Raw genomic sequence first — 241,959 nt, forward strand, 5'->3', positions numbered from 1 at the left:
TATAGTAAGGCAAAAATGTCAAAAAATGGCATGTCCCAAAAACAGCTGAAAACAGCATGAAATAGCATGCCAAAACATGATATAGCATAGAATATTGCAAAAACGGAGTAAAAAAGCAAAAAAATGCATGTTGAAAAAATGACAAAAAAAGCAAGGCTATAGTAAGGCAAAAATGTCAAAAAATGGCATGTCCCAAAAACAGCTGAAAACACCTCAAAACAGCATAAAATAGCATGCCAAAACACGCTATAGCATAGAATATTGCAAAAACGGAGTAAAAAAGCAAAAAAATGCACGTTAAAAAAAAATGACAAAAAAAGCAAGGCTAGTAAGGCAAAAATGTCAAAACATGGCATGTCCCAAAAACAGCTGAAAACACCTCAAAACAGCATAAAATAGCATGCCAAAACACGCTATAGCATGAAATGTTGCAAAAACGGACAAAAACAGCAAAATAATGCTTGTTGAAAAAATAATGAAAAAGGCAAGGCTATAGTAAGGCAAAAATGTCAAAATATGACATGTTCTGAAAACAGCTGATAACACCTCAAAACAGCGTAAAAAGGTGTGCTGGGACAGGCCATAGCATAGAATATTGTAAAAACGGTTAAAAACAACAAAAATAATGCATGTTGAAAAAATGACGAAAAAAGACAAGTAAGGCAAAAATGTCAAAAAATGGCATGTCCCGAAAACAGCTGAAAACACCTCAAAACAGCATAAAATAGCATGCCAGAACACGCCACAGCATAGAACATTGCAATAACAGACAAAAACATTAAAATAATGTATGTTGAAAAAATGACGAGAAAGGCAAGGCCATAGTAAGGCAAAAATGTAAAAATATGACATGTCCCAAAAACAACTGAAAACCGCATAAAATAGCCTGCCGAGACACGCCATAGCATAGAATGTTGGAAAAACATTCAAATACACACTAATATAGCATGTTAAAAAAATTACCCACAAAAGTCAATACTGTAGTATGACGAAACTTGTCAAAACATGACATGTCACAAAAACACCTCAGAACAGCATTGCATTGAGACAAGCCATAGCATAGAGTGTTGCCAAAATGGGCAAAAACACCATAATATAGCCTGTCAAAAAAATGCCGTAAAAATCGCAATGGCTACAAAATGTCAAAATTTAACACGTCCCAAAATCAACTGAAAACACTTCAAAACAGCATAAAATAGCGTGCCAAGAAACGCCATAGCATAGAATATTGCAAAAATTGCCCAAAACACCATAATATAACATGTTGAAAAAATGAGAAAAAAAAGCAATACCATACTATGGCAAAAAATGTCAAAATATTACGTCCCAAAATCAGCTGAAAACCGTATTAAATATCCTGCCAAGACACGCCATTGCAAAGTATGTTGCAAAAACAGCAAAAAACAATAATATAGTATGGCGAAAAAATTACCAAAAATTCAATACTATAGTATGATGAAAAATGTCAAAACATGACATGTCCCAAAAACAGCTGAGAACTGTATAAAATAGCGTGCCAAGATACGCCATAGCATAGAGTTTTGTAAAAATGGCCAAAAACACCATAATATAGTATGTTGAAAAAATGACCAAAAATGCATTACTATATTCATTTATTTATTCATCTTCCATAACTGTTTGTCCTCGTAAAGGTTACACGGGGGCTGGAGCCAGTCCCAGCTGTCATTGGATGAGAGGCGGGGTACACCCTGGACAGGTCACCAGACTATATCTACAATTTAATGTACATAATTGTTGTTAGTTGTGTCAGGAAAAACACAGGTGACTGACAGACTGACTAATCAGCTGTAAACATATCAACAGATCAGTTATCCACACCACCAGTGACATTCAGCTGCAAAGGAGATAAGAACTCGGCATTCACGAACCTGCAAAAATGTTGGATATTAGAGTGACACCACTGACCTAATATTGTTGAATATGTGATGAATATTCTTCAGGCAGAAATGACAAGGACTGTTTATAACAGAAGAAATACACACTGAATGTAATGAATGAATAACGAGAGAAAAAAATATGTATAAAAATGATTACTGTTAATATTTCTGTTGAATATTAAGTGTTTATAACAGAGGACACTGAATGTAATGAATAAAAAGGTCTGACAGAAGAGAAAAATCTAAAAGATTCATGTTTTTTCTGTAACGCTGTTAATGCTACTGTTGAAAATAACAAGAAATGATTGATTATTAGTAATTTTATTATTATTTTTTTTAATAAAGGGAAGTAAAATATATTAAGAAGATGTATGTTTGATTTTTGATAGTTGCCATTATAATGTACAATGTATTTTTATTACAAAAATGCCAGATGGGATCCACACCAGAGGCTAATGCAATTTGGGGGTCCTTGGCATGGCAGAGTCTGGACACTCCTGTGCTATGGTATGGCGTTTTTTGACATACTATACAATGACTTTAAAACACTCAAAATATTGACGTTTTGGACCGTTTTTTTTTTTTCAACATTCAATTCTACACACTGCTTCAACATGCTGTACCATGACTTTTTTCAACATTTGGAGCGATCACTTTTTTGGACATTTTTTTTTTTGGAAAAAAAACACTCACTTACAATATGAGACTATACTGTTAGTATGATGCTAGCTCTCAACCTCTTGACTGCAACCTCCACTGTTCCACGACCTCATTGTTCCTCCTGAATCGAGCTTCGACAATCAGTCGGAGCCTCCTTTCCAGCACCGTGGAGCAGACTTTCCAAGGGAGGCTGAGTAGAGTGATACCCCGATAATTGGAGCACACCCTCCGGTCCCCTTTTTCGAAAAGTGGAACCACTTTCCTTCTGCCACTCCTGAGGCACCATACATGACTTCCACACGACAATGAACAGGCTTGATTTGGTTTTGACCAATTATCTGTAACAAGTCCCATTTCCAGACTTGTTACAGATAATTGGTCTTCGACATTGCAAACTTTATCTTGAAATAAAACCTAAAAGATGTCTTGAGTTTGGCTTCCTTTGATATAGGAGTATATGAAATAAAGATGGTCAGTTTTACTTTAACATAACTACTGGCATAATTTATCCCCTAGCAGCTCAACTTACCTCTCATAAGGACAAGTCACCACCGCCGCCGCCCCAACCACAGCAGGGGCCCAGGACTCAGAACGACAACCCTTCACCTCAGCAGCACCTCTGTCCATCCTGGAGAAAGATGTTAATAAGATCTTAAGGAGACAGAACCCCCACAAAGCTGTCTCCTCCTCCACCATCATCCCTGTCCCCAATAAACCAGGACCACAGGACTCAATGACTACAAACCCGTCGCCTTGACCTCTGTGGTCCTTTGAGCGCCTTGTACTAGGGCTGCTCAAATATGGCAAAAATAATAATCCTGATTATTTTGATTGATATTGAAATCAACATTTTTTAACGATTATTTAACATGACTACTCACTGGCATTTAGAACATCATGCAGTTATTGAACATTAACTTTGGTGTTTATTTTTACACTGGATGTCCTTTAACTTTAAATACAAGTGAACTGAAAAACAATGAAAACCCTCTGGTGCAGCCATGGCTGTGTAACACATCTTGCACATTACTGTACTTTGTTCACATTCACATAATAATAAAACCTAACCCGACTAATATAATTTAACAATACATAACAGTTACTGTATCAATAACAGCAAAATAAATTTTGAATTGGGATCAATGATTGTTTCACTAGCTCAGGAGAGACTCAGCAGACAGACATTTCTCTATTACCTGTTTAGAACAAGCCCCGAGGAAGTGCGCCATCCTCTGAAGCAAAATTTACATAGTGGCCGAAAGTGGAACTACAGCGTCACGTGACGCACACTGGCCCAGAAAAACTTTTCCCCATATGTTAACATTGGGAAAGAGACCTCCTTAAATCACTGGATAAGTTTTTTTGAGACATGTTGACTTTTCAGAACGCATTTTTTTATAGTCATTATTAAAAACATTAAGTCCTAAAGACATAAAATGCGCTATTTTCCGAATCAAGATTTGGAATCCGCTGTTTCTCCAGACATAAAATGAATGCACATCGGACCCGCGGGACTCTACCGTGAGAGCGTGCATGTAACTCTAAGAGTTTCTGACATAGCACAGGCTTCGTACCGGCCGTAGTAATGTATATTTTTGCTGTAATTCGTCATTTTCTAATCACAATTCATCATTTTTAACATTTTACAACACATCCATACGCTGTTGGCTGTAAAGCTGTAATATGGAGGTCTTACTGTGTCTGTATCAGAGACCGTATATACAGTCTACGGTCTGTATTCAAACTACCGGTTATCAGTGAGCAGTGCGGAGCACTAGTGACAGTTACTAAAAGGTACTGAAAGTAGTATTTTTTAAAGTTGAGCTGTGTAATAAAACACGAGGCAACACCTTTCATTACCTTTTTACCAGCAGTCTTTCTCTCACTGCGCACGCTGTCTGGAAACAAAATAAGAAGTTTTCAAACAACCAGAGCGGCAGTGTGCTGTGGCTCTCTGTTTTAAACCCGTGCTGAAACTTCTGTCTGGACTTTGGGGGGATGTTGGAGCACCAGGAAAGGGTGCGCTTGATTTACAAAATAAAGACAATATAGGAGCAACATTGTTAGACTCATCATGCTTTACATAATTGTTTAATTATCTTGTTTTGAAAATCGAGGGAAGCCAAACTCTGAATCAAAATTAAAATCCAATGGGGCATCCGGTGGCTTAGTGGATTAAGCCAGCGCCCCATAAATAATGGCATTGTCCATGCCACAGTGGTCACAGGTTCAAGTCCAGCTCACAGCCCTTTGCTGCATGTCAGCCCCTCTCTCTCCCCCTTTCACACTGCTGATCTATCTCACTAATAAAGGCAAAAATGCCAAAAAAATTATCTTAGAAAAAAAAAAATTTAAATCCTACTTTGGACTGTCAGGCCTGAAACTCATCACGGACCCTCTCCTGGACCCCCTACAGAGCCAAAAGGTCTTTAGACAATGCTGTCATTCTGGCTCTCAACCTCATCCTTGAGCACCTGGACTCAGCAGGAACCTACACCAAGATCCTGTTTGTGGATTTCAGCCCTGCTTTTAACACAATAATCCCGGCTCTGCTAAAGGACAAGCTCTCCAAGCTGAACGTGCCTGATTCGAACCTTCAGGTGGATCACTTACTTCTTATCTGCCAGGAAGCAGCAGGTGTAGCTGGGGAAGCATGTTTCTGAGATTAAAACCATCAGCACCGGCTCCCCTCAAGGCTGCTTTCTTTCTCCTCTCCTCTTCTCCCTGTACACGAACAGCTGCGCCTTAAGTCAACAGTCCCTCAAGCTCCTCAAGTTCGGACAACACCACCCTCATTGGACTCATGTCTGGTGGGGATGACAGTAAAACTATCAAGGACACCCCCCCTTACTCAGACACTCTAAATAATTGAACACCACCTCCGACCTGCAAGAGAGTGGCTTACTAAAGAGGTAATGTGTCTTTTTCTTTTCTGAGTGATGGTTACCCAACAGTGTTTACTTTCACGGTTGACCAGACCAAGAGATAAACCCTCTACCACTCGGGCTAAGGGAGAGCTTCCGGTCTGTCCCCTCTTGGGTGATCCAGGGCACTGGCAGCTCTGGGAGTACCTCTGGTACTTCTCTCCCTTTGTGTTTTTGTGAGTTTTTATTTACTTGTGGTCAGTCAAAGCCAAGCAGCAAACTGCTTTTGTCCAGCAACCTGTTTCTTTTTTTCTTGTTTTTGCCTTTTAGCCATCACCAGATTCTCAGAAGGATTAAAATGAGAACACCCAGGGATTGTAATAAAAGGTTAAAACTGCTCGAGGCAGGCTTTATTCAAAGATAAAAATGTCAAAAGTGTAAATCAAAATCAGCAGTTACCTCACTCCCTTTTACAGGAGTTACATACATACATACCGTCTAACACAGATTCTAAGCAAGATAAGGTAAAGGCAAAAAAGCGCACACACAGTGATCTTTCGTTTTTCTTTATCTGTAGGACCGTCGTGTTATCACTCTCCACTCTCCGTCGCCCCTTCACATTTGGTTTCCTGCCAATAATTGCTCAAACGGCTGCTGCTGCTGCTGATTCATGAATATGTTAAACATGCTCATGAGCCAGGGAGGCCGTTTGCATGTTCATGAAGTGGTTCATCTCCCTCGGGGAGAATGAGCGGCTTGGATTAGGATCTGGGTGCGAATTTCCATTCTTGGCTGGTATCTCAAAAAAACATCAGTACTGTGGCCTCTAGCTCAGTGAATAGAGTGTTTGTCCTTTAAAGCGACCTGGGTTCAATTCCGGCTTGCGGCCATTTCCTGCGTGTCATCCCCGTTCTCTGCCCCCTTTTCTGTCACTCTACAACTGCACTGTAATAAAGGCAAGAAAAGCCAAACCCCCCCCCCAAAAAAAAACATCATTACCTGTTACCATTAAGGCTACGTTCTTTCTCCTCTCCTCTTCTCCCTGTATACAAACAGCTGCGCCTCAAGTCACCAGTCCATCAAGCTCCTAAAATTCACAGATAATACCACCCTCAATGAACTCATCTCCAGTGGGGACGGGCGGGAGGTTGACTATCTGGTGACCTGGGGCCTCATGTACAAAATATACTATGCTAAATACTATTCTTCTACTACTATACAAACTTATATTAAAAAGTCATAGTATAGCATAATTCAAAACAGCATAAAAGTCATAGTGTAGTATGTGGTCCAAAGCGGCTTAAAAAAGTCATAGTATATCATGTTGTCCAAAACAGCATAAAACATGCTATGGTAAAGCATGCTGTCGAAATTTCCATTAAAAAATTAAATGTATGATAGGTCATTTGAAAAAAGCATTAAAATATCAAGGTATAGTTAGTCTTTGAAAATAGCATAAAAAATACTTATTAAACTATATTCATATTATTATATAAATATCATAGCATGGTATGTTATCTAAAACAATATAAAAATGTTATTCTAAAGTATGTCAGTAGTATGCCATCAAATTTTTTATAAAAAGCCAGGATATATTATGTCATCAAAAATACAAATGTAGTGTTCCGTTATATATATATATATATATATATATATATATATATATATATATATATATATATATATATATGAGAGAGAGAGAGAGAGATAGAGGCTTGTGATATTGCCAGAAATCAACATGTTGGTGGTTTCCAATTTCTCATTAAAAATCCATTATCTACTGATACTGATGACATGCCAATATTATAATGCACCCCTTATAATGCCTACATTGCCAGGCCTTACTGTTGGCTATGATGCATCCAGTAACTCACATAAAATCACATCCTCACATAAATTTTTATCCTAGTTAAATCTATAGCAATGAATCATAATCTATAAGATCATCTGGTTGTAGTGTCACTGTCTTCTGAATCAAAGTCAGACAAAAGTTGAGTAAAAGTTGTAAAAAATATAAAAGTATAAAAGTTGCCTACTATATATTTACCTTGAGTAAATGTACTGAAATGTAGCTCAATCAACCACTGAAGTCCACTCTATGCAAATCAACACAAAAGCATCATAATGCATATTCTGGAAAACATCCATCACAAACTCAGTTTAGCACAACAAAATCCTTTTTCATGGCAGACATTTTGACTTAAAAAAACACGTGAAAGTAATTTATTAAACCATGCCTCAGTTCATCAAGTGTCACAGCAAACCATGTCAGACTAAAACATTACATTTGTGCTGCTTTTCTCTGACAGCCGAGTCTGCTGTGAAAAGGGTCTATAAACAAATGCAGCGAGGCAGACAGCTACAACAGAGAAGAAACTCGGACACTTGAGTTTTCACATGTAGATTTACAGGTCAGCAAACCACCAGCAGTCTTAATGTCAGCATACAGTCACAGCAAACGCATCAGGTCACAATATGAAGAAGAAAAACAACAAACAAACAGTGATTTTTGCCTACCTTTGTGAAGTGAAGAGATGAAACTTTGAACTTTCGGCGGAGAATAAATCCTTTCAAAACTTGACGTGCGACTTTTGGCACATAAACATGTTTATTTCCTCCCAAAATTATTGCTGAAGTAACACCGTTGAATTGTTTGCGGACTGGAGCGGATGCCACATGAACAGTCGCAGGTGTTTCCGGTGATGTTTTCAGGTGAACAGCGCAGCGCGTGGCTGGTTTAAGCATCCCGCATCAGAGGGTGCGTTTGATTTCCTTTTTTTCCCCGAGTCCCTCCATTTATTCCTCTACCTTCTATTGTTTTCTCTTTCGGCTCCCAGTCTTAAAATGTATATGTATGTATCTAAAATAGAAAGTATTATTGTAAAAATAAATAAATAAATAAATAAAATTTATAACTAAAGATAACCCAGAAAGCTTTACAGATGACAGGTAAAACATATGAAGCAAATAGTGAAAACAAGAACTGAAAATAACATAGAATACATGGCAATGAAGGCAAACAATCCTCCAGATTTGGAGGGTTTGGGGTTGTCATGGTATTTAAAATTAGGGTTGCTCCTTGGAAGTCAGACACCACTCAGTCAACTGAAATTACTTCATGTCAAGCAGTTGATTATTTATTTATTTATTTAATCATTTTGCTTGCAGTGTACTTCTGCGGACATTTTGGCCCCCAGATTTTGCTGCAGACTGAGCGCTCTTGACTTTCATGCTAGTTTGGAACAGGGAGCTGCAGATATGCAGGCAGCGACTCAGAGGAAGAGAGACACTAAGGCCCAGAAATAACATTATTTTCTCTCTTGTGCTGGAAGTGGTGAATTTACAGCACACGTAAAACTAAAAAAGACACAGTCTCTGACTTCTGTTTGATATCTACTGTCTGCTAAAAGCACTGTTTATTATATTAACATCCAGCTGGGCCCCGTTCTATATGAAAAAAACAACAACAACAAAACAACACAACTAATCGAATATTCATGTATAACAGCTAAATCCGATTCAGTTTGGTACAGCCGTATTTAAAATATATACAAAATACAACCATTTAAAGTTGAATGTCCCGCCCCTAAGTCAAATAAAAAACTCTCAGTGCCAAAAAAAATATCCAAAGTGCCTCCCAGTTTGCATCAATTTGTCCCCTCCCAAAAATACAGCAATAAAAAGCAATAAAACAAGTAAAAACTGATTTAAAAGAAAATGAAGTAAAAGCAATGAACAGTTTTTACCCCTGATTTGGAAGTCCCCAGCATTAAGTTCTTAGTTCTTGCAGCATTTTGTTCCACATTTCTGCAGTGTAGAGGCTAAAAGCAGCTTCAGCATGCTTAGTTTTTGTTCTGGAAACAAACAGTAATGTATCAGTTGACCTGAGAGGTCTGCAGGGTTCATACTGGGTCAGGAGATCTGACAAATATCTTAGACCAAAACCATTAAAATTCTGCAGGACACTCATAAAATACAAGATATCAGAAATAAATGTGTGTTGCCGTTGATTACTATTTCAGTCTTGAGTTAAACTCTGGTTTAATGAAGTGATTTCACTTTAACAGGCACAATTGTAGCAAAGGATTATGGTGAAAAATAAAACTTCAGTGGACAGACATCTCTGAGTGAAATTGTTTGAATGGGAAGGTAGTTGCTGAAAAAGCATCTGTGTGCAAAAAAAGAAAGAAAGGGAAGCACAAGACAAGCCTTACCACCTAAAAACAAACTGCACTCTGCGTATTTTGAAGCTTATTGCAAACTAAAACGCTTAACAAACTCAATAGCAATTAATCGTATTCTTGCCAGTCTAAGGCACTCTGTATTTTTCTGCAGCAACCATTAGAGTGTTATTGAACATGTGGTGCTCATCAGTTAAAAAGGCACATTAAGCTACTAATTAGGCGATTGTATTTCTTCATCCTCAGGGACCTGCTGGCTGGGTGGAGAAATGAATCGTCAGCACTGCTGTGAGCGGAAAGCAGAGCTGCAACACTTCATCTACACAAGCTCTGGACGTTCAATAGACCGACTCAATTAAAAGCTTAGAGGGATTGAATGAAAATCTATATACTGAGGTTTATACAACACAAGGCTTTTTGACTTCTTAAAGTGTCAAACAGAACACTTTTATTTCTGAGATTCAATTCCAGTAAATATTGTTTCTTTCAGCACGTGAAACAAATGTAGTTATGTAAAAAATGAAAGGCATTAAGTAGTATATCCTCTGGAAGATAACAACAAATCAAGTATAATTCAAAGGTGAAACAACGACATTTGTTTTGATTGCAAGATCTGCCATCTTCCACAAACTAACTTGTAACAAGATTAGATGGTGAAAGACTTGCTAGTGTTGGAAAGTAGCTAACTAAGTAAACTTACTCAAGTACTGTACTTATGTACAATTTTGAGTTTTTTGTACTTCACTTGAGTATTTCCATTTTATGCAGTTTTATACTTCTGTTCCACTAAACTGTAGGCAAATATTGTATTTTTTACTCCATTACTTTTATTTGACAGCTTTAGCAAATTTAGATTATTGATACTAAAAACACAAGGTCATATGTTAGAATTCATTATTGTAGATTAAACTACACAGCATTAGAGAAATTATTAAAATTAGCTACACCTACTATCTCAAACAATTATCTGATGAAAACATCAATACATCAATAATTATAATCCAATAATACAATATATATGATTCTGACATGTTTCATGCTGCATCATAAGTACTTTTACTTTACTTTAAGTATATTTCAGTGCGAATACTATTGTACTTAAAGTTAAGAGTTTGAACACGGGACTTTTACTTGTAAGTATTTTTACACTGTAGTATTGCTTCTTTCATTTAAAGGAATACAGACAAAATGATCATTTGTATAACAAATAGTCGGACTGTGTTACCTTTAATTCATGGGAAAAAAGTGTTTTTCTCACATGCCAACACAGAAAATGGTAAACATATTGATTTATTGATTGATTTGGGACCAAATTTAACAACAGCAAAACAGGACCCGTATATTAAGAGATCTGTGTATAACCCATCACATAATCCATGCAGTTTAAACCAAGTCTGATTTATGCAGTTGTGTGCTTAGTATTTCCCATGCATGTGCATTTTTGCCTAAGTGTGAGTGTTGGATTCTGGCTTTGAAGAGAGCACCTTTCAGTTCAGTTTTAAGTAGCATGGTTTAAAAGCTAAAACACATGTGCTTAGGGCTGAGCATACAGCTGGATAAATGACTTTTAGTGCAAGAGTTGGGTGTTTTCTGTGGGAGCATGTGAGAAAAATTAAGTGTTTTTTGGCTTGTTTTTTTTTTCAGTGTAGCATGGCATGATTGATTTACAAACTGTCATTTTGTTGGTGAAGTGCTCCTTTAAAGTAAAAGTTCTAAATACTTCTTCCATGGCTGCAGAGTAATTGCTTTCACTTATCTTATTTTTTTGTTGTTGTGTCAGAATGTATTATTTTTTGGCTCAGTTTACTCTTAATGTTTCCTTCCACCAGCAGAGATCAGTAAAACTCCACAACGGAGTTGGACCTTGTTGGATCTGCTGTATATCTGTACTAAAAAAACAGAGAGATGAGTTGGTGTTACAATCATCTCATCCTAATTAGAAAGCTATACATATCAATAAAAGAATCAGTTTGCTATTTGTGTGTGTTTTTTTGCCACTGAGGACCAGTTGTCACTGATGATCGTACATTTTAAAACGGGGCTTGTTTACAAACATTTTCATTGACTCCTGTTAAAGTTCTCATTTTCAAACAAACAAACAATATATTATATTCATATTTCTTTGTTTGTCAGACCTCATAGCAGCCACATCGCCCTGATAAATGATCCAGACTCCCAGAGTGGATTATAAATTGGTTTCTTCGTGGCCGCGTTCAGCACACTGTTGCAAAATGTTACATCATTAAATGTGTGTCAGTGTGTATTTTTACCACCACATTCACTGATTTCTACGCCGGGACTGGAGAAGATTTTAAAAACATATTTTTCAGTTGGTCCTCACTGTGGGCCTCTCTCTGTCATCTTCATCATCGTCTCTTTTTTTGGTTAGTGTTCATCATTGTTGATCTGACACTAAACTCAATATAAATACTGATATCTCAAAATTTTGGCTAAAAAAACTAAAAAAAAAAAAAGTATAATTAGACAGCAACCTTTTTCACTTGCATTTACGCCTGTTTATTTACTTTTATCAGTTTAGTTTGTTCTGTGAAGAATAAATTACTCTTACTGTACATCTTTCCTTGATAATATAATAAAAAAACATCAATTACATAACACCAATAAATATTATACATAAAAGGTTCAAACTAGGGAATTTATTTTCTTTAAATTCAAAAAATAAAATATGAAAACAGAGAAAAAAGAGGCATCGTTTGATCCAAAGGTCAGAATATCTGACTTCTAGCTCCTCAATAGCTTACTATTGGCATGTTTCTGGAATCTTTAGTTTAAAAACTACAATGTGTGATATTATTTGTGGGTTAGCGGTGACCCCCTGGAGTCTCTGCTGGTTGCCTAGAAACCCCACAGCACTGACAAAGAAAGAAAAAGAAAAAAGAAAAACAGAAAGTAAAAAGAAAAAACAAGGAAATGACTAAAAAATATGCTTGAAAGTCATAATAATTGTGAAACATAATTTTAAATATGTAATTATGATAAAGCCGCATTAACCGGTGTTCAATTGTACAACACCTCTGACACGATAATGTTTGAGCACGCATTCCTCGTATATTGTAGTAAAAAACTCATTACTGTTCATATTCTGCCTTTTTTTTGGCTCAGCCATTAAGTCCCGTTAATCACCCCCTTCTTTCTATGTGAGCTTGTTATGTAAACAAAAGAAACACCCAGTCAGCTTACTGCAACATGGGATGAATTCAGGCAGCTGTCAAACATTTACAGTGACAGCTTTTATTAATTATGTAAGTCTCTCAGTTTGCCGACACACACACACACACACACACACACACACACACACACACACACACGTCAGATGCAAAAACAAGAAGAAGCGAGCTATGTAGAGTCTAAAACAAGTCTTTATTGGTCAATATACAGAAAGCAGTGGGATGACCACTAAAGAGAGAGGAATCCCAACCATTTTGTTTACAAAAAGAAAAAGAAACGGATATATAAAATAACTGTCTTGAACATTTTTACAGGGTTTGTTTTTATATGTAAAAGAATCTTTTTCTCTTTAATCCTTCAGAAGCACAATATGACAAAGGGGGGGACGGGGGAGACGAGGCAGTTGTTTCACAATGATGACATCACAATCACAGGTGCGTAAAGGCCAACAGAGGGAGGGACGGGCGAACAGCATCAGCTAAAGAGCTCAGAGGGAGTAATAGTGTCACTGATACTGTTCGGACATGATTAACAGGTGAGAGGTGATTTCTCGGAGTAGAAATGGGAATGTCAAAGGAGTTACTTTAGGATAATTTAAATGTCGACAAATTTGTGGGATTTAAATTTGTCTGAGCAAGTTGACTTAATATGAAATAACGATGGCACAAGGTGGAGTTAATATCAATGAAGTTTCCACCTCTGCTTGTAGTTGTGGTGAAGTTGTGCAGGAGTGGCAACTTATTAAGACTGCTGAGATAAACAATCACTCTTTTCTCCAGCATTTAGCTCTTTTGGTCTTCACCTGACTGTTAAGAGGCACTCCAGCAATTTGACGACTTCAGTTCAGTTTACTCATCAAAAGCAGCTCTACTCCTTAAATTAAAATATGATGTAAGTCTGAGAAAATAACCTTGGTGATGTAATCAGAGTTATCTTTGCCCGGACATGAGACAAACTTTGAACAGAAATCCTGCATTAGTCACCAGAGGCATTGAGTTCAAAAAGACCTGGAGCTGGTTTCATAAAGACATTTTAGGAAGGTGATCTATAGTCTTTGGCCAGTCTTAATTTTCCTCTCAGATGAATCTAACAGAGTTGCTAAAAATATTGATTTATCAATACATATCGATTCTGAATATATCGGCATTATGTTTTTGTTTTGAGGGTTGATTTTTGCATCAATAGATACCAAAAAAGGGGGTTAGTTTATCTCCTTTACAGTATAACTAATTGTATTTCAAGAGTAAAACTGTCCAAACAATGTTTTGTTATTTTGAAGACATCTGGTGCATGTACTCTTTGCTTCTCCACTGCTGTTTTTGGTGTTGTGTGCAACAGCATGCACGTTACACACATGCAGCTCACCAGCAGACTCTAGAGACTTTAGAGAGGTTCAGGCGAGAAATATGCAAGTATAGAGTCCTAAAATAAACATTTCAAAAACAAGTCAAATCGGATCTTGGTTAATATTACATTTTCAGATGGTAGTTTTGCGTTGTTGGCTGTTACTTCAACAGATTGATTATTCATCTTATAAATCATGACACACTGCTCTGCCCTTCATGAAAGTTTGTAAGCCACTTTAAATAGTAAAAAGTGTTGGTAAGGGTTTCAGTATTGTTTTATTTTGTATCAGACCAAAACCATGTTTTGAAGTGTAGTCCACCCCTAAAAGCTGTGCGTTCTCGCTTTGTCTTATTGTTAATTTTTACTGCACCTGTTCTGCTGTTCTCTGCTACTAACCAATAAAAGAAAAGTCATTGTTGTCTTGTTATAGCCTTGTTATATTTATCTTTTTTATCTTACAAATTTTAACTTGTAGAACCTAAACATTTTTCAAGGTATTGAATCAAAGTTAAAAACATGTCAGTATTGTGCCAACACTATAGTGTAATGCAAGATAGACAGTTTCAAAAAAATAAAGAAAGACTTATTTCGACCTTGAAAATTAGCCACACTATCCTCAGGCTAGCTTGGGTCTCAGAACTATGTTTCCATGGTAACAGGCAGTGACACCTGCAAATCAGATACACAGTGTGAAAAAAAGAGAAGCTGGCTCATAATGTGTGGTTTGCTAACAACGCTGTGGGGAGAGTAACGAGAAGGGAAAGAGTTTTTAGGGTCTGCAGCAGTGAGAAGACTGTCAGTCAATTTCTTTTTGCCCAGAGAAGCTCTCCTGAGTCTGACTGATGAGTCAGCAGAAATACTGAGCCCTGTCACGTTATGAAATCTCAGCATCTCAGCTCCGCTGAAGGTCTGTGCTGTTTGAGGATTTTACACTACTAAAGCTTTTTGTGTTGTTACACACATGATTTTTTCCCCCAGAAAGCTCTGTAAGCATAGAAAGTGAAATATCTGACATTTAGAAGAATGAGGTTTTAATGACTTTTGATGAAATCTCTATGACACATTGGTTATTCTTCCACTTTTATCCTTCAAATAAATCTTTACTAAGAACTGCAGCAGTAATGGTTCGATTTCATTAACTGGTTTGCATCTGCTTGTAATGAGACTTCAGTTTCCAAACCTGAAGCTCGGAGGGCGGACTTAAAAGACATTTCTAAATATAATAGGAACACAGCCTGTGAAGAAGCTCAGACACAACCAGCCTACACTAATTTAAAACTACAATTGGTTGATGCAGACTTATGTCAAATGAATATATACAGTATACCTAACATGTTTAAATATAATGAGGCTCAAGGGACAGTTACACATTGTGATAAAATTCTGGGGAGAGGAGATCAGTCAAATCATGATCATGTTTTTCCGCTAATATTCAACTAGAATCCAAGATATTACATCTGTATCTACCAGACCTCAACCTGAGAACAAAAGAATATGAATTTATTGATTTTGCTTTTGCAGGCAAAATGAATGAGCTTTTAATTGAAAGAAAAAAAAAAAGCATTTTCAATTGGTGCTTGGATCAAGACTGTGGCACGGAGTATGTCAACATAGAGTATAACATACACTTTGAAAAACAAATGAGGTGGTTATGAGGAAATTTGGAATCCATCTAATGATTTTATAAAAAAGTGGGGATGAATGTGTAGCAGAGCTTCTACAGCAGGAAGCATATATTTTGTTAGTGCTATTAAATTGTATGATTAATATTGTCATATCCTTAAGCTGATTTTTGCTCTAAATGCAAAAGTCATGGTAAGAAAGACAAAAAACGAATTAAAACAATAATGACATAACTTTCTCGAGAATATACATGATACAGATGCTTCCACCCAAAATTTATATCCATTTAACTCTGAGCTTTCATAATCTAGTGTTTGCTAATCAGAACTGAACACAGGAAAAACTATAACTAAGACTGTACTCCATAGCATGTTAAATATGCTGTATTGTTAACTTTAAGCTAATATATATTGTTATTATTGTTTGCTGTTTTGTAAGATTTTATTTTTAATTTTAAAAGGTTTGTGTATTGGTTATCTGTTTATTTTAACTGTTTTAGGTTTGCTTATGATTGTTTTTGTCTTGTTTCATGCTCTGCAAGGCTGAAAATGAGGGTCTCCCTCAATTGAAATCCCGAGTCTAAAATACAGGTTTTAATGAATAAAGAAGGCAAACATTTTCTGTTGCAGTGCGCGGATACAAGATGCTCAGTCAGCAACAAAAAAGGGATGGAATTTACCCAGAATTCATAGCAGATTAGTCTTGATTAAGATAATCAAGAACTTTATAAAGAGGATGAATTTAGACGTTTATCTGAAGTCTGATTGTTAGTTTGATCTAAGCCACAGTCAAAGTCGATCTTTGTGAAAGCAGCTCCTGTGCTTTTGCCAGGCAGGTCTAAGAAGCGATGCTTCTGAGGTGCATTATGGGAAGTGTAGGATCCAGTATTTTTGAAATTCACCCTTAACTAGGCACTAAATGAAAGATGTCTCTGCCTCTATTGCAACTGTGTCTTTTTAAAAAATCTGTCTCTCCTAAGTCCCCCAAACATTTTGGAAGGTCAGCAGTAAATTGCTGGAGTGCCCCTGTTTCTGTGTACTGGTCCTTTAGACTGGGCCCATAATTGCATAGAGGGCTCCCTTTGCCATGGAATTAAAAACAACGGAAAGACGGATATCAGTAGAATCATCATCTCTGTATCTGTGTAAGTTCATCAGCCGAAAAAAGAAAGATAACTGATCTAACCCTAAACAGTAAGAGCTACAATAGGCCACAGTACGGATAGATTTGGTACACAGACAGATGCAAACAAACAGCTGTTTTGGTTCCACGAGTACTTCAGCTACAATCAACTCTTCCCATCAGCTCAGTAGCTAAAGGGCAAAATAATCATTTTAGCTTTGAAATACTTTGAAGAAACCAAAGGTGAAAGATATCAAACAGGTAATACGTCTGTTTCCTCTATAAATTCAGGACAAATGTGGAATGTTTATGAGAGATAACATACCCAGGATGCTGTTTCTCTTTAGTGTCCAGGCCACAGAACCACAGCACTGTGATGTACTCAGAGAAACTCAGCACTGATCACACAGACAAAGAGTTTTCAGTTAAAGATGAGAAAAGAGGAAATACACCGAGTGACAGCACAGCTATGTTATACCTACTATATAGGCCAAAGGAATTCTATTTAAAAATGTTTATGGATATGTTAACTAATGAATATGTGTATGGATACATCTCACAGATCAGCATCTTGCAGACAATCTGTTTAAAACAATCAAAAAGTAATCTGAGGACACGTGTAATTGCACATGTTAAAAGTTGGGATGAAAGCCGACATTATCTTTGCGTTAATGGAGAGAATTTGTGTCGCTATATTCAAGAGTTTGATCCAATTTTATCAGCTAATTCTGCACATGTAATGAGAAGACTGTGCTCGTTTGATATCCATCATCATATATTTTGCTTCATTGACTGTGATGTGAATAATAATGTACATACAGACAATGTTTATCAGCACTGCGGGACTGCAGCTGATTCTGTAGTTCTGACTTTGTCCAGCAGAGGGAGATGTGTCATTAAAAATGACAGCGTGGGAAGATTCAGTGTTTTTTTTTCCAGCAACAGATTATAAATGATTTTATCAGAGATTTTGCTTCTGTGTGCTTGTGTGTGTGTGTGTGTGTGTGTGTGTGTGTGTGTGTGTGTGTGTGTGTGTGTGTGAAAAACATGTAGTGAGCGTGAGGGAATGTCTGCATGTGTGTGTGTGTGTCTGATAGAAGGAGACAAACATGTTAAGAGTATTTTTATGTGCAGGTGTGTGTTTTTATTTGTGTGGTCAGTATGTTAGGGAGGAACTGTCCCACTCTAGTTTTCCCTTCTGCTTCCTCTCTTTCACCTCTTCTTTCTCATCTTCTTCTCCGCCCTCCTCATCTCCGTCGCTGTTGTCTGACTCGGCACTTGTCATTCCTCCCACCTGCTCCTCTTCCTCTTCTTCTTCCTCCTCTTCATGTTCCTCTTCTTTTACCTCCTCATCATGCTCCTGAGCTCCTCTTATGTTCTACAAAACAAAGCATGATTTAGTAAAGGTCACTAAAGATCATAAATCCAGTTTACAGCGGCAACAAATGTTACAGAGTCGTTTCTAAGATAAATCATCTCGATGATCCTCTAATGCCTAAAAACTGAAAGGAAAATGTCATCCAACCTCCATGGGGTTGACAGTGATGGTGAGTGCAGAGTTATCCCAGTCTTCCTCTGTGTCTTTGACCTCATCCTCATCTTCTCTGGACCCCTCCTGATGTGTGGCGTGGATCCTGTACACGCCGATCACCACAATTACCACCAGGGCGGCGATACAAACCACAATAACTACTGTGGCTGCTGGAGGTGCTGGTCCTGGAGAAGAGATGCAAAAGAATAGAGGTGAGGATTCAATGTAAACTTCTCTTGGTTAGAATTATTTTAGTGTTCATTTTTTTCCTCAGGATCCGAAAAATTTGCACAGGTTTCCTAATCTCCAAAACAAACAAACCCAGTAATTAACACTAGTAAAAACACTGAGCAAAGCAGTTTTACATTACAAATCAATGTTTCTTCAAAGTGTTCATCTGTTTTCTCTGATAACTTATAGAGTGCTCACATTATTTCTGATCCAGGTTTTTACAAATCAGTATTACTGTGATGTTGTTCGTCATGGCAGAGACAGGCCTATAGCTCAGCACCTGTTAATATGTGCTCAACTTTTTTCTCTGATAAGTAAAGATGAAAAAAGATGCTTTTACCAGAAGCCAAGTTATTCACAGAGGTGTCCTCCTCTCCAAAACAAACGGACCAGATGATTTAACCGCTAAAAATGCTGAACAAAGTAATTTCACATTCCAAATCAATGTTTTTGCTGATGCTTTTGTCACAGATGGGCAAATAACTACAGTGGCCAACACGAAAACACAAATAGCCAGTGTCCTTTTTTCAGTTTACTATTCACTAAAGAAAACATACTTATTATATCATATTCCATTTCTGCCAATATATCTCCCTACATCCTCCACACTGGACTTCTAATGTGGAAATGTTACATATTGTACTATAAATAGAAACTCCTCTCTTTACTCGTCTTATTTTTGTTGTTTTGACCTTCATTCTTTTCACTTACAACATTATACTCTAAAGTTTAATGTTGAGATATGGAGATGCACCACTTCAGTTAGACAATGTGCTTCACAGCTGAGTATCTTCAGTTTAATCATCTTACCATAAAAAGAAAAGGAAAAGAAGGTGCACGAATAGATGCTGCAATATAATCATGCATTGCAGTGTGGAAGTGGAAGTAAGAGCAGAACAGTAGGCCCTAACTGAACATGCAGAAAGGAAATCTAACAGAGGTTTGCATGCATGGGCTGTCAGGATAGCTGCTAATGTTTAGCTTTGTTTTCATTTCCAAATAATCTGATTAACAGAAACAGCTGCTTCGGGTTGGTGGTATCTGGTGTTTGGTTTGGGGAATAAAGATTTTAGCTGACAGCTGGAATAGGATAAGCACATGAATAACCAGTTAAAAAATCTTCTGCAGGAAATTTTCACCAAAGAATATATTTTAATGACATTTATGGCTTACCTGACATGTGTGAGTTGAGAGTGTGTATCATGAGTGGGTGATGGACGGGTCTCATGTACTGAGGTTGGGCAGCCATATGATTGACATGTTCCACGGGTGCTGAGTGGTGAAGAACACTGACCTACAGAGGCGGGACAGAGAGCATTATCCTCAGGAAAAAGAAAGTACAACAACAAAAACAAGAAAATAAAAAAGATGATGTAAGACAATGTGGCGTGAAAGAAACTAAGTGAGCAGGAGAAAGATTGAAGCCAAGATAAAAGCAAATGGAGAAAAGAAACAGATAAATGACAGATGGCAGGGACTAGATAAACAGTCCATAGCATGAAGGGAAGACAAGAGTGAAAAAGTTCAAATAAGGAGATTTTAAGACATCAAACTGACCTCCAAGTTGAACTCATTGCTGGTGTAACGTCCGTTAAGTTCAGAGCAGGTGAGTCTGAACCTTCGCTCGCTGACGGTGGCAGGTCGCCAGTTCCTGTAGCGCACCTGTCGCAGCGCTTGCTCATAGTGGGCCATGGAGTCCACACCTTGCAGGAAAAACATGTTATACTAAAATATGTCATGTAGCGCTGTGCATCAGTTTATAACTGTAATATGATATGACAGGAGATTTTAGGGACCTTTACAGCTGTCTCACTCTATAAAGAGTGAATGTTCATCTCATTTCTGTATAAAGGGCAAGCCATTTTAGGGGTATTCTTTACAATTTGAAGCTGCAAAGATGGTGCTTTACAGACGTCCTCCCACCACAGAGCATTAGTGCTACAAATCATTCCTCTTAACACAGCGTTAGCCCCGCCTACCATATACAGATATTCCAGAGGTGGAGTTTGTGGCATCCAGGTGTTTTCCTAACAAGACACTGTGATGAATCTCCAGGCTCTCTCTCTCGGGATTCAGTTCCTCGCCAATTACGAGCACGTCGCAGTAGTCTAGGTTATGCATCACCTCCATCACACCTGGTCTGCGGGCTGTATACATGCACATGAAATGACAGGAAATTAGTTATGTGTCCAAATAGATTTAAAATGATAAATATTCAGTGCACATATGGGGTGCAACAGTTTTTGTCCACTTTTTTTGTTCCTTTCTGAAGCCAACAATCTTGCAACTAGCAACCCTTAAGGATCCCAGGCTTTGCAAAATTGGATTCTGTGGCTAAAAACTCTCTTAAGATTTGAGAGGATGTCAGACTTCAGTCTTTTAAATGTATTTTCCAAGTATTCTAGTTTATGGTAGGTGTTAATCACTTATGATGCAGCACAGATTCTTATAAATGCATGAAAACGCATTACACTTTATTTAACATCAACACTGAAACATTATGATGAAGCATAAATTATAAATGCTTTAATACTGTATGTACCTCATTTTTTTTAACACACACTTAAAATAACACATGATGCTGCATGGACTGTTACAGCATACTAGGAGTCCTTCCTACAGTTGGCTGTTGATGTGTATATAAGTAAATTTAGGTGTTTATAACGCATTATAAGCCCTATCAGTCAACCTCTCGTTTATAACTAGTAAAGGGCATCCATAAGACACTTGACACTTATAATTCATTCATATAAGTCACATGTATAATGTTTTACGACTGTTGATTAAGTGCAGCAGTAAGCATTATGTCTGTTTATGTGTGTAGCCATAAAGCATTATGAATGCCCTAATAATGCATGATGTGGTCTTAGAAAGTGTTACCAAAATAGCTTGTAAAAAACCTTTTCACTCGGAATAAAATTCCACATTAACTACATTTCTTGTAACATTAACCGAAACATAACTTCAAGGCAGCTTTGACATGAGAGCATTTTCACAATGCAGACAGTCTCTCCACTCACATCCTCCAAGGCCGTCTCCCTTCATTACTGTGCTGGTGATATGAAGCTCTTTGAAGGGTGCCACACCAAGCGGGCCCCGCAGGTCACTGGCAGGCCTGACGAGCCGATTAGATCCTGTAATGGTGATTCTCGGTTCACTGGGTGGCAGCACCATAACTACTGACTTGATGTCTGGGATGGAGAGACACGTGTCCTCGCCGAAACACCTGACACACACAGACAGGGGAGAGGAGAGAGGTTACAAGGCAGAACAGCACCAGCGCTACTACCTCACTGCTTTTTTGTCTTGATTCAACTATTGGTATCATGTCAGCTTTTCCTTTTTTTTCTGATTTTGGAAAAGCATTCATTTCACATCTTTCATTTTACATAGTATTAGTATCACTGCAGGTAGAATCAAATAGCTTTGCACACACTTAAACGAAACACAAAAAAATTATAGTTCATTTGATCACCATTTTTCAGCCTGGCTCTTGTAGACTTATCTTACAACATCAGCTTTGTTATTTAAAGTTGCACATCGAAAACTTTCACCTTGGATATTGACATACAATAAGGAAAAAAATGATTAAAGAGAAAGCCATTCGATGACATAAAATATACCACATTCTCATCCAATTAGTCTATCCAGGCAGATTAAGTCTGGTTTAATGTACTCAGTCCACTTGGTCCAAATCCATAAAAATATTCTTTTTGGACTGTGAGGGAAAATGACAATCTTAATCATGTTGGCTTCTTGGCATTTTTGTACAAATAATCAGGGGTGGAGGAAGAATTTAGATTCTTTCCCTAAATAAAAGTACTAATACCACACTGTACTAATACTCTGTTTCTAGTAAATGTACTGCATTCAAAATGTTTTCACATTTTCATATTTGAGAAGCTGGAACCATGAAATGTTTTTGCATGAAAAATGACTTAAATAATTACCAAAATAGTTGCCAGTCAATTTTCCAACAATTGACTTATTGTTTTAGCTGCACTTGTATGTTTTTATTTTGTTTCTCTGCAAAAATTGTATGTATGAGACACAAAGGAATGTGTGATTGGTGCATTGTCATTGGTATTTTGAAAGGCCTCAGAGTCCTTCACGCCTGGCATGCTTTATGTGAGGAGGCTCTGGGTGTCTGGAGGTTAAGACAGGATGAAGACCTTGATGTTCCAGACTCCCATGGTAAATAGTCCGGACCAGAGTTACACAACATTGTTTGCCTTCTCCTTGGTGGCCTGATTCTATGTAATGTGGGACTGCATAAAGCTGAGCGAATGTAATGTTACTTTAAGTTTTCAGTATATTCAGTGTCCGTGTGTCCTTGCTGTACCGAGATCTTCAACATTAAAACCACTGACGGGTAAAGTGAATAACACTGATCTTATTATAATACAATGTCCTGCTGTGAAACCTTAAGCCCTGGCATTCATGTGAATGCCACCTGACACGCACCACTCACCCAAATACCGTTACAGACCAAGTACACAATCTTATGGAAATGGCAATCCCCAATAGCATTGGCCTCCCAGCAAGACAATACACCATGTCACACTGCAAAAAATGCTCAAAAATGGCCCAAGAAATGTGACAAAGAGCTAAAGGCATCTCCAGATCCTAATCCCATAAAGTATGTTGGTTGTGCTGGTACCCCAGAGGTCCTGTGTCCATGCCTCAACAGATCAGAGCCAAGTCTGATCAAGGACGAGACTTCTAACTTGTTAAGACATTGACCCTAGACCTCTGAGGGTGTCCTCTGGTGTCTGTCAGTAAGGTGTTGATGGCGGATTCATTGAGTCCTCTGGGCTGTGAGGTGAGGTACTTGCACATCCCACAGATGCTCAATCAGTTTGGGATATGGGGAATTTGGAGGCCAGGTCAATGCCTTTGAGTTCTTTTGAGTTCTTTTTCACGTTCCACAGACCATTCCTGAACAGTTTTTGTGGAGTGGCATGGTGTATTGTCTTGCTGGTGGACCACTGCCATCAGGGAGTGCCGCTGGCTTGAAGGGTGCATTGGTCTGGACCAGTGTTTGAATGAGCGACACATGTCAAGTGGCATCAACAAGTAAAGACAACTGAAGCTCGTTGAGTTATCCCTTTGATTCATCTAAGTGAAGGCTGACTTTAAATTCAAGTTTTCCACATTAAAACACAAATACATGCAAATTTGAGGGATTTAGTTACATAATGTCAATGTATTGTGACTACCACCTACTTGTTTTCAATGCTGAAAAAAATCACATAAGAACCCCAGCCACTAAAGAATCCTACTAAAATATAAGGAAAACTCTATGCATTTATCTGTTTGACTGCCTGCATCCATTTTTCTCCTCTATTGGTTGCCCAATCAATTAGAAACTGCATATGGTCACTGAGAATTACCAAAAGTAGAGACTGACGAAGCCCTCTGTCTCATTCACCCATTGCCCCCGAACCATTTTGTATTAAAATACTTCATAAATAAGGCTGACTCTTTTTCTTCTGCCCATAGACTCAATGAGTGAAAACATGAACAGCACCATTCTGCCATTGCAACCCAAATTATGGCTGAAGGTGGAATTGCAGCTTAAATGACAGAAATATAGCGCTATTTTTTCATTCTTTCACAGTGGTTAAAACCTATGTTGTCACAAAGCAATTTTTTTTGCCTGTTTATTTGCATTTTTGGCAAAATCTACACCAATATATAGGTCTGTGGTCTGCACAAGGTTGTGGCGCAAACATCCCCTGAAGTCTGCATGTAGTTGCAGTGCACGGCTCTCCGGGGATGGACTAGTTATTCTCTATACTGACATCTTCATTTTCCAAGTCTGCCTAAAAAGTGATTGTCGTGTTTTTTGTTATGGACAGAAAATTTAAATTTACTTGCTGAAGGGAGGGCTACTTCACGGACCCTGAAGTTATTTGGTACTTTCTTTGATTTCCTTTATTCCGTAGAATGTATGCATAATATGTATATAGTATGGCCAAATCTCTCTCTCTCTCAAAAAAAAGTTTAAGTGGCATGTGCTGTTTCAATATTGCAGTCTGAAACTGTGTTTAACGTCAATAACATAATAGGAGTCTGAAAATTCCTGTTTAAACTGAAGCATCCCTTCCACAGCGGTCTAGCAATTCAAAAAGTTACACTGTTACAAAAATAAAATGTTGAAATAAAGGGAAACATCACATTTAAGTTGAGTGCAATTAGCCCTGACCTCTGCTTTCACCCATACAGAAATACATCTCCAAAAGGAAAATTAATTCATTTGAAAATAAGCGTAGACATAGACAATAGACAAAGATGGATGTCAGCTTTTCAGGTCCTGGATCCAGCCAGACTTGTTTTGAAATGCTAAATCAACTGACCCTGTCAACACTGAGGAGGCAATTATTATTGAACTCCTCCTGCTGTTCAGCAGGACTTGTGACACAAGAAGAGACACAGCTTTCAAACAACACAACACCTTCAGAAAGAGTTTTAAAAATATCAACAATATGTAATGGGACGACAGATTATCGTTTTTGCCTCAGTCACAGACGGCAGATTCAACATATCTGCTGAGTGTAAAGGCGGATCTATCTGTCTTTATCTCAAGGGGAGCTGTGAAGTGTTGTTCAGAGTTAGACAGCCTGTGTTGCTGCTCCCCGAGCTCCCCTCACTTTATCGACCAGCGCACGTCTAAGCTGATTTGACCTGTCTGCATTCGCTGCTCAACAAATGAACAGGCACTGGATGGGTGTGGAGACAGGAACAGACACGTGAGTAAGTGCAGCCGTACACACATGCAGCATACAACTAAACGCTCACACACAAACTGGCACACAAAAGCAGCAAGTTGCTTGAGGATGAACAAATACTTTACCAATGAGAGCACATACACACACACACACACACACACACACACACACACACACACACACACACACACACACACACACACACACACACACACAGATGAAGTCAAGCATGATACAGTCATTGTGATGCAGCTATGCCAAAGTAAAGTATTTTTGTCTTGTTAAAGGTACCCGAGGTACTGTGTTGTTTTATGATTAACAGTTTACAGTATATACAGTACATGCATATGGTTTTATCATGTGTTTGTGATTTTGCAATGAGAAAATAAATCTGATTATGCAAGCAGAAGTCAATATCACCCGTTTATTACATTTTCATACCTCCTGTATGCATGGGCAGATTATGAGACAATGGGCCTACGGGCACATAAATGCAAAACACTCCACCACCTCTCCTACATAGGAACAAGACAGACTTTGTCTGGTTTTGTGTGTCTTTGTAGTTTTTATGCATCTTTTTATGGCTTTGTCACTCTTGGAGGCATTTTTGTGTCTTATTTGGTCACTTTGCAGCCCTTGTTAGTAATTTTGTGTCTCCTTGTTTTAGTTTTGTGTCCCTTTCCAGTTAAGTTATTGAGGTCATTATGTGCCCCCTTGAGGCAATTTGTGTCTCCTAGAGGTGATTTTGCATATATTTTGTGTCTCTTTGTAGTCCTTTTGTGTCTCCTTGTGATTGTTATGTGTCTCTTATTGAGGTAATTTTGTGTCTAAATGTGGTCATTTTGTGTTTCTCTGTGGTAATTTTGTGTCTCTTTCTAGTCATGTTGTATCTTTTTGATAATTTTGTGTCTCTTTGTAGTCATTTTGTGTCTTTCTTGGTCATTTTGTGTCTTGATTGTTGTTTTGAGTTTCTTTGAGGTAGCTTTTTGTGGTTACTGTGTCTCTTTAAATCCCTCTGCATCTTTTTGTAGTCATTTTGAGCCTCTTCCTGGTCAGTATGTGTTAATTTGAGTGAGATTTTTCACATGAAGGCCATGGGGGCCCCTGACACTTTGGGCCCCTGGATCTGTGCTTGGTCAGCTCATTTAGTTATTTAAGATATAGTCAGTAACCTTTTCCTTAAAAAAAAAAAGAGACCTATACAAAAGTGATCCTGCTCAATCATCACGTATGGGCACCTGTTCACGTGTGGTGGTGACTGTGTCTGCAGACTCAGCCCTCGTGCCTGTCTTTTAATGTTTTGGTATTCTCGGGGAGTGGGTGTGTTCACCTCACCCAATGGCAGCGCACAGGTGAGGTTCAGAGTGGATAAAATTCGCCGTTTAGACTGGCAAACATGGCGGACACAGCGGCTAAGGAGAGAATTTTTAACCAAAGTGAGGCGAAACGCCAAGTGGATAAAGCTCGTTGCAAAACAAGGGTGAGCCTTGGGTTGGCATTCACCAGCTTTCGAGCACTTAAGGAGCGGCTTGGAGTGAAGAACAGTGTGGAGTTTCTGTTGGACAGGTAAGTGCCAAACACCCCGGCGGATAGCTTGTGCTAGATTGCTAACGTTATATCATTGATATTTCCATTACAAAAATGGAATATTCCCAGGTAGCTTGCAATCTCAATACAAGCAGTGTAAGTAGGCTATAAGTGGACTTGACAATTCAGATGGTGCAGAGTTTGAGCTTTGAATTATTCATTTGAATCGCTAATTTGATCGAAATTGAACGTTTACAGTAGCATTCCCAAGCTGACATTGTGAGCTGATCGTCTGAGACAATTTCAAACATAAATGCACAAATTTACACAACTACAGCTGATACCAAGTTGTAAGCTGATTGTCGGAGACTCGGTGTCAGCTGTAGTTGTGTAAATTGGTGCATTATGTTTGTAACTGTTAATGCAATGCTGTATCTTGCATGCATACTTTCAGGCTGTTTGATATCTGCCGGCTGGGTGGGTGTGTTCTAGCAACTTCTGTTGGCGATGCATTCAGGAGGAGAGGCCAAATTTGAAAGTTGCATTTGCAAACTCCCGAGGAACAATGCTACTGACTATACCTTTAATCTATCCCTGTGTGTGAGAGGAGATTTCAGCTTAATGATGGTATAAAAGAAAACGTAAGGGGGGCCATCAAAAAGATTGATCCTTTGAATACCCTGTAATGGTCAATGAAAGCCAGACATTTTCATGATATAATGTTGTGTACCAAAGTGTTTGTAATGTGATTTCATAACAATGTGGCTATCAGTTGTCAAGATAATGTGCTTTGGACAAATATTGGACAAACAGACCAACTGACATCACTGTCCTTGGGAGAAGACAAAGTCAATTCAAATCAAATTAAATCCAGAGATGGAATCACAGAAAGACACACAGACGAAAAACAGACAGAAAATGAAAGAAAGACAGACACAAGATAGGAAGAAAAAAAAGCAAAGACAAGTAGACGCCAGCAAGATGGTCTCTCTGTTCACCCGAAGGCTTGATGTCCTTAATGGCCAGCTGGTCTGTTTAGTGTTATAATAGTTTTTTACACTAATGATCCATCCTTTGCCATCGCACTGGGACTTCTGTCGCTTAAAGTCAAAGACAGACACAACACATCTGACAGAGCCTTTATCTGAAGCTTTAACCACAACTCCTCTGGCTGTTTTTATCTTGTGGGACTTAAGTTGACAAACTTGTGTTATACATTATGTATGCATCATTTCACATCAGTGTTCCAGGGGCAGTTTTAGACCTCAAACTTTATTCAGCAACCAGATAGCGCCTTCAAATACAATGCCTGCAAAATGTGCTTCCTTAGTGGTCATGACCAAGATGTGTGTCATTAAGTGGAAAAATCCAAATCCAAACACACACACACACACGATATGAAGAATTAGATCTGCACTTCACAGTGAGCTTGTACACCTGGTATAAACATGCATGTGGGATGATGATCACAAATGGACAGCATTAAATACAAGTATATATATGACCACCAAGATGCACTGTGATCCGATCACTCAAACCAATTGCTGAGGTGTCCTGGACGCTTTTGAACACATTTCTTTTGTAGTGCAATGTGTCCTGCAAAACAATGCAATGGGCGTGGTGGTTGTTTTGGTGACAGCATGTAAATGCTCTATAACTTGGACAAAGTGCTGTGTGACAATCTATCTTTTTGCCCTATGAAAGTAGACATGTTGGATTCTGCTCACAATGATGTCTTTAGGTGTACCGACAAACACAAATGTGGACAGCGAGCAGCGAGCTAAAGTGTTGGCGTAAAAGTAAACTGCAGGGAATTTGAACATGTGATACTTAGTGCATGCAAAGCTACTATAGATGTTGAAGTGTAAGTTAAAATGAAAGTATATGTGCACTTACTGTACTGAGGTGGTGATGTGTAGCCGTCGGAGGCCTGGCGTAGGGAACTGGCGAGAGTTAATGTAGGAGACCTTGGTCATGGCTGTGTTGATACTGTCCAGATCCTCTCCCTCCACCACCAGCACAGACTGGGCAGGATTAAAATGGAACTGGACACAGAAACAGACACTGTTGGTCCTCAAAGAAACTTCCAGAGATTCAGATTCAAACACGTGTTTATGTTGGAGCTCAGTGACATTATTTATGCATTGGCTTGTACTGGTATATAAAATATTTTAGACTTTCTTTCTCTAAGGATTCTTCATCTAAGGCTGTCTGTTAAACAGTTCACTCCAAATTCAAACATACATTTTTTTTATACCTGTAGTGCTTTTTATTAGTTATGCTATTTATTGATTGTTTTGCTGTGAGTTGCAAAGTGTTAGCGATATCGGCCGAAGAGATGTCTGCCTTTTCTCCAGTATAATGGAACTAGATGACACTCGGCTTGTGGTGCTAAAAAATACATCACACTGTCACAAGCACAAGCCTCTTGTCCATGAGTACAAGCATGCTTCCTTTTGCACAGTGATACGGTTTTCAGGTGTTGTTCGGTAGACAGAAAATAGTTCCTTCATGAAACTGCTCACAACAAGGCCTGCAATTTATCTTCAGTAACCGGGAAAGCGATACTAATCTTTAGTTTTTCCAAGTATATTTTTGTCACACCAAAAAAATCTAGATTGATACATAGCATAACAGGTAAGGGGGTTAATATGTTTGATTTGGGCTGTCCCTTTAAAATGCAGAAACATAGAAAATGCTAGGCTTCCTTCAGGATGAAAAACATCAGCATGCACTGCTTGATATAGTGTCTTATCTCTTCTATACTACTGCTGTGGTGGTTAGGAGATACTATACTAGCCACCAAAGGCTGAGTGTGGAGTGTGTGTGTGTGTTATGAATTGGAAACCTCGCCTTCATTTTTCCACGTACCTTGATGTCCTTAGCGAGGCTTTCAAGGGAGTTAATATCAAGGCCTTCTTTGCAGGCTTGCAAACAGGAAATAACCTTCTGGGTTTCAATGCGGCCCGGTCGGATTGTAAGACCTGACAGGCTGCCACGGAAATACTGGGTGAACCTCGGAGTCCCTACTTCACCACCTAATGGGAGAGTGAGAGAGAAGAGGAGAGATATGAGTGGGTTGAGGACAGAGGTGATAGGGGGAAAGGAGGAGTGGGGTAAAAAGGTCAGTTGGATAGAAACAGACTGGCTATGTCACAATGTCAGCCAACTCCTAGTCTCACATTTCCTTGCCTGCTTTTCCCTCTCATGGGTGTATTAAAGAAAGTATCAATGCAGCCATGGAGGTGGGACCCCGTTCATTCCTATGAGAGCTACTCATTGCCACATGAAGCAAAAAAAGCTCTTTTTGTGGACATAAAATACCTGGATCTACTGGCAGTTTGAGGGATGTGCAATAGAGGCTTACGGCGGCAAAGTGCGGCTAAGTGTGCCCAACTGGTAACTTCCGCCAGGGGAGCGACTGACTTCCGGTTTGCGCTTCACTAGCTTCACTTGCGGTCTAAAAAAATGTAGTCCAAATGTTAATGAACTGGATGACTTAAAACTAGATGGTGAAATGTGTCATTTCGTGGGGGTTTTGATGCTCACAAAAAATTATTCACCTTTCCCAATGTAAGTCAATGGGGGAATGTCTTTCAGAGCCCCATAGCATCACTTGACGGACCTGGACAGTGTACTTCCACTTTTGGCCACTGTGTAAAATTTGCATCAGAGCCTGGCGCACATCCTGGGGGCTTGTTCCCTTTGCTGTACACTAACTTTCCTGTCCTTTCAGATCCTGCCACTCCCATCTGCTCTGCAGTACCCTCTGTGTTCCTGTCATTCTCCTCACCTGACCTCTTCCACCCACCTGCTCCCACTTCCCCATTAGCCCAGTAGCATATATACCGGCCCACGTCCATTAAGTTTCTCGCCAGATCGTCTGCTGTGCTGCTGCCTGAGTGTCCAAGCCATTTCCTCTGGCTGCCTTTTGGACTTGTGCTCTCCAGCCCGATCCTCTATTAGATAAATTTGACTCGTCTCCTCTACCTGCCTGGTTTTGACTTTCGCCTGCTTTCAACCTCAAGTGAACTTGAACTTTTATATTTTACTGGCCTGCTCTCAGAGTTGTGCTTTTGGGTTTAAACCTGTTTTTACCGAGCCTTTGCAGGGTAAAAGAGACAACAACATGTATTATTAATGTTTTCAGGGGAATAGCACACACAGTTTGCTGAAAATAACATCTGTGAATCTACTTCAGATAAAGCTTACAAGACCCCAATGGATGGCAAGCTATGAAGAATTTAGAGGTTATTTTTCCCTAAGTTTACAAAAAAGGTAAGAAAAGAAGCATGCAAAACAAGTCTGACACTAATTCACTAAGGAGAGAATTGTAACTGAATCATACAGACTTTGTGTTTTCACCATTTTTCTGATGTCTAATGAAGTTTTTTATCAATATATTGAGATTGGGAAAGTTAAACTGCCTAATACAGATGACTAAAGCCTTTTTTAAGGGGTTCCCACACATTTTTTAAAGGGTTCCCACACATTTCCAAGGACACATTTTCAAAATGTTTCTCTAACTTATAAAAAAAAAGGAAATAAATGTATTATTTATTTTGCTACTATAAACAGAATTTCCATTATCCTTCACAATGTATGACATAAACATTGCTCTATTTCAAAAATGCAGTACAGTTTAAACTTAATCGTGCAGGATGGCTGTGGAAACTTTGGAATTCATGACACCACATGAACTCAAACTCCACTAAAACACAACTCAAGCTAGCTGACAAACATGCAGGGTGAGACACAAGAGGGGAGAAAATTAAGAAATGTATGTGATGGTAAACAAAATGTCACACATCAGCGCATCTTAGAGCTATGTTACATCAACAGCTACGGAAAATAAATTTGCCACTATGTCACATTAGTGGAAGGTTATCCACAGAAGTTATATATTATACACAACAAAATTCTATGACTTTTCCAAAACTCTCCCAGGCCTGGTAAACAAGTTTGTGAAATTCCCTGACTTTCCCAGGTATACCTGAAACTTCTAACTAAAGACAGAAAAAAATTACCATGCAGGAAATGCTCATAATCACATCTCTGGATTTTTTTTTGTATGACTACACCAACACTAGATATCTTGTGGGAAGAGGTACACAAAAAAGTTATTCTGCAATACTCAAAAACTATAGTATAAACTTGAAAAACCTGGAACAACTGCAGATATTCTGACACTTCCTGCCAGATTTATGAATTGCATTTGATGTACAAGTCTGACAGATGTAACGCGTGCTTGACCTGAAATGTTCTGCAGCTGCCACGGAGTGAGAGAGAGTGAAATCCATGCTTTCATGCTAAATGGAACCTCTGGTGCAAAGCCACACACTGGGACGGTCTGTGTGTGCACTGCAGTCTGTGGGGTCAGCTCCATCACAAATTCAGTCAACCCTGACATCTTCTGAAGAGTGCACTATTTTTTCATACACAGCACCAGATTTTCCCGTGGAAAATGGCCAGCTCTGCACTGCGGTGCAAATTTCACCACTTCTCATAAAGTGTGCCATTTTCACCCAAATCTTAAGGGTCTAGCCCACTTAAATCACTTCCAGTGTGTCTTTTAGGTCAGCTAAGGCTTAAATACTTTGACACAGTTAAGGGGAGGGTGACCGAGTCAGGTCAGGTCACCGTGATACACCAGAATTTTATGTATCATAGCCTGTTTTAATACTCTATACTGTATCAGTCAACGACAAACATGTAAAAGCCTCTTTTGAAAATACACATTTACATGTTTTGTGGGTAGATTTTTCCTAGTTTTAATAGAACACAAGATTGTGTTTTTCTCTTGGCTAAAGTATTTCACTTTGAAGAGGATCTCGTGGACAGCATTATTGATACTGGTTCATAATACTCAAGCACAAATATAAAATAAAACATAAATAAAAATATCTCCCTTTTACATGAAAAATGTTTACTTTAGGCAAAAACAGAATGATTGGTAATGTTATTGAATAAAAAGAGACTTAAAGGAGGCTAAAAAAAAATTAAGTTCATAAACATGATTTTATGTTTTTTGTTGAAAGTGACAAAAATAAAGGTGAACAGTAGATTGACTGAAGCAAAATAACAATGCAATACAACATTCTAAAAACAGGCAAGAAACAATTATTATATTGTAGTTTTAATTCATGTGTAAGAAATCAAAAAGAGATGGTAGTACATGCATTAATTTCACCACATTTTTAAACATTTGGACTTACAAATTATACAAAATGCCGCTGCTAGGTGCTTAAAAAAAAACGGTCACATATAACAATTATTTTGACATTCTGCACTGGCTTCCTGTTAATTTTGGAATTCTTTTTGAAATTCTGGTGCTCACTTATAAAGAAACACGGCTGGGCTCCACATTGTATCATGGAACTTTTGAACCCTCATATCATCAGAGTTTATTAAGTGCACCACGGACATGATTTAAGACTCTGAGATCAAGCTTTCCAGTTGGAAGCCCCTAAGCTTTGGAATAGTCTCCAAATAAGCTTGAGGTCTGTGGACTCTTAGAAAGCAACTAAAAACAATTGTTTCGTATAGGCATTTAGGTGGCATGATGTGGTATCTTAAGTGGTATAAATTTCAATTTGTGTCTTATGTCTGTTCCCCCTGGTATATTTTATCTGGCATCTTGTCTTTGCTTCATTTATTTGATTTTATCTGAAAATATTTAATTTATTTGACTGCAAAGCAGTTTGTGATTAGTGTCTGTGAAAGGTGCTATATAAATAAGCTTTACTTGCTTATTGCTTTCCATTAGCATCATTGTTTATACTCCATATTTCAACCTGCTGCAGCAAAATCCCCCACTGTCATGTTGAGTATATGCTCTTCAAGGTGCTTGAAAGTTGGCTAAATAACTTTGGTGTTTGAGGTTACAAATCCACTCACTGTAACACAGCCCGGATGTTCTCCTCCTCTCCTGTACTGAACTGTTCTGTACAGTGAGGCTCAGGGGAACGGTAACAGCAGACATTATTGTGAACAGCAGCTACAGTACCAGCAGTCAGCACGGGGCTGCAGGCAGCTACTCTCTCAGCTCTGTCACTGTGAATCATACAGGGGTGTGTATACATGTAGAGCTGGGACAGACAATCCTGTCACAGAGACACCAAACAACTGCCTTCAGCATGCTACTGTAACAGGAGACTTATACTGCACATTTGACCCAAAGTGAGGTAATTCAGTAGTTCTCCTATGGTCTTGTATCAAAGATGCAATGGTTGATAATTATTAGGAGACAATTAGTATTTAATATGTATAGAGAAAAAGTTAGGCTTTCTACTCCACAATATTAACATGTTAATTATCGAATAACTTTAGTCTTGTCTTTCTCACAGATTGTTGGTATTTTTCAGGGTTCTTGCAGCTTAAAACAATGTGAGTTTATTACTTTTTAAATCTTAATGACACTTGGAATCCAGTTTCAGACCAGTTTTCTTATAACCAGAAAGAAGGACAATTATATTTTCCCTAAATGTTTATTGTATCATTAAACAAGACTTTTGTGTACAATGAAAAAGTTTAGATCTACGTCAAATGTTGAAAAAACAAACGTTTTTAGAGTGGAACACATGGAAGACAATGAACATATTATTTCATCATAAAAGTATGTTTTTGGTTTCCTAAAAGAAGTGGGAAATATCTGCCATTTCTGGAGGATTTTCCCAGCGATTTTAAGTTTCTTTAATTTGCATGTGAGATTCCACTGCTTCGATTCCCGCTATGACAAGTTTCAGAAAAGGAATTTATTAACTTTTTTTCAACAAGAAAAGGATGTTACCAATTATTTTGAGATTTTACAACACAACATCAGAAAAAAAAGATTAATAAAATCCAATGTCCCATGTCTAAGCATTTTTTTTTACTTTTAAAAGATTAATTTAAGTAAATTTAATACTAATAAGGCCTTTTTTTAGGTTAATGAATTCCATTCCTTTTAAGACTTTCTAAGGATCCGCAGGAACCCTGTTTTCGATGCCTTACATCCCCCTACTTTCAATCAGAGCACCAGTCTACTCTGTCACATGTTAATCTCCTGGAGCTCTGAGTTGCAGAGGGTGGACACTGATGATGCTGATGAATGATGGCATCATTTTAGGATGCAGTCCATGTTCTCCAAGAACCGTTAGGAGCAACAGCATGTAATTCGTAACATTACAGCAAAATCACCTACAGGCTCGACAAAACTTCTCCCATCTTTGTTCCCAAGCTCAGGATCCAATCAGCCCATGAGCTTTATGACACTTATCAGCCCCTCCAGGATGTTGCAATGTCATGATTGCAACAATTAACGCAAATTCAACCAATGGGGTGAACAACAGACAAAAGAAATTACCATGACAGGCTGTTGCATCCAGTTCTTTTACACATGCTGAAAGAATCAAGGTCAGTTAGATAAAATATTCAGAATAGTGCTAATGTTAGTGAAGCATAAATTTCAAACTCAGAACAACACAGTTGTGTCCTCACCAGAACAAGTTACCTTCAGTTTTTAATGAAATACACACAAAAATGTATTTACGGCATATCCGTAATCGAGTTCTAACATCGGATCTCAAACATCGGATCTGATCTCAAACAATTCTCTGCTGAACTGAAGAGCAGTGGCTGAACCCTGCCTGCTGACACACCATAAACAAAAATGCAGTCTCAGACTGTTTATTGACATTATTTACCTAAGTTGTAAGCACTTGATTCTTTTCAGCTTTTCAGTGTGGGATTCTCATTTTTTGCTTTTAGCTGTAACGCATGTTGTTTCCCCGCCCCACTCGGAGAGAGCAGAGGAGACCGGTGCAGAGAACTACAGCCACACTCAACACTGCGAAGTGAAACAAAAATCTCCAGGCGCAAAAAGCCAATATGGCTTATTTATTAATGAAGAGTAATCCTCCCCAAAAGATGTGCAGACAATGAAAATAAACACTCAACAGAATACAGATCGCTCAGGTTACTGAGACACTGGCTGCACCACAGTACAAACACTGAACTGTAGGGGACAGAGACATTCTCTCAAGACAGCGAAGAGGCCAAAAAGAGTAAAGGGAGGATTTGTCATTTCATATTTTTTTTTGTAGAATAAATAATATGTTAAAAAATGACAAAGGTAACACTTTCTATGAAGACCACATTTATAATGCATTATGACAGCATTCATTGTGAATTATTTTGCGTTATGACTACACTCATAAAAGCACATATTGCCCTCTTATGCACTATATCAACATATAACATTATAGATGTGACTATTATGATTTATAAGTTATAAGATGCTCTTGACTTGTTATAAATTAGAGGTTGATTGCTGGGGCTTATAATGCATTATAAATACTTATACTCACCTACACCAACATCAACCATCAACTGCAGTAGGGACTCATAGTGTGCTATAACAGTCCATGCAGTATCATAAGTTATCTTTGTAAGTGTTAAGTAAAGTGAGGTACATACTCATGCATTTATAATCATTTATGCTTCGTCATAATGTTTCATTGTTGGTATTAAGTAAAGTAAATAATGTAATATGAATATACTAAACCTAATAATAATTAACAATTTGACTTGTATTTTCTACTCCATCTGTGTCCACTTGACATTGTGCATTTTTAAGTTGCAAATCCCCAAACTGCTAGACTTTAGAATATCATCCTTATTATAAATTGTATTATTCCTATTCTTTGAACTTGTCAAAACATTATGTGAACAGACGTGAGCAATGTGTTTTTGTGACGACAGTAGGTCTAAACAGGGGCAGAGGGAGAAACTTTCCATCACCTCCCTTTCTTTCCAAATGTAGAAATATTTGTCATTATTCTCCCATTTAGTGTCCTTCTTCATCTCTCTGACAAATGCATCGCTGAAAGGTTTTCATCACGACAGTGTCTTCGTGATTCAGTGACTAAGTGCAAACTAAAATGAACTTTTGGATTGCCTTTGTTGAGATGTGCATTTGTTTTTAAAGATTCATAAAAGAGAAAAATGAAAGAAAAGATTGAGGGAGAGGAGGAGAACAGATCATGTGCTGCAGATCTTGCATACAAATTACCATATAAAATGTTACCAACTATGATTGTCTGTAAGTAAGCAATAAGTTAAATTAAAACATTTAAATTATCATTTTGATTTGATGATACACTGAAAAACCCAAAGTAAATTCCAAGTAAGCAAATTTAGTATTCCACATAAAACTGACTGAGCACTGAATATCAGACATTGGTGCTGCAGACTGTTGCACATTTCCACTCCTTGGGGGTAAATGAAAACATAAAAAAGTAAAGTAAGCTGTAAGGAAAGTTCTTTATGCTGTAGTTCCCTTCAATTTTCAAGTGATGCAGCCAACAAGTTTCACTTTGCTATATTCTTAAGCCTAACATATACTATAGGAATTGCCTTAAGGCAATGTAAGGTTTTAGTCACATGCATCATGCAACATTTTGCAAAAACTTTGGACCTTGCAGGGTCACTATTTATATGCAAAACTACAACCAGATTCCTTTTGAGATTATTTCCCATCCTGCTCCTGGTGAAAAAATATTATGCTGAACTCCCTTTAAGAAATATGATATATTAACAGTTCCTGACATATTGGCAAAAAACACATAACTCTAGAAAGATAAAGATAAAGATGTCATATGTCAACAGTATTCTTGTCAATTCGGCATCAGTATAATCCATGAACATATACTGTGTTTGCGTACAAACTTTACATTTTGGATTTTGTCAACTATCTATCAGTCTCTGTCGGTTAGCTGTGCTATTTTAGCGGAAGGAGAAGGTGGTAATGAGAGGTGAAATGTTTCAAAAATTAAGATTTCTTACGGAAATAAGTGCTGGTTGGTGAATCAGATACATGCCGGATTTTGCCGAACAATTTCTTGATTTAAGTATGGAAGCTTTATTTTACATTTGAGTGGAGTCACTCTTATGTGTTGTGATTAGTAGGTCTATTCATCTTTTAAACTAAACTACAAACAGAACACTGCAAGACATTGCAATGTTTGTTATTAAAGTAGGTCTGGGTAGTGGAGACAAAAATGGTAAATCAAAGCGATGCCAACATGTGTGCCTGCAGCAGCGCTCATACTTCGTGCCACCCCTGCATAAGTCACTGCCCCACTTGGGCCACCCCACTAAAAAACTGGACACGCCACTGGTCCTGGGGCCTCTCTGGAGTCCCCTCCATGTTCACTATCTACCTGGTTTGCTGCTTTTGTTTCATGCTGGGGAGAGCACAACTGGTTGTTGACTACTGTTGTAAAACTAAAAACGTCCAACAATATTAACATGTTTTGCTTTGTCGGAACATCAAGGTGGAAAAAAAAAGGACTTATGACAGCTTGGACTAATTTTTATTCCAACATTGGAAGTGGGCCTGTGACATGGAAATCACTTTAAAAGTTGTTTAGTGAAAGGCCCCTGTTACTTGTAAAGACACACATTCAGAGCCCTGTCGCCCCCACAGAGGTCATCAAGTGTGAGGTCCAGAGTGCAGGTTTAAAAGGCTCTGAAAAGGCTATGACTTGTCACACACAGGTGTACCCAGTGGGCTGTAACAATAATAACTGCTGCAGTTCATTTAGGTGTTCCAGCTCCTTGGCTTTTGTATTGTATATGCCAACTTAATAAAACAAAGCTATAATAATTAATATTAGACCTGTGCTTCTCCTGAGTCAAAATGAAAAAAGTCTAGTGGATTACTGTCAACTGGAAAATAAATGCAGTTTGTTCTTGTAGAAAAGCATTAAGGTATAAATGAGACTTTTCTTTTTATCCTTTCACTAAAATGCTAAAACAGTAGCACAGTGTGTTTTTTTTTTAGCTGCAAATTATTTTAAAACTTCATGATAATATATGTTGACTGATGCTTTTCGTTATCAACATAAAATAAACCCAGGCTCTTGATGCCTCTATGCTTCATTAATTAAGTGTCGGTACGCTGTACTGTGAGGGTTGCTTTGAAATTTCCCACCCACTTTCCTGTTGCACATGAAATGAAATGGCAAACACATTTTTCCCATCCAAACAGCTTGTTTCGACACAAAACTGCTAAAAAAAGACCCCAAAAACCCCCAACGACAACAACAACCAAACCATTTGCTTATTAACCTTGTAAGGCGACATGCGTCTTCTTTTTTTGCTCTCAGGGCTGTAAAAATACAGTGTGAATGCCTTTCATCCCACATGTCTCATCATTATGTTGTTGATTGTAGGGAAAAGGGGATGGAGAAATGAGAGACTCTGAAAAGCAATCTTGCTCGCTAATGGTCTGCAAAGTTATCAGTTGCGGCTTAGTGAAGCTTAAAGCGGCTTCATTGGGATGTAATAGCTGGCAAAGTTGTCCTCCATTCACTCTAGCTAATCCTTCCTTCAGGGCTTTCTCTCACAATCAGAGATTCATGGAAAGAGGCAGAAAGAGAGGCCTGTATGAAGCAAGGAAGAAAATGATGACGACAAAAAGAAAATTGCAATCAGGCACAGGCTGAAAAGAAATTTAAACGGCAACCAAAATGCCATCAGGATTTGAAGCTTTGGATGAGGCTGGTGAGTGTTATGAACGTGATTTAGGCAAGCTGTGGAGCGGATCACTACTGTCTCGTTCTGCCCTCCTGTAAAGCCCTTTTGTATAATTATTTAAGTCATAAACATGGCAGCAGGGCAGCTCTTATTCATTCCAATGTGATCACTGCTCGCTTTCTCTCCCTGCCGCTGGAACTGACATGCAGAATTTCCTGTTTGATACCCACCCCACTCGTGCCTCTCCGTTTCAAAGAAGAAATACTCGCAGCCCCAGGGCATAAATCTTAATCTCTGTATTTATCTTAACAGAAAGTCTCCTGCTTCCTCTCTCCCGCCGTTTGTGCTTCAAATGTAATTTTCAACATCTTTTGGCTGATGTGCCTCTTTGTTGATGCTGTTTCTCTTTGTTTGCCATATGTTGGCATCCTATCCCAGGGTGTCCGCCTTTGCATATTAAAGGGACTGTTCATCCCAAAATAAAAATAATAATAATAATAATAATAATAATGATAAAGAATTCCCTCTTTTCGTACAGCTATTTATCAGTCTAGATTGATTTTACGTGAGTTGGAGGTATTGGACGAAGAGATGTCTGCTGTCTCATGAATATAATGACACTCGGCTTGTGGTGGTGCCAAAATGCAGTTGAAAAACATGACAGCAGTGTCTCTTTCCAGAAATCATGACCTGCTTACCAGCTAGTTTTGATACTGCTGCTTTGTCATTGAATTATTTTGATATGATATGATATCATATTTTGATATCAGACAGCAACACAAAAAGGCACTCTTCACAGTAGTATGATGCACTGCCTGACAGCATCAGCTTGAAATGCTGCTGGCAACAACATAACAAGTTCTTACAGGAGGAGCAGGAGGGGAGGGGAATGGGTCCAACAAACCCTGGACTTCACCCAGCAGCCTGCTGTTTGCTTCCCATGTGATTGTAGAGCCATACCATGATGTTTTTTTCCTAATCCAAACCATGTGTGTTGTAAATTAACATAAAGATTGGGTGTTTTACTGACATTGTAAGATTATGTTAAGAGAACTATATGCATCTTAAAAGCAGAAACTGTACATTTCCTGTGAAAATGGAAGTGTATTTTGAAAAGACACCATGCATATAACATGCATACATTGACAGGGCGTACCAAAATGTCAACAACACATGTAGGAGGATTCCTAGCGCATCATATGTAGATATGAAAGTCCACTGACAAAGCAGCGTAATTTGGTAGAAAGAAAATAGCTCCTACACGAAACTACTCACAACAAGGCCTGTGAATTATCTTGAATAACTGGGTCATGATTTCTGGAAAGAGACATTGCTAGTGAGTTTTTCAAATGTATTTTTTTTTGGTGCTTTGAGCACCACAAGCTGAGTGCCATCCAGTTCCATTATATGGCAATAAAGGCAGATATCTCTATGGCCAATATCTCCAACACTCTGCAACTCAAACCAAAACAATTCAGATTGTTAAATACCACTACAGGTAAGAGAAAAAATATGTATTTCTGGGTGAACTGTACCTTGAAGAAAACAATCTATTTCATATCACAACACATTATGCATTAACTGCCTGATCTGTTCTCAGTTCTGTTTCTTTGCCAATAATTACTTAGATAGGTCTAAGTACAACGCCTGTTGTAGTTGATTTTGTTATCCTTGGAGTTACTGTGAAAATTTAGGTCAAACTGAAAAAAATCAATATGAAATTACATTTGTCGTTTTACACAAAACTGCCAAGAGAGATTAGAAAAAACACGGAAAACTTTAAAACATATTAAGGGAGAAAATTAGGCCCTAATTTGAAAAACATCCATTCATTCCCTCATTTAATGTTTTTTAACCTTATTTTTTACCTCAATAATAAAGCAGCTGTAACTATCAATATGCAGTCATAAACCAATTACTTAACAGAACAACTGGCAGTTGTTTTAAATGAAACGATAAAGATGATGTTTTCCCTGTGCTGGTATGGCTGCATTTTGTAAAAATGGGCCTATAAATAACTGATTTCTTCATTTTATGCGAGGAAAATAAACACCACAACCTCAAGCAGAAAAGGCTGCTGCATATAAAGCAACTGTCAGATTGGATGGTATAGCTGTAAACAATCCAAACAACACAATTTATTTGCAATTGTGTCTCATTCCTGCCCTATTTCAGCTTCTTTAATGCACTGGACAAATGTCTGCGTCACTCTGAAGCTAATGTGTATTTTTAGATAGACATAGACACAGACACAGACACAGACACAGACACACACACACACACACACAAAAACACTGACCTTGCCAGCAGGCGCCTACTGTTAGTTGCGTATCAATCTTTGCGGTGTGAATCGGCCAGTCATCCGTCACCAAGTAGGGTTCATAGGTGACACCATCCACAAATAGTGTAACTGCAGGAAACTCCACGTTGATCACATAATAGTGCCATTCCTTGTCACAGATCTGTAAAGGAAAGAGGTTATGGTGTTATTAGGCTTCACAACTTTGCGCTATGTGTCCATTTCATGCATTCAAAGAAGAAAACATTCCTGGTTTGCACATAAATAAAAATAGGGCAGCTTTAAAAATACATTACTCTGGCAACTGGCAACTACATCTCTTTTTTACGGTCTTATTTAGGTTAGGAGCGTTTTTCCGTGGAGGATTATGTTTATAGGGAGGCTGTTATGAAGATGATGTTTACTCCAAGCCTGCAGCTGAAACCGGAGGCACATCCTTGAACGCTCCTCGCCTTTCTACCTTCAATGAAAGAGAAGCAACAGATTCTTCTCCTCTTGACTGAATCGCTTGCTCCCTGTCATCAGATAGCTAATGAGGTTTCTGTCTAATGAGCTGTTCATTAAAGACACGCGATGAGTGACAAACACGGCTGCGGAGGACCCGAGTGCCTCAAAACTTTTATTAGCCATCACAAACATTCTTTGGAGAACTTGTAGGGACACATCCTGGTCTCGCTTTTTCCTCTCACCTAACTAACCAACACAAACACACACACTAACAGCCTATAAATGTGTGTTAAAACATATCTGCTACTTTGCTTCCGTGGCTTTAGGGCTACAGTTAACGATTCCTCTAGAAGGTAAAGATGAGAATGATTCCCATATCCATGATAACCCGATCACCAGAATAAATGCTGTATACTTCAGCAAACCCCAGTACCTCAGTCACCTCAGTGCTATATTTTGCATGTTTCATATGTAGCAAATATTTTAAAAAATATTACATTGCGACAATGCTATGGTTAACGTGTGATCAGGTTTAGGGCACAGAAACCACTTAGTTAGGATTAAGAAAACATTGTGTTTTGGTTTAAAATACCTGCTTTTGTTGGTACAAACACGGCTGAAAATGTCCCAGACTATTTTTAAAAAAGTACCCACTTTTGTCTTCACAAAAACTGTTGGACATGTGCTGGATCCTTGTTAAAGAAATTCCTGTTTTTGTCACTACAAACACCACTCAACATGTCCCAGATCCTAATTTAAAAACACTTGCTTTTGTAGCTACAAACACTGCTAGAAATGTCCTAGACCCCCGTTAAAAAATACCCTATTTTTTCGCCCCAAACACAACTGGAAATGTTCGAAACTTTCACTGAAATATAACCACTTTTGTTGGTCTCAAACAGTGGTCTGCAGCTTGGCAGACATTTCTCCTAGGTATGACGCCATCCACCATCCCCTCCTCCACCGATGAGACACTCAGCTCTCATGCATCTAATCTCTATTACATCACTTACTTTGTTGGTAGGATACATAAAAAATGTAACATGTAAGTGGTCTACAGAAAAGTATAATACCAACATTTTATTTTGATGACCGACAGGTCGTGTTTGTCCATTGGTTGGTCCATCACTTTGATTTGGACCAAACATCTTGAAAACCAATAAAAATATCACTATTAAATTTTGTGAAGACATTCAGGAATCCTAATGACCTTAAAGAACCCATGACATTTGGGTAAGATTGAAAGTTTTTACATTGTCAACACCAAATTTAATGCACTCATTCATGTCTGTATCTTTGGTGATCCACTGATCCACAGATGGTTGTTAAAGGGTTAAAAATACAGTGCATTGACAATATCGTACATTGTCCATAAATCAAATCACAGCAAGAGAACTGCTGGATTTGAAACCCACTGACCGACTTGATCCTTTCTTTGTGGTTTCTCCCTGTGTTAACAAAGGCTTTCAGCTTCCTCCCACAGTCCAAAGACATGCAGGTTAACTGTTCACATTAAATTGCCAGTAGGTGTGAAATGTGAGCAGAAATGGTTGTGAATGTGCGTCTTTGTGTCAGCCCTATCATAAGTCTCACAACCTCTCCAGGTGTGTCTGGCCTCTACTACAATGTTTGCTGAATAGGATAAGTGTAATTTTGACTAAGACGGTGTTATGAAAGTCAGTACATAGCTACAGTAAATAAACTGGTATAACTGGTAAACTGGTTATAGTAAGTTCAGTGGGACATGAATGCAATATTTGCCTTGAGACTGACGGGTAACCAACAAAGATGTACCTCGAACGGGTCCAGTCTACAACCAGGTATTTATTACTATGAAATGACTCTACAGAATTGTTGCTTTCACATATATAACTGGCCCCAAGCATAAATGACACATACAGCATTGCATGGGGTCCTGAAAGCAACATCACATCAGTGCCAGAGAGCCTGTTTTAAAAGTCACATATATTCTCAACTTAAAGTGTGAGTATATTTCCTTTTAAAGTGATATATACAATTTTAAAGTCTTAAACAGCATAGTAAAGTTTTAAAGGATTTCTCACATTATTGCTCCTCCTCTTATGGCCAGTGCATCTGTTTTCCTATAATCAGTCTGGTGTGCAGGACTCGGTTGAATTAACAGCAAACATCAATCTATTTGCACTGAGGAGGAGAATATCTGCTAATCCGAGATGCACAGAGAGAAACAGCAGTAACAGATACTACAGAGATAGATTTCTGTTTCGTTAGATTTCTTTTTGAGGCTTAGTAGCCACACACACAAACACACACACTGGTAGTTTATTCTAGCTGTGATATGAACTAATGGGGTTGAGACCCGTGCTGGAGAACCAGGAATCTCAAGGGATGTTCAATTTAGAGAAGTAGAGGCCAAGCCTTTACGAGTGTGAAGGGACAGAAATTCCCATGGGATATCCCAGCAGCCACCCCTCCCACCACAGAGTATCACATCTCTTAGAAAAGCATAAATATGCCTCGTTACTATACTTTTCAATTGTTTACTTATACGTATGGCCATAAGTAGATCTGAACCTCACAACTCAAGGTCCAGATTCATCTGGCTGAAAAACTACTTTTGGCATGATCCCAGTTACTGTGAAAATCCCAATCTTTTGCCACAGTTTTAGGCCGACTTGAGGACAAATAGACAAATAAATAAAGATTATGTCAAGCAAATAAAAGTTAATCTTGCTCTGTTTTTTAAATTCCTCCACTGTACGCGGATTGAGATATCCCATGATTCTCTGCATTCGTTATTAATAATGACAGTGTGTTTTAGTTTCATCAGCTCATGTTCAGATTTTGTATGTGTACTGGACTAGACAGGCAGAATGAATTGCCACTTTCATTTAGCTGCTGGCCGGCTGACTGCCTCCAGAGGTCGTTGAAAAAGATAGACACTGAAAAAGTAGAACTACAAACGGCATTGTGATCTTTTTGAACTTGCTGGACTTTGACATTAGCTGCAGCTCTCTTTGTTAAGCTCAATGTTTTTTCTTTCTATATCTTTGGACTAAAATAATGTTGCCAGTGCTTAAAAATCTGATAATTCATAACAGCATGTGTAAAACAGGAGTTTACATCTAGCTCTGTGAGGCTATAATTACTGGAGAGCTAAATGCTAACATTAGCATGCTCACATACTCATAATGAGTTCAATATGCAGCAGGTGTGATGTTTCTGATTGGACGCAATGCAAATTAATGATAGGGGCAACACAAGATTGTTTCAGTTTTGCCAGATGAAGATGTTGTATCTTGCTCTGTGTGTAAGTGGCTAATGGTATGCATTGAAAGGGGCATTTTTGAACATGAGGGGTTGCGCCGCAATTAAGCGATCAATAATGTATCTGGTGTTCCACCAGGAACATTATCGATTTTTTCACAGATTTGAAAATGGACCAGCACGACAGCTTGTTTGGGGAACTTTCTCTGTAATCACAAAAAAGTTAGCCAAACTTTATTTCTTAAAACATCTGTGGTAAGAAATAAGAAATGTGGCTGCTGAATCTGTCCTCATTTTAGATCAATGATGATTAGTATAAAAGTTTTTCGGGAGTTTCCAGATGTGGCAAGTGTGCTCTGGATGCCCCTGATTTGCATAAAGTAGCCTAGATTCAGCTTTACACAAATAAGGAGTGGACGCTATGTCCCACAAAATGCACCACTGCCCTACCAGAATGCATTGTCTGGCTGCTTACAGTGAATGGTAAACATAAAATAATAGATCCTGTGGACACATGTCTGCGATAAACCGCTCACCCTGTCTCTATTTTTAGTCAAGTTCCTAACACTTGCTCCACCTCCAACCTACTTGGGCTCAATACGCTCCCTGAATTATGTTGTTGTAAATCTGAATATATCCTAATTATTTTCATGCTACATCCACCAGAGTTTGCTTGCTTGCTGTATGTTAGGAAGAGGTGTTAACCTGATGATTAGCAGTATGTACAGCGGAGATTGATGAAACTATTGTTACATTGTAGACCTAATGATGGTGCTAGACGAAAAGTCTGTGGATCACCAAAGTTAGAACAATTCATCCTGAGGTAAAGATATGTGTATTAAATTTGATGAATGTCGAAAAATTGCAATCTTTACAAGTTTCAGGGGATCAGCAAAATCATAATGATTCAACCTCTGCAGACTATGAATGCCTGCAAAAAAAATGTAAGCCAAATTATCCAATAGATGTTAAGATATTAAAGACTGAACCAATGTAACAGACATACATACATATAAAGCTGAACAGACAAAAACAACAGACCTGCACTGCCATCCACCGAGCCATGCAACTAGCATGTCAGAAAAACCCTTTGGGAACTGGCAAAATCTGTAAAGCTCCACTTCCAGAAAAACATCAAGAAATGTTTTCATGTTGCTCTTGTATGCAAATATTACAGCAAGAAACAGAATGACAATATTTCTCTCAAACAGTGAGACTGATTGTTTCACCCTTAATCTCTCATCTTGTGCTCTCCTGTTCTTCCTCTCTGCCTGAGTCTTCAGTGTAATAACTGATAGAGGGGTGCCAGACAGAACGCCAGAAATAGAGGGCATGAATAAACAACATCCTCTATATGCTTGTTTAGAAATACATGCACAGAGTGAGTGCATGTATGAAAATCCATAGGAGCTTTTCACACACTGGTCGGACTTTACTGCGTGATACTAAAGCACAGAAAGAATAGAAATGCTGAGTATGTTTTCATTTATTACGTGATAGCACGTGTAAATAATAAAACACTGTTGTCGTCGGTTTTACTGAGTGGCTTGCAGTGCTATTTATGTGCACATACTGTATGTGGCTACTGTAATTAAGAAAAGCCCTAAATCCAACCCAGCACACAATATGTTTATGTTGCCGACTGTCTAAACTTGAGCAATCATATCGTACACTTACAAATGCACACACATGTACACACCTCATTAGTAGATACCATCAGCAGTACTCTCTCTGCTGCTGAGGCATGTTTGTATTCACATTGCCTGTCTAAAGGCACATTACTCAGTGGGAGCTTGAAAGTATTTCTCAGCTGCAACAGTGTAATAAGACAATGAATGCAGAAACACTGTAATGAGCTAGTCCCCAAGTAGGTTGCAGGGCTGCTTAGGATCAACGCAATCACCAGAGGAGTCCCACAACAGAGAGAGACGCACAGCAGCAGAGGCAGACAGACACTGAGGCCATGTCCCCGTCCATTCAAATGAAACTGCTGTTTTCCAACACCAAAACCAAAATATTTTCTTGGTGTCACATAACGCACAGTGAGAGGATAGTGATTAATTCTTGATCTCCCACTTCCACCGTTGGCCATTTTTTCTTTCTGATGGAGTAAATCATGTTTTTTTTTTTGTTTTTTTTTGTTGAAAATGTAAACATTTCCTCCAATGAAAACTTTGTATCATTCTGCATTTAATTGCCCAGATAGCCACAGTACAGTGAAGATCTGCGCACTAATGGAGCAGAAGTTCAACTAAAAACATAACACACAGCCTCCCTGAGGGTGGTGGTGGGGAGGTGCAGGATCACTGAACTTTGGCAAAGATTAAAAGCTTGAACTGAACACGCTGAGGAGGGCAAAAACAGAAGATGCTGGAAAACAAAGGAGAAATTGGACTAAGAAGGTGAGCAGTCATTTCAAGACAGAAAGCTTTCAAATGTATGAGTTGTATGAGTTGCATCTGTGAGACCATCTTGTATTCATATACACTATTACTTGTGCAGAAGATGTGTATTACAAGTAGCCCTATAATTAGGCCCAAAAAAAATAAGGCCTACAAAAACACAAACCCTCAAAGTTTCTGCAGTTTTGGGCCCAGGTCTGATTTAAAAAACCAAAAATACCACTGTGAAAAATAAATCAAAATAATAAACATTAAAAGATTTATTACAATCTTAAGTCAATTAAAATCTTTTCAGTGTGGTAACACTATCTCAGACATGCACCTTTTCCTACCAAACGTTAAGCACAGCCCAAAACCTCTTATGCCGTACATATTAAATAGATACTGTATAACATTTCTCCTCATTAACGAAAGGCAGAGGTCGGGATGGGTTGATTGCAACAAAACTTCATACATTATTCATGACATTACGCAGACTATAAGGTCTGCATTTAAAATAAATAAAAAACACTGAGATATTGGACAGAACCAAACCTGATTCAAGTCCAGAGGTATTTTGAGAAAGTACACCCTGGCCCAAACCTTGGGAGTCAAGTCGGGCCCAGTCGAGTTTGGGCAGGTAATTTATTGCTTATTTGCAAGTAATGACTTTTTTCTTTTCATGTGTCATCTAATGGGATGGATGCTAACCATGTCAACAGCATCATAAAATCGTGTCTCACCTTAAAGAAGTATTTCAGTGCTGGAAAGATGATCTTAAAAAAAAAATTGGGCTGTCTAGGCAGTAGAATGATAAAAAAAAACAAAAAACACTTTTGAAACTGTTGCTACATTACTCAGAGAAAACTGAGTAAAAGGACAGTGGCCTTTGCTTTGCACTGCGCTGTAACAACCATCCCACTGGCAGAGGACATAATGGCCCGTTTGTCTGTAATAACAATATACTGTTTAAACTCAGTATTTTTAGCCTCTTATTTGACAATACACAATACAGGAAACTTCTCCTATTACAGCTGAAAAGTGCAATAAGATATCTTTCTAAAGACATTTTAGGCAAGAAATGGCAATGCAGTCATTGAATCTCTGTTTACATTCATCAGCACCATCAGGTGTTGGTCCCCTTAGCTGGACAATTGTTTATTATTTCGTCTTATTTCAGTAGTTTTGTCTTTTAGACATGTTATATGTTACCACCCTTTTTTAAGAATGACCTGCTAAATGATATATGCTGCACAATGGTTGTCAATAAAAGAAAAAATAATTGATCACAAAAAATGATTTGTATTTTTTTACATCAGACATTTCAGCATGTCATATCAGGAAAAGCACAGCTGTAACTGATGACATCATAAACAACCACAATGCATTTTTAGTGAGTTAGTTCCAAGTTCCTGGTATTTGGTGCATGCTGAGTCACTGGCATGGCAAACTGGGACTGAGTCATCACTGATAATTGAGCTTTTCCTGCTCTGACAAGTCTGAGACACTCTCCAACTCACATGACAGCGACTTACTCCTCCTTCAGGTTTATTCTCTATGACTGATTATGTCCTTGCTTTAGAAATGTGCTGGACAGGATCATGAACTGTACAAATGGTATCCAGACACTTTCTGATCTTTCCCCTACTACTGTAAAATTCTCCATTCCTAACAAAGATTCAGCTTGCAGTTGCTGCCTACCTTATGGAGCCAGATTCTCTTTGTTGAGTATATTACCATGCAATAGCAGCGTTTCATTGCTGAAAATAAAACACCAGAGATAAGCCCGTCTATCTTGCGGAAATCAGCCACGGCGTATTTACGAGAGGCTATTACATCTCACACATCGGCACTATAGAAAGAAGATCTTAAGAGCCAGTTGGACCTAGAAAATACTATACAGTCTGGAGGCTGTATTTAGGTTGTCACCCAAAGGATCTCTGGCAAAACAATTAGGCGCTGCTCACTCTGCATCAGACCAACTACTAACAAGCAGAGCAGAGACCCAAATCTTTTTTGTGCAAGGTTATAGGATTCAGGTTATATACTAGACTGGCTTATTGTGCAGGGAGAAAACCAAACACAACGCTCTGTTCGCAGATAGCAATGGGGCATTTTAAATCTGCTGACATAAACAGAATAATGAGGACATTCTGCTGGCTGCTGAGAGGCCCTTTAATAGGGTCAAGTTTATTTTGATGCATTGGAGAGGTTTGGGATGGGCGCAGACGTCTTTATGTGGATTGAAACCGTATATAATGGCGTCCATATCTGTTGTAGGAGGCAAACAGTGCAGGACAGGTATGGATGTTTACACCGCTGACCTTTGAATAGGCATTACATAATATATAACAACTGGTAATAAAAATTTATAATAAACGCATGCATGAATTTACCTGCTTGTTGTTTGTTCCTTTCGAACATATTGATAGCTTACTTTCTGTTAATTAAGTATTCCACAAGATTATTTAAGGAAATCTCAAGCTTTACAATTAGTCACTACGATCCTCCTTTCCTCCTCTTCTTGTCTGTCCTGATCCTCACCCCTTTATCTGAACTACTTTCTTCTGTTCATCCTACTCCTGCTACCCCCACCTCCACCTCATCACTCCCTCCTAACTTGCACAATTCTCTTTCCCTTTTCATCTCCTTTGTTCCTATTCACATTCTTTGCCTCTCCTCTGCCACTGTTGTGGCACTGCATTATTGATGCAAGCTTATTATGTGTCATTGTGGAAGTGGGGAAAGACAAGAATAGAGAAAGAAAGAGAAAAAGCAGTAAAAAAAACAGAAAGGAAAAGAGCTTTGCTAACATGCTCAACACTATGTACATAAAATACATCTTGTCACACAAAAGTGGCTTATTTTCGTATGATAAGATGCATGACATTATTAGGCCATGTAAGACTCTAACTTAGTGTCTAAGACACTAAGTTGAAAAGATATATATTTCGCATCAAGGTCAAGTTTCGGTTGAGTTCAGATTTTGTTCATAAAGTAAAAGGAAAGCTATCTGCAAGGGCTTATTCATGTCAGCGACAAGTGAAAAAGCTAAACAAAGAGAGATATGAGGCATAAGATTAATTAAATGTCTGCCACTTGAAGTCAAAGGTCTACTGAAATTGTGTTTGCTGCAGGATTTTTTATTATTTCTTTGTCTGTTGAACTTTAGATGGATTCTCACACTTACAACTTGGTTGATGCAGTGATATAATACCAATAAATTATTTAAGTTGTACCAAAAGCCCTTTTTGCCTAAAGTAAAGACAAGAGTTGGAGACAGAGCAGAATAGACAAGCAGTGGGATTGAGAGGTCGAGATGGAGCGAGAGAAAATAGAAAAAAAAAAGAGACGGAAGAAAGAAGCAGTCAATACATTAGTATACAGACGGGATGGTTATGGCACCCAGCATGTCTGCTGAGTGGTCTATAAGTAGCAGATAATAGCATTAAGCCCCCTGCCTCTTACACAAACGCATAAACGCACACACACTCTAGTCACGTCACGTCACACCACACCACACCACACCACACCCCACACACACACACACACACACACACACACACACACACACACACTAGTCACACCACACACACTTCAAAGATGTGTACATTTAGTGAGATGCAGCAGCTCTACATAAGGGTAACACAGGAAGCGCCTAAAGCGGACAAAGTACAGCTGAGCTCACAAATGAGGTCATTTGAAAAATAGAATCCGGGAAAAAAATAAACACACAGGAGATGTACAAGCTGGAGGCGATGCTCAATATCTTTTCGGTAGCTCTTTGTCTTTTACTGTTTTGCTCTCACAGAAAAGTGAACAAATGTGTGCTCCATCATTGCCAGTTTGTGCTCTTTTATACTAAAGTATGCTGCATATCGAGCCCTTGTGAGGGTGACTTGCAAAATTAGAGTGATTCATTGCAAACGGTATCATCCAAAGGAGCAAAAAACACAGCAACTCCAGAGAACACATGATGAATGAAAGAAATTGTGGGTTTGTGGGAGTATTTAAAATAATAAAAAGCATATCACTTCAGGGAGAGGTTTTTGAAAATGCCCTCTGTCTATTACAAGATCACGTAAAGAAACAGTATGTAGGATTTAAAGGGACATATGAGCATAAATTTAGTACAGTATAGTTGATATGTTTTTTTTAGTGTATAAGTACTTGAAAATAAGTTGTATTGTATGCTGTTGTATTTTCATTACCATAGAATGAGTTGTTTATGTCTACATAAAGAGCAGGTCCTCTGCAGAGATGGCCATGTTTCTACAGTAGCTACGAACAGACAAACAAAACACTGGCTCTGGATAAGGCTATTCATGTTCCTCATCGGCCATTAGCAGCCCGTCTGCAACAAGACCGTCTGAAAAACATTGCTCTTTTAGCATGAAACTGCTTTATACAGTGTTTTTACCTATTTCCATCACCAGGTCAGTGTTTTAGAGAGGAAGAGACCTCTGCTGATAATTCAGCTCCTGCTGATAACTTCCTGAACGTCTGGATCTTAAGTTACCTGAGATAAAAGCAAGTGCTGAGCTAGCTATTTTTTTTTATGTGAAACTGCTTTATTCTGTCATTTAGTGGTTTTAATCATCTGGTTAATTTATTTTGTAGAGGAGGAGACCTCTGCGGATAATCTGGCTCCTTATAAAACCCTTCTGCAGAATGGACACTTAAGGATATCTAACCAGGAGTTTCAGCTGGTTGCAGTCTGCAAATGCCACTAAATACCCCTAAATCTTACACACCATTCTTTTAACATTATTTATTTATTTATTTTTTTCACTTGCATGCAAACAAACATGTCCCTTATGCACTCTCACTCTTTTGCTTTGACCTTTAAAATGTTCTCTAATCTGCACTGATATACTGATAACTAAACATAAGCAATGATGAATTACAAATAACTTTAATGAACCAAAACATTTATCAGATATTCTCCCATGTTTGAGGTGAAACTAAATCACTCTCTGAATAGGCGTCTCAATCTCGTCCTGGTATCTACAACAAACAGGCGGAGAAGCAACACTAGCTCAAACACACAACACCACCAACACCATCCAATTAATCTCCTCAGAAACAAAGAGAGTCTTCTAATCAACACAGGACAGAGAACAAGCTGTGACACAACAAGCATGGTAATAGCGGGCAGATAAGGCAGATAATTGTAGATGCTGTACAGACAAGCAACGAGGGTGATTTTATACTACTCCAACATTCAGTCCCTACAATCCAACTCTGACACAAATGATATATAACAGAGTTTTGTAGCTGTTTCCTGCAGTGTAATTGCCGAAATTGGGAAGTTTATCTCTGATTCACAACACGTGATCTGTCCCGTCAATAGTACAGTTATCTTAGACTGCTGCGAAACAGCTGCCAGCACAAATAAATCTTTGGCCCTTGACTAATCTTCCTCAAATCTCAGCTGAGAAATGTGAGAAAAATACAGTGTATTTGTCTCAAGTCTCCTCGTCTGTTCACATAGATTTTTTTTTGCTACTCTATAAGGAACTCGCTGTGAGTAAATAACACCTCATTTGTAAGGGTTTAAATCAATGCCACATCACACACACATAGTGTTTCCTTATCTTACTATGCAAGGCAAACTTAAAAAATGGTTCAAACTGGAACTACAAAGCACAGACAGTGAAAAATGGCTTCTTTGCCAGTCACTTTTCACTCTGCCTGCTGCTTTTGGTGACTTTGCATGTTTGACCCATTCTTACCATCTCTGGCTGTCAGGGAATTAGAAAAAATACATTTTGATTTGTAAAGGCTCAATCCTAACACACCCCTTACCCCTCCGTTTTGCGTGTTTACTTATAGGGGAAGGGTGTCCTTATTCTTTTTGGTATAGAGGGGGTAGAGTGAAGTGTTGGGGCTATATGGCCCTCAGAAACAATTTTTTTCAGAGGCCAAACTGAGTGTTACAATAAGTCATCTGTCAAGCAGCATCCTTTTATATTTGATGACTTATTTGATTGATTGATAGAAACTTAGGCTGTGAACAAATTGCTTTTGTCCATTCTTTTCTATCTCCATCAGATAAATGATAAATGTAATTGCAAAGCACAATTATTGCTAAAGTCTTGTCTGCTTACATAAATGCTATGGACGAGTACCTGATGACGTATCCAGGTCTCGGACGGTGGTCCAGTTTCATAGGGGAAGATTTAAACCAATAACAATTGAAATAGTGTTGGTGGGGCAAATGAGCACTCAAAAACAAGGGGTTCGGGTAAAAATAAGAAATGGGATTAGGCCTTGACTCTGAGTACATGTCTTTTGAATTGACTCAAGAAGAGTGAATGATGTGCGTAGAGGGGAGGGATCCATCCTCGACTCCATTAAGAAACTGAAAAAGAGTTGGAGAAAAAGGTGTGTGTGTGTGTGTGTGTGTGTATGTGTGTGTGTGTGTGTGTGTGTGTGTGTGTGTGTGTGTGTGTGTGTGTGTGTGTGCGTGAAGGTTTCCGTCAGATGTGACATTCCTTCAGTGTGTTCGATCGACATGGAAAATGGAAGCCTCTCTCTCTCATCTCTCTTCGCCAGCTTCCTTTCATCCCTCTCTGGCCCTCCCCTCTCGTGGTGAGAATTGCAAAATCGATAGAGCTAAATGGAGTTGCTGCGGAAGCCACTGAGTGTCCTTTCTAAGTGCTGGAGGAACAAGGACAGTAAGAAGCAGCTGTGACACCCCACAGTCACCTCTTCTCCATTTTCCCTCTATCCACAACTCTCCTTTTTCAACAGTCTCTACTTCTCTCTAAGCTTGCTCTCATTATTAACCACAAGGCATTGCAGAAGCTCTGAGCATCAAATTACCTGCTGGTTAGTGTTGTTATTACTTGAGATACTGAACAAGAAAGAAAGAGACATGTAATTCAAAAGTAAATAATACAATTTATAACGTTAAGTAAAAAAAAAAAAACAACAACAAAAGAACAACATAAAAGTGATGGGGAAGTAAGAGGGGTGTGGAAATAAGGTCACTTTAATTTCTAGGTTTTGCAGTTTAGTTGATTAGTTAAGTTTTATTTATTCAGAAAGTTTAAAAAATGACCTAACAAAGACTTACATATATAAAACATGACACTGAATTATGATATTGTACTGTGCGTCTCAAAAGCTGTGTTGAGCTTGCTGAGCTATAATGTTTTTAAATGAAAACTATTCCAAACGTATACTGTAAGGATATACTACTTCTTATTGCAGCAAAGTAGAGCTGCAGTAATGAAATGACTAGTTGGTTAGTTGTCAACTATAAAATAAATCAGCAAATGACTTAAAAATCTGTTTGTGCAATTTAAAAAAAAAGAAGAAAAAAAAATCTCTGATTCTGGCTCCTTAAATGTAAATATTCTCTGCCTTCCTGACTCTCCTATGACAGTGAACTGAATATATTTGGGCTGTGGGCAAAAAAAAAAAAACAAGCAACAAAAACAAAACAACAATTTCAGGACATCATCCTGGGCTTTGGGAAACACTGAACATTTTTCACTATTTTCTGACATTTTATACACAAAACAACTAATCAACACATTGAGAAAGTGATAAACAGATTGACCAGCAATGAAAATAATCATTAGTTGCAGCCCTCCAGTGAAAAACTAGAGTGAGGGACTTTTACATTTAAATGAAAGTCCGTTATATTCAAGCCCTTGCCAGATAAGTTCACACAATGCTGATCGAGCCCATCACCGCCATCACAGTATAGGCAGTCTGCCAAGAAACACACTGCAATTCTTATTTATCTTGACTATTGGTGCTGCCAGAGAGAACGAAAAGAGATCTTTTAGATAATAAGTTCAGCAATTTTTTTGTGTGATTTTGACAGCATTTGAAAGATTATTTTTATATATTCATTTACACACACACACACACACACACATATATATATGTTCTTCCTGAAATCCACTGTGATTCCAGGCTTAGTAAACAAACTAATGAGGTAGTTAAGTGCACGTCATGTTCAAATATGCAGGAAGTCACTACCATAAAAAAGCATATTTAACAAAGGTGAGTGCACCAAACTGCACCGTACGTCACAGATTGATCATCAGAGAGTATTTTTTTTTCTTTCACTCTGCCCAATTGTGCTCCTATGATGTCATTTCTCCCGTTGACCTCTGGTAATTCAGACCAGTTTCCATTTATATTTAATGAGAGTTTTTGCACAAATGATTTGTACTGGTAAGTATGTCATCACATATTCTCTTTTACTGCACTGCACACTTCCTCTAAGGTCCTTCACAAGATCTAGCTCAAGGAGGAAATGGGATCCCTGTTATGTGCTGTATATGTATGCGTCTGAGAAAATGGGAGAGAGAAAGAGCTCGTAAAAGATAATAAAAAACAGAAAGAGAATAAGATACTGAAATAGAACAGAGTCTTGAGGTTGTTTGCTTGTTTGCTAAGAACACTCAGCAGTCTGCTGCTTGGCTGCCCTTCTCTTTGTCACATCCACCTCCGTAGGCCTCAAGAGAAAAGAATACTGGACTGGGAAAAACACTTTTCAATCTACCTTTGACCTAGAACAAACAACCACCTGGTTGGAGGGTACACACTAGCACTAGCAGAGATAGTGCCAAAGAAAAGCACTGGGATGTTTGTATGCACACAAGAAATGACTGCATCACACAAGAAACCTAAGCCCTGTATTTAATTTTCTATGCGAGATAAGACATTATAATAAACTGGACAAATCCAAAATGAAAGTAATTATCAGAGTGGACACACATGCTGATGTATGGTCACACGGCCACGAGCACACATACACAGAAAGATCCAAATCATTCATAATCTGCTTAGTGAGCAAAACCTCCTAAGAGCCTGCCATAATTATGAAGCATTTTTGAATAATTTCACTATGAGGTGGACATATGCTGTACCCCAGGGGTAAACAATTAGATTAGATTTACATCAACCATCCATTATTATGGATCTGGGGAGAGTCTGTGGAAAGGGGAGATTCCTGTGCAAGAGTTCATTGGCTTATCATGAAAATAATTTTGACTCCAGAGGTTTTCTTTTGTTTTTACAGTAGAGTTTTCTCTGCTCAGTGACGACTTGGTGAGCAAGAGGGACTGAAGCCCCTTTCAGCTGGATGATTCTCATTCAAGCGTCTAGCTCACTGAGGTGTCCTTGAGCAAGACTTCACAGCTCCATAGTCACTGGTCTCACCCTGCATTGTAATGTCTTTAAAGGAACAGTGTGTAAGATGTAGAGAGATTTAGTGACATCTAGTGGTGAGGATTGCAGATTGAAAGCAGCTAAACTTCTCCTGGTTAGAATCCCTTTAGCATTTACTGTTTAGACCGAATGATTAGCTGAGGTTTCCTCCTCTCCATAAGCCCTTTGTACATTTTTCTGCAAAAAGTAGTGCACTCAAATTTGCACATATCCCATGTATTCATTAGCCAGTAATTCGTGCATAACCCCCGTTTTTAAGAAAGCTGCAATCACATGATCACTGCGCTGACGGAAGTAAACAAGGAAGCGATCCCGAGCGATCTTTGACAAGGTAAGTTGGGGTGGTGGATGGGTCACAAACTACAACACTTTGTCTTGAAGATAGGTTTTAGAACCCTATGTGAACTTTTGAGTCATAAGGTACATATTCACCATGTTTCTTTTCCCTTTTGCATTAAGGACATGACGCTATCTGTGGGGCGCTTATTCATTTTATTAGGATACTTTGCTCCAGGACAAATGGACCAGGTGATTAAAACCAGTAGAAGCACTGAATAAAGCAGTTTCAGGATACAATTAAGTGTTTCTTCTACCCTGTCTGACAGGCCATTTTCACAGCACCTGCAAATGTGTGCTCACCTTTTTTCTCTGACAACTTAATGTGTTCTGATCGTATTTCCAAAATATCCTCAGATGTCTGCTCCTCTCCAAAACAAACAGACCCGGTGGTTTAAACCGATAAAGACACCAAATAAAGCAGTAACATATTAATACATTTGTGTTTTTCAGATGATATGACACTGTCACGAAGGGGCCTTTAACTACAGTGGCCTACACAAAAACAAATAGCTTTATGTAGAGCCAGTGTTTGGTTTTCTCCATTCTGGGCTACTGTGGAAAAGCAAAAAACAGACATCACTTTAAAGGACTAAAACTTAAAATTCCTATCTTCAAATTCTGATAAAATACCTGCCCGCTGTGTATAATGTTGATGTTGTTAATGTTAATGAGTTATTTACCATTGTGTTGATCTGTGGAATAATTACAGCGGGAAAACACCGTGCAACATTCAGAGAAAAAAAAAAAATCAATCTTATTATATGAATCTTTCTGGCTGAAGCAACTTCATATGGTGCAATTTCTCCCTTTCAAAGGCTTTCTGCAGGACTGAAACAGTAAACTTCACTGCAAATTAGTTCAACAACTCCCCAGAACTGCATGACAGATAATAGAGATCTGCTGCTGGGTGAGCTATTACCCATAACTAAACAGACTTTCCACTGTGTGTGTGTGTGTGTGTGTGTGTGTGTGTGTGTGTGTGTGTGTGTGTGTGTGTGTGTGTGTGTGTGTGTATGTGCATAGGATAACAGTGTCTTCTACCCTCTTATCTCCTGCAGCGAGCAAAAGAAAGTGATGGAGGGCCTCCAGTAATTAGAATAGAGAGCCTCTCCTTTCACTACACAAATAATGATAGCCCTTCACCTGCTGTAGAAAATCACCCCGAATCTATGCTCACACTCAAATAGGACACAGACAAGCTCTCTCGCTCTCTCTCCCTCTCTCTCTCTCTCTCTCACACACACACACACACACACACACACACACACACACACACACACACACACACACACACACACACACACACACACACACACACACACACACACACACACACACACACACACACACACACACACACACACACACACCTCACCTGCTCCAGTTTCCAGTGGAACTCGGCAGGCCTGAAAGTGTCGACCTGAGTGAAATCTCTTCTGAGCAGGAACACCAGACGACAGTTGTGGACATACAGAGAGTAATGGTGGCGATTCATTTCTGCAACAGCAAAATCACGCAGATACATGGTCACACAACGACACAGGAGCATGCACGCAGTTGTATGAATCAACAAGATAATTAGCTGTGCTCTGAGGACATTCAACTGATGCAGCTGCTCCTTTAGCTTTTCTTATTGATTTCTTTCTGTAACCATTCCAAAAAATGTCATCCGGCACAGCTGTGTGAAAGACTGAACTCTTTTCAGTTGCCTCAAATGGGTTCTCCACATCAGAGCACAGCTGTCAGCAAGACAGAAAGGGTCCAGTGAGTGTGGTTACAGAGTGCAGGCTGCTGGTATGTCTATTTTGTGGATTATCGACTGGTGTCTGTATGAGGTGGTGATGAAAGGTGAGCCCCACTTGCTCTGCCTTTATAACACACTGAATCAGCTGAAGGTGGGATGAGATGTGCAACAGATTCTCCACAATGATGAGCTGTTGCTCATCTTCCTTGACTTTAGAGTTATAAAATGGAATCAGATGTTTGTCATTCCCTACCTGTGTACCTGCAGCTCAACAGAACATCAGAGCAATATTGTGAAATGTCAAGATTATTTAGTTTGTAATCTGATAAATCATTTTTAACATTTACTGTCTCTACAGTACCAATCATTTTGACAAAATCTGTCATAATGTGAACTACAAATTGTTTTATCACGAAATACTGAAGACACACTTTACATTAAATATGGGGAAGACGGTAAGGCAATATCCACACTTATATGATTTCATTATAAAACAGCATTTTGAAACAAAAATAATCATTGTACACTAGTGTTATCAAAAATATTGATTTAATGATTCTGATCACTTAAAAAGGTTTCAATACTAATTTTCTGCAGTATCAATACTACTTTCTTAATCTGTCCTCTCCAACAGTAAGTTTACGCACACCGTTACTTTGCCCCACGCAGTGTTGTCTTCTCATCTCATTTGCTCTGTTTGCATACAGGTTTTCATGTCAGTTGCACATTTTCCCCTTTTGAATGTGTGGCAATCTCAGAGGCGTTTGAATATGTGCAGTAACACATAAATATTGTTTCATTAATATAAAACACTTGAAAAAAAACAAACAAAAAAAAAAAATTGTAATGATTGTTAATGTTTACTGCAGTTTCATTTTATGCCTTTAACATCAATTTTTCTCTGTGATGTCAAAATAATTACAGAATATTGATATTTGTCAAAGAATTGTATGCAAGTTACAAATTCTGTTGAGGTGGTAGAAAACAGATGAGGAATCACTGCAAAGCAAATGCAGCAAATTATCAGAGTGGTGCCGGAAGCATTATCCATAGCCGAAGGAGGTCATGGCAACGGGAAAGGAGCACCAACAAAAGAATAATGAAATCACAAAAGGCATGAAGACCCAGTTATGAAGTTTAGGTTTGACGGGTTGCAACCATAGGAACCAATTAGGAAGTGAATGTTTTTAAACCTGCGTCAACGTTTTCAAATGATCCCTTTTTACCTCCCAAGACTTTACTGCAACCTTGAAGTTTTCAAACTTCAATGGGGTCAACAGCATTTTAAAAAGCTTCTGTTTTAGCTTGTTCAATAACACCAGGATGATGTGGATGCTAGATGAAAACTTAGCATTAGTTAAGTGCTTTCAAATGTAAATGTATTGGCGTGGATATAGCCTCAGTGTAAGTTTTGATCCATTAAAAACAAAGAGGATGTAATGCTTTAATAATTATGATGGAAGTTATTTCTACCCTACAGTATGTCCCGTCTTTGATGTCCTCAGCTCAGCAAGATGAACGATAGGATACAAGACTTGTTTTTTTTTCTTCCCCACAAAGTTTTGGTGTACTGGCCGTCACACTGAGCCTTCTGGTACCAGTCACATCCTTAAGCCAAACAGTTGCAAATGAAAAAAGGGTTGATAAGATTCTGATGGTTTAACATGAACTACTCCGCAGTTTTGCATTACAAGATCAGACTACACATTTCGTAAGCTAATAAGCCATCTGTGAGACCATTGTGAGAGCGAGCAATGTGCAGATGGCTTGCTTAATTACACAGTTCAGGCAGCTCAGTTCAGGCATGCAGCGGGGAAAAAAAGTTTAAAGTTCCAAAGACCATTTGCCATTGTGGACTTCAGTTTTGCCTTAATTGTCTTATTATTTTTTGGACGGATATTTTTCATCATGTTATGTTCATGGTATGTGTCAAATGCTCAGGACAAATCAAAGTGGAAAAGTGGATTTGAGCAACATAGTTTCTAAAACATAGGGAAATTCATGTGAAAAATACATTTTCACTCTTTAACACGTTAGGCGGTAGAAATGTATGTGAAATTGTTTCCTTACCGGTCTTGTCAGAGTTACACAGCAAGGTTTCCTTCTCAGCTCTGAGTCCTGGGCTGGGCCCGTGTTTCATCCATGTTGCTATGGTGAACTGGTCTGTCAGGTTTTGGGGCACCACGTGATCTGGAACATTAGCAGCCTGACGTCCATCGAATCTGTAGATGAGGTCGCTGTCTCGGCCACTGTCAGTCAGCAGAGACGCCGTCCAGTTTGTGGAAGGGCTGGGGGCAGGGAGGAGGTCGGTGCTGCCTGATGCTGCACCTTGATGTGCCAATCACAGGATACAACACTGTCAAGATGGCTGCAAAGAGGATCATCCCGCAGAGAAACTGCCTCTGCACAACTTTCTTTTCTTTTACCAGCAATCAGCACACATCAGTGCATGACCTTTTGTTGTTTTTGCATGTCAGAAATCTGGATTAAATAAGTGTGACTCTGTGAATTGGTAAATGTTGAGAAATGGTAATATATGTGTTGTCATCTGACATCACCGTGTTTTTGATGTGGAGCATGGTTACTAAAGGAATCTGCTAACATGAAACTTGTGTTTTACTTGTATTTTATTTCCATTACTAACATGTAACACCATGTACCAACCCAAAATGAGATTTTGTGGGCCCTAAACTATAAATGCAGTAAAGCTCCCCTTCACTCATATAAAAAATAACATGGCAATTTGAATATGTTTTGACAGCTCATCATTGATTTACAAGACAGTCTAATTAACAGCTTACATCTGTAAATCCCTTGATTGTGAATGTCACCTAATGTCTTTCTTTAGAGAGGTTTAAATAACAATGAAACAAAACCAGGAAAAATATATGCTGGAAATGTAAAACATTTTGCACAACAATAAATATTTTCATACTTTTATTTTCAGTCAAAAAGCAAACTAATTCCTGAAAACTCAACAGAAATATTCTGTAAATTTAATGTTTTAAATGCTCTGAAAACTGCATATTACAATGTAAGGCCATGTTCCACGGTTTAAATATGAAGCTATAATAAACACGTCACATTTTGGAAATCTAAATATAAAGATATAGATATAGATAAAAAAATATATATATTTCAATATAGTGTCCCGCTTGAAATGGCACAGCTGGTACATTAATGTACTGCAGAGGGTAAGATGCCAAGAGGTAATTTCTTCTTTAAATTAAAGTTTTCCCTAACTCTCATTATTATTAGCACCCTTTGCACTTTCACAGTCCCCAACTCTTAAATAATACCTTGCTATTTTTAACATTTCATGGAACTTCTAAAACCAATTTCTTTTCTCTCCACTTACCACAGAGTTTCTGCAGAGACTTTTCAGAGTATGTTTCCCGGTCACAGCCCTTCCCGATGTGACTGGTCTGTAGCTCTACCATCGCCTTCACGCCAGACAGTGGACCGCCACACGTTTCCAAGTGCATCTTGGGAAACAACTGCCTGCTTCCCGTCCCTGGCTCATAGTCCACTCGCTTGTTCCAACCTTTAAGGGTAAAAATCTCTTTTAGTCATGTCAGTGGTGTAATATGTCACAATTAAGAGTAACCTGGTATCACACAGTAAACAAAGGCAAATACAGGTGCTTTGATCTGCATTTTATGGGTTGATTTACAGTTGCTGGAAGCATTATTGACCAATGCCAATCACAAGCCTTTATTGAGTAGCATTATTTATTTATGTAATTAAACTAAACAACACTGTATATTATGTATTAACACATGACCATTCATGTACACTAGGGGTGTGCATGCGGAGTAAACAGGAAGCAGGTTGTTGACTCTGTGGTTGGTTGTTTTGTTGCAAATGACACTAAAGAGGAAGATCAGCAATGGCAACAAATTAAAACCAGAGATTCTTTGCTTGGACTGACATCGAGTTCTAACTGTTACTACCAGTAACACATGAGTATGAGGCGGTCAAGGCAGCGGGAAACAAAGATCCGTAGTCGCTGCAAAACAAATTCCTTAATATGTTCAAACTGATAGAACAAGGAAGTGTGCAACATACAATTTTAGTTTAAGTGATCAGGTACTCATAGTATGTATATGCAATGTATGTGCACTTGTATCTCAAGTAAACACTATTTTCATCTTAAAACAATGTTCACTGTAGGACCCACATATTTTTGTTGTTGTTAGCAAATATGTCCAAAGAGCTGTAAGAAATAATGTTTATGTTCTGCTGTATGTGGTTTCATAATGAGCCTGTGGGTCCAGAAAGAATGACAGGCAACCACGCAGACTTGGAATTGTCTCAGTGAATTCTTGCCCTGTGTCAAGTCAAAAGGAGACCGAAATGGCCAGTAACATGACAGGTCTGGTAGAAAGAGTTGCTGACCTTCTTGTAACTGTCACTCCTGTTGCCAGGTGTTATCTTTTTATTACCCAGGTGTTATATCTATCCTCAATGTACAAGAATCCCTGAATCGTGGTGGTGAAATGGATTCACAAGCATGATCGTGCACAGGACTGTGTGTATGCACGTGCGTGTGTGTAGGTGGACACCTGGCAGCTGCTTTCAAGCCTACAGAATATGATATCAAATCTCCCGAGAGAACAAGAAAAGCGTACTACGATCAGGTCAGCGAGGAGGAGTGAAAGGTGAGGTGGAGCAAGATGTATTTAGCCTCTATTTATGCTGAGGAGCCTTCCTCAAAAAAGAGCTGCAGACGCACTGCTGACCTTTACACACAGATGATAAATAAGGTTGTGTACAAAAGACTTGATGTCTGAATGCATAATTGCATTATGTTTTATTCATGGCTTTAAGCTACTATGGGTTAATGGTTTTACAACAGGATTATGCAGTAAGGCCTCTTTTATGAGCCAAAAATTGCAAAGAGTCATGCAACATTGATGAGGATATTAGCAGGGTATGATCGCAAGTGCTCCTTTGTGATTCAAATGCTGCAAGTCGATATCCCCGCGGTACCATCTGTATCTCAAAAATTATTATTATTTTTTTCCCCCCAGTGTGCAAAATCTTAAAAATTCATCTGGTATTTTGTTGTCAAATCAGTATGTTTTGGATCAAAAGCAGCACATTTCTTCTGTTCTTAACTACTTTCCTTTTAGGTGTACTGTGCTTGAATCAGTGGCCCCTCAGAGCTCTGCTGCACATGAAGATGACATTTACATAAAGTTGAATGCTAGACAACTTTCTCAACGCTGTACTGACTCTCTTTCTAAACCTCCACCCCTCTGCGATGTGCACTGACATTTCCTTCAATGAGTGTCCCTAAAGCCTAAACAACTGGCATTCAAGTAATTTTCAGAACTCTCTTTGCACTAATGGTTCTTGTCTGTGACATTAAAGCTTTGCCTACCAAATGATCTTCTCGTACCATATAGCACACAATTACATGATGCTATTAGACATGGAGTGAGACATCCAACACATGAGCATTAGATTAGCTGGAAAAAATCCATGAAATCATCATGTATAATTTGACCATGGCCATGGAAAATCAGTATCTAGGAATTTATTTGTTGTCCCAGTCAACAGTCTGGCTGACTCTGAACCAAAGACACTCACTGTAATGGTAAGAGAAATCTTCTAGGTGTTTAGACACATGGAAATAAATCAATTATTGAATCAATTATTTCAAAAATAATTGATTCAATTATTTTGAATCAATTATTTTTCAATTATCTCAACAATCAATTATTTCAAGGGTATATTATACGTAAACAGTATCGCCAGCTAAAGTGAGAGCCATGTTGTCTAGCCAAATTTGCATTTTTTCCACACGGTGACTTTCATAACTTCCTCTTGGATGCCTGTTGCTAACTTTTTTGGTGCCTGGTCACTACCTACTTACAACTACCTAACCTCATCTGCATGCTGTGCCCAGGAACATCCGAAACATAGTGAAAAAAGAAGAAAATAACAAAATAACAAAATACAGGGCAGACTGGTTGAGTTCATTCCACTGTATGAGTTAATAATATATACTACATGTATTAAGGTTTTATATACCTCCACATGGAAAAACCTTCTCAGGGGTTCACAGCCTGCCAATGCAGAGCTTTGATTCTCTCAACTCACCCACCAGGTTTGGGCCAAATGTCTTCATATTCCCTCACACTTGAATCAGGTTGGGTTCTCTCCAATTTTACAATGTTAGAGCATTTTCTTTTCTATATGAATTAATGGTGTGGTTTCACTTTCACTGAACTTGGCACTCTTCCTCTCCTTGAGTATGGTGCTCTGAACCTAATGATACATTCCAACAGCGCCCTGAATTTAGGGAAAGTTCAGTGTCGTTCGATGTGGCTACATTGTTAAAATAAACCTTTTGTTTTAACAATAAAAAGTTAGTGTCTGGGCTGCCATCAAATTTTAGGTTAAATGAATATGAGTAGACAAGCTGAGGCAATTTGAAATCATTCAACTTTTCCTCTTAAGTTCAGCCAACTTAAAAAATTTAAGGTAGCGTGGACACTAACTTTTTTTGAAGTAACAACATAGTTTATTTTTACAGTGTATTTATAAATCCACCCCATGTCACAAATATCTGTTACGGCACTGGAAAGACTTTATTGTATTGAAGGTTCTAAAAATAAAAAAGGAGGAATATAAAAAAGGTGAAAATTCAGGTTTTTAGCTTGGACAGAAACTGCTTCACGTGAGGTCAGGCCTGATTAAAGGGCCACAAACCTGAACCACGTCTCCTGTTTTGAGTTTAGGCAGGAAACTTTGTTGCATCTCTCTCTCCTCTGTGTCCTGTCTGTAATAATGCCAAGAAAATGATGCTATCGCCACATGATTTTCAGTCTATGTAGATATTGGCAAAAAAACTATTTGGTTCATGAATAAACAGTTGTTTTGTGTCATCCTTGGCTCAGTTTTTCCTAGAGATTTATAATAATATGATAACAGTGAATGAAACTGTTTGGGGGATCTGTTTGTGGATTTTTAAAACAGCACTGCTCACTTTGATGTTTGAGAAACAAATGCTTTCTGATAATGAAACCACAGTTTTGCAGTAGACCCGGGTTTTACTAACTAGCTGTGATTTTTTTGAAGACTATAAGACTAACCATCACCATGAGTTTATTTCTCTCTTTCCTCCCTTGAGTTGCCTGTTCATTCGGGCTCTTTCTTTATCTCTTCCTTCCTCCACTTCCCCTCTTATCTGTCTCTGTCTTCCTCTTTCATTCCTGTGTGAGCTTGACTCCTGAGATGCTGTCAGTGCTGACAGGTGAAGCAGCAGGGGAGACAGGCTGGCTCGAATGCCAAGCTGCTAGCATGTTAAAGGAGGGAAAAAAATGAACTCCAGTCAACTTTCCCTCTAGAGGCTTTTGTCATGTCTTCTGATTTCCTCGAGAGACGTTCATTCTAAAATGAGGTAGAATTCCCTTGAGGGAACGGATGTGCTAAAAACCTGCATCGTCTGCTTCAATTTTGATGGTACTGCTTTACATTTAAGTACCTTTAAACAATATGTCAGTGTACTTTATAGCAGAACAGTAATGAGTACATTTCTGTCAGTTAGTATGAGGTAAATTAAGGCATGGGAGAGTATTTTCAGTGGCTGCCTCTTTATCTCTGACCTTGCCATCCAGGTTTGCAGACAGGCTTGACATCAATATGCACAGCCACATCCTCCTTTGCTTTCTTCTGACCACAGTCAAAGGCCGTCACCATAATCTTGTAGCTCTGCTGCTTGTCATAGCTCAGCCGCTCTGTGTTTCTGATGTTTCCTAAAAAGACACAAAAACAAAGAGGAAATATGATTGCGATTATTCATCGACAGGGAAACAGAAGCTGTTATGCTTATTTGACAATAATAAAGCAAGAAACACTTTCTACTGAGCAATAAGTGAAACTGACTTTGCATTAAAGAAACTGCACCTTGAAAACAAACATAACTCTTTGTATTTATTGAAGCCTTTTACTGGAAACTCAAGGCCCAGTAACCTTGTAATGCATTTGAATATTAAAGCTCGCTCTGTAAACAGACAATGTAAAATTACAATGATGGATTATCCGCACCTGTCACCACGGTAACAGTCTAAGAACAGTGTGGGATGGAGGAGATGCCGCAAGCCTGTTGGTTTTCAAAAACCTGCCTTAAGTAAGGTTATATACTGAGGGTACTATTGTCCAAGAGTGAAACCCACACAGCTAACTAACTTCAGTGGCAATTAAAAGAAAAGTGACATGTTGACATGTTATTCCATCGTTATGTTTTTAAAAAGGGTTGCATATGTTTTGTGTCACACGAGACGCAGATGACGCTGTGTTAAATGTCACATCCGTCACACCTCTTTTGGTCCTGCAAGGTCAGAAGCAATTTAAAATCACACACTGGAGCGGCTTGATACGGCCATCATTTGGTTCTGCGTAAACACGCATAGGAGGCATAAAGAAGGGACTTGGTCCTTAGTTGAAGGGACGAAGGTCTTAGCTGAACTTTAGCTGAAGGTCTCGACAATGACGACAGGGTGAGCTGCTGGTTGCGACTAAAGCTGTACATCTCCACGAGCATCAAAGAGGAAATAAAACAGGACTAGAATATTTTTCAGTCGATGATTAAACACATTATCTCTCTTTGAGACAGATACAGATGTTCCTCGAGACAAACAGCATGCTTCAAAACAATGTCACATTCTTAGTCTGTCAAAGATTTTTCGCATCAGTCATTGCCATCACAGTCTGTCTCCGGACCGATGAGGACAAGTGAAGCTATTTTTGTTGTTTGCATCAAGAGGCTTGGCTGTATGAAAGGCTGTCACTCTGATTGCTTTTGGAGAGAAGAGGAGAGCAGGAGAAATGATAAGAGAGAAAAAGAGGGGAGGCCAAAGGAGCGGAGGTGCAGTGAGCACAGAAGATATCTGTTCAGAGCACAGCAGTGCAGAAAAGAGAAGAGCCGATCTTGAAATGTCAAAGGCAGAAAGGTGATGAGGTCCAAGTCAGATGGTTCATACAAACATCTCCTGCAGAGACTATTTGATCCGCAGCTGGTGTAAGCAACAGTAACAGTTAAGATACAGGATATCAACCGCTTGCCACTTTTTCAATGCGTAAGGTGATGTTTAAACCTAAAAAAATGCAGCCTTCTTGGTCCATTAGCAGGAGGCTTCTAAAGTCATCCTTATGATGCCCAGCTTTCTTAATGTCTTTGTAGTTAAGAAATGAGGACATTAAGAAACTTGAGTGTTTCAAGTGTCTATGAGTGTCTTTTTTACAAGCTTTTTTCCACTGAAAGTCATAAACATTTAAGGATTTCAAGGACCGGTGGGATCACCATAAGTCTACCTGGGTCAGTAGTAGTCACAATAGTCTCAATGAGGTATTTATTAAATTGTGTGTGTCTTGATGGGCAGCAAACTCTGTTGCTATTGCATCAATCTCAGCAATCCAAGAGAATAAAAAGCTTAATCATCTTATTTTGCCAACACAATCAACTTTGCATGTATTGATTATGGCTGATTGTAAATATATTTGAATTATTTTGTTCTTTGTTTTCTAAACAAAGATAGCGTTTCTTAATTTATTCATTCTCAGTTCACTGTCTGTTTTGATTTTAATCGGCAAGAATCAGAGATACACACTGCAGTACAGCCTATTTCCTTTTACATTTTATTTAGCACTTCCCTCAATGGACAAAATTACCTTGTTCTATAAAGCAGGTCTAGGCAATGCCCTGTGTCTTTGAGTTTCTCCTAAACAATATTATAGTGCCTGTGAGGAGATCAAATCAAATGAGCCAGACTATCGTAAAGTACAGTGAGAAAAACACCAGGAGGTTAAAGTCAGAGAGCAAAATAATAAATATGACCCTGAGAGAGAGAAAGAAATAGAAACAGTTAAGAAGGAGAACTGCACGCCTGTCTGCTGAGGTAGAATCCAACACGTGCACACACAAAACCCTCCAGTCTTGCTTCCTATTGGACGACGCTGCACTCAGATCAGCACAGGGTGGATGTGGAAGCTCAGGGAGAAGAAGGCAGCATAAATCCCTGAACTGAAACATAATATAAGCAGATATGCTCTGAACAGCTCTCAATCAGAAATGAAATACTCTACACCAGTTGACTAGGACTCGTGTAAAGCCACAAACGAACAAAATTAAATCTGGCAAAAGTGAAGATGGATCTTTGTCGACTAACTTTTGAGCTATGTACCAATGAAAAAGAGGAAGAGGAATAAACCATGGTTGTTACTCGCTGTTTTGTTTTCATACCTTATTTCTAAAAGTGTCATTTATCTAGTGTTCATCTACAAAAAGAAGACTGGTGCAGTACTTACTGTACATAGAGACAGAGATTAAGTTTTAAAGCAGTTTGTGGATTAACAAAATCTTTCATTTTTAAGCACTTATTATTTCTTTACACACAGGTGATGCCAGTTCACTATTTGCTGATGATTTACCTCTAGATTCAGTCGACTGAACATTGGTCTATCATGTGTATCTTTTGCAGAGACTTGTATGTATGTTCATACAATCAGTAGGCAATTTGAGGAGAGACATCATCCACCTTGTTAGAAAAATGAGCAAAATGTGCCCCCCTTGTTAACCTGCCATCCCTCTCCATCACCAGGTCCACACACAGACAGACATAACCAATAAATTACTGAGAATTGTGAAATGTTGACAAAGTGTTTCTCAGCACAGCATTTGTGGCACTGCTTTAGTGACCAGGAAACTCTCAATTCAGTCCATTCTGATAATGGAAACAGATGGGCGGGCGCAGAAGTAGTTAGCTTCAACCTCTATACTATCTGGTCACACAAGCAAAAAACTTGCTGCTCACGGTATACTTAATGTCAGGATCCCACATTTTCACCCCCTTTCTCTCTGCTGATCCCTCACTTCGGTTTCCGCTTTTATACCTTTTTCAGTTCGACAGCTTACAATGACAGAATTCTATTAATTCTGGGCTTTTTACACTTTGGGTAGTGCATCCCATCATGCAGCAGCTTTTAGCCATTTTTGTGTTGTTTGCTAGCGGTGTAAACGACAACGAGGAACCCTTTCGCAATACAAAGTTAACAAAGCACAGCGGGACTTACATGCACTCTGTCTCTATGGGGGGATTATGAAACATGAGGCATGCATAAGGAGCCACCCCCTCTTCTACATAGGAGCAAGACACACAGACTTTACAGTTGTTTTGCCTGTTTTTGTTCTTGTTTTGCATCTCTTGGTATTGTTAAATATCCCTGTGGTTTTGTGTCTTTTTGTAGCCATGCTTCTTTGTGGGTGTTACAGATTTCTGTGTTATTTTAGTTTCTTTGTATTTTTTGTATCTGGGCTTGTTTTGCCCCTTTTTGTAGTCCCTTGTGTCTTTTTGTAATTGCTTTGTAATTGAAACGAATGGCAAATTCAAGACATATATTATGGATAAATTATGTGTCTCTACATTTTGACTCTTTGTTGTTGCTTTTAATCTGACTGTTTTATGTTTCTGTGTTGTAATTTTAATTCCCTCCCTGGTTGGTAGGTGGCACTTAGAGTGATATTTTGGAGGTCAAGGCAAGAGGACCCTTTGACACTTTGAGCCCAGCACGCACATTCAGTAATAAATCCATGATTCTTGAAAGTATTGAAATTTGAGCTAGTGAGGTCCACCCACAGAAGAGACAAGAAAGTAAACAGTTGAAGAAATAAGTGAGCCAGAAAAAAGTAGATTTCCACATGCCGTGCTCTGAAGAGAGAAAAGAGGGCAGCGGTAACAGAGCTTTTAATCAAGGATGGACAGACTCTTACATGTTCATCCTTCCCACCTACAGTTAAAAACCAGCATGTCTCATCATAGGTTCTGAGACTATGGCAATTATTAAAAGCAGCGATGTGAAGCACCATAAGGAGACACAGCATAGAGCATCTTTTGAGCAAAAATACCCACTCAAATCCAAACCAAGGGTGCAAAAAATATCTATAATATTTTGCATACATCAATCAGTTTATTTTACTCATCAATTCCTGTTACATGGCACTGAATTGCATGATACAAAGAGACATTAAACATAAAAATTAACAAATCACACACTGCATATGAGGTTTAGATGACTGAGACTATAGAGAGAACATATGCAGATTTAGCCAAATATTGGCTTTCTTCTTACATTAAGACATTTACTGTGCTGTTTTCCATTCAAGTGAGGCAAGAGCCTCACAGCTATTACTGCATTTCAATTTTACAGCATGTCTCAAGTAAGGTTGAAATGAGTTTTAACCCAAATGTAAAATAAATCATCCTTATAATAACAGCCTTCACCCTACATTGTTTCAGTTGAGAATATAATCTCACCATGATGTTTTATTACGTAGCTGCTACTGTTCATATTCAAATTCTGAGCACTTTAAATACTTCTCATCTATGTTGCTTTAAAAGCAGCGGTTCAAAGTTCATCCGTAGAGATGACCTGCTGTACAATTTTCTGTGTGTGTGTCACACTGATAATGGGCCTTCAATGAAATTCAATTTAATAAAAACCTCCCATGAATAAAGCCTCTGGGCATGCAGACTGACCCTCACTGTGCTATCCTAGTTTCTCCCTCTCTCTCAGACACATACTTCACACCTAATCACATCAGCATTTGCAAGATAACTATGGTCCACTCTCTCAGACGCACACACACACACTTACCGTTGCGGTCTATGGCAAATGGCGTCCCTGCAGTGACAATCTCATAGTTGCAGATCTGGCTATACTGTGGGGAACAGTCTTGGTCCCAAGCTTCCACCTGCAACATGACAAGATTAGGTTTCCTCCCAGTTCTTCCAACAATACTGACAAGACTGTAGACAATTACAACATCCCACATTTTTAACCAAATTATTTTTGTGGTATTATTAAAGAGGACCTATTATGCTAATTTTCTAGTTAGTATTTGTATTTAAGGTTTCTACTAGAACACGTTTACATGCTTTAATGCTCAAAAAACCCTTTATTTTCCTCATACGGTCTGTGCTGAAACACCTGTATTCATCCTCCTTCTGAAATGCTCCATTCAGAATCTCTTTAAGTCAAAACACCACATTTTCACACCCAACTCCTCCAATTCTAACATTTGGTCAGTGACCAAGCACAACCTGGTAGGTACCACTCCTTCATCAGTTTTGTAGTTTTAGTTATGGCGTGTCATTACATGTCTCTTTTGAAAAAAATTAAATTCTGTTTTCATAAGAATTATGCAGCATCTGTTTCTTAAATGCATAGCTTTTTTCAAATTAAACCTATAATGTAGTTAAAAACAGTTTTTAGGTTCACTTCCTTAGGTGTAGGCAACAAAAACATAAAGTTTAGAAAAAAACATTCTTAAAATAATTACACTGGTTACTCGTGATAAAACATCACATGACATATGTCAAGAGCAAATTATGGTAAACCTACGAGCACACTATGTCATTATTAAAACAACTGGACTGACTTTTGGTTTCCCAGTGGACATGAACAGTGGATTCCTGAGAGAAAGTCTGAAGTTTATTTGACTTATCCATCTCCTCTATAACCTGTAGATTTTCTCCCTTTTTGTACAACAGTAGTTGCCTTTTGCATCAACAGATGCCGCAAAAGCTCACTCTGCAGTGATTAGTCAGTGTTACCAAGTGTTTGGTTATCTCTGTGTCTCTGGACTCACGGGGATTACCTCTGCATACGTTTATCTCATTATTTGAAACTTCGGCCATGTGTAGTATGAACATCCCTAATTTCAACATTATACATAAAACGCATATATGGAAAAGCATCCCCTTTAAACAATATTAACCTGCAAAGTCATCTGTCAGATTGATTCAAACAATAAAACAACAATGCATAATGTGCGAGAGCTACCTAAATATCTTTCAAATATATAATCTAAATACCTGCAGAATGCTGTCGTAGATTTTGCCCTCTGTTACCGATGCTTTGTAAAGTGGCTCTCGAAAAACAGGGCAGAACTCGTTGATGTCATCCACCTGGATGTGAACCACGGCCCTGAGAGGAGGATGGGGGGAAAGACGGTGGGAGCATGGAGGGAGCACAGTAGGAAGGATGCAAAGAAAGTGGAGTGGAAATGATTGATGGAGAAAAGGTAAAGAAAGGACATAGGGAAAAAAGAGATGGATGGAGGATGGGGGAGAGGAGAGAAAGTAACATCTCTTTAAGTCATTAGTGATGATTAAAATTAATTAAGACCTAAAGCATTTCACTGTGTATCTTAAGGACAGTGGTTATTTGAAGAACAGAGGAGAGACAAACAGTGCTTAGAGAGAAAACAGATCTATCTGTGGAAAAACAGGATTGAAAAGAGTTGATTTAAAAGGTAGCTCACATAAGGTCTTGTTTATTGGTATTTCTTTGTGAGATGGGTTCCAATTATAATCTAATGTCAATCGAACTTTTATTTAACAAGCTTGTCTACCGACACATCCCCAGCAAACCCTGCAAAGCCAGCTTGTTTTTCACAGTATTTCCACCTTCTTTCCTCCTTCCCACTTAGTCTGACGCAAACATAAACATAAAACACTCTCACCTGCTGGAAGGGACTGCTATTATTAACTATGCACTCTGATAACATTTGTGCGCTAAAGTATATAAATGAAGCGATAATTCAGATCATATCATGAAATTTTCTTCACCAGTGACCTTCTCTGACAACAACTCTGGGTGTATCTGAAGAAGCACATCTGGCTAATTAATGACATTAGCTTAATGAGGCCTATTTAGAATGTCATGCAGTGATAATGTCACACTCACATTCACACACACACACTCACATTCACACACACACACACACACACACACACACGTACACTGTGCATCATTCATCATCCACTGGTGGAATTCATCACAGATCCCAGAGCTGATAAACTTCTCTCTCGCTTTCCTTCTCTTCTTCCTTTCAGCACCGAGCCTACAGCAGCTTATTTTAGCAGCTCTGACTGAAGACCAGAGGGTTTGATTTGCTGCTGTCCATGCCATTCTGACTGTCTGTCAATCTCATTCACATAGCACTGCCGCACACATGCATTGGGACATACTGATGGGCTATTAAGGGGACATATCCTCAGAGCAGGAATGAAAGTCTCAGCTGTTACTGCTGCCATTCTGACAGATCTTGAGGAAAAGAGAAAATTATAAAAAGAATTAAGAGAGCAATGCAACAGTAAAGACAATGTCTAATTAAAGAATGAAGGTATTTTTCCTCTAAACTTTTTTAAAAATAAATACCTAAAACTGTTTAAGAAATTACTATTGTGTTATTGTCATTGTGCTTTCAGAAAATTAAAATGTACTGAGCAGTTCTTCAGGAGTTTGCAGTATAAAAGTTCATCAGATACAACCTAATAAGGCAAAACAATAGAACGAGAAATATAGATATAAAGAGAAGCGAACAATGTGACACATAGGGTGGTATAAGCAAAACATGCTTGCAATGTGCAGTATAGTTGAATTTTTGTGTGTGTGTGTGTGTGTGTGTGTGTGTGTGTGTGTGTGTGTGTGTGTGTGAATGGATCGATAAGGTTATTGTTCACAGCAGTCATTCTTTTTCAGTCTTTGGCAATGGGAGGGAAACAACCCAATTGCCAGCAAAAATGTTTTCAGTGTATGTTTCTGCAAACCCTGTTATACATTATTACGAAGCTGATCCAAGGAAACTTTACATTTCTTAACAATGCTTTTGTGAAGGTGTGGTTAAGTTCAAGCAGAGCTATCATTTGGTTATGGTCTAGAAAAGACATTTTTTTGGCCTTTTAGTGTCCAAAAAGGTGCTCAAAAGGCAAGGATGAGCTGGTGAAAAACATCAAGGTCCTGTGTCGCAAACACCACTAAGAAATGCAGCAGAATGCCGCTAAAAACACAGCGTTTATTGCCACAAACACTGGTGCAAACACCAGGAAGGGTAACCAAAAAACTTGTCAGTTGCATGTCGCCGAGGTAACATGCCATCTACCATTCCCTTCACAGCAACATGACAAAGTTAGCTCATATATCATATCACTATGGGATATGATGCTGAATGAAACTTGCAAATGCAATATATTCATGATTTGTAGAAATGTACAATGCCAATATTTTCTTCAAGCAGCAAGGCTGAGGGTAAACAGAGGTGACAGCTCTTGGAAAAAAGCTGCCTGTCTGTCCATTCCTTTTTAATGTCGTGTGCCTGCTTTCAGAGGGGAGCGAGGTAAACAGACAGTATCCAGGGCGAGATGCCTCTTCCAGAAAGAGGGACTTTGCCTGAGATTTTGAAAGGGTACAGCCTCCAGTTTCCTCCTCCTCTTTCTCTGCTGCACTTCAGCCCTGCCTCCTAAGAAAGCCCTCAGGAAGTGCGCCAGGCTCTGATGCCAATTTTGCATAGTGGCCAAAAGTGGAATTACACCATCTAGGTCAGTCACATGATGCCTAAGGGCCCAGAAAGACTTTTCGCCATTGATTTACAATGGGAAAGAGACTAAAATCTGTGGATAATTTTCGGAGAGCGTCAAAACTCCTACGAAACAACTCATTTCACTACCAAGATTTAAACCATCCGAATGAAATCTAAAAGAGCCAAAAGAGTACATTTTTTAGACTGCCATTCAAGCTAGTGAAGCCCTAAACCAGAAGTCAGTTGCTCCACCGGCAGAAGTTACCCGCTCGGGCACACTCGGCTGAGCTCAGCCGCCGCAAGTCTCTGGTGCAGATGCCACATAGGCCCGTAGATCTTTTATATCCGAAAAAAGAGCTTTTGTTGCTTCATGCACCAATAAGCAGCTCTCATAGGAATAAACAGAGCTGCCTCCATGGCTGTATCCAGACTTTCTTTAATACATCCATGCTCCAAAGCCCTTCCCCTGCAGAAGAGGCCATCATGCACGTGCAGGTTCGGCAGCCAAGGAGACAACATGGCAGACACATCGATAAGGACAAAATAAAAACATCAAAGCTAGAAATAACATGTTTTAATATATCTGTTGCTGACAATATTTTAGCTAGAGACGTGGTCTTGATTACAATATCTGCGTATTCAGAAACAAGCAGTGTAACTGTGACACCGGTACATTACAGTGCTTTTGAACGTACACTTTAGCTTCTTTTTTTCTCAGCTAATGTTTGCAAGCACAATAGCTAAGACAGCAAACAAACTATCTAGCAGGGTCTTAAAACCACAGCTGGACAAATCACTTTGGCTGTTGAGTCAACAAGTTGAGATCAGTTCAAGTCGTGGTTGAAAGGTATGCCAAACCATGAGCAAACATCATATTCATTTGTATAATAGTGGGTAAAATACACGACATCAGTATAATGCAGTCAAGCACAACAGTGTGGTGTTTCATAATTGCAATGATAGTTAACACTGTCGGATAGATGTTAATTGAACTCATTTTATAATGCTGTAGCTAATTTCTGGTGATAAAAATTAAGTTATAAATATTGTGCTGTCTTTCTTTTTCTGTTGGTGAGGTTCAACTTGTTAAAGTTTTCCTCCGTCTTTCATATGTTGTCGAGATTTTTGATACTTTTTTGAGAACTTAATATGACTCATTTGTGTAGCTGCCTTTGTAATTTTCATTTGTATACTTTGAAGTCAATATCTGGTTGTATGTCATGTTTCAGTACTTTTTCCACCCACTCTAAATCAGAAATACATTGGCAGCCAAACAAGTGAAAAATGCTGTGAAAAAGAATAATTAGCAGCCTCTGACAGCTTTAATATAGGGTCTGACATTTACTATTGTCATAACTGAGTTTAAATGCAGCAAGAAAGAAAGATGCAGAGATAGAAAACATGTCAAATAGTCAGTGGCTGAAGTATTGGCAAAGTCACAAAATGTTTAAAGCTTTTGCTTATAACATTATGCTGTAAAACATTACTGTTCTTTTGTAAACCTACAAATACTTGGCAAATTTTTTCTTGAGATTTCTTTTGACTGTACTTAGGCAAGACCTCTAATGGTTTTCTGTAAAAAATATTTTAAATGAAATCTTACTGATTTCATTTGTAGTATTCTCAACCATGTGCAGAAAGAATGTGGACTCATATAAAAAACATTTTGGTATATAAAAGACTGGATAGTGTTGCAAAAGAAAAACATGTTAGATCTTCACAGGACACAACACTGAAAACTGAAACATATGGAGATAATGTTAAAGGGACAGTTCACAGAGAAACTGCACAGAAGGAAACGTACATCCACTGCTTGCTCATCTAAGACCAATAAGCTATTTAACGTAACAGCCCAGCCGAAGAGGACACCATTAATGTTTACATCTTGTGCTGTCACATCCATGAGTAGATGCACGCTTCCATCTGCGCAGCGATACGGTTGATGGGTATAGTTAGGTAGAAACAAAACGTTTCCTACATGAAACTGCTCACAACAAGGTCTGTGGACTATCTTGAGTAACCAGTTCATGATTTCTGTAATGGACATTTTAAAATGTATTTTTTGGCACTTTCAGCGCCAAAAGCTGAGTGCCATCTAGTTCCATTATATTGGACATAAATCCGATATCTCCAACACTCCACTCAAATGAAAACAATCTAGGCTGATAAATGGCTCTATGGGTAAGAGTAGAAACATGTATTTTCGATTTTAGGGTGAACTGTCCCTTTAAATAATCAAAAAAGTATTTAATTCCACATCACCAACAAGGTGTGGGAACCAAAATCATTTGTTTGGGCAACAAAACACACAATAATGTTTGATTAGATCTGTCTTATTAACAGCTAAACTAACACACCCACAACATGAACAGACACTGGTTGACTCACTTGTGGGATTTCTTCCAGTCGGCCCCGCTGGGTCCGGCCCCACAGTCGTAGGCCTGGATTATGAAGGTGTACTCTTTCTGGCTTTCACAGTCCACAGGACTACTGGCCCGCAGGACCCCTTCTCCTGATGTGCGATTCAACACGACTGCCTCAAACGGAGCATCCTGACCATAAATCTTAAAGGCACAAATCTCCCCTGAAAAGACAAAAAAGGTGCATAAATGATGTGATTTACTTTAAAAGATTTTTTAAAAAATCAACACAGCAGGTGAAGTGTTTCTAGGCAGTATTTCCCATCTTTAGCAGGGAGTCTTCCTAGAAAATTTCTTTTTTGGTACAGTTGGTGAGAATCTGCCGCCAAAACTTGTTTATTCTCTTTTTGTGCCAAAAATGAAGGCAAACACTTTCAATTTGTGTACACCAATGTCATCAGTAAAAACCAAGAAAGAAAAACAAAAACAGTGTGAAGACAGTTGGAGAGGGGGGGGGGGATAAACATCAAGTGAAAATTAAAAAGTGCCAGCACTTTGAAGACTTTGATTTTTCTGGACAATTTGGAGGAGTAAAGTAGTTTGTGTGTCAGTCGGACATCTTGAATGTCCCTGTTCTTTGTCCAAGAAAAAAAGATAAATGAACCATGTGAACAAAACAGGCTCCAACATGTCTATTCCCAACAGAGGGTGAAAATGTTGCTCAGCATGTGGCTCATCAATAGACAGACACTGGGGACTCTGGGCGCTTAATATGAAGGCAGTCAGCACAACAACTATCTGACTCAGACTGAGAGTCAAATTCTGAGATTACACTTAATTTCGGATCGACGCTGCGTGAGAAAACATTGATAAAACATTGGAAACATTTCTAATAAGTGGATTCTTTTTTTCATTCAGTAATTTTTCTTCCATGACATTGCTGGTAAAAGCTTTTTTTATTTTTGCTTTGTTTGTTTCCGCCTTTATTTCTCCCTGTCATTTTCTAAAACCCAGCAGTCGCTACCAGATAGTTGAGACTGGATCAAACTACGGGTAATGAAGTAAAAACTAACACACACACTTATGACACTGTCTTTGCAGCATGAATATCACTTCAAATTTCAGTCTAAGTCTCATTTCTGAACAGTGATCTTTGTCAGCATGAGCTGCTCAAAGAAACACAGGACACAGTTCCTGGGGTGTAGTGAAGAGAAACTAATTTTTGATATGTGTCAAACTGTGCCAGCTCAACAAAAGATGAAATTTGTCGTGTCTGCAGAGTGCTCGTGTATGCACTGAGTGCATTGTGTTTGCCTAAGGTGTGTCTTTCTGTGTGCAGATCTGGGTGTGAGTCTTGAATCATCAGTAAAGTTCATCCTATGCACAAGTGTTCATTTCAGGGATTTGGGAAATCTCCTTGCACAGGAGACAAAAAGCTGCGGCGCTCTGACCCTGCGCTGGCTGATATCTCTCAGAACAAAGTGGGACACAGTAGAGACAAAAAGCTTCCTAGCTATGGGAATTCTGCCCGCATGCTCAAACCCCACTGACAAATACAAAGACAAAGTTCTCTCGCCACAGCGTCTTCGCACTTCTGTCCTTCCTTGTCTTCATACCCCATCGTCATGACTTTTATTTTGTCTTTCTGACTTCCTTTTAACTTGTTTGAAATGTTCACACACCCCTCTTTGTGAAATAATGACACAGCCGAGCACAGTGGGCTTTAAGGTTTGATCCCAAACCAATTTTCAAGAAGCCAGGTCCTCGCATTGACTCCTTTGAAGTGAAAAGGTCTCCAATATGGCTGTGGTATGTGATGTGTATGTACAGAAAAATAAACACAGCAGGCAGTATGGAAGAAATGTGATAAGCACGGCCCTGATCCCGCCTGTACTTACACATTCATATGCATAAACCGAAAAAATATGCTCTTAGATGGGACCAAAGGGAGAGACATCTGGCTTGGAAATACCAGTGATTATAATGCAGTGCTGCTTTTATACATAAACCTTGACTTAGTGGTGGGGAGCAAGAAAAGGTGCTTCCACTTAACAGTTTGGGGTTGGATGCAAATCCATTTTCCGCTCCATCTGTTGTGGTAAATTCATTTTTCTGGATTGCATTTTACACGAAAACGTAACAGAGTCGTGGAGTGGAGGGAAGGTGGAGAGAGCAACAGAAGAGAGAGAGAGAGAGAGGGATGAGGAGGAATGTGATGTGCCAATGTATATGTAAATGGTAATGACAGAGATTTCAGCGGGTTTCCCACTGTGTCAGCAAATGTGTACTTTATGCACACATTTTCTTTCCTGCCACTTAGTTTCTCAGCAGCCCGAACCAGGGGGAACACTATAATTTCACCCCGTTGTGGTGTATGGATGGAGTGAAGTCTAATCTTTTGGCCTATACGTCATGAGGGAAAGGGGTGGCTTCTCAAGTAAACATCATAGATTTTTGCTTCTGGGAGTTGGCCTGTTGCCATGGCAGATTGAAAGCAAAGTGGAAGAGTCAGCAAAAAAGGGTTCGATAATAACATTCATCTTAAATAGATGGTACTCCACAGAAAGCTTGAGCGGCATAAACTGCATCGACCGAAAATGTCAAGCTGTCAGAGAACATGTATTTCACGGGATGTTAAATTGCCAATATAATGGAGACGGCCAAGATGAATACAGTTAATGAGAAAATGATGCTCCACAAACTAAGACGTTGTCAAAAGGAGCCAAAACAAATTTGTCTATTCCTACCGTAACTAACAGTAGTTGACAGCATTTAGTTTCTTTGATTTTTTTTAAATATATATTTGTTGCATTTCACAACTGCTTACACTTCATTTTTTATATCCATGGCTGTTTTTTTTAAAGGTTAGAAAAACTGCTATGTCAAAAACTGTGTTTAGAATAAGGATTTAATCCAAAACTAAATCCAACTGATGATTCAAGTTTACACATTTTCCTGAATTCATTTATATAGATATTTTTACTGCCTCTTGGTATATTTTATTTTGTATAACTTGGTTGTTGTGATTACTTTCGGAAACACGCGAGCACTTTTATGAGTTTGTAATTTAAGTTTGGGCGCCTGCTTCTATTGATTGAAGTTTTAAAAAAGCTCTTCAGCAAATAATCTGTGCCACATTAAATCTTTGCATTTTTCTCACAATCCTGTTTGATAGAATTCATTTTCATGTCATTAGAAAATTAATGAATACTTCTAAAAAGTGTAAAATGAAACCAAACTGATTTAGATTTGAATACTAATATGCACATGAATAATGAAAACTTGTAAGCCTTACGGCAAGAAATAATTCAAAGCAGACTTACAAAGTTGTTTGTATACATTTTCAGTCAAAAGAAACTAAAACAACACTAATGAAATATCCACCTATGATATAACAGCTAATATTTTGCTCTGAATGAAGAGAGGACTTCTGGACTGAATGCCCCTCTGACTCTCCAGCCGCAGCAACTACGAACTACCCAACAGGATACACTCACAGAGACTCACATGCACTAACATGCACGAGCGGCCGGACCATCCACCGAAATGTTTTCTTCTAATGTTAGTTTAAAAAATATAAGCCATGAATAATTCTTAATATAATTACACAACTAAATAATGAGTGCAACTTATCAAAAAGAAAAAGTATGATGGATCTACAATGCCATCTAAGTGTTTCGACATGATTACAAAAAATCAGTTTGACATAAATTTAGAGATGGATTCTATACATGTGAACTGTAGCATTTCACTGTTTTTCAGTTGCAAGGTTGTTGTTTACTAAACCAGACACTAATGGTGCAGCGCTGCATTACACCTCTAAATTTTTTCTCTACCGTGATGTTTTGTTTTCGTTCAGGGGTACATCACTGAAAAAATATTTCAAATTGGGTACATGTCTTCAAACAACAAATACTTGTTTGCTGCTATATTGATGTTCTGAATATCGTAGAAAGGTCCTTTAAAGCCTCCTTCAGACTGTGAGATTTTAGCAGCCTTATAAGTTTAGTGCAAGTTACACTGTGTGATACTGATCTAATAAACTTGGGAACAACATCAAGTTTAATATGTGCAGACCGTGCAATGACAATGTCTACTGAATTGACGTACGTCCATCAATGTCAATGCGTAAGAGCAAAACGTTACGCATGTATCATCATCTGTAGTGGTGAGAGAAAAATGAAAACAAACATGAATTGAGCCCTTGCTATAGCGGCATTTGTATATGTAGCAAAAACTCTGAAGAGGCGGAGGAGAATGTGGATGTGGATGCCAACTTGGCATGCCATTTTTGCAGTGACAGCTCGAAATAAGTATTTGTTGACATCTACCAACGCCACGACCAAAGATATCAACACATTTCTTTTATGTTGGTGATCTTTCATCTGGGACAGCCCAAAAGCGCAAAGTGTATACCCGGCTTAAGAAGATGAAAAGGTATTTTTTCAGGTGATTTAACAGCACTGATGGATTCAGCCATTATCATATACTGTACATCTATTTCACAGCAGACACGTTAACACAGCAGGCAAAGCACAGATGTTGCCTGATGTAATTTACGATCTTGATCAAGATGTGGATGACATACTGTGAAGATGACTCACCTGTAGGTAAACCATTATCTGAACAGGATGTCACAAAGGCATGCATAACTTTGAAATTACAGATCTGATCTTCAAAAAAAGCCCTCATCATATCTATAACAACATGCTGAATAAAATACCCAGTATACAGTATCATTAAGACAACATGGGGCTCAGAACTATGACTTAACTTTTTTTCTTTATCTTCAACCGGAGGTTTTGGGCGATTTAGCCCCTGATGCCAAAAAGACAATTACGTAAAATAGACAGGGTGCTTAAAGTCCTTTGGATTAAAGGAGAGGTACAACTGTGTATCATCAGCATGTAAATGAAAGAATATGTCATGCTGTTCAATAATGTGACCGACAGGTAAGACGAGTGGAAACAAATTAGGGCGAGGAATGATGCCCTGAATTTATATCCAGAGTGACTACCTAACACATCACCAATTAGCGCACTACAAAAGGAAACATCCGTCTTCTTTAGATTTTAGCAGTTAAGGATGTGATGTATTACCTTCCATCGTGATTGTGATTCTGTGACCTGCACAGTGAAAATTTAGGGAGTGACTTTCCAAAGCAGTGAAAGCCTCCAGTGAGCCCTGTTTCTCAGTCAAGCCTCAACAGAAAGAGGAAATTCAATCATGTTAATTCCTCTGCTTAATCAAATACTGTTGTGACTCCATCTGGTGTGTCTGTGCCCGTTTGTCTGTCTCTGTGTAGAGCATTAGATATCAAAGCTTCAGCATCAAGATTTGACTGTGTGTGTGTGTGTGTGTGTGTGTGTGTGTGTGTGTGTGGTGAGGGGAGCTGTAAGACCTTGATTAAAGTGAGTTTCTAAGCAGACAGAGTATCAGGCGGTTTTAAGCCCTTATTGCTTCACTTTCCTGTCTTCAGTACTGAGCTCACACTCACCCCTGCTCCTCTCGTTTAATTAATCACTGGATTACACTTCATCCCACTACTGACCCACAGATACACCCTGACTACACACACAATATACAGCATGTGTCCAACACTTACTGTACATTACGCGCAGTGTGCTCCAAAAATACACATTATGGATTAAAATGAAAAATTCTTTGGGGTTATAGGGCAAGAATACTCAACTTACTTTGCTTGGGGGCCACTTTTGCAAAATGACAGGAGGCCAGGAGCCGAACATAGCAGCCTCATACACGTTTCTGGGATTTAAGGACATTTCAAGGACTTTAGGATGTTTCTAGGATTTAAGAACACTTCTAGGATTTTTGGACATTTCTAGGATTCAAGTTTGTTTCCAGGGTTTTAGGACCTTTCTAGGATTTCAGGACATTTCTAGGATTTTTGGATGTTTCAAATATTTTAGGACATTTTTAGGATTTAAGGACACTTCTAGGATTTTAGGATGTTTCTCAGATTTTAGGACATTTTTAGGATTTTAAGATGTTTCTAAGCTTTAAGTTTATTTTTAGGATTTTGGGACATTTCTAGGATTTTAATAGAGGCTTAGCTAGGACCTCTGCTGAGGGGTGTGAGGGATCCATGTTTTGATAATCAAGCTCTATTTTGATTTTGTTTTATGCACACTTTTGCACTTTTTTTATTGTGCATTAGAAAAAGGGCCCACCCGCCACCCTGTAGGGAGCCAGATTTGGTCCGCAGGCTTTAGTTGAGTTTCACTGGTGTAGGACTTCATCACAGTGTCCAACATTTCAATGAGATTTTATTGTCTCAGCTTTTGCTTCGCTCTGTGGTTTTACATGCTGAAATTTAAAATGTTAAATTTTATTCACACAAGATTCTTCAGGTAGCCAACAGGATATTGAAAATATTAAGATTATATTAAAAGAGTCTTTAAAAATAAATAAAAAATGCATTCAAAATTATGTTCAGAAATTTGCAGTATTTAGTGGCACCGGATCCTTGGTGAGGTTTGTGTTTTCCAGGTTTAATCTTTTGTGCATTTCATTGTAGACATAAGATTTCCACCATGAAGAAGCACCTTGCTCTAAATACTCCAGTGGTGTTTGGAGCACATGGCTGTGTGTGACTGAGCAAACAAGGGCATGTGTTATAAGTCTTCCCCTGCTCTGGAGCTTCAGTCACTCCAGCTGTCCCTGCTAACTTCTCTGAAGAAAAAGAACATTCAGGCTGAAGAACCAACTTTTTTAAGCTTTAAAACTTCTTCCAGCTGACAGAGTGTGTTTGCAATGTCATGGCAGCCTCAGACTGAGCCTTTATGAACATATGTTTAGGCTCCTGCTGTTCCATGTACAGTGAGCTTTATTAGGTACACCTGCACAGTCTAATGCAATTCCCTACATTCATACATAGCGGAGGCAGAATATTAAAAAATTGTTCTCTGTATAATACCACAGAGGAAGCCTCCGTTAAGTCGCCAGTTCTGACAGAGTCAAAATGAACTTTTTAACTTTAAAAAGTTAAGATTTTTTACAGGGCTGTTGTGTTGGATTGTTTCTGATTGTGCAGGTGCACCTATTTAAGTTTAACTGAAATAATATCATTTGCAAAAATAATGTCAGCATGTTTTTTGAATGTATTTTTAACAGTTTTTAGTTCATAATGGAAAGTGGGTGGGTGGGGGGTGGGAGGTCCTAATATACCATCATTCATAAATTGGCTACATGCATTGATGAATACAATGTCATGTGCGATAAAGCAATTAAAAATGATAATCTATATAGTCTTTACTGTGTGCATGAAATGATATTGATGTATAGATTATTACTTTAAAGACAAAACACACAATGACCACTTTTGTCATTGTATTTTGCTAATTTAATAGTCTGTCTCAGAAGAAAAGTCAGAGCCACTGCCTAGCGGGCAGCTATTCAGCAGGAAGCTGGCACAGCACCAAAACACTGACAGACTCTCGTTCAGCAAGCAGCTAACCAAGTAGCATAAAGAAGCCAGTAAAGGCTAAGAAAACACGGAGGGAAACTGTGTGTAGCATCAGCCTATTCTCACATCTACTGGTAACTCAGTGGATAAAGTTTTTTTTCTTTTCCTTTCTTCTGTTTTACCAAACCAGAGTTGGTGACTATCCATGACATTTTTTTCTGAGTTTTATTTTGTTTCTGTCAAGTAGGAGTGTTTCAATGACTTAAGGAAATTTATAGGTTTGGCAAATTCAGAAAATGCATAGCTGTATCTTTAAGTTTAAAAAGGAAACAGATAAACCAATAATTCCTTTGTAGTAAATTTGGGAATTTATTTTGTTTATTTATTCATTAAAAAAAAAGCCAAGTGAGCTTGTGGTGAATAAATACAAAAGCGTGGTTTGGGTTGACAAATTGGAAAAATTTAAACATACTGCCCCAACCTAACAGTGAATTTACTTTGTACTGAATTTGCTCTTAACATTAGAGTGATTCAGTATATAAAAATGAATTACACTGGCTGATCATTAGAAAAATTATTCCTTTTCCCTTTGCTTTTGGAGTTTTAGTTTTGTATGAGTGAGGGTGGAAGGAGAGGATGAGGACCGAAACAAAAAAGGGTTCACGGCCTTCCACTACGCCTTTCTCCTGTTGGCTTTAATGGGATTTTCTCTGTACTGCCTCAAGGTTTTTGGTGAGGACACGATGAGGACACTGAGCGGCAGGCAGTTAAATTGAGGATAAGTTGTCAAATGTCAGCAGTGCCTCTGTAGATTTGTCACTTCTTGACATATGGCTTTTCAAATCTACACTCAAAGCTTTACTTTACACCAAAGACACTTGATAAAAAGAGACACGTTGCAAGTTAATTGATTAGGAAGTCATAACAAGAATTAGAGGTTGATACTGAGAAAAAAAATCTGTTTGCTAGTGAACAACATAAGATGATCTGTTTAAAGTGCTGCATGTGCACTCACATAGTCTCTCACTCTGAATACAGAGAAATATATACAGTATTGATTGAAAGCGCCTCTTTACACAGACACCCACACACACAAAAATAAATCAAAAATGGCCCATAGGCAGCACACAAATAATTTACAGCGCTCTTCAGAATCAAGCCTCAACTGAAAATAACTCTTGAAATGTTGTTTAATGACTGAATGTTGCCAAAAACATGAACATCTATTTTCCCACCTTATTCCCCTCCTGAAAACTCTACAATGAAAAGTCTCACTGTAAGGAAATATCAACCTCTCTCAATTTCCGTACAGTCTCTTTGGCAGTCTGAAATGCAACAAACAGGATAGTATTCAATAAGATGTGTGTGTCTGTGTGCATGCATTTGCTAAGCGGCACAGTCACAGCAGGCTCACAGTCAGTTAAAGAGAGACATGCAGGAGCAATTCATCACACTCTCTCTGGGCTCCTTCAGATAGCCGGCCACTTCCTAATTGCATTTGGGAGATTGTCGCACTATCCACTTGACCTCAGGGTGACAAATCAACAGCTCACACAGACGGGAAACACATGCACACACGCAAACACGCACACACTCCTCAGGTTATCTATTCACCCAGGACCGCTGGTGCCTCGGACAACACAATATAGGAACGAGGAGAATTCAATATCGCAGACAATACACATTCATTCTGCTGGGGGCTTTGGTGGTCTGCTATGCAATTAGTGTTAATTGCAGCCTCTGAAGTTGTGGGATTAGAATTCATCGGATGAACTGTGGCTGTCAGTGTTGCCTGTTAATAGAACTGCGCGGAGATGTAGTTGTGTGACTTAAATGCTGAAGAGTAGAGCTCTGAGAAAGCTTTTTGGCTCAAGTGTTCAAAACCGATACGAAGAAGTGGAGTGCAAACCACTGAAGTCAAACATAACAATGAATAGCTTAAGAGAGGCTACTTGTGACTGCAAGATTATGGGTTTGAGTGCCATGACAGACTGTAAAAATCTCTTCAGCTAGGTGTTTAAAGGAACAATTTATCCACGACAAATAAATCAATAAATATGTTCCCTCTTATCTGTAGCACTACTTATCAATCTAGATTGTTTTGGTGTGAGTCGCCGAGTTCTGTAGATATCGTCTGTAGAGATGTCTGCCTTCTCTCCAGTATAATGGAACTAAATGTCACTTGGCTTTGGGTGAAGAAAAAACAAAGTCTGCACACTAGACTATGCTCCCATAATTGTTTAATTCAGTTACCACCTTGCTTTTTATCGTCTCAATGTGGGTGCATTTGTGGATCTTTTACATGGCTTGTTGTGCTCAAAATGCCCAAAAAATACATTTGAAAACAATGCAACAGTAATGTCTCTTTTCAGAAATCCTGACCAGGTTACTCAAAATAATCCACAGAGTTCATTGTAAGCAGTTCCACGTAGAAACTATTTTCTTTCCACCGAACTACACTTACCAACCGTATCACTGTGCAGAAGGAAACATGCATCTACTGCACGCTCACCTAGCACCACTGAGCCAACTAATGTAACAGCTCAGCCAAGGAGTACACAATTAATGTTTACATCCTGTGCTGTCACAAGCACGAGCCTCACGTCCATGAGCAGGAAGCACGCCTACTTCCACATGATGACTTGGTTGACAGCTGTAGCTCAGTAGAGAGAAAACAGTCCCTGCATTAAACTGCTCACAAAAAGGTCTGCAGATTGTCTTGAGTGACCCGGTCATGATTTCTGGAATGAGACATTGCTGTTTAGTGTATCACATGTATTTTTTTAGCACTCTAAGTACCACAAACCAAGTCTTATCTAGTTCCACTATACTGAAGAGAAGGCAGACATCGCTACAGCTGATACACCAACACACTCACACTAAGACAATCTAGACTGATAAATAGCACCACAGGTAAGAGGAAAAACAGATATGGCATTTCAGGCGAACTGTCCTTTTAACCCCCAATTTCTCCAGTGAAAATATCAAACAGAAAACAAGGAGGTTGTTTACTACAAATTTAAGCAGGAAATTGAGCAAATTGGCTGAGAGGGTCTGGCAGAGTGCATCAAACGTCTGACCACAAAGCAACCCTAGTTTTTTACTCAGCTGTTTACAGATTTAAAAAGAAAAATCACAGCCAGGGCCAGGATGCAATGATAGAGGAAGAAAAAAAAAAAGGCAGACCGGAAAAAGAGCACCGGAGACATGAGTACTGTACAGGATACCACTGACATGTAGTACAGAAGAGGTCAAAGACATACAAAAGGAGAGGATTAAAAAGTGATTGAGAGGAGTGGAGAAGCTGCAGGGGAGGTAAAGGAGGAGGAGGAAAAGGAGGAAGGATATACAGAGATAACTACAGCGTGTGCGATAACTAATGCAGGTATAAATATCACTATCAACCTCTTGAGTGTCTCAATGTGCTTCCCCTCCTCTTCCTCACCTTCTCCTCCCTATGTTCCCTTTCACCTCCTCTGGAGCATATTTCACAGCGGTAAGCAATTATTCAGCTCTTAACATCAGCACTCAGATGTACTGCTCAACCTTGCCCTCCCTTACCCCTGACACGCCTCACACACTCTTGTTTCTACCCTCTTTCTCACCTTCCTCTTCCTCCTCTGTTCCTCAGACACCTGCTGTTCGCCATAGCTGACAGTTCACTGCTCTCAGAGGGTCACCAGTTGACAGTTAAATGGCCTCTTGAACGAGGGGAATTTTACAGTTTGGGGATGCATGTGTGTGCAGGTGCTCGCTCACAAACACATACGCACAAAGGTGTATTAAAAAAATGCACACAGAAGAGAAAGGGTGGCTCGTTGAGAGCACACTAAGATACAGAGTCATACATCTGAGAGCGGAAGTATAGTATTAGTTCGCTGGTCATTAAGATATAAGACATATTTCCAAACATTTCTATCTATGCTACAGAAAACTTAATAAGACAGGATGAGAGATTCCCCATTATTGGATTATGCAAATAAAGTCATCATTAAATGCACACCATAAATCTCTTTTGTTTTCATCTTTTTCCCAATTTGAACATGTCACTCCATTAATTTAAACAATATAAATCTACCGCCATGAGGAGCTACGATGCTGCACTTAAGCATAGTGGTCCTTTGAGCTTCATGCTTGTAGGGATGGGAATTTTAGGTAATTTCCTTATTTGAGTATTAAATTGTTATATAGAGTACTTGAGCACTTGCAAAAAAAAAAGTAACATAAGAATATAAATTGGTCAAAATCCGACAGCAAGTACAATATGAATTCAATTCATTCAACAACCTTCATTTATCCTAATAAAGTATAATTTTAAAGTTAACATTATTAATAAATAACTTTTTTGTTGCTGCCACCACAGGGGTTAGACGCAGTGCACAAAGACTGTCTCTGGAACCGCTCTCCTCCCTATCAGTGCCACGTCTGCCTGGTTAACACAGGATAAAACAGCAGCTACCATCTGACACTGAACCGTCTACCCCCCCAACAAATTCACACCAATACACATTAGTAAATGACAAACAGCTAACAATTGGTCAGTTGGATTAGTTTGAACATCTCATGTAAATGTGTCTATGATTACATGGATGTTATTCTCTATGAGCTTTCCCTTGCAATGTTACTGGTTTCATTCACAACATAGCCATACCAGCATTTTTTCCTAATATGTTACCAGGTGAAGAGGTAGAAAACTAGCGGTACAGATTTCCCAGAATATCAATCCCTGCACCTGTTCACACATCATCCCATGCAGGAAATGTTCCCATACACGTGTGAAAAGGGCTCTAGATGTAGAAATATTTCACTGAAAATTTTTGTGAAAACTTTTATCTGCTTATGGCACTCAGGGAAAAGTCAGGGGATCGCAGAAATCAGTAGGTGTCATCCTCCGGGGAGCATGAATGTCTATACAACATGTAACAATAATCCATGCAATAGTTGATTATATTTCAGTCTTGACCAAACTGGTGGTCCAACAGACCATAAGAACATCATCACCATCCTTAGAGCCATGCCCCCAGCCTGGCTAAAACAGTCCTTTCTGTCTAAGAAAGACAAATGAAAATATTTCATGAGAAATAAAACCAATCATTTATCTGTTTTAGGCATTGCTTGTTGCCTCCAGCAACATTTGTAATTTTCAATGACTGCTTTTGAGGGACAGAAAAAAGCTCTGCATCCTTTTAACATAACCCCACTTTAACCACCATCTGAGGTCAATCTGCTCTCCTCGTCAACCTTTTCATACCTAACATCATCTGTTCGTTATCTTTTCAACAGAATTACACCTCTCCTCTCCTGAGTGACATTCATATCATTGCCATTCTTTTCTTTTTACATTTTTGACACCCCTCTGTTGCACTGCGGGTTGCCATGGTTGGTTGTGAGATAATCACAGACAGCCAGGTACAGCAGGGAGTCTCCATAAGCCTCTAAGCTGTAAATGTCACTGTGTCTCTGGCTGTGACCTGTGTCAGCTCAGCAGCTCACTGAGCAGAGAAGGACATGGCTCACTGGTTTATAGAAGACACACACTCACACACACACAATTTCTGTCATGCACATGCTTCACACAAAAACATACAAACATGCATACACTTATCACAGGCCTAAGCAGTGATGGTATGAGAGGAAACATGATCAGAAATCCAGGTTTATGCATACTACACATTTAAATACTTTAAAATTGTTTTCCATAAAAAATAAAGCATACCATGAGTCATTTATTTAGTACACCTATCTGAAACTAGTGCAGTTTAATACAAGTACATGTACTGAGTGTACTGAGTTTTTCCTCAGAAATTTAGTTTAATGGAGCTTTAAAATGATCTGCCGTCAATAAAGCTGTTGTGTCAGTATGCAGTTTTATAGAGACAGAAGGAGGCATTGCTTATTTATTCCAAAATCTTATTTTTATGATTTTATGTGCCAAATAAATTGATTGATTGATTGACTGACAAATTAATTGAAATCAGTAAGCAAACAGCACCAGGCAAAACGCGCCAGAAACAAATGTATCCATCCCTTTTATGTTACTTTCCTTCTCTCCTCTCTAACCTGGCTCGTTTTTTTCCCCTCCATTTCTAATGAATAGTTGGGTACACAATAATTTTCACATTATCTCTTATAGATGTTTAACTATAGCACAAGTCAAAGCAAACACAATGTCAATGAAATCTGACAGGTGGCATTTGAGAACCCCAGAAGACCTTTTGCATACTAATGCAGGCTAATTAAAGTGACATAACTGAACCGTCAGTCAGGTGGGCCGGCAGGGGTGTGAGCTGTGGGATGAGACCGCATGCAGCATTCATCAGGTGAATTCAGAGAAAACATCTTGGGAGGAGGTAATGAGCAGTGTAGTTTTTATATGCTGTGGAGGTTAAGATAACCTAATCTGTCATCTTTCATTGATCTCTGCATGCTAGTTATGTTTGTCATAACAGACGGCAGGCAATAGCTCATGCGTGCATTGCTGTCATGTTTGATCATTTGTCAGCTTTTCAGCCAGGGAAAATGTGAAGGTGTCTTTTTGTATTTAGAGAGAATTCCATTCATTGGATTTCCTACCATGAATCACAGTGTGAATGTGGAAATGAAGGAACAGTCAGCGTGTGTGCACACAAATTAATTTCAGTGTGGGTACACATTAAGCTGTCATATTTACTTTGTCTCTCATGTATACTGTAACAACGTCATTTACAAGGTAGGCTGGAAACACTAAATCCCATTAGCATGCATGTTAAAACACAGGCTACTCTTAAGCACTGTTCGTCCATATACCTACGAAAAGTATTGAACCAGAATCTGTATATAACCCATTTAATCAGAAGCCAGTAATTGGTGTATAGCCCACCATTAGTGAGGGCTGTAATCACATGACAAATGTACAGGTGTAAAGAAGGAAGCAGTATAATGTGCAAAAGTCCACCCAAGGAGGCAGGTTGGGGTGGAAGAGGAGCGAACCTAAACAAACTTATGCACCTTTACTTTCCTAAACTTAACCTACCTGACTGTACTTACATGACCCTAATCTGTATAACTTAATGTTGTGTACATAAAATGATGATGCCAACAATATTTCTTTTCATAAAACCTAACCTCCATAACATAACTAAACCTAATAAACTGTCTTTTCCTGAATCTAACCTACGTAACTTAACGTTATGCACGTAACATGATGACGCCCAATCACATTTCTTTTCCTAACCCTAACCTTTGTGACTTAATTTCCATAAACATAACATACGTGACATCTCTTTCCTGAACCTAAACCAGTAACACAACGGTATGTACGTAATGTGATGACGCCCAACCACGTTTCTTCTCCTAAACTCAAACCTGTGTAACTTTACTTTCCTAAAACTAACCTACATAACTTTACATTAAGTATGTAAAATAACATTAAGCATACAATATGACGATGCCAAACCACGATTCTTTTTCTAAACCTGACCTATTCAATACGGTTATAGAGTGCCCAAGAGATGACGCTTTTCTGTAGGCCAACACAGGAGCCAACATCGCCACTTGTTCCCCTGTCAAAAAGCCTATACTGGATTTTTCCATTGGATTTTGGATCACTGAAGAAAAGTCTTGTTCAGCAAGGTAGTCTTCAAAAATGAACACCACTTTCAGGATTTTTGAAGCTGATGATATGCTAAAACAAGCTACACTATGGTTGCGTGGAAGGCTGGAAAGCTGTATTTTGCAGCTTGATGTAATGACACTAGTAGTCTCATTTAGTCATTTGTTGGCGACAATACTAACTGATTTCCAGGTTTTAGTGCTCATTACTGGGGTTCTCTATTTGTTGGGTGCTAATTTGTTAGATATCACACAAACTGTTGTATGAGGACACACTGGAAAGAAAACCAACTGCGGGCACAAAGCACCTGAATAGAAAACATGATCTTGAAATCGGAGCCTATCCGGGACAGGTACAGACATTGAGCATCGATTATTTGCTGGATAGTAAACAATATTTACCTTCTATCTTTGTAAGTATTCAACCTCAACCTGCTCATATGAACACCAGACGCATTAAGTCACATTAAAATTCAAATTCAAATATGGACAGTGTGTCAGACTGTCAGAGGCTGTTTTAACCATCAAAGATTGGTGCAATTACGATTTCTTTGGAAGTGGACCGATTTGTTCGTTCCATTTATGAGCAACATTATGTCACAATATAATACTCCGCCCAGATGGACTGTGAGCCGACACAGTCCTCACCTCGTCGTGACAGCCCCACTTGTGATAGAGTTAAATGACACAAAAAGGTCAGCAAAAGGTCTTAGAAGGGCAGAGAGGGGTTGGTGTTCGACTGTCTTCATCTGTTTGTGCCATGGGAGGTTGGGGGAAATAGATAACAGAGTTTTTCTTTATTCCCCCTTCTAACTTTTTTCATTGTGCCTTTATTGTCACTTGCTCTCTAACAATTAGCAGGGACAAAGAGATCCCCAAGGGTGTCAAACTAGATGAAAAACCTGTGAAAAAAATACTCATTACACCCTTGAAAATTAATTCAGCGGCCACAGAGCTGTAGAGCTTAAGGTGTCATGCATTACATACATTGGCTATATGGCAAATATAGATCTGCACATCAGACTGCAGTGAACTGAATCTTTATTTATCTCACTCTAATTATTAAATGTAATTACCATAAACCTCTCTGCTCAAAGTATTATATTTTAATACCTATTGGTCTGGTGTCTTACTGGAGGCAAAGCACTCAAAGGGCATTCGATCTATGTTTGCTGTGAGCCACTATTTTTTTCAGCATACACTCGAGATGTGAGTAGAGTAAAAATATAGCACTTAATTGCTTCTCTTTCACTTGATGACGTATTTACAATAATGTTGTGGAACGCCCTTTGAACATTTAATCTGTAGCAGTAAAACCAACTATAGATATCAGCAATTGCTTTTTGACTTCCATCATTATTTAGCTGTAACATCATTTTAACTAGCAGAAATTCTTATTAATGATTATTATTAAAGATATTAAGATTCATTTCTCAATAGCCAAAATGTTCATTCATTTAATTAACAATTTAGTGGAAATGTTAATTGTAGATTTATGTAACTTAATTACAACTAGTCAACTTTTACCTTTGACCTCTATTCAGACTACATTACAGATATCTATAATTTAATTTCCAAGTCGGCATATCTATAGTGTAATTTTGACTAGCTGCCATTCTAACTAATGATCATGACATCAGTTCTCACTAGTGGAGATGATAACTATTGATATCAACACTTCTTACTCATGTCAGTATTCACTGGAGATATCTATAGTAGTTCTTATGTTACAGATACATTACATGACATTTGTATTGATTATCTTTATGGAGGTAAGATTCCTTAAAAACCCCTGGGGGTTTCTTAATCTCACCTACACAACCTTGTCTTCTTTTATTGTAGTAGTTCTATTGTTTTGTTTTGTGCAAATCAGTCTTAAAAATCTTAATTCTTTTTAAACAAATCTTTAAACAGATATTATAAATGTTATTCTAGATCTCTATAATTTAATTCTGACAAGGTGTAATTGAATAATTGATGTGTTGGCTTGAAATTGCAACTAATACAAATATATATTAAATATTAATAATATTCAAATATCTAGAAGACTGAAATACAATTGTAAGTGAAAACCATTTTCTTATATTTGAGATATCTACAATTCCTTGTCGGAGCTGAGTTTTAGATATCGAAAAAGGAACGTCCATTCAAGTCAAACTTTGACTGTAAATATCTTCAATGACATATAAGTACAAAAATGAATATGGTAAATGAATATAGTAGTTCAGGCAACGAATCTTTAATTGTTTTTGTTGATATGTCTGACATATTGTAATTGGAATTGTTGATAATTGAAATGGAAATTATATTTCCATGTCACAATCTGGTTTCCACATGTTAAAATGCAATTTGAGACATCTGTAATTAATATTCCTACAAGTAAAAAAGCATTGCCGATAATCAAAATTAAATGAAAATATCTGTAGATCAGGTTTTACTAGTCGAAATGATATTTCTACATGTCAAAATACATTTGAAATGTGTTTTTAAAAAAAAAAAAAAAAAACAATAGATATTGTGACATGGCCAAACGTCATTTCCAACAGTAAAAACTACATTGCTGCTAGTAAGCCTAACTGAATAACTAATTCCAAAAAGGCTAGCCTTAACAATGTTGTCTCATTTTTTCCATATTTCTCCAAAAATGGCTGCTGACATCATGGACAACCAGCTCTGAGACTTTTCTAAAAACCAGCACCAAGCATCACAGTGAAGCTGTACCAGCATTTTCAAAAAACTTAACAGACATCTTCATACAATAAATCTGTATTGTGAAAAGTAATTTCCTGCTACAGTGGTCTGCCTGGAGTCATTTGCAGCTCGTGGCGAGCCAGGAGAGTGGCTATAAGTATATGTTAGCTAGAACTCTGACTTAGTTCTGTTCAGCACTTGACTGATGGCCCTCGCTGCCCTCATCCATTACTCTGTCACTTGTTTGGAATTGCCTTTCACACATTCTGGCACATTCTGGAAAAGTGAGCACTCCTCCTTTTTTTATCCAGATAGCTGAAAGAAGGCAGAGTGGCAGGTGAGGACGCACAAAAATCTTATTTCACATGCTGTCAGGTCCTGTGGGACCACTTAAGAGGTGATCTAGCAGTGCAGTGTGATTGGTATGCCAAAGTGTGAACTGAATTCACTGAGCAAAGAAGCTAGGAAGGACAGTGGAAAAAAGAAATGCAGTTATATGCTGCAGAAATATAACTGAAAAAGACACTTCACTGACATTCTCAGAGAGAAGAGTGGACATCAGTGAAGGTCTCATTACACTCGCTCTTTTGACTGGGTGTTAAAAATTGACGTGACATGTGTAAGTACTCTCTGAAGAAATGGAAGGATCTAGAAATGTATATTTATATATTTTTGGACTTTCTGTAGAGTTTTGAATGTATCCATGTGGACATTTAGCCTCTAAATACTAGGGCTTGGTAGTCTGCATATCAAAGACACGTTCAGAATCAGAGGTCTGTTGTAAGTCGCTCTCTGTGACTTTTTTTCCCCCCCAGCAGTAGTCTGTCACATGCGGGGTGGATAATTGATCCAGCAGTTTATCAGATCACATCGATGAATCAGAGGAGCAGTTTGTAAGTGAAATTAAACTTTTAGATCCAGCAGAATGAACACTTAAGCTTCACTTTCTATCAGCCTGACATTCTGCTGCTCCATCCCTGCCCCGACAGTAAAAAACACCCAGTTTTTCTTTAAGTGTAATCTACGCTCCAATTTTAATGTGGTGTATGTTACAAAAACTACAGTTTAGAATTCTCAAAATTCTTTTTTAACAGCATTTACATGTACTTTAACTTTCAATACTTGGGTAACTTTAATACAATAAAATTCCCTTTGACACTTGAGTACAGTAAACATGAGATACTTTAAGACTTTTACTCAAGTAATATTTTAATAGATGACTTTTATCATAGTCATTTTCTGGTAAGTAAGTAATATCAGTACTTTTACAGCTACTTCATCCACCACTGGCTGAGATAACACCAAAACCTTCACTAGTTTTATTTACATTATGGGTATTGAATGAAGTACTCTATTGATATCGGTATCTATTTAAGGGTACTGGTATTGGTATTATAATTTTTTAAAGGTTACCCAGCCCTACTATGTACAGTTAATATGCTTTAAGCATACATGTATACTGCCTGTAATCTCATCGTCATAGCCTTCACATTTGTTAATGGTAGTCTCTCCTGCCTCTCAAGCTCCATTCTGTGCCTGTGTGTGGGCATGGGGACATGACAGCTCATTTCTAGATACTATTAATGACAGAGTTCCCCTTTTCTAGCCCTGACTATCATTCATCACCCACAGCCAGACCGGCCATCACTCTTCCACTAAATTACAACCCACTGCATGAGACATAAAATAGGGTAATGGGCTGAAAATTAGCCTATTACCATCATTACACTGCCATAATTGACCCTGGAGACCCATGTCCAGCAGTACACACTCTGCCTTAAGGTTAGGTGTGTGTTTGTGTGTTTGAGGCACTTAATTAGGTGAAGATTGGACCATGAGGATGAAATCTAATTTATTGAACAGCAGCAATCTAACAGTTGACTGGCAGTAAACTGGGAGCATTTTGGAGAGGTGAATAGCTGAGATGCTTTAACAGAGTTAAAAAAAAAAAAAAAAAAAGGCAGGGGGAAAGTATGATGAAAAAAAAACTTTTCTCCTGTCTTTAGAGCCATCTGAAGGCAGCAAGTGTCTGCATCATCTAAGTCTCTAATTGGAATGATGTTTGTGCTCTGCCACGCTACCATTAAACACAGCAACTCTTCTGGTTAAAGTTTGTGCAACCAGTATCAGACAGACATCCTTGCTTATATGCACATTAAACGCATCATTATGATTAATTAGTCGACAGGAGTGTTGGAAAGGCATTGAAAACTGTTGACACAGTTCAATGAAAAATGGTAGATCAATTAAACTTCTTTGTGTGCTAATAAGTCCCTTAGGACTGTCCGTTCCTGGCGTCTGCATCGAAAACACCGGGTAAACGGGGGGAAACGGCTGCGTGCGCCATCTTTTAATGAGTCTGACCTTGAGCTCTGCATCATTAATTACAATACAGGTCGACGTGTGGCTGTGATGAGCAACACGATGTGATAAAAGACTGTAAGGGTTCGATTCTATGATAGAGTTTCCAGAAACAAAAGAGTGTGACTTTTAAAATCAAATTCATTTGTGGATGTTTACGAGGATGACATTTATGTACGATATGAAGATTAGGCTGGCAACTATCTTGCTTTTAAATTTGTTTCTGTAATGTTTCTGCAGTTTTAATGTATTTTATAAAAATGTGAATAGTGAAGAAGAATTTAATTTATTCATCCTTTTTTATTTGACCTCTCTCTCCCTCTCACTTTCTGTCTCTGTCCCTGTCCTCTCTCTCTCTCTCTCTCTCTGTCCCTGTCCTCTCTCTCTCTAACAAGATACATAATCTCAAGGTCTCTTAGGCTGAAGCATCATTGAATAAAAAGGCTGTTTGCCTCTTTCACCTTAACAGAAAACTGCAAGAAATCTATCAAATTTAAACCGCATTTTTCAAATTGGGTGTGTGACCCTATGTCTAAGCATGGTTCATCATTTGGAAAGTGGCGGTGTTATACAATGACAAAACAACTTTTAAAAAATCCATCTTTAAAGACTACATTTGTATTTGTTTCACTTGCCTTTGGCTTGAATACCGATGAGTTTGTACACTATTACAACCAAAGTGCTCCTCCAAACATCTAATGATTTGAGATATAACTCAAAGCTTGATTAACTGAATACTGTGAGGACTCAAATAAACAGGTGATTTTTTGATACAAAGAATGCACTTTGTACAAAGAATTCAATAATGTTGTATTCAGATCTATGTGGTTAAGTTTCACTTATTAAATTAGCCTACAGCTCTAATGAATCTTTAACATTTTTAGTGATGGCATCATAGGGGTTATGTTAATCACTTGCATTACAATGACAGGTGTAATAGTTGAGTGCAAATGTGCTGCACTTAACTAAGCATATTCAATATCTAGTCATTTATTTTCAGTATATTATAAGTACATTAAAACGTAGGTGTGAGTTTGGGTAGTACTGAAAATGTAAGAGCTGAAGCGAATAAATACGAAACATGGATAAGTGCATCATTTTGGCAAGATACGGACAAAACAAAGCACTCTGTGTTTCTGTGGTACTAAAATTAGCTAAAAACTACTGGGACTTTTTCTTTGCTTTTATTCCTTTATTAGATAGGACAGCTTTAGTGTGAAAGGGGAGCAGAGAGGGGACGACTTGCAGCACGCTGGCTCTACTGGGTGGGCACCACACTATGTGGACTTTTAATGATATTACTGCACCAAATGATTACTTGCATTATGATAATTATCTTTTTATTTTAAGTTTTCAGGAATGTTATATTTAAATAAGCAAATGAACCATTATCTGATCTAATATGCAGAACAGATAACACAACAGATATCTGAAATTTAGATAAATCCAAGTCCAAAATTATGTTTCAATTTGTTGACAAATTAATAGTAAAATGTTTTCACAGAGGTGATTTTGGACATATTTTATTAGGATTGGGCAGGCAAAACGATCCTTTTCTGAAATGCCCCTGGTGTGGTATGACCACACAAGAGTGTGGAGGATGAAAAAAAAAAATTGTGGCAGCCAGACTGCAAAGAGCTACAGCCTGTGGAATTATCACTCTTGTCAATTATGATATAAAACAGACAATAAAACAGGTTTTTCAGCAATTATGAATCACCACAACCACAAGAGGTCCTTGAGCACACATTCAATAAAGTGCACACAAAATATGAAGCTGATCCCCTCGAGGCCTATGCCTGGCAGAGATTTTTTTAAATCAATCTTTGCCATGTTTTTAGGAATAAAAATGATATATTTATCAGGCTATGAATGATATATGACTACACCTCTCTGTAAAAATGTTCAAAAATATAGACAGGATTTAAACTGGAGTCTAGTGTATAGGAGTGCTACTGAAGTGGAGATTTCTGGCTCAAAACACTAATTTTAGAAAACGTCCTTTAACAATATGTATTTTAAAATCCCATATTTTTTCCACACAAAAAATAGCTGAATAGGGTAAAAAAATTAACTAATAGCTAACCCTATTTCTTTCGTAAGGGCTGTTTTTTCCCGCTCACAACCATGGCCCACCAATTCCTGGCAATTGTATCATCTTGGCTGCCATAGATTGTACAATTGGCATAAAATATCAACTGTAACCAGAGAAAAAAAAGCCACAAACAGCTTCAATTAACTTCTGTCAGGGAGCACTGTCCTCCTGTTTACTTTGCGTAATTTGGATGAAGACAATGATGAGAGAGGAGGGGGAGTTAAAAGGCTTACACAGTGCCTGAGATAAATATGAATGGAAATGATGAGACAAAGGTGATGGAACAACAAAGGTCTGAGTCAGCTGCAATGACGGCGAGACGGGGTGCAAGTTAAAAGGGTGGAGGGGTCAGGGATTATGGAGGATAAAGTTAGTCTGTGTGACTCTGGTGTCGTACATAGGTCCAAAAGCCAGATTATCCTATTTTATGCTCACATGAGCAAGGCAAATGGAGCGAAGAAGATATGCAAATTGCTGTCTAATTGGCCTGTCAGGATACTGAAGCCCTGTCAACCCACTGTCAGAGAGAGAGCAAGCGCGAGCCAGAGAACACAGAGAATTACTGGATTAGTTTCAGCTGCCATTCACTGCACATTTCATTAAGTAATTTCAGCTCACATCAGTACCATGGGTCAGTGCTCTATCCTTGAGAGCAGGTTCTTTCAGTCTGCATTTCGAGGAAATAGAGAGACGGCACATCTCATCACCGCTCTACCTTCCACCTCATGTCTTTCTCCCACAACCAAAAACACAGACTTTGCCAGTAAACAAGTTTTCACTGGCTTCCCTTGATTTGAATGCAGAGGATGTGACAAAAAACTACTATGAAACAAAATATTGAAACTGGGATAAATCTGTGTAAATAAAAAAAGTGCTATTTTTAAATCACACTTCAAATTCAGGTCAATTTATTTGTATTTTTTTTTATTACAAATTATTCATCTACTTTTTAGAGGGAGTATGACTTGACTTCTTATGCCCTCTCTTGTACAGATCTCCTTTTTTTCGGTAGCCATTTTATTATTATTATTATTATTATTTTATTTTATTTTTTTATTTTGGCACCAGTCTTATTTGATATGTTAACCTGCCATGTACTGAGCCATTCAAAATCATTAAAATTTTGAATTATGCACTGATACATCATTCTGTATGGCTATTGTTTTGGTACATTGTAAAATTTGCTATATGCACGCTGCCCCAGAGCTTGAACATAAAAGTAGGCGCACCACTTGAAAAATGTGATTGATATATATAGGCATGAAATTAAACCTTTTCAATTAATAAAACAAGCTGCCATGGACAGAAGTAGGCCTATCATGATAACAACTTTATATTGTCCCAGAAATAATTGCAAAAATATTATTATCTCTGCCAGGCTTAAGCCTAGAGGGGTTATGCGTTTGATGACGTGTGTGCAAGAGTGTGTGTGCATGTGCGTATCAGTCCACAGCTAATGTACTACTGGACCTTTCAGAAGCTGGAATTTTAATTTTGTTAAGGGTGGCTGTGATCAGCCTGAGTGGCCGCTTGGTCACCTGGTAGAGATCTAAATTCTACTGAGTGCCCTTTTCTAGGCTCCTACGTCATTGTGCTGTCATTCACAGACAAAGTGAAAAAAGTCCAGTGATGAGTGACATGGATCTAGATTTGTGGTTGTGTTTTAGTTATCAAAGTACATTCACCCTCATAATTAAATTATGTCTATATGCCAGATATAGTGCCTCCATCTGTTAAGTGCAGTTCTATCAAAAATAGAGGAGGCCTGTATTTTCATTAGCTTCTGAAATGCGCGCTTTACTGAGTGCACTTTTCTAGTTGTCTTTTTAAAAGCATTTTATGCCACTTAGGATGTTTGCATGCACAGTTTAGTCGAGCTATGGTCGCAGCTCAATCAGGCTATTTATTTGGACTACTGTACTTGCCCTAATATACAAGCATCGGGGAGACTCGATTTATTGACTGAAGTATGTCCAACCCCTCCACAGCAGGTGGAGATACGCCCACTTTCAGCTAGTTGCTTAAGACCTACATTATAATCAGAGCACACACGCTGCCTCGCCTCACCTGTCAAGGAACCTCAGTGGTTTGTAACATCATGCGTGGAGACTGCTGCCTTCCTCATGGACATCTTTCACTAAATACTCCGTCTGAAGATAACAAAACCCGGACTGAAACTTACCGTGCTGAATCCAGCGCAGCAGCCCGGTCTCTGGGCCCTCCGTGGTAAGTTTCTCTACAGACTCCTGTACTGGATATTCTTCGTGTAAGTCATCTCCCTGGGTCGTTCTGTCCGTCCTCCGCTTTGCTGGTTCTTGCCTCTTTTCCAGCTCACTGACATGCTACTGTGTATCCGGTGAACACTCCTGGGCCTCATGGCGTTCCTCCTTTTGAACTCCGCGCCTGCTGATCCAGCCACTAGCTCCAAGCTAGTGTCCTCCTCCCCGCTCCCCAGCCGGATCCCACAGCCGCCGTTTTCCATCGTGCTTCCGCTTTTCACTTCCACCGCGGATGCAAAACTCTTCCACAACCACGCAGACCTCCATTCCTGTCATCACAGACGCTCCGGCCGTTTATTTTACTACAATTTCTGGTCCCCAAACGCAATTCCCTCTCTGTGGCCTTGCTGCTCCCGCAATTTCCCACGACGTCATCACAACAAACAGCACGCGAGACAACCCAGCCCCAATCTCGATTTCAAATACATCCACGCCCAATCTCCGTTCACTTCCGCGTTATCCACAACCAATCAGAAAGCACTCACCTAAAACTCACCCTTCTTAACACCTGTTCCCTCAGCAATAAAAGCTCCGTTTTAAACCAACTCATCACAGACAATAACTTAGATTTCCTTTGTCTTACTGAAACCTGGCATAAACCACTGGACTATTTTACACTTAACCAAACCACGCCCACAGGATACTCGCCCATCACCATTTCTCCTGCTCACTCATTCCAACATCGCTATCATCTACCGGCTCCACAACCCCATCCCCTCATTTCTCTCTGACTTCTCCAACTTTGTCACCCAGTTATCCGCCCTATCACCCTCTGTCCTCCTCTTTGGAGACTTTAACCTTCACATTGACAACACAAATTTAAAATCTGCCACCAACCTCCTGGACCTGCTACAATCCCTCAACCTCACTCAACATGTCAACTTCCCTATATAATCAAACAGCGCTGAGCAAACTCTGGCTTCACTGATTGGTTTTAAGCCACCTAAAAAAATCTGTGTCAGTTTAAGTGTGATCTATGCTATATTTAGAATATTTTCACTGCTTTACCTTGCCATAAAACAGCCCTTCCCAGCAGGGATTTGAAGCAGTTAAATCAAAAACACCAGACTCTGTTGAGAAAAAGTCATTTTACTTCACTGAACGGAGTAGTTGCTGGTCTACCTCTGCCTCCATCAACTGTTGTGGAAGGTAAAGAGGAGCAAATATTCAAATATAGTGTCCACTTAAACTGGTATTGATTTTTTAAGGCAGCTAAAATATGTTTTGCTGTGTCCCTTACCTAAGCCAAAATTAAAAAATCAAGTCCCTCTTCAGTGCTTACATTTTTTTTTTAAATGCCTGACCTGTTTTGCTGCATCCCCCCCACACCTGACAAACAGCCCCTATCCATAAACACTGAGGGAGGCTGGAGTGGGGACTAGGAGCACACGCAGATCACCTAATCCAGTTAAAGTCTAACTAAGGCGTTTACATGAAGGAATAGCTCGACTTCCAATCGAATTATCTTGGCGTTTTAGTCTTTCCAGAAATTCAATTTAGTCCCATTTCAGTCAGACTGACATGTTAACGTGTTTTAAAAGTCCAGTTGTAGTCGGACGAACACAATAATTTCACTTTTTCTGACATTGTGTAAATGTACTGACTGATACATTAATAATATAGCATAAAACTGTAAGTAAAATCTTTCAAAGAGCAGTGAACTTTTAATTCTCCAGAATATTCAGACATTGGAATTAATTAAATATCCTAAATAAATAAAAGATAAGGTGGTGTGTGCATGTGTGTGTAGCTCAGTCCCACCCACATTAAAAGTCTGGCAGACAGAGGACGAGAGGACAGAAGCAGTGCAACCAGAAGTGACAGCAAAACGTGTCTCAGCAATCTTCATTCGGCTTAGGAGCTGCATCCAAATCTTATAAGGGTTGGGAAAACCCTGCTGATAATTTTGGCATCATGTTGGCTAAAATGTTGAGGACATTCTTATGTAAACAAACATGCATCTAAGCAATAGGGGAATATTGTGCGATAGGTGGACATTTTTTCTAACATTGATATGTTGATAAAGTAATTTTTGTGACAGGCTCAGAAGGTAGACCACATTTTCAGGGGATTCACTATTATCTCACTGACACACACAAGCACACATCAACACACTCACACAGACTTAGCTCATCACCAGTGGACATATACACACACATAAAAAAAAAAAAGAGAGGATTGGAGAAATTGAAAATCATCACATGGTGTCAAGAAACGAAAGACAGATCCAGTGCAGAATAGAAAAAGGGGGTAATAGGGTAATAAGGGACAGGACTGGGTCCTGTGGAAAATCAATCAGAGGCTAAGAGGTTGTTTGACGCTGTGAGCAACTTGACAATGCATTGATGACAGAGCTCCAGTGGAGCATTACTGGACAAGTAATTACTCCGACCATCTTATATGGATCCAATTAGCTCGCCTGAACAGCGGAGAGGCACGGTGACTCCTATCATATAAATGGGTTTCCCCTGTTTGTCAGTGCGTTCCAGAAAACGCTAACAAATTGTTAGTGTTTCTTTTCAGAGACAGGAGCTGGCTTAATTTCTTATTTGACATTTCTCATTATATGCAGGTTATTTTGGATAAGTTCCTCTGATCATTTGACAGCCGGTTGGATGATTACATGAATCTATTATAGTAAAACCAGATATGTGCAATTTCTCCCAGATAGTTGTTTTTTTTTTCCTTTGGCGTTTAAATTGCCTTGTTACTTATCCTGTAGTTTTAGTGAAACACAACAAGGATGCAATCAGCCTCAGTTGAGAGCAGCTCAACTCAATAACACAGAATGCAAGATAACATAGGAAAAATATTCACTAAGTCATATATTCCATCTGTCTAATATACTGAATACAAAGTATAAACTAATTAATTCCACCTTTGTATAAACTCAAAATTACATTGAGGCAAAGACGTCATTAGCAAGATAAAATATATTAAAATTAGATTATTAAAACCTATAGATCATAAAAAAGCCAAATTAGAAATTAATAACACCTTAAGAGCAATTAAAATTTAAAGCAACGATATTAAGTACAGCAGGAACAGCTGGAAGTGAAATTAGATGACATTAAAAAAATTAAATTGCCCTAAGCACAGAAATATGATAAGCACTTTGTTCTAGGTTGCAGGTGTATGATAAGAAAAAACGGATTTTCCCAGCTCAGTTAAAACAGCCGGCACCCGCAGTTGTAATCCAGTCATTTTTATAAGGGCCCACATTAAAGGAAAGAAAGCAAAAAAGTAATGTAAGGGGACAGAAAAACAATGAGGGCCTTACAAAAAATAAAACCCGGTGTCTGATATGCCTTACAGAGGGGGAGGGCCACCCAACAATGATGAGTACTTTAATCATCACAAATTAATCTTATTGCAATATAATAAACAGCATCCAAAGGCTTCAGATGTACACCTGACACATGCATATATAAAATGTCAACACAATCCCACAGGATAGGACAGTTGCTTTAATAGGGGTCCTACAATGAAAGCACTTTTTATTTTATTCCTATAGAAGAAACTGATGTTGGTCATTATTGTGCTCACCACTTTCGTCACATGGTGTTCAAAAGTACCTTCCAACTGTACCAAATTCCAAGATACTTGTACTCTATGACTCTTTCAATATTTGAACAAGTAGAGTTAATGTGATTGTCATATTCAACATTTCTGTCTCCAATAAAAAACTATTTAGTTTTATCAGCACTAAGAATTATTTTATGACTTAGTGCAACTTATTCCATTGCCTAATCTTATGCATTGCTTTGTTAATTTGCTGCTGTTTTATATCTTCTCTTAGTTTTTGCCTTGTTTTTAATGTTTTAAATCTACTGTCCCTACACCATGTCTGTAGCACTTTGAGATTTTGCTAAATGTAAAATGCGTTATAAATAAAAACTCTTATTATTATTAACTTGTAGATCAGCAAAGCAGAGATGAGAAGATTTAAGAGTAGAATATTTAAAGCAGAATAGTTCACAGTGACAGTAGAGTAACTGGAATCCTCTAAAGCCTGATGACAACTGAATGCTACGAGCTGAATGAAACAACAAGTTCAACATTTATAGAAGTAATATACAAAGAGCAAACACGCTCAGACAAAAAACACAACACCTGCAGGCCAACAAGACCCCAAGTTGTTTAGTCAGATAATTTAAAAAGGGTACCACATGATGTAACCTCTCTATACAAGGAAAACACAAATGTCTGATGAACTTTGTTGCTGCATCTCTTTCTAGGGGTGATTAGCTCACCCTTGCAGATAATTATCTATATTATACAATGGTCCACAATCCAATACAAAACTCATCCTGGAGAAATTTGCAAAGATAAGATTCAAAGCTGGTCCAATAAAATTCAGATGTGACCTTAGATAACTTCAGCACAGACTTAATAAGATTTGCCCTTTTTTTTTAAACTTGTTCGTGATTTAAGAGCTCAAATGGACAGACGTACCTTTTTTCCAACATGCATTAATTCATCTTTCTACCTCTTCTGTTTTCAGTTACTGAGTTACAATATCCTCACTTTTAGTTCCAGCCCTAGTTCAGTAAATATTTCAACTGCTTGAAACAGAAATGTGGAAGTCCAGGTGCTGAATTTAACACTGACTTTCCTCTCTTGGATATATTCTCGTTAGCCTCGACTACATTAAAACATTGTCAACCGCAGCTAATAAAGCTTATGAGGACTCCATTGACCTGAAGTCATCACTTAATTAACAACTGCAGCACTACAACAAAGGAAATCATTATCTAGATATTATTCATCACATACTCCCCTGTGTTTTCCCAAAACACTCAGGTGGGCTCAGAGAGTAGGGCAGATTGTCTGCCACTCAAAAGATTGCCGTTTCGATCCTCGGCTCCTCCACATCGCATGCTGAAGTATCTTGGACGACACCAAACCCCAAACTGCTCCTGATGACGGTACCTTTTGGTGTGTGAGTGCGTATGAATGTTTAACCTAAGAGCAGGTAGCAGCTTGGATGGTAGTCCCAGCCACTAGTGTGTGATTGTGTGTAAATAGGTGAAGGTGACATGTAACGTTGGAGCACTTTGAGTGGCTGGAAGACTACAAAGGTGCTGTGCAAATCCGTAAACTATTCTTCATCTACTGCCCTGTCCCTTAATACCTAAACTTTGTTTCTTTAAACCATTAAAAGCTGAATAAATACCAGGACAAGGACAATCATTTGGAGAAAGTAATGGAGCAAAAACGGTCCATGAAAAACAAATTTGAAGATCTCCCTGCAGGGAGGAAGACTGCTAACCATCATGGGGCCAATCGTGCAGGTGAGATACGAGGTCAGGCAATAGCAGAATCAATAAAATTTGACAAACATGATGGTTTTTTGCTTTGTAATTAGAGGATGTTATTGTCCTAGGAACGTGACTGCGCAAAGAAGTTCAACTGAGGATCTAGTGTGAAGGAGGAAGAGGAAGAGGGAGAAAGTGGGGGAGAGGGGGAAACCAGAAGAAGGATTGAGATGACTGGGGTAGAAAAAAGGGGAATGTATCTGTCCTGCTGGGAGCAAACACAGAGAAATGGGTGTGGAGGCGTAGCGCTGAACCTCATGTCCTAAGGCAAGGAGGAGATATCAATACACGCACTCTGACAGCTCACTGAGAGCCAGTCTCCTGCTCTGAACGGAAAAAAATGGAGGGAGTGTAAGGAGAAAAGGCTTACACAGACAAAAACTGTACTACACCTTTAAAACCACAGCGGACTTGTTTCTGGGCCTGGTAAAAGTTTTAAAAGTGTTGTATCCATTTTTCTGAACAGCTAACATCCATAGCATTGAAAGAAGTGGGACACACACAAACACAGGAAGAGCATGAAGAAAATATTATAGCATGGTGTAGTATTATTCCAAACTGAGTAAAAATAATATAATTCCCCCACGAGGGACTGATACTTAGTGCTTTCTTTACTCTTTAGAGGAGTATTAATACTAACTGTACCAAATGTAAACTGGTACTGATTATGTAATGGTAATACTGGATGTATATAGTTGCCCAAGTTACCACATCCTATTATCCTTAAATTATTAGCATATTTTATGTTAGAAATATTTCACTTATAACAAAATAATAATCACTGGGTTGTTGGTTGTTTTTTAACCACTTGGGGATGTGGAAGAAACTTTGAACACAACATTAATATATAGGCCTAGCTTTTTTTTTGGTACGCATCCTGCATCTGTGGTGCATTAAAATCTGAAAGGACACAGTAAACTCAATATAGACACATCTGGGGAGCTGCTCCCTATTATTTTCCCCGATAAAAGAGTGCCCAAGGAAGGACGTTTTTCTGAAACTTATTTCACCCTTGTTCCCTCATCAAAAAGCCTATGGGATTTTCCCTTGAACTTTGGATTATGGCAGAAAATAAGCTCTTTGGCAAACAAATATTTATAAGACTTACATGTTTTGTTAATCAAGATAATTGCCACAAGTGAACACCACTTTAAGGATTTTTGAAGCCTGAATGCAGCTGCCAGAAGGGAAAAGCTAATACTAGCCTAAAACGAACTACACTACAGTCGCGTCACCACCACTGTGAGGTTGTAAAGTTGTGTTCGGCTTATTGACGATCTGTAGTCTTATTAAGGCACTTGTTAGCAACTGCCTTTTTTAAGACACTTAAAAAGCTTCAAAAAAGCTTTCACATGAACAGATAGGAAGAAACAAATGTCTGATATTCCCTTTTCTTTTAGCTGTTTTGACCTCCAAAAACTACTGAGAGTCACATCTGGCTCTTCAGCTGCTAAATGCTTCTCTGTGCTCACCAGCTAGTCACTAACTTTGCCTGTATGCAGTTTGGTGCTGAGCAGGTAGAGTATAATTAGAGTACCAAAGCTTTTCACTGAAAGCAGCTGGCTACTGTAGCTGGAAACATGGTTGATGAGAGTCATGAGACTGAACCAAAACCAAAAGAAAAAGCTTTGTAGAGCTGAAGCTGCAGAGTCAGGTGCTTACTCATTGTGAGATCATCACTACCAGCATAGTAATTTAAGCCATTACTAATACAGATATATAGATTAGTGCTTTAATGTGACCACAGTCCAGTATTCATACATAATGTACCCATAAATCAGGTTGCTTCATATATAAACTCTGCTCTCAGCCAAGGATGTACTTTTTAAGGGGGCTTAGACTTTGTCACGTCAACAATAAAATCAAGTTTTTATTTTATCAAACAGTCATAGAGGGTGTGATCCGTTTTGGCATTCAGGTATGGTATGGCAACCTGCCAGCACAGCCAAAGACTAAACTTGCACGTCTGACACAAACAGCCATGAAAATTGTCGGGAAAAAGGAACATCATTATCTTCAGCCTCTATATGAGGAATGTGTGCTTAGGGAGGCACAGAAGATACTGAACGACTCAACACACATCCTGAACCCTGATTTTCAGCTACTGCCTTCAGGCTGACTGTTCAGGATGCCAAACTGTAGATTAAACTGGTTAAAAAAAAAGTAATTCATTCCATTTTCCATCAAGATAATCAACAGTAATAAGTCACACATTAGGGACCCTATTACTGCAAACTGACTATTTATTTACTTTTTGAAATTGGCTATTTCTGTGTGGTTGTGTTATAATTTTGTTAATATTTACTAGCCTTATTTTATCTGGTTTTATTAAGTGAAGCTACTGTTTTTATTACTTTTACTATTTACTGAATTAATGAACTCTGGCACATCAAAGCTAGTGTTTATAATTACAACTATATGTGTGTGTCTATGTGGTATGATGCAGCAGCTCTGAGTCCAAAACAAATCTCCAAGTAGGACAAGTAAACCTCACCTCGCCTGACCTTACCAATGTTATAATGTGAGTATTACTTTCTTTAGGGTTTAGCGTTAACTGACAAAATTCAGCAAGATATTCATGCAGGTCTGCTGAAGTCGGCTGCAGTAGAGAGAATTCAGGTTAGCAGATAGGTGTCAACTCTCTAAAGAGCATACAGAATCTTTGATGTTCTGCAACCGTTTCATGTTGCAGACTTGCCTCACTATTACCTAACGACTAAGCACCCTCTGCAGAAATTTAGGAGCTACACAAAGGCAACGAGGATAGAAAGAAAGAGAGAAGCAGGCAAAGTGATATGTTCCTCTTCACCTCTGGGCAAACAGAAAGACACCTGCGTGGTTTGATCAGACTGTCCCTTCAATACTCTCGCTTATCCTTTGATGATCCATCACATCATCCCTCTCTATTCCCCCTCTATGTCTCTCTCTCTCTCACACACACATGCACACACACGCTGCCTATTTCCTGCTTCCACCTTTGTTTCTCTCTTTCATCCCTTTTTCAAACATTTTTTGTCTCTCTCTCCCTCCTTGTTCTGCTTCCTTTTTTGCCTCCACACCTTTGAAGTGTGTCATAGCTGCTGCTTTGTTGGGTTTAATTAGCACCTCTGCTTTTGTCACCTTGGTACAGCTCCACTCTCAGGTAGTCACTGTAGGTAGATTGGGATTTGGCAAAGTGAAACACACTATTGTTAGCATGTGAAGATGCTTAACAGCAACACAGCCAAAACTACAGCCATGATCTGGTGTAAAATTGCACTTAAAAGCAATTGAGCCGTTAGTTTCTCCTCTTTATTTACTCCAATCCTGCTCTTAATGTCCTTTCTCTCTCTTTAGATGATCCATCCTGCTGTTCCTGTACAGATGGAAAGGTATTTTGGGTTGTTATTGTCATGGTTTGTTTCAGTACAAAAGAATAAGACAGTAAGACTTTAAGAAAATGAGCATTAGGCAGTGATGAGAGCTTGTCTTTCCACCAGCAGTTTTAATTATGACTGGAGAAGGTTTTGGAGAGCTATCGGACCACTTCCTGTTTGTGTCTTCATTCCACCAGCTGGCAAGAAATGACATGATTGTTCCTGACAGACATGCAGGAATATTAAAACGTTTCCCTCACAATTATTCAACCGTCCATCATTGTGACTCATTAACAAGTCAGGTGTTGTAAATAATGCATGCTTACATAATTCAAGTAGCATTACAAAAAAATCCTGCTCGCCACTGACTTTGAACTTATGATAATAAGTCCTATGTTTTCAATATCATACTTCAAGAGATAAATAGATTTTGACTGTGTGTGTGTGTGTGTGTGTGTGTGGTAAAAATAGGATGAGTGGCATTGACAGAAATTTAAATAATGTCTATTTTTTCTTTGTTTATTTCAACAAAGTAAATGTGTGAATGTAAGAAACTTTCCACTGTCAAAAACTATAGAGTTTGGAATATATGTCAGTATCTTTGGCACAGCAGCCAAAGTTTGACTAAAGCAATATTATCTAATGTAAATATTATCTCATTAAAGCCATGAGTCAGTCATGACCAAGAGGTCATGAGTATAAAAGAGTATGAAAGAAATTCTGTTGAACAGGCACAGAAAAGGCTTCTCGAACATGCCTCTCTGCACAAAGAGTGATGAATGGATCAACTTTCACGGATATAATAAAGTGTTCTTGATAAAGTAAACATTGTGGATCATTTTACTTGTCCAGACTGTATTTGTTAGACTTCTCAGATATGTGAGAGCCTTCCTCAATCTCAACTTTGGCCTGATGCTGGATGAATTTTGATACAGGTACCTTGGGGAATTTTGTATCTACTGAGAAATGTTCATCATAATCAGAGGAAGCGATGCAGAAAAATAGATTTTAAAAAGATTGTCTTCTCACCAACAGATATGTTTTCCCAGCCAGAGTGTTTTATTAAAATTATGCTAATAGGCAGGCATTCAGAACGAGTCCAACCCTGTGATATAAAAACACAGGAAACCATGTCGTGGGGTGGGTTGAGATCCAAAATACAAGTCCAGTTTAAGTAACGATGCCAGATCATTGCTCAGCATTTTACACTATTAATACTATATAATAGTCTGAAACATACTTTAACAGCTGTATCTAATTTTATGACACTTTGGAGGCAAACAGTATACTCTGTGATGTGTATTACACCTTTCATGTTACAAAATAATCTACCAGGAATGCGTGCCTGAATGTATTTGATGAGACAGCATAGCTCCTTGTTGTGTTGTCGCAGAAGGGTTTTAACATTTAACTTGACAACCCACAACGGGCCCATTTATAAGAATGATGGGGTACAGTCTGTCTGAATTAAGTTTAAATTGTAATAAATACATTCCAAACATGTTAAAACTATGTTTTAAAAGTAGCAAGGTGTCACACAGTGAGAAAGGGTGCACAAATTATATTTTTCTATTCACATTGTAGCCCTATAAATCAGATATTAATCCTGAAGTGTCCAGAGATGCCCACACTAAGTGCCAAAAACTGCAGTTCATCGAATGTCCACTTGAGGCTGGCTCTAACAGAGTCAATCCCTATTTAGACCTATGTTCACCGCAAAAATAAACATTTTTACAACCTGGGACAAAAAATGGTTTTGGTCCCTATGGCTAATTTCAACAGTCATGACCAAAGTTTCACGTTTATGGGCATGGCCACTTAAGTGACATGCTGTCTGAAAGTCGTCCCTACCGGTCGCTGCAGTCTTTAATCCGCCCCTTGCTCCTCCACAGCTCCACCCTCTTGACCTGACTTTAAAAAAAAAAAAGAAGCATGGCAACAGCCAAACTGCTTAACTCTACCCTCTTGTACAAAACAGTTGAAGAGAAATGTGAGCTGAACTTTCCGGCTGTCACAGAATTGGCCCTTCAGCCATTTCACTGGTGTCTGATAGGACAGGTATGCTTAAATTTTAATCAATACAGCTGTCTACTGGCCACATAATGGCTCACACTTTATGTAACTGCAGCCTAACACGTCTTTTTGAGCTCCAACTCTAGTGTCTAGCGCCCTAGAGGTATAAATGCAGTGACTGTGTATAAGGCAGGTCTGGGCCCACAGCCCACTGTGACTGAACACATGGTAGACACTGACTGCGGACTAAAGCTGAATTGCTGCTGCTCTGTGGCGTGCTGCTTTTACTTTTCAGCCTGTGTAAACAGGCAACCACACACACACACACACACACAATACAGCTACTGTAGATAAACAATTTATTAGCTTCTATTTAAGAGATAAAATGATTTATGATCATGATAATGATGATCAGCTAGAAACCGAACAAGCATTCATGCTCGAATCACAAGTCCTAGGGAATAAAAGACCCAAACTTTGGATTTACTGTAATAAATGCTGAGTATTACAGTTTACACAAACACATCACACCTGTGTGCACACACACACACACAATGTAAACCAACCAACGGGAATAATCAAACATGTTTTTTCATGGCAGCCGCCTGTGATGACCCGCTCTCATTTTCATTGTCCATCTGTCTCCACTATTTTTCTCTCAGCTACTCATTCTCTGTTTCTCTACAGTTTTTTCCAACTACTTTTGTTCCTTTACCCTGTGTGAGTTCTGCAGAGGAAACAATGTACCACAGTGCATTATTCTGGTACCATGATGAATGGGGAGTATCTGTGCCTGTTGACTGCGGCCTCGAGATAAAGAATAAGCAAATGAAACTGCCTGCCTGCCTCGCAGCACCCTAGAGTCCACTGCCACCATTCCTCATGCTAATTTGATTGAGAACGCTCGATCAGCACATACTCCTCGACCCACACACCTTTGCTCCGAGGGAGGTGTTGAGAAAGGGGGGCAGAGGATAGAGGGTGCCATCATGGCATGCAGTAATAACAATTTATCTCCAGGATGCCTGTCTCAGCATATAATGTTCAAGTTAGGCCCACTGTGGGTAGTTTACATCAAAGTGAAATGTGGTGCCGCAGGAGAGGGCAAGACAGAACGAGAGACAGGAAGGAAACGAGAAACGGGATATATAGGTAAAAAGGTGAGGTGAGGTGAGAAGTGAAGATGAGGGGATATATATATGAGGCATTCAGAGAAGCACTCGTGATAGAGGGCCATGGTATGGGAGAGGGAATAAAGAATGACGAGAGAAAAGTACAAGAGAGGAGAACAGGCGAGTGCTTTACAATCCTGGTCCATGTTCCCACACTGCAATTAATGTGGAGCCAGAAGGACAGCCTACTCTTTTCTGCAGTAAAACAAAACCAGGATTGATGAGAGTGTCTGTAATGTGTAAGTGACTGCCTGGATATGGGCTCGCTAGGAGCAAAATGTCGAGATGGAGAGAGAAGAGGAGGAAGGATAGCTGGGTTGAGAACGAAGGAATGTGGCACTTGGTGGAGGCACAAACGGAGGCACAGATTGGGATAAAGATTTTAGAGAATAGTTAGAGTCCAGGAAGAGGAGGGGGAGGAGGGGTGTGTGTGCAAAACACAGGGAGAGCTGTAGCAGGAGACAATTGCAAAGGGAGATAAATTGGGACAGAGCTGCTCTTTTGATGGCCATTTTTTTCAGAGTCTCCTTGGTAGCGATTGTATGGGTTTCATTCATTAGACCGCATGCAATGAAAAACAAGGAGAGAAATATCACCAGTCAGCAGCCTGTGCACAGCGCTGCTTTTTCCTCCCGGGCAATATTTCACCCGATGTGACCTTCTCAAGTCAACAAACCAAGTGTTAATCATGGAGAAAAACAATCAAAATGAATTTCCTTCTTTGTCTGGCTGCTCGTTGCGGTGTAATTAAACCGTCACTGCGTCGCGGATTTTGGTTGCTAGGGAAAGCTATGTACAGTAAATTACTGTAAGTTGGTGCTTGATTACAGAAGAACAATGTCAGTGAGGAGTAACTCCAGCATCTCCACTTTTACGATATGAATAAAACATAAAGGAAGTTGCTGTTTTTGCATCGCATATTCAGTATTTTTTTTCATGTTTGGAATAACTATATTCGTGCATCATTAAATCTTCATATACAGTCACATATTCCACAGTATTTGGGTTACACCGTACAGTAAATGTACACTGCAGGGATCTTTAAAGCCCCGTGTGGAAAAGCAGAATAAAAGAGCCTTTAACATGGATCCAGGCTTTTCCACGCTCCTCAAGGTCAGCTATATTTACCCATTATTTACAGAACAGCTCACACGTTACACTGAAAAACACTAAATTATGACTGTGGCATTAGAACAAAAACACATAAAAAAAGGGAAACAGAGGGAGAAAAATAGCTGAGTATCAGTTTTCCATGGTTGTCAGCGCAGGGATTAATAGGAGCTATTTCGCCATAATGAGCTGTTAAGCGTTAGCTGCCAAAAAGCCTCTTCGTTTGCCTTTGAGTCTCAGAATACTTTGTCCAATTATAATAGCTCTCTCTGTCTCTCTCCTTCCTGTCACTGTCAGCTCTGCTGTACCTGCGTGACGGCTGTCTGATTCCAGCTCTTGTTAGACAACATAATCAGCACCCGAAACAATCAACTGGAGATGAGGTTTATAATAATGTCGTACTGTTATTATTAAACGTGTATTTGTTCTGTGACTCAACCAGACAACTTGCAGTGAGCACTACGCTGCCAGCACCTGGTTCAGTGGAAGACCATTCTGAGCTGTGCTGTATATTTGCATCAAACATGAGAAGCAGTAAAAAGATAAAACAAACAACTGTTGTCCTGAAGTTGTTTTTCATCGACTTCTCGGGGACTTTTTTACTGTCCTTCTAGGTGGTGAAAACCTGTTCTCAAAAAGATACACTGAGTTTTCCAAACTGTCAGGAAATGCAGAGCAACTATAAACAAACAAATGCTGCTAAAGGGGACATCCAGTCAAGGCCCCCGCTTCTGCTATGTATAACATTATAGAATACATTTCTGAACAGATTTAGAGATTAATTTAGTCAGAACATATGTAATAAATGTATGGTGACCAGTACCAAATCAAAAACTACATCATAAAAGTGTAAGATGAGAATGTAAGCTTACACATAGACAAAATAGACTAGTGTTGTTTTTTGTGTGGTGTAAATTTTTTTAAATAAAAACTGACTCTTAAAAAAAAATTGACTCTATCAATCTGTCCAGACTGTTTTGGTGTGAGACTAGAATATATCAACCATAGGACGCCTGCCTTCTCTAAAATAAAATGGACATAAATGGCACTCAGCTTGTGGTGCTCAAAGTACAAAAAACCCTAAATGAGTTTGAAAAATTCAACAGCAGTGTCACTTTCCAGAAATCACGACCTGGGAACTCAAGATAATCCACAGACCTTGTTTTGAGCAGTTTCATGGAGATCTTATTTATTTCTACCAAACTACACCCGCCAACTGAATCACAGCGCAGAAAGAAGCGCAAATCTACTTACGGACAGGAGGCTCATGCTTTTGACAGCACAAAATACACACATTAATGGCATCCTCGTCCTTAGATAGCCTAGTGGTGAGCGAGCAGTAGATGGGCGCAGTGATACAATTGGCTTGTGTATAGTTTAGTGAAAAGAAAATAGTTCCTACATGAAACTGCTCATCTTATCTTGAACTTAACTTATCTTGAGTAACCGGGTCATGATTTCTGAAAAGAGACATTGCTGTTGAGTTTTTCAAATGTATTGTTTGGTGCTCTGAGCTGAGTGCCATTTAGTCCCAGTATATTCAAAAGAAGGTAGAAACCTCTATGGCTGATACCTCCAACACTCGGCAACTTAAACCAAAACAATTTAGACTTACAGATAGCACCACAAGTAAGAGTAAAAATATGTATTTTTAATTTTGGGGTGAACTCTCTTTAACATCATACACGAGCTAGTAAAACAGCTCCCTGCTGTCAAATAAAGATTTAGGCTAGAAAATGAGCATTGTCATCATGAAAAGCTGACATGGCTCAGCAATATATTCTTCCACCCCTGAGAACAATTTCTTGGTCAGGTTAAATGGAGCAATTCAGCAGCAAGAAAAAAAGGATGACACATGGCTTCAATTAGCAGCAGCCGTGAATAGATCCCTGTCAGGGGGAGTGAAGAAGATGTATCTAAACTCGACGCCTGACAACAAGGTTATGAAAATAAATGCATTTTCATAAATCTGAGTAAGCTTGAATCAGTCAGCTGTCTTTCCTCCACCCAGCTCAACACCCCCGCTATTGTGCAAACTACCTTAAACTCTGGAAGAAAGTTTTTTGAATAGATATTAAGGGGATAGTTTACATCTGTAAGTGGGGTTGTATGAGGAACTTATTTATAATCAGTGTATTAAAGTGTATTTCAGTCAGCACACCCCCAGTTTGGAGAGGCAGACAGGTGTACAGACTCGAAAGCTAAGCAATGTACTGCTGTAGACGGGGACAGCAATAAAATATATTTCAGAAACCTGAAAAAAACAAAAGCTGTAATTTAACTGAACACAGGAGCTGCTGGTCTTCTGCTGCCTTGATCGGTTTATTTTTTAGTGTTACTGTGTGATGCTGCATTTCTAAAGGGTTAGTTCAGATTCACTAGATTCACACAATAACACAAACAAACTAACTAATAGAGGCAAAGATGGACCAGCAGCTCCTGTGTTCAGCAAGCTAAAATTACTTTTTCTCGATGGAATCTGGTAGCTTTGACGAAAGCATAGATGGGAAACTGCAGCCGTTAACCACTTCAGAAAGAGCTGTCTATTATGAATATCTATCTTCAGTGCATTACAACTTTTGTTTCCAGGCTTTATTTGGAGAGTGAGTCAGCCAAGGACTTTCACAGGGATTGGTGCTGGTGTACTTTTGATTCATTAATGTTATGAAACTGTAGAGATAATGCTGTGCCTTTCTTTAGTTTTTGCTGTTTTTTTTTCCAGTATTGTTTATTTGTATCAATGTTTTTAAAATTGAAAACTTAAAAACAAAAGACAGGGCTGTTTGTTTGCAAGTTAAACCAGTGAAAATATTCTAAATATAGCACACACTAAAACTGATACTGATTATTTTAGGTGGGACTTTTTTAGTTGCCTTTATACGTTTTGTTGCTGTGCCCTCCAAAACAGTATATTGCTTAGCTTTCATGGAGGTACTCCTGTCTGCTTCTATAAACTAGGGGTGTGCTGACTGAAATCTACCATGGGTAATACACTGACTATATATAAGTACCTCATACAACCCCACATGAAAAGATCCCAACTACATCTTTAAGTTAGAAGTGTTTGACATTCATGTATTACAACAATTATGAGGGTTCATTTTAATCATATAGGGACGGTGCAGCAACTCTGCAGACTAACCACAGTTTCAATAAACACAAAAACACTGAGTACACTACAGGAACAAACACTTTTTTACAAGCTCTCTATCTTGTGAATTTTTGAGCAAATCTATACAACAGCAAGAAAAAAGTGCTCTAAAAAAAACCTGTTGTTTTACACAGCTATGGGTGATAAATGGAATCCAGTCTCCGTGACAAACAGTGAGCACAGACAACCATTGGATCATCTGTTTTTGTCTTGTGGTGTTAAGTTGCCACAGTTTCCTGCACACAGTACTGAAGCATCTTTGTCTCAGTGCCAATGTGTGTCTAAGACAGTGCACATGTGGGAGGATGTGTTCACTGTATCTGTTATAGTTTCTAAATGTGTGCGAATATTGTACAGTGGATGTCCTTTCTGTGTGTTAGTGTGTTTTTGTTTTTCCTACCAGCATAAGGGACCGGGGCATCCTTGTCTAGAGCCACCAGCGGAGGGTCCAGCAGCACCGTGTCCATGTTCTCTGTGATCACACCATGGTAAGATGTTTCTATCCACGGCTTGTGCTTGTTGACTGTGGGGGAGAAGGAAATGCACATTTCAGTTTACAGCACTACATTTCCATGCTTTGTTGTTTCTCACTGTATCTAAAATGTGAAGAGTCACTCCAAGAGGACTGAGGATGATGAAACAGAAGGCAAGGAAACCTCTAACTTTTTAAAACCATTATGTCGTGATCATGCCTGTGGTTTGTGATAGATCTCTGAGGTTTTTACAGATGACAGGAGGACTAACCGAAGTGTGAGGGGGAACACTGTGGGGAAAAAAATATCAATGTTTTCTGTATAGCTTTACATCTACGATTGTCTCGCTCTAAAAATGACTCGGTGACTCTCTGTAGTGCTTTGTTAGAGAACACAAACAACACAATCCCTCAAGAAAAGAAACCTTTAACATTAGTATTCCCACTTGTTTTTTTTTCCCAGTTTGTGCACACAAAACAGATGAGTTAAAAATAACACATCCAGTGTTAACTATTAATAAACCAGCATATGTAGTTAAGGACAACATATTTTGTGTTTCTCACAACACAATTAGTGTGTTACCACATTCAACACATGCTGTGTGTAACACATATCAACACACAGATGTGTTAAAAAAAATTAAACAAAACGAACAGAGATGCTCCTTCAGACTGTGTTGGGAAGATTACTTTTGAAATGTCAGAGGTTACAGACGACTAGTTAGCTTGTTGGAAATGTAATAAATAATATAACTATTTAATTAACTAACTATTTAATGTAACTATTTTATTTTTTTTTACATTTCTGTAAACTGAGAATAATGTAGTGTGACATAAATAAATGTGCAGATGTACATTTTAAGTTGTTTTTTTAAGGCAAGTGGAATAATAGTAAGAAACATTTAAGTTGCACACATCAAGGAAAGTACAAAAAGTTAGAAAAAAATAAGAAAACCAAATAAAACAAATAGGAGTGTAACTCCTTTAATTACTTCATCAAAAATAATGTATCTTATGATCCAAAATGGCACCACAGATAGCGCTCCTCGGTGCTTTTTCTGTCGTCATTTATTCAGTTTTCTGCTATCCATTTCTTATAACATACACTAGGGAGGAACTTTCGAACATTGGCAATACTTCTTTTTACCCAAGCACATTTTTTAGTGCAATATTTTTAGAAGAAGGAGCAGCAGCTCTCTATGGTATTAGCTGCTCGTCAAACTGCGACAACGGGGATTTCAATCTGCACTCCCAACAATACATCTGGCGAACGTTCGCTCTCTGGCCAACAACATGGATGAGTTGCTGCTTCTCAACAGAGCAAGCATGGACTTTTTCAAATCTGTCACCCTGTGCTTTATTGAAATCTGGCTTGGTTTCATCTTCACATCTCAGACTCTTCACTTCATCTCCTGAGCTTCCAGCTATTATAAGCAAACTGCATCATGGAGCTATCTCATAAGATGAGAGTTGGGGGAATCTGCACCATTTGCACTACTGTCTGTCTGTTTACAAACATTACTGTGTTGTTAATAAATGTATACATATTGATACATAGTAATTAAGTGTACTTTCTTTGTTCTATTTTATTATCCTTGTTGTTCAGCTATATGTCTAATTTTTGTATGCGTATTCATAGCATAAAAGACCAGAGCCACATTCCGCATATGTGCCCACATATTTATCCAAAAAAACTGAGGTTGGTTATTACACTGAATTACCTTTTGATAACTATTCTAAAGACATGGTTTAACGTGGGTAAAAACGCTGAAGGTTTGACATCGAGCATTTCGATGTTGACAGCATTTTCACAAATAGTAAACAAGTTTACACACTATAGAGTGATGTTAGAGCCCTTTATTGATGTCAGAAGGAAAATACTTTTTGTTTCCCGGCACTGAAATCGCGTTGCTGTCGGACAACATTGACTCCCGCCTTAGCCTGGTTGGCTGGTCGCAGGCATGGCAGACTCAGGTTGACGGGAGCATTGCACATGAATTTAATGGCAGACGAGAGGCGGTGCAATTTCAAACAAGACAACCAATAAAAGAATAACATTCAAAATTTGAGCGCATAACTTTGCGAAAATAAATGGAGCCTGTGTGGATGCAGAGACGGCTCCTTGTAAGTGACATATGCAAAGCAAGAGACTGAAAGTTATATCCTACATATAAGCTCTTTACTGAAAAGATTATTTAAATAACATAAACAGTAACTGTAGTGGATTTCAATTACAGTTACTTATAATTTAATTATGTAGGGCCATTACATGTAATCAATTATTCCCCACCTCTGCCACTATATACACTCCTTGTAAGACCTATCTGCTAGCCTGGAGAGGACAGCCATGTGTCTCTTCACCAATGGTTACACCGCCAGTTAAGGTTGATGGGCTCTTTACAACAAGTGCCAGAATCAAGGACTGAACCGAGTTTTTGCAGCAAAGCCTCAAACTTCGAAAACTTTGACTTACTTGGAAAAACAACGGCAGGCCAGAAAATCTTTGAAAACCTTCTTATATCTATAAACACAGAGTTCTGAGCTGTAATCTTTGCAGACGTTGTGAACTACAGAAACCACATCCAACTCTGTGTTTAGCTGTGTTTTGACCTCTACATCTTTACCCTTTCTCCATCACCATGCTTTTCAAGTGCACTCTAGTTGTTTCTTTTTCTCTCCTTCACTCTCTCTGTTCCTGCCTCTATGCTTGTGTTTCGCAACACGGAGAATCAAACCACCCTGCCACAAATGTGGCTGAAAGGTCAGGAGGATGAGCCGGAGATTAAAACAAGCAGATCACCATCACACATAATTACTCACACTGTAAATTAAATTTCCTACCACTTTCTTGCAGCAGGCCCTCACATGTCCAGTAGATAGAAGAGATCAGTATACAAACTGCAACAACTACATATACTGCATATACACCATTTGTGTATATGCACTTTTGTGTAAACACACACACAAATATTCACATATCTCTAGTGTACAAGTGTCACTCTCCGCAGGGACCTGGGATGTCAGCTTGACCTTTCAATCCACTGAAGAGGAACGCTTTGTCTCATGCCAATGAGCAGATGACATGTCCAGCTGGCAGCGATTTAAAATGCATCAAACTGTTCCTAAAACCTTCTTGCACATTTTCATCTGTTTGGACAAATTTCAGTAGTTTTGTCCTACTATTCCATTTACTCGCTGCGTGTCACCACACTGAGTTGAGAGAACAGGGTCAAAGTAAAAGAAAAAGGAAAAGGAAACATGTCAGGTCAGTACAGAGGAAACATTTCTTTAAAGCAGTGACAAAATAAATAAACTTGGCTACTTATTAGTAACCGAGGACAAAAAACATTCAGTGGTTTATATTGATTTTATTGAAATAAAACACAATGGAAGAAATATTAACAAAATACAATGAGTGTGTCAGCGTATAAGTTCTCATTCGCACTTGCCTTCCACTCCTTCAGTTCACTGACAGAGACCTACTGATTATTTTAGATGGGACTCTCGCCCCGCTGAGACAGAGCAGAGAGCAGATTATAGGGAGAGAGAACCACAAGGGAAGACATTATTCATACAAGGAGTCTCATCTCATGCTCATGCAGGAGATAGAAAGCACTGCAGCAAACAGCATGACTCTGCTCTGCTGGAGAGTGGAGAGAAGGGAGCGGAGGTCTGTCTTAGAGTGGTGTTTAGGCATCTTTACACCTGGGGTGTTTTACTTGCAATCATGGAGAGTCGGTGCATTAAAGCGCACTGGTACACACACTTTTATAGTGCATTGTAGGTGAAGCTTCTCTCATTTGTGAAGGTAAAAATTTCCACCCAAAAGCAGACATGAAATGAAGTGAAACAATCTTATAAAGAGGCTCTTCAAAACCAGGGCAATATTGGACTGTGGTGCTGAGGTGACTATAAACAGACCAATAAAATGGGCATTATTCAAGCGAGTCTTTGTTTCTATGTGTTTGCACTAGATGTAGTAAATATCTTAATCCACTGTGCTCACATAGCATTTTATTCCCATTTAAAGATGTCTTCAGTGCATCTAAAAGCAGCCCTCAGCTACAGTGCAATTTACTCATGGATGGAGCAGGTTCAATTTCTGGCTCAAGGTCTTACATTTATCCCAAACAAATACAGTATTGGTGGTTGGGAAGCAGAGCTGTGACTCTTTAAAGGGAGGCTAATAGAGGAGCTCTTTTGTAGAAAGATCATACTCCAGACCATGGAAATGGGCCATTTCCAAAATGGCTTTCATGACATGTAGTGCTGTAAAGCCATTAGAGATGCATTTAAGGCATTCATCCTTGACATCCTTGTACTGAGCCATAGCAATGAAACAAAAATTGAGGTGAGCTTGCAATGGAAAAGGAAATACTCAGCCTGGAGCAGCTGCCTTAAAAAAGTCAGACCTGCTATGAAATGTAAGCAGTTTTCCATCAGATCATCTCTGAAACTGAAACTAAGAGTCTACTTCAGGCTAGTAGCTTTCTGAGGCTGTACTAAATGCTATACTCACAATGACTAACACGCTGATTTTGCAGCAGATATAAAACCAAAATATTTAACAAATTAAGAAACTGTCATGATGATGAGGCTAGAGGAAAAGCCACCAAAGTTATCACAATTCATCCTGTGGAGAACATAAATGTGTGTACCAAATATTATGCCATCCATCCAGTAGTTGTTGAGAAATTTCAGTTAATATCACAAATGTCAACTTTAGAGAAAAACATCAGGGGTCACCAGAGGATTAATATGTCTTTACAAAATTTTATAGCAATCCATCTGACAGTTGTTGAAATATTCAAGGTATCTTCATACAATGATTTGTATGATATCAAGGCTCAACAATTAGCAACCCCACAGGTAAGGTGAGGTTTAGGAAAAGAATCATGATTGGGCCTTGTAATTTTATGCACATAATGTAAAGATACATATTTACTGCAAGGTTACTTAGATAAAGTTTAGGAAAGTACAATTAGCTAGGTAAGGTTGAGGAAAAGAAACATGGTTAGGTTAACTACACAATGTAAACTTACATACTTAATAGGGGTTAGGGTTAGTAGTATCGCAATGTTTTTGTGTGGAACTACTGAATTGTTGCAGTGACGCCAAGTATCGTTTTTTTTTTTAAATTTTATTATTATTCTATAAATGATTATTATCACAAATACAGATTACATTTTTGGGAGCTTACTACAAAAATATATTTGATTATTTTGTCAGTCCACTAGATTTATTTTCCTGCAATAAAAATGCCTTAAGTGAGTTGAACAGACTGAAACATTTATCTTATTAGATGTTAAAGTTTACTTTTGGGCACATGATTTGAAGTTGAAAAAAGGGAATAACTCACACTATATTTTATTGCAATACTCAGCCTATCGCAATGTATAAAATTACCATAATATTGTATTGTGACTTAGGTATGGTAATAATATCATATCATTGTGACTCTGGTGATCCCCATCTCTAGTATTTAATGTAATCTCACACCTTAAAATAACTCAAAGTTCACTTGGTTTCACACAGGACACAAACACAAGTCTCCTTTGGCAAAGTCTTGTGTCTGTTTGACCTACTACTTCCCTCTTTACTCCCATCAGCACCTTCGTCATGTGATGGCAGCCTTCACCATTACTTGGGTTGTGTACAAACTCTGGTGCATTACTTTTTGTGGGTATACATATCATTAGTGCATGAGAACAACCTGAGATCTTTCAGAGCAAATTGGGGGACTTAGTGACTGACGGAAAGCACTGCCATCTGCCAAGTCATGGAGCATAAAAACCATTGTTGTAACATATGGTTCTCCTCTAATAAGGTTACAAGTGTCATTGACTGCAAAATGCAAGGCGTCTTTGGCCACTTCCGAAAGAACATCTGCAGCCATTACAGCATTACAGTGTCAGGATGCACATTATGGAGGACTAATTCATTTAGTAGAAGAAACAGTCTAAAAGTGGCTCTAGTACAGCTCTGGATAAAATCTGATGTGACAGTAATATAACATCACAGAAACCCAGAAACAAGATAGTGCTTTCCTGTAAATAGCATTACTGCAGGGGACTGTCAACTTGTCCATCCTGGTTCTGAAATCAAAATATCTGTTAGTGTCCTTCCCTGGGACAAAGGCTCGTGAAAACATATTACTGTAGGGACACAGGCGGTTGATAATCTATAGTATATTTAATTTGAGTCCCTGCTTGTATCCATAGAGACACTGCATTACTGCAATATGTAATGATCAATTTCATGTCAAATCCAATTCTTATAGCATTGATTTGATTGCACTGATGTCACAGTGGAATAGATGTAACTGTTTATATTGTAGACTACCGGAAAGGAAAAATACCAACAATGAAACACAGAAGCAGAAAGAAAAAGACTTTTAAACTAAGTGATAAAAAGAGGAGGTAAAAAAGAATTAGAGGACATCACATCACATTAAATTCTGTCTCTGAAAGTTTGAGATGAGATTTAAAAGATGTTATCCAAAAGTAAGCAAATGCTACATCAGGCTGAGGCTGAGGGTCCTCCTCCATATTTATCCCTTAATTTGGGAACAACGAGCACTCTTTTCTGGGTATTCAAAGTAGGTTAGTAACAAGGTAATGCATCCATAGACCAGGCTGGCCTAAAATACCTGGTTAAAAACCAGTACAATGTGGTAGAAAACCTCTCTGCTTTTCATGCAAATTACATGAGGCACTTGACAATCTATTTAGAATTTAGAGGTTCTCTAATGCAGTGTAAATCATAAATATCCTTCACCAGGAGGGCAAAGTAAGATAATGTACACTATGCACATGCTAAAAAAATGTGAGAGAGGAGGATAAAAGAGGTGGAGTGGATCAGGGAGCTAAGAATAGAAAAAATAAGGACAAAATGATCCCACGGGGTGCATCAACATTTTGGTAATATAACAGAATAATGACAAAACCTCAGTGCTGACAAAAGGTGAGGCAGCAGTCTGAGCATGTGCAAATCTACGGTGGCCTCACTGTGCCCTAAATGAGCAGTAATTAAACTTGGTTGAGCCCAAACGCACACACAGTCATTTTCTATCACCTATGAATGTCCTCAGAAAGATAAAGCTCTGCGTTAATGGGTGACTTGTTGACACAATTTGTGTGACTGTGGACCTGTAAGCCACCATTACTCAACAGCAGAGACAAATGAAGATCATAAAGATGGATTTACAGCATTAACAGTGGAAACAGAAGAGGACACTGTAGGAAATGTGAAAGAACGTGATGCAAGGTTCCTACAGCTTGAATTAAATTAGATTTAAGACGAAGAAAGAAAACTTATTTACATCAACATAAAAAATAATTTTTTGGTCAAGCTTAAAAGTCAGATGATATATTTCAAATGCTAAAAAAACTTTCTAGAGTGGAACACATGGAAAGTAATTAACATATTAGGTTATTGAAGTATACATTTGGTTTGCCAAGAAAAAAGCTCATCATGCTTAAATTGATTGGAAGTTTTAAATGTATATCAGTGTTGTTGGTCCCTCTATTCAATTAAATTAAATTAAATTCTGTAAATTATTTAAAAAATACATATTGCCAATTATTTTGAAATTTCACAATGCAATGTCAGAATAATAATGATTCTTGATATTCTCCTCCCAATGTCTTGGCATTTCCAAGACTTTTGAAAGATTGATTTGATACATTTTAACATTTCTTTTAACCATTTTTACCAACAAAGGCCTTATTTGTAGATTAATGAATTTAATGCCTTTTAAAACTTTTTTGGGATCGGCGGGAACATTGAAAAGCAGGGAGAATGAAAACGTTAACCAGGTGAAGAGAGTAACACAGAGAAAGCAAAGATAAGAAGCAGCCGTAGTGATGGCCATGGGGTGAGCAGGGAGAGATAATAGCTGGAGGGAGTCAGCGAGGAAATGGGGCAATTGAGGAGAGAGGAGAGGGCAGGCATAGCTGGCACATCTTGTGTGAAGAATAGTGTGCTGCCTATAGGACCTCACAAATCCTTCAATTTATTTTCCTATTAAAATATTAAATTGAATTTCTATTGGAGATCATACATCACCAAATAATAGCACTGATCCAAGGGGGCTCCAATCCTCTCCTGTGAGGAAAGAACTTGCAGAGGCCTCCAAAAATGATGATTTGGGACAGGGCTTTGAGATGCACCCAATGCTTTGATGGTGATGAGACGATGAGGTCCCATAAATAAAATCCCCCCTTAATAGCAGAAAAAAAATCTAGCTACACAGGAGGAGGGAGAATCATGTTGGCCGGTATCTATCATCACTGTAGCTTTCCAACTCAAGCTGTGGGTAAGAATTTGAGGTAAAAGGTATGCATGCACTGGAGGTTGACTGATGGTGGATATATAAAGGCTGACATAATAACAATAGTTTTGAGCAGGAAAAAGCCAAAAATCAGCCCCTCACAATGCCCAGCTAAAGAAATTTGACGGTATCAAATTGTCAGAGTAAGACCAGTTTAATTTCCTTGTTAACCCATTTTGAAACACACTTCATTCTAATTTAACAGAAACAAAACAAAACTCACCAAACTATCTTGGTTGGCATTTGTAGTTGTTTAGTTAGATAGTCCACTGTGCCAACAATCACCTGCTATGGTTTGGTCAGAATAAACTACAGGTAGATAATATGCTGTTTTCTCTCTGCTGCTGCAGGTTGGCTGTTTGCAGTCCTGTAACGTTAGCTCCACCACTGTTGCAATGTTTGTAAGCTCAGCTGTCTGTTCCACCAGACTGACTTTAGTGGCGCATGATGTGCACTACATACAATACATCTTTACAGCTTCTGTAGGTTGATAGAAAAATGAGCGTCGGCATTTTTGAAATCATACTTTAAGGATTTCTAAATACCCTGGTATACTATAATACTATGACATCATCCAAGCCTAGTAAAAACCTAAGTTGTTAAATAAATCTGGATCACTGACCATCATTTTATCTTTTTGAGCTGTTAATTATCTTCAAGGTCAACCTAAGATCCTCAGGGACACAATATCATGGCCTTAACTTTGTGTATGGAGGCTCCATACAAAATGTTGATCAGAGATGGGCCATGTGTCAATTACTTTTGATAATTTTGCACTTAATTTGAAACAAATGCTATAAAATTGAAATAGGAAGAAGGAGTATTCACACTTAGCTGTAGTGCTCTGGTCAGTGATGTTTATTCCTGCAGAACTGGTGGAGGCTGCACAGCCATGAGTCATTATCAGGGCCAAATTTCACAAATAACAGTTGTTCGTAAAACGACCTATCTGAGCTGATTAATTGGCCAAACCAATAAACTGGTTGACCTCTAACATAGACCACTGATGTTTACCATTTAAATGTAATGTCGCTGATTGGAGTCTGGCAAGGGATATTTGACAATTTTCTTATTCTCCCCGTGTTTCATGTCTCTCTATCCAACTCCCCACTCTTTGCTGACAGTTATGAAATTACAGAAAACGCAATGAAATCACAAAAGAAAATTGGTTTAACAGTTTTCTTTTCAGATTTTTAAAAAAATGTTTTCAACAGTAGTGCTATGAATTGCAAAACACTATTTGAACTCCATATTAATCACATTTAGTGTTGTTTTCACACAATCTAATTTTCAGTTTCAGGTTCTTTCTCTTTGTTTTCAGCTTCATTAACAGAACAAGAGTAAAGTGCTACTGACTTGCATTCAATTATTGTTAACTGACTGCATGTTAATTTCACAGAAATTCAGAGCATGAGGGACAATTTGAATTATCTCACAAAAGAAGATTACACATTCATACTCTACATTTGAGAAAACAGGAGTCTCCCCTGACACCATGACGGCTATCACAATATTAAACAATATCTTTTATTCTCGGTTTCTCTAATGAGGCAGTTAAAACAAATAACCTCAGTCAAGACTCGTCTCTTCTATGGATGTGCCCGTGTGGGAAAGTGTTTATGATACCGTTGGTTTAACAGTAATAGCAGAGAGAGAATTAAAACTGCAGATTCAGAGCCATTCAGCTCATTTAGGATATTTAGTAGATACTGTACGCATGTAGGTGATAATTGCTTCAGTGCTGAACAGTGAATTTCATTGTTGCAAATGTCTACCACTAATAAACAGCAACTTGATCCTAGCTTGGAGTTTATCATGTGCTGAAGTAATATCACAGCATGAGCAGAGACAATGGACAAGTTTAATGAAAGTCATTAGTGTTTCTGACAATAGCTCCGCATAACTCTCCAGATGTCAGTCTTTGTAAAAATAAAAAAAACTGGAATAACTTTAGATTTCTGGTTGCTGTCCATCAAGGATGCAATTAGATAACTGTGATTCCTTAAATGGAGTTATATTTTCTCTTTAAAGACACATATCTGCAGTATATTTTATAAAAACAATGGGCCAACTGTGAATTATAGCATTAGATGGTAGTAGATTCTGTTACACTTTTCTACCAAGATAAGCAAATGTATACATGTTTTTTAAATGCAGGTAAACCTGTTAAAAATGGGCAATGGACTCCCTTTTCAAATGTCAGTTGACCAGAGCCGAGTGTACATCATGTATTTTTTGAGTATGCCTTTGTTTTTGTTGTTGTTTGGTTGTTTTGTTTTTCTTCTGGTGTGTCACGTTTGATGTCACGGACAGGCCAGAAAGCAGGTTTCTAACAGTAAGAGTTGCATGAGGGACCATGACAAGGTTCTGTTAAACTCTGAGTTCTGCTTGGCCAGAGGTAGGCGGCATTTTGGGGCGGCAGTTTGTGGCGGCACGTCATTGCTTCACGCCAAATTTTGCACGTCCATCCAGTGTCTTATTTTTATTACTGCTAATTGGAGCATCTCTACTGCAGAGTTATTCAATCTGGAAGTGAATGCCTTTTTATCCTTTCTCTTTAAAAACAAAAGCCAGATGTTATTATATATTATTATATTTATAATTTATTATATTATAGAAAAAATCTCTCTCTCAACCCAACTGGTTGAAGCAGATAGCGGCCCACCTAAAGAACCTGGTTCTGTGCGAGGTTCCTGCCCCTTAAAAGGAAGTTTTTTTTCTTGCACCCATTGGCAAGTGCTTGCTTACGGGGTTATTGTTGGATCTCTGTAAATTAAATCAAAAGTTACAGTGCCAGAACTGCTTCATATGGAAAATGTCTTGAGACAATCTACTGTATTATGATTTAGTGCTATATAAAATAGACTTGGCTTACTAAGATGAAATTTCTTACATCATTGTGTTGCATGCAAACACGTCCCCAATAGGTGATAACACATGTTAATTGCACATTACTTGCCTTTAAAGTGACATATGGAGAACCAGACAAATGAAAAAAATAAGTGCTTTTAAGCACGGTTTTATCTCTCAAAACAATAAAAAAAAAAAAACTGCAGAGGGCCGCTTCTGGGCCAGCTTGAAACTCACGTCAAATATTTTTTTTCCAAAGATGGTCTCTGTTATTGAGGGTAGTTGAGGGTCATGTCGCCAGCACAAGATGGCAGCAGCCGTATCTGGCATAGCGGTGGTAAGTGGGGACGCATCGTCCATCTTTATATCCAGTCAATGGTTACCACCCACCACTGAATGTGTAAATAGGCTATTTTTTACTTGGTACCACGATGTTATAAGGATATCCGATGTAAGTATTCAGTTAACAAATGCAACCTTACCCAAATACATTATACAAGTTTAACTTCTTTACTTTACTTTCTTTCTTTTTTTTCTCACGACCCTGCCATTGATTTTTTGTTTGGTTCAGGGATCAGAAAGCATTCTTACCTGGAGGGACAACTTGTTCACAAAATACAGAAGTTAGTCCGTATTCAGGACAATTCAAAGACCATTTATCAGTGAGTGTCTGGACCAGCCCTGCACCAACATATACAGTTAAACCCATTTACAGCACTGGCTGCGAAGGGAGCCAGCTACAACAGCAGTAGATTAGACGAGAAACTCCAACGCCCAGGAGAGGAAGGGGACAAAATCATTACATTATGTCCATAATTACTATGAGCATCAACTCTGACTTTTACAGTCCCGGAGCTGAAGTGTAAGATGCAGTTAGCAAGAACAGAGTAATTAGGCATATTGACTGCCGCAAATAAGTCCTGCACTTTAAGCAGAACTGGGTTAGAGCTGGCCAGTGGGTCATTTTCAGAACATAAAGTCTTCCCACTCACTCTCCCAGGACCCTTCCTCCTTGTACAGTTAGATTTGCAGGCAGTGTTGTCGTTTTTAAGTGTTGTTTTGTTTTTTTTTTTGCTCTTAACAACTCATTAAAAGGGCCATAAACTGTGATCTGAACTGACCATGAGCCATAAGGCCCCCCCAGTTGTGTAGACAATTAGTTTACGGAGATTATGATTTAATTTGGCTTTGCCCACAATCCCATCAAGACAATTTGGAGATTGCTTTCCTAACTAAACAACAATGCATGAGATACAGATGTGCTTTAATTGCTCTGTAACATACAACTCCCTCTTTTTCCTTTTCTGCAGCCTGATGCTGACTGCATCAAAACAAACTGTAGAGGGGGAAAAAGCCACTGTGTTTAATTGGCATCAAATATTTTGCACGCGTTGGTGCAATGTCTATGTGAGACAAACAACTGCATAGTTATCTGGGTATGTTTGAGGACAGAGTGTGCAAGCGTGAGGGTGTTTGTAGAGTAGATGGCCATGGATAAAACCTATAGAGAACAAATAAAAAATCCCACGGAGAAGTGAGTGATAGAATGAAAAAACTGATTTACCTACTGCTGAAAGAGGAGAGAGAAATATACATAATCACAGAGGGAGGAAAGGAGGAAGAGAGGATGTAGGGTAGGAAGTTAATGGTCTGTGGTGGTATTGTATCTCCTTGTGAGTGCGAGATGAAACTCAGCAGGTTTCTAATTCTGGTGGATCTGATGAGTCAGCAGAATCCTATGGAGACTATGGAGGGCGAGTGGGTGGAGTTGTTACAGAAAATAACAATAATTCTGACCTGAAAAAAGCTATTATCCACATCGAAAACACAGAGAACGGCAATTCAAGCTTTGCTGTCTGCTAATTTATGATATACAGGATTTACCCATCCAAACTGTAGAAACTGAAAGGCTACAGTTCATCCCAGGTTGAAGGCTAACCTTGAGGACCAAGCCACAATGCATAAAATAACTGCATAACACATAACAGACTAGACATAACCATCATCAGTGTGGGTAACCTTCAGCTCATGAAAGCATGGCTTTCATCTGAGAGACTTATGGGAGCTTTGATGTCACATCAGACAGATGACAAGTCTGCTCCCTCATTTAATTAATCAGAAATGCATTAGCACCAATTTGCAGAAAAATAATCGCAGTCATTACACTTTTAAGCAAACATTACAATTTGTTAAACTCCCTGATTAAGGTTTTGTTTTTTTCAGCAATGGCATTTTCTGACGCCAGAACCAAAGCGACACCCGGGGAGTCTCAAAATGTCAATTGTTTGCCATTAGAGAGCTTGGCATTCACTTTAAGGAAAGACTAAACCCTGCTGAGAGAAATTCATTGTGCCTGCCCTCTAGAATTGCACTCAATAATAAACCTTATTTGTTTTTCTTCCTTGTCTGCCTCTTCCACTTGTTATGAACCATTTGTTTGACTTGCAGTACAATGAGAGAGGGAAGGCGTGTGTCTTGGGTGAGCAGCAACAGCTCTGATTAGTTTCTGCAGAAAAAGAGATGCAGAGAGCTCTGAGTGATGGCTTACTGTCAATTAGTTTCACTGAGTGGGCCAATGAAGGGGCACAACAGAAGGATTTGAAAGGAGCGAAGTGAAAGTGGAGTGGAGGGAAAAGGACAACAAAGAGAGAACAGAGAAGGGGACGGGAGGGAGGAGGAGGGAGGAGGTGATATCTCCATTAACAGAAAGCAGCAGGCGGCGAGAGAAGCCGTGGTGAGAAGAAATGGATGGCAGTGTGACTGACTGGATTGAATCAGAAACAGTTCCACTCTGCAGACTTGAGCCTCATGTGGTGATCAACCAACGTAAACAGCCTACCATTTGCACTTATTTCAACTCACTTCAAGTACGACAATCTGCTGAATGTCAAAAAAAAAACTTTAAATGGAAATTCCACCCCTGACTGGATGGTTTGAGTGATTCCTCCATCTGTTTATGTCTTGTTTTGCATCAAATATTCAGTGACATTATTTTACACCTTCAATGTAATGCAGAGCAGCCTTAAAATAGTGTGGGAACAAATGTTGACAGTTTGAGCAGATTTATATGGTGTGGATAAATTATAATCCCCAACAAGGAAAACATTTGTGATAATAGCACAAACTGAATGTGCCAATTCATTACATGATATAGTAAATTCACAGTTGGTGGAAAATGCCATTTAAATCTATTAACTGCTGTCTACATCTTGTTTCATTACCAAAAAAAATAATAATAATGTCTGCATGCACTCCTGCATCTTTTCATATTATTGGTAGAGATGCACGATAATCATAAGGCAGATAAATTAACAAGCGATGCGTTATTCGAAGGAAGCATCTACACACCGTGATATAGTAGGTGGCGGTTCACCTTTAAAGTTGGTTTGTGAGTGCCAGGAAGAAGAAAAAGCACAGCATGCTGTCTAGATAGCCAAACACGTCATTGCCTGTGAGGACGTCTTACACAATTTCAGCGGACAACACCACAATTGTGCCGAGGGTCTGATCCCCAACCGCACAACTCCCCACCAGATCAACAAACTTCCTGCTGCCCTTAAACAGACTAGACGCAGAGCTGTCTCCAGAGTGTTAGCATCAGCTAACACAGCAGCAGTGGCAAACATCAAACACAGAGCCTTTAAATGGTCCCAACAAACTCACAACTAAAAGCCTCTACTGTTGCTAAACTCATTATAACTGTTAGGCAACACCAGCCACAAGACGCTACAGTTAGCCCTGTCACTGTGTGTGTGTAGGTGGACCCTCACCAGCTGTCCCCGGGGAAGAGCCCACACACTCACAGCAGTAACAGTTAGTCTCCTAGTGTTTTAGCGGGAAGGTAGAGGGACTTAATTCAATTACTTGTGTATGATAGGTTCATATAATATGTTTGTTTTGACAGACCGTGTTGAAGCATTTCATTTTAATTCTTAGACAAAATGCTCCTTAAAAACCAAAGTATGTTTGGGAAGTTTTATGATACACTTCACTAGAAAAAAAACAAAAACATTTGAAGAGTCAGAACTGCTCTTGTTGTCGTTGTGTTAACAATAGTGATTTGAGTTGGTCGGGGCTATGGAATATTAAAATATTTTATAATATTATTTATTCTTCTTATTATAATATTAAAACAACCATATTTTCTCACCACATCTTAGCCTATCTTTCCCTCAGGAGTGCATAAACTACAGGTTATAGACCTTTTTTCAAATACAGAAATGTGAAATTATCTGTTATCTTATCACTATCAGCCATGCAAAGCAGGTAATTTTTTTATTTTGTTGTTGTCACAATCAGGTTGTTTCAGTTTCTTGGAAATGTTGTTAAGTTGTTTTATGAGCTAACATGGCTTGCAGCAGATTGTTTCCTCTGAGGAGGTGAAAAGAAGGACCCTTATATTTCCAAATAAACTGAATGTGTGTTGACACCAACAGAGAGCAATCTGGACTCTTGTCTCCTTTTGTAGCTGTCAGTAATTATGGCTTCATTCAAATGCTTCTCTGTTAGAGGGCAAATATGTTTTGAGTTGCAAATTATGTTTGCTAATACCACTGTTATGCGAATGTATGTGAATGTAAAAAGATTACAGAATTAATCAAGCATCAGTAACCCTGACATATTTTTTAGCTTTAAATTGTTTTAACTTATGTGTACACTAATTTGTATCTATTAAACCTTTGCCAAATATTGATGACCTGTTGATTTTCACCTACAACTGATTAATTTATTTGTCTTCTTTGTTCCATGTTTGCTATTTTGTCAACTGCGTTGCTGCTCCTAGTTAGGGATCAGTTCCAAGAACTGGTGCCATTTTGGATTCAGGTCCCTGTTGGCGAAATACCCAGATCTCTTATCGAACCTTTTATCTCTCTTCAGTCTTTTCTATTAGCAAAGACAAGTGCGCAAAACATTAAAGTGAACAGGCTCATTTTAGCCAGCACTGACCATTAGCTTGTGTTAAGATGATAAATATCACTGGCTGCATATTTTATCAGATAATGTTAATACCATAATGGCTTAAATGAAACTTTTGGCTGTTGTGTTTTCTCTGACAGTCTGTGTCTCTGCTCAGCCAAAGATCGATAGTGAGGGAACAGTAACATCACAAGCAGCGTCACTTACCAACCAACAGACTTTTGCATAGATTTTTAGAGAATTTGAAACAAGTGAATTGTGGGGAAAAAAAGTAAAGGTAAGAAGGTCACAGCAGTTCTCTCACTGTTTTAGACAATCAACATTTCATATAGTCTCATTTCATTTTCAGGTTGGAGTTAACATTAAAAAGCTTCAACTCAAAGCTATTGAACAAAAGGTGATAAGAGCAGCTCGTTTCACCAGCCACGCATAGTAAGTTCTCTCTTAAAGGGGAATTGCATCTTTTTTCAAAATTCATACATGTTATTCATATGGTCCAAGACAGTATAAAAATATTAGTAAACATAAAAAGCACTCTCCCCAATCCAAAAACTAGAGTGCTAAAACTCAAATTTGTGTAAAGTCTGACGCTGTTATATAGACAATGAATGGTGTGAAAAGCTCTAGTTGACACTGAGAGCAGCCAGGTGAATGAGCTGAGTATATGGGTACATTTTCTGTTTCAAAACTGAAAACACTACAGCAGATTAAACCTCAAATTTTTGGTATTAAAATGAAAACACATGTTTTCAGGGTCACAAATTTAGGCTCCCGGCCATTGTCTTTGAGGCAGCTTTTAACTTTATACTTCATGACATCACAAAATATTGTCTCAGAAAATGTTTTTTTCACAGCCTCCAATCAGCGAAAATCACTGTTCTGTCTCTTAAAAATAGCTAATCACAAAACAACAACTAAAAGGTATGTAAACTAGGACAGAGCATTGTGATAACAATACAAGTGGTGAAACTATCAACCTCAACACATCGTAACATAACTGTACCCCATTACTGGGCAGATGAAATTATAACCACAATCACGATTTTGGCCTGTAACAATTAAATGAACATGACTGACTGCAATATTGACATTTAAAATGTCTGCTCATAGAAAACTCTGCTGCATATCAAATCAAGCAAGTTCTGCTTTTTAGAGAGGAAAATGATGTGACTCAACAGAAAAACATTAACCACTGTCAGCGGTCAATGTCATCCTATTAACCAACAATGACAGTAAACAAGGCAAATATCAGCTGATTCAGATGTTGAGCCAATAAATCGGTGCATTCCTACCTGTCTTAGTATATTTTAGCTTTTTATTTTCTATTCTCCAAGTCTCTAAGGGTCTTTTTAATTGTATTCAAATGTTCATTTAGATTGTGAGTCTTTTGCACTTTGAGTGTTTCAGATGTTTTATGTAGAACACCTTAAGATGCCTCGTTGCTGAATTGCTATATAAATAAACCATCTAAGTAACTAAGTATTTCAGCTTGTGCAATCCTTAAAATGTTAGTAGCGCATAAACTCCAACATAAGTTTGAATTTATGTTCAAACTGTTTTGTACTGTTTTTGAGTTTTGCTATTTAAAACTTTAGCTATTTGCAAATTTTTAAAGCTCAAACAATTTAGACTTTAATGAAACGTATTTAAATGCCTGAACTGGATTTGATGTTGGATTTGAGAGCGATAAAAAGCTTTAAAACCCAAATCCTACTCCTAGCCGAACTGCTAACTAACTAGTTACCTCACTGTTTGTCATCCCCGTTTCCATTTTGCCACATGAGCTCACAAGTGTCCCTGCTCTGCCAGATTGTTTAGTTTGACATTCAAGTCACCGTGCTAGCTGAGAGACACATCACTGGATCCATTCCAGTCATGAAAGTTGTACTCCGGCAGACATCTGTTTGGTTGCTGCACTTCTTATCCGTTTGTTGCTGATTCACATCTCGGCTGAACCAGCTGTGAGTCTGACTGTCTCTGACTTTTCTTACCGTCTGTCTCAGATCTTCTGTCTGTCACTGTCTGCCAAGGTAAATCTGTCATCTGAAGCCACTTACCTGTGTCTTTCTTTTGCTCTCTCTCTGTCTCTCTCTTACTACCTGTCGTTGGCATCAGGAAACAGGTGTTAACTGTCAGTCTGACAATTTGTTGGGACTTTTCCCAGTGAAGACTTATATTAAATGTCCCTTGAACAACCAAGCCAGAAAGAACTTAGGAGTGACAGTTTAGTGACAACAAGGAAGGAGACAAAGCATGGAGAAATATATAACACATAGTGGTTGAATGCTGACGATAATAATGACAGAAATGGACAATGTGGGCTAACAGATGAGGATTAACAGATTTCAAAATGTGGGTTGCTGTTTACTTTTCTAACACTGTAAATCAAATTAATGCTATAATCCTCTGTTAAACTAGTACTCTCATCACTAAAATACAGAGTGCTGTAACTGTCGAGCATCTGAATGAAGGCCCAAGTCAGAGAAAGTGGATTTAAGATTAACACAGATAAAAGACCTTGCCGCCTTCGACCTGCTTCCTCCTGGCGCCCAGTTCTGTTTCCTCTGGACAATGTCTAACATCTACGAATCCACCAGAGGAATAATGGAGTAAAAAGAGCAGGAAGTCTGTTATATCTGTCCAAGCTGCAAGATGTCTGATTCAATTACAGCACAAAATCTGTTTCAATAGCGCTCTAACAAGCGGGGAGCAGGAAATTACTTCCTCTGTGGTGTCCTCAACAGAGCCCATAGCCGAGCACAGTGACTACATCAGAGGGTCTAAAAATGGCTAGTCTGTTCCCTTTGTGAAGGAGCTGTCACAAAAATACATCCTGAAGCTGTCACTCTCCCTCTTTGAGAAAACAGGATACAGATATACTTTTTAGGATGAGCAATATAATGGACATGGACTGAAAGATACTGTCAATTAATAAGAAATAAAGAAGAACTGCTGTACTCATGATACATTAACCCTCCTGTGTAAATATGGATATTTCTTCAGAGCTGCTGACTGCTCCTAACTGCACTCTGAGCAAATTCACTATCATAAACACAATCAAATTTGCTGTCACAGGTCATGTGGGTGCTGTTATTGACTAAATCTTAACTGCTTGTGTCCACAAAGTGCCCATAACAACAAACCGAATTCTTTCCACAGTTAACAAGTTCTTCAGCTGAGATATACAATGTCACGATGAGGAAAATCTGCAACGTATAACTTGCGATATACTATATACTGAAGTGTGTGTATTAGCTCTACAGTGACTCTATGGAAAATCTAACACATTTGGCGCTTGGCATGTATTACTTTCAGATCCTGATGACATGCATAAATAGAGGGTCTACAATTAATGTTCCCCAAACTCCAAATGCAGTGGATTTTCCATTTAGGGGGTAAATCTCACAAGTCCATCTGCCACATGAGTATAAACATTTGTACCAAAATAGTTGTGTAAAAAAAAATTATGCTTAGTGTATCTACAGAGTTTTGTTGTCATTTACACTGAAAACACACACCAAGCAGTGATCAAAGTTCAGCTACTAGCAGACATACCTGAATGGCCACGGAGGTTGTTTAAAAATGTTTCTTCCCCTTAGTGAAATACATACATCTGTTGTTACTTTCGTTTTCCTTCACTACAGCAGTTTTGATAATCTATTTTGAAAAGTCTTACATGCAAACTTACCCATACTGTTGTATAACAGATACCCAGGTACCTCAAGTTGTTTAACTGCAGCATTTTTCAACAACTAAATACTAAAATCTTACCCAATATGCATATGTTTTAGCCAGTAAAAATATGCATGTACAAAATATTTTTTTCTTGAATTTATTTTAAGCAAATATATGTCAATAAATGTTTAGGGTCTGTGTTTGCAGTGGTGTAACTATTATAGCACAAGGACATAAGCACTGTACAGATAATATGCACACTTCAATAGTTGTTTATTAATTGCAAGTCATACTGTTATTGCAATACTGAACAATGTTATCGCTCACCACAGATTCTCCCTCATATCGTTCAGGGCTTTAAATATACAGATACACACACACTCCTACAAATTTAACTAGTCTGTGAACCCATTTGATGTGTAAAAGTGTGCAATGGAATTAATTCAGAATGTGAATACCGTCTTAAAGAACTCGAAATATAAAGGTATAACATATGGCTGAAAAATAGTTGCAAATCCATGTATAGTACTGTGGATAAAGAGTGGGAAATCACTCCAGGGAGGTTAAAGTTGCTGGCAGAGGCATTTTTAAAGCGGGAGAAAAGCTTTAGTCATGGCTGAAGGGGCCTATAAGCCCCTCTAGAAAAGTATGAGCATAAGAAACAGTTACTTTCCACAGTGGACTCTTTTACTACACACAGATGTGTATGCAAACACATCGACACACAGTAACCCAACAACACTGACAGAATTAGTAAGTACTGCACCACTGGGAATGAGGGGTTTAGAGCTTTTAAGTACCTTTTTAGTACTTTGTCTCAACAGTCTTGTGGTCACAACGATATGCACAGTGGTGTGTGTCGTATTTGAGCACCAGGAATCCAAAGGTAAAAGAAATGATGAATGTAAAAGTGTCAAATCCTGTCGTCTGACTCATGAGTGATGGAGCTGGTGCCGAAAGAGATACGGTGATCTGAAATGTATGTATGTTTCTACAGTTTAATGTGGAATTCACTTCACTTGGGCAAAGCTCATACTCAAAATGTGGGTCACAGTTTAGATTAACAATGACATAATATTTTCCCTTATCTGTGTAAAAAGAGGAATTAACATATGAACACATGAATGAATGAAACACCATTTCCTTTAACATAATCAGTGTGGTGTGAAAGGTTAGTCCATCTTACAGTGTCTGTAATTCATGTCCATAATAACCCTAATCAAGTCCTTATCGATTTTTTCACCATAATGACTACAGTGATTGAAGACAACACATAATGTTAAACAATGCTCAGAATAAAGGGCTAAACCCGTACATTCACTTCTATTGTTTATGAGCAGCTATACTTCAATCTGACAAATCACCTGCCTCCACAGATGCTGCTCATGCCCTTAAGTCTCAACAGAATAACATGACTTAAAATGGGCTGACAGAAATGTCGGCTTTAAATGTGACTAACAGGATTTTACATTAAGTTCAGCCTCATGTTAAATGAGGTGTACTTGCATGTTGGTTGTATGAAATAAACATGCCAGGATTTCTATTCCCGTGTTCTGAATGTAAATGAAGAGCACTTTAGGGGCAACGGGTCTGAATATAAAGTCAGCTCAAAGTAAATTCTCCCTGGGCAATATTCAAAATGTTTCTAACTTCAGCAAAAAATATCATACTTATCCCAAGGCTTTGAAACACAGTCAGTGGGTACGTTGCTCACAGCCAGCAGTTGGTGTGAACACAGAATATGTACTAGTCAGTTAGCTACTCTGTGCAATAAGGGTAGCCTTAATTGTGTTTTGTCTGGATCTGGATTTTGGTGGTCGATATTATCCCGGAAATAATTGCAACATAACAGCATCATAATGCAAGCAGACCCTTTTAAAGACCAATTAACTTTTTTTCATTCTTGGGAATATTCAGACATTGGAATTGGATTATAAAAAAATATTTAGCCCATTTTTTAAGAAAGTAATTAACACCTCTTAATATATGCGAGACATTATGTTTAAAATTCTAGCTACCTTTATAGGAGTAGCCCAAAATTATTCAGCCTGAGACTTATTACCAAATTTTGCCAACAAAATCAAAACCAAGTCATGTCACTTGCGACTAATAAGCAAGCTAAGCAACCCTCAAGTAGGCTCCTGGGGATGGATAGCCAGGGAGCCAGGTGGTTAGCTGGTCGATTTCTTGAGTGAGAGTTAAAGTTGTTGAAGGGTACAATTACAACTTTTTTGTTTGTTGCAGAGGGTTGCAAGCTATCGACTATCAGGACTGTGCCTCTTCCACTCCAAAGTGCAGTTGCAGGATACCTGCAAGCTACACTGTGTTGTCTTTGAAGTGTTGGTTTTATTTTATTCCAGATCTGCACATATAGGCATTGCTGGAGAGGAAAAAAGTGAGCAGGTCAGAAAACCCTCCTGTTTATTCTAGCGTCATTTTGGCGGTCACTATTAAGGTCAGCACAATGACTGCGATCACATCCATAAATCGTACAATAAGTCGATAATAAAAGTATTGTGGCAATCCTATTTTTGAGTCTAGGCTTGCAATTGCTCAAAATTAGTTACGTATGTGGATGCAGATGGAGCCTTCTATCCATACTCCACATTCATTTGATCCATATTTGAAAAGGCACAATGGAACTAATTGGTAATAAAGTGAAAATAATTCTCCATCAAACTGTAATTAATGGCCTCAGAGACCACTGCCATCTAGAATGCTGCCTCTGTTAAAAGGTACTTTTTCACAACCTCCTCCACCATTGCCACATTTGTTGTTGACTAAAACTTACAACTCTGCCAACTAGAGCCATGTATTGGCTGTTTCTGTGCCATCATTAAGGATGCATGGAAGTATGAGGGCAGTAAAGTTTCAAAGTTTGAAAACGGACATATCTATTTTCTCATGTAAAGAGAGAATAAATAAATCTTTAACAGGAGCGTTCAGACACTAAAACAATGCCTGTATGGTCTTTTCTGATAACCCACAAATATACAGACTTTTACTTAAAAACCAAAATAAAATTCAATCTTTTACTTATGGTATGAAATTAAATATCACTGCAATTATCAATCAACGGTTCAGCATCATCCGGTATCGTCAAATTACAATACATAAAAACCCAACTGGTGCACTCCTAGCCATCTGCCATGTTCCTCACTCATACACATTTATTTCTATATAGACAGAAAATATGTATACACACACAGAGAGAAACGCTAAAGCAACCATAGCCTCATAGATAAATGTTTACATGTGCAAAATAAATGCAACATTTTGAAAGTGTTTATAATCCAACACATCATGGCGGCACACATTGTGCCTGGCTCGCCTGGCATCACTGAATCGGGAGGGTCTGTGTATGAAAACCTGATTAAACAGCCAGCATTTGGTGTGTGTATGTACAGATGGTGGGTCATACCTTGGTGCTGGCGTAGGGGTGTATTTTGAGAGCAAATGTCTCTGTAGAGCTAAAGACATCAATCATATACTGTGATGTTATTTATTAGTCCATGATCAGTAACCAAGAGAGAACTTGTTATGTTTCAACATTGTAAATGTTTCATCTTCACTCCAATTGCACTTGTTTTTCAAAAGGCCCCTCTCACTATAGTTTGAAGATAAACATTGTTGAAACCAGGCCTGTGTGGAGCCATTAGGACTGCAATGAGGCTCTTACTATTGGAAAACTATTTTCTTAATCTGTTGATAAATATTTTAAGGTTTCCATCACTCTGTGATTAACTGTCAGTCTCTCTCTTTTATACCGCTTCATGCTATGCCTCCAGAATCACAAACACACAGTCCCACACACACACACGATCACACAGCCTGAGGCTATATCCAAACCACCATGGTAGAGAGGACGAGGGGTGATGGTCTATTGACTGATAGAGTTCAAGCAGTCCATGTAACTCTTGGTGGTTAGCCAGTCATTTCAGCAACAGCCTTGGGCAACCTGCTACTGCTCACTCTGTGTGTATCAGGATTTGTGTGCTTGTGTTTTTGCTGCGGACCGATGGAATTCCCAGAAGCCTGTGAGAGTGACTGGGAGGATGTCTGACAGGTGAAGATAAACTGGACCAACAGCCAACAGCGTGGAGGCAGTGGGCTTTATAAGAGCAACATGCCAGACTGAACACATTGTCTACTCTGCATAAAAGTTGACTATGTCTGGGATTTAGGGGGATGGGGTGCTGCATTCATGTATGTGATGGGGTTGGCAAAGCACAGGGGCTGGAGAGGTGTGTGTCGATTATAAAAGTGTGTATGTCAGTGTAAATATGTAGATGGGAGTAAGCATGGGCGGTATGAAGGTATTATGGTATACCAGGGTATTTAGAAATCCCGATGGTATGATTTTAAATGTAGTCAAAAATATGTGCACTTTTCTTTCTATTAATTTCATACTGGAGAGGTTGTATGAGGATATTTTGCATGCAGTGCACATCACATGCCCTGGAGGTTTTGCCCGTGCCACACTGCATGCGTGAGCAGTCTGCGTGTTAAAATTGGCAGCGTTTGTTGTTGTGGCGCTGCTGCAGAGCTTCACACTGTTATCACAACGTTATTTCCACAATTGGGGCACCCAGTAGCTCACCTGGTAGAGCAGGCGCCACGTATACAAAGGCTATGTCCTTGCCGCAGCAGCCACACATTCAAGTCCAACATTTAAAAGACATTGAAACTGTAGTAAGAGGTGGCATAGACTCAGTATATTTCTCAAAAGACCATTTTCACTGTCTATTTTTGCTGAAAACCACAAGTGTCATGTGGAAAAAAAATAGCCAGACTCTGTTGCTCAATATTTGCCACAGCTGAGCAGCACTGCTCATGCTGTCAGTGTAGCTGCCCTAGCCTGGTAACATCGTGGCCAAAAAAATTAATAAATAAAATTTGTGACACAGAGGTCTTAGTCTCAGTAAAAGACAGAAAAAAAACAGAAAATAGGTGTAAGAATATTACCTTTTGTTGACATCTTTGTGAGTGTTTTGTATTAAATAGATTGAAAATGGGGCGTGGATAAAGCAGGCGCCCCATGAATGAAGGCAGTGTCCTTGCCGCAGCGGCCTCGGGTTCAACACCCACTGGTCCTTTGCTGCATGTCGTCCCCTCTCTCTCTCCCCCTTTCACACAATTGATCTGTACTATCTAATAAAGGCTAAAATGCCAAAAAATAATCTTTAAATAAACTGAAAATGGCAAGAGGCAGCCTGCAGAACATAGTGCACGCTGATATCGTTACCCCAATGAAATTCCAGGATGGTATGACGGTATGAAAAAAAAGATATCACCCAAGCCTAGATGGGAGCTTGGGGAATAAATGCACGGGAGACAAAGGAGGAGGCAGAGAAATGAAATGAGACAGAAAGATGGCAGAAATATATCAGGGATTAGTTACGGCCCAAGAGGTAGAGCAGTAGATAAATCACCACCATCTCAGGGCGACAGGAAAGGAGGGGTGTTTTCCCTCATGTTTTTAGATTTGATCCACAAGAAATGGTTAAATTTCCAATATAAAAATTGACATGGGAGGCATTACAGTGGCACGACAACAGTCATCTAGAGTACAATGACACCAGTGCCATCACAATCTGAGACTGCAACTGATCCTGTTATCGCTCATTGTCAAGAGGCTGCTCAGAAGAAGAGGGAAGGGTAGGATCGTAAAAAAAGCTAGGCAACCTAGCCTTAAGCTGCAAGTGTCATGGTGGTAAGAGACTTTCATCTTTTCCACTATCTTAAGTAGACACACTGATACATTTAATCCATACCAGCACATGCTGCTCCTCTGCCACTTTCCCCTTTACCCTTAAGTACAAACACAGATAAGAGCAGACACCATAAGGGCCTTTCCTTCAACAGAGGAAGAGACACAACAGAAGACAGAGGAGAATCCTGATGGACTGCTGAGTGCACACGGCCATGTCAGTGACAAAAGACCATGCTGTGTTGACAGTGTATGTTTGCATGAGATATGCATTTTTCGTTCCCTCTTGTTTGGCCTGAAGGTCAATTAGTCCCTGAGGTGATTGAAACAAATCTACAGCAAATGTAGTTTACAATGGTATTGCTTATCCATGTCACAATACCAGAAACTTAGGAGTTGATGCCTATACCAATGAAATTTTAAAGAGGACGGAGCAAAACAGCGCCGCAGATGTAATGTCATCGACATGCTGCTGGTGGAATCAAGGCGTTATTGGTACTGCTAACTATGTCTCCTCCACTGTTGTTTTACAGTACTGGTGCATGTAAGATGTGATGGTTGATCTTTGTGGTAGGCCATTTATCTCGCCCATCCTCCACTGTGATTGATTGGCTGGGTAAAAAGTAAGTGACAAGCTCGGCGTTTTACCCAAAGCTGAAGATTTTTCAACTGTCAGCTACCAGAAAAAAAATGCAAAACGTGCACCGCTTGGTGCACAACAGACACTCAGCCCTTTACGTTGGCCTCAAGAAGAAAAAAAGGCTTTTCTTGAGCTGTAGCTCTTGCTGAAGCTGTACTTTTCAACATCTTCCACATGATGCTGTTCTTCCAAGTGGTAGGTGTTCTTCTTCTTCTTCTTCTAATGGCAACATTTGTAGGTGTTAATGCTTCCCCATCATGTCCAGAAGAATTACATCCCGGTACTTAAGGGATTAGAGACCAACAAGTACTGACACATTTTTAAAAACTTTGTTATTGACTTAGTCCTAAAATATAAGTTCTCTTAACATCTCTGGTATTGCTCTAAAATATTGTATACAAACGGCAGGCCTTTTTTAATATCGAGAATGTCACATTCTGTGAATAGAGGCACTGTAGAAAAAAAAAAGGAAAAAAGAAAGAAAGGGCAACGGCTGTTGTATGTTGGATTTCACAAAACTCTGTAAGCAAATGAAAGTGCTTTCACAGATCCTGAACATCTTGTACTTTATCTTTTAACACAAGGTTTCCTTGTGAAGCCATGCCCAGTGAGGCAGGTTTCAGCACAGCTCAGTAGTCACGCTCCAGGACATCAAATATGTGTCTCCTCTCTCATACAAAAGTGTCCCTGGCTAATAGAGTAGTAGAAGTAACAGTTCTGTTCTCCATTATGAAAATCTAGCTGCATATTATTTAAATTGTGCAAGAATACAGTTTTATTGCAGAGAGAGTGCCAACCAGAAAGGATCAATGCAAGAAATCAGATTGAGAGTTAATTAATCTCACCCAACAGATAAGCTGTAAAATGCTCAAAAACAACAACTGATGATGGAGCTTGGAAGTTTATTTTTATGTTAGAAATAAACCACACACAAAAATCAAACTCAAGGCCCTCTAACTAGTTTTTTTTTTATCACAGCTGTTAAAACTGCATCTTACAGTCTTCTTCATCTTTAAACTCTCTCCACCAAAAAGGCACATGAGATTTGTGGAAATATGGCCTGACATCACCAAACCAAATTGCAAATGCAAGTTAGTCTGAAACCTATTGGATCGTTTTCGATTTCCAAGGGCCGTCTCCAACAGCCGTAGATCAAAATGCCTCTGGATGAAAATTCGATAGACCTTCAACCAATCAGAGCAACAAAACACGTTATGTAGCACTGAGGGACAGACAAATATAAACTGACTACAGCGTGCAGAGATGAGTTGTGATGGTGTAATAGCATCAATGTGTCTGTGATTGAGTGTTGCTGCTTTTGCCATCACAATCTGAAAATAGGACTTTAACACAGATGAAGCCACCTTGGTTGTTTTTGAAAATGCCTCAGTGCTGCTACTTTTTACTAGTTGAGGTTTATGTTTGCTGTAGTGTCCCTGGAGCAAGGGTGCACAAGCTAAGAATGACATCATCATATAAACTGCACAATACACGAAGGTCCTGCAATTTTGTCAGTCATCATCTCAAACAGGCTGCATATTAGATTAACAGTTGTGATTGGCAGGTCAGCTGGAAATCTGTCTAAACGGTAGGGGAAACCCCTGTTTCTGCCAGAGCAAATATAACATGAGCTCAGGGATTCGTCTGGGTCCATGGCTGGTAAAAAACTTCCAGAAAACATTTAAGTTTTTTTTTTCTTGTCAGAAGACCACATAGATTTAAATGTACCACAATTAAATAACCCCTAATACCTAGTATTGATCAAATTGAATTTAAATTCTTCACACTGGCCTGGTGTGTGCATGTGTGCGAGACAGATAGTTAGAGACAAAGGAGAGGCGGGGATGCTGGGCCAGGGACGAGCCAGCTAAGATCTATGGGCTGTCACTACCACTAATCAGGCTTTCCCCAGCAGCATTCATCTTTGGAGCAGCACCAAGAGCTGGGCAGTGACCGGCAGCTGACCAGCCAAATAACCGTGGGCTGCCATGGCTACAGCATTGCTTCAACTGCCCAGTGGTAACAACAGAGAAGTCAGATTAGTTTAAAAGAATGACACGTCATATCAAGTAGCAACGGCTTCAAACTTTTGTTGTTGTCTTAGCTATGCCTCTTATTTTGAAAAGCGTGTCTGCTCGAAAAGGCTTTTTTGCCTTTTAGTTGTCGCCAAGCTGCCTTGTGGAATAATTGTTGAGGAGACAAAAAGGAAAGAGCAGACAGGGAAAACTAGAGCCTGTGAGAGGACGTACTATACAGTCTCAACAACAACATGATGAACAGAGAATGGGACAACTCTGGAATATGTACACTGGCTGACTTCAAGGATAAAAATTCAAGAAAATTTAAATAGCGGGTGAATCGTTCTCATTCCTGTTGTTCTACATTCATGTGATTTTCAAACGCTCTGACCATCACTACCAGACTTATGCTCACTTTCAATCCTCTGCAGTTTGCATCTGACTTTGTCAAAGTTGTCCACATTACATATGAAAGAATATGTCATTGGAGTAAAAAGGCATATGGGAGGAGGAGTGGGGGCCAAAGTAATCAAGGGAGCTGAAAAGCGTGAAAGTACCATTACTCATAATGCCATATACACATAGCAAAGATAAATGACTGCAATCCAATGGCAGCCCTTTAATACTGGATCCAGTTAGGTGGAAAGGAAGGAAAAAAGCTTCCCCTTGCTTAACATCTTACCATTGTTTGAAATAATTGTTACACACCGGGAGCTCATATGAAAACACATGCTCTAAAAGCAGCATGAAACAAAAGATAGTAGGAGAGTGACACTCAAGGCCCCGGGAGGGGTGCCATTTTCTCATTCACAATAAAAATAAAGTGATTCACACCAGGAATTGTTGTTTTGTTTTTTGCTTTTAGTATACATCATGACCTAAAATCCTAGAAACTTCCTAAAATCATAGTGATGTACTTAAATCATAAAAATGCTGGAAATGTATGGGCCTGGCCCCTGACCTCTACAAATATGGCCCCAAGCAAAGCACGTTGAAGATTCCTGATGTAAGACAAAGACAGAAACCTACTGCTTCCCCATACACTGACTGTGACTGTGAACATGCCTACATCCCAACATTTGTCTCACAACCCTTTTCTGAAAAATAAAAAAGTGGAGCAGAACCTGTAGCAGGCAAGACACTGCCTCCTTCTCTGACAGCAGCTGCTGGTTATCTCTGCCTCGGGCTACATGCTACAGTATCAGGATAGGCAACATGTGCTGGGGTGAGTTGACCAACTGAGGGAGAAGAGTAGGGAAACAACAATACACTCCACTGCCTCAAGGCTTCTTCTCCTCAGGAAAAGTTACATACTGTAGGAATGTGATATCAGAGGGTGAAAGACTGCATATTCTGACAGCCCTGTCAAAACATGTCTGTTCAAATACACTGCTAAAACAACATGGTAGTTAGAACACCCTGTGAGTTATGTGTGGCTTTTTTTAAAAAAAAACAAGGGCATGGCATTATAGCAAAAAGCTGTTCTAAAAATCTACCTTAACCGGCTTTGTATCACAACAACGTGGATATTGTGTGATGAACTGTGGTAAACATCTCTTCATCTTACTAGCACCCAGATGTATTTAAGCATTTAAGCATTTTTGTATGCTCGCCACCACAGACACAAAGAGAAAAGAAGTCAAACTCAGATCAAACTGTTTAAATTGTAAAACAAGGCAATGCTGTTTAAATAAAAACCAAGATTTCTCATCTAAAATGTCTTCAGAAAAATATTTTAGTTTACTGTTTAGCTGTAATTTGAAATTCTTTGTAACAGAATTTGTGAACAGGAGTCAGGTACCCTTCTGTTTCCTGTATTGTTGAAACAGAGGCTGAAAATATTGAAATCAAACTGTAAAACTAAGCGGTGCTGAGCAAATATAAAGCAAGATTCTGTGGCTGCATTGTATTGCATCTGGTCTGTTGAATACACACAAAGCAAAACACACACACATAAAAACACATTTTACAGAACTCTCATGGGCATGCAGTACCAAAAAAAGGAATAGAGGCATGACTGGCATCATTTATTTGTCAGGGCTAGTATAACATTGCTAATAAACAGCTACTCTTGACATGAGCACATGACACATCCACACACCCTCCTGTGTGATTTCATTCTCCTGGCATTTTTCAAAAGTTGTTTAGCTACTCAGAGAGCTGTGGGTGCTCAAGAGAGAGGTAACAATTGCCAACAGCAAGAGGCTTTGAGAAACAAAAGAAAGAGAGAGAGGCAGAAAAGTAAAGAGAAAAGAGAGACAAAGAAAATAAGGAACAGAAATAGGGAGAGTTAATTAGGGGGCCTCTACTTGGAGGAACCATGAGGTTCACATAATAAGTTTTGAGAGGGTGAATAACATTCAACTGAACTAATGTCATATACTGAAAACTGCCTGCAGTAACAGTGCGAAACGTTCATGCAATGTTACATCATGTTTCCCTAAGGGCTCAAACACAAAAGTTTCCACTGTGCCACAGCAACGCCTTGGTCAGGATGGCAAATTAAACTCAGGCCATGAAATTATTAGCTTCAAAGTGTTATGATTTCTTCATGAATATTTTCACAATGTACAGAAACTTCTTCACTGGCTTCAATTTGTACAGCTACTGTTTATATATGGCTATATGCAAGCAGGGATGCAGTTCTTAAAAACTTCACTGTAGGCTAGTGCTGCACGATTTGGTAAAAATGTGCGATTGCGATTATACTGTACAATATTGCAATTTGCGTATATCATGAGTCTACCTTCTTGGTTATAAAGGAAAATGCAGAGAATAATAATAGTTTTGAAGTGTGTATTTCTCAACTCAAAACATACAAACATTATGTAGAATAAGAAAAATACAAAACCATTAGTTTTTAAAGTACTGTTTTCAAAATAACTTAATATTTTACAAAAAAAGTAAGTTCTTCAATTAACTGGCTAGTTATAAGTTTTCATCTTGGCTTTGGCTGCAGGTGGACTTTCCACATCCACGCTATCCTCCTCCATTAATACGCAACCTTTTATGCGGTTATATAATCGCACAGCCTGAAATCACGATTGCAATTGCGATTAGATTAATCGAGCAGCACTACTGTAGGCTAAAATATTATTTAAGCTGAAGAAAAATTAATCTTTTAATACCATTGATTTTCTTCTGAAATATGAGAATCTTGGGTACCTTTTTGCAGCCCAGTCGCCATTAGAGAAAATTGTACAATTCTGCAAACTTTCGTTTGTGTTTTATACATGTCACATCCACGTTTATAAAGTGAGATAGTTCTGATTACATGGATATGAACTGACTTTGTCATTGACAATTTGAGGGGATGGTGATGAAAAAAAAAAACATGTAGTTGTTTTTTTGTCAAAAAATCTGCCGCCATTACCTTTGCACCACTAAACCCAAATGTTTTCTGCAAGACATCTATGGCATTTCGAGCTGTAATTATGCCACCATAACCAGCAATTTTAAGCCAAAACATTGTCTTTTCTTTACCATAACCAAGTGGTTTTTTGTGCCTAAACATAACCAAACATTAATCACTGCAAAGTTTCAACATTGTTACATAATAATGTACAAATGTTACAGATTTGTATCAACATTTATTCTGCCAGTTTAGGTTGTTTTTTTGTTAATACTAAACATCATGACAACCCAATAGCAATTTTCCATATTTGAAAAACACTATGTTAATGTCAAAATGTTGTACAGTGTAGTCATGAAAGAATCTGTTTTAGTCAAATTGATGACATTACAGGCACAAGTGTATTTATCATGACTTTATACAGGTTCATGGACTCTTCAAGTCTCTATATAGGTGTCAGGACAGGGAAAGAGTGAGAAGATTGGGTAACAATTTGGGGTATTTTTCTTTTAAAGCTGAAAGGGGAGACAAAAGTCTGAATTAATAGAGACAAAAGGCACAAAAAACCAGAGCCTTGTTTTGGGTATAATTATGACGGCAAGATACCGCACTGATGAATCCTAAAATTAAAATAAACATTTCTTTTATCTTGTTTCAATGTTTGCTACCCCCTCATTGTTCTTTGTCTCTGCCTCATAATTTTCAGTCTTTTAGCACTTCGAACACACATAGACGTAGGGCTGGCCGATTAGTGAAATTTTATTTTCAATTTAGATTTTGCTGTCTAACATTTTAATGAAAACAAGATAATGGAGATAAAAATATTATTGGGTTGCATTCATTACACAATTATGCCCTTTTTTGTCTTGTGCTGTAAATCCAGTGCACCCCTTTACTTAACAGAAGTGCACTCAGTGTTGCCAGCTTTGCGACTTCCTTTCTATATCTAATGACTTTTCAGATCCTGTGGTGACTTTATTTTTAAAAATAACCCACTGCCATTGTGACCGCTGCGGGTACAGTCTAATGAACTCTCACAACGTTACATGGTAGAGCTCTCAGGATGGCTGCTAAAAACTGATTTACAACAGCATCACTTGAATGTGACGATTAGCAGAAAGAGCCAAAAACAGATTGGAAGTCCTTCTCTCCCCAGCGAATTTGCGTGTCCTAGTTTAGCAAAGACATGACACGCCCTAGTTTGCCTTTGATTGGTTTACCCTGACATTATTACCCAAAATCTAACAAATCTCACTCCTCTTGCCTAAACCTAACCAATCCAACCAAAGTAATCAATGAGTACAAGCCAATCAGAGGGAGGATAAGGCGGGTCATTCCTTGGCTATTCTAGGAAACACAAAAGCCACTTTTCCATCAAAGGCTTTCAGTATGATACCTTTGGAACTAAAAGTACCACCAACGGAGACCTAGACCTTAGATCTGTTACGCGTTTCCACCACAGACAGTACTCTTACTCTGGATGGGGTTGTTGTCATTCACTGCTCCGTCCAGCAGCTCTTGCTGTATTTCCTTGGTCACTGGCGACACAGAGAAAAGTCTGCACCCCGTTTATCGTCCACAAAACAAGGCTGCACAAAAAAGAGCAGACTGCAATGAGAGTCTCTCTTTCGGCATATTTATAAAGAGCGGGATTGTGCACTGATACCTTTTCAGGCAAGAGCAGAGGTTTATTCTGCCCGAGCACACTAGACGAAGCTAAGACAGTGCTACACCTTTTTTTTTTTTATCCAAGTGAGAGTTAGATTCCACCTTAAAAGTCACCTGCAGTCTGCTCAGTGAATTAAGTTATTTATTTTCAGCTGCTGCTTGAGGCTGCAAGCATCCTTTCATTTTATAGTTATGGTTTATTAATGTACAAAAAACGTGTCACGGTATGAACGGTGACTAAACCAGCCACAGCTCTGCCCTGAGCACAAAGTATTGGTTCTCTACTGACCAGTCGATGGACTGCAGTGTTTTTAGCTCCGCCTTTTAGTGCCAGATCTGTGTGTAAAAAAAGAAAAGTTGAAGAAAATGTACTGTTTTTAAGACATAAATATATGTTTTGTTCATAAAATATGTTTTATATATATATCAATGAATGCATGATGTTTCCAAACTTGAGTAATCATGCTAAATAATCCTGATGAAGTAATCGTGAGTATAATTTTTGCCAAAATCGTGCAGCCTTGCTTAAGATTTGTGTGACTAACTGCACTGGCTGGAACAGCATCACGAAGCATTTACACACACACACACACACACACACACACACACACACACACACACACACACACACACACACACAAACACACAAACACACACAAACAAATCACAGCAATTGACTTGTAACACAAAGGATCAATTCTGCAATTAGACAACTTGTTTTTTAAATGGTTTAGTGTGTGTGTGTGTGTGTGTGTGTGTGTGCGCGTACATAAACGCACACAGCTCAAGCACACCTGCTCACTGTGTGTTGGCTGTGCTTTGACAAAAGTAGAACAATTTTTACATCAGGCACATACAAAATCTGACAATTTGATTGGTTTGGTTATTCCAAAAAAGGCAAGTCACTCTGAATGAGAAACAGTGGGACATTGGTAAGACGATCCTGACACGAAAAAATAACCAACAACACACAAATACACACAACCCCACACAATACTGTGCTACTATACGGCCTTGTAAAATATACTGGTCTCTTTTACTCTCATGCAAACACAAACACAAACACAAACACACACACACATCCATCCTCGCATAAAAAATTTAGGAAGAGCAGTGTTCTCAAACTCCACCCCACAGGCAGAAACAGACATGCTTTCTCACAGCAATGTGCTCTCAGGGGCAAGGGCATGAATTTTTTCATGATTAGATGAGAGAGGCCGGGGACTTAAAGCTCAAATTATGTATTTATGTCACTGATCTGCGTTTTCTATTACCTTGTTTCAAGTGACTTTAAAACATTTTCTGAACATTTCTGCCGTATTAATGTTACAAATTGTTACTGATAAGTATTTGGTAGAAATGTACCACCATTTCAACAACATTAAAATGTATGAAGTGCCTGGATCTGTTTCCTATGACAGTCAAAAATTTCAACTACTACTACTCATTTCAACATCAAGTCATGTTTTTTTTCAATCTGACTCACTGCTGATTTCCCCTCGCCAGCTCTGAATCCCAACAAACTCCGTCCCAACATGTCTGTATATGCATGCTCTACTCGCTACTTGTGTCCATTAGATATACAGTCGTCTCAGAAAGTCATGGTTATGTGATTACACTACACCAAAGCTGGAGGGCTCATTAATTTTTCATCGCTCTCCCCTCCTCCTCTCAACCAACACCCCGTTCTCCCACTCTCACCTACTTTTTTTCAAACTCCACACCCTTCGATCATACTCTCCCATCCTTTCTCCACTTCCACTCTCTGCACAAACATACCTGGAGACAGTGTAGTTTAAAGGAATAATCCATACAGCTACAGTACAGATTGATTATTGTATTGTAAGGTAGTGTTGGATACCCTGTCTTGTCTATTTCAACCCTACTATGTAATTTACGACATTTCCAAAACAACTCTAATGGAGCACACCAACTTTCAGCATTCAGATTATGACAATGCAATATATGTTTTTCTCAACCAGCTTCTTGTGATTTCTGTACCGTTACTAAAATGATTACACTCTGTGTTAAAGTCTGGTCTGTTGTGGCAACTGTCACTACTGAAATGACCAATTAATGCTGTTCTGAAAATCATTTATACTTCTATGACTGAATTTGGTATTTAAAAAATGATACTTGATAAATGATTTTTTGGTTTATTATTATAACTTACTGACACTGATAATGGAGCTCTCTAAAAACAGACAAAAATGACTGGCTGTATTCACAGTCCCAGTTTAAACTGTGTCAGAGGCATTACCCAATAAGCAGAGGCCTGTGAATAAAGCCTGTTGTATCAAAAGGTAGTGCATTTGCGTAGCACAACAGGTGGTGTGACACACCACCGTATCTTTTTAAATACACGTTTCGCTATTTTTTGAAGGCTCCAGGACTGATAAGAAAAATCCAACTTACTGGACACTATAGAAGTTAACTCTGGGGTTGATGGTTTCTTCTACGACGTAAGGCAACTAATGCTACTACTACTACTACTACTAGTTTTTTGCCTAGAAGGTAATCATCATGCCAATGAGGGCCACGCTATTTCATCAAGGGCTCTGGTGTGATCCTATCCCTTTCAGAAGGTTTGTGTGCTTTGAACTGCAGTGTCTTTTTGAAGACTTTGTCAAATAAATTTGTAATGATAAATCCAACACTGACTGTCTTCTGTTATTATTTATCCATTTCTATGTGGATAGATCGATATCTCACATGTCTCCCCTCTGCGGTCTCCTTTTCCGCTTTCTTTATGTTTCATTAAGCAAACAGAAAAAAGTTTCTGTCTGGCTGTGTGTCCTCTCACAAAAAGTATGTAAGAGGCTTTGCCTTAAAAAAAAGTGTTTACTGGTGAGGTGGCAGATTCGTAGCACACAGCTGCAACCTAGGCATTAAAAATACAGAGGGGTTAAGCTGGGAAACTGCATTTCTTTATATGAGATCAGACATTAAATTTCCTTCAGAAAGAATTTCATTATTGATTGAAAAGTGGACATGTGATAAAAATTTTTTAAAAAATCCATGGACATGACCTTGGTGTCCTCCGTGGTAGTTTCGGCCTTGATGCATTATATTAGAGCAAAAAGGGGCCACAGCACGGTGTGAAGACCAGTCAATAATCCGATAAGCAGAAGGACAGACAAGGCAAAGTCAGTGATGAGTGAGCCGGTCACACAGAGGCGGTGTTCATCACCAGGGAGTGCTTTATCCAGAGGAGTTACAGCACTGAGGGGAACACAAGTGTTTTGAAGTCATTGTGTTTTTCTTTGGCACGGCCGACTCTAAGCTCACACTGTGGGATCAGCCAGCTCTCAGCCAGCTCTCAGCTTGCAGCTGCTCGTCACTCTTTCTCCAATATTTCTTATTCACCCCCCTTGCACTTACAGATGCACGGAAGATAATGTGGCTAAGTGTAGAGATGTGCAGGGAAAGATGCGGTGAGAGCATACTCAGTGTGTCGTTTGTTGGTGGTCACTGAATATGAATATGTGACAGGTACATCCAGGGAAAGCAAAACTTGAGTGACGCTGGCATTTATCACTAACCGACTGCTTCGAAAAATAAATCCTGGAACAGCCCAAGCAATTGCATTATTGCCTGCAGCAACAACGGCTGGAACGGCTGGTATTGTTTTCACCTCGAGTCTGTTTGTGTCATCGTGCCAAAATGTGGTCCAGGTGACACTAATTGTAGTGTGAACAACCACAGTGCTTTTGAGTATTTTGCAAGGTGTTTATATTTTTCTGAGGACAGATTTTGTCAACATGATAGCATCACAAACGAGCACAAAACTTTACACGTTCAGATGGGTGTAGTTCAACTAAGTGGGGCAGAAGTAGGGGGGCAGTAAGTAGGGTAGGGGTGCCCACTTAACGCCCGTGGTCCACGATAGCCAGCTACTATATCACGACTGGTGTCCTTGTTACAATTATATCTGAACACTGTTAAAATCACAATCACAGCACTGTCAGGAAAAATTCTGTTTGCAAAAATGCTTAAATGAAATCTAAAAAAAAACTGCAATCCTAACTTAAAGCTATAAGCAATTTCAAAAAAATCAGTTCTTACACAAATTGTCAAATAAATTAGCTTTATAAACTCTCAAACAATAAATCCATTAGATGCGTATATTCAACACAGACTACTTGTGCAAAAAGTTTGTTGAAGTCACTGAGGCTGTACTCTACTCAGAATTATGCCAGTCAAATCAGATGCAGCTGTTTAATACAAATATTCAACGATCAGTTTCTTTTACATAGGCTATAAAGTTTTAAAGTTTAAACAGGGCTCAGTGAGACGTTCAGTGTGACAGCCACATTCACATAATATACTAAACAAGCTAATTGCGCTAACGATTGATCAGAAATGTGCAGCAACATTTTTGCCAACACTAGATATAAAACAAAAGCCGGAGACTGTGTCTTTTTAAGTTTGAGGTGAGCTGTATATTCACCACTTCTGAGCAGAACAGAGAATATAATGTTATCTCAGAGCGTCACAGTCCAAAGGCTCTCCTCCTCTGTGACGCTGCATCATGTCCACAGCTCCCTATACCAAAGAGCGGCGTGCAAGTCAAGAGCATTCACTCCCCAGCAAAATCTGGAGAACAAAATGTCCCCAGACGTATAGACCCATTTTGTGTTTGAATACAAAGTGGCAGAGAGCTCTGACAGCTCTCCACTAGCTCGCTAGTGATATGAGCACCAAATCAAAATACGAACAAGACAGACGCCTTCTTCAGTTATTTTTATGCATTGCCAGAAGCAGACAGGTTGTCCTACACAAAAAAACTGACCCTTGACACAGTCACATGATGAACTGTAGGCCTAATTCAATGTGTCATCACCTTGTGTGTGATAAATCTTACACTGAAGAAGTGTAATTCGATTGTAAGGGGTTTGGCATCACGCAAAGTAGCGTTTTTTATTCATTTATTCATGTTTATTTGTTTGTTAATTTACAATACAATCAATGATGCGCGAGTCGGGACCGGTCCATTATGAGAACTAATGCACCGGCCAACCCATAAACATGTGAGTTAATCAGTGATCTGAGTCCGAACCACACACCGCACACATTGAAACTGTCTGACAATAACACAGATTGGCTCTATTTTATCTAATTTCCAGTAAATATCAAAAGGAATGTGTTTTTTCTAAATAGTACAAACATAGGACGACAGCAAGTTCTCACCCATCTTTTATGTGACTACATCTTAAGAATGATCTTGTGCGCACAGCTGATATCCTACAGAGGTTTGTTTACATGATGTTAGTGCATATTTAATATAGCCTAGTCGGTGTGGACAGAACGACGCTTCCTTGCTGTCAAAATAGGCTGTTAGACCTTCATATTTGCAAAGGGAAATATTTTTACCGGACATTATGACCGGAAAAAATGGATCCTAAATATGTTAGACCTCATCAGATTGCTGCTCAGATACAGAATAACGGAGCGAAGCAGTCGGTGATGAAGCCGCGGCTGTATGACAGAGATGGAGAGAGAGGAGAATTTGGTGGCACAGTGTTTTTGTTTTATTTAATTATTTATAAATTACTCAGAACACTGCTTTGTCACTTTATGACCCATTCGCCCAAAACCTGTGATATTTTCTCATAAGCTCACCCAAACCGGCCGATCCACGGGTCTTGGGGGGAGACCTGCGAGTCGACCTGCACATCACTAACACACATTCTTACACAGAGAGGCTGTGTGGTGTATTACTGTGCAGATAATAATGCATCTAAATAAATAGCCTAAATAACTGTAACACTGATCCCTATATGAATTAGATCTTAAAGGAATATTAAATGGTGATTGAAATCCACTTCAGTAATAATAGGCCTGCTAGGTGACCAATCGGCTGTTAAAGTATTTATATAAGTGAATAAAGTCTTCCTGTGTAGGTGTGTGTGAAACTTTTTGACCTACAAGACTTTTTCCTGTCCTGTAAGATTTTTAAATTGTTCTTAAATAAGGGGTCCCTCCCAGTCAGTCTGACAGGTGATCAGCTGTGCCGTACACAGACTGACGCTGTGGAACCGAGGATTTCTCATTCCACAGTTTCAAGTTTCACCACCTCTCTCCTCCCATCTCTTCCTCAGCATCTTCTGTGGGTGGGACTAACGCGCGGAGAGGAGGTGAGTAAAGGAAGCGTGAGGAGGAGTCAGGGTTAGCATAATGAAAAGCACCCCTGTGTTTACTTCCCTCCACCATTGCTCCTGGCACTTCTGCTAGTTTTCTGCAATCACAATACATGCACAACTGCAGTGATGTCAGCGTGACGTCCACTCCAACTGATGATTCAAATCTCTGATTTTCAAGGGGCAGCCCAAGAAGTCACTAAGCTAGTAAGCCAAACACAATACACACAATGTATTGTGCAACTATCATTTATATCTATCTCCACTGCATGATATGGAGCAGAAAAGACACATAGCTGATCCACACTGCCATCTCTCTGCACTACACATTGTTGACACTGTAATTGGCTGCAACTGCAAGAGAACTGGAAAGGGAACAATAACTGACTCAAAACAAAGTTATTAAACTGGTATTCATGCTGCTGCTTCCTATGCAACTTTCTGGTGTTATGCTTGGCCTGCTGCTTTATTTGGCATGCCTGACACAGCAACACAGTGGTTGTGCAGTAGTCATTAGCTGCTCAAAAAGACTATATAGCATCACTGCATGGCAACTGCTCCACAGCCACTTGATAAAGGCATCAGGGCAAGAATACAAAACAGCTATGAATAAGGCTTCTTGAATAAGTTTTCTCGAACCAAATTTTATGTGGGGCTGTGGACTCTGTATGTACTCGTAGTCTACTGAAGCTGAAAAACTGAACAGATGACTAACAAAGTCTAATGAGGAGAGGCCAGCCTTTCTTATAACTACAGCTATGGTTTGAAAGTTGCAGAGCATGACAATGTGTATGATGTCTGCTGCAGAGATATAAGGTCAATTCAGGTCTTTTAAATAAGAGGATTCCCTCATTGGGGAACTGCATCTCAAAGAAGCGCAGAAGTGTAGTCATTCAACACAGCACTCGCTTATTCCAATACTGTGCCTGTGCATCAAGCTTTTAAGTCTGACATCTGTGTTTGTTTTAGTCTCACTGCACCGAGGTCTTTAAATCCATCTCTGGCTGGCTTCAATTTATGCTAACTGAGATCCTGTGTAAGGGTTTAAGTCAGATAAGACAATCTGAAGACACGTTTGACTTCACTTTGAAGAAGACTTTCATGAAAAAAGAGCGAAGGATTCAGGGGCTAGCTGAGGAAACACTAATCATTGAGCTACATTACATCACTCCTTTGCAGGTAAAGAGTTGCATGTTGTTTTATTGAGCAGTAATAGAAATAAAAGCTTTGGCTATCAAGCGGATCCTTTTTTGGACAAGAAAAGCTGATTCTATTGCTGACTGAAAGTGATTGCTGTGCCGTGAAAGCTAAGTGGCAGTGTGACTCCAGGGGTCAGACGCATAAACAAAATTCATGCATACACCTTTTACCAAACATATGGTACACATGGTTTTAGATAGATAGATAGATATAGATAGATAAATATACTTTATTGATCTCAAAACTGAGAAATTGGGGAAGCTAAGATAGTTGCAGGTTTTATGATAAGGAGATTAAATATGTTTTGAGGTTGCTTGCCGACTTCACTGATTGTTCAGTGTCAATCAAATACGCATTTATGAAGTTAATCTTAAATTATTTGCAAGTGATACATTTCTTCATTGTTTTTATTTATATTCATCTCCTTGTTGGTATTTTATCATATGAAGCATTTTGTAAAGGTAGTTTTCAAATGAACACTATGAATGAATCATTGTTTGTCCTTCGGACATTTAATGATTTTTTAATGATAATTCGGACATTTGATGATTGAGATTTCACAACAATGGTTTGCAGAAATTCGATGAATTAGTGGTGCGTATGCTACAAATATCCACAGCCGTGCATAATAACAGTTGCTCCGGCACTGTAGAACCTTGCCAATGCAACGAAGTTGGTGAAATTGCACTTTTGTGACTGTATTTCTCACAGGTCTAATAAATGGTGGAGGGGTACCTATGTCGATATGCAAACACATGTTTAAGGGAGTTTCTATACATCCATTTATGGTGAATTGTGGGTGTGGAAATCAGGCTTGTGTTTGTGCCCCTGCCTGTATGCCTTACGCCACAGCGATTGAGATCTATAAAACAGATACACACACTGCTTTATAAATCTGACAAAAATAATATGTATATAATAATAATATATGCCGATACAGATATATATGATAATAATACGTATGTAATAATACGTGTCTATTTCTGCCTCTGTGCGTACACACAGTTTTAGTTGTGAAACTACAAACATTTTTATGCATCTGGACCCTGGTCTTATAACTCACAAGACATTCCTTTGAAATTAAGCCCTAAACTATGGTGGATGAAAATGGACCAAACCATCTGACACATGCTTAGAACAGAGAAAACAGTAGGTAGAGAGAGAGGGGAGCAAACCACCAGCCAAGGTCAAAGAACAGGAGGAAACTGCTTATTAGAAAAAAAACAATTAGGTGATGGAGGTGTAAGTTTGTCAGTGAAAGACGGATATATAGAGAGAGGCAGAAACAAAACTGAAAATAGAAAGACACTAGGAATAGGAAGAGGGAGTAAACCAAAGTGTGAAAAGATGAAACAGGTAATTTTCATTTGTCCACATAACATTCGTCTCACCCTGCTCTGACTGCCCCTCCTCTCCCCCTGCACTCCGCACCATCACTTTTTCCCTGGCTTTTGGCTCTTGATTTGAATTTAGACAGGGAACAGTGAGCAGAGTGCACGGCTGAGGTTTACAGCGGGTGATTTGTCCTCGCTACCCTTGGACTCAGTCAGAGGGACACAATCCAGTTTTTTTTCCAGCCAGGCAGAGCAGAAATAGAAAGGAATGTAGAGGTGAGATTTGTGCATCCAGGTGGCCTTAGGGTTTAAGACACTGATTATGTAATCACAACATCGCCAGTTCAAGTCCAACTGTGGAACCTGGATGCATGTCATCTTCCATCTCTGCCCTCATTTCCTGTCAGCTCTGCTACCTACTTAAAGCCAAAAATACTTGGAAGAAAATAAGCGTGTACAGCGAAATCTCCCCAAAAATTATGTACAGATGTGCAAAGCATAATGCACAAAGTAGTGTGCCCTTAGTTCAGCGTAAGTATAAAATAAAGATCATTGTCAAGACAATCAAGACATGGTGCATGCAGTAAATCAGACTTTGGTTCAGTACTGGAGTTAAATTGCCAGTTGTGATCTTGCAGAAAATGTTTGCTTTTTGTGCAAACTGTGCATTCTTTTGAATGTAACCACAGTCTTCCCCAAACCTTAACCAAGGGTTTTAGTTGCCTATCCTTAAAGGTGTAAAAGAGGGGCAACAAAAAATATCTGTTCAAATATGAGGATAACAGCACACTCATTTTGACAGTCTCTCCATGGAAGTATTCACAGGGTTGCACTTGTACAAACAGTAATGTAACTGAGTTGTGTGAAGATTATAAAGAGACCTTGAGAGAGAATCTCAAACAATGCTTACTTTCTCACCTCCACACACCTGGCCAGTGGATATCAATGTAGGACTGTCAATTTTGTGAAGTTACAGACATTTCTGAACACAGCCCATCTAATTCCAAGCATCTTCTTTCAGTACGTATGTATACATTACCAGTTTATTTGCCATAACCACACTCCTTCTGCAATCATAATGTAGATGCCATTTGCAGATAATGACAAGGCAAAATCTTACAATCATTGTTGGATGTTGAATAGCTTTGTCACTGGACATAATCCAGGGTTTTACAGAATCGTCCAATATCAATTTTCTCTCAGCAATTACGTTGTGTCTGTGTGTCTGTGTGTCTGTCTAACAAACCCTTACATAGGCTTTATGGACTGCAAAAAAGTACACAAGACAGATCTGAAAGGCAATTTTCTTCCTGTCTTCTTTTTGTAAAATAAAAATAATAAAGTTGCAAGCTAATATTCAGTATAATAAGGAAGCAGATATAAACATAATGGAGACTGACTTGGTGCAACAACTTACTGTTGCAACTTCCAACTTGTTCACACAGTAATGCTTTTCAGTGACAAAAACAAAAGCAGGAGGCTAGTGAAGAGATGTGGTTGGGGAGATACGGTCAATACAGGTTGTATATTTTTCAGCCGGAACTGGGGATGGGGTTTTAATTTTCATTTTCAGTATCTGTTGACAGTAGTATGCTGGTTAATCTCAGCCTATAGGGCTATAATGTTTACCGCTGCTTGACAACATCATCTACTGCTCCGTTTCGACGTAACCATATTTGTATCCATCTTGCTTGGGTCGAGAGCTTGAGTTTAAGTTGACTTTTGTCTGGCAATGTGACATGAAACAGCAGCTTCTCTCATAAAGAAAAAAAAGGAACAAATGCTGTTGTAAAGCTGTTGTTACGTGGTACGCTAAAACCAATAATGAGTAATAACAACAATGGGAAGCGCTATAGATGAGAGACACTGAAGGGGCGAATTGGGGATAAATCATCCCTAAACTCCTGCACTGAGACAAGCTTTAGGCATCTTAAACCAGTCACAAGGAAAACAGTCCGTCCATGAACGAAAGGTTTTATAATTGAGGATAAAAAAAGATGTTTGTTCTTCAGTGCCTTCCTGAAGAAATAAAACATTTTGTTGTCCGTTTGATAGATTACCATCTGCCAACTATTCCCACAGCATGATTCTTCAATTAGACACAACCATAGATCTTTCCAGATAAATCCCCCTCTCTAATACTGTAAGGGGTAGATGGGAGGGACAGAGAAAACAAATCTAAAATCTAATTTAACTCACAAACAGTAGAATGTGTACATCAGATTACAATCAAATTGAATTTCCCACTCCCCGTCTCCCAAGTTGCCTTTTTCCTACATCCACTTGTACACAAACCTCCCTCAGTTTCTGTGTTTGCTTTTATATTACAAGCATCAGTTGGGGCAGTCCGTCGCTTTCATCAGCCCATACTGAGCACCCTGATGCTTTGCTTCTGATATTTTCATTTTCACATGGGTGCATTCAAATGGTTCTGCAGCTACAGTGATCATGAATACAATAGGCACTAATCATCTGCAGGTAATTTCCCAAGGTAAAAAACTAAACTCATAGATTTCCCTCGAGGTGGCTGCCTTAAAATGCTCCTACTTCTTGCTGTTTTACATACTTCCCATCTTTCTCATGTTTTCATCATCCTCTCCCCAAACCCCCTTGACTATTAGAACAGTAGCAGTATTTTTGGAGTGGAGGACTCAGATTGTGGGTTGGCGGGTGTGTATTAATCATTCAAATAAGTTAACACTTTGAAACCTGAAGCAACATTACTTTTCTTTTGCTGCTTTCACAAGTACTATAAACCTTCGAACCCTGAGCAAGTTGGTGCAATTTATTTAAAAAAAAGCCAAAGAGCGACTCAGTAAGAAAAGTTCCTACGAAGATTTTATTAAACAGATTTAGAAAATTATTTTAAAAACTATATTTATGATGACAATTATATTATTTAAAATCATGTTACAGACTTGTATATAATATTTTTTAGATTTTTTTTTACAAGTTATTTCTTTGTTGTTGTGTTTTGTTTTGTGTGTTTTTTACTTTTTTGTTTATTTTAAACTAGTTTTCAGGTAGTTTGTATTTTTTACTGCTCATTGCTTTCTCCCCATGTTTTTGGGAAAGAAAAAAAAGCCAATTTGCTCAGGTTTCAAAAGGTTAATTGCAATGCAATACAGTGCACTTTACATGCCTGGAGTACTGTGATACACCAAAACACCAAAGAAACCTTCAAAATGTGTCCCTGCACTCCTTCCATATACCCTCAGCTTCACCATCAAAGGTCCCGACATTAATTAAATCTCACCCAATCAGGACTAAGGATCTCACCCAATACTGTTTCTGCTGTTTCTGTGGAATGGTTACAGGTCACTGAGGTCATCTGCGTTATAGTGCAGCTTCAAGACTTGAGAGATTCAAGGTTGCAACCTAATCACATTGGCTTCATTTTGGAGCGTGTTCCCATAAAAGTCCTTGATAAATATTAGGCACTAAAAATAAGCGATGGTACATAAAATTTACACTGTGGAAGCCTCTAGTTAAAACACAAAGGAGTTGAGTCATGACCCCACTTTAGTGACAACTGCGAAACTGGTTCTACAAATTAGAGTACTTTTGGTGTTAAATTAGCCAGAGAATTTGAGACAGCTGCAAGCTTTATTTTTAGTTGTTGTTTTTTTATTCTGAGAGCCTACTTAAAAATAGCGTTAACTTTCAAGATGCAGTCATAAGTGTCATCTCTCAGTCAGAGCTCAGCTTATTTTGCATATTTTCTCACTCTCTTTCTCCACTCCCTCTCTCTCTCGTACCCTGTATTACTGCTGTTGTTTTGTTTCTCTCTCTCCCACTTAAGAACGATCACATTAGGTCCATTAGGTGAGAATTAAAGGGAGGGGAAAAAACTGCCAGCGGACAAACTGTTAAAGCAAGGTCAGCAGATAGCCATCAGACTGTTATCAAGCAAGGTCACAGTCATAATGCTAATGCGTGTGTGTATGTGTGTTTGTCTACACATACAAAATGTGGATTAATTATCATGTTTTAATGGGATAAACGATGTAGCCTTCCAGTGAAAAGGATAATTTGCACTCTGACATTTTTTTCTGTATCGTTTTTTTCCAGAGTTAATTCCTTAAATAAAGCTTTATTCTGCATTGTGTTCAGTGTTTCTTCAGTGGTGTCCAGATAAAATGATGCAGTCCAAGCTGTTCAGAATCAGGAGGAAGGATGTTGTTGGAGGATAGGACCATTAGCTGTCTGCTTTATCACACTGCGTTCCCTAAGGTCTGAAACAGACCGGACAAGGAAGACATTTCCGGAAACACTTAACTTTGGCGTCTGACTATATGACAACTGTAGATGGGTGCTTTAGAATCAAATCATATGGTAACTGACTCACTGTCTGTACTGCTTGCTGTTGATTGAAGGAATACTTCATCTGCAGAATAACATTATATATATCAATTTTTCACAGCATGTTATATTGAATTTTGTAAAGATTTTTTTTTCTCATGAGCCTCCACGGTGAATGAGGAATCCAAATTAGGCAAACATTTATCATGAATTTAATTAAAAAGGGATTGTGTTGAACAACAGCAAAACTTCATCAAAACATCCACTTACAACCTCTAACAAACTTTGTGCAGAATAACCCAACTCTTCTCATGAATGCGAGAAAAAGATTTAATATGTCCCAATACATAGTATGTCAGATGCAGTATGCCAAAAATACCAGGATGTTCTATTACATCTGGTTGGATTTTGCAGTATGCAAACCAACCTGTTTTTCTGGCTATTCTGACCTACAATTCTCTGGGCAGCAGAAGATACATCACATCAACTGAGACCCGAACAGATGACAGCCTGACAGCTCGTTGACAGCTGACAGAGACCACAATGATGGATGACAGCACATTAAAGTAACCGATGACCAGTCATAATGGAAATGTTCACTGTCGAGGAGAACACAATGATCACAAAGATAACCAACAACAAAATGACATAACTGTGAAAATAACAAATAAAATGTTAAGCATGGCACGAACGAGAGCTATTTTTATTTATTCATTTTTTTTTGTAATTTTCACTTGACTTTAGAAAAAAGTTGCTGCGAACTTGCTGTATGATGTTGAACGTTTTAGTTTTCATAAAACATTTGGCAAAGGTATTTTTTTTAAGTTTTGTGTTGGAGTTTGTTATATTTCAAATTCTAAATATTGAAGGTTTTCATTTTTTATTGTAAATGCATATTGATTCCAAATATCGATCAGCAGTCTCATTAACCACTAATAAACTGTATCAGTATCGGCCCTGAAAAACCAGGCCCTGGTCGACCCCTAGTTAGAATAAAGAATGTATGCAGTTATAAGTAATAGGTTAAAATTAGATATATTGCAAAGGAAAAACAGCAGAGCTCTCCTGGATGACCTCTGTCTCTGGTGATTTTGGCAAATGGCATTTTGTTTTATTTGCAATGTTATGAAGAAATAGTATGTCCTGATTTTGTGCATTTTGCACATATGCTCAGTGCTTCCCAAACACAAGCATTTCATGCTAAACCTTCTAGTTTAAAACATGTCAGTATAAACAGTCTCTCGCAAGGCTGAGTGGCAGAGTAGCTCAGGCAAAATCAGGGTGTACCACTTGTAAGTGGAAGTGTTTTATATTGTAATGTTTCAGTGAAAATGCATATGTTTAGGAGTACTGAGCATATGACTGGATAAATGAGACTTGGAGTACACTACAAGATTTGTACTGCAGTTGTAAACGGATGTTATTTGCTGTTATTAAATTTTACTTCAATGTGGAGGCATGCAAAAAAAAAAAAGCGTTCTTCATTAATTCAACAAAATGCGCTCAGTAATTGATACACAAATAGTCATTTTGCAGGTGAAATATTACCTTGATAAATAAGCATGTATCATCTGCCCTTAATTGTTTTTTTTGAGAACTGGGTCTGTTATTGATTTGTCACAAAAATGTCTAACACTCTGTGGCTCTAGCAAGTTTAAGTGGGTCAAATGGAGCTCATGGGGGCACTTAAGGGTTTGCTTCTGTTGTGTCTCAGTGGTATTGTAAAAATGTACCCTGCTGGCAATTAAAAAGTAAGGTGGCATTACTGTGCATACTTGTGTATTCTTTACAGCACACCACCGGTGTGTCTGCACCAGTCTGCAATGTCCCATGCAGTCTCTTCTAGAGTGTGTACCTCATACTGCACATCTGTTCTGTCCATGGCCTTAGTTTACTGTCATTCCTCTATTTGTTTTTGTCCTCTCCCTCCTTCAGTCTGTCTATTGATCTGTCTATTTTCAGTCTCATGCTCACACACTTGTATAGCATCAGCATGGGTGGCAACCCCACCATCTGTCCTCTTCACCCTCCTTTCCTGTTTGCTGCTTGCTAATTTGCTGGTTAATTATAGAAATGCAAGGGATCACAGTAGTCTCTTCATAACATAGGCTGTGTTTATTGTCTTTGGGAAAAGCAGGCTCTAATGAACTCATCGAACATTTAGCCTATAAGCGAGCCACAAAGTCGGAGAATAGATTACAGGATATACACATCCAGAAGCACCTACAGTGCATATTCCTTTGCCATATAGACCATCCTAGGGGAAGACGAGTGGCTTCGGTACAATTGCTTGGGCAGCTGAATTCCAAATTGGTATTACGCAGCTCATCTGTAAAGTCTTACAGCTCCAAAACACGCACTATAACAAAGCAATGTGTACTGCATAGTAGTCTCTGAATGTGCAGGTTTATTGCATACTCGTACATCTGAACCACACAACAACCTGAACAAGAAAAATGCTTGAAAAATCAAAGTCAAACCCCTATACAATGAGATTCATAGTTATAAAGTGAGTGACAGCATCCTCTTTGGCGTTTCCCTCTCATATTCATCACAACTTGTTTCCTATTCGACAGCATGGCAGGTTGCTGTGCTTTGCTTCCTGCTTCATAGCAGCTTTCATTTTAGTGATTAAGTTCAATGTTTTTAGTTGTTTTTCATCAAAATATGCTAAAAAGAATCTTTTTAATTAAACTTTACCTCAAGTAGTTAAATTAAGTCAGTGACTGACTTCACAGGGAGGTGAGTTGTAATTTCACTCAACTGGCTGACAACACCAGCCCCATGAATAGATCACTGAAGTGTGACATACGTTTTTGGACTAAATAAGGATTTTGCCTCTTTAAAATGTGTAAAATGAAAGGGACATAAAATAGCTAACTGACTCTAATTACACTGACAAAAAGGGTAACTCATTTTAAACATGTCATTTTAAGGGAAAATTTAAATTATGTAAATCACAAACAACATGCAATATTCATTACTATATGTGCATTGAAGTAATATATGCATGCTGTCCAAAATGCACACACGTGTTTAAAAAAGATGCATTATTTCTGTGATTATGCAGTTTGTCCAAGGACAAATATTATTTTGTTTTGTTCTTTGTTTAGGACTTTACCACCTATACAGCATGGAACAGTTTTAAAGCCACAATAAAACGAGAAAAGTTAGGAATCCCGTAATTGATTGTCTGCACCAACATTTTGTTAAACAAATAAATATAAATCCTGTTCATTTCCAACAAGCGAAACAAAAGTACCCAAAACTGCCTGAAACCGGATCAATAATGCAAACAATGCAATAAAAAATACCAATAATGTTATTTTAATCCTACATAAACAAAGGGGGGACCTGTGAGAATAGAGGCCACAAAGCACTCCTTCTTCAAACGCTTCTGTGATGGAGCTGAGGTTATTTAGACCTTGGGTTGCAGGTGGGATGGCAGATGTCTGACGATGGAGCTAATCAGACTTCCTGCTTGGTCTAATGGCTGAATAATTGTCCCAGCCTTAGCTGTGGTCTGATAGCACCCTATCAGCCCCGGAGTTGTCTTACAGAGCAGACAAGGATGGAAAGTAATGCAATAAGGGGGAGCGGGCAAATTTTATTAGAGATGATAAAGCATGGATTCATAAGTCTGGATGGAAATAGCAAGAAGCAGAGAGCTGCAAAGCTCACTGCTCTAAAAAAATGGCTCTCATCCTCTGACCTTTCAGATACAGAGCAGAGAAAGAGGATTTCATTGTGTATGAGGAAATATTCCCTTGTGTGATGAAATACTGTCCCACCCTCTGTCACATAAAAGCTGAGCAAAGTCCTTGGTGAACACGAGTGCACCGTTTTTACTGTAAATACATTACACTGTGGTTAACAGAGACAAGTTAGATTATTTCCTGACATACATGTATGGAGAGGGTTGATGTACTATATTCTCAAAATACAACAATCATTTTAAATTGAATGGCTTTATTACTGCCATACTCATTTCGTAAATGCTACATTGCTGACGACAGTTTTTTTGTTTATTTCCTCTGCTGTTTTCTGTTCATAGAATTGTAGGACCTTCTGAGCAAGACCGGCCTGCTCCTTTGCACGCAACAGTGAATCATTTCTGAATGGAGAGACCTTCATCCAACGATTTAAGTACATCATCTACTACCTACATTATTTGAATAGCAGAAAATTTCAATAGTAGCACTTTATAAGATTAATAATGATAGTTACAGTGTATTCCATAGAAATAATAATATGAGGAAGATATGCCTGTAACTAGGTAAGGAGCAAGTTATATACATCTTGTGACAACATACTTACAACGAAACACAATTGTTCTATTTCTATGCTTTCGCATGTATATGTATATGTTTTATGTATCCTATGTACAGCACTTTTTTCGATTGATGTCTTCTTAAAGGTGCCTTATAAATAAACTTGATTGATTTATTGACTGACTGACGTAAATGCATGCAAAGATTAGACCACCCCACTATTGAACACAGATTTACTTGCAAGCTCAGACCCTTAAAAAGAAACTAGAGATACGATTCATTTTTCATAACCATAACCAGATGTTAAATCACAATCTGTTAAAAAATATTCCAAATATTTGCCTTTACACTGTCGGCAAGAAAATTACGAAAATGTAGTCCAGAAGATATAAGTTTCCCAAAATTGCAACAAAATTCTCTCTGAGGTGTCCAGTTCATGATATTTGAGATTGTACAGAATGGAAAAGGGATGGTTTTAGTGTTTTTTGAAAGAAGTAAAACAGTTATGTATTGTTGAGACCAAAAAATCGCACCACTGTCACATTTGACATTCACAAGAACTTATTTAAAGCCCTCAGCACTTACAATGTTTTTCCCTACGTTTGTGTACCGTAAAATGTCTGACCTGGACTACAGCGTCTTGCATTTGTGCAAAGTTTGTCACTACATACTGGGCTTTTTTTTATATTCCTCTGCTAAAAGGAATGTGAAAACTTCCACAGACTCTGAGATTCACACGTATACAGAAGGCAAATTAGATCAGGCGTGTTGCCAATACGAAAGCCAATTACCGTCTAATACGTGAAAGACATAAATGGGAAAACAGACTTCTTCACAACACATGCAAAGACATCTGAAACCTCCAGCACAGAGCGGAGAAAGAGGAAAGCAAAAAGCCAGATCCAGAATTTCTCAATGAAAGAGAAAGTGTAGATCAGCATATGACCCCTTTACCGATTTTTCTTAACTGTTATTTGGGAAAAACATTAGACAAAATTATAGTATTAGTATAACAAACTTTTGCATAAATGGCAAAACAAAGCAAAGGAGTCGGAAAAGGAGGACAACAAGTGGTAACGGAGGCGTTACAAGGCGCAGAGCCCCCTCTGGTTTTTCACTCTTTCCAGTAAATGGCGCAGAACTATGCAATGCCTTACCACCTCAAAAAAAACCAAAAACAAAATAACAAAAAAATGACAATTAAACATTTAACTATGTCTTTAAATTACAGATGTGAACACTAAATTTCTTTTGATGGATCCACTTGTCACATCACATGTATGCCTACACGTATTTACAGCCACCCACACACAGTTTGACAGCAATATGCGAGTGCATACACAATCATGTTTAATTCATGAAAGCATGAGTCTGTCTTATATAACAATGTTTATCTGTCCCTGTTCAATACACACACATTTTTTTAAAAAAACTAACAACTCTCAATCATATCCATTTACTGTAACTGTCATAATTGCTTGTCTACTCAAAAGCCAGAGGGGCATTTAGATTGATGAAGAAATCACACAAATACACACACACACAACCAACACACACACCAGCACAACAAGATTTCATAGGTGGTATTTCACAATGCTGAATGGAACAGAAATGTTCCTCCACTTTTCACCAATAAAAACAAATTAAAATCTCCTTACATCCTGGCTGCAGGCCACCAGCTCCTTGATTCAATAAGACATTTCAAATCTGCTTAAAAGCATCTTGGTGAAAAGCTTACACTGTTTGTGTCTGGCACTGAATATTAGATCACATTGTCAAGTTGTGCTCTTTAGGTTTTCAACAAAACAAAAAAAAAAAAAGAATTAAAAAAAGAATTTTAACAGAGGCCTTGGTACTTTCACTAACAACAGAAATCAATCCAATTGCTGGGATGGCTGCATTCTTCACAGCCATTAGCCATGATTTGTTCAACAGCATTATGCGTATCATCTCTCTGCACCAAACCAAATGTCAATTTCTCCAATTTCTTCAGGCAGTCAGTTTCCCCAGCCTGTGTTTTTGGAGTTTTTCAGTGTATGCTGTCTTTGTTTTTTCAAGGCCGCGTTTGATGTGCAACTGTGGGCAGCTCTACCACATGACTGAACCGAAATTTCATGCACAGTCTTATCAACTCACGCGCACATGGTTCTCCCACATTGTCCAAGAAGGACAGATGTTGGATATGCAGTGTTCCTTCGTCTCCATGACTTAATTTGTCTTAGCTACTCTGAGATATATCTACAAGAAAAAATAAAACATTCTTTTAAGCCTCCCAGTATTTTACTTTGTCAATCCCTGTCTTTTCATCTTACTGACATTTAAATGAGCCGATATGACAAAGTAGATGTGTGTATGTTTGGTTTTGATCTACTACATCTAAGCTGCAGACAGACACTAAAGCTCTGCATGTTTTCCTCCAGGCTTAATTAGGAAACCTACATTGTAGCATCTTAGCAACCATGCACACATAAAAGAAAATCATATTTCCATTTCACCTTGAAAATCAGTCTGCATGAACTTTAACGGGTCATTTAAATGATGAAAATAATCCCGATTCTAGCAGGACCACCCTTAAATTAAATATTGCACATAATCAAAGCATTTTAAATGTGGTATTTGTCAAAAAGATTATTGCGCTTATGCTTTCTTGCATCTCATCAACAGTCTAAAGTAGCTTTAAAGTTTTGTAGCCGGTGGTGAGTCATGCTTCACCAGAGTTCGCACAGCAGCTTATTGATGCGTTAAGGCTGTCAGTGTCACTCACTGACTTCAACGGCCGCAGGGAGGAAGCAGTGATGCAAGATCAAAAGAGGACAAACCACCCTAAACTCTCCATTTCAAACATAATGTGGAGCTCACGGTTGCAGGTAAGCAGATAGATTCTTGTAGGGCTGGATCCACAAAGGGAAAAAAGATTTACCTCTACTTGTTGATCATAATTAATTTCAGGCATTTCATTTCAATACACATCTTCAGACCAATTTATCCTCACTTTTCCCAGCCATACACCAAACGACTTGTCAAGCAATTTCACTACTGCAGACAAATTTATAGTCAAGGAATAAAATCACAACTGAGATAAAATGTTTTATCTCAGTTGTGATCTCGATCGTTTGGTGTAAGATTGTTATAAAACTCTGAGTCTGAGCTGTCTTAAATCAGCCTTTTCTCATCTTTTTCTTCCAACAAAATCAAACATGTAATATTATCTTAATCCTTTGCTCATGTAAATAGTGCAATGACAAGAACATTGTCAACAACCAAAAGAGTAAGCCCAGGAATGACTCTAAAACCCCAAAATCTGTTAGTTTTTCAGCACCTCCAGTTCCCTCGTCTCAAAGTAAGTGGGTTTTTTGAATGGGTTTTTAGTAGGATTGATTTTTTTTTGTCCACCTACCACCATGGCTGGTGGACTCTACCAGTCTACCAGTCACAAAATCTACCAGCCTCTCAATAAATTGTTTTTGTGGCTGGTGAGTGAAGCAAATCTAGGAACCACTTGCATATTTTACCAGCATTTGGCTGGTGGCTGGTGCTGATATCCAACCCTGGTTTTTGGTTAAAAGTCTTAAATAGGGTCTGTGTTTAATACAAGGTTAAGAGACTTTCATGTTTTGTTCTATGACATAAAATATGTCAGTAAATATTCCCCTTGCAAACTGAAGTTTTTATGTGTCTTAAAAGGTGGTTGCTAACAAGTGGCTAAATGCTATTTCTATGCTATTTCTTCAAGGCACTTTGGTGTAAGATTTTCCACTAGCAGCAGGATGGGAAATAATCTCAAAATGAATATATTGTACTCTTGCAAGTAGTGACCCTGCAAGTTTCCCAGTCTTTGTAAAATCTTAGTGTAAGACTAAAAACTCACATCTTCTTTAGATACTTTTACAAAGTCTTCTAGTGTATGGTAGGCATTAGTTGTATGCCATCATGACCCCAGTCTTAACTATATTTATCCAAGTGTTGAATGTTGGCAGAAGTGAGCATCTGCAGCTCAAGTAGCAATTTTCAGCATGATATGTCTGTTTTTGTTGATATGGGTGAGCATGCAAAGTCCCCTGCCTTTGTCTGCCACCCGATTGGCATCACATCAGATCCCAGCACTTTGCCTTGCAGGTGGTGTGCCCATATGGCAGCGGCTCCATGCTGCTCTTTGGGCTTCCATACAATCCCAAACACTCGTAGTCATACAAACTCCCCCACTGAGTCGGACTCCAGCTGAGGGCCCCATTCTGCCTTGTCCAGGTGAGCTTGATCATTCCAAAGGTTGTAGCTATTTAGGGATCTAGCATCAGGAGACCCACTGTAGCTCCAAAAAACAACAGATTTCAGGATCATGGGGGCATCCAAACTCATCAGCCACAATAAGGTGATCTCTGAGGGATCCTCAAAGAGGTTCTGGAGGTAAGGGCTACCTTGCTTAGCATGCTGTCACAGTTATTTGAACCCCAGTAAATGGCAGCAAATGGTTGGAATTTATAGTGGAGGCATCTCTCCTCGCCTGAAATAAAGAGCACTTCTGCTAATGATAATCACCACTTGGACACATTTTCCTCAATAGAGGGGCGTGTATCCTCAATGGCTGTGGTTACGGAGGGATGGATGGTATGCACTAAAATCAATTTCATCATCTAGTGCTACACGAGTAGGTCTACAGTTTTAAACATCAGAAAATGTTTTTTAAGCAATGTGCTCAGGCTGTCAGGATACTTTTAAAAATGTGGTGAACATAAAAATGCAGCACAAAGCTTGTTTTGTCATTTACAAGTACGACAGTGTTTATTAATATGTCTTAATGATATTTTTTCTCATTATCATCATTGGTGGCCGATAGATACTGCAGTAGAGCAATGTAGTAGAAGTAGAAGTATTAGCAGGGATTTAGGGCACTATTTGGATATTATGCTTAATTTAGATTTCATACTGCAGAGCTGTGGAGTGAATTTCTCAGATTCCCTGTTGGGATGAAAACTAAAGAAAAGAAAATGTTATTAAACTCCAGCGGCACAGTCTTCATGGAGCATGATGATTTTAGTGCTGTATCGTTCTACCTGCCTTTGTAGCTCTTCTGTCACGCAGTGATGTTACTTATAAAGGCTAATGTTCCAAGACATTATCTTAAAAGCTGCCATATCAAATTGCAGTCTATGGCTGCCTGAGGGGCTGACTGTGGCCAATGCTCTTTGTGTGTGTGTGTGTGTGTGTGTGTGTGTGTGTGTGTGTGTGTGTGTGTGTGAGGGTTGATTAATGCCTTTTTACCAAAACAAACGTGCACCACAAGTGTAAAACGTAAACCATGTATGTTAATATTTTAAATAATACAATTGTCATGTTGAAGGAATGAAAATTATGCAAATTATGTATGATAATTAAAGCTATTTATTGTGGAGAGCTTTTCCTTTCCAAACTCTTTAGGTCTCAACACTTTTTCAGGAACAGCAGTTTGTCTGTCGTACTAATTCACATAAAACTGTCAAGTATTTCGTACTGTTTGGTCAAATTTGTAATTTAGCTTTGAAACTTCTTGATTTGAATTAAACTCCAGACTATTCAATTTAGGAAAAGCTGCTCTGCTGTATATGTGAATTAAGTATTTAACATCTACAACTTTGTTATATTAACTTCGAGGAAATTTAATATGAACCATAGTTCACACATAATCTAAATTACAAACACATTAAGCTAAGTGGGGTTTTTTTGGGTCACAATTTAAAATAAAACAAACTGACAGCTTCAAGCTTTTGCCCACACACACAGAAAAGTAACTCCTGAAAAATGAAAAGTTGTCTGTACCAGTCATATGTGCAGACATGTACTCTTATAGCAAACAAAGGCTGACACAAATACTATACAGGATTGGCAGCACTGTGTTTTACAATAATAAACATCCTGTGTGTAAATGTGCTGATAGTCTTTATCGTCTCTGCACCTCCGCCAGACTCAGACCATCTTGTCAAACAACATACCTACTATTGTCAGGGCAACATTCAACAGACTGTCACAGTGATGTAGCTAAAACACACTGGAGAGAAGGGGTGAGTAAATAGGATGTCATATTTCTGCAATACTATTAGTGTTGTGTTATGTTTGTGATTACCTCTATACCTGAGGGCAGAATCATCAGACATCTCGAGTTCTTTTCAGAAAATGTAATATTTGATGTCACTATCAGTGAGGTATTGGACACTTTCATTATGAAATGACAGTTAAGAAACTTACATCTTGCAGCTTGGGCTGTGGAAAAAAAATCTGTGCATCTAAACACATAAATCTTATTCTTGAAAGCCAGTGATTTGTAAAATAAATAAATAAATAATATGCTGAATGTAGTTTAGTTTGAAAAAAGTATTCTAATATTACATTAGGTTGTTTATTTTCTTGGAAATACAAATTGACAAATTCTAGTTTCCCGTTTCGTTCCCATTCCTCACATTCACTACCAGCACAGCATGTCATTTGAAGTTTTGCCAATATTTGAAGTACACAAATAGGATTCAGTTAAACCAAATTGTTGGCAGTGGGTGAGATTTGGAAATGCACTGAATATTTGATAAAGAGCTTTTATTCTGGTATGGACACAGCTGTACAACGTAAATTCGGGAAAAAAAGCTAAAAGATTACAATAATGTGTTCACAACCATCCAGTCATAAGCTTAGTAACTGGTGAAGGGAAACTATGTAACCTTGCATTCATTGTAACAAAAAGCAATGACATTCACTCTGTTAAAAAAGAAATATATAAATAAATGACTTAAAATGCTGATGGGCAGAAGCACTAACCAGCACGTTTTAGGTGTTTTTGTGTCTCCCAGTGTGGGAGGAGAAAATCAGTCTAGATAAGTGTCGCTTAATATCTAGTTGCAAACTGCTCTTCTGAGGTCAAGATTGATACTATTTTGCACCGTCCCTCCCACATTTACTGATCATGTGAGATAATTAAAAATGTCTAAATTCCACCCTGTCTCCATGTGCATCCATGTGCCACTTGCCTGCAGCCACAGAGTTACCTAGTGTACCCTCACTTCCTCTATACAACGTGTACTTGACTGCGCTTCATGCCGCACGCCTTTGTTCACATTATTGACCCCGGGGAGTTTTCAGATCTGAACTAAATAGAAATTGTCTGTTATACAGTAAGTAATGTCCATTTAAATTTAACATGTTAAAATGTATACATTTGGAGTCTTGTGAACCTTACTCTCTTGCAAAATTAGTGCTTATGCACAGGACATATACTGTTCATTATCTAGGTAAATGTAGCTTGCAACATTAAAGTACTGTATGTATGGGGTGTATCTCACCTACATGGCTCCCACACATTTTCACTGATAAATTTGCAAAACTTTTCCATGAAGTTTTAAGAACTGATAATAAAATTTCCATCACCGTTTACAATGTTTAACATGAACATTGCTCCATCTCAAAAATGTTATATGAATTAAAAGTTTCAGTGGAGCATAGCATAGGTATGGGAACTTTTGGATACTTCTTCCCACTTGAAATCACAGTTACATTATTTTTCTCTTATTCAAGCATAACAGAGTCAGACTCCATTCAAACATAATTCCAGCTAGCTGGCATACATGGAGGGAGGGACAGAACAGTGGGAGAAAATAAAGAAAAGATGTACATAATGGTAAACAAATTACTGTCACACAGACACATAATAGAGCTGTATTACAACAACAGCTACAAAAACTAAATTTGCCTTATGTTACATTACATGGATGGTTATCCATAGAGTAATTCATTTCATTTCACACAACAAATTGCCATGACTTTTATTTAAACTTTCAAGGATTTTACTAATTCAACAACTTTCCCTGGCCTTCCAGGTTTTCCATGACCATGAGGACCCTGCACCTGGTAGAGTGTGCACCCCATATAGGCTAAGTCCTTAGCAGTGGTCCAGGTTAGATTCAAAACCACAGCCCCGTGTTGTCCATCATCTGCTCATTTTCTCCCCACTTTCCTGTCTATCTGTACTATCTAGTCCAAAAAAGTACTATATGTTAAAAAGCACGGTATTTATGCATTTTAAGATGCACTGTTCTCTCACGTCACTGCACATTGTTATTGGACAATAATACTGCACTACCAGGATTTGTCTGGTCATCCCGATCCTGCATGCGTGAAAAAGAACAGGAAGATGTCATTGTACTAACATGGTTGAAACTGGCCAAATAGTTCAGTATTAGTAGAACAATATCCTAAGCGGAAAATGATACAAGATACAGTAGATGCAGGAATATATCACACAGCCTAAGCCTGGGTATTAAAATATTGGAGTGTCATACATGCTGCACTGCGTTCATTTTTATTGGACTACCCTGTGTGTTGTTATAGTCCAGTGTGATGTATTGGGGGTTCTGGTAGACTAATGGAGTGTATGGGTGACTCTGAGTAAACATCCTCCAGATGATAAAGCTCCTGCATCCAGCAGTGATCTATTCCTGGATAGGAACACATTCTGTTTCTACTGGGACAATGCACACGCACATTTACAAACACACACGCACATTTTCTAACACACACACAGCTATTCCTGGACACACAGCCAGACAGAGGGGTTGGCCACGTCTGGCTGGCACTACCAGCAGCACAGCTGACACTGCGGGTTGTCCGTGTGTGTGTGTGTGTGTGTGTGTGTGTGTGTGTGTGTGTGTGTGTGTGTGTGTGTGTGTGTGTGTGTGTGTGTGTGTGTGTGTGTGAACATGGTATCTTTTGTTTTAATTATTGTGAGTTGCATAAGATTTCCAGATGGCTTCCCATAATATGTTGTACAGTGTCCTGTAGTAATTTGTCTGTAGGCTTATTGATCTCTCGTGGCAGGAAGGTTATTTGGATCAGATTCAGACAGCCTCTCTAGCATGAACAAAATGTAGTTCAAATGCAGCTTTTAGTCAACAGCAGCACTTACAAAGTTGGTTTTATCACAAGTGGCAACTCTTTGCAGTCACTGCAGTTCTACTGATGACTAAAGCAGCCTACATTTCTAAGCTATGCTGTTTCCAAATTTTCATATTGTTTCGCTGACAAAATGTCATGTGGTACTGTCAAGATGTGAATCACAATGTTGCAAGGGCATTATGAAAGTCTTTTGCACAGAAGTGTAAAGTGTAACTACAATTGTATGGGTTTATTGGCTGAAATTACAGATGAATTGCATGCCAAACTTAAGAAAATCATATCACATCTTGAGGATAGACGCTGCTTATCAGTCCTTGATTGATTTTTAATTTTCTGTGTGGAAAATACAAAGGACTACACAGATTTTCAGCATCAGCACAACCACTCTATTACCTCTAAATCTGAACACAGTGAAGATGAAATGAGAGACCATTTGTACAGTATTTGTTTTCACGAAAAATCTCTGCTACGACTGTCTGCATGGTGCAAATGATATTATGACAGTAGTGGCACTCACGCTTAAAGTGTAAAATGCATGAATGAAAAAAAAGTTTATTCAGTTTATTTCTTGTATTCCCAACCTTGTGGCCAAAATGTGTGGGACACGGTTGCAGCATGTCACACTTTCCGCAGCATGCCCCCAGCATAGCTCGTCCATTATAATCAACTAAAGCTGTTACACTAAAGACAGCATTGTGTTAATTTTACATGGCTAGTCTATTTATTTTCTACAGGTCTCTGTGGTCCTCCAACAAGTAAAAACTACATAGTACCATGTAAAAATGAGTACAAACTGTTTAAAAATAATTAAAACAAATACCTCATTATACCAGAGGAAATGCAAAGTACGAGAGCAACCCTGTGTGTGTTTTTACATGTCATATCAAAATAAATTAATCAAATTGATGCATCCTGTTGTTCAAATGATCCACTTAATAAATTCAGTACCAGATAACCTATGCACTTCCAAACTCTGCATAAACAACTGCATTATCTTTCAGCAACTACACACTGCAAAGAAGGAGTCTGTGTAGCAGGTTAAAGAAAACTGTTACGCTGCATCTGCGTGACATGTCGTGTCCGTGCCTTATGCGCTCTATTACATTACAAGCAACACTGTCGTCTTCTTTTTTTCTGGAAATGAAGCCACACTTTTCAAAAAAACATGCCAGCATCAATAAAAGGAACTGATAAGCTCAGAGGCACAAAATTGCAATATAAAGCATAATCTGGAAATGCTTCTCAATTAAAACTAATTTTAACTTCTAATTCCCATTCCTATCCTTTAAAAAAACATATGTAGTAGCTTGATCTTGCATAAGGATCATGATGCAACATCCCACCAGGAGGGAATCAGATTTCTTCGTAAGGTTCTTTCAGGCCGAAGACTTGGCATTAGGATTAAGATTAAAATTATGTTTTGGTTGAGGTATGACTTAAGGGCTCAAAAATATGATGTATCAATGAGAGGCCTCACAAATATAGTACAAACTTGTACATGTGCACCTTTGTGAGTATGAGTGCATGTTTTTGAGTTTTTGCTTCTTTGTTATATCGCACTTACAGTACCTCCATGGCCAGGGGTGCACTGTCCTAGATAGTGAAGGTGTGTGCAGCCTAAGATGCATAGCTCAGTGAAAAGTAAAAATGGAGCACTGGTTTCTGGGGGAAGGTAATTTAAATTTTAATGAAGACAGAAACTTAACACTCTAATGAGCAATGGCTCCATGCAGTTGCAATACATATACAACCCACCTCTTCAATACTCGGCCCAGTCACAGATTTATCACACTCATTTCCCAAGTGAGAAGCGTACCAGAGTTATAATGAACCTGGATTTACTTCGGAGGATTTAAAAAGTAAGTTAAAATGGAAATAGTAATGCAAATGTAAATATTGCATGCTTTTGACGTGTGCCCAAGTTTAGTTTGAGTGAATATTCGTAGCTGTTGCTTGTATTTTGAGCTTCCCCTCTCTTATCAGTAAAGCTGCTGTATGGAGTCTGAAAAATATAAAAATCATTGGAAAATACATCCTGGAGCTCAATGGTACTACGGTGGATAAATGCTTTTTTAAATGAAAATCAGATAATTATTAGTTTGGGGGCATGCAGGCTTATTTTTGTGGGGAAGATGTGTTTTTGGTGGTAAAGTTCGAATAAACATTCATCCCCATCTATTATTCGGTGTCAGAGGAGCAGCACAAAGGATTATCTCATTATTTTTGACAGAGAGAGCATTAAGAGAAAGCATGAAGGTATGCAAATGAAAAGGTTGTTAATATTAAAGATAAATGGGGTGTCCCCATGGCTGAGGGGTTAAAATGCCAACCATGAACCACAACATCCTCTGTTTGAGTCCGGCTGGAGACCTTTATTGCATCTCTCTCTCTCTCGCTCGCTCTCCCTTATTTCGTGTCATCTCTTAGCTGGTGCTGTCGCACGACGGCATGAAAATAATAATGAAAAAACTGAATAAACAAAGTAAACAGAAATATATTAGATGTGTGGAAATCAATGTTTGTATAATCTCAGATATGATGACTCCAGTTCGCTAAAATTAGGGGGATTATATGGCAACAGTTTCTTAAGAGATTGTCTGTTGTGGACATTAACACCCTAATATTATTGAAGTTCTGCACTTCAATGTCATTGTTTTAGTTTAAATCTAATGTCCTGGGAGAAAAATGACACAAAACGTACTCCAATGGATAAACATGAAGCATTTAGAGCTTTGTATGAGGACCCAAGAATGAAGACTAGGGACAAACACAGATGAGATAAAACTAGGGCTGATTTTTTCCTATCTCAGCGAAAGAGCAACAACTCCACTTGGTGCCATGAACACAGCATGTGATGCACATGTACATCATAAATGTGACAGAGTGGCAGGATGACTGACCCAAATAAACGGCTCCATCAATGCACATACGTCAGGTGTATGAAATGTCTGTATCATATTATAAACTATGATAATCTGGTACTGTATCTTGCCACGTCCAGGTGCAGTCTCACTCCCTTGTCCTCAGTTGTCCAATTCATAAAACTGAGATTACATCTAGTAATTAATAGGGATGGGTACCGAACCCTGGTATTAAGCGGGCACCTGTGCCAAATTCTTGTTCTATTGGTATTGGAAAAGAGAGGAAATATTTTTCCTTCTTCATTTAGGTTACATAAACATTACCTTGAGCTATTTTTATCTCATCAACTCTATTTCTAATTTGCAACAAGACTAAGACATTCATCCATGATGCATTTTCGCTCTTGAATCCAGAGGAGAGGTCTGTGTGTCTGAGCCTGAAGCCTGTAGCTCGTGTAAGGGACGGGGCGAGGTCAGCTCTGCCACTGTGTCTCACTCAAGTCTGTTTATATCTCTCATAAGATGACGCCAACACTGCTCATCACTACAAGAGCAACAACTGGTTTGCAGGTGAAGGAAAAAACACAACTAATCCTTCAAAACATCTAGCGAAAATGCATCACATACAGACAGTGAAATGTGCAGTTTTTCTACCTCATAGTTTGTAGTTCATATTCCCATTACCCCACCCACCTCTGATATATTTACATAGGTTATGTAAATTCTGTTCCTAATTTCTTTCTCCATTTTATTTTCTCATAAAAACCCCCAAAAGAACCGACAGGAGTACCGTCAAAGTATTAGACTGATAAGCAGTACCAGTATGAATAGTAGTACCAATATCCATCCCTAGTAACTACTTTTACTAACAAAAGAAAATAACAAGCAGAAATGCCAGGGGTTTTGGAACTTCAGCGTAGAGATTTGCGATGTTTATTTTATTCATTTTCTGTAACCGCTTACAAATCCTCTTAAGGGTTGCGGGGGGCTGGAGCTGTTCCCAGCTGACACTGGGCAAGAGGCAGGCACATCCTGGACAAGTCGCCTGACTAATACAGAGCTGACACACATAGACAGACAACTATTCACACGCAAATTCATGCGTACAGGTAATTTCAAGTCACCAATTAATCTAACCTGCATGGCTTTGGACTGTGGAAGGAAGCCCCCCCCCCAACACAGAGGGAACACACAGACTCAACAAAGGGCCGGCTGGATGAATGGATATGATTGCAGATTTAAGGTTATGCGGTAATCATTACAGTTCTACTCTTAGCTAACAGTGCAGTGACTTAAAGAAATGAGAACTCCTAAATCTGTATTTCTTTAATTGTTAAGAAACCTTGATTCAACTGCCTCTTTACCTCTGTATTGACCAAAAAAGATTTAAAATCAATGTAAAACGAATCCGAGCTTTCTTGGGCCGAGCTGGAGTATAAAGCATAAGCTGACCATTAGCATGCTAATGTCAAGGTGTCACATGAGGGTCATCAGCTAGGAGTGTGGGGGCGTGATTTACGACACCCTAACAGTCTCGGTCCTCTCTGGGTCCTTGGTGTCACTTGATTTAGAGTGGTTGTTTGGATTTCTGATAAAAAGAATCCAGACAGGTCCAGGTCAGTAACCAGGTCATTACCATTATCATGTTGTTATTAGAGTCATGCTACAGTCTATGTGTTACAGTGTGTATTCCTGACCTTGATATTTTGCATTCCTGACTTTACCAGTCCCTTTGGTACATTTGTACTCAGTGTGCATGGTGTGCAAGTGGGAGGAGAAAAATAACAAGACAGACTGCCGTGTACACAGCGATACAAGTTGGAGACATGACTACATATGTGGTAGAGAATTCTCCCTATGCTGCTGCTGCAAAATACTGTAGCATGGCTGGACTTTTAATACCTCCACAAACATAACTTTACCTTTAACAGCGAATTTGTGGCGCCACATGTTTGCATGTTGCAACGCAACCTTCTCAACAACATAAAAATTCAATACTGGTCTGCACTCTGCATTTGAAATAGTGTCACTGTAAGTGGCACAAAGGTAATGACAACAGTAATGTGATTACTGATTAATGCTGACAGTATTATCACTATAGTTGAAGATAAGCAGGGAAAGGCAGAGGACAGGAGAAGAGAGGAAAGGTGAGAGGTTCTCTAAGGTAATGTTGACATGTTGTCTTCTAGTCCTACAGGGTATCTAGGGACACTCCTGTCTTAAGTCTGTAATGCCACTTAAATCCAGGCAAGGTTCTCTGGCTTTCATAGGTATCTGGGCCACGTGACAGAAGACTGCAACCTCAGGAGCAGGATGCTGTTCTCACACTAAGTTGGAGCATCTTTTCTGGTCACTTGCAAATGTAGAAAGAGTACACCAGAACATCCTCAACAAGAAATACCTCTTAGGTAACTTCAAGTTTGCTTTTCATGTAATTTCATTACTTGAGGACTACAGTAAGTTACAGTTACTGACTTACTCCAGCGAGAGATGGCAAATGTGGCATCCTGACAGTGACTATTCTAAAAGACTATACTGTAAACCAGCTCCTCTCTATTTCAGTGATGTCCAAGACAAGTGTGAGAAAAGAAGGTTAAAGCAACTTAAATTGGACATCCTCCTCACTGTGCAATAACAGCTGAGCTGCACTATAGGTTTTTCTGTAATTATTGCCTTTAGAAAAGCAGCTGAGGAACTCTTCACTGGTTTCAGAATGAACCTAAAAAAGGAAAAAAACAAAACAAAACATAAAACTACTCAATTACAGATAAACAAGGTATCCCACATATTTACTGATTTATGGCAGCCTGCCACTATTAAAACATCTGTCGCCACATATTGATTTGTTTTTATCTTTGAAGCTGGACAGTTCATTTGGAGTGCTATTGGAATAAATATAATGCTTTTTCACAGTTGCAGCAGAATGCCAGACGCAGTGAAAGTGAAACATTATGTTCCATTGCTTTGGGTCTAAAAGTTTGCATTCACTTGCTTCTGCAGCAGCTGCTCCTCTCATCCATTGACATGATCTGATCAGCCGTGATCTGATCAATTATCCACCCTATGACTCAAACCCCACACACTGCTGCTGAGTTATAAAAGATCTTATTAGTGTTACTAGTGTTCCACCTGTGTTGCATTCATGGACCCGCAAAAACATGAGAATGTAGAGAGGGGACGCACAATGACCTGCCCACCAACCCCCAACACTGTCAGCTATACCGCTACACATAGATTCTAAGGGCGCACTCACACTAGGCAATCCGTACCGTGCCCAAGCACGTTTGACCCCCAAAGTCCAGTTCGTTTGAGTATTGTGAGTGCTCGGTACCGTGCTCAAGCACGGTACACTTCCTTGGTCCTGGCACATTTGGAGGAGGTGGGCTTCGGCATGGTACGCTTGCTCATGCTCATGCACAAGCCCAAGCCCAGGTATGTAACGTGCGCATGACGAATAATCGATGGGACCGTTCCTCTCGACAAACATTTTAAACAATGGCAGCAAAAGTCTCACGTTGGTCTGATGCTGTAGTCGAGTGTTTTGTGCTGTGCTATTGTGCTGACTCTGAAACTGCAAGGATGCTTCATGATTACATAAAGCCATGCATGTGTCATATAATGACGTGATGATGTATGTACAAGAGGTAACCGTACTCACGCCTGCTGGATCTGGAGCAATGTGAGTGCAAGCCGGGGGGGCTGAGGAGTGGGGCCAAACGTGCTTTGGCATGGTACAGGGCAACTGGGCCTAGTGTAAGCACACCCTAATTCTGTGGGAAACACCGGATAAGGTTTCTCAAAACCCTAGTTACATGCTGGCCCGTGGAATCACTTAACAGCAGCAGTTCACACAGTCATATTTACTTAGGTACTTATACAAAGTGATCTATATTTTCAGCTTTTTACATATATAACAGAAAATAAGATCATGTGTTGTTTTTTGTATTTGATTTGAGTGTTTACATTTTTGAAAAATATATAAACTGAAATTTTTGTTTTAAAAAGGGGCATTTGGTGGAAATACGCATTTTCCACTTCTTAAAGATTTCCTAAAATTTAATTTCCTGAAGTCTCACTGAGAAGGTAATTCTTTCCATTATAACGCTTCATAAATTACATCATGCCAGTTCTTTATTAATAGGGTGTCTGGCTTGAACCTTTTCTTTTGTAATTGCTTTTCTAGCAGCTACAGTCAGTATTCAGAATAAGTATTTTCTTTTAATATTTGTAGATGTTGAAAATAGAAGTCCAAAAATGAGTTTGTCCCAGTTAAAAGTATTTTTTTTGGTCCCAAATGTAGTCACTAATTCTGTAGCCAGCCCTGCTTTCATGCTCCAAATTATTAACAACTGAAGAAGCGTGAACGGACAGATGTAGAGTGTAAAAGGAGACAAGTATTGGAGTGGAAGGAATAATTGAGAGATTACATTAACATTTCAAATGTGTAAATGAGAGTGCTATTCATTTTGACACATTAGTGAATCTAGCAAAAGTTAGTTTTAGATGATGGTAAGGGGAAAATAGACTAAGTGAGGAATAGAGCACCAATGTGGGGAGTTTTTAGTCGGTCAAATTTTTAATTAAATATTGTTAAAACAGACAGGAATTCGTTGAGTGTTTGTTCAGTTAACGGTCTGTCATTATCAATGGTCCTGCTTTACATTCCTGCAGTTAGTGTTATTTGTTTTCTTTCTCTCATTCTTCAGCCTTTCCCTCCTTCTAATTTTGGAAGGGTTTTAATTAAACAATTCTGGCATTTTAAACATTAACTTTGGGCTGACAGCATGTGCGGATTGTCATCGAGAAAGGATGAGAGAGGATTTTATCAGGATGACTCATGGGTGAGTTCAGAATGTTAAATAGATTAAATCAAAGGATCAAATTAACTTTTTCAGAACAGATTGTCTGACAACTTGGAACAAGTGAAATTGTCCGATTTGCAACAACCTGCCTTTTTTTAGTTGAAATGAATAAGTTAAACAACCAAGGAGGGTAAAGTACTAGTGTCACAAGGTTTCTCATTCATTAGTTTGTGGTGGGTCGCCACTATAGACTGTGTATAAAGATGGACGACACGCCCCCACTTACCCCTGATATGCTTTAGTTAAGCTAAAATATCCTGGATACAGGTGCTGCGATCTTGCGCTCGTGATGTCATTTGGAGCCACAGTCAGAAGTCCCCCATCTCTAGTAGGGGAGTTCCTGCCAAAAACACCTGTCCGACCAATCGCAAGCAGCTCCATTGAATGCCAGCATATGGATTGGCTCACACAACTGTGAATCATGGCAGAAAATCTCCTTTTTGTATTATTATTATTATTATTATTATTATTATTGTAATTCAATAGCTCATTCAAACAAAACTTATAAAAGCAAACACTTGAACAAACATCAGGGTGGTGAGAACCACCTTCAGTGTCAGAAACCATCTTTTGGAAACATTTATTTGGTGTGTACTTTTAGTTTTTAGTTTGGCCTATGTCCCATTCACTAACATATAGGGGTGGGCTTTATGACCTATACTGCAGACAGACACCAAGGCGCAATCCAGATTGAAAAGTTACACTTTGGGGGAACTGTCATGTTGTCCATCCTTATATACAGTCTATTGTCGCCACAATTAAAAAATCTGCTGCCTATTTCTATTTTTTGAGCTGGACTGTTCATTAGGAGCGCTACTGGAATATATACTGTATATCATTCGGTAATGCACAGCCCCACATTCGCAGGGCACAAAGTGTACTGTTGTCACTGACGGAACAGAAGAATACCAGTAGACGTAAACAAATAGAGCCGTCCCATCAGTGCTTCAACTCTCCGTTTCACCTTCCCTCTCAGTCCAGCTGTCTTTTTTGAATTCATCCTTTCCCCTGTCCTGTGCAGGAGCACAGCCCATAGTGATGTGTGGCTTAGTCCAAACCACTTTGTTTGTTTTCCAAAAATTCATTTGAATGTTTCTGTCTTTACAAAGAGGTCATTTCATTTCATTTTTCCATTAGAGGAGATGGACTCTGCCCTTTCCTTGAAGTGGTCCAGGTGTAAAAGTGAAGACTTAAAGACATTTTGTTGACTTCAGTCAATTCCATCTGAGGTTTTGAATAAAGGTGAATAGCCTCCTTTACAGTTATAGTTCAAAGCTTTGTGGAGCTGTCTTTTCAGAAACATAGTGACATCAGCTCAAAGCTGTATTGGCACAGTCATTATTTCTCAATCAAAAAGATCAATTCAGAGATGAGGAGGTAAAGTATGAGAGCACATTTTTACTAACATTATTCTACCTTTTCTGTGCCAGAAAGAGACTTTGGTATCATTATAATTCAGTGTTTACATATGGCTTGTTTTATTTGAATAGGAAAACAATGTTATATTAGAACCAGTCTTAACAATATCATCAAACTGAAATGTTATAGTTTATGATGCCCTTCATTAAAAGTGTGTTTTACTTTATTATTGACCTTGACTATACTGACTTACGTCTGTGCAAAGTATTCCACTAGAGAGAGGTTTTCACATTCCTCAAATGAGGAAGGAGATGTCTATGTACTTCCCTAAAATATGAGATCCAAACATACTCTGAGCAAGTTAAATTAGGTACATCACTAATGCGAAAGTCAGGGGAATAGACCTCAACACAATACTGGCAAAGAATCCCAAAACCTACATGACACCGCAGAGCGAACGTTTGAGAGAGAAGAGTTGACATTGGCATTATAAAAGTTTTGAAAGCAAACATGATAAAGTGTGCAGTTTTTGGGTGTAAAAGGAGTTTCCCTCCACTATGTAATAAAAACTACAGTGGCCGACAGGGGCAAACATGATGCAACTTAAAACTGAAAAAAATTTGAAGACACATGCACAGCATTTGAAGAGTGCACTGCAAATACCACTACACAATACATTGAGAAAACGCACTACAATAAATCACAACACAACAGGGGTGTTTCAAGAGGACACTTAATAGTGATGCGCACATTCGGACATGCTTGTTTTGGCCGCAGTTTGTTACTTGTGTTACTAGAGTCAGCTATCCATCAGTATGTTGGTAAATGAGCTAAAATGTAGTGTATTTTTTACTGCAGTCAAGCCAACCTCCAAAGCTAAAATGCTTCCAGCCCCTTTTCAGAGTTTCTTTTCATTATTATTATTTTTAGTTGGGAAAACCATGTTGAACAAAATATTAATTATAGCAGAGTATTTATACATACTTTAAAATGTGTCTGGAGGGGCACTTTATTTTGCCATTCATGTTTAAACCAAATACTGTGTGAATTAAGATGCAGTTCAAGCTGTGCAAGTAGACATTTGAGGTTGGATTAACTGAATTAACTGGAATTATACAACAGTAACAGACTACAAATGTGTCCACAGAAGGACTTGATGAAATTCCCTCCAAGCTCCTTCATGTTTGGTTGTGTTGAAATGTGTCTTTGTGAAGTAGACTGCGGAAATGCATCACCAAATTACAATTCTTGCTGAGAGTGAAGTCCATTTTCACACACAAACAGACAGAGATTTTTCAATTTCATCTTTTTTTCCAAGTCCAACCATCCATTTTAACAAGGGCAAGCAGTGTCACTCAGACATTCACAAACATGCACACATGCTACATCTAAACCACATTACATTCTTACAAGTAGTGACACTAGACAGCAAGAAGGGCCTCCATCTAACAGGATTACTTCTGAATAATTGCGAACAATTTCCAGACTAATGACAAGAAAATGTATACCGGAGACACAAAGCAGACAACAAATGTAATCAAAGTCAGAGAAAGAAGAGTGAAAGTAAGAGAGGATAATTGACAGCTTTCTTAAGGAAAAGCGAGAGGATTGTGGGGATGATGAGAGGGAGAGAAGAAGAAAAATAACAATTTTGTTGTTGAGTCTTTGTCCTCTTCCAGACAAACATGATAACTGAGTGTAGTACTCAAATCTTGCAAAAAAGGGTGCAATTGACTTTGCGAGATAAGTGTTTGTGATATGCATAGTGGAGGCTTAGTAGTCTAGACATGTAATACTGGGTTTGAAATTTGGGTTGGACATCTCTCTGCTCCAATACGTATCTCCTCACTTTGATATGTCTTGAAAAACAAAATGCCAAAAAATAACCATAAAGTAAAACATGTACATATGACAGCAAGTTGAAAGTATTTTCAACCATTGTCTCTTGAGGAAGAGGAATGTGGAGGTTTAGGAATGTGTTTATCTATTGATGCGAGTAGAAGAGAATCATCTTCCCTCTAATGTCATGGTGCTTTTCTAAACATACAATAGGCAATTTTACACAGAGATTGCACTATAGGGCCGCAACAAACTGCCCCTGCATTTTTTCACAGAACCAAATGATTCCAGATCTGATTATACACTGCATCACGGCATCCCACGATCAAAGGAGGCATTAAAGACGTGACGTTTAACACATGAGCGTCCAGCTCTGGCATGGCAAATAATGTATGCGTCAGCAGTGTTTTCTAAACAATAACAAAGGCACATCATCTTAATCACAATCATTTACCATCTGTTAAATGACAGCTGATCTCATCCTCTGCTTGAAGAGTAAGGAGTTCCTGAATCTCATTGTTTTTCCAGTTTGCGAACATTTATAGCCACTGTTCTTCTTTGTATTAGCCGCTATGCTAACAGCTGCATTTTAAATCTACCATGGTGGGTCGCACACATAAACATCATCAAGACCTCACACCCTTGCCGTCCATGGTCACAGCTTTACGTTTTAAACAAAGTTTGTTAGTTTCTCAGAGGCAAGACCAGGAGACCCCACTTTCCACAATCGGACGTTATATACAGAACAGCAAGGCAGCATAACGTGTGATGTTCCCCACCTTTGACAGGCAGTAAAAATGCACTGCAATAAAACAATTATTACAATTTACAATTATAATTTACTACTGTATATTCTTCAACATTTTCTTTAAAGTCCTCCAAAATATGTTTTAAAAGAAAGCCTATTACAAAAATAATATTACACAATTTAAAGGTGAAGTTGACACAGTACCAGAATTTGCATTAGACTCTTATTGTCCTACAATTTGATGGAAAGGGTCATAAAAATTCCATCATAATATTATTAATAGTCATTTTCTTTTTCTTTTTCTAATAACAATAAGACATATTTATTTTAATTTAATTTTCATGTACTAATCTAAAAAAAATTTAATAATCAATACACCAATAAAGCTTATAGATTATGCTTTTTTTAAGCAGGGGTAAGGAGCCATTTGTTTAAGTATTGCAGCACACCTTTGACATTCGCATGTACGTGCACAATTAAGTTGTGGCTTGTTTATGTAACCACTGTTCCTACAGGGGCAAGTTCACATGCATCATTGAAAAGATGTTTTGCTGCCTTTTCATCTTTACTTGCTAACAGCTTGTTAGCTATAAACTGAGACAAAAAATGATTCAGTGTACCACTCAAAGGCTACCACGGGCAGCTGCTGGCAACTTTTCAGGTGGAATGTTTTCCTTTGCATTACACTTGGTGTATGAGTTGATGTTGTGAATCAATCAACACACCTTCAATGTCGATTTGACCACTTTGACAATTTGTTTTGATTGTCTCTCTTCCACGACATACACTTAAGTGCTTAAATGTACATGAATTTCAACCGCATTATGCAAACCACAAATATTTCTATTTCCTAAATTGGGCGAAAAAGTGGCGTAAAGTTGTTCTGATGCGCTCTACACCCCTGTTTATAAAGGCATAGGGAGAAAAGATTAAAGGAGACATGGACCGTGCAATGAAACAGCTGCGGGGGCATTTTGCAATGGTATGTAGCGATATAGCCTACCAGGGTGGTGGCTAAAGCCAGCTGGACAACAAGGTCATGTACATGAGGTCAAGGTCAAGACCAGATAATAGTTGATTAATACGCACACACTGCCGACTGGACACAGGTGTGAATTACGTTAAACATGACGGATGGCTTCATATTTTTCTGTCATTGTAAATATTTTCTATCACTGACAGATTTTTCTTTTTTAAACACAATCTCTGAATAGCACATGGGCAGTGGTAGCTGGTGAGAAAAAAAAGGAAAATATTTGTATTACTATTATAATATTCAACTTGAAATATGAGCAGAATGAAACAGAGCACCTGCAAATTCTACAGCAGAAAGACATTCATCACAGGAAGACACTAAACGTGACAACTAACCCCCACTCCTCAGAAACAAAGTTGTTCGGGGTGAAGGAACAAAGGGAGACAAAGGAGAGAAGAAAGTAGCTTAGGAAGAAGGAAGTGAAATAAGGAGAAAGAGTGAAGGATTATTTCGTTTTGTCTCCCAGGCTGTCTGCCTAACTCGTTCTTCCAGGAGGTAAAATCAAATCAGGAATCATTCGGTTGTTCAATAAAGTATTTTACTCTTATCTTGTGTCAGAGCAGGGAGAGAAAACACAGGGGCCGAAAGAGACAGAGAGGTTAGAAACCACTCTACGGACATACACACAAAATGACAGACGTTTTGTTCCCAAAGATATGCCATCACATTTTATCTTTCTCACAAAATGTTTATGACAAATCAAACATATTTCTGTATATTGTAGAGACTCCCGAGTTGCATGTACAGACCGTGTTTCACCTACCCCAGATTACACCCTTTAACAATCAGGTCATATGATGATGAGGGTTACCGTCATGAAAATTAACTACTCTGCCAACTGCCCTTGTACTGACCTGAGCCTATTATAAATCCATCCAGGTGGTGTTTTCCCTCGAACACTGCATCAAATTCACTACCTGCATTTTTATTTTATTATGTTTCTAATGCAAAATCGCTGATTGCCAAACTAACAGAGGCTCACTAGTTCTACAGTCAATATTATGACGCAAAGTGAATCTAGAAATGCCTAAGACAACCAACACAAGCTCCAGAAAAAACAGCAGCCCCATCCATCATGAACGATACCTCAGCTGACAAGGGCAACCCCAAACTAGGTTGGAGGCCAATCCACCACGCCTCCAGTTTGGCTGGAAGACCACAAATATATAACCAATACTTCATCAAGGCAATGTAATACACAGTACTGTGCAAAAGTTTAGGCCACCATAGATTTGTTATAAAAAAAAAACATAGGTTTTAACAAAGGTGTGATGAGGGTATATATATTTATATCTCTGTCTCTTTATTAAGATACAAAGGATACAGAGAACAAGTACAATTTATTAAAACACCCAAAAAGTCAGAACAAAATAGCTTCTTCAGACTGAAGTCAATATTTACTGTGAAAAATGGAAATGTACATTCATAACAAAAGATGGTTCAAACAATCAATATTGAGCATGTCTCAACTGCAAGCTGGGGTTAAAAAAAAGTAGTCTTTTAAAGTTTTGTTACTCTGAATATTTGCGTTTCTAATACTGTATACATATTTCCTGTAGGTTTTGGTTGTATTTAAGCAAAGAGACTAATGAGAAATTAATATGCAAGATCATTATAACCTTGGTAAAATAACAGAGTCTAAGGTGGCCAGAGACTTTTGCAAAGTACTGTGTACTGGATGTTATTAAGGTTATTCAATAATAAGATTTGCCTGCTTATAAGTACCCATTGTTAAGCTTGTTATGTTTCTGTTAGGTATGTAAAATAAGCAAACAGGCTGCAAATATTTTAACATTTGTTAATTCAAAACCTTATACAGGAAAAAAAACCCAAGTAATTCCACCATACTACTTGGCTCCTGGATCAAAAAGGGAAACAATTATGGCCTAAAATCACTCCAATGGGAATACTTATCCATGAAGTGTGACGATTTGTTTGCGTTTAAGCTGGAGCACAACTTTTCATCTGCTTGTTTCTCCGTCCGTCTGACTGGCTGCCCTTCCCTCAGACATGCTGGCCCGCCTGAGTCTCACTCAGTCTGTCAGTCTGCCATTACATTATGCTAATTGTTGGCCTGTTTTGTGCATATGTGTGCACAGTTCACACGGTCTAGGTGATATGGCTCCCGTATGAGTGTGAAACCTTCAAACTTATCCAATACTGTCACCAAACAGAATCGCTCTAGGGAGGATTTCTGAAAGCTCAATGTCAATTTCCTCCCTTCCCTCTGTCGCTACCTATCGACATTTAATTTAATACTGCAGGACAGCGCCGAAATCCCAGAGAAGGTAGGAAAAATGAAAGACTACAGCACAGATAAGGCTCAACAATTTGTGCTGGAAACTGTTCATGTATTAAATGTGGCACTGGGATCAAACATTACGGCAGCTAACAATGTTATTGTTTTCAGTGATTACTTGACACATGCAAACAATTAATTTACAGAGAAAGTGTAATAGCTTGAAGATAGGACTGGCAATATGGACAAAAGTTAAATATCACAACTAGGGATGCACGATAATTATCGTCCTGATAATGAAACATTTTTCATTCAAACATTTTTGGCCGATAAATAGAACCGATAATAATAAGCATAAATTGCTTTGATTTTGCCCGTTTTGCCCATGGTTTCGCTCTGCCAGTACTACACACACTGCATTATGCTGTGCGTGAAATCACACTGCTGCACCTGCTAGATAAGCCCAAAACACGTCATCGCAGTCAGCAGCAGGGTTTCCCCATTGTTTCTTTTTTTTTTTTTTTTACTCTTTAACTAACCAGACTGGCGGCAGGTGATAGTTTGGTGGATCAGCTTTTGTCCTGTACAGTAAAAAGTGTCAAAAAAACTAGTAGCGCTCAAGACAGTCTGGTGTTGCAGCACAGAAGCAGCTTAGGAGCAGCAGGGCTGTGCACTCCAAAACCAAAATGCAGCAGACTCTCAGCTGAGTTTCTGATTAGACTACGTGACTGTTTTTATACAAACATTCACCTGCTAGAGCGGCGGATAGCCTTCTGAGATTTACTCACCAAACGGAAAATCGACCTGCATTTGGCACTTTTCGGGTGTTAATTTCGTACCCTTGTGGGTATTTCAACAGCAGCATAACCACTGATGCTTCCCATTATTCTGGAGTTTGACTCCCTTTAATTCCTCTTGCTTATTAAATATAAATGTCACCTCAAGGGCCATTGAGGGAACAGGCATTAAAGCTTGGAAGTGAAGGAGAAGTCACATTAGTAAAGAATTTACCTTTTAGACTAATAAGATGTGCAGCCAACTGTTAAGTATCAATCTACCGATGGCTTTGCAGGACGCAACAGTGAATGAGAGTTTGAAAGAGACAGATGAGTGTATGGGGGAAAAAAGGAGAGAATAATGGTGATTTTTCAGTAACTACATGTAAGGGATACAAAGTCTTCATATATACTGTATGTAATCAGATGTTTTGAGTATCTTTCTATCTTGTTTTTTTCTAATTTGAAACTGTGAAAGAAGCATAGCACTGCTATTCAAGGCCAGTAGTTGATGTCAGTGGCGGACAAACTGAATCATTTGTGATTTTTGTTGGTAAGTAGTTAAGGCTAAAACACACAGACACGTAGTGCGTCTTGCAGGTCATAACATTTAACGAGAGAGAGGCAAAAAGAGGACAATATTTAAGTGCTTACGAGCTATTTATCTGAAAGCTGTACCCCCCCCCCTTCACCTGAGCATTGGCAACAAGCTCCATTAACATCTCTTGTTGACCAGAAACTCTTCAGAAAAACTGATTGATATTGTTCGGTGAAATGACTGTGATCAAGGTAATCACAGCAGCTTCCTTTAAATTCTACACCAACTCTTGTGTCCAAATATCTCATTAACAGTTTGAAAAAAATGGTGCCATTATCTGTGAAATAAAGGACACTGCAGGGTTTGTATGTTTTTTTCAGCTATGTTTATAGAAATAATAGCACGGGTGTGATACTGTTTTTAATTCAGCATCTGCTCAAATTATGACTTGAAAGATGTTTTAGTTTTGGCCACAGCTGCACCGTGAGACTGTCTCTCGTACGGTTTTGCATCAGTGAGACGCAGCTTGGTGTTTGAAGCCTAAACAGGGGTGAAGCACGATGAATAGCTAATCAGTTTTTAGACACTTAAGGCAAATGTGCTTCATCTATTAAAAACTCTGATAAGCTTATACCTTTTCATGGTCTTAGCTCAAAGAGGAGGCTATGGCTGACTTCCAAAATCTCTTAAAGTGGTGAGCTGGAAGTGTGGGGGGGTCCCAAATGGGTATAATTTTGTCATACATTTAAACATCTGTTCGCCTTGGCGTTATCGCAGAGCCCAACACATCAAGTCATGAATGCTGTTTTTTTTTTTTTTTAACATTTTATAAACTAGAGTATTTACATTTGATCCTGCCTGTACCAATACTGACATGAAAGATTTTCTCTTTTAATGTGCCTCTTTTTTGTATAACCGCACAACATGAACAAACATTTTTGATTCCTTCAATTTGGATTTTCTTAAACATGCCTATTGTATTTTTTTTCCACAAACGCCCCCCCCCTCCCAATATATGGACATGGTGGACACATTAGCTGATGTATCTTATCACATATCAGTGTTGGCATACAAATATTCATTATTATATATATTCAATCATTATAAATTGCAGTGTGGAAAGGCTAGAGATAAGACATGTTCTAGGTAATTAAGAAAAAGTGTTGCAGTTGTATCTGTAGCAAAGCAATTAATTTGTTTTTCTTTTTGGTTGATGTCAGTGAGACTTTGTTGAAATTGTTTAACAGCGCAGTGTTAGATGTTATTTATCCAGAGATGGTCCTTCAACACTGCATCTACCCTATGTACAAATTAAATCTATATATAAGGGACATCCCAAAGACTAATTGCCCTGAAGTTTAAATTGAAGTTTAAACATAGACTTCTGTGTGACAGCTTTGTGCAGTATTGTCTGGGATTCAGAGCCTATTATTATGATTATTTTAATGATAAGGATTGCTATTACCCCATCCCTTGCCCCAGGCAAAGCTTTGAACATTCGCCATTGATAACTACTAAAGCTCCGGAGCATAAAAATTGCTATTTGAGACAGCACTAAAATGTGGCAGATGTATAATTTCCAGATTCATTTATTTTTTTAACTCTCATACCGATAACTATCATCCTCAACAATCCACTGCTGACCTGGCTGTACCCTCTACAAAATTATACAACCCATTGTGGGACTCTACCCAAACACTATGAAAAGTCCTATTTACAAGAACTCTGAGACACTAAAAACACTGTAGGAAACTCCCTCTCTGTGGAAACTCAGACGCTCTAAATAACATCACAGACAACCTAGTTACAGAAATAAATAAAACATATCATCCCTTACATATAATGTGGGTTATAGCTAGGCCATTTAATCATTTTCTGTTGGAAATTTGAAGGGAAAACTCAAATACCACTTTTGTTCATTACAACAATTTGTCATAACTCTCACCTTGAGTGCAATCATTTGATGTTATGCAGAGTTATTCATTATCTCAAATGTTATCCAGAGATGTATGCTAGTGAGAGCACTGTAGGTGCTGATGATAGTATAGGGAGCGAGAGGATGTTAATTGCAATTGTTACATGTAATGCAATTGAGAGCTTAAAGTGAGCACCAACTTGAAAAACAGAAAATTATAGAAAAAAGAAAGAAAAGGCAGACACTGACATACACATCCATGAACTTATATACATATCAGTGTTTCTTTATGATATCAAAAAGAGGAGGACAGAGAATACATATTCAGCTAAACAGCTGTCTGAGCACACTATGCCAGGACAAAAAAATTTAAATGACGTTCTGCTCTGTTTGCCTCCAAGATTATGCTGACAGTGCAACACTGCAGACGGGTAATCATATTCAAGAGGACCTGAGGGCACATAGCAGCACGCTAACACGCTAACACTTTTCAGTAATATAGACTCAGCTGAGTGATTACAGTAGATGATGATTCTGACAGTACCTGCCCAGTTTAGACACATGGTTTAATAGATAATGTCAACATGAAGTGGTGTTTGCATCTCTGTTTTATCTTTAGTGCTAAATGCTCATACATATGTTGTTCATGCGCTGCATCTTCAGAAATTATTCGTCAGTCAACAAAGTGTCTAGGTGCACCAACTGGTATTTACTAACAGCTGAGTCAGTTTTTGAACTTTACTTTGGTTGCACCTACCAAACTTCAGCCTTAAAGAGTAAATAAACCCCCCACTTTTGGCTTGAGTGTCTTCTCCCTGGAATGTGAAAAAAGTCTCAAAAATGGACAGCGTGGGAGGAGAGCTAAGACACGCCAAGTCAGTAAATGTGCCACCTCTTGATCCACAGCACCTTCCTGCCCCCGCACACACACAAGTAGTCGGTGACAACTGACTTTAGCACATTTCCCCAATGAACTTTTGCTTGGTCATTTAACAAGATGAGGTGACGAACAAGGCGTGAGTTTGTGTTTTTACTTAGCTAAATAAAGACTTAAGCAGGAAAGCTTATATGTTTATATAAGTTTGGGGCCCATGTTTGGGGTATCAGGCTGAAAATGCTGAGATTTTGACTTTATGCCTGATCCTGGCAAGGCATAATATTTACACATGGTCTCAGCGAAAAGAGGGCTTAAACCTACATGGTGCAGCCAGCCAAATTATGTATTAGAATGCCAAAGTATGACCAACTTAGCTGAAGAAAAGGCGTAATTTCTGTTGGTGTCACTGGTCATGGTGCTACATTACCTTTATCAGTAACTGAGGCAACTAAAGAGCCACTCTTTATTACAGGCTAAAAATGATTCTCTTAGATGGGCTTTGTTTCAACTGATTCCATAAAAGGACCATGCCAGGGATTTGTCAGCTAAAAGCCCATATGTTCCTTTGGAAGATGTTTTTCCAAGAAAGATCAGAAAATGTAAATTTCATGATCTGGGTATAACTTGAGTTAATATTGCAGTACATAAGTTGGAAGTAGGGGCTGGTAAAGAGGAGCATTGCTTCAATGAAAATGTTTTAAATCCTTACTTTTATTACGAGACAAGTAAACAACTGGTCAGAAAACTGGATGAATTCAATTATGACCAACTGGTGGCATTATTTTTGAGGCGAGCAAGTCCATAACCTATACAATATTCATGGAGTGACAGCAGTAAGAGAGAATGACACTGGTTTTAGCTGCAGCCTTGGCAGACGCACCACAGAGGCAATCATTAATCATTTAGACTTCCCTTCCACCAGACTGTGCATTAGAGACTTAGTGTACAGGAAGTGCACAACATTAAATGTCTATGTGTGTATGAGTTTGTGTGTGTATAACTGCTCCAAAAACACCTACCAACAACCATGTGATGAACACGGAAAGCTGCAAGCATACACACAAAAAGTTACAAGCACTCTGGACTCTTCTAGACACACACACACGGCGGGTTTAGGTGCAAAACTGCTGACATTTGGACAAACAAGCAGAGTTCATCACTGCACAGTGTGAGCTGTTTTAGAGGAATGAAAGGTGGCTGGCTGGGATCAGTAAAGACAGAAACATAAAAGAGATGTAAATGATCGTGGTTAGAAATGACAGCAGAAGAAGTCAGACACAAGAAGGACGAGGATGGAAAATTACAGAAAAAGGCTGAGAGGGAGGGAGATAAGGGGCTGAGAGCAAAACAGATGGAGACAGAAACTGACATTTGACATTTAAAATGTCTTTAATGAGTCACTGAAGCTTTGTCTAACACAGCAGACAGGAGTGGGGTGTAAAAATAACAAAAAAATAGGAGGCTAAAACACACCATCATTTTGCAAAGCAACACAGGCCTGGAGAGCAAATAGCACTGCCCACATACTAGACATTTTCAAGATTCAATCAGAGAAAAAAAAACAAAAAAAACAGAGCTATCCAGAGGGCACAGCAGAGACACAACCAAGGCTGCTGTGACCAACGAGAACCTGGCTGGCAGATGCCCAGAAATAGCGGCGCCTCCACCTCTCGTGTGCTCAGCCCTGCCTGCTGTGACATTACCTGCCTACCACCACATAATCATGATGAATCGCTCTGGGGCTTGCCGCGGACCGCTCACACCGCCAAACAATGAGTGGCAATGGCAAACATCACCACACCGCGCAGCCTATCTTTCTTTATCTTTCCCCTTTTTCTGTCATGATGCTCTCATTTTTTTCATTATCTCTGCTTCTCTCTTTCCCTCTAACATTTCGCTCCTCCTCTGTCCTTGGCTTCTGTTCCCTCCATGCTTCGCCTTTCTTCTAGCCCTCCTCTCCTCGCCTGGTCTGATATTCTCTCTCTCTCTCTCTCTATTGTATTTTCTGATGCATCTTTGTCCTCCATCTCGTCTTTCAACTTCAAGGGGGGCAGACACCAAATAAAGAAAGCCGGAGGTTCAATATATCGAAGGACACTGGAGGTGACTTGCGCCTGCCTGGGACAGATTGTACAATAATAGTCAAACTGATATTTAAAAATTCCAGTGCGCTCTTGAATAACTAGATCGCAAATGATGTCTGTTCCCTGCAATGTGAACTGTAGTCATTCTGCTCTGTGGTACATCCAGTAATAACATACAACTCAACGCTTTAGACATCAGTGGTTTGTCAGATGAACTGTAGTTGAGTAGGCATGAGCCGTGACATGGTACAACCATATACCAGGCTATTAAGAAATTCAGATGGTGTCATTTTAAATACTGACAAACACTTATCGTTCTATTAACCCTTTGAAACCTAGAGCAATATCACTTTTTGTGCTGCTTTCAGATGCCTTTCAAAAGTATTTACAGCTTTGAAACTTGGGCACGTGGGAGCGATTTTATTCAAAAGCATGGGAAATGAGGCAATGAGCACTTTGGTGGGAAATGTTACAAAAATTGCAAGAAATTTGCAGATTTAGAAAGCCAGTGAAAATGTTAAGGGGGGGGTAGTTGGTAAAAACAATATTTGTAATTCTTATTATAATTTTAAATAATTTATTGTTACAGAATTATAATACATTATTAAGAACTCTTTCCAAGTCATGTTTGCCTTGTTGGTTTTTGTTACTTATGTTTCTCTTAATTTTTTTGTTGAGGTTTTTTTGTTTGGGTTTTTTTTTTTCACTCATTTTCAGGTAATTGTCTTGTACTTTGTACTTATTTCTTGCTAATTTTGGGGTCACTTCTTTTTTTGTTGCTAACTGCCTTCTTAAGATTACTGAAAGAAAGAGACCATTTTCTCAGATTTCACAGAGTTATTTTAATACTTATGAGGCTTTAATGAGGATGTTTTGTATGCTGTGTGCATCACGTGCCACAGCATGCCGCACACTGATACCGTCATATTCTGTATACCCCGGTGAAATTCCAGAGGTATGAAGGTATGAAAAAAAAAAGATACTGCCCAAGCTTAGCTCTGCAGCAGGAAAGACATTAATGTACATTTTCACATTGTTGCCAATATTTCCTTCATGACATTTGTTTTCCACATTGACTATGTCAGCCTCTAAGCATATGAAATTTGGGTGGTGAGGTCGCTACAGGGCTGAATATGATGTATTTGGAGTATTGTACGCCGTTGTGTCATGAATAAAAAGACTGTGGAGGGCATTCTCAGAATTTAATACTAAGTCAGGTCACATTACTCTCAGCAGTTTGTTTTCAACTACCACAGGGATGCGGGTGGGAAAGAAAACACTGTTTATCATCACTTTTCCCCGAAAATCAATACATGACAACGGGGATGAATTACATATTCTGCAAAAACAAAGAGGGTAGCATCACCGCCTCTGCCTTTTCCAAATCACACCACGGCTGCAAAATCACCCTCATTTCTCAGAGACAGTCGAAATAACACAACTAAAAGCAGAAAGTCCTCTGAACATAATGATACTACTCGACAGAATGGCTTTAAGAGCTGGTAAAATTCGAGATTGAGAATTTATGTCACAATTTCCCAAGCAATTACCAGTGTTTCCCCTTCACTTTGCTCCTCTAGGCTACTGTCTAAATAAAGAAATTATGCTTGAGAGGCAAACGGCACCTTGAGAGGTAAACAGCGTAGCTGTTTAATATTGTATGGCATCTCAGCCTCTCCGTGACTACCAGCGTGAGCAGTCTTACAGTATCAGTCGTCCAAGTGGGCAGAAAGAGGGAAGAGAGACAAAGGTCAGGGGGTTAACAAGAGGAGTTAGCTGGCCATCTTCTCCCTGATTTGTCTCATCCCCGAGCATCTGTCAGATCCTTTGTGGAGCTGCCATCTTGGACCACTCCACTCACAGCTGATCCCTATTACTGGGGAGGACAGCAGCCTTATTACAGAGGCCGAGGAGCTGTTAAGTGAATGCACACACGTGTGTGTGTGTGTGTGTGTGTGTGTGTGTGTGTGTGTGTGTGTGTGTGTGTGTGTGTGTGGGTGGGTGTGTGTGTGTGCGTTTAATTGTGCATGAGGGAAAGAGGGATGTCAGTGCATAGGCTATGGGGGAAAAGGGCAACTGTGGGAGGGAAGGTATGAAAAAAGCAGGCAAAAATAGAAATACATGCGGTCGTATGCCTATTCACACAAGTCAATTTACACTTACGGTTTACATCCATGTCTGTGAAAACATGGATGCTTCACACACATCTTCCCCCAGCACCACAGAAGATCTGTACTAACAGCACAGGTTAAAGTTGGTCACCCAAGATTAGCGTCAACAAATTCAGAATCTGACCAAACGTCTCCCCATCTGTTCCTGACCTATGACGCTGTGTAACAGACAAAAAAGTGTTTGTGCAGAACTTTATGTCACAGTTGACCTTTGTCCTCTTGAATATGAAACGTCAGCACTTCAAGGCCATCGTCAGATACTGCCCTCACGAAAAGGAGACGGATGCAAGGTCACACTGACCTTGACCTTTGAGGGTCAAATTCCAATCAGCTCACCATTGAATCCATGTGAGTGTATGTATCAGATTTGAAGAAAAACCCTCAAGGTGTTCTTGAGACTCTCACAAGAATGAGATGAATGCAAGATCAGCCTGACCTTTGACCACCAAATTATCAGCTTAACCTTGAGTCAACTCGAACATTTGTGTCAAATTTGAGGAACATTCCTTCAGATGTTCACATGATATGTTCACAAGAATGAGACAGATCTAATCAATTCATCCTCGAGTACAAGTGGATGTTGGAGCTAAATTTGAAGAATTTCCCTTGAGGTGTTCTTGAGACATCACGTTCACAAGAATGGCCAGACGGACAGACGGATGGACAGACAAGCTGAAAACATAATGTTTCTGGCCTCGGCTGTCGCCTGCACGGAGGCATAAAAAAACACTAAAGTCCAATAAAGGCAAAGAGCCATTACTTCCCTAAGATGCAAGCCTGGAGCTGCCATAGCTGCTAAAAAGAGCACTTTCCTTTCTGATGACAACTCAGAACCATTTTCTGGTCAATTACTTTAAATAACGTATAATGGGTGAGCAGTCACACAGAGAGAGAGGAGAAAGGATTGATGATGTGTTTTAATGTTAATACATCCCAAACCAATACATCAGCAGCGTGATCAGTGCTCTTATTCACTTCCATACACTTCCATTCTGGTTATTTCATCTGTGACCCTTCTCCTCCCCTCTCCTCCTCCTCTCTTTCTACACGATTGCCTCTAGGGCTCCAGCTTTCCTTCACAAAAACCTGTTTTCTCTTACTAAAGACCTATCTCCTATGACATGTAATAATGTGTAATCACAGGTTCAAAACACAACCAATCTGAGCTTTAAAAGTTGAAGGGTGACTGATACTCAACTCAGTGTAACAGGCAGATGAATGACACATTTATCAGTGCAATGTGCCCCAGTTCGACCCATCGCTTTATGAATGTGCAACATATTTCATTATCACAGTCGATGTTGCCAGTGGATCGCATAAATGGAAAAATGGAAGCTGTAAAGTTTTTATTGCCTGTAGAGTTAAATTTATTCATTCAATAATCTGGAAGAGAAAAGCACATTTCTGACTATAGTGTTCTGGTGAAAAGTAAATTATTTAGTCGCAAAAGGATGTGTATGTTGCCAGAGGCTGACTAAGTATTTCCTTCTTTTAAACTATCAAAAGTAATTTCTGAACACCAATCTAATGTGCCAGTTTGGTGGCACTGTCTTTTCAACTCAATACAATAAAGTTATTGTCTGCCTCTGAAGAAAATTGACTGTAATTATTAGTGCCACAGAGATATGGGGGTGAGAAATCCACACACAAAGCCTTGGCATTATAATAGAAATTTAGCAGTTCAGTCGTGGGTTAATTGTGACAGGTAGACTGATGAGGATGTTCTGGCTTCTTCTTGCCAGGCTTTTTGTTTGGAGGACCATCATTTCTTTGATCTGACTTCCTTTGACTCTCGAAAAACAATGCACAAAAGTTTATTTAACACAGAGGAATCATTTCACTGCCTTGCAAAAACATACTGCCTCTGTCTATTCAGACAGAACAGACTGCGTTTGAAAGAGAGACAGACAAAGGAGGGAGAATTGTTTTAATTTATAGTCCTATATATTTCTTAGTTACCTTTCTGTTTGACAAACAATACAGAAACGGATGCAATAAATTATGGTGGTCTCTTTTACAAATACCAAAAGCCAAGGCTCAGTGTTAGGGCTCATTTATGCTCAACGTTAGATATGTATTTGGACCGGGATAAAGCCTCCATACTCTTGTTTTCAGTTCGTCCTTACTTAAAGACATCCAAAAATTAGTGTGGCATTACAAATTGATAATATAGTGAAAAGACTTCTCCAGTGCAATATATTTAATGACCTCACAGACCGTAAGGCTGTATGTCGCTGATTATTTTATGGTTATTTTCTTGCAATTTTATGCTAAATTCCTGTCTGTAGCTAGCTAGTATACGTTCCATTTATTACCCAGTAAACAGCCCATACATTCTGAGCATATTCTTCTGCTTGTTTTGTGTCCATTAATGTTCCCATCAGCTGGTGATGGGAAACTTAATATTTTACCATGGGACCAATGATAACACATGCATGAAAAGGTAACGCTGTCGTCAATTTTGCAATGTAAATGTAATTGTGTAAATCAATAATATTTTGCTAAAAAATGTCAGTAATTGAATGGAGTGAAATCTGGCCTACTGGAAAGTGCTAATCGATCAACTATTACTAATGTCAGCTATTGTAGCTAAGTTGCCTGCATGTAATTATTCCCACATTCACCCAGCGACAAACAACCCCCAGCAGATTTGCTCCTCTTAGTATTCACTCCATATTATAGAGCAATAGGAGAAAAACAATTCACTGAGGTTTGAGATTTATTTTAGATTTGCAAATTTGTTTGTCTTGATCCTCAAGAATATCCACTGTGGAAGACTGTATCATACCATTTTGCGTGCACTGCATTTGTGAAAGACACAAATCAGTGGAACACCCTGCCTGATGATGTGAGGAACTGCAGCTCTATCAGCACTTTCAAAACGAATGTTAGAAGTCTGTTAAAAGCTGCTCAGCTTTCTACTTACTGACCTTGAGTTCTATATTATGGTCTTCATGACTTGCTTTTATTTGACAAGCATACGCTTGTGATTTGCAGCTGTGTGTAGCTTTCTATTGCATGTTTTGTATGGGGATTTTTTGTATAACATGGCATGTTTTTACTCTGTATTGATTCTGTTGTGCTGTCATTTTGTTTTGAACTGACAAAGATACTACAGATGTGAATTAATTCAAGCTATATTGTGTTATGGTGCATTAAATGGTGACAAAAAATATATGAAAACAGTCAACTAATGCAGCACACCAACACCTCATATACTCACTAAGTCCTCCTCAGAAAGAGAGACAGAATCACCTTTGAGACGTGAAGCAACGTGACTATATGACTATCAGTGTAAGAACCAAGTATCAAACTTTCAACTAAACACATTACAAAATGCACACACACACACACACACCCTTACAATACAGGGTTTCCAGCAGAAAAGTTATTAGGCCTGGTGGCAAGCATCTTTTGAGGGGGCCAGGGGCCAAATATCTTTTTTTTTTTTTTTTTTTTTTTTTAAACGGGGGCTCAGCATCGGCCAGCAACAGATGGCAGAGCCCTATAGAAAACAAATCCACAGATGGAGTTGTGGAATTGAGAATTTAGAAGGGGTGTTTCCATAGGGTCCTGCATCAAGTTAATCCCAAAGTTGACTGGAGATTTGAAAATATGACGATGTCTCCAGTATTTCTTCTAATAAAAAAACTGTCTAAAGTTTTTGGGCTTTTCCTCCTTGACATGTAGGCCTACCGTTATGTGTGACGATTGATGAGGTTCAAATGTAGGCAGTGCCCTAAATTCCACCGAGTCTGTCAGCAGCACATTGCGGCCGCGGCACGGCCTCCTGAGCCAATCGCAGATGTTCTAGTCAATGCTCGTTATTCAACTGAGTGCGCCTCCGAACGTCTCAGCAGTGGCTTAATGCTCCATGTGAAACACGCGGCAAGTCTATTTTTGCTGGACACAGATAGCAACCATGTCAAGCCTTGCACAGACTCAGGATCATGTTTAACTTGACTAAAACGTTACATCAACCGTATCTCATGCTTCTCTGTCCAGCAAGAGAATGAATACTCCTGATAACAGTCACGGCACATGAAATAGACAGAAAGTAGATCATAATTAACAACAGCACTGTACTATTAACAAAAACACGGGTAAAATCTTATCTCATATCTATTTTGTTTATGATTAAATTGTTAATTATTCATCTATATTAATAAGATATGATATGTTTTTAACTAAATCACAGCCACACTAAAAAATGGAATCGAAACTCTTTTATCTACTTTACCTGTAGACTGCAGGCTGCAGCCCAACAAAGTGTCATGGTAGAATCACTAAAATCAAGGAAAAATTACCACAAAATCAAGGGAAAATGAGGCAATTAGCACAATCTCATAGAGTCTACAGTATCAGCTGGCAGGATGCTCTGCTTCTGAAATGCTTCACAGACACTCCTGGTGGAATATAGAGCCACGTGGAGAACGGAGCAAAACAGCGCCGCCATCATAATGCTCTCGACATGTTGCCGGTGGAATCGAGGGGTTAGCATTTGTTACTTGGAAGTGGTTTGAGGCGAAATGTCTGTCTACTGAGTCTCTCCTGAGTCAGTAAAACAATCATTGATCCAAATTTAAAATTTATTTTGCCATTATTGATACAATAACTGTTATGTACTGTTAAATTATATTAGTTGGGTTAGGTTTTATTATTATGTGAATGTGAACAAACTACAGTAATGTGCAAGAAGTGTCATACAGTCATGGCTGCACCACAAAGCTTTCATTTTTTCAGTTCTCCTGTATTTAAAGTTAAAGGACATCCAGTGTAAATAATAAACACCAGAGTTAATGTTTAATAACTGCACAATGTTCTCAAGGCCAATGAGTAGTCATGTTAAATAACTGTTAAATAATCATGATTTCAAAATCAATCAAAATAATTGTAATTATTATTTTTGCCATAATCAAGCAGCACTACTTTGTAGGAGGTAATATTACCCCCCAAAAAAATGTAATTGTTGTATATGAGAGAACGCATCCGAACATTTGTTCACAAGAATGCACAAAGGCTTCGTGGAGCTCTCGCTGATAAAACGGATGTTTCATTTTCTGTGTGTGATGACGAATGTCAATCGATTAACAATAATGAGCTCAAAAAACCTGGGTAAGCACCATTATCACAGTGTGCAAAAACAATGCTGAAATTGCAGAAAGATTAATAGGATTTTTTGCTGACAGGGAGCAGAGTTGTAATAGCAAAAGCTGTGGACCATGAATAAAATAAACAGAAAATGTCATTACACCAGAGTAAGTAAAAATTAAAACTCATCTGTTGTGACATGGACTTGATGGGAAATGTTGCTATGCTGACACAAGACTTGTGGGTGGTAAAATACTGCCCGTTCCTTTAAGGACAAACAGAGAGAGGGATGGAGAGAGAGAGATAAAGAGAGGTGGAAAGCAGCGAGGATGTGTATGAGTAGTCAGCAGTCAGGTTGAAAGGTCAGATGAGTTTATAGGAAGAGTGTACCAAGGAGGAGGGCCAAATGACTCCGAGGGCAACAACAGACTATACATCAAAAACACTGCAAATGGGGAAAAAAAGGGCAAAGCTGCGGAGTAAATTACAAATCGGAAATTGAGGCTCTGTTCTGACTCATCCTAATTTATGGATCGGGGAAACAAGCAGTAGGTGACTCATAATCACACTACTTGTTTCACAGTAATACAGTGTAAATGCCCTCATAAACCCTATGCCCACAGTTCATCTTTCACGTGGACAGGGACACTAAATTATGCTTTGAAATTATAAACAAAACTGTGGATTACACAAATGAGGCCATTAAGTCCCTGGAGACTTACTTCCTGTTACAACAATTAGTGACACGGAAAAGTCAATATTTGCACATGTGCTAAACTATAGCAGGTTTGATCTGCTTAATTCTAAGCTGATAAATAAGCATGAATACAGCGGTCTAATACATGAGTGAATATATGAGAAGGACACCTATTTAAAGAGAAACTTTGCTCTGCATCATCAGACCGGTGTAGTGTCATGATCAGTGTCTGAAATTAACTTTTTGACTCACCGGCCAAGGTGGCTGGTAGAAAATAAAAATCCACTTAACAAGCATATTTATTTTAGCAGCCAAAATGATAAATTGCCATTTTTGTTTTACATAAACATTTGTTTTAGTATATTTTACTGAGACAATAGTGTATTATGTTGAATACAAACTTTAAGAGAGAAAGCCAGAACAAAATCTGAAGCAAAATTATTTAAATACTGTGAACAGCACATTACCGCAGCTTCAGCCTGTGAATAAGTTCCCTCTAGTCAGCAGTGATGTCTTGTATATGCCTAGGGCTTTTACTTTAAAAGGTGAGAACGGAAGAAGTGGAGCTAACGCGCTGCCTCTGAAAATGTGGGAGCAAGTAAGAGTTTGCCATCTTAATTTTTAATTTCCTAACATCAGCTGTTGTCCCCTTCATAAACATTGCTGCAGAACTAGTAGGGCTCGAGACAGCCAGCTCATGCATCAGTGTGTGCGACACGGACGACCGAGGAGCAGGAGAGCTGTGCGCACCTAAATGACACCAAAACGCCACAGACTCTACCCGATATTGAGCAGGTCATAAATTGTAAAAGTTTCTGTGTTCAAACTATTTTAATTTGTATTCAGAGTTCTGCAACAGCAAAAGGAAATAAAGTCTAGAAAGCTCCTTTTTACGTCCCTTTATAGTTCAGATGTTTATTTTCTGCCAAAAACACGTCATAACTTCCAAACCTCTGCTGTTCACAATGAAAGCTGAAGAGCATTGACAAGGTGAGCAGAAATACAAAACACACCAAAAACAAGAAAAAAGAAGAAGAAGAAGTGTGTTTTTTCAAAGGTCCCCGAGTTTTAAAAAGAACAGAAAATAAACCAGTTTCTCTTAGTCCCACTGGGGAATTTTAATTAAACAACAATTATCTATACACAGTAAAATTTCAAAAGAAATACTGCCCATTTCTCATTACGGTATACAATTATTAATTTCATAACTTGAAAACTTGGCACTTCAGTGTGGATTCCTTAAGTATATCAGGCACATGTTTTTAAGACATTTATAAATTAAAAACTACTCCTTTGCTGTTCCATCAAAGAGGTCATTTTTTCAGGAGAAAATTAAATTAGGGTATTAGGAAAAATTAAAAACAATTTTTGTCTCGGCTGTATTAACAGGAAGATAAAAGAGTATATGTACTGTTCTCAAACCAATCGGCTTGTAATTTAACACAAATTTTCATTTATTTTCATGCAACATAACACCACATTATGAACGTAATCTAAGCCCATGAGGCATGAAAAGCCTAATTAGCAGGTGTCTCAGGTAGGCATATTGGTACATGATAAGTTGCTAAGATGAATTTTGCACAAGCAATCCATTATACACACAAAAGAGACACGATACACAAATATGATACACACACAAACACAGATTATGATGCAGCAATGTCACCTCAAAATACGGCTACACTTCATAACGACATCATCTAAATGATTTATAAATGCAACAGTGGGAGAGTAAGGGGAGTGAGGGATGGAGAGCAGACGAGGAAGAGACCAAAGAGGAGACATGAAGGACGATGGCAGAGGTGAGGACATACTCTCTGTCATGAGGTGAGACTCGAGACAGGCAGATTTACAAAGGAAGGAGAGGATGAAAATATGAAAGTGATCCGAGAGGAGAAACAGGGGTATTTGCACTGACACACACAAACCCAAACCCTTATATCTAATGCGCTGCTGCCAGAAGGGGAGAAGAAAAGAGAGGCAAAGTCAGTGACACAGACAGAGACAGGTGGGGTGGTAGAGTCCTAGAGGAAGAAACGGGAAGATAGACAGAGAGAAACAGAGATAACACTCCTGACTGATGACTCATGAAAATTAAAACCTTTCTTCTTGAGAACATGCTTTCATTTTCCCTCCCTGCTGTGATTCCTTTCTTCCTGAGCTGCGATTGTAGCTTCAGGTACACCAGGTGCATGAGTCTGTGTATGCATGCGGACGTGACTGAAGGTGTGAGCAAAACCACACAGACTCTTGTCTGTTTTTCTCTCGCACACATACGCAGAAGCACACACACAGTTATGTTCAGTCTCCTCTCAAGATATTCTTTTGTTGTGATTTGTTTTTCAGTCACACACTGAGTTGCCTTGTAGGCAACGCATTAGAAAACTTAAAAGAATTCCCTTTGGCATGACTTGCCGTAGCACCTGTGATGTTACACTATGTAGTTTTACTTTGTAGCCTACCTCTCCAATATTCACGCAAACCTGCGGTTGTAAAACATCTCTGGAATCATATCTCATGATGGAAAATACATGGCTCTTTCATGATTACCACTGAAGGGAATCAGAAGAGGCAATAAAAAAAAAAAAATCAAATATAAAGCCATTTCAAAGCGTATAGCAAGGCTTTGGACTGACTATACAAGTAACCCACACAGGACAACTTGAAAGGGAGATGAAGGAGATGACTCAATCCATGCGTGAGTGGGTCTGCATGTGTGTGAGTGTATATCTGTGCGCGTTTCTTATATTGGGCTAGAAACGAGCACACACTGCAATGTTAACTTGTTTTATTAGGTGTACAAATACACAGCAGGCTAATAAGTTTGTATTGGAATTATAATTAAAACAGTGTGCAGTGGTGCATGTCTTCATAACTTCAGGCTTTATCATGAGTCACAACAGACCGCGGTCTAATGTTTAATAAAGGATTTCCAGGCCTGTGTACATAGAGACCATAAGATAACACTTCAATGACACCAGCTTGTGGGACACAGCAGAGGCACAGCGCTTCAGTTCAGTCTGAAGCTGTTGCTGAACGTTGCTCTATTCAGCCGAACCATTTTCAAAATTTGTAGTTTTGCATAATTATCTGAGAACTAAAAAAACATCTCTCAAGAAAAACAATCCACCAACAGAAAACCTCCGTAGAGTTTCAGGGGCACTCAACCTCCCTCTTAGCCGACCTTGCATCTGCTCTTGCTGCCAACACTGAGGCTATTTCTCGTGTTTTAACTGTAATGTCAGGGAGAACAAACAAGCTAAATTTAAACAAAAGAATCATTCCGCATCATTGGGGACTGTTATTAGATTTAAGTTGAGGGAAACAGATTTGAAGAAATCATTTTATATTTGGTAAATGAAGCTTTTTGTCATCTAATGACAGCAAGAAAGATGTCTGCTGTTGTTGACAAAAAGAATGCAAGCGTGCCTATTTGGTGATTCTTTGGTGAAACCAAATGAAAAAAAAGACAGCCAGAGAACATCAATGAAGTGATTTGTAAGTCAGGACTAAAGATGGAAATCTCTGCTCACATGTTGAAACTCAAAATCCAACAAAAGTCTGCCACACGGTGAGCAATCAACTCTCAATCATCGGGGTGTTAGCAAAAGCATTAGGCCTATATCTGTGTTATCCTTATCCACAATACATCAATGTTGACAAGCATCCAATTAAATAAAAATGACCTCACCACTTGAGAAATTTGATCCCTCTGTCAAAAAGGGCTTATTGCCTATATATTGTGGACATTGCAACATATGCGTTTCCAGTCTATAGATAATTACATCTACGTGTCGGCTTTTTTTTGGATGATACTTTCGTACGTGGTTATTCTTAAAGGAATACTGTCAGCAGGAAAATGTAACTTTACAATGTCGTCCAAACCTACTTATGGCTGAGTAAACACACGAGACAAAACACTGAACAAGTGGTCAGTTACGACTAGATTTCTGGAGGCAGACGACCTCGAAATCCTGCAAGAAAGTCAATTCTTACGTTCTTTATCCAAAACAAACATGAGGGCAACTAGCAGCATTAGTGTTAAAAAGGTCTTAAAAGAGGAAAAAGGCACAGAGGCACAGTCCATCTGGCAGGTTGGACTGTGAAGCCTACAGAGAGAAGGGAGGTGAATGAAATTTGTAAAACAAAGCAAATTTTAAGTGAGGTAAAGCTGCTGATTCACAGGTACATCTCCTTAGAGCAACACACAAGTGAGGTCATCGATTGTAGATATCGGTTGCAAATTAAAAACATGTCTAAAACAATCTTTATGAGTGGCTGGCCACAACTGAATTGCCTGAATTGCTTTGTTCGATCATATGTCAGGCAAAAATTATTTTCAGAATCGGCTCAATGTTTCTATTGTCTGTACCTACCTTGACCCGTGCACCACATCCTTTGATGCTGTAACATCACAGTTTAGGAAAGGCGGTATCTAATGCTTTTTGTCAGATTGTCTGTGTTTCTATCTCTTCTGACATCTCAAACATTGGTGCTCCTGAAGCATAACAAGCAGTGACACTCTACTTAAGGCCAAATCTGGCCCAAGATAGGGTGCCAGGTGGCCCCTCAACCATTTTCTAATTCACAGTAAAAACAAAGTGAGTCACACTTATTCACATTTAGTATAAGTAAAATAAGGTGCCAGAGTGCATAAAACAGCACCAAAACTAAGCTTTTTTTATATCAAAAAAGTGCCTGTGGAGGTTCCTCTGCACCTCCTTACAGAGGTCCTAGCTAAGTTCCTAATGTCCTAAAATCCTAGAATTGTCATAAAATCTGAGACATGTCTTAGAAACCCAGAAATGTCCTAAAACCTGAAAAAAAAATATCCAGAAAACTTAAAAACTTCCTTAATTCCTGGAAATGTCCCAAAATCCTAGAAACATCATAAAGTCCTAGAAATGTCCTAAAATCCTAGAAACATGTACGAGCTGCTGTGACTGGCCCCTGGCCTCCTGTCATTTTGCAAAAGTGGCCCCCGAGCAAATCAAGTTTAGTATCCCTGATATAGAGGGAAATGATAAACAAATCAAGAAATAAAAATATAAAGACTTTAGAAGGATTATTGTCAGAGTTTCATAGAGAATCCACATGTACATTACATATACTGTTTTTGTAGCATGTCTTCTTTCCTATTACTGTTTCTACTCTCTCACTCACTGTCTTCTTTACGGTTCCACCTCAGTCATTTACTGACAACCTGCCACCTGGCGAAGAAGAAAATATGTTTCTTTATTAAGAAATAAAAAAGTGTTTACTCTGATAGTTTTTGAGTACAAGAGTGTCCGTGCATCAGTGAGAGAGCAGGGCAGTGTGTCTCTCAGAAGTCAGCACTGCATGCAATGTTTATCCACCACATATTGAGCCGTGCTGACCAGAGAGCCCCACCGGGGCCACTGGACCAGCTGGTGTGATACTGGCATACACACAAACCCACACACAGACACGCCTCTCTCTGCCTCTCTCTGAAACACACACAGACAACAAACACACTCATTCTCTCATCACCAAACATACATCATCCTATGGCAGCCTTTCCATTTCGTTCCTCTCCTCCACCTTACGCCTCATCAGACATATTATAATTAGCCGTGCTGAGTAATTAACATCCAAATTAGGACATTCATTTGCATATCTGCCCTCATTTGCATATACTTCTAGCAACACATACCTGACACTCCTCCCCGCTCTTGGAAATGCCAGTACAAAACACAAGGGTACTCAGACTTTTTCAACACAATTGCCTGCTATCACGACTCATGCACACACCTTTTTACCTATAGAAAACATGTTTGTTTTTTCTCCTCTGTGAGGCACTAGAGAATAGGGCTGGGCAATAATGGCTAAAAATGTTATCACGATGAAAAGATTTCATGTAGGTCGACATCGATAATGATCTACTTTAAAAGTCAAATCATTATTTAAAGGCTAACTTTTGCTCCTGAGTGAAAGTTGAAGAAATTATAGTGTTGATTGAAGTTTTAACTATTATTTATTGTCAGAACATGACAAGATTTTCCATACAGCAGAACATTTAAAAAATCTGAGGTATATTCAAAACAATTATAATAAAATAATGTTATTAAATTAAACAAATAGACCTGAAAACTTGAATTCTGGTCAGCAGCATGTCAAACTCTTTGGTTTACAACTTCTGTGTTTTATCTGACAATAGAATCAGAATAATTAAAAAAGACAAAAAACTCAACAGTGCTCAGTATTTTCTGCATAAGCTATAAACCCACAGAATGTAAGTTTTCCATTTCTCAATCAAAACAATAACAAAAGACATACTTTGATAATGTAAAGTGACGTGACTGAGGCAGAAATCATGTTTACAGACGAGGAAATGTACAAACATTTTATTCACGTTACCTCACACAGTCACACAAGTCATATCATTACAGCTGATCAGTCAGTCAAGTTAACTTGCTAACATACTGTTATCATTAGATGAGTAAACTATACAGTGACTGTAGCGAACATTATGGGATGAATTCAGTCATAACTTTATGCGTGTGTTAAATGTTGTTGTAACAGTATAACGTTGCCATGCGCTTTAGTGGCCGGCGAAAGTTGGTCGGTCAGCCGGTCTTCTTCTTTTACTACAGCTGATGCTTCGTCTTCCTCTGGTTAAAATCTAGTTTTAAAGGTGCCTTACCACCTCCCTCTATGGGCATATGGGTTGTTTAATTATATGGAAAATATCTCAAACATTCATTATATCACTATCAAGGAAAATTAAATTGAGATAATTATCATTACCATTTCATTGCCAAACCCTATTACAGAACAAAAACTAGTGATGGTAAAGGAGAGAGAAGGCTTGAGGTGGTGGGAGGTTGAGAAAAGGCGCAACGTGGGTAAAAGAAAGTGAGAATCCGTACAGGTTTGGACCTGTACGGATTCTCAGTACAGGTCCAAACCTTTACTCACGTTGCGCCTCTCCAAAGAGGGAGGGAGAGAGGGAGAATATGAATGGAGCTGAGGAGGGGGTCAGTAATAGAGGCACCCAGGATAGAGTGAGAATGTGACACCCTCCAGATGAGAAAAGGCAAAGTAAGACAGAAAGAAGACTGCCTCACCATTTATACAACTCACTTAAGCCCATAAAACTTTGGAATTGAATCCAGGGCGGTGAAGAGAGAAAGAGCAGCAGCTCTGGAAATCAGAATGAAGGTTATTGGAGCTTGGAAAAAGAATTGAGAAGGAGAATGACGAAACACTTCTCTCTCTCTTTGACATTTGCCCTCTGAATGGCATCAGCCCAGCAGAGCGAAGCAACAAAAGTCAGAGAGTCAAAGGAGAAGTAAGAAAGGAACAGGGAGAGAAACACAAGCGAGAAAACAGTGGAAAGAAAGAGAATTGAAAGGGCATGAATGACAGTAAAGAGGAAAAAAGCAACAAGACGGGCAGAGCACTTCCCGCCAGACATTGTTTCACCAGCCATTGCACAGAAGAGGAAAACCTGAGTTATGCCTTTGCGTTCCACATCGCTTTCGCGATTTATGTTCCGACGAGGATAATGCAGCTAGACGGCTCTGTTCAAAAGACAACCATAAATCTGATCTTGTTTTCGATTTTTTTTTTCAGCCCGATTCTTTCTTTTTCAGCGCCCCTCAAATCCTTTCAGCAGACATTCATCTGCTCTGGTCTATTTCCTGACTTCTTATGTAAAGGTATTCAGCAGCAAGCCTTTGTCTCATGTATATACTGTATTCTGCTGAGCTTGTAGAGCTTGTAAATACAAAATCCACACACACAAAAACTCTGTCTCTCTTATACAGCCAGAAACACCCGCCTGCACACAGAGGCCTTAATTTATTCCTTGTCAAATGTTAAAGGGAAACGGCTTTACTTAAAAAAAACAATAGATGATCAAATCTGAGAAATTTACGATGACTTCTGTGCTGAGTCAAAGTACATTAAAATAGGACAAAGCTGAGTTCACACATCACATTCACCAACTGAATGAGTCACCGAGGTCTCCATAGAAAACCTCTCTCTAAACTTAATCTAAACCTAGTTAGCCTTCCCTCTGGCTCCCGGCCATATGGAGGTCTTTCATAAACAGGGAAAATAATGATAATGTTTGGTTGAGCGCAGACAGCCAGTCAGCCCTGCGCTCTCACTCCAGAGACCCAATTAATACCACTGTAAACCGCCGCTGCCCTTCATAGGCAGCACCAGTCAACGCTGAGTGTGTCTGTGTGTGAGAGTGAGTGAGAAAGGGAGAGAAAGATGTGTGAATATCACAGGGTGAGGATGTGGTTGAATATAACGCCCTGACCGTGACTGCCCTCCCCAAGCACCAATTGATTATCAAAGTTAGAAATCATCTTCAGATCACTGACCAACCAACCAATCATGACCAGCAACATAACCGCTGATATCCTCAATAAATGTCATGTTTATGGTGTTATTAATCATTTCAAAAGCAACTGGGGCATGTAAGGTTGCTGCTGTAACACAATGTTATGGGAAAAATAACTTCCCAGCAACCTTTAAGGGTGAAATAAATACTTATATGCTGCTAATATATGATTCAACAGAGTATGTTAGGCAAGTAGACCGTGGTGAGTAATGTTTATCGTCAAAATTCTATAATCAAGTTATCGTTTTTCATTTTTCAAGCTAAATACCAAACAGTTCCTAGGATAAGTTTCTCATTTGGGAGTATGTGTTGCTTTTCATCATCTTATGTAATGTAGACTGATCAGCTGAATATATCTGGGACAAAATAAGACATTTAAAAACATTGGCTTGGGTTTTAGGAACTTGTGATGGAGACACAAAAGGCACCAAAAGCACCTTTGACTGTGAAGTACCTTTAAATCTTTGCAACATTCTCATTTTATGTGCAACATCCTCTTTTGTTATGTAGCTTTTCATGTCGATGCATATGTAGGTACTGAGCATGTGTGTTTGAACTGGTATGTGAGCATGAGTGTGTGTGTTTTAACATAATGGCTTTTTACCTTGTACTTCGCCTTTTAGTTTTTTATTCTTATTCTATTGAGCTCTGCAAAATTTCGTTTTATATATACCTGCACAATGACAATAAACGCATTGACACGATTTTGTGTCAATTTATAACAATTGACAAGTAAACGATGAATCGATTAATTGCTCATTTAAATCATTTTTGTCGCCCTACTGTCTAATGAGGGTTATTTGCAGATCTTTCCCATGTATCCCTCTTCCCAGCACATCACAGTGAGACTACCTTGCTTCACAACAAAGCTGCAACTTCCCATCAAACCGAACACCTGTCCCGTTAATTACCCTGTCCGCCATGACACGAACTTTAAGTAACTCCTCAGTGATTAACCAAGAAAAAAAACAACAATCTGAATACTAAGCAGAACTCAACTAGCAACAGCCCCCAAAAAACCTAAATGGCGACTAAGTTGTTGGACGGAAGGTTGACGCTCTCCTTCCCAACTTGAGCAACTCAAACGCGATAGAGCACAACATTTTTTCGATATTTTTTCCATCTTTTTCATGTTCCTACCTTTTCCGCCGAGAGTGCAGGAGTGGCCCCAAAGGAGCCAAAACAGCACAAAAGGGACCCCGAGTGTGTGCATGGTTGTCGAGCAGTGTGGGTGATGTTTCCTCGTCCTTTCCTCTGCCGAAATCCTGGATCTCCTCCCAGGCGCGAGGATGTTTTCAACTGGTCGGGCGCGAGGCACTGTGAGCAAGGAGAGAGAGACTGACGTTTAAATTGCGTCAATAAAACAAAGTTTCCTGTTGTAGGTTTTCAAAATAAAATATAATCGCCTGACAATGTGGAACAATGTCAAATAAAGGTGTCAAAACAAGGTTGCATATATGCAGGATGAACATCAAATTATTTTCTAACATGTACTGTCAAACTTTAATGATAATATGTGCTCGAAAAAAGGATTTACCCAAGAATGACAAATTCTCCACATTTATTTTGAAGAATGAAAGCGTCCCTTTCGGGTCAAATTTAGCTTTATTTGGTAGGCTTGACATAAATCTGTTAATGAGAGAAGTGGTGGAGAGGAGGGAATAAGGGGAGGAGATCTGTCTGTGATGACTGTGAATGTGTTGGTAGTTTGGAGGGGATTGATTTTGAAGGCTGCTGCAACCGAGAATTTGCTGTCAGTGATTGGATTCCTCCAGAGAAACACAGCTACAGCTATTCAATCAATTCAATAAACCCCGAGCTATGGCAAGGTGGCACACCAGTAGCTTACCACAATCTCAGAAAATGAAGCAATGGCTGATTTATTATGGGAGATAGAGGATCACAGTGCTACGAGCAAGACAGGGAACATTAATTCTCCAATGATCCAAGTTTTCAACACATGAAACAGCTACTAAATCAGCATTTTCTAACTTTAAAGAAATGTCTACTATCACTACAGCTGCTACTACGGTCTCAAGAGGTATTTCCAAGGCCGTAATTATATATATATATATATATATATATATATATATATATATATATATATATATATATATATATATATATATATATATAATGGAAACGCACTCCCCCCCCCCCCCTCCAATATACTGATAAAGATATAACCTAAATTAAACAATTTGTCATGCAACAAGAGGCAACCACGCACCTTTGTCTGAAATAACCATTATCAAAGGTAATCAAAAATAAATAAACTTAAGAAATTGGTTTTATTATTACTACCTAAGTAAGTATAGAGAACCCCAGGAATGCCTTCTAAATCTACTGGGTGTGATGAAATTCTTTGTCCCTCAGCAGAACACGGCTCGAGGGTTGTTCAACTACCATTAATGTCTTTATTATGTTGTATTTGTAAGAGAGCCTAAGCAAAGTATGAGTAAAATGTCAATCGTGTATGTTGCCCTGCATGTGTAATTCATGTGGACAGTAGTTGCTTTCAATTATTGCATATTTATATCAATATTGTTTGAGAGTTTGAAATTTTGTCCCAGTGGGCAGACTTGGTTGCCCCCAGTATTGACTCTATAAATACAGCCTTGGGTATTTCACAGTAAAAATCTGATTAATCTGATTGTCAATGTGACTATCTGTTAACATTTGATTGACATTTGTCCATTATCACAGTAAAAAAAGAAAGTGTTTTATCTTAATTCAGGTGCAACAAGTTGCTGATATCCACCTGCTGGCAGTTTAGGTTTTCAGATTAGTCAGCAGCCCATGTGCATGGTTTAGTCAGTTTATTAGCTGTTATCCTCCATTAATTGCCTGTGTAAATTAGGCTACATTTGGGAAAAAATATATATCACTTTAATTAAGGAGTAACATGAACTGCAGATTTCTTTTTTCATTTTCTTACAGCGATATTCCTTTCATAATCGAATGAAGCAGCTGCTACACTGTGATGTTTTTCCAGCTGTATCCTCCTAACAAGAGCCTGAACGGCGAAGCGATACTCCCCCTCACAGATTTGAGTCTTTCAGTTTTCACCCTGTGGCAGAATCACTGGTTTTCTCTAACGGCCGTATGTTCTTCAATTATTCCCCCATGCTTCTTCATCTGTTGGGTGTGGGTGTGGGGATTAGAGTGAGAGAGAGAGAGAGGGCAGACCTCAAGTGAGTTAAGAGGATAACAAAGATAGAAGAGACACACACATCCACACGCAGAACCACATTTACATGCACACACGGTCACTTACACACACACACATACTCCCAATTGGCTGTTTCCATGGGCAGTGCCAGCTAAGTTACAGCAGAGCAGTGATGGGAGAAAGATGGTGTAATGAGCAGATTGTCCTTCTACCGAGGCATAAGCTCAGCAATCATTCAGAACAGGGCACAGAAGGAGAGATTCACTCTGGCATCACTGAATAATTTCCTGTTCTGTTATTAATAAATGCACATTTTAATCTCAACATTTCACACAAACTCATATGGAGTAGTACATTTAAGCCCTTGAAAAAGTGTGCAGCCTTCTTTGTGGGGTTGGCTGATTTCTCTTTTTGATTTTGCACTTTTTCCAGCTTCTGTATTCTCCAATACTAATAATAATAAATACTCAAAAGTTTTTGACTGTTGACCTGCTCATGTTATTTATAAAGAACATTATTAAATATTTACTGAGATAAGAACTTAAAATTTGCAAGAATTTTACTTAAAAAAAGGACATAACTTATATATATTCTTTATTTTACCAGGTAAACATCTGGCCAAGAGGGCCCCAAAACACTGTTAAAGCTATTAACAAACAGACATCACACAAAGAGCAAGCACAACATCCAGTTCAAATGCAACAGTTAAATACATTAACATGTCTAAGTGTCTGAAATGATTTCAGTGAAAACTTGAATAGCACTCTCATTGTCCAATTGTACTATTTTCTCAATCCTTAAAAATTGACTTAGATTCCCACATAATAATCTGCTCAGCCAATTTCAGATCCTTCTGCAAGTTATACCAAGAAGAAATGAGCAGCATATATAACCCTTTATAACATGAACAAACTGGCTTGGTTTCTTTCAAAAGGAAGAAGGCAGTGAGCAACAAAAGAAGAAATGACCCAAATATTAGCAAGAAATTAGTCAAATGTACAAGAAAATTACCTGAAATTTAGTAAACACATACACACACAAATTATTTTTGTGATAATAATCAGTAAATAATAATCATGATCATTTTAAGTTCTGTGCAAACCTTAAGGGACAAACATCAAATGTTAACCTTCAAATCTTCGATAGTTCAAGCAGTATGTGTGAACATAAAACACATATCAGTGATACTTGAAGGACACACCATCCACACCTGGCTGTCACATCAGTCTCACTTTAACAACAACAAAATTAACATCCAGGTTATATGTTACAGTTGTATTACCCCCAAGAAAATCCAAATGTGAAATTGTTTCTTCATCCCAAGAAAATGAATCTGGGAGCTCTTCTTCTGTCTATCTAACTCTGGTGTGGCACCACAGATTATTGTCTAAGACAAACTCCTCTCTGCTGGTGTAAAGAGACATGTGGATTTTAACTGATAGAGACTGAGCGGTCGAATCAATAACAAGTTTTAGTTTTCCAGAAACATGATGGTATTTGTCTGTTGTTGTTTTGTTTTTTACACAGTCGATAAGGGACTTGCATGTACACAGTTTTTCAGTTGATACAGTCCAGTTAATACTGACAATAACAACACATAACAACATACTATACTGCAAAAAGGTGAAATAGGTTGCATGCATATTGTATTGTATGGCATGCATGTCCAGTTCTTGCTGCCTTAACTGTCCTCACTGGGAGAATTAAATGCATTTCCCAGTGGTATATAGCAATGGTCTGTGAAATGCCACATCACTTACTTGAACCTTTGTATAATTTTAATGTTATTCTTTTCCCCCTGCGACAAAGTAGTTATTGGAAAAGCCATTTGCTGTACAGCCATGCTGTCAGACAGTCAATTAGTGTTCGACAAAGCTTCTCCTTTCCATCTGACAAGCAGTTAACAACAATGGGATAAAAGGTTACCAGGAGCATGTAGGTGTTTGATGCTGCACTGCTGAAAAGGTCAGCTTATGATTGTGGTTTGTTTCTTCTGGGAAGACATCCTTACTCACAGAAGCACATAAGATTTAAAAAAAAAAACTCACAAAAATGTAATACAGGTTGCAAACAAGGAGCAATGTTGAGCATCTTTACTGTGTACAGCATAATTACCTTGATTGTGAAGTGTATTTCAGCACCATGGAGAGCGCCGTCACTTTAACCTAACCTTTCTCCAGCAGGGGTCGCACTTCAGCAGGGTGTTCCGTGCGGAACCATCGAGCAACAGCTCCTCAGCACTGGGGAGCAGGATCAGTGTGACACACGTACCAAACAATGTGTGTAAAAAAAAAAAGGAAAGGTAAACAAACGATTTATTATACCTACCTTTATACTTCATGTTTTTTGCACCGTGACAGTTTCATTAAACTGCTGCTCAGCTTCATTTATCAGTCATTTGAATGTCTGTTTGTCGCTTCGCACGTAGTTTGGTCCGCTAGGCTAATGAAGGTTAGCTGCTCGTTCAATGTCAAGCTGTCTGCTGAACGATTTTGGATTTGCTTGTTGTCCTCTGGCTTTAACTGCACTGTAACAACTGACAAAAAAACTCTCAGCAGTTCATAGCTGCTACGTCTTATAGCTGTGAACTTGGAGCTGAACTGCGAGAGACGACAGTTTCTGGTCTGTTGCATGTAGCATGCACCTGTCAAAACCTCCGAATCAAAAAATTATTTTGTTTTTTTTAAAGGAGGTAGCTTAACATGTGATTTAGAGTCAAAGGCGGTGAACATCGTACACATTCAACAGTGCATGCACTGTTGTCAGTTGTGTTGTCATACGAGGTCAAAATTTACAGCTTTAAGTTGTTTTTTTCAGGGCACTGTTATTATCTGCTTTATCTCAGTACATAAATTGCATTCAGTGGAGGAGCAATGTCTCTTTTCAAAATCAAGTAGAAGTCATTGTGTCAGTCAGTCAGTAAATACTTAAGATAATCATTTTCTTTGAATAGCACTTTTCTAGCGAGGAGCATTAACTGAAAAACAATTAGAACAATAATAGGACACTATAACACGACATACATAAAGTCCTATTGATGCACTAAAAAAGGCTTACGAACAGTTAAAAAAGTCATGCAAATCCGTCAAACAAGAAAAAAATAGAAGATCAAATATTAAATAGGAAACATTACTATCTGGAAGAGCTGTATTATGCAAAAAGTACATTTAGGGGTCACACAGGAAGACAACTAGGGTTGCAACATTGTACCACTTCCAAAGTATCCCATGGTATTAAAACTGACAGCTATCATACCGTGTACATTTGCTTATCCACTGTATTGGAAAAAAATGCAACTGGATGGAGACTCTCCTCATTCTTTTACATTTATCTTCAAAAGGAATACTTTTAATACATACGTCCATAAAGAAAGGTTTAAAGTTTCAAGTACAATAACATGTTTGGATACAGTGATATGTGAAACCATGATATTTTCATATAAAGTAATTGTTCCATGAAAATTTCATATTGTTGCAACCCTAAAGACGACACTATATTATAAAGTGTATGTAAAGTTAACCAGGTAAACGTTTAGTGCGTAGGATTTAGTGGCATTCAGTGGTGAGGTCACAGATTGCAATCACCTTAAACTTTTTCCGTGGGCCAAGTGTGCAGGAGGAACTACAGTGGCCGATGCAAAAACGCTACAACAAGGATGGCTTTATCTAGAGTCAGTGTTTCGTTTGTCCATTCTGTATGACTGTAAACACAACATGGCAGACTCCTTGTAAGAGGACCTGCTCCGTATGTAGATATAAACGGGTCATTCTCACGTAAAAAAAAAACCCCAAAATGATTCTTAGTTTCAGGTAAGTATATATAAAAAATCTAGTTATCAGTATTATATTCAGTTTTTGCCAAATTATCCCCCTAAATTCTGCACACTGGACTTTTAACCAACAAATTCAATGTTTGCAGTGAAATACGTTCTTTAAATGATGGCTGCGTACCTGCCGAAGAGGCTGGTTGAATTGAACCATCTTCCCAGCCAATGTTTGGAGGAGGGTTGGTGTTAATTTCCCTCTAGACTCTCTACACATTCATGTACACATTAAAATTAAAAGCCACTGCAGCTGCTCCCCTCCTCTGGTGTCTGACTCTAGCGAAACGCTGCCACATTTATTGTTGCCAATGTTTCTAACAGCTTTTGGTGTCCCAGTGATAAATGAGCAGAAAAAAATGTTATGGGTTGTTCTTTGGGGCCACAGATACTAATGCTGAGCTCATATATTGTAAGGTGCTTTGGTATTAAACCAAAAAAAAAAAACTAAAACCAAATGACAAATTGGTTGTTAACGTAAATGCAACTAAGGCGAAACCCTCTGCAAAATGGTACAGCAAGGCAGGTACTTAAAAATAAAAATGATTTGTAGATATATCAAATTTTCTTGCACAGTGTCCTGCAGAAAGTTCAAGAAGAGGACACACTAATGTTAACTTTCTTTAGTTTTCTCACCTTTGCATCAGATCATCATAATGTTGATAACTCTTTGTTTTCCTTCAAGGTTTTTTGACAGCGGTGTGAGGGGGTAAACCAAGATGGCCACCCGCCGTGTTCCGCTCGTCTTGCTCGCCTGCGGCTCCTTTAATCCCATCACCAACCAGCACATGAGGCTGTTTGAGCTGGCCAGAGACCACATGCACAGCACAGGTCAGATCCTGACATCACAGACACTGAGCATTTATGTGTTTATTTTGTCTTTCCGAATAATCTTCAGGGTCAAAGCAGCTCCCGTAAAAAACAGTATATGTATTATTATTTATATGAACAATGTTTCCAGTGTCTGTGTATATTAAAAGAGGTAGCTCACACTGATGAACCTCACAAGAAATATGACCCCACTCTGCAGCTGTACAGAGATTTTTAAGACTCTAGCTCATTGGTTTTCTTTTATGGCCTTACAAATTTACGGTTTGGTCCAGTTTCCTCACTTTCATCAGCCTCGTTTCCAGCAGCAGCAGGCAGCGTTTTCCAGCAAACAAACTTCAATAAACCTTCTGTCTGACCTGTCCAGCACCAAGCAGCAGCCTCACAAAGTTAGAGACAAGCTGGAGAAGAAAGTTGAGCGCCTAGCAACGTAAAGATGCAGAGTTTTGTCTCAGGAGTTGTTTTAATACAAAAACTCAAAGGAAAATTAGGTCAACATAAACACCCTCTAATGAATGTTAATGTTGCTTTGTGTCCTGCTGCCGTGAAAGTAGGGTATTTGTGAGCGCATTAGCCGTAACAACTTAAAACGACAATAGCAGGGCTTTGTTTTCAGCTTGTTGTGTTGCCCTTCTGCCCCCTAGTGGCCCAAATATCAATAAATGCAGTTTTAAATGCCCCACATTCTTGTCTGTTTGCATTACTACAGACAACAAGAAGAATTAATACGACACATGTATTAAGTGTTCACAAACATTCATTTTGTTTGATGCTGCAGAGACCTAAGTTGCTCTACTTGTTGTTCTTCTCTTGTATAAGTGAAAAAAATATCCCTACGCTGTATGTGTCTGTTGTCATGTGCTGCCACGCAATGTAGTCATGTAACAACCATGTAAGCAAATACCTCCAAAGCTGCTGAGCATAAGAGTACGGGGCTGGTCACATGGTCACAACAGCATCATTGTACCTGAAGAGTTAAACTAGTCCTGAGTCAGCTTTCTCAGTCTAAGATGCTTTATGAACAAAGTGCTCAGTGCAGCATTTCAGTGGGCGGGAACTTAATGCTCTTACAGTTTCCCTTGGACCCCTTCACCTGTAACACGTCAGCTGACTAGTTTGAAAATTACTGTTAGCTGCACACAGGAGCTGTTTTTATTCTGCTGAATGTTTGTGCTACAGAAGATAATCTTTGTGTTTTTAACCCGTTTTTAAATGCTAGAATTAGCCCAATTTGCTTCTGTCGAAATTTGAATTGTCAAACATTTAGTCGGATCCATTCCTTATAGCAGTTTCTATACTCTTCATATTGATTACACAGTTTGGTACTTTACATCGTGTGACTTCATCACCCATGTTAATCTAAATTGCTTTGGTGTGAGTTGCAGAGTGCTGGAGAAGTCAGTCACAGAGATGTCTGACTTCTCTCAAATATAATGGAACTAGATGGCTTTGTGGTGCTCAAAACGCCAAAAAAGATTAAATTAAAAAATTCAACAACCATGTCTCATTCCAGAAATCATGACCAGGCTACATAGATCTTGTTGTGAGCAGTTTCATGTATGAGCTGTTTTCTTTCTACCACACCCACCTACTGTATCACTGCACAGAAGGCAGCGTAAGTCAACCGCTAGCTCACCACTGAGGTAGCTGTTGTTACAGTTCAGCTGAGGAGGACGCCGTTAATGTTTACTGCTTGCGCTATCACTAGCATGAGCCTCTCGTCCATGAATAGATGCACAATTCCTTCTGCAAGGTCATACAGTCTGCAGGTTTCATTAGGTAGAGAGAAAATAGTTCCTGCATGAATCTGCTTACAACAAGGTCTGTGGATTATCATCAGTAGCCGGGTCAAGATTTCTGGAAAGAAACACTGCTGTTGAGGTTTTCAAATGTATTTTTTTTGGCGCTTTGAGCACCACTAGCCGAGTGACATCCAATCCTATCGCATTCTAGAGAAGGCGGATATCTTTACAGCTGATATCTCCAACACTCAGCATTTTACACCAAACAATCTAAATTAATGAATACCACTATAGGTAAGGGGAAATTATGTATTTTTTTATTTGGGGGTGAACTGTCCCCTTAAAAAGAAGAAGATTTCTTCTTTCTACATATGAGGTATGACAAAGCACTGATAATGTTACCATCCATATCTTAGAGATAACTGTATCTACTGATTTATATTCTGTTTCTGTATCAGCTGTCATGACCCAGAAAAACTGTATTAATCTTCTTCTTTCCCTTCAGGCCTGTACCAGGTGGTGGGTGGCATCGTGTCTCCAGTGAGTGATGGATATGGAAAGCAAGGCCTGGTACTGGCTAAGCACCGAATTGCTATGGCAAAGCTGGCTCTCCAGAGCTCCAACTGGGTCACTGTTGATCAATGGGAGAGCCAGCAGCCAGACTGGACGGAAACTGTGGTCACCATGAGGTATAAAACAAGTTTATAGCAACATAAGAGCTCACACTGCTTTGTTTGAAAAAGAAGAAGAAACTGTGGGGTAATATCATCCTCTGGTCCTTTTGTGCTGTCACCTCGTGTCTGCAGCTAGTCATTAGTTTTGGAACCTTATTACCAATACAGGTCATGAAAAACTGGAAAAGTCATGGAATTTCACAATCACATTTTCCAGGCCTGTAAAATTGATGAAATTATTAAAAATCATTTAAAGTTTTGGGGAAGTCAAGGAATGTTGTTGCATTTAATAAAATAAATTAAGAACGTATGGTAATTTTCCAAGGATAACCTTCAATATTATGTATCTTGACAAATACATAATTGTTGTATCTCTATCTTCATGTGCCAGGTAGCTGAAAGAGTTCAAATCTGATATGTTTTAAACCCTAAGCAGGTGCAGCAAGAAAACAGATTATTATGGGTCCTTTAAAAGTCATAGAAAAGTTTGGTATTTTTGTCAAAAAAATGTGTGGGAACCCTGAATCAAGCACATCTTGTTCCCAGTTTATATTTGCCACTCAGTAGCTGCTATTTGTTTCTATTAGCTTTTACTGTCTCTTCTTACGTCCCTCATCATCCAAATATTTTTTTGCCCACACACCATGCACATAAACATCGAGTACACTCACCCACAAGAAGAGAAGCGAAAAATGAAAACATGAACAAGGTCACATTTAGCCATACCCAATGTCATTTTGTGTATACATGTATACATTTGTATATAACTACAAGCTTGCAGGCCTACATGGCAAATACACAGTAAATACAGCATGTATACATAATAGGCATAATAGGCATATTCTGAAAAACATTTTTGACATTTGGAGTGGCATGTGAAGAGAAACAGAGCAAAAAGGATAGTTATACACACATTGCGTAGGTGCAAGGCTTCAAAAAACTTTCCCCAAGAGAAACAGAGCACCCAAACTATTACTTATCTTAGCCCTGTTGTAAATACAAATGGACAAAAAATAATAAATACAGAAACAGTGAAAGTAATTGGTGCAGAACAGACACTATACATACTGTTGTCTGAAACCAGATCACAGATGGAGAGGAAGTTTTTCCCTGGACCCTGAAGTGCATTTCTTATTGTCTCTAACAGTATGAATTGCATCAGGTCTTTCAACCAACGACGCTTTCGCTGGATTTGTTGATTTCTTCTCAGCGCAAGCAGTGTTGTAAAAGCAGAGGTGTTTTTATGTCTTTTCTTTATTATAGAATTTTTCTGTCTGTGATACCAAATATAGCTGCTGCTGCTGCTGCATTGGGAAATCAATATAAAGTGCCCCTAAAAGTGTTTTAAAGATCCAAGACCAGTGAGTTGCCAAAGCAGGGCATTATCAAAATATATAGGTTAAAGATACAGTTACTGTTATGAAAACTGTCAATGAGGCAGCGCTGATCAAACATGAAACAAGATACTGTTACTGCATTGTCTTTTTCTGGAAAGAGACTTTGCTGTTTAGTTTTTTCAATTAAAAAAAATCGTTTTTCTTCTTCTTCTTTTTTCAATTTTTTCTTTCAGTGTTTCAGTTTTTCAGTTTTTCTTTTTGTCCCTTTGAGCAAGCCAAGCACCATCTAGTTAATTCTATTGTAGAGAAGTCAGACATCTCTACAGCCGATATCTCCAACACTCAGCTGCTCACACCAAAACAATTTAGACTACTAAATAGCACCACAGGTAAGAGGTAAAAAATATATATATATTGTGGGGTGAACTGTCCCTTTCAGTTGGCCGGGGTTTTGCGACATCTGTCTTAACTTGCGTCTGTGTATTTTAGCACGTCTTGCTTTGAAAAAGTGATGTAGAACTCTGCTGACATGTCCTAGTTTTACCACAGCACCAGCAGAGCTCACAGCGATGTACTCTCCTTTGCTGCTCCTCTGCCCGCACCGCTTCTTACCAACTTCAAGTGCTTATATAACAGAGTGTTGCCAGGTTCTGGCCTCTTGGGTGCCGCCAGACTAGACTGGACCCGTGTCAGGTCTGGGTTTTTTCATGAGGTGAAATCAGGGGCACCGGCTGTTAAACTCTCGGGCAGAGTGAGGATGGTGTTGATGCAGAAAGCTGTCTGTGACATGAAGACGGGTGAAGAGAGGCCTGCGTAGGTGATATGAATAAGTCTTTTTTAAGAAATGTATTTGCAGATGGCTCTTATCAAGGGGTTTGGCCCAGAGGAATGAAAGTATTATTGCACACACCCACTGCATGTCATTTATGTCATGTGCACATACCATGTTGAAGATTACTTTAGAAAGATATCTTATGCTTGCATCATTGAACTTTTTACGTTTCATTCTCTGCTCCTTCCCTGCTTCGCATTTCTCACAAATCCCCTCATGAGTGTTTGCGCAACACGGGTGCTGATCAAGGCATGAAGAGGTCTGTTGTTGACCAGAGGCTCACACACACGCACACACAAGCAAATAACACCTTTAAGAAGCTTTACTTGAAACGAGTTTTCCTTCCTCTGTGAGTCATCGATATTTCTCTTTCTTCTAGTTCAGTTTGTTCAGGCTTTATTGGCGTGATTGATGTTTAGATTGGGAAACATGTTGCCAATGCGCATGCATAAACAGAGCAAGGCAAATAAATGAATACACAGTTAGCTGCTGGTAACAACAGAAGATGAAAGGAGGCAAGACCCAAAGACAAATCTATGTATTACTGTTTCTGAAATTAAAGAAATCCATTCTCAGTCGCTCTTTCTCTGTCATTGTTGGGCAGGTATCATTATGGACGTATCCTGAAGGAGTACGAGCAGAGCGCAGGAACGCACAGTGACTCCAGTGGAAACAACACTCCCCTTGCAAGTAAGAACCTCTTACTGTTGTGAAGTTGGGATCAGCTTAATAACCTTTGACCTTTGACTGTTTCAGGCATTTCAGATGTGGTTTTAATTCTTGGGATGGTAATGTTGGTTGGTCAGTTAACATAGATTTCCATGAATTTTTGTACAGATATTTATGTGAGGAGGATGAATAGTTCCTTTGGTGATCCCTGTTTTTTCATTTAGAGCCACCAGCATGTCAAAGTCTGTCCATTACTTTGGTTTATACTCAAATACCTGCAGAGCTAATGACATTAAACATCAGCCTCAGCTGCACTTTATGTTTAGTGTTAATTAGCAAATGTTAAAATGTTAACAATATTTTTTAAGAAAGCCCTCAAACAGAGTAAAGGCCTTTTACGGTTAAGGATCTGAATCATTTCCACATAATGTGCCTGTGTTTAACACGTGCAAAGTAGAAGCAGAATGGTGCTTTGCGGTCCTGACTCACAGTGGTTAAAGAGTATTAGGTATGGATTTAGTACTTTGAAGACTTTGTGTGGTTGCATGCATGCGTGCATGTGTGTAAATGCTCCAAGAGCGTATAAACTCACAAATACATAGATGTAGTTTATGTGAACATGATGGCTGTTGTGTAACTGGAAGCAAACCAATCAGTATTCAGGAACGTTTTCCTGGATTATCTATGATTTATCAAACACATTCACACGAGTGTTTGTTTGGGCCCTACACAACACTGCATTAGAACATGTTTTATTAAAAAGAGAACTATGGATAAAAATAGTCATGAGAACAGTCATTAATTAAGCGGACAAGATATGTGTTTTTACAACAAAATAAAAAGTTATTTTCTGTTTTGGTCTCCTTTTCAGTTCACTTTATGTCGAGCCTTTTAAACACAAGTCACAGTTCAATTTGAGTTTTACAGAAAAGTTGAACTCCCAGAGTAACTGGTGTTGTTGTGTTGTGTTTTAGCCTCCAGCAACATGAATATCTAAGCTGTGTAATTTTTAGAACTAGGAAGTCAGTTTTTGTAATGTTCAGACTTTTCATTTGCCTGCTCCAGACTCAGAATATTCACTTATTTTGTCCTCGGTATTAGCATCAGTGATGTCTCCAGTTTTTGAATTTTTCTCCTCAACAGTATGAGCTCTCTGTGAGGAGACGGTGATTTCATATGGGATTGCCATTTTTGTAGCTTGATTGTGAATCAGCCAGTTGGCACACACTACTGGACGGTTTCCATGAATGAAAAACTATCAGCACTTGAGGATTATCTCACTTTCTGCCATCGTAATTGCTCTGAAAAATATCAACCATTCACAGAATGATTATTTGTGGGTAAAATCATTACAAGGGAATCAGCGATACCAGACCCCAGTGACTGATCAGTGGATAATACCTTGTGAAGATAAAAACAAAGGATTCAGCGATCTGAGTTGAACGAGCCTGATGTTATTGCAGTGTGGCATTTTTTACATCAACAAGCATCAAAGTATCTGAGGCTACATCCACACTAATGCGTATTTGTTTTAAACCGCATGACAATTGCTACGTTCACGCTTAGCATCCAGACTACTCTGGCATTTTAGAACCTCTACAATACTTTTGAAACGCTGCCAAACCTGCTTCAGTTTTAAACCTCTGGGGATGTGTTTTATCTGGACACGAGAAACAGAGACTTTTGAAAACAATGACACTCATGTTCGTCCCCCAACTGGGACTTACTGGTCACGCCTTGTCAAGTGAAAACATAATAGGTAGGTCAGAAAAGATTTTTATGATGTTTTTTTGGGGGTGTTGTTGTCACTTTGATACTCCTTTCTCAGTACAGCAGCTTCCTCTATGGATAGCACAACTCTGATAAGTCTTGCTTTGAGATGTCTCCAAATCTGTTTTCTGCCACCTTGATGGCTTCATAGTCATGTTACTCTTAGTAAGAGTAACACGCATGCCCAGTGGACGTGAATGGTATTTGTTTTTTTGGCGTGATGATATAGAAATATTTCTGAAAAGAGTGTGTGAGGCCACACTGCACTTGTTAAAGGTCCAGTGTGTTCAATTTAGGGGCAACTTCTTGCAGAAATGCTATATAATATTCATAAAGATTTTTTCATCAGTATATAATCACCTGAAAATAAGAATTGTTTTGTTTTTGTTACATACGGAGGGGGTCCTCCCTCAAAGAGCCCGCCATTTTGTTTCTATAGTAGCTCAGGATGGACAAACCAAACACTGGCCATTTGCATTTTCGTGTCAGCCGCTTTAGTTCTCCTACATGCTTGGCACACTGGAGACATTTCAGTTATGCAAACTCAATGCTAGATGCCACTAAGTCCTACATATTGGATCTTAAAATATTCAAAGCTAGCCTGGTTAGTAAAAAGCAGCCGTCCTCCTCACATCTTATTCCGCCTCTCACCTCAGGCCCGTGTCCACAGTTGAAGCTCCTGTGTGGAGCTGATTTCCTCGACACTTTCGAGGTCCCTGGCCTGTGGCTGGACGAACACGTGGAGGAGGTGGCCGGACGTTTCGGCCTCGTCTGTGTTAGTCGAGGGGGGCTTCAGCCGGAGCAAGCTGTGCACAAGTCGGACACGCTCTCACGCCACCGTCAGAACATTTTCCTCGTGAGGGAGTGGGTGAGGAATGAGACGAGCGCCACCGAGGTCCGCCGGGCCCTGAGACACAATCTCAGTGTGAAATATCTGATCCCAGACTCTGTGATAGAATATATTCACCAGCACAACCTCTACACGGAGGACAGCGAGAGGAGAAATGAGGGCACAGTGCTGAGGCCGCTCATCAAACAGGCACAACGGCCAGTGAAGAGTCTTGATGACTGATAGAGGAACTGCTGCAGCGCTGAGCTGAACATTGGCCCTTGAAGTGTGAATTCACTCACAGATCAGTGCTTCTCTTCAGGGACAGGAGTCTGTCTTAACTTTCACTGGACTGCAGTGTGATAGAAGTTTGCACAAAGAACCACACATTAGGTGTTTTCCAGGCATTGCTTGTTTTCAGTAGGAAGCATCTTCACAGTGCAGTGGTGTCTTTAATCTTACCCACCAATGTTGCAAATACTGAGCCTCATCTTTATGCCAAGGTGTCAATAAGCATTTGTTTGTTAAAAGTTTTCATCCTTTGTAGTTTTACATATTTCACAGCTTTGCAGAGTTGAATAAATTGAAATGAAATTGCATATATTTTAAGTACTTGGTGTCTTTTCCTTGTTGCTGTATAAATATATTAATAATAATCAGGATTTTAGAAATAATGAGGTCATGAGTCCCTCCAATAACCCAAATCCCACATGCAGAAACACACACAAAAAACCTTGTCTACTCGGGTTTTGGTTTAGTGACATCATTCTAATATATTTCTAAAAATAAATATCAGACTTTGTCAGAGATAAAATAGATCTTTGACTTTTTTTCCTCTCATCTCTGTCCTTGATGTTTACACAGTCTACCAACCTTTATTAAAACAGATAGCATTCAGTGTCTGACATTAAGATATATTAGAAAATAAGACCTTTAAAACTGAATCATATGAGCACAAAATTAATTTTATTCTCAGATAGCAGTTAAGGTAGAAAGCAGCCAAAATCAAATCATATCATGAAAGAAACAATTTTTGTGAAACATAGTTCAAAGTGCAAATTTCTATTAAGATGTTTTGGAACTGTCATGTTTTTGTTTTTTTTTTTTAATGTGACACTAGTCTTAATCAGGGGTGAAACCTACGGTCTGTGGGTCAGAACCGGCCCATCAAAGGGTCCAGTCTGGCCCACTGGATGAGTTTGCAGACCTAATATTGATCCATTGTAAATAGGTGCCAGATTTCAGGACCAACTTAAACAGAGAAGCCAACTTCATGTAAAATGCTGCTTCAGAGGCTTTTCTACCCTGAACAGAATACAGTTCTCTGAAAAAACGATGAATACTCATATTGTGGTCATATTAAAAGATATAGAACACTGTGCAAAATATTGTCAATCAGCAGCTTTAGCACAAAAGAATCTGTAACAATAACTGTGAAACCCTAATGCTTGTTTGTAAGGTAGTGGATATCTTAACCTGCTTCTTCCATAGCTTCCACTTAAGTTTGGTATGGTGATGCCAACATTGATACACAGGAGAGGAAATATGGAAAATTGTGTGTAATGACAGTGACTAGTGGACTGACTGAATGTGAAACTGAAGCTGAGACATACAGTATAGTTGACATTGCACTTATTTTTCAGTAGACAGCTCAGGCTGTTCATCATCTGTTCTTTAAATGGATGAACATTTTCAGAAAGTACTTCTGTACACTAAAAGAAAGCAAAGGGGCTCAAAGTGTCAGCACCCCCAAGGTCTTTACGTGCAAAATGTCACAAGACATGGGCGAAACAACCATAAAGAAACACAAAATGACTACTAAAAGACAAGACAAAACAAGACCATTAAACCATTAAAAGAGATAGAACAACCATAAAGAGATGCAAAAAGTACTAAGATATGAAAAGGAGGATATACAATGTGACTACAAAGAGACTCAAAATGACCCCAAACAAACATTAAATGACTACAAAGAGACACCAAAAGACATCAGAGATGCAAAACATCTACAGAGATGCAAAATATCTGCAAAGTGACCCCAAAAGACTCACATTTAAAAGAGGTAAAACAAACACAATGATACACAAAATTACTACCAAGAGATGCAAAGTGACTACAAAGCGATAACAATATGTTTACAAAGAGACACAAAATGATGACAGAGATTTAAAATGAAAATTTAAAACTAAGAGATACAAAAGGACCACATAGATAGGTAAAACATCTCAAAAGACGAGGAAAACAGCCACAAAGACAAAAAAAATGACCACAACAGACACAAAACAACTACAAAGACACACAAAGAGACTCACAACACAAAAACAACATGAGATGCGTAACAACTCCTAAGAGATGCAAAACAAAACAAAAAAAGAGGCTAAACACACTATAAAGTCTGTGTAGTAGTGTTGGTGGGGCCTTCTGCATGTTTGTGACCAGCAGCAGCGACCCATTGTCTTGTAATCCTTCCTTTGGGTCTGGCCCACTTGAGATCAAAATGAACACTTCACCTAAACTGAATTTGACATCGGTAGTCTAAATGCTGTTCAGATGTGTCATTCTGGTGGAAAATACTGAAACTTTTATGTATGTATTCATTTTTTAAAAAAAACATCACCCTTTAAAATACAACCACGGGTGTATGTGTGTATATATTATATATATTAAATGATGTGCATCTAAATTACAACGTTATCCAACGTCCCATATGTGCGTTCTAAACTCTAGGAATCTAAACCAAATCCTGTTTTAAAAATTCTCTAATACGAAGATGCTCATTGGTGTCTCTTCTCTGCAGAAGCTTCCCAATAGCAATTCATTGCGGATCTATTCAGTTTCCCCATTATCATCCACACACTGTATCTGCGAGCCTGTATTTTTTTCCACCAAAGGATTTAAAGTAATCCTGACAGTTGCTCAGCTACAGGAGGTGTTCTCTCACTGAGGCCAATGGCTGAAAGCGCCACTGTGACTGATACTGACTGGCATCCTTTGAAAGACGGTGTGTGTTTCTGTGTGTATGTGTGTCTTTGTCTGTGTCCCAGTCAGTAAAGGATTTAGACAGTGGGTTTGCTGCAGCTGGCCCAAAAGAGAGATTATCAAATTAATTGAGTTATTTAGGCGAAACAAAAGATATGACAGTCCTATTGTGCTGCATTTAATTGTTTCAGTCGGATCATTTTAAGATCAGGTGATTCTTCTTTTGTAGTGAGCATATCATCCACACTGTGTGCTCCACTCAGACACATTCACACACTGATCTGTGTTTTGATAGATCTTTGTGGGATTTCACTCCATTACGCTGATTGTTGATGGCCCTGCATCATCATTAAAACCTCATCTTATACAACAGAAGCAGGCCAAATCTGCCACACGTGGAACTCCATAGAAGTGTGCTTGTGTCAGTTAATAAAGAAAGTGTATTCATCCTAATCCCACGCAGGCGGAGTAAGCACTACCCAACATAAAGCACACAAGTGTACTCTACATTATGTATGCATGCCGCATACAATATGTAGGGAAAGCGTGGGGAGGATTGAGGGGTTACGTGGTGCCAACCGAGGGAGGGAAGTGGGAGGTAATCGGATTAAAGTGAGTTTGGTTCAAATTGAGGCTTTTGACAGCAGGTTCTGCACTCGGTCACAAGTAGCCATCCACAGCGGACCTCTTCATCATTCACTGGGAGTAAGGAAAGCAGCAGAGCAACAGCCAACATGCCAGTTGACTTGAACGGATATTGGAAAATGATTTCCAATGATAACTTCGAGGAGTACCTCAAGGCTCTTGGTGAGTTTGTATTTGTAGAAGGGGAGAGTGGAGGACAGGCCTGGTAAAGATGAAAGCACTGAGCAAACATATCATCATCAGAGCTCTTTATAGCAATGTTGTTGCTTTGTAGACTATCCATATATTTTTACTTTAGGAGAGCAAGCTATCATTTTAGTTTTATATCTCACATTGTAGCAGTACAGTAATGAGAGAAATACAAAGTTGTTGTGATACTTTTTTTCGATACCATTAGTTTTAGGTAATAACTATATATTATTGCCAGGAATACTAGCCATTTTAAAAAGTTAAACTCAATAGAAAATTTCCATTTTACCTCAAAGTAAACAGCTGGATAGAAAAATGTCTGCTGTATCTAACCGTTTATAAAAAATGTTCATACATGTGTGTGTCTACTGCAAGAAAATGCCCTGCCTCTCCTCTCTCTCATTAATTTTCTACTTTCCCTGATCAACCGGTTGCAGATGTAAACGTTGCCATCAGGAAAATTGCCACTTTGTTGAAGCCTGACAAGGACATCACCCATGAGGGGGACCACATAATCATTAAAACCCTCAGCACCTTCAAAAACTACAACATGGACTTCTATGTGGGGAAAGAGTTTGAGGAGGATCTGTCTGGAGTGGACGACAGGAAATGCATGGTGAGCATTCGGAGCATTTCATCTTAAAGGTCCCATATGGCACTCATTTTCAAGTTCATTATTATCAGTATTTGGGGTTTCTACAAAAAACATGTTTCATGCTCTAAGGTTAAAAAAAGACCTTATTTTCCTCATACTGTCTGCGTGAATATAACTGGTATCACTGTCTGTCTGAAACGCTCCCTTTTAGCACCTGTTCCTTTGAGCCCCCCCCCCTAAAAAATCCAGTCTGCTCGGTTTATGTGCTGCTAAATGTGCACTCTTGGTGTCTCTGCACCATCACTGCAGCTGTGGAATGACTGTAATGACATTAAAACAGCAGTTTCTACTTTCATATAGTATTGTTGTAGAAGCAGAGTGGGGGTTTCGAGGACAATTTCATCAACTTCTGAGGTGCATGAATGAAGAATGTCTTGGAGAGGTCAAAGAGCTCCAGCAACATTTTTGAGCACAACTTTATATACTTCATTAATAAAGTTGTTCTCTAAACTATAAGTACTGCTGGAGCTCTTCATATAGTATTGTTGTGACATGACAACTTCGCAGAAATCCTGGCAGCTCCTTTAAAGGCACAGTTCCTGATTGCAGACTGTGTGCTTTTTTCTTTGGATTGAATGTTTAATACCTTCACAGCACTTATACCTGCTTGATAATAAAAGAAAAAGACATGGAAATGTGACTTTTTACAATATGGGATTTTAATGACCGTACACATGTTGCATTACTGTTTTAAACTTTTGCAAAACCTGTTAAACCTTCCCAATCTCCCATAAGTGCAAATCCTATAAACTGACTTTTCTCTGCAGCATCCCTCCAGACTATAATGAGCATATGGTGTGAAATTTTATACAAAACTTTACACTTTCTACTTACAAAACTTCCCTCAAACTTTTCATGCTTGTGTCGATGAATTGATGTAACGAAGACCAGTGTCAGATACTGCACAAGAAGAAGTGTAAGGCAGCGAAATAAGACTCACATTCTTTTAATCAGATTGTGTCCCTGAATACTGAATAGGATCAAAGATTATCTGTGGTCCCTCTTGAAAAAGCTTTTTTTTTGGTATGCTGATAGGCTGATTACAGATAAGCTGTAAGCTGTTTGGATGAGAGAAAAGGGTCACGTGCGTCTGTATGTGCAGATTTTATCAGAGTAATTATTTTTAATAGGGGCGCAGGAAGACTGAGCCTCTCGCTCAGCATATAAATATATAAATCTATATGTTCATGCATCCACAATTCAAGACCTCCATCTGTGCATCATGTATTATAATCCCATTTTCTCCTCGACTTGTGACCTCTTGCAGACCACCATCACCTGGGAGGGAGACAAGCTGGTGTGTGTGCAGAAAGGAGAGATTGAAGGAAGAGGCTGGACCCACTGGGTGGAAGGTGATGAGCTTCATCTGGTAAGAAAACATCAGCTCCTGCCATGAATATTAATGTATGCAATTCGAACACTTAAATCCAAATCCAAAATGCCTCTCAGCACTGTATGCGAGGTGCATATATTTTTACGTGTGATTCCCAAGAATAGGGCCACTGGCTTCAGCAGTAGTAACATTATACTGTGTGAGGTGCATGTGTAACTCATTTACTGCCAGGGAAATCATATTTTTTTCTGCATAAGGGAACTAGCTCTAAAAATGCTGTTTTCGGGGGAAAAAACAGCCTTGAATCTCAAGTGCGTCTCATTTATTTAGCATTTCTTTCTGTCACCATGAACTGTGATCCAGCACATATCAACATCAGCCACTGCCATGTTATTATCTTGACTCTTCCAAGCTAATTTCTGTTATAACTTCAATAACTTTTTTTCTACTCTGTGAAATTCAAAGTGCGGCCCAGTGTGGCCTGTAATGAAACCATTAGCATCTGAAAAGACTTTAAAGTAATGACTAGCACATTACCATTTTCATTAGCTCAGCATTATCAGATTTCCCTCTGTGTGATTACTGCTATCAAAGATAAGCAAAAACAATCTGCCAAATTATTTGGTTTAAGTGATGCCAACAGATGTTTTCAATCAGCGGCCATGAAATTAGTTATTAGTTAGAAGTTCCCAAGAGCTGGAGGAGGGTTAGAGCGTGGAGCAACAGTGGCCTCTGGTGGCAGAAATTATTTTGCAATGTGGATGCAAGAAGGAATATTGGAAAACTGTTCCTCTCCCTCAGAGATATGGTACCCAATGTGGGGGTCCCAACCCCACTAGAGGTCGCCAAAGCTTCACTTGGTTGTGAGGCTTCCTTGATAAAAGGGTGTAAGAATTTGTTTTTAAGTATAAACAGTGGGCTTATATCTCAATATTTTTATTCATTTATGCGAAGAAAACTAAAACATTTTTTAAAGTTTAGACTATTATTGAAATTATAACCCTTCAAATAAATATCACAGGATAAGGGCACAGTGAAGATCTGAACACAAACTATATTCACAGCGCCTTCACTGTCTAATCAACAACATTGTTCTTCATTGAAAAAATTCGCAGATAAATAACCAAAGACCTAAGAGAACAACGGCCAAGCTTTATGGAAAAGAAAAGCCTGACTTTGTCATCAGTATGTATGATAGTTAAAAAAAAACAAAACAATACAGACAGGGAGATGTATCAAAAGTTCCAAAAATATCACAATATCATAGATGTTATTGTGTTCACTATTTGGGTTAATTATACAGTTTATTAGTTGCTCTAATAGTTGTTGCATTTAATATAATATGAGGTAACCATAAAATATATCACTTAGTTAGCATTTATCAGTTTACTCAATAATAGAAAACGGGTCCCTTAATGAAAAATGTTGGGAACCACTGCAAGTACCTTAGATTATTCAAAACATTGCACATTCAAAGGTCATACATCCTTTACTAGTAACTGAACCATCCTCTGCTCCTCCCACCCAAAGTTAGTGTTGCTAAGTCAGACATTTCTTTTGTCTGTAATTGTATGATTCAGAGAAGACAGTAGGGTTTAGGATCTGTCATCCTCCTCCTGGCCATTCCTGTTGGTCAAAACTATATCCTGAGTCTAGTTAAAGGTCCAGTGTGTAAGATCTGGGGGGATTTAATGTCATCTAGTAAAAATAGATGAGGATTGCAGATTGATCTGACTACCACAGGTTTTCAGCAGAAATCACATTATCTGTAGATGTCTCCTTTCTGAAACAAATAGACCAGGATAAATAAAACTGGTAAAAAAAACGTAATCAAGCAATTTCAACAACAAAAAAAACAAAAAAACAGTACTTTTCCAAAACTCTCGACATGTAGGGGCTGTTAACTACAGTTGCCAAAGAAAAAGAAAAAACATGATCGACTCTATCTGGAGCCAGTGTTTGGTTTGTCATTTTTTAACTGCTGTAGAAACATGGCGAAAGTCAAAATGTTCTTTTATTCTCTGCAGGAGCTGAGAGCTGCAGGAGCTGTTTCCAAGCAGGTCTTCAAGAAGACTTAAGATGGCCCTTACTGAACGACACAGCGCTCCCGGCTGACATCGGCTCGACGACAGGCACATCCCATGCCTCAGATGTACCATCCCACTTCCCTTTGGTCTTTTCATACATCTCTCTATATGTCCATCCACCCATCTTTCCTGTTGTGCATATTATTTTCACAAAACACACATTTATATTTCATTAAAACTGTTGCCTTACTTTGTCAATCCAAAGGTCCGAGGCAGTGTGCACCATGTAGTATCACAACATGCAATACTGAATATCTGTCTCAGGGTCGGTGCTCTTTTAAGTAACAAGTTTAAATGAGTTGGAGGCATGCATACGAAATGCAACAGAATGAGCAGTGGGAAAGTAAAGGCAGGCAGTAAAGACAAGAGAGTATCCTATTTTAATTTTCTGAATGATTGCTGTGGATGGAAATTTTTGAGGGCTGTAAACTTCCTTGGTACTGATGCTTAGTGTCCAGACTGTATATCAGATATAATGTGTGTATTTATCCCTCTCAGTTCCTTTGTGAATGTGCCAGTGATAGTGAAATGAATCAATCAATAAAGTAAGCAACACTCAATAATGTCATTTGTCTTTTTCTGAGTGTTTAAACCTGTAATTTCCTTTGCTAAACAGACTTGTTGGAAAAGGAAATGATGACAAACCATTTTAAATGATTGGAGTTTCACGGGTCAAAAGATCAGCTGTTTGAAGCTCCTTTCAAAATGCCTTTCCAGAAATGTGTGAGAATCTGAAGGCCTCTACTTGAGAATTTCAGGGAGTGAAGTGAAGCTTGCAGAGCTTCGGCCAACTTGAACCACGCTGTGCTCTGAATCAGCTAATCTGTCAGCTCACTTTGTGCAATGCCATCACCAATTGGGCTGTCTATACAAACTGTCCAACTCACTTGCTCATTCTTTGCTGCTGCTGCTGCTGCTGCTGCTCGCCCTGCTGTTCAGCCCTCTGCCGCTTCTTGTGCATGCACGGCCTGCCACCACCCCTGCGTCTACCTGCGGAGCTCTGTTTATTTATGGTTCCCCAGGGGGTTTGTTATTGATCTCTCCCTGCTCTTGCTTTGGCTGGCTCAAAAAAATTATGGTCTCAGAGAGGGGTCGAAACGGTGTCTGGCGCCAGGGTGAAATCTGCATTTGCATTTATTCTCAATAAAACGTTTCTGCTAAGTGCAGGGGTGGTCTGACGGGAAGTCAGTAACTCAGCTATTATTTTTATCAGCAATCAACAGGCGAGCAGCTCAGTACAGGAGAGGATTTTTAGCCATTGTTTACTTTTAGTGCCTGTGCTTTCATAAAATAGGTTTTACTTAATGTTATCTCACTTGTGTGTTTGACCTTAACTGTGCAGAATGACATGTGGATGCATGTCAGATGGTTCATACCTCCATGTAAGCCATTAAAAACTTATAATGGACACCCTGTCTAACATCATTCCTTACTTATGGAGCAGGTCCTTGCCCATGTGGCCTGCTTTATTGATTCTACAGTAGCAAAGAAAAGACAAACCAAACACTGACTGTAGGTAGGGCCATCTGTGTTTTCACTGTAGTTCTCCTTCATGCTTGGCACATGGGTGAAGTTTCAGTTGGTTGCAAGCTGCAACCTCACCACTAGATGCCACTAAATCCTACACACCAGGCCTTTAAAGCTATAATCCTGAAGATAGATATTAGATATTATTCTTGGTTTAATTAGCAACACCTGTGGTCACTGGCAGTAATGCTTAGCACAATTTAATAAGACAAGCCCCAGAGCTCTATTAGAAAGGAGCCATATGTCAATCCTATTTATTAAACCTTGCAGTTTCCTTTAAATTTCTTGTGCAAACACACATCATTTGCATCCAGCCTGAGAACGGCAGACTCCGCCACTGACAATGCACAGCACAATATAGAAAGGTATCTAATGAGTGTAAGACAATTTAGACTCATTGCTATATTGCTATAGCTATATAAATAGAAACAGAAATTGCTGTTTTTATGATGAAAATGTGAATGGTTATAACATTTAGAACATTAAAATAGCAGCAAATAACAATCTGCTATGTAAAGATAATGTAGAGTAATTACATCCTGAGCAGAGGGTCAAGTCATGCTACTTCTTGATGTGTTGCAATCCAAGTTTGTCTGTTTTTTGTGGTAAATGATCAGGTTGCATATGCATGTTAGTGCATGAATCCCTGTTTGTCTCTCCTACTGCTAGCCAATTGCTGTTACTCTGCACTGTGTTTATAAGGCAATTTCAGGCAGTTACTGCTAATAATGGTCACAGCGTGATTGCAAAAGCATAGCCCCCATCCTCTAGTTTCCCCCAGGTTAACACCACCATAACTCTGCACTGTTGCTGTTTTTAGCACTGTTAGTTTCTAGCCGCTGAATCAGTTACCTCCATGTTGAGAATCATGTGCAGACAACCCTTGCTCTGACTCTGAATCACAGATATGTGCTGAATGTTGCATACAATTCCTGTAAACTTTAGGAATTAACAATATTTGAGAATGAGTAAACACTGGTCATGTCAAACAACATAATTGGACTTTTTGGAGAAAAGATAGCCAGATAGATGGATGGATGGATGGATACATTTATAGATAATTCCAAAATTAGTCACAAGTGCTGATTTTTTCTTTTTACAGGAATACCAGTTGAACCTAAGTAACCTCCATGCTCAAAGTTCGGGTTTTCTTGATTACCATGTGAACTTTCCACAGAAAAAGAACAAATAGAGAGAACACACTGTTGGCAGATGTTACAAAATAGCTTCTCCTGTCTGTAC

The 241,959-nt window shown here is 38.8% G+C and overlaps 3 protein-coding genes and 1 long non-coding RNA gene across 4 annotated transcripts; 2 read left to right on the top strand and 2 right to left on the bottom strand.

The window, feature by feature from the left end:
- Positions 1 to 1,604: 1,604 nt before the first annotated feature.
- Positions 1,605 to 8,116, bottom strand: LOC148188069 (uncharacterized). Its single transcript, XR_015778130.1, has 3 exons — positions 7,940 to 8,116; positions 3,088 to 3,186; positions 1,605 to 1,732 (listed from the first exon to the last, which is right to left on the bottom strand). It is a non-coding gene; the product is annotated as an uncharacterized LOC148188069 (long non-coding RNA).
- A 4,849-nt stretch (positions 8,117 to 12,965) lies between these two features.
- Positions 12,966 to 216,937, bottom strand: clstn2a (calsyntenin 2a). Its single transcript, XM_088085388.1, has 18 exons — positions 216,770 to 216,937; positions 118,769 to 118,891; positions 77,835 to 78,030; positions 72,958 to 73,069; positions 71,738 to 71,834; positions 66,691 to 66,840; positions 62,433 to 62,618; positions 61,145 to 61,402; positions 58,706 to 58,827; positions 41,723 to 41,885; positions 29,776 to 29,942; positions 28,801 to 28,949; positions 21,667 to 21,872; positions 20,626 to 20,793; positions 20,204 to 20,349; positions 19,820 to 19,940; positions 18,410 to 18,600; positions 12,966 to 18,262 (listed from the first exon to the last, which is right to left on the bottom strand). Exons 1-18 carry the CDS (start codon positions 216,840 to 216,842, stop codon positions 18,041 to 18,043), a joined length of 2,850 nt encoding a protein of 949 aa, XP_087941514.1. The 5' UTR covers positions 216,843 to 216,937; the 3' UTR covers positions 12,966 to 18,040.
- A 4,051-nt stretch (positions 216,938 to 220,988) lies between these two features.
- nmnat3 (nicotinamide nucleotide adenylyltransferase 3) lies at positions 220,989 to 231,911 on the top strand. The gene is made up of 5 exons (XM_088085299.1): positions 220,989 to 221,103; positions 223,307 to 223,452; positions 225,697 to 225,880; positions 228,639 to 228,724; positions 231,130 to 231,911. The coding sequence occupies exons 2-5, from the start codon at positions 223,341 to 223,343 to the stop codon at positions 231,543 to 231,545; spliced, it is 798 nt and encodes a 265-aa protein (XP_087941425.1). The 5' UTR covers positions 220,989 to 221,103; positions 223,307 to 223,340; the 3' UTR covers positions 231,546 to 231,911.
- A 3,006-nt stretch (positions 231,912 to 234,917) lies between these two features.
- On the top strand, positions 234,918 to 240,595 carry rbp1.1 (retinol binding protein 1, cellular, tandem duplicate 1). Its single transcript, XM_042497972.2, has 4 exons — positions 234,918 to 235,088; positions 235,553 to 235,731; positions 237,038 to 237,139; positions 239,131 to 240,595. The coding sequence occupies exons 1-4, from the start codon at positions 235,016 to 235,018 to the stop codon at positions 239,179 to 239,181; spliced, it is 405 nt and encodes a 134-aa protein (XP_042353906.1). The 5' UTR covers positions 234,918 to 235,015; the 3' UTR covers positions 239,182 to 240,595.
- Positions 240,596 to 241,959: the final 1,364 nt, after the last annotated feature.

Source organism: Plectropomus leopardus, chromosome 12 (genome assembly GCF_026936395.1).
Source record: "Plectropomus leopardus strain MGB_pleo_1.0 chromosome 12, ASM2693639v1, whole genome shotgun sequence".
Taxonomy (NCBI): domain Eukaryota; kingdom Metazoa; phylum Chordata; class Actinopteri; order Perciformes; family Serranidae; genus Plectropomus; species Plectropomus leopardus.

Excerpts from the sequence above, each read along its gene's own strand:
- clstn2a (XM_088085388.1), bottom strand. The coding sequence starts at position 216,842 with ATGCACACACTCGGGGTCCCTTTTGTGCTGTTTTGGCTCCTTTGGGGC. Across the intron at positions 71,835-72,957 it reads TCTACGACAGCATTCTGCAG|GTGGAAGCTTGGGACCAAGA; the intron begins GTATTTAGATTA and ends GTCATGTTGCAG. Across the intron at positions 29,943-41,722 it reads AGTAGGCGCCTGCTGGCAAG|GTGGTGAAGTAGGGACTCCG; the intron begins GTCAGTGTTTTT and ends CTCTCCCATTAG.
- rbp1.1 (XM_042497972.2), top strand. The coding sequence starts at position 235,016 with ATGCCAGTTGACTTGAACGGATATTGGAAAATGATTTCCAATGATAAC. Across the intron at positions 235,089-235,552 it reads GGAGTACCTCAAGGCTCTTG|ATGTAAACGTTGCCATCAGG; the intron begins GTGAGTTTGTAT and ends AACCGGTTGCAG. Across the intron at positions 235,732-237,037 it reads TGGACGACAGGAAATGCATG|ACCACCATCACCTGGGAGGG; the intron begins GTGAGCATTCGG and ends GACCTCTTGCAG.
- nmnat3 (XM_088085299.1), top strand. The coding sequence starts at position 223,341 with ATGGCCACCCGCCGTGTTCCGCTCGTCTTGCTCGCCTGCGGCTCCTTT. Across the intron at positions 225,881-228,638 it reads GAAACTGTGGTCACCATGAG|GTATCATTATGGACGTATCC; the intron begins GTATAAAACAAG and ends ATTGTTGGGCAG. Across the intron at positions 228,725-231,129 it reads AAACAACACTCCCCTTGCAA|GCCCGTGTCCACAGTTGAAG; the intron begins GTAAGAACCTCT and ends CTCTCACCTCAG.